This window comes from Cyanistes caeruleus, chromosome 2 (genome assembly GCF_971803275.1).
Source record: "Cyanistes caeruleus chromosome 2, bCyaCae1.hap1.1, whole genome shotgun sequence".
In the NCBI taxonomy this organism is placed as follows: Eukaryota; Metazoa; Chordata; class Aves; order Passeriformes; family Paridae; genus Cyanistes; species Cyanistes caeruleus.
In genome coordinates, this window is record NC_141702.1 from 7,269,816 (window position 1) to 7,476,628 (window position 206,813).

General features: G+C 41.3%; 8 protein-coding genes and 3 long non-coding RNA genes across 35 annotated transcripts in view; 7 read left to right on the top strand and 4 right to left on the bottom strand.

Moving 5' to 3' along the window:
- Window positions 1–716: 716 nt before the first annotated feature.
- On the top strand, window positions 717–5,828 carry MRPL19 (mitochondrial ribosomal protein L19). The gene is made up of 6 exons (XM_086875659.1): window positions 717–1,019; window positions 1,238–1,349; window positions 2,976–3,094; window positions 3,632–3,766; window positions 4,549–4,730; window positions 5,488–5,828. Exons 1-6 carry the CDS (start codon window positions 962–964, stop codon window positions 5,701–5,703), a joined length of 822 nt encoding a protein of 273 aa, XP_086731785.1. The 5' UTR covers window positions 717–961; the 3' UTR covers window positions 5,704–5,828.
- A 409-nt stretch (window positions 5,829–6,237) lies between these two features.
- GCFC2 (GC-rich sequence DNA-binding factor 2) lies at window positions 6,238–23,573 on the bottom strand. Of its 4 annotated transcripts, none has more exons than XR_015282695.1 (18): window positions 23,156–23,573; window positions 21,921–22,028; window positions 20,328–20,489; window positions 19,589–19,807; window positions 18,559–18,638; window positions 17,511–17,626; window positions 15,607–15,793; window positions 14,986–15,109; window positions 13,655–13,733; window positions 12,354–12,466; window positions 11,431–11,630; window positions 10,868–11,021; window positions 10,480–10,601; window positions 9,239–9,463; window positions 8,993–9,059; window positions 8,114–8,260; window positions 7,649–7,773; window positions 6,238–7,306 (listed from the first exon to the last, which is right to left on the bottom strand). XR_015282695.1 is itself a non-coding variant. In XM_086875657.1 (18 exons), the coding sequence occupies exons 1-18, from the start codon at window positions 23,502–23,504 to the stop codon at window positions 7,192–7,194; spliced, it is 2,544 nt and encodes an 847-aa protein (XP_086731783.1). In that variant the 5' UTR covers window positions 23,505–23,570; the 3' UTR covers window positions 6,238–7,191. The 4 variants fall into 4 exon arrangements, 2 of the variants coding, with proteins under 2 accessions (XP_086731783.1, XP_086731784.1); XR_015282696.1 differs by having other exon boundaries at window positions 10,868–11,018; window positions 23,156–23,572; XM_086875657.1 differs by having other exon boundaries at window positions 9,239–9,315; window positions 23,156–23,570.
- Window positions 23,574–23,638: 65 nt separating this feature from the next.
- LOC147654584 (uncharacterized) lies at window positions 23,639–27,618 on the top strand. The gene is made up of 2 exons (XR_015282701.1): window positions 23,639–23,809; window positions 24,249–27,618. It is a non-coding gene; the product is annotated as an uncharacterized LOC147654584 (long non-coding RNA).
- A 3,159-nt stretch (window positions 27,619–30,777) lies between these two features.
- Window positions 30,778–31,982, bottom strand: LOC147654585 (uncharacterized). Its single transcript, XR_015282700.1, has 2 exons — window positions 31,852–31,982; window positions 30,778–31,761 (listed from the first exon to the last, which is right to left on the bottom strand). It is a non-coding gene; the product is annotated as an uncharacterized LOC147654585 (long non-coding RNA).
- ITSN2 (intersectin 2) lies at window positions 31,651–112,079 on the top strand. Of its 13 annotated transcripts, none has more exons than XR_015282697.1 (40): window positions 32,022–32,109; window positions 44,950–45,013; window positions 62,932–63,024; window positions 64,676–64,739; window positions 66,255–66,418; window positions 67,680–67,877; window positions 68,208–68,304; window positions 69,945–70,087; window positions 71,341–71,404; window positions 73,494–73,631; window positions 73,722–73,807; window positions 74,803–75,065; window positions 75,729–75,878; window positions 76,106–76,246; window positions 77,037–77,124; window positions 77,739–77,878; window positions 80,605–80,741; window positions 81,918–82,363; window positions 83,528–83,649; window positions 85,383–85,558; window positions 85,837–85,981; window positions 86,396–86,601; window positions 87,420–87,484; window positions 88,133–88,299; window positions 88,590–88,635; window positions 88,822–88,943; window positions 89,744–89,840; window positions 90,668–90,859; window positions 103,512–103,633; window positions 104,470–104,576; window positions 105,211–105,394; window positions 105,966–106,064; window positions 106,229–106,396; window positions 107,242–107,454; window positions 108,180–108,301; window positions 108,712–108,794; window positions 108,944–109,027; window positions 109,318–109,491; window positions 110,602–110,818; window positions 111,888–112,079. XR_015282697.1 is itself a non-coding variant. In XM_086875660.1 (40 exons), exons 2-40 carry the CDS (start codon window positions 44,983–44,985, stop codon window positions 110,757–110,759), a joined length of 5,376 nt encoding a protein of 1,791 aa, XP_086731786.1. In that variant the 5' UTR covers window positions 32,023–32,109; window positions 44,950–44,982; the 3' UTR covers window positions 110,760–112,079. The 13 variants fall into 13 exon arrangements, 12 of the variants coding, with proteins under 12 accessions (XP_086731794.1, XP_086731799.1, XP_086731796.1 ...); XM_086875660.1 differs by adding an exon at window positions 78,777–78,857 and having other exon boundaries at window positions 32,023–32,109; window positions 110,602–112,079; XM_086875664.1 differs by adding an exon at window positions 78,777–78,857 and having other exon boundaries at window positions 32,023–32,109; window positions 69,963–70,087; window positions 110,602–112,079.
- FAM228B (family with sequence similarity 228 member B) lies at window positions 111,556–121,916 on the bottom strand. 6 transcript variants are annotated; one of them, XM_086875675.1, is made up of 6 exons: window positions 121,747–121,916; window positions 118,117–118,221; window positions 116,077–116,148; window positions 115,214–115,411; window positions 113,102–113,179; window positions 111,556–112,710 (listed from the first exon to the last, which is right to left on the bottom strand). In XM_086875675.1, exons 1-6 carry the CDS (start codon window positions 121,873–121,875, stop codon window positions 112,684–112,686), a joined length of 609 nt encoding a protein of 202 aa, XP_086731801.1. In that variant the 5' UTR covers window positions 121,876–121,916; the 3' UTR covers window positions 111,556–112,683. The 6 variants fall into 6 exon arrangements, 4 of the variants coding, with proteins under 4 accessions (XP_086731801.1, XP_086731800.1, XP_023780078.1 ...); XM_086875674.1 differs by having other exon boundaries at window positions 121,687–121,916; XM_023924310.2 differs by having other exon boundaries at window positions 121,617–121,884.
- A 10,876-nt stretch (window positions 121,917–132,792) lies between these two features.
- Window positions 132,793–140,548, top strand: TP53I3 (tumor protein p53 inducible protein 3). Of its 3 annotated transcripts, none has more exons than XM_023924315.2 (7): window positions 134,709–134,824; window positions 135,621–135,744; window positions 135,974–136,116; window positions 136,819–137,086; window positions 138,315–138,527; window positions 139,275–139,471; window positions 140,203–140,548. In XM_023924315.2, exons 3-7 carry the CDS (start codon window positions 135,979–135,981, stop codon window positions 140,407–140,409), a joined length of 1,023 nt encoding a protein of 340 aa, XP_023780083.2. In that variant the 5' UTR covers window positions 134,709–134,824; window positions 135,621–135,744; window positions 135,974–135,978; the 3' UTR covers window positions 140,410–140,548. The 3 variants fall into 3 exon arrangements, with proteins under 3 accessions (XP_023780081.2, XP_023780083.2, XP_086731803.1); XM_086875677.1 differs by having other exon boundaries at window positions 134,715–134,824; window positions 135,621–135,817; XM_023924313.2 differs by lacking the exon at window positions 135,621–135,744 and having other exon boundaries at window positions 132,793–134,824.
- Window positions 140,549–140,639: 91 nt separating this feature from the next.
- SF3B6 (splicing factor 3b subunit 6) lies at window positions 140,640–144,040 on the top strand. Its single transcript, XM_023924317.2, has 4 exons — window positions 140,640–140,914; window positions 141,164–141,282; window positions 143,139–143,277; window positions 143,771–144,040. Exons 1-4 carry the CDS (start codon window positions 140,885–140,887, stop codon window positions 143,858–143,860), a joined length of 378 nt encoding a protein of 125 aa, XP_023780085.1. The 5' UTR covers window positions 140,640–140,884; the 3' UTR covers window positions 143,861–144,040.
- A 6,118-nt stretch (window positions 144,041–150,158) lies between these two features.
- Window positions 150,159–194,205, bottom strand: FKBP1B (FKBP prolyl isomerase 1B). 3 transcript variants are annotated; one of them, XM_086875679.1, is made up of 4 exons: window positions 194,062–194,205; window positions 190,758–190,805; window positions 153,412–153,524; window positions 150,159–152,340 (listed from the first exon to the last, which is right to left on the bottom strand). In XM_086875679.1, exons 1-4 carry the CDS (start codon window positions 194,096–194,098, stop codon window positions 152,257–152,259), a joined length of 282 nt encoding a protein of 93 aa, XP_086731805.1. In that variant the 5' UTR covers window positions 194,099–194,205; the 3' UTR covers window positions 150,159–152,256. The 3 variants fall into 3 exon arrangements, with proteins under 3 accessions (XP_086731805.1, XP_086731804.1, XP_086731806.1); XM_086875678.1 differs by having other exon boundaries at window positions 150,159–150,869; window positions 194,062–194,204; XM_086875680.1 differs by lacking the exon at window positions 190,758–190,805 and having other exon boundaries at window positions 150,159–150,869; window positions 194,062–194,167.
- Window positions 168,028–181,836, top strand: LOC111927442 (uncharacterized). The gene is made up of 3 exons (XR_002863584.2): window positions 168,028–176,494; window positions 180,747–180,826; window positions 181,595–181,836. It is a non-coding gene; the product is annotated as an uncharacterized LOC111927442 (long non-coding RNA).
- A 12,137-nt stretch (window positions 194,206–206,342) lies between the features above and the next one.
- WDCP (WD repeat and coiled coil containing) overlaps window positions 206,343–206,813 on the top strand; it is a 16,279-nt gene continuing 15,808 nt past the window's right edge. Inside the window, 1 exon segment of the mRNA XM_023924320.2 lies at window positions 206,343–206,354. Within this exon segment, the coding sequence (XP_023780088.2) occupies window positions 206,343–206,354 (12 nt within the window).

A 206,813-nucleotide genomic window follows, 5' to 3' on the forward strand; every position in this document is an offset into this window, starting at 1 on the left:
ATGTGGGGGCTTGGGAAGTCATCTGCAACCAATAAAAGGGGTTGGGGGAACATCACAGGCAACATGATGGATCTAATTAGTTCATGAGGTCAAGGATATTTTGAAATTAATGTCTGCAAAGTTTAAACAGCAGGGTGTTATTTATAGACCTGCATTTAAAATTCACCTTCCTCCTGCCTCTGTAGCCACATAATTGAATCCAGACTGATGGCCAAGGAAACCTGACTGACACAAACATATTAAAAGTACCTCAACAGTACTTTTGCATATAATAATTTCTAAACTAATCTTGGTGAAAAGCACTGGGACTGAGGGCTATCTGAATTATGGACAGAGATAACAAGGGCCTCGAAAAAAAATTTTAATTGAGTATTTTTTATCACGAAGACACACAGAAGTGGGTTTCTGGAAATCATACCACCACTTTCACGTGGCAAAGCCGGAATTGCCAAGCTGTGGCGGGTCCCACACGAGCGAGCAGGAGTGTGCCGCCGCCGCCGCCGCCGCTGAGGGCCCGGGGAGGCACCGGCAGCTCCGGGGCCGCATCCCCGCGGCACCACCGGCCCGTCCCCTGCTTTGGGGCCGCGGCCTCCTGTCACACCCGAAATCGCCCTGAGGGGTGGAGGTGAAAGGGGCCGTTTTGCTTCCCTTCATCCTTAAATCACAGAGCGGTTTGGATTGGGAGGGTATTTAATGTCCCTTCCAGCCCCTGCCGTGGGGCAGACACCTCCCACTAAACCAGCCCCATCCAACCCGGCCTTGAACACTTCCAGGGATGGAAAGCCCCTACAGGCAGCCTGTTCCAGCGCCTCACCACCCTCACAGAGAGGAATTTCTTACTAAAATCCAACCTAAACCTGTTCCAGTTTAGCACCGCCCCGTGAGGCGGCACCGCCTCCGCGCTCCGTCCCGACGCGGTTTGTCCCCCCACGCTCGCCGTAGCGGCCGCGCCGCAGCCGCCATGGCGGCCGCCTGTGGGAGGCTGGTACCGAGGGGCGCCGCCATCGCCCTGCCCAGCCGTGAGCACCGCCCGGACCCCCGCCCTCACCCCCGGGCACACCCGAGCCTCCCCCCTGCCCGGCGCCCTCCTCTTGCCCTCCCTGCCCCACAGAGCAGGGGGCAGGAGGCTCCTGCCCTCCCTGGCCGGGCGGGCGGGCTGTGGTGCCGTGTCCTGCTTTGATGGGGGCGGTTCAATTTGAAATCACGGGTGTTTCAAACGTTGTTTTGTATTTTACAGGGTGTTTTTCTCTATCGGGGTATCGAGTGAGCAGCGATGGAAAGCCACCGAAATTCCAGCCGCCTCCGAAGCCCGTCATTATTGACAGGAAGACGCAGAAGGAGGAGAGGAGGTGAGGGTGTCCCACTGCTCACCTGGGCTGTGCTCAGGCTGGTCGGCTGGTCACTGTGTGAGCACTTACTTAAAGAGTCAAAGCATTATTACACCAAAAAAAAAAAAAAAAAAAGAGTTTGTAAAATTCTAGCAAGGACCATTTGTGTTGAAATACATTCAAAACACTTTAAAATACTGTTTCTGGAGTTTCTGAAAGCAGTGAAACATGAAAAAAAATGTAGAAGAGCAAGTACTTTTGTAAATTTGAGGTTAAGGTGGGAGATTATGTCTGTTAAAGGTATCTCTAGTTAAAGGCATCTCTTTAAGCGTGCCGGGAGTGACATGAACACAGGTCCTGTGTCTGCCTTTGCCTTGGAACTCAAGGTCAGTTGTGAGCACATGCATCACTGGTTGTGACATGGACCTGATGTCTCATAGCCTTCATGAGATGTCTCATTCTGGGTATTTTTGATGTCACCTCAACCCATTTCATGGAATCACAGAATGGTCTGGTTGGAAGAGAACTAAAGATCATCTCATTCCAAGCCCCCTGCCATGGGCAGGGACACCTCCCACTAGACCAGGTTGGTCCAACTCCCATCCAGCCTGTTGGTGAACACTTCCAGGATTGGGGCATCCAGAGCCTCCCTGGGTTTTAAACCAAATTTGCACCGCTTTAAATGACCCTGTGGTTCAAACTGCAGCACTGTGTTGGGAAGAAGAGTGGTGGTAGTGTCTTGTTTATCTGCCCCCTCCAAAAAACCTGACTTTGAAGATCATGAGGTTTGGTGGTGTTTGCTGCCTGTGGGGCTGTCTATGGGCAGCAGCACCAGCCAGAACCTCTGCTGCCCCCACAGCCCCCATAAGGTTTGTTGGGCAGATTTGCATTTGTCCTCCTCTCTGTTGGGCACTTCTCTCCCGGCCAGACCCAGGACTTCTAAGATGAATCCGTGCAACTTCATCCATCCACTCTGAGGCCAGGTGGTCTTGCCATCCAAACCAGAGTGAGCACATCCAAATGTCTGTAGGAAATGGTTCTCAGCTCAAGCCAATCCATGTCAGGAAACGCGCACTTAATTCAGCAGTCAGATAACTGAGGTCCAGGCCGTGGGGAAATTCTTTAGCATGGTTTAATTTTTTTGTAGCAGAAAAATAGTTTTACTAGTTCATTTAAGCTTCTTTAACATTTATGTGGTGTGTCCTGTAAGATCAGTTTGCGAAAACTGTAAATACATTCTTCCATTATTGTTACTATAAAGTCAACAAATAGTAAGTGTTCTGTAGTGGGAGTTACAATTAAACAGTTAAATAACCTGTTTCTAAGTTGTGACAGCACTAACTGAACTGTCCTCTTTCAGTCAGCTCCTCTGAGACATGTATTAGTGGTTTGGGAAAAAATCTGTTAAAAAGAACAAGAAAACCACAAAAAAGCCACACAAAATCTCAAAACAAACATCAAAACCCCACAAAAATTCCTTTTAGATAACAAAAACCATGAAATAAAATTGGTGACTTCATAGACTGCAGTTCATATCTCTGAAAAGGCAACAGCTGGTAATTCTAAGGCCAAATACTTGGAGTTGTCTCGTATTTTTTATGCAAATGCTTTTGTTTCATACTTCTAAAAGTTTGGCTTTTCTTACAGGTTCCTGAGCCCTGAATTTATTCCTCCCAGAGGGAGAACAGATCCTCTTAAATATTACATGGAAAGAAAGGATATGATACAGAGAAGAAAAGTGTTCAACATCCCAGAATTCTATGTTGGTCAGTGTCTGCACTAAAATGTTCATAATTTTGTCTGTATTTCACATTGTGTGGGGTGTTAGAAAGTGTGGTCATATGTAGAATAGCATAAAACATAAAGTGCCAGGTGTGTTAGATTAACTAAGATGTGTTTCTGTATGTGATATTTCGTATTTTGATCTCATATTTACATCTTGCTTCATTAAAGAGTAATCCTAATATGCTCCTTATGTGGGATTTTTTCAATCCTGGCATTTGAACATATGGTTTACCAGTAGAGCTAAAGAAAAAAAAAAATACATTAATTATATTCAATTTGGATAGAGAAGAGAATGAAAATAAAGATGAAGAAAGTTTGCAGTTAACCTGCAGTTATCACTTCAACCTACATTAATTCAGGTCACGTTAGCAGTATTTTCTGTTTCTGGCAGTTTTGATGGAGAGCAAAAGTATTTTCAAAATGCACCTGAATAGATGCACTTTGCCTGACTCTTCCCACATTTTGGTACATATTAACTGGGACAGGCTGTTTATTTCAATCCATTTTTTTTTTGGCAGGCAGTGTACTCGCTGTGACGACTGCGAATCCCTATGCCAGTGACAAATCCAACCGGTTTGTTGGGATCTGCATTCAGAGGGGTGGGAAAGGACTCGGCGCTACCTTTGTCCTTCGGAATGTCATAGAAGACCAAGGTGGGGTTTCAGCTGTGGTAATTATGCTGCAAGTGTTCAGTAGAAAATGTGTTATGTTGTAGAAATTTAGGCTGTGGGGAGGAAAACAGCAGATAGAAGTGAAAGTATGTGTCTGCCTGTTAGACTGTTAAACTGTGCAAGTTTAAAGCTGTGTACACAGAAATGTTGATGTGCTCTGTCCTTGAAGGCATGGAACTGCACAGTAATTTTTAGATAATCTGTGACAGTTGTACTTATGTCAGAGCCTGGGCTGTCTCTTGCCATGAAAATACCAGCCCAGTTGGTATATATATATATACATGTTTATAATTGGTATTATAAAACGTGTGTTTTCATGAACTAGGGATGTAGGTGTGAACTGTTTTAACAAGCAGCAGATTAGAAGAGTTTTATCACACATTCATATTCTGGATTATGACAAAATCAGGGGCAGTGCAAATAGTGGAGTTCTGAATGCAAATATGAAAGGGGTGGGTGTCTCACCTACACTGAGATGTACAAACAGCCATTGTAACCAAACGGAAATAAAGTTTAAAACCCACGCTCATCTTCCTTGAATTGGAGCCATTCAAGTCTCTCAAGCCCCTCTGTATCAAAGATTTGATTTACAAAGAAATGGCAGAGACAGTACATGAGTGTAATCACAAGTCAACACAGCACTGTAGTGCTCTGAAGACTAAAAAGTAGGAATGTATACAGGAATGTAGAACTGAAGCAATGCTGCTTGGGTGTTCGTATTTCTCCTGAACTTGGTTCACTAAACCAGGCTTTCTGTCTCTAAGGGGTTGAAATCTGTTATGAACTGTACAGTCCTCGAATCCAGGCGATCGAGGTGCTGAAGCTGGAGAAGAGGCTGGATGAGAACCTGATGTACCTGCGAGATGCCCTCCCCGAGTACAGCACTTTCGATGTCAATATGAAACCTGTGTCTCGTATGGCCCACGAGGAAATTCCTGTGAACAAGGTAGGAACCTTGTCTTTCAGAGGAAAGCACGGGATTATTTACAATTTCCATTTATGACTGTTATCCTGGCAGACTGTAGTGGATCTTTGCTACATCAGTTACCAGGGTGACAAAAGTAGGTAAAATCAGGCAAGTTTTTGTGCCATTTCTATAATGAAAGAATGGTGAGAATGTAAACACCTACCATCCTCTGGAGTTAATTTTGAAGACACACAAAGAGGAGCAGCCTCCACATTCCTCTGTAGAACTGTGCAGAGGTTAATGCTTTTCTTATAGGAAAGTTATTGTTAATGTGGTAACTGATTCAGGAGTGGTTGGTGTCAAGAAACAAGGTAAGAAAGATGGAAGAGTCACCTAAAATCTGTATCTCAGGGAAGATCCAGAAACCATCACACCCTGCCAGAGCATTGGGTAGAAGCTCAGTATGATAATTCATCCCTTTCCCTCTCATGCTACTTTTGGTTTTTTTTAATAAGGAGCAAAACTACAAAAGATGAGTTAGCTTCAATTTATGTTTCGATTAAGGACTCTGCAATAAATTGAGACAGTGTTAATTAAAAAGTTTTACAAGGTATTATGATAACAATCAGAAAGTAGTAATTACTAAACACACTGACAGATTGGTTAGTTTTGTCTTTCTTTCCTCCTGTTAGAGCAGCAGTTGTCACCTTTTACTAAGATCACAATCAAAAATCTAATTCCTTAATACCCTTTTATCATTATGGGGTTTTATAAATTTTTTAATCTTTCACTCTAGCTGCAGGTACGAATGAAGCCTAAACCGTGGTCAAAACGGTGGGAAAGACCCAAATACAATATAAAAGGAATCAAGTTTGAGCTACCAGAACATAAAATGAAAGCAGCACAGAAGTGGAGCCAGCCATGGCTGGAGTTTGACATGCTGAGAGAATATGATACTTCAAAAATAGAGGAAAAGATTCGGAAGGAACTGAGTGAAGAACTTGAAAAATAATAATGTTTTCTGCAGTCTAAAATTCCTGAGAAAATTAGTATTTTTAGTTTACAACAGTATGGATGATCAATTGTCAAGTTTTGTATATACATGGACAAAGCAAAAATAAAGTTAACCTTTCCAGATTTTGGCATGAACAGATTTCTGTGGTTCAAGTGTCCACTGCCCTCCTGATGCTTCCAAGTCATTACAAGGAATCTTTCTTCCAGAAACAAACATCTAAAGAGCTAAATTAATTGATATTCTATCATACATTTTTGTCATAGCACAAGGCTGGTGCTAGAGACAAGCTGGGTTGAGACAAAGCAGAACAAGAGAAAAGTAATGAGATCATGGGCTTGTGGTGATTGCTGATCAGCAGTTGCATTTTTGTTGGCATTCTGAGGGAAAACCAGCAAAAACTGGTTGTTAGAAAGCAGCATTTGTAACATAAGGCCTGAAGCTACTGAGTGTTACTGGAGCTGGAGGGATTTTTTTCCATAGATCTTTCTTAATATTTTTGTCACATGTTAAAGAACTGAACTGGTAGAGTCATTACCATAGTAAAATATTTTATTTAAAAAAAAACGAATTATTTTTAATCTTTTGTCTGTCATACTGATCAAACCTATTTACAGTTGAAGTATTTTACAAAAATATATTTTTAACTTAAAAAATATAAAAAAGAAGGCATAAGAATGAAGTCAAGAAGAGTTAAATTCTATTCCCAGAAGATTTTGGAGAAATAGTCACAAACATACAGATTCTGTGGTGCACTACAGTTTTTACAATGAAACGTCCTTGTTATTCTGTAACAATATTTACTGCAAATATACAAAATTATAAAACATTAGAAATCATATAATATCTTAATAAGGATATGAAGAAATAAAAGTTCTGTAGCGCTTACTGGGAAGCAAAAGGAGATTTCTAGAACTCCAGTTACTAGAAAGCAACTGAAGTTCTGTTCTTCTCATCATCACAATGTCTGTGATCAAAATCCTGATTCCTTACCTACACTGACCCCCCTTGTTTCTGCATCAGGGGCATCATGAATTCCTTTTCACTAGAAATGGCTTAGCAATAACCCTGCCAAAAATCACTGTGGACCTCAAGTCACAAGAGCTCAGTGACTGCTGAGTCAGAATGCTATTTAGCAGTTAATACTGAAAATAACTTGTCAAGTTGTCTACTGGCTAGCAGTGATGAAGTTCACAGGCACTTTCTCTCCAGGATTCCTTCCAAGAAGGATACAGCAGTAAAGCACTGTCACACATTTTAGAATGCCTGAACCATTGCTTTGACAACTGCAACTTCTAAATATTCCCTAATCTAGGAGTAGATGGCAGTAAAAGGCATTTAGAAAAATCACCTCACGTATTTAACAGCAAGATAGTGATTACCACAACCTCTGAGTAGGTAGGATCCACTAATTAAATTTCATATTAGAATTGGTTTAGTGTGAATACCAGGCTTGTTTCAGTAATGTAAGCATTCCTGCAAAGATTTCTATTTCCCAATTACTGCTTTAAGGTGTTCAAGTTTATGCTCTTCAATGAAGTCTTCTACAATATGCAGAGCTCCAATTTTCACCAGCAGAAGAAGAACTTCTTTTGTTTCATCGCTATTTAAGAATAAAAAAAAAAAAAAAGAAAAATATATAGCAGCACTTTTATGAACTTGTCTAAAGTATCATTTTTATTTCATGACCTTGGCTACTCTAATTATTAACAGCACCCAACGTCAACCACCTCAAACTCTCACAGGAAACAAGGACTGCTAAAGTGCTCCTTCACATTAGACTCCATCTTCTCTTTTAGATATATATATAGATATATAGATAGATACACATGACATGAGCATATTTAAAAGTGCCAAATATATGGTATTTAAGGAATTAAAAAAGAATTTAACACTAAGTACGGGGGGAATGCACTTGAATCCGAAGGACAGCCTCATCCATTACCTGTGGTTGTCCTTGTGTAGCGCACGGGCGCATTGCAGCAAGTGCTGGCTGAAGTTCAGTAATTCAGGGAGAGTTGATCCACCCTTGAGATCCTGGAACCATCTTTCTGGGAGGCATGCAACCACCTGTTCACACAATATTTGTAAAAAGCTTAATGAGTATTTCAATACAACCAAGTCACATAATTTCTGACAGCAACCTTCTGGCAGGTTCAGTCATTACTAGTGTGCTTTTTCCTTCAAAACAACATTGATTATCTCTCCAAGTAGTTATGCTTAAGGAAACTACAGACCAGTACTTGCTTTAAAATGCTCTTATGCAGCAAGGTTACTAAAAGAAAAAAATTAAAATCAAATTTTAAATGTTTAAATTTTTTTTAAAAATACTCCACCTTTAGTGTTGACCCCTCTTCAAGAAAAAAAGGCTTTTAGCATACATGCTTTTCCAAAGAACGTTATCTGTTACCTTATTACACTTTTCTATATTATCCGGCCCTAGTGGTGTGTTCAGGATGTTCAGGAGGAGGTAACGATTCAGCAACTTGCTCAGTCCCAAATCACGGACCTTGTCTTCCTGGACAATCCCATCCCAAAGAACAACATTGGAAAGCAGCTGCAGTAAAGAAGAAACAAAGAATCTGTAGAGCGGCTAGCTGGAAGTACTGCTAAAACTGTTACAAGTTTCATAAAAGAAAAATCACAGAAAGGTACTATGTGCATCCAATTCAAGTCCTCAAACTCTAGGATTTACACTCTCCAAACTTCTGGTCAGTTAGCCACTAATAAACTGCATAGAATAAATAACCTAATTAATCTTACAAGTACATCTATGTGTATGTATAGATACCTATATGCACCTGTATATGTGTATATATGACCTCCCAAGGGTGGAACATTTTACCCTTCTAGGAGGTTTAACAATTTGCTAAATACAGAAGGCAACTAAGCAAACTTTAAGAGAATCAAAGACAGAAGTGAAAAGTTACTACAGCTGCTCAGGACAAGACTACACACAGTCCCTCATGACATGATGATGACACAGTTTGTGGTATCACAAAGATCTTCTTGTAGTTCATGTCAGTATTAGGCACTGAGGGTTTTTTCTGTTGTCTCTATCACTATAAATCCTTACAACTGTCCTTTTTGATCCTTGTGTAAGGCTGCGTTTGTGTAAGTATAATACCTTGAAGTTATGTTACCTGAGAATTAACCAGCTCTGAGTCAAGGAGGAAGACAGCTAACATGAACAGCAGAAAAACTGGAATATTGGCTGGGATGTTAATGTTTCCAATGAAATGAATTTCAGAGAGGACAAAGAGAACAGAACCAGCCCTATTTGCTCTACCTTAACAGCTGACCAGAACCGTCTTTCTCGAAATTTTGAACGTAGTGATGACTTGTCTTCCACAGTGCTGATCATGGGAAGAAAAAGTTAAAATAAAGGTTATTTTTTGTTAGATTTAAAAGAAAATAAACAGACATCTGATCTCTCAGACATGGATGTCTACAATATTTCATTTACATCTGTAGGGGAGAAAAGCAGAGGAACTTAAAAAAATAGCAACTTAAGAGACTCACAGGGCTAGCTTACCTTTTGGGATACAGAGGAATAAAGACATCTTCCTCTACAGATTTCTTCATTCTTAGGACAACTGTGTTCATCAAATCCTATTAAAAAGGAATTATTAATGTGTCCTCAGAAGAAAGACTTCATATTCCATTTGTAACAACCTCAAAGGTTATTTAGTTCATCAAGAGGTCTGATATCTTAAGAGATAAGTGCAGCTGCCATTTGTATGTAACACACATTGAGACCCTGAATAAAAAATAGAAACAGCAGACAAATCACAGCTGTAATTATCTATAGGCTTAGCCTAGAGGGTTTTGCTATATCCCTAAGCTGTATCCCTAGGTGAGGCCTTTTTTTGCACATTAATCTACAAGGCAGCATGAAAACCGTACAGATTAAAACCTAAGTTTTACACATGGGATCTCCATTAAAAGATGTTAAATATTATGTTTTAAAAAAAAAAAAATCACCATAGCTAGGATAGTATGCATTTTTGAGGAACATGTTTTCAGGTACCATAGATTGCTACCTACCTTTTTCTTAATCCTATTTATTTATTTAAAGTTCTTGCTAAGATAAGTTTATTGCTTGACTTTAAGACATGGTTTCAAAACAGCAAACTTTGGAAGGCAAATATTTTCTATAAAATATTTCTTTTTATACTCTGGGCCCAGACATCTATCCCATTTCACCACTTAATCCATCTGATTTTCACTAGATAAACCTCCTGATTTACATCAGAAAAAACCCAGAATCAGGCTAAGAAGGACTTCCTAGAGTGAATATAAAAGTAATTCTTAAAGGATTGCTAGGATTACGTAGTATTTTTTTCTCCTCACCAATTAACAAACCCCTGGGGATTCTCAAGTTTTAAAATTCTAGGCCTACTTCATAAATAAAAGCTTAAGGAATGGACTACTGAAGCATTGCCAGCATTTAAAGCTCAAATTTGGAAATCTAATTAAATGCAAATTATTGTTATTGCGGTGAAGGAAGATGAGAGCTACGAACAGATTCTAGACAGATACAGAATAGGCAGAATTTTTCTATGAACAGTTGTTAATTTCTGCATCATCATCTTCAACCAGGTGAGAATCAGAGATCTGGAAGTTTAACTGTTAAATCCCCTTAATATAAAGAGACAAAACAAAAATGTAATCAGAACCAAAAAACTTCAGGAGAAGTTCTCAGTGCCCATAGGAGCACACACAAAAGTACACACGGCGGGTGAAGTTCCCCTTTCTCTGTACCACAGCTTTTACCTCTCTTGCCCGGCTGGGCTCATTTTTGGAAAGGATTTGTTTTCCAAAGATGTTATTGCAAAGCTGTACAAGGTTCTTTGTCTGTGAAGTAGATAAAGGATCCCACACATTCTTCACAAATCCTGAAAAAAATAGTAATTTATTTCACTCATAATATGCATGTACTTATCAGTCCGAGTTTCAAGCCATTACAATATAACAGGAGTAAACATATAAAAAGCTCAGCCTCTCGCAATAATTTTGAAGAGGCCACCATACCCTCAACTCTGTGGAACTACATAATCATTGCCTCTTATGTGATATTACCAACATTATTTGATATTATCGTTTTTATTTAAGGTTTTATTGTGTAGCTGCAGTGAATATTTTCAATACAATCTTGTCATACCTGCAATTTTGGGAAGAATAGTTTTTTCAATCACTCTAGGCAAAACTTCTTTATCATGATCATCATCCCTTTTTGATTCAGATACATTTTCTGCATCACTGAATTCTTCTATAGCTCTGAACCAGGGCATCTCTTCCAGCTCTGCAAAATTCTGCTGAAAGATGACTCCTGTTAGTTGTTAAGCTGGCCAGCATTAAGAGAAAAGCTGTATCCAGTAACACCCCAAATTCCCACTTAATTTCAGATCCACCCTCATTGCTGAATAGGCCAAAACAGAAAAACTAGATTTAAAGCTAGAATTTAATGAGTTGGGATTGTTCAAGTGTCTTCAAAGAACCCAGTAGAAGAACTATTTTTACAGGAGGTGTGGCAAAAGGGGCTGGAGGTAAAAGGAAAGGGGAAAGGGGAAGATTCCACAACATGCTTCAGTTTTTGACACAACACAGTAGCCACAGTAGCTGTCTTAATTTCTAACACATTGTACTATGTATAGGAAAAAAAAAATCATATTAATACATAGTATATACAAAATTTTCAACAAATATGTCAGCTGATGCACCTACCTCAAGAGGATTCCAACTTATTAACTGAACTCTGATCAATGGATTTAATAGCTTAGGCAGGCAGAAACTGATGTAAGCATCACAATAAGAGTCGGGAAACTTCTCTTTCCACTCCTGGAATTTCAACAGGATTTTTCTGATGTCACAAAAATCTGCATGTACATCTTCAAAGATTTTCCTACTATCCTCTAAAACGTTATCTATGGATAATATTCATTGGGAATAAAAAGAAAATCACAGAACTTATTGAGGCATAAGCTGAAGAGTTTATACATCTATAGGACATAAGAGATATTTTTAGGAGAATTGCATTTGTTATTTATCTTTGACACACCTCACACTGAAATGGTTTAAAAACAGCTCCCACAAAAACCCAGTTTTAGAAACAAATAGTGTCAGAAGACCAAGAAAAGGCAAGTTTCTTCATCTATTTCACAGATTTATATAACCACTATATTTCAAACATTGTTCCGCAATGGTAACATTTCAGGCATCAAAATCCTTCTGCTGTTAACATGAAGAAAAGCTATTATATCTTTCCCTCCTCTTCCTCTATTCACTCAAGATAATTAAATCACCAACCTTTAATTCTTACTCCAGCTTCAGGAAATAAATTGACTGTACAAAACGTGTTGCAGGACTGCACTGAGTACTGTCAGATCAGCTTTGGCATAATCTGACAGATCTTACCTACAGTTTAAAAAGCCATGTATAGTGCTGCCACCACAAGAAATCTACAACCACTCATTCATTCTTCCCAAGACATTAGTGAGAACTGCCTGGGCGCATTTTTTTCTACAGTGTGTGAATAAAAACATGGAACTCAAACCAAGTATTCCTCTACCTTTCCTTTAAAAACAGGAATCATTAAAGAAATATCAAGAGATCTTCATCTAGGACATCACATTAGGACCGTCACCAACCTTTGCTCTTCTGGAACTCATTCACCTCTGTGGGAGTCAGCTCCTCATCACTCGACAAGCCCTCATGGTGATCTCCTTCTCCTGACTGCTCCCTCGCCTGCCGCCTGCAAGTCCTGCATTTTGGAATGAAGCCAGATGAGTTATCCTCTCCTGTGTGCAGGAGAAAGCTTAAAGAAAATAGTCCAACTTCAACAAATGTACTTAAAACAAATCACGAGAAAAACAGCCTAAGGAGAGGCAAGGGGGAGCAACGGAATCAAAAGGACTCTTAAACTGTGGAAAAAGGAGGGGATTTGGGAACTGACATCCAAGAGCTTAGAACAACATCACTGACCTCCCTCAAGAGCCATGAAATAACCTTCACTTCACCTCCTCACCACTGATGAGGCAAAAAACTCATCCCACCTGCAACACTGAGCATCTGGGATTGAACTGGATCCTGTCTGACAGTTTAGTGTGTGTTTACTGAGCTCTCAGACTGTCCTGTCAGTCCTGGATCACTTGTTCAACAACCTACAGGATATATCACCTACAGGTGACAGCACCCATGTGCCAGTGAGGTTCTAAAAACTACTGCCACAGCATCAAGAAAAAAAGGCTGCAAAATCAATGGCTTGAATTTCTACCACAGGAAAATGATAAATTATACAGAAATAATATAGCATAAATACTTCTAACCAGTTATTTAAATCAATTAACATTAAACAGTAACTGATTTGAGTGGAAATTGCTGTTATTATACCACTTTTCATCCATTAAAATTCCAAGGTACTTGCTGTTTCCAAGTATAATTATGACTTGAGATACCACTGCAACTGTAAAACTTTTAAAGCTCCCAACAATATAAAAAATTGGTACCAATCTCTGAACATCCAAAATGTACCCACTGATAGCAAAGCTGGGGCCCAAGGATGATTTGCTTCATCACCACTACCACCTCTCCAGCAGAAACAATTCTGCCCAATTTTACTATTTATACAGTAATACAAAAATATGTTACTGTAAAAGTTCCTATTATTAAATCAGGAAGGAAAAAGCTTCCATCATAGATTTGTCTCACGTAAAGTTTTTTAATTTCAAATATCCAGGTCTATTAGCATTCAGGCTCAAATCAACATGAAGAGAATGACTTTAATACATACATGGCTTCCATTGGAAGATTTGGAAACCAAATATTGAAATATTTTCAGTATAATCTCATTTAGTAATCCTACAGGTTTACATTCATGACTGCAGGAATGACAGAAAGTCAGTGCACAGCACTTTTAACAGAGTTAAGTGCACCTCTAGGTAACAGTTACCTTCGATGCTCACACATTTCCAAAAGCTTTGTCTTCTCATCACCTTCCAATTTACTTTTCATTGGATTGTCATTCCCACCTATAAGACAACCAAAAATAAAGTGGTATGTTTTTAAAGTCTCTATTTTATTTTCAAACAGGAAACAATCTCCTATTGTTTTGTTAGTTTTTTGGGGTTTTTTTTAATCTGGAAAATAGACAACAAAAGAACAAACCTAGTCAAAACTCTAACAGTATCCAGACTAAGAGTGAATTCCTTGTAGCACTAATTGGCTGATGGGCAAAACATGCCGAAGAGAAAGGGTGTACTACTACTGAAGTACTATCATGTAAGGAAAACCAGCTTTTCCACTATATTAAATACAACTAGGAACATAAAAACAATGCTCTGTGCTGCTAAACATGCAAGCACAGCCTCATTTGTAAAGAGCTGGAGGTAAAATCATTTTAATAGCAGCTCTTACTATGGCATTACCCTTTTCTCCTTACACCTGCTGTCAGTTGGCTACGCCATTTTACAAAACCATCCAGGCTGCTACTTTCTCTCATCAGCAGTTTATCCTCTGAAGTGAGAAGACTGAACCCATATGATTTAGTATTTACCAGGATCCAGTGCATCTGCCCTCCATCTGTTCCTAGCAGCTCCAAGCATATTGCTCTCAGCTTTGCCTAAACAGTTTTAAAGGGTTTGGTTTTGGAGGTCTGGTTTGTTTGGGTTTTTTAAATAGCAGCAGCTAGAGATTCACACAGCATACAAACAATATCTTGGTGAGGAAAGAAAATATAGGCTGAGAAAATTGTACTAATTTTTCCAAAAGTGACTGAAACACAGCTTTCTTTTAGATAAAATCCTTACACTAAGTAGCTTCTCTCTTCATGCTCTGCCAACTGTGTCACCTCCTAGCTGGAAATCTACAATCTGAGCACACACATAGCCTTACAGACACTCTCAGATAAAAGTGATGTTGCTAATTACACACAGCTTTTTCAGATATTCACAGAATTCAATAAGCAAGCTTTCTCCAACTTGAGAGCTACTGGAAAACTGACTACCATTTTTCTTTTTAAATACTGATGGGAAATTGAACAATTAAAAATTGACAAGGTACTCAGCCATGTCGTATTCAGAAAAATTAAACCAGAGGAAAACAGTATCATGGGCATTACTGAGCTAATAATTTCAAATGAGGTACAGCAGAATAAGCCTACTGACAATGGGAAGGGTAAAGGAGATCAAAGGTGAAAATTAAAATCTTAACCCAAAAATTAATTGCATTTCTGCTCAAAGACAGAAGTTATCGTCCCACTGAAAATCTGAACTTTGTACTAACTTGTCAGATGCTGAATATAAGCAGATTCATTTTTCAGCTCCTCCTGCCTTCGCTTCGATACTCTCACGGCTCGTTGCTGAAGAAGGGAATGTACCGCACATTCCATTTCATTAATGTCCTGCAGCTGCAATACAGTAAACACTAATCAGGCTTTCAGCTGATTTAAATCTCACAAGAATGAACAAAAAACAGCTTCCATGGGTTTTTAGTACAGCTGTAAAATTAGAACCTGAAGTGTCATAGATTGAAGAGTAAGTTCCCAGTCATGGCAGTTTTCAGGCTTTCTTTGATAAGGCTGAAAACACGAACTAAATGCCAGTTACACATCAAGGACTAAGGCTTCATACAAAAGGGTTCACCAAAACACTGTTAGTGTCCCATGTTTTATTGCAGCTTGCTTTTGAGGCACTAGCCATTGAAGAAAATGTATTCACTAAATAACATTTCTTCTCTTTAAAGTTACCTGAAGAAATTCACAACTGCAAAGTGACAGAAAAGTACATTAAAGTTAAATTTTGTTCTGACAGAACTGATTTTTAACTGGGTGGTATCCCTCATTTTTCACTGACAGAATACACCCTTATCATCTTAAAAAAAAAATAAAAAGGAAAATGTATATACCTTTTCATTCAAACAGTTTATCAAGTTTTCAACATATGTTTTCATGGCCCTGTAGAATTTGTAATTCAAAGCTGCATCTGAAGACTTCTCCAGCTCCTGGACAGACATCTTTGAGCTCTCAATATCCTCCATATATTTCTCATACTCTCTCTGGTGGGCACGGTGCACATCCCGTAAGGACGTTATCCTAAAAGAGAGAAACCCAGACAATCAGAACTATTGCCAACTTAACAGCTGATGCATTCCAAAACATTTTTCCCATTATAATCACATACAAAATCTTTGCCTGTGCTAATAATAGCACTTGCATTTGACCTGAGCAGCACTGAAAGATTTACCCATGTCAACATTTCCAGAAGTACAGGGTATGGAAAAACACCAGGCTTTGGAGACCCAAATGTCATTTATGTGGTGCTGGTTTTGAAAGCACCACAGATATTTTACCTGGATTCCTCAATACACCACATTTACCAAAAACATGAAAGTCAGAATTACATGGTATCACATTATTAAATAGTCTACCCAATGTAATCTGGTAAAAAAAATACAGTTCACATCACCGTGTCCATACCAGTTAATAAAAGTTGCATGACAGAAGTACCTGTAAGCATTCACAATGTGCTCACTATTAAATAGAATCCAACTGAGAACTCTTAGTATTGTGTGATAAACACCAAAAACTTCTGTCCACAGCTGTCTCTAGCAGACAGGCAGCACACAAACATTTACATATATTACAACTCTGCTTCCTCTCTTTTTTACCCCTTCCCTCCTTACATATCCCAAGTGTTTGCTCAGTTTAAGCAGGCCTAGAAAAGAATCAAGGCACAGACCACAATTTATTTCACCTCCTTCACCCAAATTTTAGTTCAACTATTGCCAAAGAGAATAAGCCATTGTGTTCTACTGTGCTACAAATTAAAAAGAAACAAGATTCATCTATTTCAATCTATTATGTTAAAAACATCTACAAAGTTTACACCAAACAGATTCCCCCTCTCCTTCTTGCTGTTTTCCAGACAAGTTTCCCATTTGACAGCTGTATTCTTATTTTTGATTCTGTACGTAAATTCCTCCTACAGTTAACTCAATTCCCTTCAGATAATTAAAGCTAAGAAAGCATACAACTCCTCAAAAATATTTAGTCCAGCTTAGTTTCCTTTTTCTAAACAAATGCATCAGTGATGTTCCATACAAAGCAAAGATTATATAGAGAGAGCCCGGTGGAAGTTCACAGCACAATTTATGTTTCACTTGTATTAAGTTACTTGTCTAAACTTATCTTAACAGCTGCTTCCCAGTGCTGGGAGGGATGACAGAGGATGGCTTGCCTTGGGATGCCTGACCCCAGCTGTCCTTCCCACACACCCTCCAGGAGGTTCCCATGTCCAACCCACACAGCAATTGAGCTGCTCAAGAGAAGTCACAGCCTAGCACACAACTAAAGAAAAAGATCCAGGCACGTTCTGAACTGCAGAGAACTTGGGGTGCTTTAGGAAATAGCGGGTTATTTTTGCAGCTGGTATAAGAACTACCATAGGAGGGGTGGGAGTGCCAGCTCCACCTGCCCCCAGTGAAGTTCTGCTTGCTGGGCAAACTGAACATCGACCCAAGGCTCCTGTCAAGAACTGCCAGCAAGCATAAAAAGCTGCTGCCAAATAAATAAATTTACTTTCTAAAGTCTGAGCTGACAGAAACACTCTTGGAAAGTACAAATGTTCCCCTATAACAAAGCATTGCCACAAAAAGTAAAAAAAAAAATGTATAGTATTCCATTAGACATGTTTATACAAGAAAATAACCCAAAAGAAGCCAAATGCTCTGGAAAAAAGAATAAGACTTCAAAGCTGTTGTCTCACTCTGTCAAAAACTCAGACAATTCATAAGTTAAGGAGTTAAGTTACCTTTCAGTCAGTCGCTTCTTCACAATTTCCAAATTCACAGGTGGTAGAGAAACAGAGGTATCAAACCTGGGTTTGCTTGGTTGATATTTACGCACTGAAGCATCATCACAAATTTCCTACGAGAATTAAGTGTCAATTTTTAATACACAATTACACAAATTCTCCCTTTACAACTCTACAGATCAACAAGACATCATTTGAATGCTAAACATCTTATATAAAGATATGTATTTCAATCACAAAAAAAAATCTAGAAAACACCCAATCCATTGAAGAATGAAGTCCATAACTAATAAGGTCCACTGCTAAAAATCATGGCCGTTTCCTGAAGAGCACAATTAACTTTTCCATAAATGACTATGAAGACCTAAGATCACATATCATACTGGATTTGAACATCAGTCTCAGAAAGATGTAACTTTCTCCCATTCCTTACTCCCTGAATTTTCCAAAATGGAAAAATTTCTACAGTTGTCAATTATGACCTCAATGAAGAGCTGGTTATTTAAATGCTCCTAGTCTGATCCAGAGTAGGTGATCCAAGCTAGAAACAAAACTTCCAGCACATCAGAATATAGTTTATTTTTGCCAATTACTTATTGGAAAAAAGACAGCATTGTGCTGAACTGTGAAGAGAACTCTCAGATTGCCACTCAAAAGAAATTTAGCAGAATAAAAGAATAATTTTTGCTTTGCAAGTTTGCCACATTTGTCTTATTTGCATATTCTTGCTTTCAAGATCTCTTGCACGGCAGCAAAAAAATCAGAGTTCAGAATTTTCTTCTCTGCTTCTTGCGATCTCTTACCACAACAGATACCTTTGCCTTTGGGGCTGACACTACCACACTGTTTCTCAACAGACAGAGATTAAAGGTTTTCATTATCATCTTCCCATATTTCTAATCATCTTTCCCTGAAGAATCAGGGAATAACTTCCTAAAATCCTCCTTTAATGAGAGGGCAGGATGGAGATACAACAGTACTCCAGACAAGCTCTCTTGCCTATAAGCAAAAAGCAATTTCCAATGGTTAGGAAAGCATGTATCACCTGAGAGAGTTTAACAGCTTTCTTTATTTGCTGTTCTTCCCACTTGGCTTCATCGTCACTCGATCCATCACCCACAGACACTGGAAGTTAAAACAACTGTTTTTAGATGTAACTACACCCTTTATTTTTCCCCCTCTCATGTTCTCCTCCAGCTAAAGCAACAATGGGTCTCCCAACCAATACTGAGAAGTGGTACACAAAAAAAAAACCAGCAGATGAAAAACCTGCAGATGCAGGACTGCAAAACTGAAAGGTGAGGAAGGTTTGGAAAAGGCTACTGGGATTCATAGAATTCACACTAACATTCATTTCCCCAACTGCTTCTCAGACAACTACTACCACAGTAGGAAGCATACAAACATCTTGTTTTTATGTCTCAAAGCAATGCTGTGCATAATACATGTGAACAAGAGTGTAAGTGACACTACAGCCAACCAACCCTTGAGCATTCCAGAACATACACTCAACTACAGATACAAAAACATGTCATTACCACTAATTTGAATGGCAGATTCTGCTCATAGTTATGCATTCCTTATAGCCCTTATCCAAATACTAAAGCAAACCTGTGCTTCATAAACAACACTCAAAACAGCTCCAAGGGAATAAAAACAATGGAAAAGTCAGTTATGTTTTGCACGCAGTAGCTTTGTTTACTTCTAAAGGGCTGGAACGCTGGTTTGTTTGTTTTTCATTTTTCAAATTTACAATGTCAGTGCAGGAAGAGCACTTGGAAGACCAGACCAGAAACAGGAGGCAGGACTTACAGTAACTTTATTCACAGTAAATGTGCCTTTTACAAGGCCATTTTCTTGCAGTCAACAAAGCCAAAAATAACTTTGTAAACGTTTCTCAAAGTATCCTGTACCACCACAAGTGAGATCTAAACCAGGTTAATGACCCATATAAGTACCAACTGTACAGCCTTTTTCCAAGAGCCCTGAGAAGCAAAGGTCACTCCTCACTGGACAAATCCCACATTATTCCAGAGACTAAAACAAAGCCTCTGGGAGAAACACCACAAACTCACCCATGTCTTCAGACATCCTCTGCCTAAGAGTTCTCATTTTAGGAGCAAAATCGAGATTCTTTGTTTCAGACTCATCTTCACTCTCCAAACCACTGCTTCCTCTTCTCTGAGAGACCTGAGGACTGTTTGAAACATCCAGGGGAAGATAATCAGCCTCTGTCCTGGCTAACTGACGCTTCCTCTGGGCAGCCTCAACGTGAGCTGCACTGGGGATACTGCCTGCATCAAAGAGAGAGATAATCTAAGGAAGAGACTAAAAGCAACACTCTATATCTAATGCTAGTCCTCACAACTGTTCAGCACCACTGTACAGCTCTGGATACAGAACACAAGATGGTTTTCTATTATGATTACCATGTAGAATATAAGGAGATGAAAAAGTGGTTCTCAGCCTCAAAATAAGTTTTTGTTTTTACCACATGAAGGGAATTGTGCATCACTAGAGGAATTTTCTGGTGCCTTTCTTCTATAGCCAGTGCTCATAATTTCTGCTCCATTCCCAAAATTAGCACAGAAAGACAGCAAACGTTTGCAACTGAAAATATGGGGGAACCATCACTATCCTTCCAGAAGAGTAGCCCTGACTCAGGATAAGCAGATGCCTATACCTTAGCTGATCTAAGCTGAGCGAAACTCATCTCACCTAACTTGTCATGTTCTTCAAACAGAGTGCTCCAAAATAGCTTTCTTAAACAAAAAAAAAAAAACAAAAAAACAAACCAAAAAGCCAGGAACGAACCTGGTAATAAATCCTTCCTCCTCTGTGGAGAGCTGGATTCATTTTCAGAGTCTGAACTGTTGTAGTCCTCATTCAGTGAAGAATAAGTTTCATCCTCATTCTCCTCCTCCTCTTCATGAGTATCTTTGGTATTGCCAACTCTAGGTTCCAACTGACCGATTTCTGCATTATTGGGGAAAAAAGTATGATCCATTATTTCAGCTTCAGCTGCTGGAATATAATGTGCCATAACCGGTTACCAGAAATTATTTACAGCTTGCTGCAGCAAAGACTGGTCACTTGTCTATCTCCACCTGTTCTTATCAAAACACGTCAAATTGTAATATTCCAAGACACTTACAAGCCAATTCTTGTACTGAATAAAAGCATCTTTGATTATGCTTCCCAGAGAAAGACTACAAGTCCTTCTGAGACACAGAGTGTATTTACATGCACAAAAACAATGAGATCAGCTCTCAGATAACAACTAATTAATATTCTGATTGCTCACAGTGTATTTGGATTCTTGACTTGAAAAACTGCATTTAGAAAGCACTTTTTTTAAAGCATTAACAATGAGGGAGACCTTAGCTAAACCATAAACATTTGTATCTGTTTTGTCTCCCGCTATTATCAAATTCTTTAAAAATACTGATTTATCTTCATCTGCCTCTACACTTTCAGTAAATCATCAGATTACTGAACAACCTTTTATAAGAATATGATATGCTTTTATAAGGAGTTATTAAGAAAATTTACCATCTCAGCCTCAAAGAGAATTATTGCTCAATGTCAACCTAATTTACTTTTACCTAACATTAGCAAATACGGCATATCTGTGAATTGACAGAGGTGTAAAAAGGGAATACATAAAGAGAACTTTTAGACATGTTTGTTTCCAAAACACACAAACTCCAAATATTCCAACAGGAAACTTACCACAGAATGGTTTGGGTTGGAAGGTACCTTAAAGATCATGTAGTTAAAATTCCCCTGCCACAGGCAGGGACACCTTCCACTAGACCAGGTGCTCAGAGCTCCACCCAATCTGGCCTTGAACACTTCCAGGGATGTGGAGTCCACAGCCTCTCTGGGCAGCTGACTATATTTCAATGAAACTACGGATACTACCAGAATAATCAAGGCAATTGACTGCATTCAATCAAAATATTTAAATGTTGTAAGAGCACACAATTTAATAATGTTTACATTGAGTTTCATCAAACAAAATGGTACTAAGCCCACATTTTCCCTCAATGCCAATACTCAGGTCAAACTGCAGTCTGACAGTAATAAGCAGTAGATTAACCTGGCCCATAGTTCAAAAGAGGAGATGTTGAGGTATAAACTTAGCAGCACCTTGTTAACTTTGATGTAGGTACATGGTTCTGCATAATCAGGTTTCCTCAAGAACAGCCCCCAAGTTCTGATAATGTTTTACCAAGGTCAAACAAAAAATAATTTCAGCACAAATACATTACAATTATAAACTGTAAACTAACATTTTAAGTATAATTCTGGGTTCAATTAACAAGTAAAAAATATCTATCAGAAGTATTTTTACATCACCTTTCACACATTTAATAAAATACTTAAATAAAAAAAAGTACTTACTTTTGCTTTCTTCAGCTTCTGTCTGTGCAGGGAATAGTCTTTCCTTCTTTTTAATTCTAAACGTTACTTCATTGAAGGATGGCTTTTTAACTTTAAAAAATTCTTCACCTACCAGATAAAACAAAGCGATTCTGAGTAACATTAATAAAGTCAACAATACACATGCACATACATATAATATATAAGTACTACATACAAAAGTGCATTTAAACTCTGTGCACAGCATAACTTCTGAATCACAAAATCAGTTAGGTTGGAAAGGACCTCTGAGATCAAGTCCAACCTATGACCAAACACCAATATGTCAACAAGACCATGGCACTAAGGGCTACGTCCAGTCTTTCAGTTCTGGCTGGATTAATTTTAAATATTACTGTGGCTTTATCACTCATGATCGATCACCTCTTAGTTAAAAACTGTGCAGCTCAGCCTCCTCAACACAGCAACACTGCACTGCTGAAATGCAGGGCCTCTTTGTAGCTTGCCCCCACCAAGGTGGCTATGTCTTCTCATCAACCACAACAGCAACAGCCCAGAAGTTTCAATTAAACATTTAAGTTTCATTCACTTAAGCCTGTTCATCATTAACTAGTCATGGAACAACACAGTACTTGCTCTCTCTGATTTTCTCCAGCTGTAAGATTCCAGATGCTTTCCAGATGGAAGAACATGAACATAAATAATTGTCTAAGTACTTTTCACAGAATCACAGGATTTTTAGGATTGAAAGGGACCTCTGGAGATCACCTTGGCCAACCCCCCTGCCAGGGCAGTTCACCTGGAGCAGGTGAGGCAGGAATGTGTCCAGGTGGGTTTGGAATGTCTCCAGAGAGGGACATCCCACGCCCGCCCTCGGCAGCTGTTCCAGTGCCCTGCCACCCGTGATGTAAAAAAGTTCTTCCTCGTGTTGAGGTGAAACTTCTTGTGTTTTAGTTTATGGCCACTGCTTCTCATCCTGAAGAGAGTCTGGCACCATTCTCTCGGCACGTTTGAGATATTTGGACGGACTGATGATACCCGCTGTCCTTTCCAGACTAAGCAGACGCAGCCCATGCTTTAGTGCGGGTTTATCGCGCAAACCCTGCCGAGAGCCCTTCCCCGGACACAGCACCGCTGGGTGTGTTTACAGCGAGAGGCAGGAGGGTGCCCAGCGCGGGGTTCGAGAGCCCAAGGCAGCCCGATCCCGGAGCCCCCGGCCCTGCTCTGCGGGACGCTCACACACAACCTCTCCTCACCTTCCCGCTCCTCCTCGCCGCCGAAGCTCAGCAGCTCCTTCCCGGCTCGGCCCGGCCCCGCTGCGGCCCCGGCTCGGCGCTGCCCCGGGCCCGGCCTTGCTGTGCGCGCCCGGCCGCGAGGGCTGCGGGCCGGTTCCTCTGCGGGGAGCGGCCCCTCCGCGCCGGGGGCATCGCCCTCGGCCTCCTCGGCCTCCTCGGGCTCCGCTTCCCGCTCCGAGGGGGAGCTGGCGCCGGAGTCTGGGGACGGGGCTGCGGCCGGCTCCGGCCGTGGCTCCGGCTCGTCCTCGCTGCTGCCGCTGGAGGCTGCGCGCCGCCGGCCGCGGAAGTTGCGCGGGGGACGGCGGAACATCGCTCCCGGGAACGGCTCCGGGAACCGCTCCCGGGGACCGGCGCTTCTCCAACGTGGTCCCGGCGCGCATGCGCGGCGACCCCGGCGCGCCCCGCCCGTGAGGGCGGGAGCTGGGAGGGACGGAGGGACGGAGCGGGAGAAGGGGAAGGTGTTAAAAAAACGCGTAAAAGGCGTTTTTGGGTGATTCACTGATGCCCGAAAATATAACTTGTTTGATGAGCCGTGAGCCCCTCAGTGCAGGGGCTGCCGTGCTGGGTGGGTGCTCCCCCTCCTCCGCAGTACCATCGAAAGCTTATGGAGTTCTGGTATTATCAAATTTAATTTATAAATAATATATGATAATGTATTATTTCAATATCCGTAAGTTATATGTAAATTACATTGCGGTAATTTGTAATGACTATTTTTAAACTTTTCTGATTGCTATGTTATGTAAATCAATAGTAAATTTAAATGTAATTGCTAATGCCTAACTGTACATAAATAAAATCGTTATTATTAGAATTAGTAATAATGTACACTAAAAACAAATAAATTACTTTATAGGGCCAGTTTGGAGGGAGCTCTGAACGATCTGGTCTAGTGGAAGGTGTCCCTGCCCATGGAAGGGGTGTTGGAATTAGATTATCTTTAAGGTCTCTTCCCAGCCAAGCCATTCTAGGATTCTATGATTATTATAAATGCAAAACTGACTCTGTAGCTTGTTGTCAGAAAGAAATCACACATTTTTCTCTCTTTCCTCAGGCTGAGCTCACAGAAGGAGTCAGGCAGGTGCCAGTGCTGGTGGAAGGGGAGGGGAACATATGGCTGGGAACAGAAGGAAGGTGGGAATGTGACAAGTGATGACAAATTGGTTTACTTGGAGAGGAGTTGCACTGTAGCTTGTTCCAGCCTTTGATTTCTGCCGTGCTGACTTGAGCTGTGTGTGATTTGCTCTGTGGAAAGTACATCCCACTCCAAATGAAACCATGAAACCAGGCAGAGCAAGTCCTTCAAGTAAGCCTTTGTGTCCCAAGAGAAGTATCCAAGAATAGCAAATGTTTGAAATGTTCTTGCTTAAATTGCTCCACCTTTCTGTTCTTCAACTGTAAGATGAAGATACTAATATTAACTTGCCTTAGGAATCTTGTGAAGAAAAAGCTGCATTTGTGAAGCACCAGTTACAGTAAGAATAACATAAAAACCCAAGAGAAAATAAATTAAAATGTATTTTTATTCTATGCTGCTTCTGAATGGTTGTTAAATAAAACCCAAGGCTACTTAGTGGATAAGGAAGATTACAAAAACTTTTAACAATTCAGGAAGCACAATTCACCTTGCAGCATTATTCATTTTCTGCACTGAGAAAAGGGTGGGGGTGTGGTGGAAAAACTAAAGTACTTATGCAAATGCTGGAATTAAACCTGTCCATGGGTTTGTGTTTAAATTGACTTATTGCAGGCTCTGATTCAAAGCTGCCTTATTGCTGTGGAATTGATATGGACTTTCACTGGGCAGTTTCTCTGACAGAAGGGTGAAATCAAGAATAGTCTGGGAATGCACAGGTGTATTGAGTTGTTCCATTGCAACCTGGGAAAAACAGAGTTTGCAGATATAGATTTACATGGAATGATGCCTGTGAAGTTTCCCATTTCTCGTTTACCACTCCAGGATTGATGAAGACTTCATCATGCCAAGCAAAGATGGGAATTTTACCAGGAACCTTTAACATCTTTATAATAATGACAGAGCTTCTTTCCCTGGCTGTGTCTCTGTATTAAGGTGTTTCTTATTTTTCATCTGATTTTAAATCCTGTCAGTCTAGTGAGCACTACTCAGGCAGAACTGAGCTGGCTCCTTGTAAGACAAAATGGCCCAGGACCTCAGCATGGCAGAATGGGACACAACTCTTGTACTCTTTGTCCTTCCAGCAGGTTGAAACTGCCATGTTTGAAGTTGTCCCTCCAGTAATATGCTCACTAAGTGCCAAGACACTAATCTGGGTAGTGGGTAGTAATCCATGATGATCCCAGTTCAAAAGAGGAAAAGCATATCCAGCCACAGCAATGCAGAGCAGTATTTCTTGGAAGGGCTGCCAGTGCCAAGTGCCAGTGGATTTATCTTGTTAGGTAGTAAAAGCCCTTTTCCTGACACTGCTGACACAGGACAAAAAGATAATTTTGCCTTAATCTATTTAGCCATGAAGGTTAAAGTTAACAGGTGACTATTTATTGATCACAAATATTAGAATAATTTTTTCTTAAGTGTTTTAGTGATTCTGCAGCCAAAATTCCTCTGGCAAATGAATTTTCAGAAACACTGGGAGTAGATCAATGAAGTCGATCAGCAAATTGTTACAGATTTCCCTTTCCAAAGCAAGAAGCAGGATAAAAGCAAGACAAACCTTGCGTGAAAATTCAAGTGACCCATTAATGGCTGATAGTATGATCTCTTTTCATACTCCATTGATTTCAGCTCTGGTTTAAACTCTGTTAAACATTAACGTCAATGTAAGTGCCAAAGTGACTTGCTCTGACAGACTTACCTCTGGTCAAAGACAACTTTCAACTCCAAAAAAAACCCTAAATCCTTAGGGGTTTTTAACTCTATTTTGGGGAAAGACTGCAAAATTAGATCCAACCCTCTGAATGCAATAACTTTGTCACTGATTTGAGGTACAGCACAACGTTATTACTTGCAGCTGGTAAAAGAATTTGCCTTTGCTTTGGTTTTTCATGGAAAAGTCCAGCAGGATGTCAGGCAGATGGGGGCAGCAGCACCTCAACTCAGCATTACACCAGGCAAGAGCCACACTCAGGGGAAACTTCTGTGTTCCATCAACACAGATCTTTTGTGTAGACTCCCATAAGACAACTTAAAACCACAGTGATCTCTTTGCCATTTCAACGAATTCCTGTTTTTATTAATTTTATTAATTATTAATCATTAAATCACTTTACTGTTTTACCCTGTTTTGCCTATCTTTATCATAGTATGTACTTATTTTATAGCATCTCTCCAGAAATCTGTGAATCTGAGAAAATTTGTGTTTCACAGCAACTCACAAAACATTCTGAAATCTGAGATTTATTTCAAATTTTCACAATATTTATATCATTCATCCCTTAAAAGGAATGTGTAATTCCAGAGAACCTCACAAAATTCAGTACACAAGAGGTACACTATTCAAAAGTATTACTGGTCCTCAGAACCCAACAGTATGTATGAAATAACAGGTTTTTAGCACCTAAAAGTGAAAGATTTGTGGGGGAAAAAACCCACACATTTGTAGCAAGTGTAGCAGGGATCCCAGCCTATTGGGATTAGAGTGGTTTCTTGGCTTGCATCAAAACTTGAGTGTGGAGAAACAAATGCGTCTGAAATGACTGCAGCTCTGTTTCACCAGGGTGTTATTTACTAATTGTAGCGTAAGGATTGTAAAATTGCAACAAATAACCTTGCTCAACCCCATTACTTTGCTATTGTCAGCACTTGGCACTTGTGAAATTCCTGTGTGCTTGAGCATTTTTGCCTGCCTGCACTGCAGCTAGGGATAGCAAGTAAAACCCCTGTGTCTGCTCAGCAGCTGGCAAAGTTTTATTTGCCATAATTCAGTCTGCATGAGTCAGCACTGCCTCCCTTCACAACATGGTCTGGACTGTCTGGAAAGCTGCTTTCTCTATGGTTACATAGATGTTCTGTAAATCCCAAAATAATTTCAGTGCGGTAGGCAAAGAAGTCTTTGCCACACTGAACAAATACAGTCCAGCTCCCCATCCACTACTAAATCATATCAGTGCTTGGCAGGGAACAAAGTTGGGACATGAATATTTTATTTTATACAGCTATGAAGTAATAGAAAATCCTGCAAAATGAATACAGTAGCCATTTGTTATTTTTAAACCTGTGTGGGCTTCTGGTCCAGAGAGCAAACCAAGATCTCTAGTTCTATTTCTGATGCAGCGTGTGCTTTGTGCCTTCTATGACTTTTTGATAAATTGCTACTCAAAATCAATATCAGAAGTGCACCACTCTTGTTCTTTTAGGTATGGAAAGCAGATATTAACTTGTCCTTTTGTTTATCCCATTGTGTTTTATGCCTCCATTTTAAAATAAAGATGTGAGTTAAAAGACAGTATCTAGCACTTACTCAAAAGGAGGAAAGCGGTTGGACACTGCTGTAAATATGAAACCTGCAGCAGCACTGAGTGAGGGCTCATTGCTTCTGTGTTCACTGGAGGGAAAAAAAGAGGAGGTGCAAAAGAAAATTTAGCATGAATAATAGAGTTGACTCTAATAATAGGGGTCAGAGCTGTCACTCCTCAGGTAGGTGTGGCTGTTCCTAAGTAGTTCTTTATAGCTGGGACAACAAGCTGGTCTCTCCAGATGAGGAAATGCCACTCATTAGGAAACAAAATTAAACAGGTCACTACAAGAGGAATGTGTGCAAGTCTCTATTGAGCAATTACTGCTTTTTGCCCACTCAGAAATAATTGTCACTTTATGTTCCTCGATCTCTGACCAATAACTGCACAAACCATGGCTTATTCTTGTAGTAACTGATTTCTGGTGTTCATTTGCTTCTGGTTTAACTTTATGTGTTTTAAACATACATTTATAGGAAGATATCTGTCATCAAGCTTCAACACTGCCTGGTCAGAGGGCTTGGACAGGGACAATAAAGTATTCACTTCTGGCGTGCCTTCCTGCAGCAGAGCAAAGAAAATAAGCAATATTATGGAGTAAACTAAGAGCAGAGAAGTCATGTTACATTTTGCCACTCAGTTCAGGCTAAGCAATTTTATTCATGATGTTTTTTCCTGTCACTGGAGGTCTTTCCTTATTACTCTAAAGACAGCAAAACTGCTTGTAACAGGAAAGTGAGGACAGAGTACAGATAATGATCAAAAAATAAAGCCTTAATGTGAAAATTGAGTTGCTAGTGTTAGTTTCTCCATCTTCATTATATCTCGTTAGGTTTTGCTGTTGTATATTGGTTTTGGCTCAGACATGACAAGAAGATCATAGAATCATAGGATGGGTTGAGTTTGACCTTGAAGATCATCTGGTTACAACCTCTCTGCCACAGGCAGGGACACCTCCCACTAGAAGCCCAGGTTAATAACAATCCTAGAGGATGAGATATTGCTTATAGTAAATCCTACTTCTGCTCCTCCCACACTTTTCATCTTAATTAGTCTCTTCTGAGTAGCTGTTGTGCTTCAGCTCTGCCCCTGTGTCTGGAACAAGCCTCTATCTTATCATACCATTTGTTTCTTCTCCTTTCAGCTCCCTTTTCTATCATCAGTTATTATTAAGCAATTTCTCTTACTTTAATGGCTTTTTGAAACTAATTAATTCCTGCAGTTTTAAGTTTCTTTGCAACTGTCTACTCGTTGCTAGTAGGGTACTGTCACCAGAATGGACTTTTATTTCATCTAGTATTGGACATCAGCCCCCAAAAACACATGTTGAAGCTTGTAAAAAGCACTCTTTCCAAACCCTGAGATGCCCAAAGGCAATATCTGCAACAGTGCCTGTAGAAACTCCACCTTCATAAAAATAGTGTTTTTCTTTTAAACCTACTTCAAGCAGTCATCAAACTCTGAGTGAAAACTAATTTCATTCTCTATTTTAAAGATGTAACACTAGCTTGTGGCTCAGACATCACTAATAAAACATCTCTGTAAAACCCTTTGGTTCAGTAAGAGTTCAGAGTTCAAGGATGCATTTTTTTACAGCTGACACTAAACATTGTATGTCTACAGACTCCATTTTCAAGGAAGAGTGACTTGAGGGGCTGCTGCATTCAAATGTGTCTGCACTACAGATTGTGTGTCCTTCCTCCTCCTTCCTCTTCTACACAGGAAGAAGTGTATCTTTCTGATAATTAATTAATCTTATAGGTATTTATTCTTCTAATATCTCTGATCAGCTCCAGTTCATTGTGATAATGTAGCTGCATTGAATTTGTGCAGAATCAGAACACATAAAGCTTTGATGTGCTAATTTTGCATACCAGGTTATCTTGCTAGGGAGTCAGCTGAATTTTTAATTCCCTACAACTCCTCCCTCCCAGGCAACAGGTCAAAAGAAGTGATTCTAAGACTCCCTTGGGTGTCCAGCTCTGGGGTCTAGCACAAGAAAGGTGTGGTCCTGTTGGAGTGGGTCCAGTTCTGACCATGAAGATGCTCGGAGGGCTGAAGCACCTCTGGTATGAAGCAAGACTAAGCGAGTTGGGATTGTTCAGCCTGGAGAAGAAAAGGCTCCAGGGAAACCTTCTTGTGGCCTTTCTGTACTTAAAGGGGCCTGTGAGAGAGATGGGAAGAGGTATTTTCAGTGGGCTTGTTCCAGCAGGAGAAGGAGTAATGGTTTTAAACTGAAAGAGGGTCGATTTAGATGAGATATAACAAAGGATTTTTTTTTTTACAATGAAGGGGGTAAAACACTGTCAGGGAGGTCATTGATGCTCCATCTCTGCAAATATTCAAGACCAGGTTGGACAGGGCTCAGAGCAACCTGATCTAGTTCAATATGTCTCTGCTTATTCCAGGGGGTTTGGATTAGAAAGGTCCTTTCCAACCCAAACTATCACATTTTGTGATTTTCCTGGCTTCAGTTTTGTCTCAAAGGAGGTATTAGGCAAGGTGTCTAGTTACCTCAAATGTGGTAAATTGCTGCTTTCCTATAGGGACCTCATATTAATAAAGCAGGTGGGTCATTTCCCATCTGTCATATTTATAGAATCCAGTATCCCAACATCCTTTATACAATTCCTGCTTTATATACTTTGTCACCTCAAAGCCAGTGGTTAAACACATACATGGCCCAAGTTAATTTGCTTGTGGGATGTGGCAATAACACCAATTACAGAAGAAAGGAACCGTGAGGTTCTTTGAAAAGTCACCTAATTCAATGTTCAAAGCATGATCAACTGTATTTATCAAACTCCTCCAACATCTGTCTAATCTGTTCTTAAGAGACTTTCATTCACAGATTTTCACACTGCCCTTCCCAATCCTTAACTACAGTAATCAGTAACCTGATCGATTTTGTCTTATGAGAAGAAACATGTTCAGCTGGTTTATTGTTATCTTAATCCTTTCTACAATGGCCTTTATGAACCTGTAAACTGTTATGCCTGATGCAAGCACTTGTCTTCAGTGCAGAGCAGGCTGGAGGTGTCAGCACAACAAAGTCACATTTAGAACTGCTGTATCACTATAATGTGTACTAAACAGATTAAAGGCTACATTTTAAGAGGTGTTAGAAAGTAATTCAAGTGAAAAATGTCAGATGAGAGACTTTAGTTGGGCTTCAGAGAAGCCTGTTCTTGACCCAGGGCTGCTTTGTTAGCCCGAATAATTATTTGGAATTATATGCAGCACTGCTCATGAAATCTGCAGATGACTTCAAAACAGCCCAAGGCCACCTGAGCCCCTTGAATAACACAAGTTTTAATCCACCTACACAGGAAATATCTATGCATCAAAGCCGAGGTTGCTGTCTGTTCATAGGATAAAAATACAAAGCATGTTTTTGAGCTGGGTGTGAGGGAGAAGAATGCTGTATCTTCAAAAGCAGTGAATCAGATGAGGGCTGAGGAGGTCACAAGGGGTAAATGCATGAATGCTGCCAGTGCAATACTGGCATATGTGGCAGCTGCAACAGCAAAGGCAGACATCAGGTGTGTAAGCAGAAATATTACCCAGTGGTAAGTGCTAGGATGTGGCCATGGCCATTGCATGGCACAGGAACGTGACTGTTCCGGAATCACCGTGAATGATAAAAGGTGTAATAAACTGGAAAGGCTCATTAGGAACCCAGAAGAATGAGTCAGTGGAAAAATCTGGGCTGTACAAAGGTGATAGGTAATTATCTACCCAGCAAAAGCATAGCAGAAAGGCGCTGTTATCGTGCACGGCGAGATCCCCTCGCTGGAGAAGGAAAACGTTTGGTGGTTAAAAGTTACGGCATTTTCCACATATTGCCTTCCTACAGGATCCTTTAATTTTTGGAAAGATAAACCCCTGAAACCCTACGTATTTCAGTGCACTGAGCAGTGCCTGGCGTGATCCAAATTTAGCTGCCGGTGCCAGCCCCCTCCGCGCTGGCGTGAGGGTCCCGGCGGGACGCGCTTCCCTTGGAAAGCACCAAGGGTGCTGTCACCTGCTCCCAGGTGGAAGAACTGCCCTCATCTGGGAGCTCTGCCTGTGCAGAACAGACGCCACGGCTTTTCAGCTTCTAGACGGGATAGGACTGGAATACAGCCGGAAAGCTGAAACAGAGGTATGGAACAGATGAGGAGGCAGCGGTGAACAAGGACGGGGTGAATCTGTCCGTCAGGTCTTTAAGCGGTAGCTTTTACCGTATAGCAAAGGCTCGGTGCAGACATCCCCGGACCGCGGCACTGTTTGGCGAGCCCGGCACAGCCCCGGGAGCTGCACCCCAGGGCATAGCCCCGCATCCATCGGGCTCCCAGAGCCCCGTCCCGGCTGTGGCGGAGCCCGGCCTCGGGCAGCGCCCGCCCCCTCCCCCGCCCCCGCCGCCATGTTGTGGGGCCGAGCGCCGCGGGAGGCGCAGGGGCCGCGGCCCGGCGGAGCCGCCGCTCGGGGCAGCGCAACAGGTACCGGGGGGCGCGGGTCGGCGGGACCGCTGCGGGCTCCACTGCCGGCTCCACTGCTGCGACCCGCTTTACTTATCTTTTATCCTTTAGCTGAGTCTGGGCTCTCTTTTCATTTTCTGATTTTTTTTTTTTTTCCTTGGGTGGGGGTGGTGTCTGGGGCTTTGGGCGGTAGCGGCGGTGGCTCCCACTGCCGGCGCCGCCGCTGCTCGCCCGCGCTCCCTCAGTGCGCTGAGGAGAGATCCCGGTGCCCGTGCCCACACAGCTCCCGGAGCGCCCTGCTGAGGTGAGGTGACTCGGACGCGTTCGTAGAGCCCAGTTCCTTGTGGTGATGGTGATTTTGTTCCGTCTGGTTAACTGTGAAGATCCGGAGTTTGGAGAAACCGAGCTGGTTTCTGCAGTTAAAGTTTACGAACTGTTCTGCCTGTAAATAGACCGGCTTTTCTCGGTCTCGACTTCTCACCGCGGCATGTCGTAATTCAGAAAATAAAATGAGGCTGAGGTACGTGATTCGGTTCCCAAAACATTAAGGTACCATTTTGAATACAGCAAAAGGTTTTGCAAAAGGCAGATGGGGCTTTGACATCTGTCACATTGCAGAACTCGAAAGTAGATCGTGCTTTAAGATAGTGCCTGCGTTCTGTGAAGTTATTCTTGCAGCGGTTCTCTTAAACATCAGTCGGAAATTCCCCATCTCAAACACGGGAGTGAGAAGTCTCAAGCTTCTTTGCCCTTGTGTCCAGGCTGCCCTGTCGTGTGCATCGCTTTTTGGGGAAAATGATGTTTTTTAGAACTCGTTTGCTGTTGGTGCTGGCCTGTGGTGGCCGCAGCTCCCACGCCGGAGTGTGCGCAGGCAAACTCGGGGGTGAGTGAAGCAGAACGTGCTGTGGTGACATCGGTGACACATTAACTGCTGCTCGCTCTCGAGAACTTCTAATCATTCCTCTGAAATTTGCTCGTAACAAACATCTGTATCCACTGATGCGACGGCGACGTGTAGAAGCAATGAGTCCTAGGAACTAATTGGATAAATAGCTGCCTGGGTTTCGTTCTGCAACCAAACCCGGTTCATTTTTTTAAACTTGTTTCCACTCTACCTCCTCTGTTTTGTTGACTGTACTTTTTTATTCTGTTTCAGCTGGGTGGGGCATTCACACCACTGTACCTCTGAGTATTTAGAGAAACCCTAATTCAGACTCTGGGCTATGTATGATGTGAACTGCATGATACCTGCAGACATGGATTTAGGCTGCTCTGTGCTCTCTTTGAACAGATTTTTTGGTTAGATTAGCTTCCTAACTCAGATGCCTAAATTAGATCAAGTGAATATGCTTATCCTTTTAATTACCATCCTGAGGGAATTGCATTTACTTTTTTATCCTCCATCTGTACAAGATCTGGGATACAGGACGTATCCCTGGCTGAGTTGTAGTTGTCACTGTAATAGAAACAAAAAGGATGTTCCTGTAGCAGTTACAATAACAAAATGGGGTACCTGTAGCCTGTTTGTGTTAATCATAAAAATAACGGGATTATCTACTGTAGGTACTGGTCAAAGCACCAAAGCTTTATGGGTACTTACTTGTTTAACCATTCTTTTAGACAGAATGAGATAGATCAAGGTGGAAATGATGCATGGATGATTTTGAATTGTGTTTTCGGAAAGGCTTTGTTAATTGAGATTCAGGTATTATAGTGATTTGTACCACAGTAGTACTTATAGTAAAGTTTTTTACAAATATTTTTGCTGTAGTCTTTAATGTTGAAAAGTGAATTAATTTCATGCCAGAGGAAAGCAACTATGAAAACTGAGTCTTAGTCTGTAGGTGATAGTATTTCTTCATTGAGCTGCTTGTCAGGAGTTGGTAAGGAAAATGAGGCAGCATTTGGAAAGTGAAAGGTGTGCATGCTTTGTTTGGGGTGTTATCAGAAACCTTCACAGCCTCTGAAAATAGGCATCTGTCAGGAAAATACCTCGGGATTAGTTCCTGAAAGGCAGTGAAGTCCAGATTAGTTCCTGTTGCAAATTGAGACAGATGTCCCTAGTCTGAGAGATAACCTGTTAGTTAACAGTTTGCAAGTAAACTGTCTGCTGTTGTCTCAAAAGATTTAATTTGATCAGCATGTAAAATATGTTAAAAAAAGCATTTAATGACACTTTTCTTTTAAAAGCCAGAGCTGGTCTCTTTGCCTTTTTAAAACTGGTTCAAAAATTTGACATCTTTATTTGTAATGTAATTTCTGGCCTATTTTCACTTGAAAGGAAAAATCTCCAATATCTCAGTTTTTAAAAAGCTTTTATCTGTTTCCATTTATTTTTATTTACCTCAAATGTAATTACAGAATAATATTGTTTTGAAGGGACTTCTGGAGGTCATCTGGTCCATCCCTATGAAAAGCATGATTAACTCAGGTCAGTCAGAGCCATATCTAGTTGTGTTTGGATTACCTCTGAGGCTGGGGATCCCAAAAACTCACTGGACAGTCCTCTTCAGTTTGGTACCCACACTGGGTCACAGAATATCCCATCCCCTTGCCCAGGCTGTCAGTGAAGACATTAAACAATTCTGGCCATGCTGTCAGCTCCTGGGGAGCATCATTAGTTCCAACTGGATGGATTTGGGACTACTGACCACAGCCCTTTGAGTCTGGTTTTCCACCCAGTTTACAGTCAACATTTTCAAACTATGTTCCACCAGTTTGGCAGTAAGGATACTGTGGGAGACCATGTTAAAACCCTTTGTAGTGTCAAAATAAGTTGCTATGCCCTCGTTCACAGGGCCAGTCATCTTAAAGATGAGATGTGGCTTGTCCTCAATAGCCACATGCCATTTCCCATCACCTTTTTCTTCTTTGGGTACCTGTAGGTGGGTCCCAGGAGGATTTGCTCCATAATCTTTCTAGGGACTGAAGTAAGATTTAGCAGCCTTCTCTTTGCCTTTTTCCAGCTGCCAGGATCCTTGACCAGTCACCAACACTCCCCCAAAAATAACAGAGCTTGGTCTTACAGTGACATTAGCCAATGTTCCTGGCAGCACTGGGCCTGTGATTTGTTCCATGTAGATGTATGCAAATGCTCTACTTCCTTGTCTTCAAGTTGCTTTGACTTTCAAAAGCTGCTTTCTGTTCAGTGCAATGTTAAATCTCTTGGTAAAGGATATTAAACGATGGATCCTGACATGTTTTTAAGTTTTGGGGTGACGCTTCGTGCAGACAGTCCTGTGAAAATTGTGGGAGCCGTAGTCGGCTGACAGAGAGTTTGGGGTGTTGCTTGGATTGGAAGGTTCATTTTATGTGGCTGAATGATTGGGAAAGTCAGTAACCCTTCTTAGGCTTTTTTTGTCTTAAGTGATGATTGGTGATTATAAAGATAAAGTTGTGCAAATTGGAGACTTCTCTTTATTTTATGACTGACTGACCTATTTCAAGCACTATCACTTATCAGTGAAACACTTAACACAAAGCGTACTTTGAGGTTCAGAGGTTGAGCCTGATACAGGGTGAAATAGGGTAGTTACTGTATTCCTCTTACCTTTAAAAACATACTGTCACTCCTTAACTTGATTTTTTAAAATCACATTTTTCTTGTGTGCCCTGGTTGGTAATAGGTGATACATCAGACTCTTTTGAAGGGAAACACTCATGTTAGAGTGCCTGGTTGGATTTCTGGAAGGGCTAAGCAGCTGTTTCAAGTGATCCTGAAATTGTCAACTGCTTAGTTGCAAATATCGCAGATATCTGAATTCCCTCTGGTATCATGTGTCTGAATCCTGATCAATATAGAACTGGGAGATTTATGTCTACACAAGTTCAAGTTCCTTCCAGTGACAGACCAATGTAAGCCAAAATTTTAAGCCAGCTGTGAGCAGTGCAGCCTTGTTTTCTGTGGCATTGGCTGTCTGAGTTTCATCAGATGTGAGCCTGTGTTGCAATTTTTCATGTGGTCAGTATATTTAGAGCAGCTTTTAGCCATGTGGATCCTCTGGTGTCTAATACAGGTACTCAAACATACAGCAATCTCTCTCTTCCTTGAGGGCACTAAATTTGGTTGTGTCTTCTCTGTCTGGTTGCCTGCTTTTTAGGAATATTATATTCAGTTGAGACCCTTGTAAAGGACACCCTTCTGTTAAGCTTGTTTTCTGCTGGATGATGGGGTTCGTCAAAGTAGTTAACTATTCATGTCTCTACTCTGAGAAAGCCAAGCTAAGAATTCAGGCATCCTGGTTGCTTGGTTACTAGAATGTTACTGCTTTCATTAATTCCCTTCTCTATCAGGATGGTGTTCAGGGTTTTTTTGTTGGTTTTTCGTTTTTGTTGTGTTTTTGTTGGTTTTTTGTTTGTTTTTATTCTCAGATTTATTTAAGAATAAGTCTTTAGAAAACAAATAGGAGACTTTATTTCATGAGTTCTTCTTCTTACTTCTACCTATACATTGTTTTATTGCCCTATGATACAGGGACTGTAGTAACTTGTTTTTCTGGTACTGTTGTGTCATTAGCACCAAATGTTGTAAAGGTGAGAATTAGGTCACATAAAAATTATAAAATAAAAATGGAGCTGTTGAAATGTCATTTTCCTTTAAATTCAGAGTATTTAGAACCTTGTCAGTATAGGAACATGGCCAAGTTGGTTACTTGGATCCTAGAGTCACGATAATAGATTGAACATTAATATATAGATGAGCAGAGTGTTGTGTAACTCTTATTTTCAGAACAACACATAAAATTCAAATGATGTAACATTTGATGTTACATGTACATGATGACAGTAGCAGCACAAAGCATTGGAATTACCTTATAGAGGACAAGTACCTGAGAACTATTTTTAAACATTTTGGCAGCTACAGATAGTTGAAAAGGCGTGGTTGATCCAGAAAAGTCACAACTTCTTGGGAGCAGCGATTCTGAGAGCAGGAAGTTTGACTTGAGACACTTTGATATGAGATGTTGCTTCAGAATTAGCAGACAGTAGTTCTGAGCAGGCTCTACTAGTGAAAATGTTCAAGGCTGATGCAAGTGGAGCTTGTGAAATGCTGTGGCATCAGTCATGACCAGCATCTGCAGTTAGTGATTCAACAGCATACACATGAAGTAAGGGAAGAACAGGAAATGGGAGTTAACTCTTCTTTGTTTCTAAAAATATTACAATTGGAATGTGAAAAAATTACCTATTATGGCTATACTAATAAATGTATCAAAAAATCAGAGTGCATTTAAATAATACTTCAGTCTTACCTTTCAAAGCTCAAGAATTTTACTAATCAAAAGATAAAACTTTATAGCTTTTTCCACTACGCTCTTAGGTAGGACACGTCTTTTTAACTGAAATACTTTTGCCCCTCAGGATTTTACGCGATATTGAGGTGTTTGTCTAACACAGATGATAATTGATTCACTAAGTTCATGAAATTCAGTTTTGGTGCTCAAAACATTATTACTGTATGCTCTGGAGCTCTGTGCTAAAGGTCTAAGAGACCACATTTCAACTGGATGGTTTGAAGGACTGTCCTTGATATTATAAGCATGGATGAGACTTGTGGATGGGAGTGGGGTCAGAAGCAGGAGTCTTCAGCTGGGGCAGGTGGGAGATGCTGTGGCCACACTGCCCATGTCCTGGGTCCAGCTCAGGAGCACTGGACTGGTCCCAGAGTCCCTGCGCTGGGTGGGATCTCCATTACACCCACACTTTCCTGTGTCACTGTGGGGAATGCATTTTTACCCATCCACTATCCAACTGAAATATTCCTACCTCATTATTTTTTCCTGTTTTGACTGCCATATGCTAATCTTTGCTTCTTCTCCCACAAGGTTTCCCTGTTTTTTGATTCATCAGAGATAAACACAATTTCTGTGCTTTAAAGGCTTCTTGTGGCCTTTCTTCTCTCTGCTTGTCATCTTTTGAGAAGTTAAACCTGCAATGGTTTTGTGCACCTGCCCAGCTTGAGAACAGATACCTAAACTGTAAATCCAGTCTCACTGCATGTTTTGAATTCATTAATTTTACAGATGGTCAAAGATTGTTCTCTGCTGAGCACAGAGGAGTGCTCACGTATCTTTTATTTTATGCTTTGTTATAGCAGCCCATTAGATATTCTGTACATTCTGCACTGTTATCTATGTCTGAAAGCTGAGCAGCAAGTTAAGTAGCATCTCTTCTATCATAAGAAGAAAATAATGTTAAGAATTCTTCTGTTAGTTTGTTGTTTTTTTTTCTGTTAGCATTTTGCTTGTGCTCCTGATGGAAGGACAGGAGTAGGCTCAAAATTTCCCTCTAAGGTGGCAAGATTTTAAATGAATAAGCTTCAAAGTAATGTGCTCTTAATGTTTCCAGTCATGGTTGAAGTAAGAAAACAAAGAAAAGGAGACAACTCTTCAAATATTTACTTCTTGCCCAAGTCCACCTTGACATAAATTAGGAGTTACAGTGTGAAAGTGGAGAACTGTGGGTTTCAAGGTGTGTGAACCTCACCAAACAGCATTTAAGGGTGCTTGCACAAAGCTTGCAAATAATTAGATGTGAGAATTGATGTGTTTTAAAACAGAATCTTTTTTTTTAAAAAAAGGCATTTGGGGTGGGGAGTCATGTGAATTAGAAAGTTGGAAGGAAAAAAAGAAAAAACAACCAAACCCAAGAGTATTTTAAGTTACCACCCCTTGAGGAGCAAGTGTATCTCACTCAGCTCTCTGGAAAGATTACAGTATGCAGCCTGGAGTTCTTTCTCAAAGGTAGAAGCTCAGAGCCTTTAAAAAAATTCTTATAAATAGTCTACCCTCTGCTTCTTTTTTTCATTTCCTTTTTAAGCAAAGCAAGCAGAGTTGGTGATGTCTGTCTGTCTGGGATCAGGTGAGTGAATGTATTCTCCCAGGGCGTGACAGAGCTGGGTTCAATTCCCATCTTTTCCTGAGGAAGTTCGTGTCTCCTGGGAGAAGGGCCAGGGAATTAAATAGTGAGCTTCCTGAAGTGGCATTCTCATTCTTTCCCTCATAATAATTTCTTCCTTGCAAAGAAGATTTGAAGTTGGAGGGGCATGGACATAGAGAGAGAGAACTGTGGATCTCTGCCTTAATTAGAGAATAAAAAATAAAATGTGAGAAACCTTCTCCTAGGAAGGAGGAAGGAAAGATCAGTTTTAATCTCCCAAAACAGAGGAGCTGAATACTTTGAATGGGTGCTTTCACAGCTGAGCAGCTGTGTAAGAAACAGAGTAAACCCAGCAATAGTGACCACACAGCTCGGTTTTTTGAACAGAAACAGAGATCCTTGTATTTTGGATGGTCAGTACGTTCAGAAAGCCTGTTAGTCAGGCAAGGTGGGCAGAAGGGTATTTGTCAAAAAAGTATTTTTTGTGTTCTGTCTGAATTACAGAATCACTAGGTTGGAAGAGACCTTCAAGATCATAGAGTCCAACCCAGCCCTAACACCTCAACTAAACCATGGCACCAAGTGCCATGTCCAATCTTCTTTTAAACACATCCAGGGATGGTGACTCCACCACCTCCCCAGGCACACCATTCCAGTACTTTATTGCCTTTTTCTAATATCCAATCTATATTTCCCTTGATGCACCTTGAGACTGTGTCCTCTGGTTCTGTCAGTTGGTGCCTGGAGAAAGAGCCCAATCCCCACCTGACTACAAACACCTCTCAGGAAGTTGTAGAGAGTGATGAGGTCACCTCTGAGTCTCCTTTTCTCCAGGCTAAACAACCCCAGCTCCCTCAGTCATTCCTCAGAGGGCTTGTGTTCCCAGCCCCTCACCAGCCTCCTCTGGACACACTCTCTATTGGGTAGGAAGTTTCTCTTTCATGGTGAGCAAGGAAGGGGCTTCATACCATAGGGTTAAGAAGTAAAATGTGTAACCCTTTTTTTTTTTTTTTAATATCGAAATATTAACTAAGGCTCTCAGTACTGTTATCTACAGTAGCAGGGGGAGCAGTAAGAGCCAGCAATGTGCTACCCACAGTCAGCTCCTCTGTTTTGTCACTGATGTCATTCATCTGTTATCAGAGTGGGTGGACTTTGTAAGCTGGCCACAGTGCATTTTGAAAAGGCCATGTGGCTGTATATAACTGTACTGTATAAAGGAGATAAATGCTTAGCCTGCCACAATGTTGAGATGTTTTTATTTTTATTTTTTTTATCAGTAAACTCTCATACTCGTATGTCTTGAACAAAGAGAAGTTCTAGTCTGTGGTGCTTCATAATGCCTTACTAATGCTTCTTATTTCATTTTTAAGAGAGTACTCCAAAAAAAGCAGGAACCAACTACATGGGCTATTACAGGCTCACTGCTTTGCAAAAATAATGAGTTGTCTTTGTGTCGTCCAGATCTACAGGTGTTACAAAGAGTAAATCAGGCAACCAGTGCTGCATTCTCTGTCCTTGCTAATTGGTTCTTGCAGCAAAATTCTGCAATATATCTTCCTCCTGCCATGGAGAAAAGGTAAAGAGTAATAGTGTGATTGCACATGATGCTTCCATGGTATTTGCTTTCTTCCAGACAGAGCCTGGTGTACCAGACCTTCATTCCTACTAAAACTACGTGGCTGTGGTTTTTCTGAGAAATGTTTTGGAAAAAAAAAAAAATCAAGTATAAATATTAATAAAGATTGTGGTAAGGCTGCCCTTCATAAAATAGCTATATGCCAATGATAGGGAAAACAAAAGGCTTTTTTCCTTCTCCTGCAGTGTGCCCAGTTCTAATGTTTTCTAATGCTTTCAGCATGGTCCTGACATGCCCCCGCTTTTGCAATCTCCTCATTTCTTTTCTCCACTTGTACCAACTATGATAAACACTGAGAGAGAGAAGTTGCAGTCTGGCAAGTCAGTTTGTAAAAACAATTAGTGTTTTAGAAATTAGGACTAGTCAAATGGCTTGTTTACAAGAACTTGCTGTTCTGCTGTTTAAGATTCAAGTTTTCCTGTTTTCACCCTAAATGGCAGCAGGACTTAATGTCATCTACAGTGTTCATAAGGATGTTTGATCCTGTTGTTACACCATGGATTTTGAGCTGTGTCTGCCATAGTTTCTTACAACTGATGACTGAGTTCACCAAGCACATCTTCTAGAGCATTTTGCAGAAACAAATTTCTGTGAAATGCTGTGGTGGGGATGGCCATGATTTCATCCATATCATCTGTCTGGGACATTGGCTATAGTATTTTCTTGGTTTTTATTTTCTTTCTTCACTGAACATTTCTATATGGCATTGTGTAATGCATTTGTAAAAAGGGTCCTTGGAAATTTACAGCTTTCACCTCCATTAATGATCAAAAGTTATTGGAATGATTCTAAAAAAATTTTATGTTTGTCTTAAAGTGAGAATATTTTGCTGAGATTCCCTTGATAAATAAGTGGTTCACTCTTGTGTCCAAAGGCTTAAGGTACTTTTACACCTTTGCAATCTTTATAGAGGGTGATTGCAGGAACTTTATTTGCAATTTCTGAAAATAAGCTGCTTTTAGCTTTGATATATGCCTAGTCTCCAAGCCTTTGGGATGTGCTGGGGAAATGCAGAAGACAGAATTCTTGCTGAGGGCAAGCTCCATTCTTTGGGAAGGATTGTTTTCACAGACTTTGAAAAATGTGTGTAGATTTCAAGTTTACTAGACTGTTTCCTCATTTTAAAAAAATTGAGGGGAAATTATATTGCCGCAATACTTTTATTCTTCCTTTTTTTACTTCTTGGTACTATTGAGAATCTGTCACTGGAGAAGTATCTGTGCTTGGTGTAGTCCTGCTGTCTGAATGGTGTGGATCTGTGCAAAGGGATAAGATTTTGTTCCCAGTGCTGGTGAGAGAAAAAAATCCTGTAAAAATCCGATTTATGATTTTTGGTTGCTTCCGTAAGGTCATAGTTTTCTGTTTGTAAGGGTTACTGTAGGAGGGTTTGCTTCCCTTCAAGTTTAGTGCTTATTTAAAATATGACAAAGTCTACATATAGACATAATAGTGAGACAACAGAGCTAAATCATGATTTTAATCACATCACGTTGCTGTAATGTACTCTCAGTGCAGACCCATGGGGCAGTTCCCTCTTGTTTTTGGATCTGGGGTGTTGGTTCATCTCCACAGCAATGCCCAGCACAGATTTACCAGGTTGGTTCAGTCCAGACTTGGGAAACTTAGGCAATTTTCAGGTACACTGAAAAATCCTGTGTTGATAATTTGGGCAGGGATGCTCATTATTTTTGCTGATTGAAATGAACCAGGAACATGTGTCCTTCATAGATGTGGAGCCTTCTTAAATAGGAGTCACCTTCAGCAAATGAAAGTGACATCAAAGTTTTCAAAATTTTTAAGATGAAATTGATTTTAAAATGTGGTATAGTTGTGTCTCTAGGGACACTAAAATGAGGAGAAGGGTTTTCCCCATTTTGTGTGCATGAAGCTGCCCGGGTTATTTCTCCCCCTCGTGTGCTCAGTAGTTGAGGGTTTTGAAAGCTCAATCCACAGAAGCCATTTCAGCAAAACCAAGGCAAAATGTGACTTTCTCTATAACTGTGAGTTGTATGAAGTATTTTAAAAGTATCTCTTAAGATTTGAGGCATTAGGAGTCAATCAGTTTACTATCAAGACCTGTATTGTGTGACATTTATCCCACTTGTATTGTGAGTCCTTCCCTCGAGTACTGTGTCCAGTTTTTGGCCCCACAGCGTAAGCATATGAAAATACCAGAATATGTCCAAAGGAGGGAAATGAGGATGGTGGAAGGACTAGAGGACAAGACTTCTGAGGAACAGCTGAGGATGTGAGGTTTGTCCACTTTGGAGAAGAGACCGAGGGCGTGACCTCATTGCTGACTACATCATCTTTGTGATGGGAGCAGCAAGGGAAGTGCTGGTCTCTCCTGGGGATGGGACACAAGGGAATGGCTTAAAGCCTATCAGAGCACATTGAGATTGGATATAAGGAAAAATTCTCCACAGAGAGGGCAATCATTCACAAGAAGCTCCCCAGGGAAGGTGTCATGGCCCTAGCTGCTGTTCATGAACTGTTTAGCCAGTGCTCTTTAGATACATCAGTTAGCTTTTAGGGTGTCCTGTGTGGACTCTGAAGTTGGACTCAATGATTCTCCTCTTGTGTCCCTTCCAACTTGCAATATTCTATGGTTTTGTGATTACTCATTTAAAAAAAAAGCAAGCTAAAAGCTGCCTGAAATGAAGAGAATGAAGTGAATTGGTGGAAAAACTAATACATAGTCCTTGACCAGTAAGACTAAATCTGGAACAAGTCACATGTAGGTAGAAGTCTTCTGATTCTGGGGGTGTTCTTCAGCATTCTGCTTCTGTGTCATGGTTTCAAGTTCTGTTTTAGACCTCTTTGACAGAACAGCTTTTGCAGAGAAATATACTGTAGAAATGTTTAACAACATTGGCAGCATTTTTCAGGAAGGCTCTTTATAGATCTCAAGTGTCTCTTGGTAGGCTGCTTGGTAGGTCCATGTCTTGGAACGGTCCATACTTCCTTTTTTTTATCTTTCTATGGTTGATACCTTGTGTCATTGTGAGAGATCATTTGGACTCACTAACCACCCCATTTACTTTCTTTAATAGATACATATATGTGTGTGTAGCCACAAATGTATGTATGTATGTATAATAATGATGATGTGAACAATTATATAAAGAATTGCTAACAACTGATCCCAGACATTTTTAATTTTATTGAAGAAATGTGCAATAGATACAAAAAAGTGCTTTCCTGTCCTCAGGTAGAACCAGAGTGCTCTCTGGTTGTGTGATTTTTGTGCTGAGATGTGCAGGAATTTCTTCGCAGGAAGGGAGTATGGGGGATGTAATATTTCTGTACTTAAAATATGTGGCTGTATTGAGAGGTGAAGGGGGTTTTTGTGTATGCGTGTGGGTAGGAGGTTTGGTGTCTGAAAAGGGGGTGAGCAAGATGTGAATCATGTTTTTTTAAATTAAAATATTTCATTTTTCTAACTTCATCCTGTACAGTAGTTTCTCCACAGAGAGCACAATGATAATCATGTATAAATTTCAGTATTTAAGTAAAATTATCTCATCCAAAGCACAGGCTCACTTCATTGTCTTAGTTCTACGTTTGTTAAGCAGTGAATTGCTAATGCTTTTCTCTCAGATAATTATTAGTGACTATTTTGCAATTCTAAAGAATTCTTTATATGTGTACTCTTGAAAGAATGCATACTAGAAGAAAATCTTAGTACTTTGATATTTATTATGAAAGTAAATTCTGCTGGGACCCCGTTTAAATGCTGCTTTTGAGTGTTTATGTAGTAGCTTGGAAGGAATAACTTCATTGTGTTGCTTCTGCAAAACTGGCTGATGACAGATTTTTATTGGGACAAGCGCTTTCTTCAGAATACATCATGTTAGAGTGTTTCCTTTGTTAATAGTGCGTGGAGTGTTTGAGTGGATGAATTTGAATAATAATTGGTTTTCCGCTGCTCAGCGGCAACTTCCACTTACAGAGCTGAGCACTGAACTTTTTATTTATTTTATTTTATTTTTATGAAAAACTGAATATTTTCCGGGGAGAGCTGGCGGGGATGTGCAGGGACCCCGGGCTGTGCTGTCCCCAGCCATATGTCCCGGCTAGCCGGGGGCTGTTTGTGTACATCACTCCGAACAGTTGGTACTGTTTTCCTTTAAGAACTGCCACAAGCTTCAGGACTGCACTGCATACCCTACACAAAAAAAAAAAAAGATCCCGCCACCCCCTCCCCGGTGTAGATGCCGCTGGTTCAGCAGCAGCCCCGGGCCGGGCATTGTTTGCTGTCGGAAGTGGGGCCGGGGACGGACGCGCCCCGCTCGGCTCTGCCCTTGTTGCATTATTAATGGCACGATGTTTTCATGTTGCAGATGGCTGAGGGCTAGCGGGGCGCATTCGGGACCATGATGGCTCAGTTTCCCGCAGCCATGAATGGTGAGTAGCTCCGGGTTGTTCAGGTAGGGGTGGGAGGTTTGGGATCTGTTGTTTGTTTGTGTTTTGTGGTGCCCGCGGCAGCGTTTGGGTCACTTCGCTGCAGATCACTGTGCGGAGCCTGAGCCGGTGCTGCGAGGCTGGGAGGGAACAGCATCTCTGCAGTGTAATTTGGGCGACGGGAGATGCCTGGAGTGGCTGACAATCTCGGATCGTTTACAGGGCTGAGGAATGTGTGAGTTGTAGTGCGAACACTGCCTGACTTTAAGGAAGGAATATGCTAAGTAATAGTTGATTAAACTTGCATACCTTTTCTGTTACGTAATTCAGTACAAAATGTGCTCCATTATAGTCCATTACACTGTTTATTTTAAACAAAATATTTGAATGTGTCAAGCAGTTTGTGACATTGATGAAAACAATCAGCCCTTAAAAAAAAAAAAAAAGAATTTTCCTCTTGATTGTGCTCTTTCCACTATATAAACTTATAAACTTTTGAATTTGTTTTTTAGTGATTTGCTTTCAAAGACATATGAGAGCTGGAACTTTGAAATTGTTCCTGTGTGTGTTTATGGGATGGAGCTTTTATTTTTAGAGAAGACTTATTTGTGAAGGCACAATTTGCGAAGACCTGCAAAGAAATTTGACATTTGTGTGTTGATATTTACAGAGATGGCTAAAATGAAAATAGAAATATAGAAACAATGTTTTGTACTTAAGACACACCTGATAAAAACAGAAAAATAGATACAGGAGTGAGTATTTATCTCATTTATCTGTGAAGGTTACTGGGAGGTCTTTAACTAATTTAGAAAATTGTCACTGAGATAAATTGGGAAATTGTTTGGTTTTTTTCCCAGAACAACATTCAGATTTCAAATTAAACCTCTGTTTTACAAACCTGTTTCATGTGAGCATAAGACATTTTGTAAAAAAAAAAAAATGAATCTGTGGAATCAACACTTTTTTTTATACAGTCAGCTGTAGTTTTTTCCAGACTTTGTTTCACAGACCTTACAATAAAAGCCAAGTAAAATGAGTCAGTAAATACTAGGGGAAATTGTATGGACCAGATGATTTTTTTTTTTCACTTAATTTGACATAGTGGAATTGTTTTTTTATTATTATTTTTGCCACACAGTTTTTGCTTCTCAATTTAAAAAAAAAAGTCAGAAGCTCTCTTTGGAGAAGATACAGCTTTATGTTCTTGGCTGTCTCTGTGGCTGATGAATGCATAAGTTATTTGATATCTTTTTGTTTTGGCTTTTTTTAAGCCTTAGTTCTGCTGTATTGCAGGTCTGCTGTCAGTACTGACCACATACATTGCTCTCAGAAGGCTTCATTTGGGAGAGTGATCCTTGATCTGAAATCCCTTGGGCAGTACTGTCTGCCACTCTGAAAAGGAATGGCATCAGAGGATTCTGTCCATCCCCTCTCAGACTTTTACTGTGTTGGAAGGCATAGTAAGAGAGAGAGCACAAGGAAGAGAGACTCCAGGCGATAGTTAAACTATTGCTCCTCGCAGAGTAGTTTGGATGACTGTGTCTTGCAGTCATGTATCTTACCAGAACTGGTGAAATTTCAAACAAGTCAGGTGTTTTAAACAATAGTTTTAAAGTGATTTCTGGGTAAATACTGAGCAACCTTTGGTGTTGAAGTTGTTCTCTAATCTTTGCTCCTCTTCCATGCTACTTGCCACTTGCAAGTGCTGCTGTAGTGCTTGCATTCAAAATAGTTCGCCTGCATTTGCCACTCATTGCAAGAAACATATAATTATGTTATTAGACCTTGGTAGTGACTTGAAGCATGAGATGAACAATGAGGTTATGTGTGAGACAACCAAGCCATTAGGCACTGCTGCAGCCTGGGAGCACTGGCTGCCTGCCTCACCTTTGTGTTAGCACAGCATTGACCCTTCCCTTTTGTATCCTACTGAGGGAAATAGTGGGTTCCTTCTGTGGGAAAAAAACCCTATTCTTACCAAGGTACAATATACTTAGCTTTTAGATCATGAGTAGTGTAATGCATGAAGTAGTTTCCGTTTCTGGGTTATTTTTGGCGTTCAGTGTTACAGAAAAGTGAGTGGATGGCATGGAGCAGATGTGTGTGCAAGTGTGTGATTATCTGACACAGTCTGAGAATTGCAGGGTTCAAAGCACAGTACTCGGTCTCAAACAAATACAAATGGGAGATGCTACAACACTTTATTGACCAGCCTAAGCAGAGAAAGCAGCTCTGCACAGGAACCTGAGAAAGAAGGGGAACTGAGTGTGTGTAGTTCCAGTGGAGGGACTTAGCTTTGTTGAGGCACCTTCAGAACATACCTTGCCCGAGCAGTGTCCTGCTGTCCTGGGAGCTGGCGTGTTCTTCTGTGACCACGTGCAAGCATTGTGTGCTCTAGGGGCACCTGCTGTTGATAGACCTTTCTTTAAAGTCATGAAGGGACACAGTGCCCAGAAAGGAGCTCTCTTTGACTCTCCATGCTCTCCAAGGTGACCTTTGTGGGTGCCTTACTATCAAGCTGAAATTTGGAGGAAAAGAAGGACTAAAGAGTGGGTGTTGGTTTTTCTGGAACTCAGGGCAGATCTGTTGATTTTTGCAAATTTTTATCTCGGGCAAAATGTAAAGGTTATGGTGACATTTTATATGAAAAGGCAAGGCTGAGCAACATGTTTCTTATACAGCACCAGATGGAGAAGAGACATTTATGTATCTGGACTCCAGTTCTATCAAGGAGCCACTCCAGACATACCCTTCTCCGCAGTCTGCAAACAAGATTGAGGATACCCTACTAAGAGTTTAGTTCTATCCTGTAACTGCTTAAATATTGTTCATTATCCCTGTGAAAATGATAATGCAAACCCATTTTATGGTAGTTGATTCTTCTTACAAACAGTTCTTCATCTGGATGACCTTGCTTAGGAATTTATGCTGAGTCTTGCAAAAAGTTTCACTAAATAACAACTTCAGCATTGTGTTTCTAAAGAAAGAGTTAATATACTAACTGCAAAAGACGCTTAAAAGGATGGAGGCTTTAATAGGTTAAAATGTACTTCTGTCTAATTTGTCTCAGTGATTGCTGCCTTTGTCACTGGAAGAAGTAACCTTCACTGCCGTGGGATGGGTTCTTTTCAGCTGGAAAGGAGTTGCAAGACGTTCCTTTTCCAATTCTCCTTCCTTCTGTAGGCTAGATTTGTTCAGGGTTTGATATCCATGCTGATGGATCTTGGTTTGAGGAGATACAATCTTAAGGGACCACCTGGAACAAGGAAAGCAGTATTTGCTGATCAGTATCTTTCACATTGTTTACTTAAGTACCATTGGAATTTTTGGGCTGTGCTTTTTTTTTGTTTATGTTTTTATTTGCCGTTTCTCTTCCCTTCTACCACCTGTTTCCTTTCGATATAAATTTTCTGTGGTCCAGCAGGAAAATCTCTGATAAACTGAGGTGTAGAAAGTAATAGCTGTAACTCATTTCATGTGCTTCTAAACCTCCACAAATAAAACTGGATTTTGTGCTGCTGTGAATAGAATTTTATGTCCTCACACTTAGGTGTGTTGGAGACTAAAGTAGACATAAGGGGTTCTGTGAGGTCCCAGTTCCATAGTGTCAAGGGTAAAACACCAACATGTTCTGCTGCACTTTCTCTTTAAAAAAAAAGTCAGTCTCAAGCTTTGCAGTCTGAATTTTTTTGAGTTAGGAGCAACCCTGGTCATCAGAGTTCAATTAAAACTGCTTGAGTGCAACCTGACTCTTCACCTTGTGTGCATTGTAGATATGGAAACTGTAGACTTGAATATCAACAAGTGTAGATAAAGATACAAAGCTGAATGAGACCTTGCAAAACAAGTATCAGAACTTGTTCTCCCATCTAAAAACAGGAAAAGGAAAGAAATTAGAAGATGAGCAAATATTTTCTCTGTCTTTATTTATGAATTAAACCTTCCTTACAGTGAGGGTAGTGGTGTCAGTTGATATGGAGCAAAATTCATATGCTCAAGTCAGGGGGTGTTTATCTTCCACTGTCATGCCCTGCAAAAAATTAGATTTCCAGTGTGTCTGCCATATTATGTTTTCTTTAATCTTGTATGTCAGAAATAGTGCTGTAGGTTTCAGAATACAAGGTGTCTTATTTATATTTAATTGTGAGGATAATATGATTCACATGGAAGATGCAAGAGAAAATCTGAGAAGGAAAAAATAGCTAGACATGGATTATATGTTAAATGGAGTAAATGGAAATAGGTTTTAAGAAGGGAAGATTGCACTTTATGCCTTCTTCAATACCTGAGTTTTGTAGAAAATGTGTAACAGATCCCATAGTTGGATTTCATTAGAGAAATAAATGGCTAAAAGGGAAAGAAAATGCAAATTTTAGATCAGAATGTTGTAGTCACGTTATTCTTCATGGATTTTATCATGATCTCAGTCTTAATGGTTATTTATGGCAATATCAGTAAAAAGAAAACATATGCTGGTTAAATTGGAAGATGGAAAAGTCTGGGGTAGTTTTCCTGCCAGAATTACACAGTATGGGCTGCATATCATTGCTTAAGTTTCATCACATTTCTGCTGTGCTGACTTCAAATAGCTTTTTAGCCATACTATTATGGGCTAGAAGAATTCTTGCTGTATGCTGGGAACTCAGCAGTTGGCTGTGACTAATGAGGAAGACAACCGGATGTATTAGAAGATCACGTAGTAATTACGTGATTTGAGGGAGAGGAAATGCATCCTAAAATGTGGTGGATGAAGTAAGGAGTGCTGTGTGCTATTGCTTCAGGCACTGGTGAGACATTGTGAGTTACAAGGTAGAATTTGGGTTATCTGCTTAAGAGAGGGGAAAAAAATCCCTGAGTGAAATAGATCCAGAGCTGGGCTTCAGTGTAATTAATTAAGTGCTGAGAAAGAATAAAGGGATTGCCTTTGTTAACCTGCCCAGATAAAAGCTTATTGTTTTGTTTTGGGTTTTAATTTCAATTCCATTGCATTTCTTATTCAGTAAATAAATTTGCTCTTTATTTTTTCTTACTAGGAAGAACAACGTTAAAGAAGGAAGCTAACTTGTCTTTGAGTACAGTGTTAGCACAAGGGTAAATAGAGATGAGCTAGCTGTTGATACAGTTGGTCTGGAAATGGGAATGGTTCTGTCAGCAGTGACATTCTGGACCATGGTCAAGGAGGAAATCTGATTGCCTTAAGGCAGTACTTGCATTTTAGGAAGGAATGAATATATTAGGATTTCTTGGAGAAGCAGCAGTCTGCACATGGTGACCTTGGAAGTCCCTTCCAATCCTGTGCTCCTAAAATGTAATGAAGAATTAGATAATAATGAAGATTAGTGTTAGATCTCGAGCTGTTAACTTACTCTAGGCCTATAGCTTTGTCTTGCTAAGATTTCCTTTTGTTATTATCATGTGTTAGCTTTTATAAGAGTAGTTTACACTGAGTGGGAAGCCCAGGATGGTTTTTATCTGGAATACTAATACTATAATGCAGGCTGCTATATTCATTTTGGATGTCAGAGAGACTTCCTGGTGTTTTTCCTTCAAAGCATATAGAACCCTAAACAAAAAGTGCAAGAAAATCTACAAATACTTTCCCAAAATGGAACAGAAGGCTGAAGGTTTAGCTGAGAAGACTCAGAAACATAAATCTAATATGGCCAAGTTTCAAAGTGCTTTGACTGTTAAAATGTTTATTTGCTTGGAGGTTTAACTCCCAAATTTGTGAAATACATTACTCTGATAAACCACTTCATGTGATTGTTGCAATTCGGGGTTGATGAGCATTGTGTGAAGTGGCACCATCTTAACATCTACTAAATTCCAAATCATCTGTGATCATCACTTTGAGCAGGCCATAGATGATACTAATCAGTATTGGCAGAATGAGTTCAGGTTTAGCCCACTAATTATAATGGCAAGAACAAACACATTTTTCAGGCAGTGTGGTCTGTCAAATATATTTATATAATGCCCTATTACTTTAATTAGGAATCTTGTGTGTTTGGGATTTCCAGTGTACTGCATCAGTTCTTTCAGACATCTGTTGTTTTTCTGACAATGGGACAGCAACCTTAAATCATCACTGAGAGAGCTGGAAGGGGCAAAACCCTGGAAAGCTGAACAAATGTCAGTGTCCATGGGACTATCATTCATACTGGCTGTCTTCACAGATGATATTTTAATAAGCTAAAAACATCTGTGCTTTAGTTGGATGTGAAGTTCTCTGTATGTGAATTTCAAGAACAGGTAAGATTAAATGAATATCAGGAACTTTCATTGCTCTTTTATTTCTTCTTGCTGAAGTAATTTGCTTAAAAACTTTTTTATATATGTCAATATAAATAAGAGGTGGTATATTTTAAATTATGCACTGACATTTTCCCCTGCCTCTCTTCTCATAACCATGATTGAGCATTGAAACATGATCTCTGCAGCACAGTTGTTTATTTAGGAAACACATCTTCCCTGAAAAGTCTTGGTTTTACTGTTGCTGAACGCTGCTCCTGTTACTGTGTTATTGATACTTGTATAACTACTGAAAAGGGTACACTTACATTTTCTTACCAGTTACAAGTGAAATTTGTGCAAGAAATAGTAGTGCTTCCATAGCTCTGTATTTGACAGGAAATCTTCAGGCTTGGGGAAATAAAATGTACAGGTGTGAGTTACTGTATAAACTCTCTGATGGAGCTGATGCGGGTTGGAAGGCCAGCAGAGTCTCTCTTATTTCTCATATTCTCTGTATTCAGACTGGATTAAGAAATACACAGACAGTCCTTTTTAACCTGGCCTGAAGATAACATTCACTAAGTTCCCTTTTCTGGAAATGATCCACTCTGTAGCTGCCAGAATCTGTTACACAAAGGGGTCTGGAATTAAACACAAAGTAAGGATACCTGTGAAAAAGGTGGCCACAGAGAGGTTGTGGCCCCTATGATAAGTGAGACTAAACGGGTGAGAGTTGTTTAGTTTAGTTCAGAGACAGCTAAGGAGAGTTCAGGGTTTTTTTTAGAGACAGCTAAAATCCTGTCAAGCAATAACAGTATAGAAAATGCTAACAAGGGAAGAAATATTCACTATGTTTTTTCATAGCTGAAAAGGCAACATGATACCTAGTGAAATGATTGAGTTTAAGGCTAGCAGAAGAAAATGGGTCTGTTTGCTGGTTTGGTAGTTTGTTTCACACAGTGAACAACTCACAACTCATTTTTAGGACTCACTGTCTCTTAAGATGTTTTGGAAACAGTACACGGAATCAAAACTTGAGGAGGAAAGATCTGTGCCATGGCTATTATATGGTTGCTGCGTTTTTGGTTTTTTCTCCCCTTTTTTTCTCTTTTTCTTTCTTTTCCCCCCTTTGGGGGCTTTTTTGGCCCAAGAAGCTTGCTAAATTGGTGGTTTCTGGCAACTGAGAAACTAATAACTGTAATACCCTGGGAAGAATTCTGTTCCAAATTCTAGCCTGTAAATGTCCCTATGAGCTGCTGGTAAAGCAGGATTAGGGAGTGTGATATAAACTGATACCAATTGTTGTATGAATATAAATTAAACAGTTTTTAATTTATTATATTTCAAATCAAACCCCCATGTGTGCTAGGAAAGTAATATTTTATGTGTACTGGATATAGTTGGCAGGTTCTGCTAATTAGTAATTTAACCTTCTAAGGAGTACTGTTTAAGCAAACTCTTCTTATTCTTGCTTCTGTTTCCTTTGTGTTTCCTTTCAGTTTTTTCTTCATGTTTTCTTTCTGCCAGGACTAGAAGTTACAAAGAGGATAGTAACAAGAATGATTGAAGGTACAGAACCTTTTCCATATGTGGACTCATTGAATTGACTAGGACATTTCAGCTTGGAAATGAAAGGGTGGAAACAGTACCTGCCACCTTCCCAAGGTCATCCATTATTTTTCAGGCAAGGGAATGATAATTACTCTCTGATAACACATGGATTAACCAGTATCAGATGAAAGTACCATTGGCAGATCTCAGTCATACAGAGCACTTTGTACTGTGTCAAATAAACAATGAAAGCTGTAGGAAGTTGTGGATGACAAAATGTCTTGGATTCCTTAAATGATCAGAGATAGCTGGATTTTCCTTCTGCTAACGAGGCAGTATCTCTGGTTCAGGAGCTGCACTGGGGCTGAGGAGACATCCTGGAGCAGCACCACCACATGCTTGGCTCAGACTGTCACTCTGTGCTGGGATCTCAGCCTCTGCTGGAAGGACTGTTCCTGTGTTTTGTTTCCTGAATTATCTCCTATTTTTATTTTATTCCAAGATAATTCAGGAAATGCCTCTTCATTTTTTCTTCTCTCCCACCCTTCCTGTGTAATTTTTGGGGGAGTTTTTTTTGTTTGTCTGTTTTCATCTTCTCTTTCAAGTCTGTATCCCCCAGTTCCCCACTGCAAATATAACCCATCAGCTTTCCTCCTGGTCCCAGACTTCCTCCTCAAGCCTGAGAACCCGGAAATGTGGTTTTTATTCTGATGGCCAGATAGTGATGAGAGCTACAAAAATTACTAGAAAGGACCAATATTCCTGAAACAGAATTCTGTTCTGACTTTGTCAGTGTATGTCTTTGTGGGAGAATAATTTCCTTTACTGCACATAATTTCAAGGTTCACTTTGCATCCTCTTCCCTGGTTCCCAAGGTTCACTTTCCTTCCTCTTCCCAGCATTTCTCCTCCCGCAGAAAGATTTATTGGCTCCCACAGATGGAAACTCACCTGAATCTTATTAGTTTTGCTGCACTCCACAGAGGCTTGCTAGACAATAATTAAACAAATTGTTCTTTTGTAAATTTTTAATTAAGTCACAGGGTTGTTTTGTGAATGCTGGTGAGCAGCAGCAGCATAAAACATCCATTTCCAGGATTAGAAATGTTTTGTCTAAGCTTTGGTGATCTTCTTTCCACAAACATGGTGACTAAAAATTTTTATTTTCCTCATGGAAGGCTTTGATACTATACAAACTGAACTTGATGAGTTTACTCAAAAAAGCTTCTAACTTGTCCTTAACTGAAGGGTAAGCATTTCTTCCATCTTCTGTGTCAGGCTGGGAAGGAAGGCCATGGGTTTTGTCAGGTGGAAGTTTGCTCACCTTAAAAGCAAAATGAGGCAGGGCTTAAAGATGGAGAATTTAGCAAAGTATAATTATATTATGCCATGATAATATTGCTTACTTAACCTTTTCATACCTTCCATTGGAAAAACTCTTGTTGGTGTGACTTTTTTCTTCTCTCCATTTTTAAAATCCATCCAAAAGTATGAACTGCAGGTTTAGGGAAATTACCATTCCCCTGTGCTGGACACTGGAATAGCATGTGTCTCAAATCCTGTGTCCAGTTCTGGGCCCTTTAGTTCAGGAAGGACATTGAGGGGCTGGAGCGTGTCCAGAGAAGGGAACGGAGCTGGGGAAGGGTCTGGAGCACAGCTCTGATGAGGAGCAGCTGAGGGAGCTGGGAAAGGGGCTCAGCCTGGAGAAAAGGAGGCTCAGGGGGGACCTTCTCACCATCTACAACTTCCTGACAAGAGGGTGGAACCAGGTGGGTGTCGGTCTCTTTTCACAGCTAACAAATGAGAGGACAGGGGGAAATGGCTTCAAGTTGTACCAGAGGAGATTTAGATGCAATACTGGAAAAAATTTCTTTCCTGAAAAGGTTGTCAAGCATTAGACAAGCTGCCCAGGCAGTGGTGGAGTCACCTTTCTGAAGGCATTTGAAAGATGTGATGCCTGTGTGCCATGGTTTAGTGGTGGGTTTGGCAGTGCTGGGTTAATGGCTGGACTCCATGATCTTAAAGGTCTTTGCCAGCCTAAATGATTCTGTGGTTCTGATTCTGGGCCTGACAGACAGAACTGTCATTGGATAGAAGAAAGGGCTTGTTTCATGTTCTGCATCAGTATAACTCATCAGCTACAGCTGGTTTCACTGGCATTGTTTCTCCAGAATTAGGCAGAAAATAATTTTATATTAATTGCTGGTATTGAATTTGTATCTGGCAAAGGCTTAGGTTAAGCCCAGCTCTATGTGCCAACTTCTTCATGTAAGGAAAGGCAAAGTTAATTAATTTCTAAGAATAAAACATGAGTTTACCAACATTGCAAGTTACAGTGATTGCACTTTTTCATGAGAAGTAGGAAGCTTGCTTCATTAAAGCTTAAAAAAACCCCCTTTTGACTAAATTGTCAATAATTTTACAGAAAACTATGTAAAAGGTAGCATGTTAATTTGCAGTTCAGAATACCGTCAAGTTTATACACATTTCTAGTACTTTTACATTAGTGGAGCTTTAACAAAACTTAAAACCCTTTTATTTTTGGGGGTTTTTTCAGTATTTTGCTTCCTTGGTGTGGGTTGTTTTTTTTTTTTTAGTGCTTCAGTGGAATTGGCAATAATTTAATTAAAAATGATCTGCTGAAAATGGATAGCCTTAATGAGCTAAAAGATTCTGTGATATTTATAAAGTGTAGAAATACTATCCTGGTCATACAAACTGATAGCTTAAGTGCTTTGGAATAGTCAAATGCGCCGTAGAGTTCAAAAAAGAATTGGATCTATACTGTTACCATGGATTACACTATTATGGATCTCTAAATTGTTTTAGGGATTATACTCCTCCTAAAAGCATGGATTATGTTTCTACGTTGCGATCACTGCATGGCATGGAGTGTTCTGTGTTCCAGTGTTCTTCCTTTATGGATTTTGTGTACCAAAGTGGGGGCTGCCAGTCTCAAGATCACCAGGCAGAATTCTGAATCACAGGAGCAGGTGGATAGTTTGAACAAGCTCAGTATTTGATTTTAGTGAACTGCTCAACCTGAGGGTTCCCAGTATACCAAATATATGGAAATCCTGTACATAATGTAAAGAATATGAATTGTACTCTAAAATGCAATATGGCTGTTGTTTTGTCCACATTTCTTTAAGTTTGCTCTTCAATTAAACAAGCTTTTCTTGGCCAAGTCTTGTAGTCTTGCATGTGCCTGACACTATTTAACAACCTGTCTGCAGGTACCAGCTATTTTTGGATAACACACCAGAGATGCTTGAAAATCTTTAAAAGTTTTCTTGGCTTCAATGGGAACAATTCTTTGTAAATTTAGTGAAATTACAAAATTGAAGGGGAATCATGTTTCCTTGTATTTAACATGCTTCAGCTACAAGTTTTTCCTTTTAACTATGTGCACACAAAAAGAAATTGCTGAAGTTACAGTTAAGCACAGAAACAGATACCCTTTTCCTCTGGCAGCTGCCTTGGTGTTGCTTAATAAAACTGAGAGCCTCCATGGAGCTTTTCTGGTAGGACGAGCAATTGGGGATTAATATAGGTATTGTGAAAGGAGATTTCATGTGGCTCCTGCCATGGCCTGAGATTGTGGAAGCTAGGAATAGCAGGTGAAATTCTCAAGGAAGAGCAGGTGATGCTTTGGGGTGGACCCAAAGCCTCCACAGTAGTAGTTCACAACACATTAGCATACCTTAATAAAGTTAAATGCTGATTATTAGTTATTTTTCCCCTGTGTTTGATATATAGAATCAACAGCGAAGGAGGGAAGCAAATACTGAAAATTGCAGTAACACTATAAAGAATCTCATATTCAGACTGATGGTAAAACGTTCTGTGTATTTTCAGACTCCTGGAGTGTTTACTCACCACTGAGGAAGAATTAGAAGTCTGATTCAGTATCCCATTTGGGAGTGTTAAATCCAATCTGTGATAAATACTTTTGTGGTAAATTTATCTGCAAACACAGACTGGAATTATTAGATTTATCCTAATATGTCCTAGACCATACAACTCTCTGGAGGCTCCTAATAGGAGACTGTAATGTGATTGCTGGTTCCATTTAGGAAAACCCCTTGTTATACAGCTTGAGGCATGTTGCTGCATGTCTCTGCTGAAATTACCCTGTCCTTAAACATAGGGATAAATATTTATTTAAGGTCATTATGAATCTTCATGCTAGATTTTTTGATGGTTACAGAGGTGGTGGTATAATCCTCATGATTTATATGTACAAGGAATTCTCTTACAATTTAGGTTTATTATCTCTGTGAAGTTAATTAACTTTTTAGTTGTAGGAGCATAGTTTTTATTAGAGGAAAAACAGGCAATGCCTGTGAATGAGAAACAAAGACATTCTGGAGAATGTGAGAAATACATGTTTTTTTCTTATCAGTAATCCTGCTGTTCTCACTATAGCTTCCATTGGCCTATGGGCAGTACTAACCAGTGGCAGAAGTCTTACAGAGCATTTTCAAGTCTATTTACTTCTAGGACTGCCATCTTTTTTCAATGGTGATTTACTGTTTTAAAGAAAGAACAGAGTTTGTTTCTCTTTTGACGTTGGCAGCCCATCAAAGCAAGTACTTTATTTTATTCAAAAGGTTATCTGTCTGATGCAGTGTTGCAAAGACATTTCTGGAGCTTTCCTGAAATGCTGGGGTTCTGCCATAAGCAGACATCCCTACTCTCACCTCTAGAGGTGTCTTTTGTTTAAAATTAACTTAAAGAAACTGAAGATGTCTAATCAACAGCAAAGTCACTCGTTTCCAACAATAGAAAACTGTGAGTGCGGCCACACTGAGTACAGAAATACCTGTTACATGAAAGTGAGGTCAGTCTGTATTTTGTCATCTTCAGAGAAGTCTTGAGAATTAAGTTCAAAGCATATTTAGTTTTGGGTGTTTGGGTCTTTGTTATCCCACATGGACTTTTTTACATGGTCAGACTCCACATGTGATGTTGAGCTCTTGGATGTGTTGTGGAGTTTTGGGGTGTGCAAGTAAAGGACCTTTCACTGTTGGTTTTCTGTTTTGGAATAGGGAATCTGTGGAGAAATTTCTTGATGTGAAGTCGGGTTTCCAATATTGGATATAGAGAACAATTGCCAGTGCTGACATCTATTCAGTTTTCTTTAAAAGTACCAGCCTTCTCCTGAAAAGAAAGAAAATTTGGCCTCTGTCTTCCAGAAATCTTACTAAGATAGACTTCTGGCTTTTCTTTGCAGGCAAAGACAGTAGTTACTTTGTTCTAGGGAAAGTCTCTGTCGGGAAAATCTCTCAAGTTCTGCATTTCTTGAGTTTTGATTCCTAAAAATGTAGGGTAGTCAAATATAATGCTGGCTTCATGTATGAAGTTGTAAGATTCTAAAGTAACCTATTTTGAAGAATAATAAATTAGTGAGATATCTTCTTGTCAGAGAGATTACACTGTTTTTCCCTCCAAAATGTTATCAGTTGTAGTTGGAAAAAATTATTTAGATCTCAAAAATCTCCAGGAAATTTAAGCTGAGTCAGAAAAGTAATGTACTATTCATTGTCTGCAGCAAAGCCTCTCTTGAGAGCACACTACAGAGCATGTAGTAGCAACTGTATTTTGATTTCTGGTGGGGAGCTGATTTGTACAAGTATTGTAGCTCACTGCTGCTTGGACAGCCAAAGGTTCAGCACTGCTCCATCAAGGAGATTTGTGTCTCTTGCCCATCCTGTGGTCAGAGAGGTCTGTGGTACCTGCAGTTTGGTTTGTTATTCATGCGTGACTTGCCATGAGTGAGGACTGGGGCTGTGTGGACAGAAGAAGAGCAGCAATGTCTCTATGCAGAATTCATTGGATCTGGTTTACAGGCAAGATGTTTCTCTGAAACTGAAGGCATGTTGGTGCAAAAGCATGGCTGAGCTAAGCCAGACAAGTTTAGATGATACATCTTGGATAGCAGATGTTTGACTCTTCCTGGAGTTTTGCCTTTCCACAAAAAGGAATATCATCACAGTTCAGCATGCCCAGGATATGGTTGTGTGTAAAACAGGCAGTGTAACTTTTCTCAGCAGTTGCATTGAGTGGCCATTTTTATCACTTGTGGAAGTTTTGGGGAGCAATCACAACATTTGTGAGGATTGTAGCATGATTTTCCGTAGCGTGATTTGATGGTGATAGCGCCGGAGAACTGAGTTTCAGACTAATGTTGGCTGTGTTTCTGTGATGGTCTTGGTTGTAAGTATATAACAATTAAGCATATAAAATTGCTGTGGAGAGTGGTGTCATGATGTGCTTTGTGGAATTGCCAAGACCTTGTGAGTCCCATTGTTGGAAGTGTTTGTTTCAGATAGACTGCTATGGTATTTTCACATGGTATTTTGAGAAATCTTCCTATGAGCTTTTCTGTACACAGATTTTACTTTTCTTAATTGTGTCACCAGGGATACCATCAAAAGAACGGGGAGCACCTGGTTAAGCTAAACGCAAGCATTCACAGTGGTTCAGTCTTCCCTCTTGTGCTCTGCTCTTCATGTAGTTTCTGTGGCATATGGGGTGGGAGTTGAAAAAAACAGTGAATCCTTTAAATAATAAGTGTGGGTGAGGTTTGACTGCTTTCACTGTGGATCCCTACCAGAAGCACTGGGGTTTTAATTTTTATTTTACACAAATACTTCCATTGTCCAACAGTTATTAACCTCTGTTCAGAAAACAATGACCTGTTCTAGTTCAGGCTGCAGATGACAGACACTCTCTCAAGTGATGTTAGGATAAAACTTAATTTTCTGGGCATTTGTTCAGCCATAGACAAGCACTAAAATTTCACTGGGAGGTGTGCTGACTTAAAGGGGTGTTGTTCTCTAGATTCTAATTCCTGCTACGAGTATTTATATTTTTAAAAATCAATGTTTTTATACACTGGATTTTTAGACTTACTACATTTTCTTACATGCCTAAAAAGAAACCAGCAGAGAGCATATCTTTATGGAATGAATCACCAGAGAACTAAGATTTTCAGTCTCTGTCCTTAGGGAAAGGGAGAATCTGAATTTTTTCTTACTGTTGAAAATAAATTATTAGCAAGTTCTCAGGGTGTATATTTGGTTCCCTGAAACATTCCCACAATGTGCTTTTGATAATGTGTGTTTGTAGTTACCACTATTCCATGACAGCTGCTTGCACTGACTCACTAGGACTGTGGAAGGCTGTAGAAACACTTGCTGATATAATAATGTGGTTTTAAAGATTCCAAGAATTTCTTTCTTAAAACAAAGTTTATACTTGCAAGAAACTTGGGGTTGTTCAAGCTGGAGAAGGCTCCAGAGAGACCTTTCTGTGCCTTTTCAGTATTTGAAGGGGACCTGTAAGAAAGGTGGGAACACTCTAGCAGGACCTGCTGTGATAGAAGGGGTGATGAATTTAAATTTAAAAATTTAGATTTCAAATAGATGTAAGATAGAATTTTTCTACAAGGTTGGTGGAGCCCTGGTGCAGGCTCCCTAGAGAAGCTGTGGATGCCCCATCCCTGGAAGTGTTCAAGGACATGTCGGATGAGGCTAGTGGAAGATGTTCCTGCTCCTTGCAGGGGTGTTGGACTACATCCTAGAATCACAAACATGGAGCAGAAAGGACTTTAAAGATGTCATTCCAGAGGTAAAATATGCAAAATATCAAGTGTGCAAAAAATAGCCATGTTCTTGGGTGTGTTAAAGAATGTAAAAATGAGAATGAGTGACTGTGGATCTTGGATCACTTGTTGAATGAGATTTTAATCATCATCCAGCTACAGGTGTGAATTTGGGGATTTGCTGACCTGCAAGGTTTTAACACATTTGAGACAATGCTGCGTAGAATGCTGAACCTCATAATTGGAGAGGAAATATAATTTACCAGTTAGTAAAACAACTCTTTGAATACAGAAATATGTTAGATTTGCAAGATTGATGGCCATCTTCTAGCTTAACTTGTGGCATGTAAGCAAGAAACTCTGAATATATAAACAAAAGCTGCCTTACACTGTTAAATTGGATTCTCTAGAGGAGCTATGGTGATGGTCGTAACTCCAGTCAAGCAATGTTACTGTGTTTTTATCACTTTGCACCCACTGACCATGTGAGTATAGTATGGTGGTCTTAATCCTTCTGTCGTTGATTTTAAAAAGCAGGAGAGTGTTGCAGCTACCTGCTTCAAAAGATGTTCCGAGAGGAATATTTAATGGAAGGAAAATGTAATGTTGTTAATATTTTGCTTTTCAAAAATGAAAAAAATAGTCAATTTCTCTGAAGTGGCTGTTGGCAGCTTTAGGAGAATTTTTTCATCTGGTTGAGATAATTTCTATAATCTATCCACATTTTATGCACTTCCCATTTTTATCTTAAAATTAACACTTTAAAGAAGTCTAAGTGCTGCTCTAATTTTTGTTGTTGGGTGTTAGTTGTCCTCATTAGTGTTTTACACTAATACTTGCAGTGCCCGTTGACTTCAAGGCATCTGATTCAGATTTACTTCACTTTATTATCAGTATCTAATCCAACTTTATTTATGCGCATTTAATCAGAGGAAAAAAGGGTGGGTGTTCTTGAAGTGCAATTTGATATGCAACCTGCAAGAAGACTCTCTCATTGAGGCCAAAGTAAAAAACAAAATGGTATATCCTCAAGAGAGAGAAGCAAAACTCCAAATTCAAGTGTGTAGATTGTATCCTAATGCCCTCACATCTTTTCTGTCATACATCTCCCCAATGAGTTTCTGTTTTGTTTTGGTCTTTTTAACGATTTTATTTCTCTACTAGAGAGCAAGGGTGAAGAATTAAATCTGTACATATGCAAGGAGAAATACAGTTTTAACAGGCAGTTCTTAAGAGGAATAATTAAGTCTTTTTAGAAAAATGTATTTCTTTATGTTGATAAACACCGATAAGATGACTAAAATCATTACTCTGTCTGTATTGGCAAGTAGATAAGCTCATGGTCCCTTCAACTTTGCTGTTATACATTGAAAAACAGTGCAAAAAGCTCTTGAAGTTCTGAAGATTCAAAGCTTTGAAATAAGGTTTATGTAGGAAGAGAAAGCATTTTATGGTAACTTTTTTTCGAAGTGCTGTGGCTTTTAAAGCAAGTTGTTAATATCTTACTAGAAGAATTATTTATTCTCTTGACTGTCTTTTAGTGAGCAATACAAACGCTTGAACAGAATAACAGTTCTTTGGAAGTAGTAATAGCAGAATGTAATTTTAGAATGTTCTACATGTAATAACCTTTCAATACTGTTTTGAGTGGTTCCATTCAGAATTTTGGCTAATTCTTGCATTCATTGATTTGAAAAATTAAATATTTGTCAAGAACTTCCCAACTAAAACTTCCTCCTACTTAAAAAACAAACAAAATTATTTCTGGCAAGCTGCTTTTCCTGCAAAGGATGCACACCCTGACCTTTATGCAGCAGGTTGCAGCATTTCTGACAGTCCATCTGGTTCTGCCTGGTATTACCAGCACAGCTCTGTAAACACAGTTATTCCCTGTAACTTCTCATTCCTGCTGTCAGGCTGTAATATTTTATACTTCATAAAGTATTGAAAAATGTGAAGTGGAAATTGCATGCTGTTTTAAGAAAAACAGCCCAAAATGTCACTTCTTTGTCAGACAAAAACAAATAATTTTTGTTAGCAGTCCCAATTTTGCTTTTAGAGTGTTGGCGAGACAAGTGAAAGCCTTTTTGGCACCTGAAGGGTGTTAACCCTGTGCATGAGAACCTGGGTGACACCGAATGCCATTAGTTCATCAGTGAGCCAGGGGGGTGCTTGGCTCACACAGGGGATGGTGAGACACATCCTGCCCGGGCTGCAAACAATCAGCAGTGACAGGAAGCTGCTCTACACCAGCTTTGAAGGACAACAGAGTTTGTTTAAAAGCCGAGGGTGAAGCAGTCTGGCTGGGGGATTGTCTCCAGCTTGGCTTGCACATCTGGGAAGCAGGTTTGTGTTGCATAACGTCCTTGCCAAACTGGTAGGAGCTGGGTGTGTCCACATCTAACTTTGTCTCTTGAGAAAGTCAAGCTTTTCTTTTGCAAGTGATGTACTTTATTTTTGAAAGTTTTCAGCCTATTTGGTCATTCATTGCTTTTTGTTTATTCGTTTTGGGGTTTTTTTTCCAGGAGGGCCAAATATATGGGCCATCACCTCCGAAGAGCGGGCCAAGCATGACAAGCAGTTTGATAGCCTTAAACCCACGGGAGGTTACATCACAGGTTGGTCTGAGGCTCTGCATTACACATTAACTTCTGTGTACACATATCTATCTGTGTAGAACAGTTTGAGAACTGCATCCTATTTCTAGCCCTTTGTTGTGTGACTAATAACCCTATTCTTCAGGCCAACAGCCACAGGTTATTAGTAAACTTAACAAGCTTTCCTCTGAAGTCTGGCACGGGAATGCTGTTCTGTTTAACCCTGTCACTTCTGCAGCCACCAGCTGTGTGCTGCCATTCTGCCTAGTTTCAGAAACCAAGGCAAAATCCATGCTCAGATGGGTGGCTGCCAGGGAGCACTTGGAGTAGCTGTTGTGGCAAGTGACACCAAACACAGTAGAAGTGGCTCTCCTCAGTCTGAGGAGAGAATGCTGTGCTGTAAGATGCCATTGTTTGGGAGGAGGAGGCAGGGAGAGGGATGCTGACAGCTTGTCCTTGTTAGCAGCTGCTTGAAATTTGGGCCGTTGGGATGTTGAGTCCGTTCAGCAGGGACTGACTGGACTAAATGGAATTTTGCAGGGCCTGCTGTCAGTTCCAGTTGCACTCAGCTGCGTCTCCTCTGAGACAATTGGGTCACGTTGCTATGCACCTCAGAATTTGCAGGTTTTAAATTTAAAATCTGCTTTTGATATCAAGAAAGACCAAATTTCATTGGCAAAGATGTCTTAATTTAAGAATGCCTCGTTCTTTGTGTGTGGCTGGGCACTAAAGACCAGCCCTAACCACTCCTATGTGCCCAGCTAGCCAGTAATGCTCTATCTAGTTGCTCCACTGGCCCTGCTTTTCCTCTTTGGGAGCTGGAAAAACTGAGGAGAGAGTGCAAAGTTGTCTGTTTGAAACATGCTCATCTGGCTAAATGGCACCTAACTCCTGGTTTGGCCAAACAGCACTGGGAGGTTGGTGTTTACCTCCAGCTGAAAACTATGCAGTCTTAGGGACTACCCTTCGGCCACATCTGGGCTCTTACCTGCATCTACATCTGCAGGCTTGTTATTTATTTGGCAAATGCTTGAGATAAAAGGTTGTTTATAATACAAGAGAGAGCTGAAAGAGTAACCTGAAGTCTTAGTTTTAAGCATCTAATTCACTCAGATGTAGGCATAAAAACCACCGTCCCTTGATTATGTATACAGATTGATGTGGAACTTGGTATGGGATTGCACAATAGTTCCTATTTCTTCTTGAAATACTGAAATCATAGGTCTTGTCTGTCAGAAAAAAGAATATTATTTAGAACATGGTGTTTTCCTAGTTTTTCTAGACACAATACTGACTCAAGTTAGATGGGATAGAGAAGAAAAGAAACAGCATTCTCATCCTTTTGTGCATAAGTAATTGGGGCAGGACTAAATTTTCAGTCATTCTTTATTTCACGCATCTTTTAAGATGCTGGCAGCTGTTGATTTGTGACCTGTTGAAATTTTTATGGCTATCTGAAATCACTTTTCAGAGCAACGATTGGGAATTATGGAATAAATGGATGTCTGACAATCACTGTCACCAGTGTTAAAATCAGGAAAAAAAGCCCTGGAGAGCTTGGCATCCAGCATGGGGATTTCTTACAAAAACTTGATCCCCCAGGAGAGTGCTGAGCTCTTCAAAACTCTGTCTCTGGTATAAAAGTCTGTCTTTTTTTCCTTGTTTATCACAGGTGATCAAGCACGTAACTTTTTTTTGCAATCGGGTCTGCCATCTTCAATCCTTGCTCAAATATGGTAAGGTATTCTTTATTGTTTGCTTTTTCTAAGGTCTCCTGATGCATAGCATTCAAATGCTACCTTTGCTGTGTTGTGTTGTTTCACAGAGACTTTCAGCAGACAGGGTAGAAAGTGTCTGAATCATTGTTTTAATTTTATTAAATTTAGAGGAAGGTTCAGCCCATATGTGTACCAACAGTTAGTTGAAACTCAGTAATTTTTGCATATTTATGATGTTTCAAATTGGATCCTGGTGAATGCAGTGTTTTTGAACTACATTAAGGGATTGAATTACACATAAAGTAGAAGACAAGACAAGACAAAATCTAAAGTCACAGAAAAACTTGGTAGAAGAACAATTATGATATGCGAGATACCAAGCAATGCTGCAATACAGCAACAGTTGTAATACAGCTGGAAAAAAGTGCTGTTCCTTGCAGCATGTATGTGCTGAATGCAACACTTGAAATATTTTCTCCTCTGTACCCCCTCAGTCCTCACTAGAATCCTGTGCTCAGTTTGGGGTACTTGGCTGTAACCGAGACATGCGTGTGCTAAAAGGCATATATTTGAAAGTCATCATAATTAAAAACAACTTTAAGAGAAAGTGTTAAAGAAAATAACTAAATACAAGTTAGTTTTTCCTTCAAACACATAGAATCACAGACTTGTTAAGGTTAGAAAAGTGTTCTAGGATCGTCAAGTCCAACCAGCATCACCTCCATATTCACCATTAAACCAGACACCTCAGTGACTAGAAAAGAGGGGAAGGATTTTTCTGTGGGGCCTTGGAGTTTTGTACTGAGCAGTAACAGAATCAAAGGAAGAGTGAAGCTTAACATTAGTCTGATTTTTTTCTATTTTTTTAAATTTTTTTTCCCCCCTCCTGATTTTATTTACATTCTCGTGCTTGGTCCTTGCATGCTTAAATGATGTTTTGTATTATCCATCTGACCAGAAATTTTGAGGTTATGTGTGCACTGTTGCATATATTTCCTGTTGTATTTATTTGGAGAACTGTCAAAAGGAAGACAGTGTGAGTATCAGGCTTAGAAAACCTCACCACTCTGAGGTTAATTCACCACTGTGAATTAATGCAGTTTTCATAGTAGTGTACAGTGCCTTTAGGAGGTTTCTGCATCCTCCTGCATCCTGTTCCAGATTCTTCCATTAATTCTTTACCTTACCAAGGATTAATTTAAAATAATGATTCTGGCTGGGAGCATAAAGAAAAACATAGCAGAGGCTTGCAGCAGAGGCACCAAGTGTATTCACTGGGCAAGAGACTTCTGCTTTCCCAAATGTTTTCTTGCAAATTACATGTTTAATATATAGCAAGCTCAAAACTGAACTCTGCAGAAGTGGGTACTCAAACTTCTCAAAGGTACAAATGTTAGCAAAAGTAGAAAATCTACTTTGCAATGTGGTCCTTGTTTTCCTATGCAAAAACAGTAAATAAATCTAATAGGAAAGCTTCTCACTGATCAAAAACGTTAAATTTCTTTTTCTTCTATAATTTTATTTTATTTTAAGGACACTCTCGGACCTGAACAGGGATGGAAAAATGGATCAGCTGGAGTTCTCTATAGCCATGAAACTCATCAAGCTGAAACTGCAAGGACAGAACTTGCCTTCAATTCTCCCTCCTGTCATGAAACAAACTCCAGGGTTTTCACCACTAATGTCAGCTCGCTTTGGTACTTATGAATATATAATTAATTAGTGTTCAGAGGTAAAAAACCACAGTTAATTGCAGCCAAATAAAAGCATTAATCTGACCATGAAAATTTAGTGAATCAGCATGAAACAAGAAAAAAGGATATTCTGATTTAGGAAATTGACCAGGTCAGTTTCTTGATATTTTTGATAAGTTGATTCTTTGAAGACTTTTAATAAAGAAAAGCTTTTACTCAGTTTTGACAAGAAGGCCATTCACATCTGCCATCTGACTTACTGGCTCTCATTTTGTAGTGGTGGTCATTTTTTGTCTCACTCAAACTCAGTCACCTATTTATACTTTGGGGTTTTAAAGGTAAATGTAGTCAAAGGTCATAGTTTTGGTAGAACAGCTATTTTACGTATTTTTTCAAAGTGAATCAGATTGTCTGTTTTGGTTATGTGATTAACTGAATAGAATTACTTTGACTTTTTTTTTTTTCCTGATGGTATTTGGGGATTCAGTGCATGCTTGTTATTGTGTTGTTTTATAGCATGAAATATCCACAGTGACTTGAGCTGGATTACAAAGCGTGCACACTTCTACGCTGAAATTAAATGTATGCATATATGAATTACATACATGATTTAAAATCACCCAAATCTCATGTGTTTGGGTACAAGGGCATGCATTTACAGGGAGCTGTGGTTGGCATAGTTACCTCTATAACTTTCCATCATCTCACCAGCACTGTTGTCTTCCACAAGATGCAGCCAGTAATTCAAGTGCCCTAATTTGCCTCAGGCAGCTGCCTCCAGAAACCCTTCTCTAAGCATGGGTCCCTAATAAGGAACTTTTACCTCTGTGGATTCTTCCAGGGCTGATACTTGGAAGAGATTTAGTTCAGAAACAGCAGCAGCTTTTCCCTGTGGAGGATTGTCACAGCTTTTGAGGTTGTAATTCTCTCTCAGGGGCCAGGCTTGTTGAAGAAATAGGTATAGCTGCAATTACAGAAAACGAGAACTTACTCTGTTGTGAAAATAATAGCTAAACCTACCTTGAAAATTAATTTGCTTGTCAAGATTTTTCTTTTTAAATTCCTGTTCTTCCGTGTATTTTCCCCCGTGAGCTGCCTTGCCTAAATTTAGAGGAAAAGTAAATACTGTACATGAGCATCTGTTTTAACTGATTGTATTCCAGACACCAGTTGCTTTGTGTAGTTTCTGCATCACATAAGGAACCCAGTTTCTTGCTGAAAGCCTCTGCAATGTTAAATCATGACTTATTGGATTTTGCCCTAGGAATGGGTAGTATGCCAAATCTGTCCATGCCAACGTCTGTGTCTGCGATCACACCATTAGCTCCCATGTCTCTGACCTCCATGACTTCCATTCCTCCTTTGGTTATCTCTGCTCCCCTGGTGCCTTCTGTCAGTACCTCCTCATTGCCAAATGGAACATCCAGCCTTCTACAGCCTTTATCCGTACCTTTCTCCTCAAGTAAGTATAGCACAGTCCAGTTTTTGCTCTCAGAATTGTGAATCTTATTTTCCCTATGGCTAATTTCAGACAGGAATGCTAACACATGCATGAGAGTTTAAAAAAAACAAAAACCACACCAAACAAAAAACTCCTGACAGAAAACCCTAGAAATGTTTTTTTTCTCCAAAGTTCACATTTGTTAATTCTGTTCTAACTAGTTAATCATAACAATAAGACACTGATTAGATTTTCTTACTTCTATCAAAGTGAATATTGATTATGAAGTATTTTCTTATACCCAGTTGCTTTTCAGTTCTGGGGTTAATTTTTTGTTTCTTCTTGTCCCAGCTCTGCCTCATACTGGTTCCTTAGGCCCCATGGCAGGAGGATTTGGTGGTTCCAGTATGCAGAAGGCACAGTCACTAATTGATTTAGGATCTAGCAGGTATGGAATTAAGTTTAAAGTGGTTGTATCTTACACTTAAGTAGTATACCTTCCAAAATTTATGGAACATTTCTGTTCGCAAAGTACATTTGTTAAAAATTAATCTATCTAATGTGACCTATCAAGTCTAAAAATAGATTTTGTTTTTATATGCACAATAGGTAATATTTTCGGTAAATTGACAAAAATATCCAAAGTAGGCAAGGAGGTCAGATGAACACTGCCAAAAGGAAGGGAATGTACCTCATTAGTAAATAGAAACAAACCTTACTAAGTGGTTCTAAAAGCAATGCTCATTCATTATAGAGGGCACCATGTAATCAGCAGGCATGTTAGAATAGGATTTGTTATCAATATTTATATGTGAATTTGTTTTATGAATAATAGAAGATTATGAATCTTTATAATCAGCTGCTCTGAATCACTGATTTTAGAGCTTTGCCATAGACTAAAGTGAGGGACTGGGCTTATCTATCCAATTGGGTATCCAGGGGTGTCTCCCAAAAAATGGTCCTGAGGGCACCTCTGCCTCAGCTCAGTTCCATAAGTAACTCAGAGGCTCTTGTGCCTCCCTGCTGCCTGTTCAGCATGTGGGGTACATGATCTGGGCTCCTCACACACCTGATACCAGCAGATGTCCTGGATGATACCAGCAGATGTAGTGCCTGAAATAATATTTTTTTTTTGGTTGTTTGTTGTTGGTTTTTTTTTAATTGGAAAGCTTTCCTTTACTGATGCTGTACAAAGGAGCCCTTCTCTAGTGTTACTGTTGGCAGCATTTTCACCATCATGTTGTCTCATTCCATGCAGGGGATGTCAATCCAGCATTGTGCTGGAGAGGCTTTGTTTCTATCAGCGTTCTGTATTGCCTTGGATAGCACTTCAAATAGTTTTGGGTTTTTTTCAACTTGACAGAGCAGGGGATTACCTTAAACAAGGCAGGCTGGATTCAGCTTTCCTGAGTTTGGTTTTCAGAGATGGAACTCTGCAAATGATGGGAGTTTGGAAAAAGTTTTAGTTTTATGAGTCTGTCTAAACCCTCCATCAGCACTATTCTACAGAAACTGAGTTGGAAAAGCTTCACTCAGCATGTCATTGTCACTAACAGAAAGAAGAGGTAGGGTTGGAATATGGTGATTAAAATAGCTTTAGAAGCTGCTTTTGGTTGTGAGTTCATCAGATCCATGTTTATTCTCATGGTTATTCATTTAAATCTTGAAGTTACTTAACCAATGACCCAACACTCTGGGATAGTGGAGGTGGTTTCCTACACTATTATTTTGCAGTGGTAGAAGGATCAATTATGTGCATTAGTGCCTGTGATGCCAAATGAAAAGGATTTTCTAATCTACATGTTGTTTCCTTACAAATATATCTCTACTCTGACTGTAAAATTCCGTATTTGTGATGAAATTATTTATAGCAAGTTAGCAGAGGTAAAACTTTGTGGAAATTGTTTCATTTTACTGGAAGATGTTACATATCTTCTGTTCCAATGCCTCTTTATTAAGCCAAGTGATTTAGAGTTATTTCTTTATCTCTTTTTCTCTTTTGGTTTTCTTTTAATATTTGGTTGATTGGTTTGGTTTGCATTTTTTTGCTTTGTTTTTGTTCTGTTTTGTTTTGAAATTATATTTCAGTTCAAATTCTTCCTCTAGTGCATCACTAGCTGGGAATTCACCAAAGATTACGTCCTCAGACTGGGCAGTTCCTCAGGCCTCCAGATTAAAATACAGACAGAAATTTAACAGTCTTGATAAAAGTATGAGTGGATATTTATCAGGTGAGTGTGACTTTTGGTATGGAATGGGAAAACCAGAGTGTTTCCTGCCTCTGAACATCACAGGCTGAGGGATAAAATCCCAGCTTGGGATTTGACTTGCAAGTGAAGTAAAAGCTGAAATGTTGGTGTTCAGACCTGTGCAGGAGAGAGTGGGTTTCAGCCAGCCAAGAAGTGGTAATAACCCCCAGTTCATTGTCTTGGGCTTTGTGTTAGACATGGAGGAGCCAAATACACTGGGGAAGCTACAGCAGCTGTTGCAGGGAAGAGGAGAATCCTGCAGTGGTGGGATCTGATCAGAGGAGCCTGAGAGCCACGAGGCTGTGGAGTGCAGCTCTGTAAAGTCAGCAGGCATTTTTCAAGCATCGCTCTTTGGACTGAGACTTTCTTGTGAAGATGGGGGACATTTACCATCATTTTTGTGCCATGTGCTCCTGTATCACTCAGTGCTCAGATTCTTGGGGTTTATCTTTTGCAAGAAAGCAGCTTGGGAGAGACACTACAGAACTGCAGCCATTGCTTGGAATTTTTCCAAAGTAATTTAATTGAACCCTTGTTGATTTCCAGTGACATCTGTGCTGGGCCACAGCATTATGGTGGCTTCAAAAGACTTCATACAAAGTTAATGCAAGAGGAGAGTTTTACAAAAGTTCTTATGGGATTATCCCAGGAAATGGGATTCCTCAGTATAATGCAGCAAGTAGAGAGCGCTGTCCAAGCAGTCAGTAGGTATAAAGTCAGTATGTGTGTCTTAGTTAGATTTCCCATTTTGAGTAAGCACTCTGCCTCAGTTCCCTTGCCTACAAAGGAAGAGGACAATCCTTTCTTTAAGGAAAGGGTCTCAATGCTTTTTATCTTGTTCAGTTGATTTTGGGCTGAAGGTTTCCTCAATGTGCCTAGAAATGTGTCTGATTCTTTGCCACCAAGGAAAACGCTGCAGTGATAGCTCAAGGTTTAGGCAAACAGTCAGCTGTGCTTTTGTGGCAGCTGTGGGGATTACCATAAATACCCATTTTTCATGTCAGCTTTTCTGTTAGGTGCTCTGAGTGGAAAAAGGTACATGAGAATATTTACATCTTCATTGTGTTCAGGTTATAATGCCTGTTGTTAAGATTGGAACTAAAACCAACTGATGAAAATGGATTAGATTAATATTAAAAATAAACATGCCCCAGTTCGTGACCCATTTTTTTGCCTCATGTGAATCTTTCAATGAAGTGTTTATTTTAATAAAAATCTTTTACACTTTCACTAAGGATTTCAAGCAAGGAATGCCCTTCTGCAATCAAATCTTTCACAGACTCAGCTGGCTACTATTTGGTGAGTTCAGTTACTGATTCAATGTCTTTATGGTATTAAGAGAGGAAATGTACTTTTTAAATAAGAAATGATAAAGTGACACCAAAGATCTAAAATCATAAGCAGAAACTGAGCTGCTAGTTAAACTAAGTTTGTTCACTAGTTATATTTCTAAAAGACACTTTGAGATAATTCAGACTTTCATTCTTTGTGTGTGTTTGTTAAACTCTATATAATAGAAGAGATGCTAACTTCAGTTTCTGATCCAGGGATGCTCTTGCTGAGCTGAGGTCTTGTTCCTTTCAAAAGCAGGATTCTGAAATCTAGGTTGTTAGTTGTAAATATGGAGGAAGATTAAGTAACTTTTCAGCTCTTTTGAGTTTCACTGCAGTTTCCACAAAGATATCTGCAAATTACACTTTTGTTAAGACTTTATTGTGCTGATAAAAGTGGTGAGAGTTGTCTGAAGGTCTGAGTGATCTGCTCTGCTAGATGTGGCATTTTAGGTTACACATTCAGACATAACTCAGATGTTATATGTGAAATTTAGTGGCCAAGCAGAATTCACAACAGCTTTACGTCTCCTCTTGAGTTCCATTTCTTCTTCTTCTTCTGTCCCAGGACAGTTATTTGTGTCTTTAGTAGCAGCAGAGCTCACCTTGTTCAGTTTCATGCTGTGAAGATAAACATGGGATGTGGGGTTGTATTGCTCCTCTCTGGAGTCTGGGGGAATAAATGAGGTGTGCAGTGGCTCTTCTCCTTCTGGGTGTATATCCTGAAGGTATCAGTGGCCAGTGCAAGGAGCTCTCTGAACCCCCATTGAATAACAGCCCAAATGGTAATTACTGAAATAGTGGTGCTGTTACGTGTGAATAGTGCTGGTGTGTGAACATAACAAAGTATCATCATCTCCTGCTTTTGTTTTTCACTGTGGGGTGTGTGTGTGTGTGATGGGGTTTTTTGGTGCTTGTTGTTTCCTTTTTGTTTTTCATAGGAATTTTTTTTAACTGCTTTTTTAATGAACTGTGTTTTCACTGAGCATTTTGCTTATGTGCAGTCTAAGGACACATTTCAGCAATTCTGTCTCTATAGATAGTTTTTAGAGAGAGACTCCTGCTTTCTTGCATTTCACTGGTTTCTCTCAAACACACACACCCCCCATCAGCCCCCACAGTTTGTGGGAAACATTTTGTAGACTAGTATGATCTCCTGTTCCTTAGAGGGGGTAGGTGATCCTTTTCCTACCCACTGTGAGTTACTGTGTGCCAGCTCATTTCTTCCCTGCACTGTCAAGGAGACACAAGGGGAAAAAAGAATTCTATGCAAAGCTTCCTCTTGTAGAATTTGATGTAATTTTATGTAATGTTTTCTTTGGCTTCAAAAAAAAATTGAAAAAGTAGTGTCTGGTATTTTGAGCTGGTTAAGAGCAGTCCTGGATTCACTTTCCAGTTCTTCTATTTCTGATGCAATAAAGCAAGAGACACTTCTTACTATTTCCTGTCCATTTTTCAGTATTTTATGGAAATGTAAGAGAATTGGGTTTGTTCAGGCTGGGGAAGAGAATATTTCAGTGAAGCTGAAAAGAAAGCTTCACCTGAAAGGAGCCTACAAGGAAGATGGAGAGAGACTATTTACAATGGCCTGTAGAGACGGGACAATTGGGAATGGCTTCAAACTGAAAAAGGTTTCGTTTGGATATTCGGAAGAAATTCTTTACTGTAAGGATGGTGAGGCACTGGAACAGGCTGCCCAGAGAAGCTGTGGATTCCAAATCCCTGGAAGTGTTCATGGTCAAGTTGGATGGGGCTTGGAGCAACCTGGTTTAGTAGAAGTTGTCCCTGCCCATGGCAGGGGGTTGGAATTGGATGATCTTTAAGGTCTCTCTCAACCCAAACCATTCCATGATTCTGTGATCTGAATAACAGTACATGATTAAATCAAATATCTCCCTCAGCAATTGTTTGCTATTAACTGTAAGTATTTCTACCAAAACATTCCCCAGGAACTGTTAGTTTTTTAAATTGTTTTTCCACAGAGCCTTGTTACAGCTGTAATTTGTGAGTGATTGTGATGTTTGGTTCTAATTGGTGCTGCTGTTCAACCCCTGCAGGTCCCTGGCTGATATAGATGGAGATGGGCAGCTGAAGGCTGATGAGTTTGTGTTGGCCATGCACCTCACAGACATGGCCAAAGCTGGGCAGCCACTGCCCCTGACTCTGCCCCTTGAGCTGGTGCCACCGTCTTTCAGGTAATCACTGAGGGCAGTGAAATGTAATATATTTAACACAACTGTGCTATTTCTCTAACAATGGTGGGTCGGGGTTTCTTCCCCCTCCAGGAGTGGAAAATATACTGAAAATATAAATGGAACTCTGCCATCTTACCAGGCTGTACAAGAGGAGGAGCCACAGAAAAAACAGCCAGGTAAAAAAAACAGGGTTCATAGTCTTAATGTATGGGGCTGTTTCTGAAGGGCACTAAAACTCTTAGAAAGTGGTAGAAATCATCAAATCCACAGAGAGCTTCATTTCAGGAGCTAGATCCCTTTTAACTTGGAAGGTAGGAAGGTTGCTAAGTGGATGTAGTCAGACTGTTACATCTAATAGAATTGAGAAGGCAGGGACAGGGGCTATTTTTAGCTGTAGGAAAGGAAAAGTGTGCTGATTAATAATGTATTCTGGAAAATAAACCCTTCATGGCCAGACACTGCTGTGCAACTGCAAATTTTTTTCACTTGAAAGTTCCTGGCATTACTAGAACATTCTGAAAGCTGGGGGTCCAGTGTAGTTCAATTCTCTGCAAACTGGAAGCAGTTTGAACATACCTTAGATTCTGTTACTGACAATGTTACAGGGACACTGCAAGCCAGGACTTGCCTCTCTTTTTGGAAGGGTGGTTGCTGGGGGCATAAACCATTTGTGTCTCTTTTTATCCTTGTGTGCAGTAATTGAGCTTGATCCTGTTTTGGTGTCTCATAGTTGTAACTCCAGGAACTCTTACAGGGAGCACCCTGAAAAACTAAGCTCTTTATGTTAATGTTTCCTGGAAAACCTTTTTAACAGCAGACAGTCTTCTCCCAGCTTATAAAAGCTGTTCTTTTATGTTTTCCTCTAGCATTCTTTCATTCTTTAGAGTGAGAGGCTTCCCTGTAACATTCAAGTAATTTTTGTGGTCATTTTAAACTGGAAATTTTTCTTCTTTTATTTTTTTTTCCTCCCCAGTTGGAATATAGTTAGGAAAATTTAGAGGTATTTTTGAACAGAAAAATAATACTTTAACAAATGGAAGATGCTTACATCATCCATGACTGAACAACCTGAGCTTGCCAAGAAGTATCTATCTTTAGTGGTATAACTGAGGTCCTTGTTTGAGAGCACTGTTTTGCACAGGGCAGAAATAATGACCTTTCCTTATTTTAGTGACATTTGAGGACAAAAGGAAAGCCAACTATGAGAGGGGAAATATGGAGCTGGAAAAACGCCGACAGGTCCTGCTGGAGCAGCAGCAGAGAGAGGCTGAAAGAAAGGCTCAGAAAGAACGGGAAGAACAGGAGCGAAGAGAGAGGGAACGCCAGGAGCAGGAACGGAAGAGACAACTGGAGATGGAAAGGCAACTGGAGAGACAACGAGAGCTGGAGAGACAAAGGGAAGAAGAAAGGAGGAAAGAAATAGAAAGGCGGGAGGTTGTTTTCTTAACGTTACTTTTTAATGCTCTAAGGAATGTGTATGTGTGTGTAGCATCCGGGGTTTGAGTGCTTTGATTCTGTCCCCTGGCCTGGCTGATGTCAGGTTGTCTTGGAGATAGAACACCATTTGTGTCTGTTATAAATGTTGGTATAGGCTAAAGATGTTTCAGATACTTCATAGGACACATGAGATTTTTCTTGGGCATATTTCTTGCATTTCTGCAAAAATTTGTATTCCAGACAAGACTCTACTAAATTCATAATTGATAACATTTTGACAGCCAAACTTGAGACAAATTTGCTTCTACTTGATGTCTCATCATACTGCATCATACTTCCATATTTTATGGAGTTCTGTGAAATACTCAAAGGAGGTTATGAGCAGTATCTTTCAATGTGCTGTTCTATGGGCAATATTCCAAGCTGCAGAGGCTTTCTGAATTATGGAGCTTTTTTCATCCAGACTCAGGAATGTGGCATGAAGAATCTTGTAGGATCACTTCCTTCATTCTTTGATGCTGAAGTGTATAAGAGCACTTGAGAGAAGACATTATTTTGTGTTGCTGTTGTGCTGTTGAGAAATAGAGCACATTACATTAAATCATGGTCTCTGAGTTCTGCATCTCCACTGTAATTTAAGGTAATGTAACTTTTCCTCAGGCAGCAAAGCAGGAGCTCGAGCGCCAGCGACGACTGGAGTGGGAGAGGATCCGTCGCCAAGAACTTCTTAATAAGCGTAACAGGGAACAAGAAGAAATTGTCAAGTTGACCTCTAAAAAGAAGAGCCTTAATCTTGAATTAGAAGCCCTGGTAAGACAGGAATTCCACCACATATGCTGAAATACAGTATTTTAAATTATACAAATATTAATACCTGCATTAATGGCCCATTAGGAGTTCCACTCTGTTTTGGATGACGAATCTAAAGCAGTTATTTCGGGTTGTTTCAGAAAACTGGTTGTGAACTCACCTGCCTGCAGGCTTAGCAAAAGGATTTTTGCCATATGTGGTGTAATCTGTCTCTGCTTTCTTTCCAGACTGACAAACATCAGCAGATCTCAGGCAGGTTGCAGGATATTCGTAGCAAAAAGCAAATGCGAAAAACTGAGCTGGAGGCCTTGGATAGGAAATATGACCAAGGAATCATGGAAATCAAGCAACTACAGCAACAGCTTGAGGTGTGTACCTTTGTTAAGCTTATGGTTTTCTTTTACCACATTCTATGTTTTCCTAATGCTGTTGATAGAGCATCCCTATAGGGAGGAATGTGGAGTCAGTTGGATTGCAATAGAGAGAGGAAATAGGCAAGACTGTCAGCATTGCAGAGGCTTTTAGTTGTGTGTGTGGTGTTAAACAAATGATTATGTGTATTAAAACGATCTGAGAGTTAAAAAGCAGTTGTGAAAACCTCAGCTATTCTTTTGTGGACTGATAATAGAGACTTCTCTTTAATTTTGAATTCTTCTATGGCTCCAGACTCAGATTTTTTTGAGGAATGTTGTCCTGTGTTCAGACCAAGTTGTTGTTTAGGTTGAATTACCTTGCTGCTCTTTCATCTTTTTTTTCTCTATTTGAGTAACAAGATATTAATTATTTCTAATCAGTTGAGTACCATAAATTATCCTTTGCCATATGTGATGCTTCTACTTATCAGGAAAGCTTCTTTCCATGTTACTGTTTTATGTTAGGCTTGGGGCAGTCACCTTAAACTGTCTTGTGATAATATTTACACTTTAAGCATGTTTGTTAAATATTTTTCCAGCTGTGTTAATGGTTTGGGGTCAAAAGCTTTCAACTGTAATATTATTTCCATTAAGAGTATAGACATAATGTTTTTCTTTATCCAGTAGTGATAACTTGCATCCCTGTTTCATTATCAAGGGTTGAAGCTATGTTGAAAAGTAACTCAGTTTTACTTAGTGATTCATAAACAATATAAAAAATTCATGTTCTCTTCAACATCTACAGGATTATCAGAATAAACTGATCTATTTGGTTCCTGAAAAGCAATTGTTAAATGAAAGGATAAAGAATGCTCAACTTGAAAACACACAGAGTAAGTGCCTGCACATGAGGTCTGTTCTTGATTGCTTTGCTGATTTCTCATCCCTTCTAATCAAGGCTGAAGGGTACATAGGTGTTAATAACACCTTCACTTCTACATCTTCCCAGTTAGTGCCACCTGCATTCCATTATCTCCTTTATGTTCCAAATAAGGGGCAAACAAACACATTTTGGCAAGAAACTTAAACTTAAAACTTCATTTATACAGACTTTGTAGCTCACATATATTATTACAATTTGTCCTTTTTTTGGTAGTCCAAACTCAAGGGATTTAATTTATGTAAAGTTTCCATTGGTCTTGTCTCCAAATTACACTGCAAGTCTCTGTCTAGAGAAACTTGATATGAATTGGTCTGATATTAAAAAAAACAACTTGCAAATTATTCTGTATGTATTGCATGGAATGTCTGTGTGCCTTAGTTCAGTGCTGGGGATATTTCTTCCTTGTGCTGTATATGAATAGAAAGGTAAATCAAATTTTTGTGAGGAAGGAGGTTCGGATTGTGTATGTAATAGGAAAATAACAAACAATTATTAAAAACTGGGGAAAAAAACTGAAGAAAAACCCAGAAACACTTGTGAAATTGCTTGTCTTTCCTTATGCAGGTACAGGAGTCAATTCAGTGCACAAGAAGTCCCAAGAAAAGGAAGAATTATGCCAAAGACTTAAGGAACAGCTAGATGCCCTTGAGAAGGAAACTGCTTCTAAACTTGCTGAAATGGATGAATTTAACAGTCAGCTTAAGGTACTTGCATTATCTAAATATCCTACACTTGCAAGCACTGTATTTTAGTTCTTCATTCAGCCATAAAGATTGGTGCCACTTTCACCAGGCTTCCAAAAAGGTTTCCCCAACTTCAGTGTCAAATAAGAACCATTAGAAGTCTTGGAGTAAATAAGACAATAAAAATGCAAACCTATTGCTAATGTACTAAAATATGAGTCTCTTGCTAACTATTGCTTTGCATGACTCAACTATTGCTCACTCTCACCTTTTGCCTTCTGGAACACATTTTGATTTAGAAGTAAAGTTTTTCAGGCCCTTGCACATTCTGTTCTTACAGTATGAGGTAATATTTGGTGTTATTTTTGAATTGTGTACTGAACACTTGACTTTTAGTAATAGACTTGCACAGTTTCACAGTACACTGTGCAAGGTCTGGTAGCAGATTTGGGTGTGATCCTAGAAGTAAGTGTAGGCTACTTACTTGTTAATATTCTTTAATTTGTTGGAAGCCCAGAGTTGCTGACCACTGGCTCTGAATTTTTGTTTCTGAGGCAACTCTTGGCCTGCCTAAAAACTTAGGCAGTTCTCACAGGGTAGAACACACCTCCATTTAACTTTGCCAGCTTACTCTAAGTGGCACTGGTGGGAACTTTGTCCTTAAGTAATGGATTGATGCTGGGCCAGCACAAGGGCTCTGCACTCTTCAATTAAAAAAAGAGCCACAAAAATTTGTAATCATGTAAGGAATTCATTTTCTTTTTACAAGTGGCTTCATGCAATGGGCATTTTCAGTTACTTGTTTATTGCATGGCTTGCTGTGTTCAGTGGCTGCATCCGCAATTCAGTCTTCCCTAAAATATGTTTTTCAAAATACAGTGCAAAGATTAATTGGCTTTTTATCTACCTTATCTTACAGTGTGAGAATATGGATGATTCTGTTCTTCAGTGCCTTTTGTCTCTGCTAAGCTGTCTCAACAACCTCTTCCTCTTACTTAAGGTTATTTTCTAATCTTTGGCTTTTTTGGTTCTTAATTATTTCGCTATTTTTCTCTGCTTACACTTTTTGTTTGGATGTACAAACATTAAATTTTTATTAAATACATTTTTCCAAAAGAAAATCAACAGGCTATTTTACTTTCTGCTAGCTTTTACATCCTCTTAAAGGCTTAATGTCCTTGCCTGCTTAGAAATCCAAACTGCAGAATACTGAGAACAAAATACTGACTTTTAATTTCATAATGGACTGTTCTTTAAATTGTTTCACCCAAACATTTTTCTTCTTGGTTAAGGTAACATTAACCAGAAAAATTGTCTCAGATGGAAACAGTGTCTTCTCCCACTTTTCCATCTCTTGCTCTGTACCTGTATCCATCCATCCTGAGCTGTGTGTCAGGCATTTGAGGTCTTGTTTAGAAGTCTAGAAGTAGCATCAGAGTGCAGAATATGGTATGGCAAACAATGCTGTCCAACCTCCAGATTAACCCAGTACTAAAACCTACTTGCTGTCTTTCAACACTGCTTTTGTCTGCTGAGGTCAGAAATACTTTTAGAATAATTTATGTGGGAAAAAAAAATAGAATTGCCTGACTGAGCTTTTCATTTTGCTTTGCATGAGGGTTTTTCTGTCCTTAAAGATATAGAGTTTTTCTAATATAAGTTTGCTTCCATAGTGCTCCTGAAATTATGGGCAAAGTAAGAAGGAAAAATATTCCCAGCTGAATATATTTGAGAAAAAAAATTGTGGTCAATTGCTTGGTTTGATCTTGTTGCTACAGAGACTTTCAGTGATACAGCAGTCTTATTTATCTTGCCTTTGTCATGTAAATTGCACCATATCTCTTAGGCAACATGATTATTAGTAGAGGTGCATATGGTAGTGGGAATGATTTGTTCTTAATTGCTTTATTTGTGTTTATGAGATCAGATACAAAAATCAAGGCTTAGCTGTTGCATTGTTCAATGTATATCAGCAGGATTCCTAAGGAAAAAACATGAAGTATCTTAGAGGTGTTTTGCAACATGGGGAAGTACAACGTAAAGTAATTCTGTTATTGTTGATTTTTTTGGGTCTGTAAATTTAATTATCCAAAATATGCTGATTTTTTGTTTGGAATAAAAGATTGTTATCAGAGGGAGGTGGAATAGGAATTGAAGGATGTGTTCAAAAAGAAAAAGTATAAAATTGAGAAGTTTACAAGTACAGGGGAAAAGTCCAATCAGAGTTAGTGTCTTTAAGCTGTGTTTTCCCACAGTGGTAAGACTGCTGGGTATATTTATGAAAGTTTTCTGGTTTAAACATGGGACTGATCAATCAGGAAGCATTAAGAGTGAGCACCCTATTGCAGGATGCTTTCTCAGGTTATGGTACCGTGTTGGATTTCAGCTGAAATCTGTCTCCTTGTAGTTACTTAAAATACAATTCACTGCCTTCAGGAATGTTGTGTTGGAACACTCAGTTTTGTATCTTCCCGTCTCCCCTGTCGTATTTGGCATTTCCAGCAGGTGTAGGACTGGAAGGGCTCTTTGAAAGCCCAAATTACATCACTGACTTGGCAAACCTGCCATCTCCTCTTATACTTCTGTTGATTTGATTTTCTTTGCAGTGACCTCCAAGGACTATTAATAACTTAATACTACTTTGGCCATTTGCATTAAAGCCTGATTGAAAAAGCATTAAATGCCTGGATGCTTTTCTCAAAGATTGGCTTTCTTCCCTTTTATATATTCCACTGTTCCCTCCCTAGGACCTGAGGGAAAGTTACAGCACACAGCAATTAGCCTTGGAGCAACTCCACAGGATCAAACAGGACAAAATAAGAGAGGTACAAAAAGGAAGAGCTGAACTTGCACAGAAGAAGCGACTGGAAGATGAGGCTGCAAGGTAACCATGGCTGAGTGTATCAGTGCTGCAGTTATTAGAACAATGTTGTTGTGACTTTTAAGATAAGATCTGTATTTTTAATGTTAAAGTACATCCTATTGGTTGCCTTAGGGGAAGCATTTTATGTAAAGTACCACTCATGTAAGCAGGATTGAATTTGAGATTTTCAATGATTTATATTTGATTTGACTAAAGAAACAGAGCTGGTGACCTTGTAGTGTTTCATGGGCTTTGCTCATGACACCACTTTTCTGCGTGTGATGAAGTTTCGTAACATTTGTGACAGTCTGTTTAAGAGAACCATGTGCCATATATGTGGTGATAGCCTGTTAATTTTTTGGTTGGACACAGCTGTGTGATGGAGTAACAGCATCACTGCACAGCTCCTACTGCATCCTGCCATGTGCTTGGAGACACTAAAATGCCCATCAGAGGAGTGGATGTCCTAGAGGGAATGGATGAAAAGGTCTCATCTAGACATTTTTAAGAAAATGGCCCAAAGGGTTAGGTCCTCCCTCTTCAGCAGAAAGGTCTTGACAGCTAAAATATTATGTTGAACTGGATACTAACTTTTTTAGACAGCTGAGGCACAGGATTAGATCTGAATAGTTACAGAGAATACAGTTGGGTTTCCAGATCCTGTCTGCTGCAGTGTGGTCCTGGCAGGGATAGGCACATTGGATAGATTGCAACTGCTGAAGGCAAAAATACCAAGCTGCCAAGATCAGTACACAAAGGCTATTTTTATCTATATACCTGAGGGAAATTATTCTGTTTGGCAGTCCTTGATTCCAGTCAGGAGATCTGGATACTGCCTTCCTGGAGAGCTTAAATCCAGGCTCATAAATATTATTATTATTGTTATTGTTATTATATAATTGGCTCAGTTATTAGATCAGTTCTTGCTCATTAGGATGTAGATGGGCAGAAGTGCTCCTGAAGGCATTGCACAGGTGATGGATTAAAATTTGAGATTTTTAATCCATTTGTTATTTTTATGTGGAATACACTGGCACCCATGTTAAGCTGTGGTCTGTGGCAGAGCTGGTGACCCTGAGAGCAGAGTGGTCAAAGTCATAAGCTCAGTTTTACTGACAAGTGTCACTGTTTACTGTAGGAGCACAGTCTCATTCGTTTTTATGTCAATGTTCTCTTAACCTCTCTCCTTTCCTCCAGGAAAGCAAAACGGGAGAAGGAGAACCGATGGCAGGAAAATATCCGAAGGGAAGAGGAAGAGAAAAAGAAGCGACTGGAGGAAGAACGAATGCAGGAAAAAGTCCAGGAAAAGCTGAAAGCTGAAGAAGCCGCTGCCATGATGAGAGAGAGGGAAAACAAGAAACAGCTTCTTGCAGAGGAGGAGAAAAACAGACAAGCCACGATCTTGAGGGACATGGAACAACAAAGGCAGAGGCAACTGGAAGAAGATAAAAGAAAGCAAGAACAAATAGCAAAAGAAGCTGAGGAGAGGCGCAAGCAGAACGAGGAGATAAAAAAGATAAAAGAAACAACTAACTTTCAAGAGGTGGATAAACACACTTCTAAAATAAACATAAATGAAAAGTTTGCAGATCTGTTGAAGCCAACAGAGGGGAAAAGTCTTAAGCCACCCTGGAAAAATGAAGGTAATCTCAAAATCATTAGACTTTAGGATTTTTACTTTCCTGAGTGTTATTTTACTCTTCAGGTATACTGCTGTTCATGTGACTCTAAGGCAAGAAGTCTGCCAAAGATACAATTAAAAAAACCCAAACCAGTAATGTTTCATGTCTTTTGTCAGTTACAAATGATCTTATAAGCATAACTTACTTCTGTCAGTTTTCAGCACCTATGACTCTGATGACAAATCTTCCAGTGATCATGGTCAACAAATAGAAGTTTCCAGGAACAGCAATATTTTAGGCTTTTCCTAGGGCTTGCACTTTCTGTCATTAAAATGGAATGCTAATGCAGAGGGTATTTGCTCATTGATGAGAGATGGGCAGAAAAGTGATTTATTAACAGTTAAATCTAGTTTATTTTTGCATTACTCAATGCCTCAGATAAAAACAGATAAGAACTGAATGACTAGACCTAACTCTAGCTATGGGACTTGGAAAAAAGTGCTTTAACAATATTTTCTCTGAAGACACATTTGATTTCATCTCTCATTAGTTCTTGTCAGTTTTTATTAACCACTTTTCTCACTGAGATCAACAAGGATCAAATTAGAACAGGGCTGGAAGATACTTGCACACTTCAGCTAAACCTTGTAAAACATTCCCTGTTTGCAACATCAGTCACTGACTTGGAGAACAGATATGCAAAGAAAATGGAAGTTGTGCTATTTTGCTATTACAGGTTTCTAAATAAAATCTTCACGCACGCTGCTGAACACTTAATGTTGCAACAGTGGGATCTTTTCACTTTGAACATTATAGTGGTGTTAGGAGGCTTTATTAAAGCACTGGCTTAGCCAGAGCAGTGTGGCAAGGAAAGAGGAGAAGACAAAAATGTAATTTTTAATGATGTCTAGTGGAAGGCGTCCCTGCCCATGGCAGGGGGGTGGAACCAGATGACCTTTAAGGTCTCTTCCAGCCCAACCCATTCTATGTTTTTGTGATTTTTTTTCACTGCAGAAGTCAATGCATTTTGTTGTCTCAATTATATTTCCATGATTGGTGTGTTAAACTGATACCCTGGTGATCTCAGTGTCTCATATTCCTACCAGTTGCTCAGAATGATGGGGCTTGAACTGAGTGCTTGTCCCTCAGCTGTGTCACAGTGGTCACTGGTTTCTTACCTTCCAGGCAATGCAGTTGGTGCTGCAGAGTCGAGGAATTCCATTGCTTTGGTAAATTACAGAGCTTTGTATCCATTTGAGGCAAGGAACCATGATGAGATGAGCTTTAATACTGGAGATGTAATTCAGGTAAGATTTGCTATTACATTTAACTTGCAAAAATTAACCCTTTTCTGTAGCCTTGAGATGCACTAAGTCTTAAGGGTCAAAAGCATTGCACTGATGTATTTCAAGGTTTACTCAAAATTTAAATTGGATTGCTGATTATTTTTTTAAAAAAACAGGTGAAATAAGGATTAGTTCAGCCAAAATATTTCTCTAAGTTTTAAACATCCTAGATATGTTGACAATCTCTTTAAATACGAGAGCAGTGAATGCTAAACATAAACTTTCTAAAGTTAATAGATCAGAAACAACGTAGTTGTTGCAGTTCATTGCACTCATACAAGTTGGCTTCTGAGTGTTTGGTTGAAATATGAGCATAGTAAATATAGATATGAATTATTTATTCAAGGCATTTGAATTAAAATTAAATTAGTTATTTAACAAGTAGATGTGGAAGGTTCTTTTGAACCTTAATACTGTTTTCCAGTGTATTAACAGAGATTTCTGCCTGTCTGAGCAACCTGATCTGGTGGGAAGGCGTCCCTGCCCCTGGCAGAGTGGGTGGAACCAGGGGATCTTTAAGATCCCTTTCAACCAAAACCATCTGGTGAATCTGTGATTCTCTTTCTGACTGTTCCTTTATCAATCGTTTCTCAGGCAGACACTTAGAGTAATTTATTCTGTGCCCACTTATTGTAGCGATTTTCTGAACTTGCTGTCTATAATATTACAGCAAGACCATAAGATTGGAAATGTCTTGTGGCATCTCAGTTGAAATCTGTGTTATTTCATGTATATTAGTTATTAGCACTCGTTTGAAAGTCTGCCTGCAGGTGAATGTGTGAAAACTGATATACAAGCATGGTAATACAGTTTCTCATGTATAAGTATGTGTGGTTCCTCATTCAGACTTTAAGTGATACAAGTAGGTGATAAGGAAGAATTTATAAAGGAATGTGGTACAAAATACTAAAACACTTGACTAAATTAGCTTTCAGTTTGACAGTGTTAAAGCATTTATTTGCATTTTCATACCAATGAACCATGGAAGAGGGAACAAGGGAGTAGGTTTTGCTTTGACTTCCCTCTCAGCTGTAATTGTATCATTTAATTGCTGATAACTGATTTCAGAAATAGGCTAACAGCTGCCACCTCCTCCTCCTCTTGCATCCCAAACCCCAGCAAAGCTAACCAGCTGATAGTTTTTGATGGGCTGCTAATTTTTAGCCAATTTTCACTAACTGGCTAATTTGCAGCATAATGGAAGCTTCGGTATTGCTGTGTATGTTTAAGGGTGCTCTATACTTAATCACATAGTAAATAACAGAATTTTTGGATGTGTTTTGGATGCAGTCAGCTGACAGAGTTAATTACATCTGTGAGCAGAAAAGCAGCAGTTGTTTCCTGCTCTGCTGGGCTCACCAGCCCCTGCCTCTTGGCTGCACATTCAGCAGAATCCAGTACAAGGCACCAGCATTTTTGGCAGACAAGAGTGGCTCAGAGGCACCGCATGATCCCCATGTGTATGTTTGAAGGGCTCTGAGGTCTGTCTGTACTGGTTTTGTCTGAAACCAGTGCAGCTGCATCATCACAGGGCAAAATCAGCTCAGCTCTGCCAGGGCAGAGTGAAAATGCTGATCCTGGTGTGGGTACTGCCCTGTTCAGGTCAGAGAGCCAGCAGGTGCTGACACATCAGGTACCTTGCTTGTTTCATGCTGCTAATAATGTTTTCTTTGTATTTCTCCTCCTGTCCATAGGTTGATGAAAAAACTGTGGGAGAGCCTGGTTGGCTTTATGGGAGTTTTCAAGGACATTTTGGTTGGTTTCCGTGCAATTATGTAGAAAAAATACCAGAAGGAGAAAAAGCTTTATCTCCTAAGAAAGCCTTACTTCCTCCTACAGTATCTTTATCTACTACCTCAGCTGCTTCAGAGTGAGTTATGTTTGTGTTTGAATTGCTTTTTCTAAATTTAGCTAGCACATAATGTGCTGTACAGTTTCACTTGATGTTTGTTTTGAAAATACAAAGGCAGAAAACTTATTGAAGAACCTTCTTAAAAGTCTTAGCTTGGAAAATTTAAGTATTTGATAGTCTGCTTTGCATTATATTGAATATCAGTTTTATAGATGTTAAAAAAATATTTCTCTGCTTGAGGAACTTTCTAAATAAAAGTTGTAATTTGATGAATATGCCTTGTGTTCAATTTGCAGACCACTTTCACCAAGTAAATCTGCAGAAGAACCTGATTACCAAAATATCCCCTTTTCCAGCCTGAATGTTAACACAGCCTGGCAGCAGAAATCAGCTTTTACTCGCACTGTTTCCCCTGGATCTGTTTCACCCATTCATGGACAGGTACCTTGTGCAGAACTTGCTGTATTTCAGATTCATGTTAATGAAAATGATTTAAAAAAAACAGAACGCCACACAACTTTGTTAATGCCGGGTGCACTGAACAGGTTGGACGATAAAGAGGCTCTTCTAAATATTCTACTAGTGTGCATTGATATAATTCCATATATTTCCAGGGACCACTGAGCAAGGAGACTCACCTTTCATAATTCTAAAATCAATTTCACCTATAATTAGGCACAGAAAATATTCGTAACAAATAAGAAACTGAATTGCAAGCGTGCATTGATGTAAACAATTCAGCCATCACTCAGGAATGAAGTTGCTTAAACTTCAATAAAAGATACACCAGTGTTTGTTTTTAACAACTGAACCAGTTTGGCAGTGTGGTCAACCAACATCACTCCTGTCTTACAGGGGCAGCCTGTAGAGAACCTAAAAGCACAAGCACTTTGCTCTTGGACTGCAAAAAAAGATAACCACTTGAATTTTTCAAAGAATGACATCATCACTGTCCTGGAGCAGCAGGAGAACTGGTGGTTTGGAGAGGTACATGGAGGAAGGGGTTGGTTTCCAAAGTCCTATGTCAAGCTCTTACCTGGGAGTGAAACCAAGAAAGAGGAGTAAGTGTGACTTTTGTTGTTGTTTTATTCAGCAGTTTGCAAAAAGAGGTGGTTTAGAGTGCAAAATTCTTGCAGTTGCTTTAGTGTGCAGAACATAAATGCCATTTAGAATTTACACTGTGTCATTTTAGGCTTTTATTATTTTATTCTGGCAAGCCAAGTAATGTTGGGCTCACTGTGTAGCTATGGACAGTCTTGGTAGGCTGGGTGCTGTGAAACATCAGTGGCGTTTGATTATTCATCAAATGCCAGACTTTTTGTTCATTACCAAGTCTCCTCTCTTGCAGTGCAGTTGAATTCTGCCTCTAAAGGTGCCAATTTTTAAGTGATCAAAACTAATTGTAAGTGCCACAGAGAGCAGTTGTGTGTTTTTCTTCACTTGAAAAGATAATTATGCCTGTTCTGATGCTCCAGGGTAGCTGTTGAGGTAAAGTCTGGTTACTGCTGGGATGGCTGCACCACTGTGTGTAAATTGTTCTGTTCATGCATTCTGCTAAAACTTCTTAGAAATTCTTTATAATAAGAGAATTTAGTTAAAGTCTTTAATTTACTTCTTTTGAATAACATAATTTGTGAATATATCTCTTCCCTTTTATCACGATATTTTTTTAAGTGGTGTGCTCGTGAGTGCCATAAATATATTAAATATTAGTGATACTTGGCACTGTTTGATAGTCAGGGTAGTCTTTGCAGTTAATTCAGAGTCAGTACCAGCTCTGATACAACCAAAGTGATCTTAGTCTCATGTAAATTGAGAGATTTGCTCTTGATCAGCCTCTTGGGAACACAAAGCTTATTTTTTTTCCTTCTTTCTGCAGACCAGAAGCTATTTATGCGGCTGTAAACAAAAGGCCTAATACCCAGAGTTACCCAGCAGGAGAGGGTAAGACAGCATGAAAAATGCCAACTAATGTACAGTCTGGTTCTGCTTACTGACTTGTAAATATAGTTCAGTTTGTGAGGAGTTTCTGAGCAGCACTTTGAGTGCTTGTCCAAAAGACACAGTGCAAATGTTCAGCTGTTGATACAAGAGTTTTAAAATAGGAGCTTAAGGCTCTAAGTAATTTGGGTTGAGCATAGGCCTAGGTTCTGTTATTAAGATTTCTGCCGGAGCATGAATAATATTTCTGAAAACTCATAAGCAGAGTTCTCTTCCTGCTGTTCTCTACTGTGTTATATTGCTCTGTAAAGACATGAGAAAGTATTTTTAATCTCCTGAATGTGGATCATTCTTTTACAGTCAGTAAGGAGTTAGAAAAAAAGTATTATTGGAGAAAAATTTCTTGTGTATGTCCATGCTTCCCCAATTATATTTTAATTGCACTTGTGCTTTTTCATTACAAAGTTGTATACCTGCAAGAGTAAATGGGATTACAGTCAAGCAGGTAGACAGGTCAGTTCAGACTTGTGAAGGTATGTTATGAACATAACTCCTGTTATGAACACACTGGAGAATGCTGATATCCCTTTATCTGCATCTGATGTTCCTTTATGCCCATCTGAAGCTGTTCTCTGTGTGCTCTTTGCACAGAGTATGTTGCCCTCTACCCGTACTCAAGCTCTGAGCCCGGTGACCTGACGTTCATGGAAGGTGAGGAGATCCTGGTGACCCAGAAGGAAGGGGAGTGGTGGACTGGGAGCATCGATAACAGAACTGGAATCTTCCCCTCCAATTACGTCAGACCAAAAGATCCAGATGTGAGTTCATATTCTGAGAATTAACACACAGTGTTTTCTCTCAGTTTTATTCTGTTGGCACCCAGCTCTTAGACAGGGATTTTGAGCAGAGGTAAATGTGCTTCACAGAAAAGAGAATCCTTAGCTTGAGTGTTAAATCAGAGCTGTAGCCAGTGTCACACTGCCTCTCTTTCTGTACAGGATGATGTTTTGTTAAATACGGGTTTTAAGTTAAAATCTCCATGTGCTTTTTGTGCAAACTGTACTGGTTTTATTGGACATTAAAGGTGGTTGTTGTTTTGTCTTTGTAGGCTTCTAGCTATGCTGGCAAAACTGGAACAATAAATAAGAAACCCGGTAAGTGTGTGATAAGCTTTTAACATTTAAGGCTGTTTTGTAAGTAACTCTGAGCGTTTAGGTTCATAGCAGTTTTTTAATGGTGGCTGGTGTTCTTAGCTGCAAGTTGTGTACCAGGATACTTCTGTGGATCCAGCTCTTACTACAGTGAAAAAATAACAAATGAAATTACTGTTTTCTTTCCAGAAATCGCTCAGGTTACTACTGCCTATGCTGCATCAGGAACTGAACAGCTTAGTCTTGCTCCAGGACAGCTGATACTTATTTTGAAGAAAAATGCCAGTGGATGGTGGCAAGGAGAGTTGCAGGTAGTGATTCAAGGAGGAATAATTGTGACTTCATGAATGGCAAGGAGGTGCTCTTGGGTTTAATTAAAAAAAAAACCAAACAACTAAGTATAGAGTTACATAAAAGCTGGTCAGAAAGTTATTTTCATCTTGTATAAACCAAAGGGGAAGAAAAGCTGTGTGGTGGATATTTTCTTGTTTGTTACTTGGTTGGTTGGCTTTTTTAAATGTTGGGTTGCTGGGGATTTTATGGTTTTTTTAGAGTCTATTTTCTTGGTCACATAAAACAGTAAAACTGTCAATTAACATGTGGGAGGAGGAAGAGACAAGTTGACAGTTATTTAATTGGTTAGGATTTAATTGGTGAAACATTAAAGCTATTCTAATGAAAGAACAGGTGGGTTTAGAAGCTGGAGTTGGAAGCTTATTTAATGCAAAGGTGCTGTTCCCACTTCTTTCCCTTGCCCACCTAGTTTTAAGAAGAATGTCCTGTAAAAGTGCTCTTGATCTCATTAGAGACTGGATATGATGCACAGGTAGAATAGTCATAGAACAAATTTTCAGCCCTATAATTGAGTTGTACTCTGAAATCTCACTTAAAATTTTTGGATGAACATATTAGGGTGCAGCTTTATCTGAACTGCATTGTTCTATGCTTTAGTCAGATTTTTGTCTTTTGAGATTCATTTAGTAACTGTGTAAAAGCCCGTGATTTCTTGTCTTTTGTTTGCAAAACTCTGTGACATATTTGTTGCATTTTTTTCCAGTCTATGGACTATTCAGTTTTTCAGTTGTGTAATAACCATTATAAACATTTGCAGGCAAGAGGGAAAAAGAGACAGAAGGGATGGTTCCCTGCCAGCCATGTGAAACTGCTGGGTCCAAGCAGTGAAAGAACCACATCAGCTGCTCCCTCAGGTGAAAAAAAGAAAGAGTTTGTATTTCATTTAGAATTTTATGTAACTATTTCAATTGTTCATGTATCCATGAGGTTCAGCATCCATCTTCTGAGCTTTTTAGTTTTGATGGTTGCTCTGAAGAGCTGTACTCTTCTCATCTGGAAACTCCATGTTTCCAAGTGATAGCAAAAATCTTAGCGAGAGCTAGCGAGCATTGGCAAACCATGTGGGATTACATGCACTGCTCTTAAAAAAGAGGGAGACTAAGCAAATTTTCAGGTTATTTCTAGGTTTTTCCATTGGAATGGTTGGGTACAAATGAGGTTATTTCATAGAAGATAAGCTTTTTTGCTTCTGTGTGCTTAAATTATGCTGTTCTCCACAGCTGTGAGTTGCTTATACAACAATTTCCTGGGTTTTACTGGAGAAAACTTCCCTGTTACTAAAGCAGCGACCCAGGATTAGCTAATGCACATTTCCTCTTCCTCTGCCACATCTTCCGCGCAAGTGTCTGCAGTAAGATAATCAAACTCACTCTCTTTTCAGCCAGTAAAAGGGAGAAGCATACTTGATTACATTTTGAAGTGTTTAGAAGGCCAGTAGATGCAGTCCATTCATTATAAAAATTCACAGATATATAAAGTGAAAATAAGAATTACTGGCTGGCACAATTTTAAAAAAGTAAAAGAAAAGGGAAGACAATTCTGTATCAAGATAAAAACGTGGCATTTTTCTTATGCAACAGTGCATATGAAATGGTTGTTTTTTTCCCTGTGATTTTGTAAAACCCTGAGAAAACCATTTTAATACTGGTCTAACTCCATTCTACTCTTCTTTCCTTCACAGTGTGCCAGGTGATAGCCATGTACGATTACACGGCAAACAATGAGGACGAGCTCAGTTTCTCCAAGGGGCAGCTGATTAATGTGCTGAACAAAGATGATGCTGACTGGTGGCAAGGAGAAATCAATGGTGTGACAGGTCTCTTCCCCTCAAACTACGTGAAGATGACCACAGATTCCGATCCAAGTCAGCAATGTAAGCAACTTCTATTTTTGATTAATTTTGTTACTTTGTTTCAAATGTGCATTGCTGTTCTTCTTGGTGCTTGGAATTTGCAGTTCCAGGCATAAGCTGGATTTATTAGTTCTTTAAGTACTCTTTCTTTAAATACTTTATTATAGTACAACATACTTTAAACCATTTTCTAGTTAACCTAAAAGCAACCAGCACATTACCAGTCAGCCAGTGTAGGATAGCAAGAGTGCTGTTGGGTGAGCTAAAAATACTGGATTGGGTGGGAGTTTTCCTTCCAACAGGATGCTGATAACTAACATGGACTGGGAAGCAGTGCAAGCACACTGCAATTACAGAACTTGCTCAAGTTTTGTAAAATAAAGTGCTGTAGTAATTTTAACACAGGTATCAGTTAAGTAAAAATACCCATAAAAAGGATAGAAAAAAGATTTTGGCATTAGCAAGTGGTCTGTCCTGTTACAAATATGTTTGTACTGCTGTCATCCAGTCCTGAGAAACAAGATATATGTCAGGACATAGGTTGGGGTGAAAATTACCTGCAGCAGGCTGAGAACTGAATCCTAAACTGTACACCTGACAGTCAGCATCTTCTCTGCCTTCTGCATATCAACACAGTAAAGGTTTCTGGTGTCCCCTACACACACCCTGTTTTTTGGCCCCTGTCCCCAAAGAAAATCCTCTCCCAAGGGAAATTTAGCACAATTTTTACTTCCTCAGTTTTTCATCCTGTGATTAAACCAACTTTTACATCAGCCCAGTAGGTTTGGGAACATACCATGATGCCAGAGCTGCTCCTCTGACATGACAGTCCTTGTCCCTTCACTTGCTGTTTTTCTCTAGACAATGTTTGGACTTCTCTTGGGATAAAGACACCCATCTGGAAATCTGGCTGAGCCTTACTCTTATTAGCCTATAGCTACTCTGGAGGATCAGTCTGCACTTCAGATTTGATCACACAGTTGTATTCTTACAGAAAAACTCACAAACTCATAATGAAGGTACAGCTTGGGTTGGAAAGTTAAAATATTTTCCCTGGGTAGCTTGTTATAGTTGCTGGGCAAAAGAGAGTGTACACCTTTCCTGAGGTTTTCTTTTTAGCTAAATTACTTCTGAGCTCATTTTTGATAACACATTGTCCTGGCTTTTTTGTTTCAGTGCCTCTGGCCAATGTGCTAAGGATGTCAAAAACTTATGCATTTAGACTGAACTTAAAAGTCTTTGATTAGACATAGTTAAATCATTAAAATGGCTCTTTGAAAGTTTTAATTTGTTTTCAAATCTCACTTCTGAAGAAACAGTATAGACTACACCAGATGGGCTATAAAATTGAGATTCTGGCTGAGTATTAAAACTTTCAAATTTTAAAAAATGATAGATGTAACAACTTGTCACACTAGGTATGTTGTTATTTCAAGTTAGGTGGTGAATGTGACAAGTGCAGTGTGATCACATAAACCACTGGTTTTCAGCACAAGCTGTGCTAAGACCACGCTGCAATTGGGAGCTTTCTGGATGATGAGTAAGTTTTTCTCATTGTTCGCTGATACATCATTAAGTTTTCCCTCAGATTTCAATGATGTGGAATAGGAGTATTTTCCATCCACATCTAACTGGCTTTTGACAATGGCTAATGATGTGCACCAGGTCATCTGTACCTGGCCATTAAACTTTTCTCTAAGAACTGCTCTTATAAAGCAGTTCTACAAAATCCATCTACTGGTGAACAAAGAGTATGTTGAATTTATTCTCATTTTTTGAAATTCTCTCAGTATTTCAAATAAGCTAAGTTACACACTAGTTTTCTGCTGGCCTTTGCCACTCTGTTGTGATAGGAGCATTTGGAAACTTGGGGAAAAATTCTGCCTCAAGCCCAAACCCAGTACGGCTCAGTAGCTCCAGCACAGCACTGTTCAAATACCATTTCCCAGATTTCAGCTGGGCTGCTGCTGCTGGTCAGTTGTGTGAGCAGTAAGCCACTGCTCTGTACCTCTTCTGTAATCAGAGGAATGTTTAAATATGTCCTGAATGAACTTCCAAACTTCTTGTGTTATCTTAGAATATTTTTTGCTCTTGTTTAAACAGAGTACAGAAACTATCACAATTTTTCTTGTAAAATCACTAAGGAATTGTCCCACAGAAATGTTGATGTAGCCCTCTACAGAACAGCTTTAAGATATGACAGACTATAATTTTAAAAATGCATTGTTGCATTTTTAAGAACTGCTGATCTGAGTATTGTAATGCCTCTGTTGAATAATAGCAGTTTTGCCTGCTGTATTTTCTAAAACAAGTATAATGGTATTGGAAAGGGAAAACACAAATTTGGTTTACTGAAATAGGTTTGTGGCTTATGAAAATCCTGTTTTTCCCCAGATACTCTGTTGTATCTGGAGTCTTTTCTGGGAGTTATTAGTTGTTGCTATAATGGCAGACTTCCCTAGCAAAGAAGGAGCTGGGGTCAGTTAGATACCCCTTACATTAAGTTGCTGACATAGCTCTGCAAACAGAACAAAACCTTTTTTCCTCTTGGTGTAGCTGCACATCCTGGTATAGGACCCCTGCAAAGAAAGAAAAATAAATACAAAATGACTTCAAGGTATTGTAGGTTTGTGTGTTTCTCTTAAACACATGGTGGTTGCAGAACACAGGACAGTGGAGTCATGTTCCTGGTGACTGTGGTGGTGGTTAGACCTGCTTCTGTTTTAATGACATTTTAATAGCCTTTTTTCTAATGTTTGCACAGAAGCCATCATAAATAATAAATATGGTACTCAGCAGGTTTCAAAATACAGATTTAAAATAAAGAATCAGTCTTCTGTTCTTTGAGTGTTTGCACAACCATGCAAGGTCAGATCTTGTGTGTTGCCAGTACCTGTGTAGTGCCAGGTTCTCTTCCCGTCCGTTCCAAGCCGTGTTTTAGGGGGGTAGGTATGGTGCTCTAATCACTTCACAGTTCTTCCCAGTGGCCTGGTCTGGAGATAATTTTATTTTGGCCCATCTTCATCTGCTTTGCATTTGGAAACTTGTTCTCTTATTATTTGTTGGCTTTTTCAATGAGATACCTTTTTAAGTTTGTCATCTTATCCATGGGACCAATGTGAGCTTTGTCCTTTTGTTTTCTTTAGTTGATATTTTCACCCCTCAGGTAAACTCAACCATTAAATCTCAAGGGTTTCATCTTTTCTATGTTACCAGGGTCTGACAAGGACACATCTACCAGGTTCTCTTCCCATTCTTCCCAAGGGATGTTTAAGGTGGGTTAGGTGGGAGAGAAGTGTAAGGAGGGAAGACAGCTGCTCCTGCATATTTGGTTGCCAGGTGTCTTCTAGTGTTACAGATCAGTTCATCCCTCAGATGCTCTTGCTGAGGGCTGGACAGCTCATCCAGGTGGGCACACCTGTGCTCCATATGCAGAGAGGCTTCTGGTTCATCCTGAGGTGTCTCATCCCATGAGACTCACAGAGCTGAATGTTGTGCCAGTTCCTTCTAATCTATGTGTAGTGACTGTTTTCTGTTCACTCTTTCTGCTTTCCATAGCCCAGCACTGCTGCAGTTCCTCACACGTCAGTTACTCCTTCAGATGCTCAGACCTGAGCTCCAGGTTGTTGTTTGTAGTAATATCTCTAGAGCTACCTCATTTTTATCTTCCCCAAACCTTACTTGTAGATGTGACATGTTGGAGACATGAGGCAAGTCCTGCAACAAGGATCTGTATTTCCAGAAAAGCTGATTTCCATGCACAAAAGATCTTTAGTAATTCCTGTCCACACCATCTGGTGGATGAAGTTGACTCACTTTCAGGGGTGTTGATAGTGGAAAAACAGCTTCTGAAGTGATGTGCTCATGGCCAGTGCATTTCTGTGTCTGTGTATGGACAACACATTTTGAAATTCTCTAGTACTTGCCAAGTAATTTCTCTTTGTGGAGTAACAGTTCATGGTAGCAGTGGCTTTGAGGTATTGCCTGCTCCAGTTCCACATTAATATTTTAACACACGAGGATTAATGATTTATTCTAAGACTTACTCAACAGCTCCAGAATTTTACCTCTTTTACCAAAGATCAAATACGAAATCAATCCCTTACTTCACAGTGACATAGTGACTTTGTATTTCTAAAACTATTTGGTGAATGTCAGTCAGGCTTGATAACACTTCCAGGTTGTAATCCTGGGGTCTGGAATAGTCTCTGACTTGCCCACAAGGTGTGTCCCTCTTCAGACCATGTAGCCCTTGGATTCTGAGGGGTGTGGTCCCTCCTGTTCCATGGAGACTAGAGGCAAGATTTTAATTTCTTTCAGGCTCAAGCAGAATTGAACAGGTTAGCTTTTATGTGCTGATACTAATAAATTCCAATGAGATTTTTCTTTACAAGTTTAGTTTTTATTTGTTTTTCTAATGTCCCAGTAGAAGTTTCTCAGGAGAGATTCTGATTTTGTTGAAGTCTCAGGGAATTTTGCCATTGCCTTTAAAAAAAACCCTTAGGACTTGACCTTGTGTTGAGTTCACATGACAGAAATTTTCCTTAGGAAGAAACATTTTCTTCAAATGAATGAGCTGCAGGGGTTTTCAGAGTCAGCAATGGCTGGTCACAAGTACTTAAATATGTGTTTATAAATATGAGACAAAGGTGGAAGCTTGTGATGTCTGTTTTCAGAAAGTTGAATGTTCATCATTCCTTTCTGACCTTTTTGGTGTTGTTCTGTCTTTGTCCATAGAATTCATGTTTCACTCTTCAAATTTATGTTCATTTTATCCTTCTTTTTTTTGTTTTTTTTTTTTGTTTTTTTAGGACCCAATGTTGTCTTCCAGTGTGAAAGCACCTCAGAGACCCACTATCCAAGTTTGACTAGTGTGGAGGCAGGGTGGCCAGCCCTGCTCACGTGTCTGACACAATCGTTTTGCTTCGTTTGAACGTTAGATCCAATCAAGAAATTAGGTTTTTGTGGGTTTTCTTCTGATCTACAGTTTCAGTTGATTTGTAAAAGCAGAAAGGATAGTGGGTCTTTGTGTGGCTTTCACTGCTGTTCATTCTTGTTTCCTTTAGTATTTCCTTTGGGATTGATAACCGTAGTCATTAGCATGCATATCAAGCTATTGTTTGCATGGTGGGATTGCAGACACACAAAGACCCACTATTTGCACAGTTTATCTGAGCTGTTTTGAACGGGCACTTGTGTTCTTTTAATGTTGTAATGTACATATTTTGCAGAATTAAAATGTTCGTTGATTATTGTTCTAATGGACTTGATTTAATCTCTTGCATATTGAGCTTTTGAAATTGGCAACCTTCATGGCTTATCCAGAGCCAAACCCTACCTGTCTGCTGCTGATAGTCGCTGTCATTACAAACGTGATACAAGATCTAAGGGTTAGATCTGATACACTCCATCCTTTTCACACCCTTTTGAACGGGGGAAAGAGTTATTAGGTGTAGAGTGGAGGATATTTTAATTCTTTTTCTTCCTTCACTGTAGTACTATGGCAGAAATTCAGGTTGTTTTGGCTCAGTACAATCTATCCCTAAACAGCCTCCCTCCTTTAAATTCTGATCGTTCATATTTGCTTTCAGTTCTGGCAAGCGTGCTTAGGTGCTGCAGTAAGTACTTGCACAGCCTCTGTGTGACCAGACCCTCCCCCTGCCCCTTCTCTTCATTAAATAGTTCATGGTACTGAATTGTTTGTCTCTGGCTGTGGTCTGCAGTGACTTTTAAAGTACTGTCTAAAAGCTGCTGCTCCTTCTCCTGGTAAATGGAGCATCAGCCTAATGCAGAGATAACTTTGCTGAGGAGGTGCTGCCAGGAGAGAGACACTAAGAAAACCTAGAGTGAGGGCAGGGCATTTGGGTTTAGGATGGAACTGTGCTCCTCAGCCCACAGTCCTGACCTGTTGGAAATAAGGTGCAGTTTGAGCTGCCCATGTCTTATTATAATGTTTGGAGGGAAGGAGGAACTTGTAACCTTGATTTCCCTTTAAATAAAAGGATTAATTTGATTCTAGACTACTTCTCTGATTAAATAGTTGCGCTCTTGTAACAACAAGAGAGATCTCTAGACACAGTATTTAATTTAGTTGGTTTCCTGAACTTGGTTATAAAACATCAAAGGTCACTTATGTAATCAGAAATGTTTACGAAACTGCTTGTTTACTGTATAGACATATATATATATATAGACAGATGAATGTTGTGAAGGTACTATCAGGAAAAGGTTAATCCAGTTGCAGAGATTTAAAAGCCTTTTTCCAAAATCCAATGCTATGTATTTAATATCCTTGATCAAATAATGTATATGTGCCCTTTAGTTCAGAGATGTATCTTCTGTGCAATATGGACTACACAATGTGCCTACAGAAAACTACAAATGGATTTTTATTCTGGATGTATTTTGTCTGAACCAGTATTTTGTGAAGAGAATGAAATCATGTTGTAGGCAAATAATGTGCTAGATTATCGTTTGAATATGTCAGATGACTTGATTTCCTTCTGAAACCATATTTGAAGTGTTTCTACTAAAATACACTACTCACCCAGAATTGCCTTCTCTGAATTTCTGTCTTGGAAAGCCTGTTTAATACAGGCTGAAATGTGTCATGCTGCACCAGTAGCATCGAGCAGTCACTTACTGTAGTCCAAGAATTAGGTGATTTTCTAAATTATGTAATTTCTAAAATGCAGAAAGGCACTGTTAACCAGTGGGATTTGAGCCACACTGACAATCAACGTTCAGTTTTCCTTGAATGCCAGATTACTACTGATTGTCTTTGAAAAATTAAAAAAACAACTTCACATCCCCACTGAGGTATTTGAGGATATACTTATGTGGAATTTTCCAAAACCAACTGGCATTCTACTCATTTAATTTTTTTTTAATGCCACATTTGGAGATTGCAGTACTATTGGCAAAGTTTCACGCAGGTAGCCCTGTGTTGCTGTGTAGGTATGAGCATTGGCAGTTATTGAAACCACTGCCTCTAAGTCTGAACTGAAGAGTATGGAAGTGAAGCATTCTGTGCTTTCACAGCTTTCTTTTCATGTTTCAGTATTAGCTGAGTACACTTTAAATTCTCTTAAGTGTAATAATAAATATAATAATAACACACCTTAATAATGCTGATTGAGAGAGACTTAGTCCCTTCCTTCAGTGTTTATCTCTACTGCAGAAGTCTGCCTAGCAGCGCTCCAGGGCAGTTGCCTGAGAGCTCTGCTCCCCTTCACAGTGGTGCAGAAAGATTTGGATACCCACAAAGGAAAGACTATGCCAAGGATTTATTTACAGCAAGATTATTTAAAAATAATATACTGTATTAATGAAGCAGTGTGGCTATTGGAAGTTGCATTTAAGTCAGACTTTTACTTTTAAAAATGCTACTTTTTCTGTGGTTGTATGCAGTCCACCCCTTTGTTAATAAAAGACCATAGAGTTGAGTTCGCCTGTTCATCCCAGCCAGTCCAATTACCCTTATTTGGGTGAAAAAGGTTGGCTGTGAAACTAAGGGCAAGGTGGAAAATAGAGTCCTTTGTTGAACTCATGGTTCCCAGGCAAGAGCTGAGAGTCTACAAGTTCCCAAGAGCCACACAAGGTTAAAAAGTAAACCTGAAGGGAACATGGAAAGCAAAATACACTGTTTGCTGTTGCCTGCAGTGTGGTACTTGCTAAACGTTGTTGTGGGCCAGCAGAGAATAGGGGCCCTGGTGTCACTGGGGGTGAGAAGCAAACAGTGCTGTAAATGCACAAGAACGGGTACCAAAACGCTATTTCTGTAACTGTCTGGTTTGCATAATGGACTAACAATCCACAGCAGCCTTTTTGACACAAGCTTAGTTCCTGATCCAGAGCTGGATCCACGCAGGAAGGTCTTGTGCCACCACTGGGGCCAGGGGCAGGGCTGGGTGTGTGAGGGCTGGGAGCATCCAAAGCACCTTCTCCAGATGGTTAATGGTGCAGGCAGGAGCAGGTGGCACAAAGCTCCATCAGAAAACTACACACCAATAACACCTCCCCCTGGTCACTGAACATTTCTGTCCTCTCAGTGCTTTGTCAGATCGTATTCCTGTGTGATTCTCCTGGGCGGGGTTGGAAACACCTGTAAATAAGTCTGCTCCTAGGAATGCAGAGACTCTCCTTGGCCTGCAGCAGGAGCTGTGGCAGGGTCGTGCTACTTCAGTGTAATGAACCAATAAAAGTGCTGCGTTCTGGTGTGTGCTGCCTTAAAACCCCTCCTTGTCCTTCCCAAGCTTGAGTGGCACCTGTGGGGACGGTTGTGGAGACACGCGAATGTGGCTGTGCTTAGCATGAGGCAATTGTTCACCTTTGGATTTGAACAAAGTTGTAAGATAACTATGCAAATGTATTTTATTAAAGGGACACATGAAAGGATCTAGTTTGTCTGTTGTGGTTTTTTGTCCATCTACAGAGGATTTTTTCCCCATCTGAATAGCTTGGAATGAGCATTGTGTCACCTGTGATGGAGTGACTTGATTTTGCTTTTTACCTCTTGAAAATTAATTCAAAAAATTTCTTCTGTTGTAGCACAGTATCCTATGTTTACTGATTAGGGGAGATTGGATAAAAGTTTTTATTATTTCTCCCAGGGCCTGATGGAAACTGCCTTTTCCACAGTAGCAGATTTCTTGGATTTGTTCCTTTTGTGGGTTTCAGAGGCTGCTGGCGGCTCCAGGAGTGACAGGAGTGTGTCCCAAGTGCGTTGGCCTTGTGTGTGCCTGCAGAGCTTGTACCTGCCATGGTGGTGTCCCCTGATGCCATCAGCTGCTCTCTGACTATACTGAAGGGACTGTGCTAATGCCAGCCCCTGGTCCTTAAGGGGACACATGGCCTTTCTATGGCAGGCTGGGAAAATAACCCCCAACCCTTACCTGTTTTTTGCAGCCATGTCAGCTGGCTCCGGAGTCAAACAAACAATTAAAACAAATAAACAACCCCTCCAAAAAAAACCCAACCCTAAACAAACCATTTCCTTTTAAAAACAGTTTGTATAGAATCATGAAATCATTAAGGTTGGAAAAGACCTTTAAGATCATCAAGTCAAATCATTAACCTAAGAGAAATAAACCACATCCTAAAGTGCCATCTCAATATGCTTTTTTAACATTTCCAGGGATGGTGGCTCCACCACTTCCCTGGGCAGCCTGTTCCAGTGCTTTATAGCCCTTTCCATGAAGAAATTTTTCCCAAAATCAAATCTAAACCTCATCTCTATCCCTAAAGAGTCTTCAGTGGTCAAATAAAAAATAGTCACTTTAAACTTGCAGGGTTTTTTTCCCCTGTCCAGTGAGTGGGAAAGTCTGTTGGGAAAATAGTGATAGGTATTACTCCTCTGTCTTTCATTGGAGGATTTCCTTTCTTCAGAAACTGTCCCTCTTCCTCTTGAATGTGCTCATACCCAAAAAGTTAGTAATTGGGAAGGTTTTCTCCCCCAGCCCCTCATGTTTTTCAGGGCTTTGAATGTCCTGTGGAGGCAAACATCTTTTCACTGTGAAACTCAGTAGTTTTCCATGCAGGGGTAGTTATGTTCGTAGGAAAAAATACTTCTTGTTCAGGTATATTTAGAAAGTATAATTTTAAACACTTCAGAGACTGGGGTTTCCTGTTTATAAACTCTCCAGGTTGTTTTACCCTGGCAGCTGCTTCCTCAGCTCAGAGAGCAGGATTTAGCCCAGAGGGCACCACAGTCAGTGTAGGCATCTCTCTGTTGCTGTGCCCCGAATTTCCAAGGTTCCAGACAGCCACTGCTCGCTCTGGTGGAAGTTCTGGAGAGGGAGCTGGGCAGGCTGTGCCCCAGGCTGGTTGAAAGCCCAGCAGGCTGGCTTCCCCTCCAGAGGGCAGGTGTCCCTCTTGGTTAGCAGAGCAGGTGAGGAGCTGCAATTCCTTGCTGCAGACACTCCCAGAAATCCCACTGCTCTTCCAGAGCAGTTCTCTGCTGCCTGAGGACTTTGGGATGAAGCTTCACCAGAGGGGATCCAAGCCAAGAGCTTTCTGCTGCCAAACAAGGCAGTTCTACTGTTTCCATGCACATTCCTGGCTGTTAAACCAGCAGAAAACTTCTGTTCTCTTTATCCCCCTTTGGGATTTGTTTGCTGCCAGCATGTGAGCAGGGAGTCAGATAAGTGCCAGAATTGATGCAAGGAAAGGAGGGAAAAGCAATGTGGGAGGAGAAGGGGTGGAGATGTAGCTCCACCCTTTCAGCACCGATGAGCCCATGGGCTGCTGTGGCCACTTAGGAAAACATCAGCAAATGCACTCGTTAGGCTGGTTTATTCTCTTTTTAGTTCTTTGTTTTTCCCTTCAGACTCAAATGCCTGAATTCATCCTGTAAAATCAAACGTGGGATTGCATAATGTGTTCTTATGCCAGTGTCATCAGACCAATCAAAATTGGGAGTGTTTTCACTAGCAAACACTAGTGTTTAAGTAAAATTATATAAAATACTAAATACAAAATAGCATTTGTCCCTTCATCCCAGAAGCTGACAGTCCAAACACAAGGTTAGCACAGGAGCCAGGTAATATAAGTGCATTTTTGCATCTGATAGCGAGTTTATGAACCAGATCTATTTTAATGCATAAAACAAGCCCATTTCTCTCCCAGGTTTGGCTTCAACTTTCAGTAGTCAGCATGAGACAAACCCAAATCCCAGCATGTGGGTTGTTCCAGCAGCTGGGACACAGGAAGCCAACAAGGAGCTTCAGTCCATCCCTGCTTCTGTCACAGGAGTGCACCTTGCAGTAGGAAAGGGAGCCACTGACCAAAGTGAGACTTCCAAATCTGGACAATTAATGCCTGGTTACTGTGAAAGTCCTTGGATTATCCTAAAATTTCATGTCTTAGTAACCAGATGGGCTTAAACTCAGTCTTGTCCAGACTGAAGAGTGGCACAAGAATCCAGAAGTAGTCCATTGGCTACAAACTGTCTCAATGGACTAAGGCATCAAACTTAGGAATAAAGCAGGAATCACTTTTATCTGTAACTTTACTCCTTTTTCTCATCTAATTTTGGCCTGGTTGTAGCTTTGGGGATAACTAAGGCCAGGAGTATTCTGTGTGATCAAAAGAGCTTCAATCCCTCATCTCTTCTAAAAAAGTGTTTTTTCAAACCTTGTCAGAAAGCTTAAGATCTGTGATCCTCCTTAGGGTGTAAAACAGAACTGAAAAGTCCTGATTTTCAATCTAGCTGTTGTCTTTGCTATTTTACTTCTTTGTGTTGTTCAAAGGGTTTCCTTGTTACGGTGTCCTAAAATTTCACTCGGCAAGAGTTTCTCTTCTGCTGACAGCTGTTCTTTCAGCACACCTTGATGCTGGTGTAGCTGGAAGCTCAGGAGCCTGTGAGGCTCTCATTAAGCCACTGTCACATCAAGTTCAGCCTAATGTTTAGTGTTTCTTGGTTTTTTTCCCTCAAATTTATTACTAACTCGCCTTCCCATGAGCAGATCTGTACCATGGCAGTGAATAGTCACATCCTTGTGTACCAGGAGTGTCAGGGAGACACAGCCCTTCCTGCTGTAGGTCATTCTGCCTTTCACGACTCCTGTAAACCTTCATGAAGCATTGTTCTTCTAGAACTGCCGGATCTAAGTGAGTCCCTGCGATGTCCCTTCTGCTATCCTGCAAAACCCACAGTTCACCTGGTATTGCAATCTGATGCCATCACATCCAGTGATCAATGGATGTTCTCAAACGCTCTGTAATTGTGCCTTTCTTTTCCCTTTTCCCCCACCCTGCTGCTTTGCAATACTCTGCTGTGTGATGGCTGGCAGAGGGATCAGATTGACTTTCTGTGCTCTCCTTTACCCAGTTAAACACATTCACCACTCTGGTTTTACCAGTTTTTGGTTTGGCTACTAAAGTTTGAACACTGTTGTCTTGTTTACTAACATCCAGTAGAGATAGAGCTGTGTGAAGCCGCAGGGTCTGCATGTCCTGACAGAAACTTGGGGTTGGTGTCATTGACTGTTGGTGTGTTCCTGCGCATGATTTTGATTCCTCATCCTTGATGCATAAAAATAATTCAATATATTTCCGGCTCATTTTGAGGAAAAAAAAAAAGTTGTGCAGCTGTGAAGTTACACAACTATAATATTATGTGTTACAGCTTTACAAATTGGTGGTGGAGGTTTGTATTAAAAATCAATAACCAAGGCAGAGAACTTCAGAAATGGGATGGGGATTAAAGGTGCAATGTCCTAAGTCAGGACCAGCCATATTTTCTATGACTTCATCTCACAAAAGACAACTTAGAATCTTAGAACCATTAAGGTTGGAAAAGACCTTTAAGATCACCAAGTCTAAAAAGGTAGACTCAAGGTAAGAGAAAATCACAGTTTCAAATTAATGTGGCAGAAGAGATGAGAAGAACCATGAGACAAATGGAGTGGCAGGAAGTCAGGAACTCTTATTCTGCATCACAGTACAGGGGGTGAACAAAGAAATTAAAAGGTGATAGACTGAAAAGTGGCACAAAGAAGGGAGGGGGTTGATTGCTACATCACTTGATCTTGAATCCCGCTGCTACTGCAGAGAGGGTTTGCCAGTGCCTGTATAGTTTGAGGCATAGACTGCTGAATGCTGGTGCAATTTTGTTAATTGATCAGATTTGATGCCTTGAGTGGGATCTGAACTCCTGACTTACTTCCTGCAGGGTGTGCTGATCTCCAGAGCCTTGACACCATGCAGCCCATGGAAAGGAAAAGGCAGGGCTACATTCACGAGCTCATTCAGACGGAAGAGAGGTACATGGATGATCTGCAGCTCGTTGTAGAGGTGAGATGTCTTGGATGTGAAAATGCATTTGGAAAAAGAACACCTCTATAAGGAATAATAACAATAACAGGATTGTTATGAATTGTGAGATGATGGAGGAAGAAAGGTGTGGGCACCTCCCTTTACAGTGAATGATATGTGGTTGCTCACCAGGCAAAAGCACCATTTTGTGAAACCCATCAGCTTATGAAGACCCTCCTGTTTTCCAAATCCTGTTCTTAGGTGTTCAGGCTCAAGAAAAGGGCGATGGGCTGGGGCCAGGTGTCGAGCAGAGCTGCACAGAGCTGTAGAAGCACCATTAAAGCCTATCATGTGCCTTCTCCCCAGTTTTATTTCTGGAAGCAAGACCACCTCCCTCAGCAGGGCAGGGACAGACCAGCATTAAGGGCTCTTGGGCACCCAACTTGACCTCTCTGTACAGAACAATGGTGTGGTGAAGTGGCAGATGTTAACTAGTCTCTGCTCCCCAGAGATGAGGTGCTGAGGGCTCCTGAGAGCAGCTGTGGTTCTGCACACAGGGTGACCATGAGTGCTCTGGGTCAGGGGACAGGAGCCTGAGTGTAATTTGTGTAGTGATTAACTCTGAAATCGTGGGAATGCTCTTCTGAGCTGTCAGCCTGCAGATCCCAGTGCTTGTCCTCGCTTTGCAAGTGCTGATGCCGGTGGCAGAATGGGTCACACGCTCAGGGGAAACAGCTGTCACAAGTGCTTGTAAGGAATTGCTTTTAACTGCAGAGAAATTAAGACACTGAGCATTCATAAAATGTCAGTGCTGGGCTAAGCAAGAGGCTGGGCTGTTTCTGTTCTCTGAAGAATTGCTCATTTTTTGGCTGCAGGTTTTCCAAAAACCAATGGCTGGTTCAGGCTGTCTCACAGAAGGAGAAATGGGGCTGATCTTTGTTAACTGGAAGGAAGTCATCATGTCAAATACAAAGTTACTGAAGTGAGTACTTACCTGCAGTCCTATATTTTCCTTCTCATTATTCTGTTGTTCTTCTCCCAGGAAGTTTTCTGGGTTTACAGTCAATATTCTGTCCTTGCTGATTATTTCCTGTGCATGCTTGCATTCAGAACAGTTAAATGCAGTCAGATGGTTTCAAAAGGAGCTGTAATAAGAGAGAGGGAGAAATAAACAGCAAGAACAGACGTACACTTGCTGTAATACCTTAGAAACAGACCCTACACAAAAGTATATGCATGGGAGCTTTTCTTCCCAGTTTTCTGCAAAGTAACCTTTTATTCTCTAAAAATAATCTTTAGAAAGGTACAGTAGCTAATAATTCACTGAATGGGATGCTGATTGACTGTAGAGATTGATGCTGGTTGCCCCAGAAACCTCAGTGGAGAGTCCCAGCCCCCCAGACCCCATCAGGGAGATTCTTCAGTTCACGGTGTTGTGTCAGTGACTTCCTGAGGTTTCAGGCAGGACTCCAGCACCTCCTGGAAGGGCTTATGCTGTGTAAGGAAATTCACCTGCCAGATTTGTGTCCTTTCAGAGGTGGATCTGTAAGGGTTGTGATTTAGGCCTCACAGACTAGGCAGCAGAGTTGGATGGTGATCTCTTTCCTCATCCACAGAGCCTTGCGGGTGCGTAAGAAAACGGGAGGTGAGAAGATGCCGGTGCAGATGATCGGGGACATCCTGGCAGCAGAGCTGTCCCACATGCAGGCCTACATTCGGTTCTGCAGCTGCCAGCTCAACGGAGCGTCCCTGCTGCAGCAGAAAACTGATGAAGATGCTGATTTCAAAGACTACTTAAAGGTATCTGATTCAGTAGCTTTTGTGCCCTCTCCTTTCCTCAGTGACAGGAGCCCATCTAACCAGCATCGACCACATCAAAATAACCTAGAAGAGTAAAATCCTGCAAAAATAGCTAAGAAGCTTACAGGGTGTATTTGCATGGTGACCATGGCTAACACTGTGTGTGCTCTTTATTTATTTTCTCTCTAGCTAATTTACTTAGGCCATAAAAGGAAAATTGCCAGAACAGTTGACATCAGGCATTTGTTTCTTTCATTGCTTTATTCTTTTTCAACTGAGTGGAGCCTATGGTGTCAAAATAAAAGCTGGAACAGTTTTGAATGTAAGGATTCTGCATCAACAATAGCCCTGTGATTTATGCTGGCAAAGCATCTGGGTGCGATGACACTGCCAGCTTTCCTCTTTGTTCTAGATACAAGTAGTGTTTGCTTACTGAAAAAAATCCAAGATCTCTTGGAATGCCTGGAAAAATGAGTCTGATCAGAGAATTTTCAGTACTCAGTGCCAGAGATGCAACTGCTTTCTGATGACTAATGCAGTGTCTCTGCTAAATCTCTGGGTTGCACCACAGAAACTTGCCCTGGACCCTCGCTGCAAAGGAATGCCCCTCTCCAGCTTCCTCCTGAAACCCATGCAAAGGATAACGCGCTACCCTCTGCTCATAAAGAGTGTGAGTACCCCAAGTGAGGTTTTGTAGCTTGGAGTTTGATCTCCATAGCAAAAGCCAAGATAAAGGCTTGTCCCTTTATGGGTATTTCTCTGACAGGCACCTGTGTTTATCTTGTTTTACCTGTGCTTTTTATCTTGTTTTCTCCCCTCTTTGATCCATGCCAGATTCTAGAGAACACTCCAGAGAGCCACCCAGATCACAGTAACCTCCGGCTCGCGCTGGAGCGTGCGGAGGAGTTGTGCTCCCAGGTGAACGAGGGCGTGCGCGAGAAGGAGAACTCGGACAGGCTGGAATGGATCCAGGCCCATGTCCAGTGTGAAGGCCTTGCTGAGGTACCTGCACTGATGCTCTGCAGGGCTTTTCAGAGTTATTTCAGAAAGGTTGGGGAAGGAATGGGAGTCCTTGCTCACATTCCTTATTGGAGCATAATCCACTTCTGAGCTCTAGGCAGGCAGCTTTTATGGAATTCCACTCACCAGCCATAATGTGATGAACCATTATTTTTGCATTACTGTAGTGGTAGACAAATCTTGATTTACCAGCTTAAAAACTGGTACCATTTAGACCATTAAACAGATAGAAATAACTCTTCTCTCCATGATCATGCTGCCACTGGGCTAAGTCAGGTGTTACTATGAAGGATTTCACTTAGTGTGTGTTTCCCAGGATTTTCCTTCAAGCAGAAAGGGAACAGCAGCCCTCAGTGCCAGATCCTCAAGGATATGTGGTATTCAGGCTCCTGTACCTTTCAGGACAGCCTTCACACTGAGGTGTGTGTGACAGTTCTCCACTGCATAAGTAACCAGGGCTTGACAGACCCAGAATGTCTGTCCTGGTTCCACCACCCAATCACCTGTAAGAGGTGAGCTGACTGCAGCCTGTGCAGCCTCTTCTTAAACAGAGCCTCTGGACAGCACAGAAGTGGCCATGCAGTAAATGCCTACATCTGGTCATCTCTCTGTATGATTTTGGTAAATCTGAAATCTCCTCTGAGGTGGGGGTTGTGCTGTTGCCATGGCTGATCACAGAACAGTTCCCTTCTCTTCATTTATAATGGTATTCATTAAACAAAAGAGAAGAGCATTTTCAGCAGCTTGGTCAGTCTCCACAGTGAAGAGGAGCAGGAGCTGATGACTACACAGACTTGCTGCTGCTAATGGGTTTTGTCTCTTCACAGCAACCCGTGTTCAACTCCCTCACAAACTGCTTGGGACCACGGAAGCTCCTGCACAGTGGGAAGCTGTACAAGGCCAAGAGCAGTAAGGAGCTGTATGGATTCCTTTTCAATGATTTCCTGCTGCTCACCTACATGGTTAAACAGTTTGTGTCTTCTGGATCTGATAAACTGTTCAGCCCCAAATCCAACTCCCAGTTCAAAATGTACAAAATGGTGAGTCAAGGTGCTCCGTGGTCATGTTGGTGCAGTGGGTCCTGGCTTCTGATGAGGAATGCTGCTCTCCCACTGGGATTAGCTGTGTGGCCCCTTTTGCTGGCACATGGGCACGTTCTGGCAGATAACTTGCACAAATGACATTGGCTTAGTACCCAGTAAAGGACTAATCAAGATTTCTGCATCTTGGTTTAACAAACACTTCCATCTGCTTTGGGGGGAAAGGGCAGAAGTAGCATTGTGCCTGAACAGCAGAATGGGATGTTCAGAAGCAGGACCTTGACTTCCATTTGCAGAGCTTCCTGCATCCTCAAGAAAATTCCTGTCCTTCAGAAAACAGTAGAAGGTGCAAAATTTTAGTGTCTGTGCCCATAATAGTGTGTGTTCTCAAGATTCTGAAACTGGAGACATAAATTTAAGTATCAGGGCTGCTTTCCCACAGAGAACCTGAGAGATTCCTGGATTTCCGAGCTCCTCACTGCAGCTCTTGAACACTCCTGCCCCTTTCACAAAGCACTTTGCCTAGGAAAACTGAATGGGGTGAATCACCAGAGTAGTTTTTCTCTCAGCCCTTTCTTGCATCCTTTATAGAGTGATCTCATAGTTTGTCCTGTGTCCTATGACTTTCATTTTCCCTACAGTAAAAGTGTATTTAAACATGCTTCTAGAGTTCTGCCTATTGTCACAGGGTGATGCTGCCACAGTGACATTTGCTTCTCTTTCAGCCCGTTTTCCTTAATGAAGTCCTTGTGAAGCTTCCCACAGACCCTTCAAGTGATGAGCCAGTTTTTCACATATCACACATTGACAGAGTTTACACACTTAAAACTGACAACATTAATGAGCGGTGAGTAGTGAAAATGCAAATCTGAGCTCAAACTTGTTCATTGATGCTGCAGACACAGGGGCTCTGAGCTCAAGAACAGCTGTCTCTTGGTCAGGAAATAAACTGACTTGACTCTCATTTGAATGAGAAGTTTTCTCTGATTTTGTTCCGCTTCTGCAGCAGCTCTCACAGTGGCATCCAGCCACATATCCAAATCTTCCCCAGTCCTGGGCAGTCTTTAATGTGACCCACCAGTCTTTAATAAAACAACAGCTCCACATCCATTTATTTAGGCTGATTTGGATTGTGGCATAAGATTAAATCCAAAAACTCCATCGCCTTAGTCCAGGAACTGACTTGATTTGTGGCAAAGTCACTGAAGATTTTGCTGCCTGTGGGATGACCCTGACTCTAGGGATTGCTCTTTGCAGGACTGCCTGGGTCCAGAAAATCAAAGCGGCGTCAGAGCAATACATTGAAACGGAGAAGAAGAAACGTGAAAAGGCTTATCAAGGTACCCACCAAGTTCTGTATTTCCCTTTCATCCACCTGGATACAGGGACAGGGCATTTCCTGAAGGATGCCAGTGTCTCCTTCTTCAGATCTACTGCCAGTTATTACAGTTCCAACCAATCTGTTTATTCCTGACCTCTTTGTTCCCAGCTCGTTCACAGAAAACCTCAGGAATAGGACGCTTGATGGTGCACGTGATTGAAGCAACGGAACTAAAGGCCTGTAAGCCCAATGGTAAGTGAGGGAAACAGTCTCAGTGCACTTTTATTCCTGTAACGTTTGGAAAGGCTTGCTAAAAGGAGTTGGTCATATGGGAAACACTGGTTTGTCTACAGTTTCTGTATGAAATACTCATTCTTTAGCTTCAGAGGACCAAATTAAAACCAGCTCTGTGCTGCTCTGGAGTACAGGGATTGCCTGATCCACACTTTGTGGCAGCAGCATTGATGTGTGTCCAAGGAGGCTCCAGATGGAGGGGGTGGTTCTGCACTGCAGAGGGGTTTCATTCCCTGTTCTGTGTTTAGGGAAGAGCAACCCATACTGTGAGATCAGCATGGGCTCACAGAGCTACACTACCAGGACCCTGCAGGACACCCTGAACCCCAAGTGGAACTTCAACTGCCAGTTCTTCATCAAGGATCTGTATCAGGATGTCCTGTGTATCACCATGTTTGACAGGGATCAGTTCTCACCTGATGGTAAGTGTGAATATTTAGGCAAAGAATGCTTTTTTGTTAACTGAGGTACCCAGTTCCTCAGCAGCAGTTTCAAGAGCCTGTAGGTCTGACTGCTGCCTGAGAAAGGTTGGGTAAAGCACAATGCCTCAGTACTCAGGAGGTTCAGTAGCCTTCCAGAGCCAGTAACACTGCACAGTCACATTTGATCCCAGTCTGGCTTTTTGTGTCAGACACAGAATTATTTTCTTGTCAGACTGAGGAGACAGACAAGTTGAAAGCAGAAGTTCTACTCACAATAAGTGCTCAAAAATAAGATCCTGGGTTATATTTTCACAGCAACAGCTTGATCAGTTTTCTTGTTGCTTGGAAACCGAGCACGTTTTTGGCAGTCAGTTACTTCTCATATTCTCTAAAAGGTTAGGTGCTTTTTCAGGGCTCTGACACAGTCAGTTATTGCACGTTTGCAGGGAACTGCCTTGACCAGAGATGCTTTCTGTGTAGCTCAGTCTTCTTTCCTATGAGTTAATGTGAGTTTGGCTGGCTGCTTCTCCCAGCTGGTCAGCTGAGTCTTGTTTTTCAGTCCATGGTGAAGATTTCAATGTGCTCACACACACAAAGATGTCATGTAAGAAACAGCCACACAGAAGGTATATGATTTCTGAATAGCACTCTAAACCTACTAGTAGCAGTAATTGTTGAAGGTCATTGTTCTTGTGAAAACCATGATATGTAGGCATAATTAAAACTTGGCTGAGCCAAAATACTTGATTTTCTTACTGCCTTTGAGCACCTCAGCTGATTTATAAACAAGTTCCATCACCTGACCAGCCAGCTCTGAAACTGAAAAACACTTGAAATTGTGTTTCTGAAAGTGTATTTTCTAAGAGAATTTTTAAACCCTTAGCTCAAACTGTGACATCCTAATTCCACAGTATTGTTCTCTTCTAAAAAAGCCCTCTGTTGTCACTGCTTGCTGGTTTACACAGGACTGGGGTCCAATCCAACTGGAAGCCTGGAAGCACTGCTCTGAACTGAGCATATACCCCACAGCACTGCATTAACCTGACTCACTCCGATTTTCTGAGGTCAATATCTCTTCCTAATGAAATTTCTTATTCATTTGCCCAACAGATTTTTTGGGTCGCACTGAAGTTCCAGTAGCAAAAATCAGAACAGAACAAGAGAGCAAAGGCCCCACAACTAAACACTTACTGCTGCATGAAGTTCCAACAGGAGAAGTGTGGGTGCGCTTTGACCTGCAGCTGTTTGATCAGAAAACACTCCCCTAAGAACACTTTTTTTTTAATTCATGAAGGACAACTGAAGCTAACAGCCTGAACAGCTTTTGGTAAAAGATTTTTTTGTCCCATGCTGCTTATTAAGCAAGAATTCCTGCTGCTTCTGTATTTCCTCTTAGTTCCTGGTTGCGCTTAGTTCCTTGCAGTGTTCCAAGTTGTTGTTGATCTATGCAAACACAAATGTTACTGTAAATACAGTACTATAGCTCAGTGCCTTTTTATTATGTTGGAATTTCTTGGGTTTGGATGCCAATGTTTCCATTTTCAGGGCCATAAAAAGTATTACACAGAAATGTGGCACCAAGCTGTTTGTATATTTTACCACTTAGTCTGACAGACAGACTGAGGAATGGTTTAAGCTCAGCACTAGAATCATTCCATTTGAAATCTTAAAAGTGATATCCACTGGAATTTCCCCATCTCAGGATGATAGTTTTAACGGTTAAATGCTGAAGAAGCCTTAGCACTGGAGAAGTCTCCAATATATTGTATATTCTTTTAAGAATCAAGTGTAGTTCTTTACTTGACTTTAGTTTTGCACTGGAATCAGTAACTGCTACTTGATTTTTCTTTTTGCTTCAATTTGATTTATCATTCTTTGCTGAGACAATGTGGTTGTGAAGAATAACTAGAAAAAAATATTTTAAATACTGTGACCCACAACAATGTGGCAAAACACTCTTCAGCTCTTTGGGTTTTTTCCTAAATATAAGTTATTTGTGTACATTTCCTTGGTCTTCCAGACCTCCATGTGAATCTTGAAGCTTTGACATTGCCAACATGTATATAGAGAGTAAAATATAAGTTTATTAATTTGTCTACAGATGTTTATTGATGCATAGTGATTTTTAAAAAGTATATTTTATTGTACAGGGGAATGTGAAACAATGAGATAAACTTACAGGATTTGTTCAAGGAAAGTTTATTACAAGTTTAAAAGGTTTGCTCTGGGGAACTGTCACCCCCTTATAAACCTGTAAAATTAACTGGTTGAAAGTAAAAACTTTCTCTTGGCACCAAATCAGGGATGGTTAAAAAAAAAAAAAAAAAGAAAGTTTGTTTATAAATATTTGATACATATAACCATTTTACTGCCTCCTTTAAACTGCTTTGTTGCAGAAGCACAGCATGCAATTCTGAGCAGCCTGTGGCCCTGTTTTCCACGGGTGCAGAAATTCCTCCTGAAGTCTGGCAGTTTCCCACCCCATCACCATCTGTGCACCCTCCTGTTACTGAGTCAACCTCTGTTATATTTAACAGTTTTCTGTGGTTCAGTATTTCTAATCCTAAATAAAACTCAACTCTTGGCAACTCTTGAGAGACTGTGTATGTACAATGGGAGTTTGGAGGACAGAAATATTCTGTTTCCAGGCTTTGAGCCAGAGGTGCTGAGCAGCCACCCCAGCACGGAGATGGGACTGGCACAGGAGAGGGACAGGTCTGAGCACACTGGCAGCAGCTGCTGCTCAGCACCAACTCTCCAAAAAGCACCAGATGTTTTATACAGCACTTCCCATTTCTTCTCCCCTACTTATTGCCTGCCTTCTCAAAACACATACAATATATGTTAAAAGTTTGATTTACTGCTTGGACACTGTCTCTAGGAGAGAACAGCAGCATTATCTTGATTGAGCCCAGCCCAAGTTAAACCTCCTAAAATAGCAGGTTTTGTAGAACGTTGAACTGGATATGGCAAGAAAAGGAGCAGCATCCCAGACATTTATTTGGCTGCTGGGTAACAATATTTCAGAACTACATGTTTAAGACAGTAAGTTTATTGCAGTTTGTCCAAAGACCTGGCCTGTTCTCACTTGCTTCGGCAGTGCACGTGACCTATTTTGTAACTGGTACCTTTGATGGCTGTCCTTGCTGCTGTGGTCAGCTGGAGGACAGGTGGCATCACTGGCTCTCTCTGTCATTGTGCCAGTTGATGACTTTCATCCTTTAAAGAGGAAGAAAAACTGTTGCCATGGTTTTGTAAAGATCAGCTGAGTTATCAGATTATTTCCTTCTACACAGCACACACTGAGCATGCCTGGGAACTCTCCAACCCTCCTTAGAGAGAACACCCCCCATGCTGCCACAATGGATTTGAAATGAGGAAAACAAACCTTCCCCTGCCATTGCTACTGTGCCTCAAGAACTGGGCTTAGAATAGATCCAGACTGTGTTCTTGGTGAAAACCACGTTCAAACACTCTTGGGCTTAAATGCAGTTAGGAGTGAGTTACCAGAACTAGAATGTGCTCCTCTAGAGCAGCCCCCCAGCAGCACATCAGTAACACGTTCTGGTAACTTCCTGCTGGTCAAAGTGGCCTCCAAACCTCCTCACACCTTCCAGCAGTCTCTGCACGTCTTCTGGAAGAATGGATCGTACTCAGCTGGGTCATAATGATCCAAAAACACATAGCCCTGTGGGAGAAGCAGGCACTGGATCAGGTCTCAGAAGCTATTGGTGGTTCCAACAGTGAGAGCAGCCAGCCTGGGTGGGACAGAGCCAGGCATGGCATAACACAGCACCAGAGGTGGCTGAAAAAGAATTCCCAAACTTTCATACACCTCAGAAAGAAAGTGACTGAACTGTAAGAGGAAAATTCCTCCATCCATTTTACTTTATCACAGGCATAAATACATAATTATTTCATGAAGCATCCAGAAATAATTACAGGCTAAATGCTAACCTTAACTAGGACAGTCAAGACAATGGAAATTTTTTTTCCTGGAAAATGTTTTTTCAGAGGAAAGAAGTCCTGAGATCAGCTCAGTTGGTCAGAACATGGTGCTAATAATACCAGGGTCATGGGTTTGATCCCAGAATGGGCCACTCACTTAAGAGTTGGACTTGATGATCCTTCTGGGTCTCTTCCAACTCAAAATATTTTGCGATTTCAGCAAAACAATATTAAAAAGAAAAGCAAAAACAGGAGTAAGTGAGTCCTCCCTAGCCACAGCCTTAGGCAGGTCACTGGTCTGCAAGATGCCAGCTCCAAGTCTGGGTTCGTGAGCTGGCTTTTCCATCGATACATTGGAATAAAGACCTGAACCCACACCTCATGGTTCAGGCCACAGCTCCATCTCATCAACAAGACTGCCACAGGTGAAGGAGAAGCCAGATAGCAGGGAAGAGAGAAAAAGAGAACGGGCAAAAAGAATGAAGGGAAGGGAAAACACATCCAGAATAAACCACATTAACTAACCCACACAAGTGTCTCAAGTTCTGCAAAATTTATCATATTACAGTTAATGCATACTTATGCAAATAAGTTGTCCTGTAAATATGAAGGGCCTCAGCCTGCTTTTCAGATGTGCTGCTAACAGGCCTGACACCACAGAGCAGAGACAAGGTAGAAGCTGATCACTGGTGCTGGTGCTCCCCTTCAGGCAGAAGGACACATCCTAGTACATCAGCCTTTGCTTCTGGAGGCCACCCAGTGAATTCCTGACCTGGCACAGCAGCTTGTGAGATGGACTGATGCAGACCCAGATATGTACAGTACACCCAACACAGCCTAAACCACAGAACTTCAGCAGTAGGACTGGTTCAGTTCTTTTGTCATTCCATGAAGTTTTAAATGCATGGGTCTGTAATATCAGGCCTTTGAAAAAGACAGTTTGGTCTCTTGAAAACAACACAGCTCCCATGATATTTTCATTTCTGGATGAGTAGCTTGTTTACAGTCTCACAACTCCACTGTGCAGTGGTTACCACTGACAACTGCCTGCTCTCATAAAGTATTATATTTGTGGCAGATTATATATCTGCTTTTATTTTTTCTCTTTTTTCTCATTCCTGAGATACACAAAGTTTAGTTGTGGGATCTGATATCCAAGAGTGGTATGAAATTAAGAGCAAAATGAAGAAAGCTAACAAGTATTTTCTACAGTGACTGCAAGTTTTGTGAACAAACACATGGAACTACAAAATCCATGAGTTGGGTCCATTACCTGCATGCAGACTTAATAAAATCCTTTGTATCTCCCTTATTTTTTCTTTTATGAAGCTTGATCAGTAGCATCGAATGCCACAAAATCGTTTCACTCATGCTCAGCCAACAGAGTGCAGCACTGCTGCAGATGAACTCCTGAGATGTGAGTGAAGTCCACACCCTGCTCACTCATCCTGTGGTTTCAGCTGACAGAGCTCAAATTTTCCCTCTAAATGGTCCAGCCCACAGGGGAAACACACCTCAATAGGGTGTCTCATCATGTTCAGACTCCAGCACGTGTTCACTGCAGCAAGCAGTGCTGCTGTTGATAGCTGCTGGTGAACGTATACAGTTCTAACACCACCATTACAGAAGTCCTAGGGAAAAGTCAGCTACAGGCAAGGTATAGCTGAACTCCAGGTTACTCAGTAGACAGGAAATAACAGCTAAACCCCTGATCTTGACCACGACCCTCTGTATTCAACCCTCTCCACAAGAGAAATTCACTTCTCATTGATACCTTCTTTGCACAGTAGTTCAAATACTGAGAGAATTGTTCTCGTCTCCTTTTCTGCACTTCTTCCTCTGACTGGCTGTGCATTTGGTCCTTCATTTTCTGCATAAATGGCTCTGAAACATCCTCAAGGTATTTTTTGTACAGAAGCTCTGTCTTTCTCAGATCTAGGAAATCACAGTGCCTCAAATATCTGTCCACCTCCTTAAGTAAGAAATGGAAAATAAAAACCATATAAACTATTGGCCGATGACAGTAAAGATTCCACAGGTGAAGGTTTGCAGCTTGGCTGACCTGGTTGCTCACTGCTCCAAGGCACCTGTTTCCCAGCCCTTCCTTCTTCTGCTCCTCCCTCTCTCCACTTCCCACCACTTGTTTCCCAGCCTGCCCTTTCAAGAGCTTCAGCATTCAGACCCTCAATTTTTGAAGCTATGCTGCAAGATTGGCAGAAAATGACTCACTTTTTCCCATCAGGTTACTGAGCTGAAATCACTGCATAGCAGTCGCTGCAAGCACCAGACTGTGCAAGACAGGCAGCAGAAGGACCTTCCCTGCAGCACTGGCAATCTGCTGATCAGATCAGAGCAGCCCTCCTGCCTTTTGCTCACAACACCACTGTCACAAATTACCACACCCACAGAACAAATATAAGGTGCAAACAGGCAGTTCAAGTCACCTGGGATTCACATTTAGGGTTACTACTTCACTCTATCCAGAGGAGACTAAAAAGATCAGAAGCTCATAACACTAAATTAGTTTTTCAAGAATACAGGCAATTAACATTTTCTCATGAATCACTGTTAAGGAACTAAAAATACTGACATGCAGGAAAGCACACAGCAAATGAGAAAAGAGGTACCACTTCTTACCCTCACAAAATTTTCTCTGTCCAAGAGGCACTGAACAGAAGCAATGATGTCTTGGCTTTGATCAGGTGCTGCCTAACAAAACATGAAAAAAGCCCACATGAGGTGAAAGCAGGACTTAGAGTAGATTTACTTTTGAATTCAAAATAATTACTGGTGTCATGATTAAAGGCATATTATACCACAACCCAGCTGGCAAATCCTTTTGAGATTTGCTCTGAACAGTTGGGTTAAGTAACACAAAAGAGTGTTGGAAGAACTGGAATGAGAACTGGAATGTACATGCTCAGACCTCCTTGGCTGCTCCTCACCATAACCAAACACCACTTCTTCCTTGCCATTGTTTCCCACCTGTGCCAAACATGTGGCTCCTTAACTCCTGCACTCCAGAACAGGAGTACAGGCAATGCAGACCAAATCTATCACATGGGGATGGAATGCATTTTATGCATAGCATGGAACATTAGCCTGCTATGCCCTGTGCTTAATACTGATTTTTAATTCCAACTGACAGTGTAGTTTTCAGTCATGTCTGCCTTGGCCCTGCTGACCAGCTCCACACTCCTAAAGGTTTATTACGCTGAGATGGGCAGGACATCATACATCAGAGCAAGCAAGAAAGAGACAATAAGTATTAAAAATTCCACCAGAAACAAATGAGAAAATCTAAATTTCTGGCATGTTTCAAGACCCTTTTATCCTACTATTTGACAGCTGGTATATTGTATTATGCCTGATGAATTTACTTCACATAGTCACAGATCTTTTCTAAAGCCAGCACTGTAACAGCAGCAGAGACATGGCCATCACTCCAGCTAAGAACCATCACCGCTGAACAGGTGAAGAGTTTTCCTTCAGGATGATACATATTTTGAAGAATCCTTAAGAACTGAAGGAGTTGGGCCTCCTCTGGCTGAGGGAATGAAGTCTCTTCTCTCCCTGGAAAAGAGCAGGCCCAGGGGCAGTCTCATCACAGTCCTACTTACAGGGCAGCTACAAAGAGGATGGAGGCTCTCACTTCACCAGAAGCCACAGCAAGATGAGGGGTAAGAGATACAAGTTGCACTGGCAGAGGCTTCATCTCAATGTAAGAAAGATATTTTTACAGTGAGATCAATCATTCACTGCACAACCTCCCCAGGGATGTGGTGGAGTCCCCATCACTGAAGGCTTTCAAGGTGCAACTGGACAAGGAGCTGGATACTCTCATCTGGTGTCTCTTTCCCATAAAAGACTGGGCCAGACGATCTTCTAAGGTCCCTTCTATGGGCTGTTCCATGACTGATTCTAGCTAGTCACAAGCTTGTTTCAGGTTTTGTGGGAAACCTTTCTACACACCAAACTGCAAGTAATTCAATAAAGCTGCCTCAAAAGGATGCAAGAGCTCAATAAAACCCATTGAATCTGTTGCTATTTTCAAAATTCTTTGTTCTCCTTCTCCATGACAAACATTTCTCAGATTTTACTGAACTTTGCAAATAACAATTTTTTATTCTTCCCTTCATAACTTCCATTTCATTTCTCCACTCACACTTTCACACAACAGAAGCCTTTCCTTCTGTGTTAGCCGATCTTTGGCAATATTTTCCTTCCCAAAATGTCTGCTGCAAGCAAAATTATTGGCTGTGCCAGTCTGCTGATGCTGAGAAGAACCTCTGGATAAATGTAAAGCAAGGAAAAGGTCTGCATAAAAAGACAACCTGATTTACAAAGATCAGGTTCTCATCCAGGTTCCACAACCAAGCCACAAAGTGGGATGGAATGGTAAGTAATACAGCTGCAATACCCATTTCTGCGTGTGCTGTAGAGGGACAGACTGAAACACAAAGCTCCTGCTCAGGGCTCACAGATTAGTCCAGGCACATGCCAGGGATGGAAGTCTGGGGGCACAGAGCAGAAAACACTGTCAGTGTTTCAGTGGGATTGGGTGGCCAGTTCCAATACAGGACCCAATTACACACCTGGGATCCCAGTTACAGATACTGCTCTCCTGTGTTCTTCACCATAGAACCCAGAGCTGAAGGAATGCTGGGGGTCACTCACCTTCCAAGGCTGTTGCCGTTTGGGTTTTCTCAAAGGCTTCCCATTTGCAAATCTTTGTAGCCAGGGACCCTCTGAGCTATTCACACTATCCATGGTTGGATTAGTCTGGAAAAAACAGTAACACTGTCAAAACCATATAAAACTATTGCATTAACAGCAAAAACTAAATTTTCTTACAATTCCTACTAATCAATGAAACAGATCTCTAAAGGACTTGTAACTGCTGATACCTGCAGCATTTTCCTGTCACAGTAAGTAAAACAGGGAGATGAAGTATCAGGTTTGCAGTCAGATACTGCCTCTGGTTGGGACTATTTGTTCTCATCTCCACACACCATGGACAGTACATTTTGTTTCAAAGAACAGTGATTGACAAATTATTTGAAAATGCCTGTCAGCTTTGGAAATATTTCAGAGTTACCCAATTTCACCTCTAAACTATTACTTCTTTCCTTTGCACCTTTTTCAATCACATAAAGTCCCTTTCAAGTAACTGCCACATCCTACGTCCCACAGGGACAACTACATTTTATTGGTTTTTAAAGTTAGTTCTACCAGATGAAGCTAATGCTGAAGTGCTAACTCAGCCTCTTCCTCAGAAAATTCTATCTTCTCTCTTGTATGTGCATTAGGATATCTGGATTGATTTATAACAGAGACAGTGGAACCACATAGGCAAAATGCCATTTACAGGAACTTCCATTTAAAACCCTATTTATTTCAGATTCACTGGAGACACACTGCTTCCAGGAAACAATGGATTCCTAACATTACTTAGATAAAGAATGGAACAAAAGAGAAGTTTATTTCTGCAGAGATACTGACCTCAAGTCTTCAGACAGATCTTTCAGTTATAACAAACAAACAAACAAAAAAATAAAATTTAAAAAAAAATGTGATATTCAATTATTTTTGCAATATCTAGTTAAAAGAATCTGCAAAGACTCTTGAAGATAATTTTCTTTTTTTGGTAGATGACAACTCTTAAGAGTTTATTCTGTCCCATCCAGCACTTTAGTGACAATATCTGACTGCCAACTTACCTCTCTGGAGTGCAGATTCAAATTTCTTACCATCAATTCAAGGTAAAGTCTTTAATCTGTATCTTTATTTGGCTCATTTTATATTCCCTGCTCTTGTACACTGACAAAAAACTTCTGCTGGGATAATTCCTGCATCCTCACAGCAATGCTTTCCTGTCTTTTCTGACTGAAAAAGTCAGAAACCACAGGAACGCATATGTTGGAAGGGACTTCAGGAAGTCACCTGGTCTTGTTGCCTTTTCCCCAATCTGGAAATGAAACTTAAGATAATTTTAGTAAGGAGATAATATAAATGGGGATCTTTATTTGAAGGCCTTCAGAGGCAGTTATGGAAAGATGTCCACAAAAGCCCACACCCCCCAGGGGTGAGTACATTTTCATAGGTTTTAGTAAATTAGCATAATTGATAAAAAGCACCAATTAGAAGGACAAGTGGTGATGCAATTTCCCCCCAGGTCAAGCCCCTTCTCTGGAGCCCCCCTTTCAGTTTAGCTGTACTTTGTCCATGAAATGTATTTCATGGTGTAGGGCAGCCTTGTAACCCCCTCTATCTGCTTAGGGAAAGGCTATGGGAAAGTACTGGAAAAACTAGTCACTAATATAATAGGTGACAGAGTTACAAATATATGTGTGAAGAATACAGAGAACATATAAAAGAAAAAAAAAATGGCAAAATGCAAACGGCATCAGTCCCAGTGCCAGCTTAAGAAAAGCAAACCTCATAGACCCAATTTCTGATATGAAATTAACAGGCAAACGGCAAGGGCTGAAGAGGTTTGGGTCCCTGAGGTGCTATAGATTTGGCATTAGACAAATCCAACACACCTTCCTATGAGTCATACATCATCCCTACACACACAGGTGCCACAGGCTGCTGTGGCATGCCACCATTTACAGATTTCCTTCAACTCCAAGCTGCTTTGTTCTTCTGAGACAGGAATGCTGTAAATCCCCGGACAAGCTTAAGATGAGGAAAATATCTATTTTAATATTTCTAAGCTTGTAAAACAAGTAAAACAAATAAAACCCCAACAATTACCCATCTTTCTATCTATTTTAGAAGATAGTATTAAGATTCCATGCACCTCAAAAAGAAAGACTGAGCACAAAGCAGAGGAGGTGTTTGACCTCCTCAGAGAACTGGGACCCCAGGGGAGGTAAAACAGAGCAAACATAGAAAATCTGCCTCTGCAGCAATCTGCCTTCAGGAACCTACAAGTAGTAAAGACTACAGATGTAGAGTCCACACCCACCCACCCCCATCCTCCATAACTCAAGCTGCTACTGAATCTTAATCCTTTTATTTTTCTGCTTTTTTTTGACTCTTGCTAGGAGATGCCAACCCTCTTCTCTGCAAAGGCAGGGCTCACTGATATGAGAGAGCAGCTGCTTGGCAGGTCTTGAATCTACAGGAGTAATAAAATAAATGAAAATAAATGAAATAAAGGATTTTCAGAATCTGTATGGGTAAAACAAGCATTTAGTCAATCCAGCAGCTGCAGTCTCCAGATGCCAAATCCCATGACCAGGCTGGGCATTTGTTTCACTGTGTCAGATCCCTGGAGTGTCCAAGGCCAGGTTGGATGGGGCTTGGAGCAACCTGGTCTACGGGAAGGTGTCCATGCTGATGGCAGGAGGTTGGAACAAAATGATCTTTAAGGTCCCTTCCAACCCAAACCATTCTGTGATGATTAAACTTGAGAACAACTATGCCTAAAAATCCTTGCTAGAAAAACATGCATCCTTCTCTGCTGTCAACAGTACAGCTCTGTTTAAGTTTTAAACACAGGTTTCTCTTCTTTTCCTCAGTAAAACAAGGTTCTTCCCCAAACACCCACCTGCTAAAATTCACACTCTCTGTGCCCAAACACGAGGCTTTGCAGCAGCCTTGAGGAAATACATTTTAATCACTCTGTGACAAATATAAGCTCTCTCACACATGCATCAGTCCTCTCAAAATCTTGTTCAGCCATGTAGGCTCCCGTGTCACCCTGCACAAGCACAGCAGGCTGCCTTTACTGCTGCCTTGGCCGCCTCCCATTGCCTCAAGTGCAGGGACAGAAGAGAACCGTAGGAGCAGGACAGCTATGTGAACAGAACCTTTTACACTGTAAATGCTGAGCTAACAGGCAACGCGTACATGCCCAGAGGGTCCTGCCCTGGCTCTGCAATTAGGAGGCAGCGATGAGATAAAGGCCGGCGAAAGGGAAAGGCCGAGCCCCCTCTGGGTCCGGCTTGCCCCGCACCCTGCCCTGTCCTGAGGCGGGTCCCGCAGGCGGCAGGGAAGAGGAGGCGGGGATCAAAGATCCGTATCTACCCCCGTGCCTGGGTCATCACCGAGGACGGTGAACACAGCCCCAGGAGACGCTAGAGGCGGCGGGATAGGGCTGCAATAGAAGCGAAAAGCCACCCCGCACGGTCCCGCCCGCCTGAGAGGAAAATGGCGGCGCGGCGCACCTTGGTCATCTATCACAGCATTCGCACCGCCCCTCCGTGACCTTCCGCCGAAAAAAAAATAGTCCCTCACCCACCACCCACAGCCTCTAAGGATGAGGAGATGCCTCCCGTAGGGACAGGACCCAGCTACCGTGGGGACAGGGACACAGAAACCCGTGGGAACAACGTCACGGCAGCCCCGATCTGGTCCCGAAACGGACGAGGCGGAGGCACAGCAGGATCCCTCCGCGCCCGGCCACGCAGCGTCCCGCACTGCCATGGCAGCCCCAACGCGCGCGCTCCCGCCGCCAGGGCTTCCCACCAATCAGAGAGGGAGCGCGCGGTGAGCGAGCCAATCACGAGCGAGAACGGCGCCGCCGAGCCGAGCGGAACCGAGAGGAACCGAGCCTGGCCCGGCGGCCCGAGCCGAGCTGAGTCGAGTGGAGCCGAACGGGCCGAGTCCAGCCGTGCCGAGCCGAGCCGGCGCAGTCAGCTGCCGTCATTTATTATGCAAGGTTCATTAAATGGTATTAGAAGATTTCACACATTCCCGTGCAGTGCTGACCCTGACACGACATTTGAAACTGCAATCAGCCAGAGATACCATCAGACGAGGGATGTGTCAGGGCTTTTCCCTCCAGCAGGGCTACACTGACACACTGACTCACGATAACTGTGTTCCACGTAGAAGGGGTGTTTCCTCGAGCCCTTTATACTTTATTTTTTAAAATGTATTATTATGATTGATCCGTCAGCGCCCCAGGCAAGATGAGGCCCCTGTGCTCAGCAGCCTGCCAGTGCCCCAGAATGGGGATGGCTCTGCACAGCCCGCTGTGCCCAGGGTGGGTTCATTAACCTGTCCAGGGACTTGAGACAGCAGCGTGTCAGAGTCAGATCCCTTATCTCAGTCTGGAAAGAAAGACCCCCCTCCTGGATCTCCCATGTTCTTATATGTTATTAATTCTGATATTTTTATCCACTGCCATTGTCTGCCAGCAACCTTGAAGGACTCAGGCTGAACAGTTTAAGCATAAACACACTTTATTAACAAATACACTGATCACAGAACACTCACAGAGTCTGGGCAGAGATTGTCACTGACAGTGCACTGACTGCAGGAACAAGTTTGAAGGCTCTGATCATCAGTGAAAGTTTGAGATAATCAACAGAGTGCACAGAATAGGGATCTTACCCAACAGGTGTCCCCACGGGGGAAACGCCAGGATCAACCCATCAATGGATCCCAGAAGTTATGTGGAGCCTTTCCTAACTTGTCCCCCTCTTAACTCACTGTTACACTATTTCTTTACACTTAGGTGAAATTTTAGTGGCTCTAGTCAAACATAATTTTGTTCTCGATTGGTGTAAAACTTCCTCACTTTGCTCTCCAAGATATAATTAATAAAATAGAGAGCGTGTGCTCAGGGAGGGGTGGTCACACTTTGGAGGTTGGAAACTTTGGGACGGAGGTGTGTGATTTCATTACATAGAGAATATAAAGGGCGGTGTTAATCTGAGGAGAGTTAATCTATTTCCCCACAGCTGCTGATTCAGGAACAGGTCATCTCCTCTATGCTGTGCTCAGCAGCTGCTGTGTGGTTTGTCAACTACAAGGTACCACCAAGCTCCCATTCCTGCAGGGATCACAGCCTGGCTGCAGGGTCTCCATCCTGCTCCACCTGTTTCATCCCTACTTAGCATCTGCTTCAGGCTGCAAGGGGGTGTTGAATGGGGAACTATCATGGAATGAATTCTGTGCTTGCCAACTGCATTGCCTCCTGAAAATAGCAACTGCATTTTACCCTAAAATTTCTTAAAGTTACAGCTTCTGTTGGAATGTGACTATAAGTTTAGCCTCAAGATTTTTCCCCAGATGTCTCTAATTTTCCCCTATTTTCCCACTTAATCAACCCCATGACTGTAGTCACTCAAGCTTCCCAATATCCAGATGGAGTTCAAGAGCGTTTCATGCATTTGCATTGCATGGATTATCTGATGTTTGTAGGGGCGGCCAATAGGCTAATTGCCTCATAATAATACAAACTTTAACACATAATACCTTTATCAAGACAAAAAGCAAAAGGGTGATCATCTAAAGAGGGCATCCCACCACCAGTGTTCTTACACTTTCAAGCATCTTTCTTGACTGGTTCCAAAACATGATGTATTTCCTCCACATTGTGACAGACAAGGACCAGAGTCCTTTGTCCATTTTCTTGAGCTTGTTTCAGCAATTGTTTTAAGTCTTCATGTTGTAGCAGTTTCCTGCTCAAGGTGAGCTTCATTTCAATAGGGGTGACAGCAGGTCTTGAATCAACATTTAGTTAAACCATGACAATTGGTAAGATGTGACAGGACCTGAGTAAATAAAACCATGCCCTGTAATTTCAATGAACTTACAAACATTTGAGTGATTACTTGTATCTACACTAACATTACTTGTATCTAGGAGTTATCACGGAATCACAAAGACTTCTCATGCCTCTGACACCAACATGTACAATTAACAAAGCCTCTTTTAACAATGCCTCTTTTTTCCAAATATGTCACCACCCTATCAGAGGGTATTGCTTTACATTAGTCATTTGGGAAGAATGCAGTGGTGTTGATGATTGATTTTTTCGTAGTCTGACTTGCCCCACATTTTTTCAGATTCTGTTTGTATCCCTGGCAAACCAGAGCCTCTCACTCTGTAAAGTTCCATCCACGAGTTTCCAGGTTTTTCCACAAAGTAAATCAAATGCTAAAACGTTTGTTTGGACAGCCTTCACAAGCACTTTCAGCCCTAGTTAACCATATATCCCCCAGAGGCCAGACAGAGGCTTTTGCTGTAGAACATGCCTTTATTATCCCATCAATTGATGTAAATTTATGGCAACTAGGTATCATTCTAAGAAATATCTTCTGTTTTCCTTATAATCACTTACACTTGAGCTCCTGCACAAATTAAAAATTCAGCCATAATTTTTTGAGGACCAACTTTGAGGAACATTATTTGAAAGTTTTGGGGGATTTACTTGTGAGCCACTTACTGCTAATATGCATAGGGCAGGGTGGCTCATTGCCCTCCCCAGGAATGTGGGGGGTTTGCCATGGATTCTCCCAAATTAAGTCCTATTTTGCTGAGGAAGGCACATGCTCTTTCTGATGCAAAAACTTTGCTGAGTTTGTTTTTCCTCATTCCTGCTGTTTTTTCTCACCACATTTAAAGACTGAACCAGCTTATGGATGCCATCCCTGGAGGCACTATGTAACCAGCACTTAGGTACCCCCAGCTCTCAGGCCTGATGCCACAGGTCACACATTTTTTTATCAAATTTGGGTCTCTCATCAGACCTTTCATTAAATCTAGACTGTGGGATGTTAAGCTGGCTCACTCGCCATGCATGGTCCATCAGCTTCTCCACAGAGGAACTGATCCAGCCTGTTCAGTGCCTGTATCCCACCAGTCCTTACACAATCTGGTGTGAGGAGGTTACAGGGCTTTGCTGGCCTGGACCACAACCGGTGTTTGCATTATTCAGAGCATAAGCAGCTTGCAAGCAGTCTTGGACCTTGGCAGCAAACGTCTTAAGAGTAGCCAGGAGGCCTTGGATGAGAGGAGTTAACCAGGCTGGGTCAGTGGGAGCTGGCACGGGAGATTTCCTGCTGGTGTGTCTGTCATACGTGGCCTGTATTGCAGGCTGCCTTCTGCACGGAGGCTGCCAAGGCAGAGCTGCCCGCAGTTTGAATTACCAGCAGGTCTCCTCTGTCCTCAGGCTTGGCACTGCCGGCCCCATGCACAGCCCGTGCAGTTCAGAAGTAATCATGATCTCCCAGCGGGATAGTGAGGGATACTCCTGGTCCCCAATAGTCCCATGCTTCCTCCTCATTCAACAAAATCCTGTTGTCCCTGTTGAAGGACACTTGCCACACACACTCAACTTCAGATTCTTCCTCTTGCCTTGAGTATTTTTCCTGCAGTTGTCCTAACTCCTCTGGTGACTAGAGGTTTCTATGTGCAGGAGTGCAAATTTACTGTCAGTACCAGTCTTGGTTTGACCTAATGATCTCAAGGAGACCAGGTTAAGAGGTCCCCACAATTTCTACATCATTACCAGCACACCAAATGTCCCCATCAGAAGTCTCAAGGTCCATATAATGTACCAGCTTCTGAAAGCATCTATATGAAACAGGAGCCTGTTTCTCCAGGCCCTGTTTCTCTCTGTGTTCAGCTGCAACAAACAGAGTTTTAAGGTGGTCAACCTCGGTTTTAGGATGATTATTCAGAATCACTAATTGATCAACTTGGATTCCCAGTTTTTCTCCTGTTTCATTTTTAAAGGCTAAGGATGACTTTAATACCTCATTTTCTGATTTCAACACAGTATATTCTATATCCAAAATTGGTTTAGAAACAAGGGTGTCTTTAGATTTTTTTGGTGCATGAGAAAAGCATGCTCTTAAAACTGTACAAATGACATGTTTACCTCTTCTCACTTTAGATTTTTGTTCATCCTTACATTGTTCAATGTGTTTCATGACTTTCTCTTCATCTTTCCAAAACCTTTGACCCTGCTCCTTCCCAGCCTGGGAAGGGGCATATTTGTGTTGTTGCTGCAGCCTATCCATGGCAATCCTACTGACTGTGCCAATTTTCTGTCAGTTAAAGGCAGGGGAAGGGTTTCCTTGAGCCTCTTATATTTGATCAGTCTGTCAGCACCCCAGGAAAGATGAGAGCCTTGTGCCCGACCAGCCTGTCAGTGTCCCAGAATGGGGACCCTGCTGCACAGACCACTGTATTAGAGGGTAGGTCAATTTGCCTTCAGAGTAAAAATCCCTATTTTAGTTTAGAAAGAGAGGCCCCTCTTGGATTCCCCCTGCTCAGTATGTTATCAGTTATGTCAAGTGTGCTGCCTGTGCCAGAGCCCTCAAAGGACTCATGCTAACAGTTTATGGAATAACACACTTTATAAATATAACAGAAAATTGTGACAGGTTGAAGGTTTGAGGATTGCCAATGATAGCATCTGACTGCAAAAACGTATTCAAAGCAACACACAGATTATCTCTAGCAAAAGCTGTCTCGAGATAATCAATCAATCAATCAATCAATATGTGGAGAATATGGTTCTTACCCAACAGATGTGCCTGCAGGGCCTGCAGGGAAGAAGGCAGGTTCAGATGGATGACTGGCCCCAGAAGTTACAATAGAGATTTCCCTACTTCTCCCCTTTCTTTACGTTTAGGTGGAGACTGAGTGACTCCTGTCAAAGAGCAAGGGGTGATTGGACCTTGGGGGCAGGTAACTTTGGGATGGAAATGTGTAGCAGTATTACATCTCAGCTAACCTTGGGACAGAGGTGTGCTCAGTGTTACACCCAGTGTTAATGAGGAGAGTCATTAGACAGCAGCAAGACATCTTCTCCTATCTCCCTTAGTTTGTTGGAAATGATGCAACCAATTTTTTTTTTTTAATCGATTTTTTTTTAAATGTAACTTTAGTCAGGGTTTTGTTTTATTCACCTTTGCCCAGTGGAAGGGGAATTGATCTCTTCAAAAGACTGTGTTCACCAGGTAAAGCCTGATGGGCTTAAAATCTACAGATTGAGAGTAGCCAGAAGATACAGAGGAGATAAATATGCATTAACTAACATCACCCCCTGGGGCAGTTGGAGACACCTGGTCTGGGAAAAGAGAACCAGAAAATGACATCCTAATTAACACTGAAGGTGAAGGAATCAATAACCAATAGGATATCAAACACTAAGAATTGTGTAATTTAAGACCAATGAATATGAATATATTGCTATAATTTCTAATGTCCCCTGCCCCTCTCTACCACTGTCCACCTGCAGCAGCCACAGAGACAGGACAGGTAGATTAGCTTGCCAAAGAAGATCCTAAAAACGAGCTCTTTCCCTTAGCTGAGATGGCAGTTACAGCTTTATTTCTTGGGATCCTTTGGGGTGAGATGGCAGGAGGGAAAGAGGAAGAGGTATCGATGAGCAGTCCTTTTTAAAGACAGGGGAAAAGGGTGGAGGGAATTTACACAACCAATAAGGGAAACTGGGGAGAACAAGATAAGGGAAAGCAACTTACAACTCTACATTTTCAGGGTTACATTTTTTGGGTCATACCATTTTTCCTAACTGCATTACAACAGGTTACTGTTCGTGTTCAGGGACACATAATCACAGAATGATTATATGACGGTGCTTTATTAAAGAGCTCTGGGTGTCAGGGGTACACATACCCAAATCTGACCCAACCTGGTTTTGAGTTGAACATGTTTTTAATCTCTATCGTTATATAACTTACATATTAATTATTAAACTTACATTGTTCTATTGTATACATTGATTCCATCCAAGCATGGATTTCTTGTGATCCCCCTCAAACCCCTAACATTACTACGTATAAATATGTGAAAAGTCTACTGAAGAACCATGTATGATGGAATGATTTCCACTGTATCACCTGGCATGTGTGAATGAAATAATTTCTACTGCACATCCTGGCCAGAATAAAGTAATGCTTTGATTCTGTAACACTGAAAAGATGTTGTTGGAGAGTTTATGTTTTTCCTGTAGTTTAGTGATAATGTGACTATAACTTTAGCCTACTACCTGAGAAGGTACTTCTCAGTTTTCTTTATTTCCCCCCCCCAGTAATTTCCCCACATTGTGCTACTGCTGATCATTTAAAAAAGAAACTAATTTTTGGCTTGGGACAAGCCCAGCCCAGAAAACACCCTCAGCTCCCTCCTTCTGCTCTGATCTGATGGTTGTAGCTTACTCTCATTTCTCAGTGTTTTCACTGTGGACTGTTTTCCTCAGAAAGATGAAAATGTAATGCCAGGGGAAAAAAAAAAAAAATCCAGAAATACTTAAGACTGAAAAATGTAACTAGACTTTTATGGCCTTTCTATGGGAAAGAAGACCATTTTCCTGCTGGTCCATTCTGGTGCCTTTGTTGTTGTTCTTTTGCTTATCAGAGGCCTTACATTTCTTCTGCTGAAACTCCTGAATTTCATATGGAGGAAAATACATTTTCCAATATAAAAGGGAAGGGGAATGAACATTTATACATCTATCTTTTTACATAACAGAATGAAAATGAACCAATTTCAGGCTTTGCTGAGTGACATGCTTTTTGTCAGCACAAAAAGCATGTGGAAAATGCAGTTACCGTCAGTAGAAAGACAAGTCTCTGCACTGACCTTTGGCTTTAATGTGAGAGATCAAGAGCTTCCTGGGAAGTGAGAGCAGAGGTAGAAACTCTGTGAACCAGAGCACAAAGCAGCAATAAAGGCAGGGAACACACCACTCTTACTAAATCCACTTGTTCTCTCAGCCTCAGAGCCCCCGTACAGCCCAGCTGACTTGCTGGGTGACTGCTAATTTCACATTGTTGGGGGTTAGGTGTCCTTCTTTTAGTTCTGGCTTGCCTGTGGAATTTTTACCCATTAGTTGCGGGGAAAACCTGACTGCGGGTATTTGGTGGGTGCTTGAGAAAAGACAAAGAGTTCTGCCAGGCCCAGGGGGGAAGGGGGCAGGAAAAGGGGAGGGTGGGGACAGTTTGGGGAGCTTCTTCAGCTTCGGAGAGGGACACTTTGCTGAGAACTGTTGCGGTGGGGAGAAGGGAATTCACCATCACCCAGACGGAACTGCTGCTTCTTCTCCTTCTCCCCTCTTTGTTGGTGGCCTCGCACCCCCTGTCCTGCCGGGACGTGTGGCAGTGCCAGGCCGCGGAGCTGCTGATCCACCTCAGCCACCGGCCCGGGATCTCAGCTCATTCCTCTGCTGATCCACCTCAGCCACCGGCCCAGGATCTCAGCTCATTCCTCTGCTGATCCACCTCAGCCACCGGCCCGGGATCTCAGCTCATTCCTCTGCTGATCCACCTCAGCCACCGGCCCGGGATCTCAGCTCATTCCTCTGCTGATCCACCTCATCCACCGGCCCGGGATCTCAGCTCATTCCTCTGCTGATCCACCTCATCCACCGGCCCGGGATCTCAGCTCATTCCTCTGCTGATCCACCTCAGCCACCGGCCCGGGATCTCAGCTCATTCCTCTGCTGATCCACCTCAGCCACCGGCCCGGGATCTCAGCTCATCCCTGCTGTTCCAGCCGACTGTTCCTCAGAGCCCCGCAGGAGCACCGGGACTGCCCGAGGGGTTTGTGAAAACAAAGCCTCTCCTCCATCCCGTCTCAGCCGAGAAAGCTGTCACGGGGTCCCTGGTTCTGTTTTCTTGCTAATACTGTAGTTATTGTTGTTTGTTTGTCTTGTTATAAATATTAGTGAAGAACTGTTATTCCTCTCCCCAGATCTCTGCCTGAGAGCCCCTTGATTTCAGGATTATCATAATTACAAGGGAGGCTCCTGCCCTCCCTAGCAGACACCTGTCTTCTAAAACCGAGACACACATCTTTGATTTTTGGAACAAAGGTGCTATTTAAGTGGCATTTTGAAGGAGTCCTTTTTAACCACTTTGTGGGCAGTGATCTTGGTGGTAAAGCAGATGGATGCAGGTCCATTCTCTGGCCTTGAGACCTGCTGGAATGGAATGTGGTGTGCCCACGCTATAACCCCAAAGTTGTGGCTGAACAGGGATGTCTGTTGGGAACATAAATCTAGATTCAACACCAGGAGTTGATACAGAAGTATTTTCTGCCTGATTCTGGAGAATGCAGAGAAACCACCTGTAGCTGCCAAGTTGCTATCACTGATACAGCACATGAAAGAAGGTGTTATAAATGCAACGGCAAATTAAAGATTAACAAAGATTAATTTATTATAAATTAATAAAGCAACAAACAGTGAGGAAAAAACCACAATAAATGGACAGCGCAGCGCTGGGTGGACAGGGTCTATACGCAAGGTATAGGTGTTCCCAAATCCACGTCTGAGGGTCCTCTGGCCTGGGTTTTTATAGGGATTTTATGTCCCCAGGCTAGAATTCCAACCAGTTTCCATTCACCAAATGTCCCTGATTGTCGGGTGAATGGATTTCCTGGCCTAGAACATTGAGTCAGTAAGTATCCGGGCAGAGTCTCCTCAAATGTAAAGTGAGTCTGTATGTATTTTAACATATTTCATCACAGCGGGATTGAGAGATCCGGGCTGGTGCCGATGGATATCTCAGAGGAGTAGTCTCTTCTTTGTCTTTCTTGATTGAGTTTCTGTAGTATGGGTTTGGCAGGTGTGGTGTTCGATTCTGGCAACGACCATCTTCCTGGGGCTCGTCCCTTTTGTCTTGCTTGATGGTCTCCGGCCGAAATCGGCCGGGCGTTGCCTTTCTCTGGAGGTAGACTTTTAGGCTGGTTCTTTTGTTCCTGTGATGGCCTGTGTCCTGTCTTTTCCTCCGAGTTGATGAGTCTGCTGAAACCTGTTATCTGGGGGGGTTCTTTTGCAATTCGTGGTTTTTGGAAAAGGAATTCTATCTCGACCGGGAGGAGAATTCCTTATTCCATACTTACATTTAGTTATAATTATACATACTTTATTTAAACTTCTTATTCCGAATTTTTATTTACCCAATTCTTTATTACAAAGGCCATTCTTGTATCTGGTGTCAGCTCTGCTCATGCCCAGAATCACAGAACCACAGAATCATTTAGGCTGTAAAAGATCTAAAGATCATCAAATACAGTCATTAACCCAGCAGTGCCAAACCCATCCCTAAATTTACTCGTCTTTTAAGCACCTCCAGGGCTGGTGACTCCACCTGCCCTGGGAGCCTGTTCCAGTGTTTCATAACCCTTTTGGTGAAGAAATTATTCCTAATATCCAATCTGAATCTCCACTTACACAACTTGAGGTCATCTCATCCTGTTCTTTCACTCATAACTTGAGAGAAGAGCCCAACCCCCACCAGGCTTTACCCTCCTGTCAGCTGCGCAGAGCCAGAAGGTTCCCCCTGAGCCCCCTTTCCCCCAGGCTGATCTCTCTCAGCTGCTCCTCATCAGAGCTGTGCTCCAAACCCTTCCCCAGCTCCGTTCCCTTCTCTGGACACGCTCCAGCCCCTCAATGTCCTTCCTGGACTGAGGGGCCCAGAACTGGACACAGCTCTCGAGTGACCTCAGCCATGCCCAGCACAGACGGTCACTGCCCTGGCCCTGCTGCCACACCAGGGCTGGTACAGCCCAGTGCCACTGGCTCATGTTCAGATGCTGTCACCAGCACCCCCAGGTCCTTTTCCACTGGGCACTTTCCAGCCACCCTGCCTCAGCCTGTGACACTGCAGGGGTTGTTGTGACCCAAGGGCAGGACCCAGTATTTGGCTTTGCTGAATCTCAAACAATTGACCTTGGCCCACATATCCAGCCAGTCCAGATCGCTCTGCAGAGCCTTCCCACCCTCCAGCAGATGAACACTCCAGCCCAACTTGGTGCAGTCTGGGAACCTACTAAGGGTGGGCTCAGTCTCCTCATCCAAACCATCAATAAAGACAATAAACAGAGCTGGCCCCAGTGCTGAGCCTGGGGGAATGAGATTTATTAAATCTAACAGCAAGGCCTTCCCCTATAAGCTAATTTCAGACTAGCTCCATTATTTTCAGACTACACACAGAGCTGGAGCAGGCCCAAAAGCTGCCACTGTATTATTTAGCCCCAGGTCTGCCTGGCTGGCTCAGTAATAAATTCAAGAGTCATATCATATTTGATGTGAGCTTTTTTTTTCTGCTGTGGGAGGAAGGCAGAAAGTGTAAAGCTGAAAGACTTCAAAAAATGCCAACACTTTCAAAATCCTGTAACAATATCCACACATTATTTATTCTTGCAAATAGTCACATTGTTCATAACTGGCCACTGTTCCCAGCAAAGACTAATGCCAAATTTTTCCAGGACCAGATTTGCAGTAGTTATTCTTTGGAGCTCTTGCTGTCCTGGATGATTTCTTTGTGGGAAAAAAAAAAAAAAAAAAAAGAAAAAAAAAAAAAAAGAAGGAACTTTTCTTTGCATGTTACAAGAGATTTCTGAAAATTATTGAAAGTGCCGCTCAGTGTTTGTTCTTTAGAGCAGATAATACCTCATAAATACAAGTATTTTTAATTTTCAGATAGAAACAGCACTGTCATCATTTGAGTGCAGCACAGTGTGAGGGGGATTTGAATTTGAAAAAAATCTCAATTACAGCAATTCTCTATATGACTTTTCTAATTTTAAATTATAATTATTTAATTATAATTTAAATCATATATTATGATTTTATTTATTTATTTATTTATGTCCTTGTGTTGTTATAGCAGACTACTTTAGAGAGAAAGGTAGCTGAATCAACAGAGAACTTGGACTTCATCAACCTCAAGAGTGCTCATTAGGAAATAAATTATAGAAGTTCAAAACTTTAAACAGGAAACTGCTGCTTTACAACATTTCAGCTGCTGAGTTCCTTTCTGTTTTTTCAAGAGCACTTGTGGGCTTGCTGCTCATAAAAGGACAACTACTCTATGCATCTGCCCTCTAAGTTTCTTAACTGAATTGAAAGTGATGTCTTCAATATTTGGTTTAAGATGCTCTGGTTCATCTTTCTAATGCTGTATTTTAGCCTGTTTCAAGATAACATAGTTACTAATCTCTCTAAGCAGAGAAAGTTCCCTAATGGTATTACAGCTATGCAGGGTGCCACAGACCCAAGGGACAAAGGAAATTTCTACATTAACACAATTTCAGACTGTCCTGTACATTCTTGAATAATAAAATACATTTTTATCATATGAGTTTGCATTTTCAATTGTTATGAGTGTTCTAAGATAAATATTTTAATGATTTAAGTTAATTAATGGTGTTGAGTTGGGAGTTAAATCACTTGTGATTGGAATCCTAGAGGAATGATAGAAACCGTTTGAAGTTGATAAGATGTCGGGTGGTAAAGCAAAGAACATTCTGGAAGATAAGCTCCCAGAGAATGACATTCACATCAAGGACAATTATTGGTGGAGAGAAGGACCAATCATTCGATGCCCTGAGAGAATGATTGGTCCAGGATGCGCGAAGATAAGGGCCAGTGAGAGCCCCTGAATATGGATCAATGGGTGAGCAGATTTAAAAATGTACCAATCACGGGCGGAGAAGATTTATAACAGTGACTGCGGGAGGATTCATCTTTCTTGGGTTGCCACTGTGGAGTTTAAGCTAATCTGGCCCCCGCTTCTGTTGGTGTATCTCTTTTGTCATCAAATAAAGGGTTTGGCTTCTTGTTTTTACCATCTCACAAGAGTCCAGGCCCTGTTTTTGACATCAATGACTGCAATAGAAAGTTATTTTAAACTGCAGTGGATTGCAAAGTTCTCTGGGGACAGTGGAGGAGGTACAACATCAGTACCAGCACTGAATCAGGCTATGTACTAGAGAGAAGGCTTCATGATCTTTTCATCTTCAGAAGCACATCAATTATTAGCTCTTCCAGTCATATGAGAACAAAAGAATTTTTAGCTATACTTGATTCTAAATTTGTTCATTTTTAAAGAGGAGTTTAAAAGCCTGAATCCAAAAATTACATTACTGCAGGAAAAAAAATCTACAGAAAAATCCCACACACATGAGTTACCATTTTTAAGTAGTCTGAAGTGCTAGATTCATTCCCTGACAGTTCAAACACTCAAGAGCTGGTGACTAGGACACAGAGAAAAGCGTGATTTGATTCTTCTGCATAGCTCAAAGAGATATCCTCAGACTTTCAGAACAGTACTGATTCTGACTGCAGACCACCAGGCAGAAACCCAGGGGGCTTAAGGATGTGAAGCAGCGAGCTCTGAACACTGCTGCTCCCCAGGAACAGAGCCCAGGGCAGCCTCCCCAGCGCGTTTACAGCATCAGCTCCCACACCCTCAGTGCCGGTGGAGCAAATCGAGGCTGAGACACTCAGAATTCTACAGTCACAGCTCTGCTCAGCTGGAGCCCACCCTGTCACACACACCGGCACAGCCACGGGCCGTAGGCCGAGCTGCCCCGTGTGCTGGGGCAGTGGCCAATCTCTGCCGCAAGGCCAAGCACGAAAACAGATTTCTGTGCCAACCCGCAGAATAATCCAGGTCGTTAGCAAAAGTAGTGCTGAGCTGTGCTAAATTTATGACTCTTCATATGTGTCACTCCAAAGTAAAAAGACCTCGCCCTGTTCCTCCCCTGGAGCTGCCAGGGAGTAGCCGAGTGCAAGGGAGAAGGGCTGGGACTGGACTCTGCTCCCGAGGACAGGCTGGGTTTGTTCCGGGGCACACATTGTCCGTCCCTCTTCACGGAAAAGGTGAGTTTGGGAGTTTCGGGAGCCACACAGCTTCTTAAAATTGTTGTTTCCAGGCACTGCTGGCAGATCTGGGAGTTTGAAATGGTTGGAAACTTGTATCTCAGTTGCTGTGGTTTTCTGTGCGTTTGAGAGTAATGTAAACATTCAGATCCTCTTGGGTTTTTGGTTTGGTTTTGGTTTTAGTTTTTTTTACATTTTTGTGCGCCTGCTACTAGCAACAACGACAATAATTTCTAAAAAAACAGGTTAATGAACAGTGATGAAAAAGGAGCTTCTTTTACATCTTGTTTTTAACTGACTAAATTTGGACCCAGTTAAGACAGCAGAAACAATTGCTATGGGGTGGCATCAGGTGGGCTTCCCTTTGAATTTTTTTGTTGATACAGGCAAATTTTGTGGGACTGGATTAAATGGTTGAAAACAATGGATAGACAGCCAGCCTCAGAAAGAAAAGCCTTTAAATTGCATTTTATACAAATACTTGGAAGTGCTTATTCACCATAAAATAGCCATAGAGCACCACCCTGTGGGGATTGACATCCCTGGGGTTTCAAGCTGTTTATCGTTCTGCATTTGCAGCCTTATCACAAATAATTAGGAATACACTTAGCCTTCCCTGTGCAGAAGTCAGTGATTTTTACAGAGGACAGAGTGATCTGTCACACAGTGCTGGTTATGTGAAGAGGCTCTGGCCTGCAGCCCGTCCTGTGCTGCACTCAGTGCAGTACCAGCTCTCAGGAACTAACACACTTGTTCCTGTTGTGATTGCCTCTCCTTGTCACCTCCTTCCACCCAGCACCCAGGGAGCAGAGAGAAGACTGTTCCATGTTTGATGTTACCAGGCAGGAGGAAGCTTGACAGCTCAGCCCACCTCAAGAGCTGCTGGTACCAAAAGGATCCTAGGAACAGCATCTGAGGAGGTACCTGAAAGACTCCTGCAGCAGTGAGATTCTGTACCACAGCAAATCAGGCACACAGGAATGACCTCCTGAGGCAAGGGAAATAAATAGGGATTTTTAAAGCTGTTTGGTACCTTTCATTGTTACCTTTTCATTGTGCAGATCTTCCCGCTGCACGTAAGTGTGCCTGCATTCATGCAACATTTTATCAGTTTGGGTTTTTTGGTTTTTTTTTGTTTTTATTTTTTAGAGAAAATGTTTGCAGCCTATTTTGACTGCCCAGGAGGCCCAGAAAATCTCTATATTAAAGAAGTGATGAAACCAGATCCAGGAGAAGGAGAAGTTCTTGTGAAGGTCTCTGCCAGTGCTCTGAATAGGGGCGATTTACTCCAGGTACGACATGTTAAGCAGATTTATGCACCCAAAAACAACAGAGATTTTTCAAGCCCCTCTGTGAAGTTTTGACAGATCTGATGAACTAAAAGAGTTTGAACCTGGTGAGATTTGGATGGGGGAGTTCATAGGGCTGAAAGAAGAGGTGTTTGTTGATTCAGCAGATAAATGTTTTTGTCTGAGTACAGTGCTGGGCAGGCGTGGAAAGGCAGCTGCCTTTCAACAAAACATGTAAAACCAAAGCTCTGGTCTTTCTAGATCTTAGACTCTTTTCTGGGCATTTGAGATGAAAAGGAAATGTTCTAATGGCACAGTTCCAGTGGGAGAAAATTTATTCAAATTCACTTTCAAATTACTGGTTTAAGCTGCAAGCCGTGCTCTGAAATGGAGACCATAGTACCTCCACAGCAGGGATTAGCCTGGACAAAGCAGACTTAGAAATACTTCAGTTTATTCTTATTTTAAGAATAAAATTAGGAAGAATAATACTTAGGAAGCAGACATGTTTCCAGAGGCTAGAAGATCCTCAAATTACTGCAACATATGCATAGGGCAAAATCAGGATTAAACAGATATGAATTTTAACTGGAGACATGTGAATGAAATATTGCAGGTCATTACACTCACTGATGTTTGGCTTTTCCTTTCTCGCTTTTTGTTTGTTTGTTTGTTTTGGGGTTTTTTGTTTGTTTGTTGTTTCAGAGGAGAGGGAAGTACCCTCCCCCCAAAGGAGCAAGTGATATTTTAGGCCTAGAAGCAGCTGGGAGCGTGGCTGGGCTGGGTCCCGGCTGCTCGGGCCGGTGGAAGATCGGCGATGCAGTGATGGCTCTGCTCTCTGGGGGAGGCCAGGCACAATATGTGACAGTGCCCGAAGGCCTCCTGATGCCAATTCCCAAAGATATGACTTTTATTCAGGCTGCAGCTATTCCTGAAGCCTGGCTAACAGCATTTCAGCTGCTCCATTTTGTAGGTGAGAGGTGCATTTGCCCATTTATTCCACCAAAACAGTTCATCTTCCCTTCTGTTACAAAATCCTCTCCTTGCTGCTTCCATTTGAATGTTGTCTGCATTCAAAGGACCTTTTCTCTGGCACTGTGTTCCTGTGGGTCCAAATCCAGTATGCCAAACACAAATCCCTGAATCTTGACCACCTCTCCCCAGTGCCAACCTACCCTGCTGATTACATATTTACAAGGAAGGATATGGAAAGAGGGTCAGATTTCATCTGTATTTCTCAGTTTGAATCACTAAATGGTTTGGGTTGAAAATGATCTTAAAGATCATCTAGTTCCACTCCCTTGCCATGGACAGGGACACCTTCCATTAAGCCTAAAACCTGAAATTATTCCCATTTTAACACACACCTGAAAACACATCTTACTTCTGAGGATCTGGCTTCACTGCCTGTATGACCATATTTATCTCTAATTGCTTGTGTATCTACAGTAGGCAACATCTTGTACCTTGTTTAACAGAGATATTATTTGTAGGTAAAATCCACTCTGAGCTGATTTAAAATAGACAGAAACCCACACTCTTCATTTTAAAAATATGCTGCCAAGGTAATAAACAGTAGCACTTGCCAGGGTTTTCCTCAGGCGAGGAATATCCTTCCACGCTCTTCAGCAGTAGCATCTAAAAGATCCAATAAGAAACAAAAGTTCCAAACATAACTTCCCTGCAGACCTGCTTCAAGCAGTGTTGCTTCCTGGGGATCGGTGAGAGGCTACTTGGCACCCCACTTTCAGGAGCAATCAGTGAAACACAAAGTAATGCAACCAATAGAAGTAAAATGATTTGTAAGACTGGTCTTTAACATTACCCAGCATTTCTGGTACTCCTCATTGCTGAGTGCCTGATTTCTCAGGATGAACATTCTCCAAGTGTTTTTCTACTGATGGTATAAAAAGGTTGTGACTGCACTCACTTAAGCATCTTGGTCACAGATGCCCAGAACTGCACATGGCCAAGACAAAGTCCCTTCACTGAGGCTGGTAAAATGATGTCCTGTCAGCACATTGCAACCTCTGCTACTTCTGGATTTCTGTCTTTTATGAAGGCTACAACGATGTCCAGTTGTCCAAAGTCCAGTCAAGGGCATCTCTTTCAACCTCTTCTTCGGTATCTTCCAGACTGTTTATGTTTTAATCCAAAGGTTAGGCCCAAAGGGTGACCACTTTCCTTATGCCCACCTCCAGGTAAAGTACAGGAGGGTGAGAGAGTGTTGATCCATGCTGGAGCCAGTGGGGTTGGCATGGCAGCCATTCAGCTGGTGAGACTGGCAAAGGCTATTCCCATTGTGACAGCAGGAACTCAGGAGAAACTGGAAGCAACAGCAAACGCTGGAGCAGCTGCAGGGTTCAACTACAAGAATGAAGACTTCAGCGAAAAGGTCTTGGAGTTCACCCAAGGTAAAAACCTCTTTGTGAAAGTACAAATGAACCTCCCAACATGTGGACACACACTCAGTTTCAGCTGTCACTTGGTGAGGGAGCAGACAGTAGTGACCCTGTAAGCACAATATCCTGTTCAGCCCAGAATGAGCCTTTCCCTAGTTCTATTGTGCTGTTTTCTGCATGGGCTCTCTGGCTGTGTTCATTGCAGGTATAAATATTATGCCTTGTTATTGCTGTCTCCCCAGGGAACTGTGGGACCAAATCCCCACATTTTGGTGTTCAATCATCACAGAAGTGAAGCATGGCCTGGGTTGGAAAGGACTTTAAAGATCATCTCGTTCCAACCCCCTGCCATGGGCAGGGACACCTTCCACTAAACCAGCTTGTTCTGAGCTCCATCCAACCTGGCCTTGAACACTTCCAGGAATGGGGCATCCACAGCTTCTATGAGCATCCTGTGCCAGTGCCTCGCCCCACTTAATTCTTGAACTGTTAGAAAAATGTATCTTTTCTAAGCATTTGGTTTATGTGGTTTATGCCTGAGTCTGCTTATGGGTAACTGATGATTCTTTTTTTGTGCTTGATTCTGTAATTCCCTTACAAATCATTGTTCCAATTCCTAATTTCAGTAGAAAGAGTTAAATAAGAATTGCAGGATTGATTCGGTACCTATGAATAACAAGGTTTTAGTTTTGCTTGAAATTATCCTACCCTTAATGCAGCTTGACTTCATTGCTGAAATCTCTTCTGTTTCTACTTGAGGTTCTGGAGTTGATATTATTTTAGATTGTGTTGGGGCCTCACACTGGGAGAAGAATATCAACTGTCTGAGTACTGATGGCCGGTGGATTATTTATGGACTGCTGAGTAGAGGTGAAATCCATGGGGATTTGCTGGCAAGGCTGCTTTCCAAAAGAGCCAGCATCCACACGAGCCTGTTACGGCCCCGACACAAGGAGGCAAGTAGTGGCTATAAGCAGTATATGCAGTTTGATCTTAAAATCTTAATAGTTTTGAGAGCTTTCTTTTAAAACCAGTGTTAAACACATTCTTGCCAAAAAAAGCCCCACCTTGAACTGTACTACATACTTTGGAAAATGTCACAAAATTAAGTTATAATTTTTTCTTTTTTTTTATCAAATTCCTCCCTTAATGAGAGGAATGACACCCAGGACTTCTTAATGTGCTTTGTGAATACCATAATTTAGATATTTGGCCCTAGAAGAAATAAAACTCCAGTGAACAGGGAACTTGATCAAGTCTGAGGAGGGGAAAATAAAAATCTCTATTAGATCACTTCAAAGTTAAAACTGAGCATTTGGATACCCAGTTACCAAAGAAAACTCATTTTATGTGGAATATTCTCAGATACAACAGTAAAAGACCCACAGTACAGAGCCCTGCATGGTTTAAGAGAGATAATTTACAAGAACTTTTGTCAGTTTAATTCAAATGGTTCTGCACTGAGCTCACACCACGTGCTTTGGAAAATTTCATTCAATTAAGATGTAATAAATCTAAAACCTGTTCTCTTGTTTGTAATTTAGACCTGTCACGTGTTTTTATCTCCATTGTGAGAATGTCAGAAGGTTTCTCCTTGAGGGCTGTGCACATTTTATATGCCGTGCTCTGAGGCACCCCGGTGAGTGAAGCGATTGGGAATAACCTTCCGGGTGTTTATTTTCCGCAGTACAAGGAGCGGCTGGTGAGAGCCTTCGCGGAGGAGGTGCTGCCCCATTTTTCCGGAGGGGCTTCCCCACGTCTCCAGCCCCTCGTGGACAGCGTTTACCCCCTGCACGCCATCGCTGAGGCACACAGGGCTATGGAGGAAAACAGGAACATCGGCAAAATCGTCATCGAAATTCCCGTTTGCTTCAAGAAAGGGCCGCTGCAGTAGCTGCTCTGGGACAGTCACTGCGGGGGCTGCACTGCGGCCATCCTGCCGCCTCTGCTGCACATCGGGAGCGATTCATGTGGGTGGCGAGAAGGGGGAAAGGATAAGGAGGAAGCTTTTATTAAAGAAGTTCGTGCCACAATTCCTGCACCATGGAGCGAACGTGTGGGGCCGCGACTGGGCCAGACTGAGGCGCGGGGGGCGGGGTCACACGAGGGGCGGGGCTTGGCCGCGGGGCGGGCCCAAAGGCGGGGCCGGGAGCGAGGTCATGTGAGCGGGGTTGGCTCGCGCGCTGCCGCTTCCCGCGCGCTGCACGCCGGGATGGATCCGGTTCCGTGAGGGGAGCGCGCGGTGCCTGCTGGGATAGATCCGCGCTTCCGGCTCATCTCTGCCGGTCTACGCCGCTGCCTCCGCTCCAGCCTCCTTCCCCGCCGGTGTTTCTTTCCCAGGCCACGGCCCCTACTCACCGCCCGTCAGCATGGCGATGCAGGCAGCCAAACGAGCCAACGTGAGTGCCCTGCCCTGTCCCGTCCCTGCCGGGCTGGGTTCTGGCTGCATCCCCGTCCCGCTCCAGGCTCCGTCCTGCTGCTCGGACGGGAACGCGGCAGGGGGGGTGGAACTGGGTGATATTAAGGCCCGTTCCAGCCTCAGTCATTCCGCGCTTCAGTGACTCCATGATTTAGCCCCTAGACTGCTGGGTTTAAGGTTTGCAGTACGTGCTTTGGGTCTAACACACTGCCTGTCCTTTTCCCATCAGATCCGGCTTCCTCCGGAGGTCAACCGGATCCTGTACATCAGGAACCTGCCGTACAAAATCACGGCCGAGGAGATGTACGATATTTTTGGGAAGTACGGGCCCATCCGGCAGATCAGAGTGTGAGTATTTCTGTTTTCTTTGGACCATGATGGGGTTCACGCGCTCCAGTGCCAGTGGCAGCTGATTTTCACTGCTGCCCTGGAGCAGCGCCCCGAGTGCCAGAGGGGGATGTGAAGGTGCACTTAACACGTGAAGTTGTTAGAAAATTATTCTGCTGGGAGGTGTAGAGAATGAGCTTAAATTTGAGATGAACTTGGGGAAGTTGATAAAATACGAGAGACTTGTTTGCTTAGGTAAGTTTCAAATACAGCTTAAGTTTTACTTTGACTTGCAGTAAAAATTGGAAAGGCAGAAGCTGAGTACAGTTTTCCTGTTTTATGAGTATCTGGTAATTAGCTAGTGGGAAAACAGAGATGTTGCTGTTGCTGGATCTGTTCATTAGAAACAAATACCAGCAGCAACCCCTGTGTGTCAGAGACAGAATGTCCTTGGGCCATACTGTGTCTGGACAGTGGAGATATGACTGTGCCTGTGGTTCTAAAATGCATGGAGGTTGTACAAGTCTGCAGTGACTCCAGTGTTCCTGGTTAGTTCAAAGGCTGAGGACATGAGCTCTAATCATCACAGGAGGGTTTGTGTTGGAAGGGACCTTAAAGACCATTTCATTCCAACCCCCTGCAGTGGGCAGGGACACCTTCCACCTGACACGGTTGCTCCAAGCCTCATCCAACCTGGCCTTGAACATTTCCAGGAATGGAGCATCCACAGCTTCCCTGGGTAACTTGTTTGACTGATTGTTGTGTGAAGTGAGTTTTACAGAGTTACCCTCAGTAAGTAAAGGACACCAAGGGGACACATCCTGCTGGTGCCATTCTGGGATGTGACACCAGACAGACCCTTCTCGAGCAAGGAAGGGTTGTGGATGTGGCTGGAGAAGTAGCTGAGTGTAAACACTGCCTGGCCAAATAGGTGGAATCTTTTGCTAATGAGCATGAAGGAGAGCCAGTAGTTAAGTTTTCTGAAAACCTGTGTGCTGCTACAGCATGAAAGTGGGCACAGAATTAGGATGTATCAGGGGCTTTCCACTGGACTGATGCACTGGTTTGTGCATCCAGCAGTTTGTTCAGAACTACTAATTCGTGTAATTCCCGCAGAAATCCAAACATCAGCAGTGCCAAGCCATAACGTGTAGGCCCCTTTGTAAAGGCTTTTGTGCTGTGTGCAGTGTTTATTCCATTCTCCTTCTTACTTTTGTGCAGTGTGGGTATGTGTGATACTGTTTGCCCTTGGGAGTTCTCAGAAGCACCTCAGGGACAGTTCTGACTGTGAGGTCTCTATCACTGTCTCTTTTAGTCAAGACCTTTGGGATCTGTAAACTCTTTAGCCCCTCTGGGCCCATTACTGTTACATGCCCAGATGTGCGTCCCATCTGTCAGGCAAAGGACATGGAATTGGTGCTCCCATGGGTGATGGCTGTGCCTCAGCAGTGGGTTTGTACCAGCAGGGCTGTTCTGCCTCAAATTGACTTTGTGATATGCCAGAAGCCCTGTTCCATCCTAGGGACACATCTGATCTAGACTGCCACTGACAGCCAAGTCTTGTAATATTAAATAAAAGCTAATTGCTATAATAAAGATTTAAATTATTTCTAGACCAAACATGGCAAAAGCTTCAACAACCCAGTTGTTGTGGAGAGGTGCATTTCCTTTATGGAGTAAAATACAGCACATTTTCCTGTTGTCTCTAACTCTGAAGTATTTGGTGTGGAAAGCAGGGATGTAGTTTAATACCTAGAAAAGAAACCAAATTGTTTTTTAATGAAGTTGCAGTAATTCATCTAATCTCAGTCACTGTGAAATAAATAAGCTATTTCTTGTTCATTTTATTTGACCTTGATTCTGCCCTTGCTGTGCAGTGGAAATACCCCTGAGACCAGAGGAACAGCCTACGTGGTCTATGAGGACATCTTCGATGCCAAGAATGCCTGTGACCACCTCTCTGGGTTCAACGTCTGCAACAGATACCTCGTGGTTCTGTACTATAACGCAAACAGGGTACGTGCACCTGGGCTGGGGAAGTCACCTCTGAGCAGAGCTATCACAAAAAAACAACCCCAGCATCAGCTTGTAAAGACAGTTGCTTTGGTATTTTTAAGAAATAAAATCCAAACTGTTAGAGGGAGTGAATGGGATACATGGTCAGAGTTTCATATTTACTTTTTGATTTGTGTGCAAAAAAAGTACCTTTGGACAAAGGGTGTGAAAAACATGTTTGTGGGGAGTGTATTCTGTAGAACAGGGTGCAGATGCCCCACAATTGCACAGCTGCAGCAGGAGCTGAGATCTTATTTATGGGTAAAAAGTTCTCGATGTTCTCAGTGTCACTGAGAGCATCTAGGGGCCTGTGACATTCTCCAAATGCAAGAATCAAACAGTGCTCTGGGTGTGTGATGGTGATGGAGTTCACAGTGATGTTGGTTCCAGATACTGGGAAATAACTTGTCATAAAATGAGAGACTTCTTACATCTTTTATTTTCCTAATCACAGGCATTCCAAAAGATGGACACAAAGAAGAAAGAAGAACAACTTAAACTTCTCAAAGAAAAATATGGAATTAACACAGACCCGCCAAAATAAACTGATCTTTTTTGGAAAACTGTTTTCAAGCCCTGCCATTGAGTTCTTGGTCTAAATATCGGAATTCTTAAAGTGTAATTTTTTATCATATAAATTTGATAAACTGCAATATGAGTCTTTGTATCTTCAGATTAGGATTAAATAAATGCAGAACACAGGGAGATCTGCTGTAGCATTAAATCCCTGTTGGGGGTTAGGTGTCCTTTTTTTGTTGTTGTTCTGGCTTGCCCGTGGAATTTTTACCCATTAGTTGCCGGGACAACCTAACTGTGGGTACTTAGTGGGTGCTCAACAAAGGACAGAGTGGCCGGGCCCAGGCGGGGAAGGGGGCAGGAAAAGGGGAGTGTGGGGACTGTTTTGGTGGGCTTTCTTCGGCTTCGGGGAAAGACATTTTTTTCTGGGGCGCAGAGCTGCTGCGGTAGAGAGAAGGGAATTCACCATCACCCAGACGGAGCTGCTGCTTCTCCTTCTCCCCTCTTCGTTGGTGGCCTCGCACCCCCTGTCCTGCCGGGACGTGTGGCAGTGCCAGGCACCGCCGCGGAGCTGCTGATCCACCTCAGCCACCGGCCCAGGATCTCAGCTCATTCCTCTGCTGATCCACCTCAGCCACCAGCCCGGGATCTCAGCTCATCCCTGCTGTTCCAGCTGAGTGTTCCTCAGAGCCCCGCAGGAGCACCGGGACTGCCCGAGGGGTTTGTGAAAACAAAGCCTCTCCTCCATCCCGTCTCAGCCGAGAAAGCTGTCACGGGGTCCCTGGTTCTGTTTTCTCGTTAATGCTGTAGTTATTGTTTGTTTGTTTGCCTGGTTATACTAGTAAAGAACTCTTATTCCTATCCTCAGATCTCTGTCTAAAGGCCCCTTGATTTCAAAATTATAATAATTCGGAGGGAGGGGGTCTACATTCTTTCATCCCAAGGGAGGCTCCTGCCCTCCCTAGCAGACACCTGTCTTCTAGAACCGAGACAATCCCCCAAGGCGACCTGTCTTCTCTGTGCTGAGGGTGACCTGGTAAAGGCTGCATTGACCTGTTTCTAGCAGAAGCTTTCGAAGACTGAGCAGGTTCTGTGTTTGACTGAACAAAGCAAGCCCAAGCCCACGTTTGAAACAAGGTTTCTTTCACAAAGTGTAGAAGATGAAAGGCTTTTAAAAGGATCCAGCTGATAAGAGAACTCCAGTCCAAGTACCTTGTTCCCAGTGGTGGTGCCAGCTCTGATGAGCTGCAGTGAAACAACCCAGCTCTCACTACAAAAAAAAAAAAAAAAAAAGTGTATTGGGGCTTTGTTGTATGCCCCAGGTTTGGACTGAGGATTTGGTGTGAAGAACACATGACCAAAATGAGATAGTAGATAAAGGTTTTAATTTTGATACCTGTAGTGTGATTGTTTTCTGCTTGGCATGGTTGAACTGTAACATTTTCTGTACATACATTTTTGGGTGTAGCATCTGGTGGAGGAAAAACAAATTTACATTTTTTGGTCTCTTTTTTCAGTACTCCCGTGTATAAAAATGAGTGTGGTCTAGAGTATGCATAACCAGTATCTTTTGGTAGTGGGAAAGAATAATCTCTGCCTGTGTTCTGAACCAGCTGGAAGTTGTGTGAATGTGGATAGTATCCTGCCTTGGGAGGATTTATTTGCATGGATGTGTTGTTTCACTCCCTGGCCAGACAACTTCCAGACAGTGAAGAACCAGGGCAGATAACAATGTACTTTGCCTGGGATTTGTAATTAAGTTTTTTCAGTGCATTGTACTATCCTAGAAGAATGCTTTCATTTTTTGAAATTACTTTTTTGTTGAAATCTGTTACTTCAGGAACAATGCTGTGTCCATTTGGTGAAAAAATAAATATCTGCATATTTTGCTGATTTTCATCAAGACTGGCTTTATGCTGTGCTCCTACATGTAGCCTGTGCTGTTAGGAGTCATTCATCACCTGAGTGTTTAATGCAAGCAGGAGCCGTAGCACATCTGTCTCCATGGGTACAGGGATGTCCATGTGTGTGACAGGAGGGAACCCAGCTGTGGGAACAATGCCCACATCTCACCTGGAGATCCTGTGTGTGCACCTCACTTGGCAGCTGCAAGGGCTCACAGCAATACTCACATTTACTAGCTGGAACTAATGAGAAACTAAACACTCGTCATTTTGCACTGAATGGTTCTATTTTACTCATTCCTCAGAGAAACTATTATGGTTAATAAATCAGATGCTACAAAGAGAAGTTCAGTAATGGCTCCTGAAGAGTGAGCTCCAAGCCAGCTCTGGGGGAAAGCAGCCACGATGGCTGAGGTGTGATTTCAGCTTTGGGTGGGTGATTGAAGTTCCATTCTGTGCCTGACCCAGAGCATCCCCCTGGAGCAGATCTGCCGTGCCTTCCCTTGCACACAGGCACTGGGGCTGCGAGCCAGAACCATGCTTAGTGTGAGATTAGTGTGGGATTCCTCCACCCCTGCCTCTGCCCCCTAAAACTGTTTTTGCAGCAAGAAGCCTTGCAGGCCACAGTAACCCCAGGAGGTCAGGAACAGGCACTGGGAGACCTGGAGCCCAGAAGCTGGGTTAGGTGAGCAGTCCCTCCATGGCCAGCCTGGCTTCCAGGTCCTGCCCATCACATTAACACAAACTGGAGTTCCCAGGCAAGAACCAGATTGCATTAATATGTTAAATTAATGAAGTATTGCTGGGAGATTTGCTTTAATGTGATCATCCACAGCTTTTCAAGGATTCCAAACTGCTCTGCCACCACACAACTATCTTTTATATTTATAAGTACATATATGCCGTGTATATATGTACACAACCATGTACCAAACAGCTGGATAACTGAAATCATTTACACCAATGTCTGGGCACTGAGGAGGCTCCTTGCTGAAATGGGAACTGGAGGTGCTTGTTGCCATGCTGGATTTATGGTTCTAATAAATAATGAACACTGACAATAAATACCAGAGTGCCAATAATGGTGCTGTGTGCTGCCAGCCTTGTTTTAAATCATATGCAAATACCACATTGCTTCTGTCAATAGCAGAGAGCATGGTGCTTGCACTGCAGTGTCTGTTTTGATGAGGATTTCATGCTGTTTGAAAAACATACATAAAAAGCAATTCTTTAGGGTAATAAGATTAATAAAATTTCATTCAATGAATCCTCAAGATCAGCAGCTTTTGATTTCTCAGAGAGCTCAGCTGCTGTCTTTCATTAAATATTCCATTTCATAGTTTTTCTTCCAGTGCCTGTTCAGGGCTTTCAGTGTCCCTGCACATGTAAAATGAAATAATAATTTGTACCTGCAAGACAGAGGGAATGGAAATGGAATGCCCGGAGGACTGTTTTGATGAGATCTACTCAAGATTTTGTTTGAAATGTAATATCAAAGAACAGGGAAATGAGTTCAGCTCATGAATGGCAGAGGGGCAGCAAATAAAGCAGATGTTACCAGCCTCGTACTCTGCATCTGTGCTGGTTTTGTGTGTGCTCACTTCCCATTTAATTTTTCAGGAAGTAGGGCATGAAATTAAGACTGGAAGGTCATTTTTTTCCCATTGAATCTGTTTAGAAATTAGTAACAAGAGTATATCTGATTACACAGGCAATGACAGTAAATTTTTTCCAATCTACTATATGGGGGTAATAATTTTATGTACTGTGTTGATCGATGATGCAATTAAATAAATTAACGCATTTGGAGTCAAATAAAGAGCTGAAGATTACATTTCCTCGAAGACTTAATTTCCTTAAGTATCACAAAGCACAATTAGTTTTCCTTTCAGATTTTTTCTTTTTAATGAAATTGGCATGAAAAATGTAATAATCCGTTTCCAACCAAGGTCTCCGCAGAGAGGAGGCGATGAGGGGGAGCTTCATCAGCCAGCTGTAATAAGGATTTTATGGAGTGGGTAATGGCTGGTTTGTGCTGGGAGGGCAGAAGGGAAGAGCACAGTAGCAGCACTGCAGATAGAGGTGATAAGATCAAGTAGGATCAGCTCTCAGAGCCCAGCAGAAACGTGGTTTCCCTGGTGAGAAACCCACAAGCGCAGAAGGACACAGCCATGCCCTGCCTGTTGTCTCCAATACAGCAGAAGCTCCCAAACAGCAAGGCCAAGAGGGGATGGAGGCAGCAGGGGGCCGTTCCAGGGTCACTCACACAATCCTTGGCATTGCCATTCACTGTTGGGGCATTCAGGAAAGGGCCCAAAGCAGGTGCTGGTCTCTGGTGAGATCCCACCTCCATTGCTGCATCCAGCTCTGGGGTGCCCAGCACAGGGAGGACATGGACCTGCTGGAACAAGTCCAGAGCTGGGACCAGGATGATCAGAGGGATGGATCACCTCTCCCATGAGGAAAGGCTGGCAGAATTGGGATTGTTCAGCCTGGGAAAGAGAAGCTTTGGGGCAACCTAATGATGGCCTTCCAGTGCCTGAAGGGAGCTGACAAGAAAGATGCAGAGAGACTATTTACAAGGACATGAAGTGACAAGACAAGGGGGAATGGCTTCAAACTAGCATAAGGTAGGGTTAGATCATAGATTAGGAAAAAAATTCTTTACTACGAGGACTGGTGAGACACTGGCAAAGGTTCCCCACAGAGGTTGTGGATGTTCTGTCATTGGGAATGTTCAAGGCCAGGCTGGATGGGGCTTTGAACGACCTGGTTCAATGGAAGGTCTCCCAGTCCATGCTAGGAGATTGAAACAAAATTATCTTTAATTATCCCTTCCAACCCAAACCATTCTGTGATTCTATCACACTTTGGGGTTTTTTGGTGGTTTTTTTTGTGGTTTTTTTTAATAAGCAATTAACTTAAACTGGGCCATTGATAGGAACAGCTTAGACCAATGTGCTGAATCAAACTGCTTGACAGGCACAACAGAGCCACACCACCTTTAACCAAGATTTTGGGAGGTACAGTCTATGACCCAGTGGTGAAAGGAAGGCCAGTGACAGAGGCCAGGGCAGTGGCAAAGGAGAGCAGGATCTTTTCAAATTATTTGGGAAAGCTGGTGGACATCAGATCCTGACAGATCCAGTTCCCAATTTTTAACAGGAAATTAGTGTGCCCTAAATAAAAGAACTATTAGTGGAGGTGTAACCTGGCTGCTGCAGTGACTTGAGATTTCCACCAAAAAAAAGGGCTCTGAAAAATCCCTTCATTTCTTTATGGAAAGCAAAGTGAGAAAAAAATTTACTTCACTCAGTGTATAAAAATCTGTAATATATGGATTTATGGGTTTATTACTTAACAAGCTGATATAAATGTAGCTCTGTGGATAAAATGAATATCTGGAGAGAGAAGATCATGAGCCATGGTCCCTGGCTAGACCTTCAGTCTTGCTTCTTCTCTGTGCTCATTCCCTCTCCCAACTCCAGGAGGTGTCATCTGGGGTCATCTCTGAAGCTTTGCTGTCTGACTGTACATGCTGAGAGTGTTCTCCTTACACAGATATAGAAACAGCACAACTGTTCGAAATATTACTATCAAAACATCTATTAGTAGAAAACCATGCAAATAGTTTATAGTCAAGTTAAATAAAAGTAACATCATGACCCAGTGATGCCCTGGTTTTCTACAGCAAAGAGGAAAAATGAGCCTAATGGAAAGAATTCAAACAAGGCAAAATAACAGCACAGAGAAAGCTTTGCTGATCAGGTCCTGCACCCAGATCCAGGTAAGTAAATAGCTAACACATCTTCCTGTCTCCAGAGGAGGAACCATCATGAATTCATATAAGCAGCAAATAAAATAAATATTGCTGAGTCTCAAGTGCCAGAGGCCCAGTGCACATGGTCAGTTTGCAGGCTTTGTAAACAGCAGCAGCTGATGAAGCCTAAAAACCCCAGAATCTTCAGTGGCCACATCAATCCAAAGTTCAGATTTCTTTTGAAAGCTGGATGCACATAATCCTGCTCTTTTCTAGCCTTGCTAAGCTCCAGTAGAAAATAAAATATTACACTAGTTTTACTTTGTAAAGGCACAGAGTTATACCAGCACTGCATGTCTTTGACAAGCAGCACTTTCCATCTCTTCAACAGCCAAATTTTGGCCAGAATTGAGAGGCCATAGAGGCAGGGGAAATGGAGAGTGTCAGGAAAACTGTCCCAGCACCCCTTACTTGCATGTCCCAGGTACGTCTGGTCCCACAGAGATCTTCCTTCACTGGGCCATCTCTTGTAGAAGCAGTGCATGGAGCTACACATATTTCATATAAGAGGAATAATTAACAAAAAATGGGTTGATGGTTGAAAAACTTCTTATACTGCAAAGAGCATCCAGTAGAGAAGAGAAAAACAGGATGAGAAATGGTAAAGTATCAAGATTTTATTGTTTTATATATATATACTTATAATTCTTAAATGAGACAGTATTTTTTAAAACAGCAGCAAGCAGAACGTACAAGTTGAGAAAAGTGGCAGCGCAGGTAACTCTGTTTGGCTAATGCCCATTCATGTACAAGGTGTACATTGGATTTTTTTGTTTTTTGAGCACCTTTTGTGATTTTTATTTATTCTTGGTTTAAGTGTACAGTAAGGCAGTGGTTTTTTTCAATAAGGAATATATATATATATATATATTTATATTTTTATATATTTTCAGTCATCACCATGAATTCTTCGTACATGCAAATTAAATAAAATGTACAACTCGGAATTGTTACACCGGGAGACATTTTTCCTCAGAGCAAAGCTTCTAATAAAAGGCAAATACAGACACCACGAAGTTATAAAAGAGAAGGAAGGCATAGGAAACCAAACATCAGGCACTACTGACAGGACAGCTCGAGCAGGGAAGGTTGGGATTCCAGTGAAGATTCCTCCTGCCGCTGGCAAGGCAGGAAGGAACGGATGGTTATTAACAGATGTTTCCAGCCAACTCCCTCGGGAAGGTTCACTCTAACCTGAGAAGCTCCACATCAAAGAGGAGCGTGGCATTAGGAGGTATGACCCCAGGGTGGCCTGTGGCTCCATAGGCCATCTCAGGTGTGCAGGTCAACTTTGCTCTTTGTCCTAAGCTCATCTGTGTTTTGGATGTTGGAGAAAGGAGAAGAGAAGACAAAAATAAAAACCAGGATTAGGAGGAAAACAAAAGAAAAATCACTACCTGGCATATTTACAGAATCAAGGAGTTTCACAGAATTGTTTAACTTGGAAAAGACATTTAACATTATTGAGTCTGGAGCTTGGAAGGAGAAACCCAAGCCAGGTGATGATTCTGAGTCCAAATAGTTTTGCTTCAAGCTGAAGCTGCCATAAACAGGTCAGACATGGGCATGGGCCTCCTCACTGCTCTGGCTTCTCACAGCAGTTACTTAAACTACCAGAACCAGTCTGGAAGTGACACAAAGTCTTTTTAACACCATGTTTAGTCCACCCTACCTATACTGGGCTGCAGAGCACAGGATACACGGAACACCATCAGCAGGCCCTCACGGCTCTCTGATCATGAGAGATCAGTGCCCAGCATAGCCAGGTTCAGCACTTATTTCCCTAAACTCAGTACAAGCCCCAGGGCAGACATCTCACTTATGCTGCTTATCCAGGCAGAGAGCCCTGGCCCCTGAGATGGGCAGGAATGCTGATTTCCCCCACTCCAGGCTGGCTCTGAAGGGAACTGCTCACCTAGATCTGGAGTTATCTTCTGAGTATTTTGGAACATTTTCAAACTGCTTTTCATGCACCATACACTGGTGTTGGAATATTCACTGGCTAGTATGAAACATGTCTTGTTTCACAAGAAACATTCCCTGATTGGAAGCAGTGATTTTAACTCAGACTTCTCCCCCAAGATCGGGGATATCACTGGACTACAGATTATGTGATAGCTCCCGTGGAGAATTTTTCAGGTTGAATATTTTCTGGTTCTATAAAATATACCAAAGCTAGAGAGTCAATTGCTTTGGGTAGAAAAAAAATGTGGATATGAACTTTCCCACATTCAAGGAGCACTCATGGCATGGGGATGAGGATGTCCAAGCCTATGACCTCCCTGGGTCCCCACAGAGATTTTGCATGGAGCTGTCTGTCCAGTGCTTGGATGTGTCCCTGCAAACCAAGCAGCTGGTAGGTCATGCCTGGGGTTTTAGGGATGAGGCAAACTTGAACTGTCAGAAGCTGAGCAGAGAAATGCAGACCCTGCTGACATCTGACAGTCATTACACCAAGGTCTGTGAAATCTGCGTGCTGGGAACTGCCTTGTGCCAAGAGACTCTATCCAGCACAGTCCCCAAATCCCTCAAACCCTGGGGTGGAAAGAGACAGCCACGAGCTCGACTTGTGTCAGTGATCCACTAGGAGGAGTAGGAGGGCAGCCTGTGGCCACACGGCTTTCTGGAATAGCTCTTGGCCACTTATTTTCTAAGGGCCAAGAGTCGGGAGTGAGAGCAGTAAGGAAGGGATGAACTGATTCACCCAGTGCTTGTTGATGCTGCATTATCTGCACTGGCTTCTGTTTCCCACAGTTCTGCAGTCCTGAGCTCTCTTAAGCCTTTCTGCAAAGCAAATAAAAAACAGTCCAACTCAAATCCTTCAGAGAAGATGGTATTTTTCACATAGGATTCCTCAAATGGACTCCTCTGGCTGTAGAGAAAGGAATGCTTGCATTGCTTTCTCTGTAGGGCTGGAAACCCTTCCCTCTTCCACCCCTCCCTGGAAAAGCATGGTTGCTTCATTCCTCAGTGGGTTGTTTCTCATTTTGCATTCTTCCCTTTTCTCTATTTAAGCATAGGAAGTTGCTCTTGCTAAAGTTGTTCCTGTAAGAGTATTTGAGTGGTTGCCTCCTACACTGAACTCTTGGATCCTGAAATGGGAAGTCAGAAGGAATTTGCCCCTAATCTCATTCACTCGAGCTCTTGAGCATCCCAATCATACTCCTCATGTGTGGGGGGCACAAAAAGCAAGAGCTGGCAGTGAGTTGTATTGTGGGGTTTTACTGTGCTGGCACTCACATTGTAATTAATGGAGGGCAGTTTTCTTTCTCTCAGCACAGGGTTGGTCAGTGAATGTTTTGTAGCTGGGTGTCTGAAGTCATAAAAATGTAACAGTGCAGTATGGTACCTTATTCATAAGGGTCAGAATCTGTAGCTGGGTCATGGATGTCATCAAAAAGGGTAGCTTGGGCTTTTATGGAGTAGCTGAATAGAGGTCACTCCATAGAAAGCTGCCATCTCAACATTTTAGAGGCCACTGCTGTCTGTGGAGCTGCCCATGGGAGAGAGACAGGGCTTATATGGCACCTGGGGAGGGGACTTCACCTCTCTCCTCCCAAATGCATACCATGGGGAAAGGCTCATGAGCCTGGGATAGCCAGGGATGGATGGATGGATGGATGGATGGATGGATGGATGGATGGATGAGATGGATGATGGATGGATGGATGGATGGATGGATGGATGGATGGATGCTACAGGAAATACTGTGCTCAAATGCACCACGCTTTCACAAAAACACTCCATATCCTACACTGTGATTTCCACTTGGTCTTGGCGTGACTGCCCTGGACATTGCTGAGATTACACATCCTTCAGCCAGCTCCAGGTTCGGCCAGAACAATTTATTAGTACCTGTGTAACACCTTCTTCAAATCCTTTAATGACTTCTTGCCTGCCAATCTTGAACCTGAAAGGCTTGTTTCTGTCTCTGGAGGAATCAAACTTCTTTCCATTCTGCAGCATTCCTGCCAAAACAAGACACACAGTTTCAGTCTGAGCTACATCTAAATTTAAGTGCTGGAGGAGAGGGAAGGAGTGAAAAATTAATGTCTTGGTCACATCAGCTGCTCATTTCCATTTTCCCTTTGAAGCCTCATTCAAAAAGGAGAGGCAACTGCAGTGGTGCCATATTGTTACCTTTGCCTTTCAGTAATTTAGGCTCTAAAAATGGAAATTATTTTTATTTTTCTCAACGCCATAGGTTACAACCCATATTGTACCAAACATTGTACAGACATACAGAAGAGCTGTTGTTTGCACAGTGGAGCTCCCTGCCTAAGTGGATAAAAGCAAGCAAGGAACAAGTGGGAGGCAGCAGCAGAGAGAATCCCAAGACAGGTGCCTGATCCAGGGCTGCCCCTAATAATGTGTGTTACACAAATGGGGCCACATCCCACACCATGTGTGTGAAACCTCTACACAACATGACAACTCCATGTCTCTCCTCATACACAAAGAAAAGACTCTGCATCACAAATATGAAGTGGCAAAGACATTTATATAAATGTTCCACTACCCTTGTTCACGTTTCCATTCAGCCACCAGAGACGGTCACAGAACACATTACTCGTTCCTTTGGATGGGCACTGTTTCAATCCATGGGTTTTGAACACATGCCCAGATTCCTCAGCAAGTGGACAAACCTTCGACAGCACTATGTGATTAGCTATTCTCCTTCTCTTTTCAAATTTGTGGATAATTAGGGTAGCTTTTGATTTAGAAGTACCTGGTACTTAAAATCCTTTCCTCTGAATATTGCAAGGTTGGGCTGATATTTATATATATTAGAATCAATCTTTCCTTCATAGTGCTGTAGAGCCAGTGCTGTGGGCAAGCACTGTGACTCTCCTATAGAAGGAGTTGTACAAAGAGAAGTTCATTAATCTGAGAAAGACTCTGGTTGCAAAGAACACTAACAAGTCCAGCTTTGAAAGAAAATGCTGAGAAAAGTATCCTTAAGACCCAGTATCAAAGATACCAAACTATCAAAGTCTTATTAGTTTCTTTCCATTAAAGCAGTTATATTAACAGATCAGCTTGATGCACGAATTTTATTTTTCAGTAAAAAACATCAATTATTGTCCAATAACAAAGAGACATACTTTGCTTGCTTAAAAAATCTGTACTATGAATCAAAGGTAAGTATGAGATGTGCCAGAATGAAAAACAAATACTAAAAAGGTAGGATTCATTTTTACCAACTTTAGGCTCCTGAGGTAGCCAGTTACTTCTCAGCTAATTACTCAGAGAAAATAGATAATCAAGTCAGAGAAAAAACTTTCAGGGAGCAATTCATCTAAGCAGATCTAGGGATGTATATTAGGACATAATGAATCACATCCCAGCAATGCCTATTTCTGTCCAATGAATAAAGGGAAGTCCAAACAACAGCTCAGACATAGATATCTCCAAATTCATTAGTAGTTAAAACAGTGGCAGTGGAGTTCTGGACTTGCAGTCGTGAGCACACAGGGTTTGATTATTCCAGTGGGGTTCTCCATCCAGATATTTTAATATTATATTTTAATTAATATTAAAATCAAATGCCATATTAAGGCAAATCAGTCATTAGCCAAGTCAAATGTTTGTCCAGGCTGGTCCTTCAGACACATCTATGCATGTGCCCAAGGCCTTAGAAATAAAACTATGGAATTACTTGCCCATAAGGAATGTTTCATAATCATTACCATTAGTGCCCAACACAATCCTTTAGTTTTTCACAGTAAAATAATGAAATGTTGTATGTGTGCTCTGATGCAAGTACATAGAATCACAGAATCAATGAGGTTGGACAAGACCTCTGAGATCACTGAGTCCAACCTATGACTCAATGCCACCTTGTCAAACAGAACAGGGCACTGAGTGCCACACCCAAGTGACTCCACCACCTCCCTGGGCAGCCCATTCCAATGTCTAATTACCCTTTCTATGAAGAAATTCCTCCTTATGTCCAACCAAAACCTCCCCTGGCACAGTCTGAGGCCGTTTCATTTTTGTCTGTCCCGTGTTCCCTGGGAGCAGAGCCTGACCCCCATGTGGCCGCACCCTCCTGTCAGGGGGTTGTAGAGAGTGATGAGGTCCTGCTGAGCCTCCTTTTCTCCAGACTAAACACTCCTACCTCCCTCAGCCACTCCTCATAGATTTACCCTTCCCCAGCCCCACTGCCCTTCTCTGGACTCACTCCAGCCCCTCAATGTCCTTCCTGAATTGAGGGGCCAGAATTGGACAGAGAACTCAAGGAGAGCCCTCATCAATACAGGGAAAAACTGACATATTATGCAATGTATAAGCTCAGTGATACTCACAATCCCCTCCAGGCAGGCTGGGAAGCCACAGCAGCTCCTGAACAAGGTTTTCCAGCTACAGACTAAGACGGATTCATTTGTAATATAGAAACTCAGCCTGTATTGGGGGAGGGCAGGCAGGGAGAAGCAGCTCAGGGGGAACTCTCAGGCATATCATATAATCCTTTTTGAAGTATTTGATCTTAAATTCAAGTGACAGTCCTTCCTCAGAGCACTTTTATTTTTAAACACATCATAAAACCTTATGATTCTATGAAATGGAAGGAGACTATTACAGAATCCCAATATTTAATAGTTTTAATATTAAAACTTAGTACTGTCATTACAGTTTGCATGTTCAAAGCAGTACACAAACCCTAATTATTCTTCACATCAGCCCAAGGATGTGGCTGTTATAAAATAGCCTCAATCTGAAAGTTCAGATTCAGTTGCAAAGTTCCACAACACTTTATTATGCATTCATTTCACTTTGCAACTAAATCCTATTAAAACTCTTAGCTTAAAGCTCTGATGGTTTACTAAACAGCCCACATCAAACCAGAGGCAGAATCAGAATTAACTCTTCAGAGATTCTGACAAGAGCTCCTGGACAAGGTTTCCCATTTAAAGTAACATTTCCATCTTCCCACGAGCTTGCTAGTTTGATACACCATTTAAAAACTAATTCATTTCACTAGAAAATGCCCACAGAAGATGTGTTAGGCCTTGTAGAAGAAATCAGACTTTTCTGTATCTACAGCAACATCCTCTTTTCAGCCATAGCTGAAAATTCATGGATTCATAAATGTAACTTCCTCTGTCATCACCTTACTGCTTTAGGAAGACAAACTGGGATGTAGAGTCAAATGTGTTTGTATTCACCAAAGGTCTGGCAGGAGGGTCAATTTTTATGTGAATGCCCTTTAAATGCACATTCTGGAAATGAGTCAGAGACTCCATGTGCCCTGAAGAAGTTCTGATATGGATTTAGATGTAAACTTTAGATATTTTTTATCTCTGGTTCTGAGAGTTAGAGTTGGCTTTGCAGGCTCCTGGGAGCTAAAACAGCATGATGCTTTATTTTCTCTCTTGCTAATGCACCAATTGATTTTTTTTTTGGTGAAAAAATTGATTTAGTTAATATTCTTCAACAGGGATGGATGCCCATCTTCAGCCTACATCTTTATTTACTTAACAGCAGGGAGAAAAAACCCACAATTTGGAACTCAGCAACGACATTGTTTTGCAAGTCAGAACAATCAATAAGAGTTTTGCCTGAGCAAGGACATCTAGATGCCTATATAGCTACTTGTTAAAAAACCCTTAGGTTTCTGAAAGGGAACAATCATTGTATTGAAATAATTAATTGCACAAACTTGGTTATCAGAATATGTCATGGCTTTGAAAACTTTGATCTACAAGGCATCCTAATTGAAAACCAAGTTTTAAAAATTAAGTGAGTGTAGAAAAGGAGACATTTCAGATCATGGGTTGTGGGAACCTAATTAGATTGGAAAGATCATACCTGGGACCAGGTTCCTGAGACAGAGGGAATAAATCTGAAGCCCTGGGGAGGTGGGGTGCTGGGGTGATGCTGATGGAGCCATCCTACCTCAGACTTTTAAGGTCATGTCCCTGGTTTGCATTTGCAGCTGGATCTTTGCCCTCAGATATTCCTTTACACTGTGAAGCTCACCATGCCTCTGGGTCTCTGGAAGGAGCCCCTCAGACCATGCAGTCTCCATCAACATTAAAATCTATCTTGGGGCTCTCCATCACACCTCTCCCTCTATTATTGCCATGCTGCCCGGCCAGACTGGTCCTGGGACAGCAACAATGGGTCCTACTGAACCACTGATGTTCAGCTCACTGAAGATGCAGATTAAAGAGCAGATGAATCATTTTATTAAGGAACATGGCCACAGATCTATCCAATCTACAGTGGACTACAATGCCATTTGGGATAAACTGGCAATGAAAACACAACTTCAGGCGAGGTTCAACACAAGTTATTACTCCTTATTAAAACACAGGTGTGTCTGTAGCTGTGTCTGCACTACTTTTTAACACTACACTGCTTTAGCTATGATCCCATCACTGCAGTCTGTTTCCTAAGGGGAGAGTGCTAATGAAATGTCACTGTCTGCACTTGCCTAATAACTTGGGAGTCTTTGAGCCAACTTCAACTGCATTTGGCAGAGGAACAGGGATCGTACCAACATTAAGATCCTATGCATGTAATGAAAAAAATCTGCCTCAGAAGAAGACCCTGTAAGAGCTGCTACCAAGAGGAAGGCTCAATCTTGTTACCAGAGAAACTTTATTATTGAGGAGAGTCAGGAATGGAAAGGCTGGACCACAGACTAAGTTTCTTTTAGCTTACTTTTCTTCTTTCATCTGAGAATGGTTCAGCTGGGAGTACAACACAAATTATAGCACAAATCCACAGAGCCAGCCCAGCTGTTAGGCACCTAATACACCTATTGTCCCAACAAAACCCAGCCCCAAACCATGGCCAAACTGTTATCCACACAAAGGATGGATGGAGAGAGAACACTGAAGTCCATCCACAGATAGTCTGTCAAGCTTCTGTGCCTGAACCTGGAAATTTAATGTGTAAATTCCACTGCTAATGTTATTTAGTTCAAAGGCAGAACCTTGTGTCTCAACTTGTCATCTAGGCTACACCTGTGGTTAATGGATAAAGAGAGTTACCGCCAAGAAATATTCATCCCACCTAGATTTAGATGTTAGTACTGAAATAACCTCCTGGAACTGTTTATCATTCTCAGTCAACTACCTTACAAAAGGTAAGATACCTTAAACCAAGTGCTAGACTGCCAGGTTTTTACAGGGTCCTAGTGAGGCAGTATTAACTCAGCCATCCATCCCTAGATGAAACAGGCAAAATTGCATCCCAGGCCTCTCTGACTCCAGTGTTTACTGAATTATTTGTCTCTGCAGTGTTGACAAGTTCTGGGAATCAGAAGATGAAGATCCAGGACAAATCTCTTGATTTCACTACTTGCTCTCTTTTTATCCTGTACAATGGGATTCACTTACCTCACAAGTATTGAAGGGATAAACTGAATTAAATAGGTGACTTTAAAAAAAAACAGCATCATTCATCTATGACGTATTCCATTCCCTTATTTTTTCAAGCAGTAGTTACCTACAGAATGTAAAGGCAACACATATGCTAAAAGACAGCTACTTCCTGAACACTTTTTTGGCAGCATAAAAAGCGGCAGAGAAGGTGTTTCTAGGACACTATCCTGTTTCATTTTATGTAAACCAGAGGCTCTTCAGGACAGGAACTATATTCTGATGTCCCTCAATGCCATCTCATTTCCAATTATGCCCTATAATCAATCTGTGCTGTTAGGAACACGTTTTGGGTCTGGTTCCTAGGACCTTCTGAGGAGTTAATGTTGCTGTGGGTTAAGAATCTTTCATCTGAAGTGTTTATTTTTTTCCTCATAAAGTGTATTGTTTCTATATCAAAATATATCCACATTCTCTCAGGAGAATATCACAAAGGCTGGAAATTCTGATCTTTCCCCCATTACAACATGCAGCTATTACTAATATCCACTTTTAGCCTGGAAAATATATTATCAGAAAGATTCTAGTAACTGCGCAGAAGTCCTTGCATCAACATTGATGCCTTCCCAATGTATAGAGGAAGACACAGTTCAGCACAATTGCATAGCTGTGGTGGGAGAAACACATCCAGAAAGCCACAAATCACATCCCAGGTTCATTCACACCAGCAGAATTCCACTGTAGCGTCACTTGCATTTTACATTAAAACAGATCAGCAGTCTTCAGGATTCTATTCTGAAATACTCTGGCAAAACACTCCCTGCATTCAGTGGTGTTCCCACCTTAGCTTGTGGCTAAGTCTCAAGCTAACACACCTGAAATATGTGTGGTTTCCCTCAGGAACAAAAACTAATTCCCCTGTGTCTTGGTGTTAAACACAGAGATCTGGGCAACAGTTTTTCTGGGCAACTGTTGGTGTCTCGTGTTTCTTCTTCCTAGGACCTAACTCAGCTCTCCAGCTCATCCCATCAGAATTCAGTTATGCATCAGCCAGACATCTCACACTTCTCCCATCTTAATTTCATTATTATCTCAAAATGCAATTCAGTGTTTTAGACATTTTTGTCCAAACAACAGCTCCCAGTAATCCGTACTTATACCTGGCCATGAGCCTCCACTTGACAACACAGTGAGTAGCATACTCATCTGATTTCCTTGATTTGACTTCCAAAGCAAACTCTTCTGGACAAATTTGTTGTCTCTTGAATTTTACTGATGGCCTTTGTAATGGAAACAAAGAGTGATGTGAGCTGGAAGATGCCTTTGTCCCCTACATTATGTTGTAACAGGGGCCACCTTACTGTGTCCTGTCTGGGGACTCTGGCAACAGAACCACAAAGGGAAGCCTCACTTTTCCAGGGAAAGGCTCAACAACAGAGGTTTAGTACCACTGCAAACACTCAGTTTTGTCATGCTAACATTTCCTCTGCTTAATACAAACAAATTCTTATGTGGAAAAAAGGATTTTTCAAAAAAAAAAAAGGAAAACTGCATTTTCCTGACTGACTGCAAAACTGACAGCTTGCAGCCACTTAAGAACAAATTATTAATACTTTAAGGGAATTTTCAGTCTAGAGGGATAATAGTTGAAGAAAAAGGGGGAAGGAGATAAGCACAACTCTGCAGTATATCAGCTCTTTACCACAATTATTTTGTTTTGTCTGGAAAGGCAACAGCAAGGACTTGAATGTGCCATTTGTTGCCATGACAAACCGACTCGAAGAAGTGGGAAACGGAGAGCGGTGGTGGGCACTTCCCAGTTCCTGCTACCGCAGTGCACTTCAGTAATGCTTCATCTTTTGAACACAGGCAGCCTTGCTGCTTCATTTTCTTCGTGTATTAGATACTCATATATCTTTAATGTGGAGTAAGAGCAGCACAATCAATTATTTATCGTGCAGCTGACAGCATGCAATGAAGACACAACAGACAGCTCTTCAATAATGCATCACTGTGGGCTATGAATCACTGTTGCGTACAACCACAAGACAATATGAAAGAACCTTGCACTTAGCTCGACTTCACAGCCAGGAAAATTACCTGCAATTGTCTAGTTCATTCTGCTGAAAGGCATTATTCTGTCCTAGCGGCTTTAGGGATTTGCATACTTTTAAGAGAAGGAAAAGTAGATTTACCTTCAAGGGAGATATGAGGCTCACTAAGCATTTTCTACCTAAGTTGTAAAGAGACCAAAACAATTCCTCTGGTATCCCATCACCTTAAAACAGTTATTTTATTTTAGGGTTTGATTCTGTTACTGTTACAAAGTTTGAATATAAAATATACATGTACTGCAGCATAAGGCAAATTTCATTTGAATAAGCATGGCAGAATCAGGTCAGTGTGGGAATGCTAATGAGAAGGACCACAGATGTCTAAAGTAGCATTTTAGAAAGAATGTATTAATATGGAAATACTTTGGATCTCTTATTTCTCTATCTCCAAACACCATGTCCTGCAACACAGGGTCTGCAGGGAGAGGGAATGTTCCCCACTGGTCTGGGTCTTTCTGTCCCTGCCCTCTGGTAGCAGCCCAAAAGCACAAAGAACAGTTCAAGCATTGTTGTAATACAAAGAAGAGAGTCTGAAAGATTTCCCACACAAACACAAGCAGCAGAGCTTGCCCAAAGAATTCTGAGCACCTAGTGCACCATGAGAACAGAGTAGTAAAATATTTTTTCCACCTTGATTTCATTCTCATCCTTATCCTATACCACATGTATTTCCTTCCCTCCTCCCTTTTTGTTTCATGGTGGCCTGTGTTCTGAGAGCACGGATTTGACATTTTAGCCTGTGGCACATATACAACTGTGGATATGACCTCCCACTGGGAAGTTACACACTTGTGTAGCAGGTTAAACCACACTGAAATAGGTGTGAGTGTGACAGCCACTGCCTCTCAGGGTACGGCACCAGAAGGGCCCAAGGTGGAACTCCAGAGTTCTCAACACAGATCTGGGTGCAGGGAGCTGGAAAAACAGTAAAGCATCTTCAGAGGTTGCTTGTGAAAGCTCTGAGATCACATGAGAGGGGACTTGGGGTAAAAACACCAGATTCTTAATTCCTCCTCTGCTCCAAGGAAGAAAGTGCCAGAAGAAGCACCTTCCCAGCCCAACATGACAATCTTATCAGCAGTTAGGTGTAATGCTTTGATGAAAAGTTCTTCTCAGATTGGGCATCTTTTGGTTTTCAGCTGTCTAGCCTTGTAGTATGTTTCCTTCTAAATAAAATTTGTGCTAAAAATCTTAATTTAGATGCAACACTTCTGATTCCTGTGGCTTAAGCTAGCAACAGTCTAGTGACAGATTCACCCATCTCTAGTAGGGCACTGAATTAAGAGACTATGGAGAGAATCACAGAATGGTCAGGGCTGCAAGAAATGTTAAAAGATCTCATTCCAACTCCCTGCCATGCGCAGGGACACCTTCCACTAGATCCAACTGCTAATGGCACCATCCAGCCTGGTGTTAAACACTTCCACAGATGGGGAATCCACAGCTTCTCTGGGAATGCCCAGAGGCAATAAATTTGAGCATGAAAATTATATTATTTATGTGTTACCATTTAACACCAAGGTGTTAAAATGGTATATTGGCTTTTAGGGCATTTGGAATTGAAAAGTAACAGTTCTCCCCACATCCCTCATGGATGAATGCTCTTCCTTTTCCACATGTCATTGTTTACTTCGTTCTTTATCACATCCAACTTTCTTACTGCTCAGCATGGCTACAGCTCCTTCACAGAGGAGTGTTTTACTGAGATTCATCTTGACAAACACAGCAATCATCTAACATCATGCAAAAGACTTAGCAGCTACTCTCTTCTTAAATAACATGGAGAAAAGGAAAAACATTCTTGGAAAAAGAGAGAAACACACAGGACACAAACAGAGAAGTTAGTAGTTTATAAAAATACATGTTTACTGAGCCAGTATGCCAGCCAGCCACAGTCAATATGCCAAGATTACATTAACTCTAACTCAGAGGTAGACACTGCTGTTCCACCATGATCTCATATGTATATAAAACATACATAATGCAGAAGCCCAATGCTTTTCATCCAGGATGTCCAACTTTTTGATCTAGACTGGTCAGACATCCCTGTAATATCTTATTTTAGACATGTGGTATAACCTTCCCAGCTGGAATTATGCAATAGCCCCTCCCTTCACAAGTGTTTGGAGAATTCCTGGGGAGTCATCTCCTCCTGCCTGCGATTCCATGCAGAAAAATGAGACATTACTTCACTGACACCAGTTTGAGGCCACTATGGGGCCTCACTCCAGCATAACACACACAGAGTTTCCAGGGTGATCAGGTGGAATACACTGCTGGTTCATTCAGGGGATGAGTCCCTTGCTGGGATGGAAAAGGCATCTTGATGCTCTGCTCTCCCCACTGACATGGACAGACTGTAGACTTCTAGGTACCTAAAGACAGTCAAGCTTAATTCCACCCCAAATTCCTTGATGACAGTCAAGATTAGTGAAAAAATGCATCTTGAAACCAAGTTGGTTCTGATTTGTGCACCAAATGCCTTCCAGTGTATTATGTTGCCTGAGGTTCTTTAGGCTCAGTGACTGCACGTCTACCCAGTCACTTACACTCAGCAACCCTGCTGTAGGAATTACAGGAGAGCCTCTTCTAGTCTTTGAATGATGTCTGAGAAGGGCTCATTAACGAGTTACGTGTTGGGAAACCCTTACTGTATTGTCAGAAGTTCAGCCTATGATTCCATCAGATAAACCCATCACTTTGCTGAGCAGAAGCTTTGTCATTTGCTGCAGGCCTCCACTGGAGAAATGTCTTATTTTACTTCTCTAGGCTATCATTTTAAAAGGTATATGAGATACACTCATCAAAGGGACAAATCTTTCCATGGATGTACAGTTTGCTCTTCCCACCTACTAGGAATGCACCTGCTTTCACAAAAAAAGAGTATTTTTGCAGTACTTTTCAATGTAAACAGTGTTTTATGTGCTCCAAGGCAAACACTGTCAGTGGCATAAATATCACTCTGCCTGTAAACTTTTGAGTTCATTTTGAAATAATATTATTACAAAATTATTTTTTTTCCACTTTTTTTTTCCCTATTTTTGCTCATCATTTCTGATGCTGCAGGTTCTCTTTGGTGTGAACTGGCACAGTTCTCCTGATATTAATGAAAGTACAAAAATATATGTAACAGTTTGAGACCTGGATCTTAGTAATTTAAATCTATGTTGAATCAGGTACTCAGGACTATTTTCCAGAGCAGAATCCTGCAAGAATACGGAATAGTGTACATTTGTGATAAGAGCAAAAACTGGATGTTAGAAAGAATAGGCTGTGTCACCAGACAGCTGTATAAGTGTAACTCACCTTCATTTTATTCCCTGTGAAACAAGCATAAGTCAGCCAGTCAATAGCATATCCAGCAATAATATTATTAACTAATATACTTTGCCTTGGATATCCTGAAAGGCTTCATTTAGTAAGCCCTTAAAGTATCTTCCGAGACACAGTGGAAAGGAGCTATTAACAGCACAGTTTGTTCTTATAAATAGGTCTTTTCCATATCTAAGTTTTGATTTCAGTGATCTTATAAACAAACTATGGAAAAAGTAGCAGCTGTTATCTTGACAGATGGGTCTCAGACATTGCTCTGCTGGACATTACAGTCGTCTCTCTGAAGAACAATAGGAATTTCCAAGTGCCTGTATCTATTTCCATCTCCTTAATAAGCCACTCATGTCTTGGGCAACAAAGAAGCAAGAATACAAAATAAACGTTTTTAGGGGACACATCTCAGAAAAAGGGGTAAGAAGAGGGATATCATACATTAGGGACTTTCCCCTTGCATTTTACTGAAGTGAGAGACAGAAGAAGAATCAGAAGTTTCTTACACAGGCAGTAAGGACAAGCAGGTACTTCCAGAAGCTGAGATACAGAAAGTCTGTGCACCAAATGACATACAGACAATAGTCAGGTAAGTACACAGTAAGTACACAGTAAGAACACAGTAAGTACAAGGATGAAGCTCAATTTTAATATCTTTCTAAAATTTAGCATCATTGTTCATTTTGGATGTATAGCTTTGAATCTGGCTTTAAGGACAGACAGAAAGCTGAGAAAGTTCATCCTTTTCCAAGGGTGGTCAGGAGAGACGGTACTGCCGCTCACCTTTCCTATTATAAACTCTTGTCAAGGCACTATGAGTTCAACCTCACCTTAACCCTGAATTTAAACTCATGTTCTTCACCTTTTCTGATGGTGTTCTCATCATCAGACAACCAGAACACTCCATGGGATCACCCTCTATGCTCCCTCCTTGACTATGGTAGCTGGAAACAGAGAACAATGGAGTCAGGAGAAAACTAAACAAGCACTAATTCTGGAGGTCAGTGGCATGGGCAGAGATCTGGATCCCAGTTCACAGACTCATGGAACCAGAGAATGGTTTGTGTTGGAAGGGGCCTTAGATAAATAATCTCGTTCCAATCCCTCTTCTCTGGGCACCTCTCACTAGCCCAGGCTGTTCCAAGCCCCATGCAACCTGGCCTGGAATGGGACCACCCATTGCAGGGATGGGGACACCACAACCCTTCTTGGAAACCAATCCTTGCTCCCAAGACTTAGATCAGCAGTGCTTGATGTGTAGGGTTTGTCCCTGCATTGCCCTCACTGCCTTTAGTGGAAGTTGAGGATGGACTGCACCTGCGCAGACCATAACCTTTTCCCAAAAGCAAAAATGTTTTTACACCCAGGACTGCTGCAAACAAAAGACATTGTAAATTAAGTCAGTTTAGGTATTACAGATAGTCCGTCCATAGACACAAACAACAGAGGTAAAAACATTGCCAAAAATACCTCAACAGCACAGCAGAGTGGAGAGCAACACAAGTCGAGTGTGGACAAAACACCAAAGCACTACATAAACAAATGTATTATTACACCAACAAGGAAAAGCCTGAAGATTTCAGACTCTATAGTGAAATGTGTAATATTATAATCTGTAAAAGCAAAGACTGAGGTGGTTCATACATTGCATAATTCACAGGGACGGCTGTAGACCAGACTGTGCTCTACCCCAGGTCACACTATCTTTTTTATAATCCCAGCATGTGTAACTGAAAAAGTAACATCTATATGAGCAACTTACTATGTGAAGTCAACAGAAACCTGTTCCTAGCAAACAAATTGCAAAAACATTCAAACCACAATATCAAAGATTGTTTTTCTGTAAAAAAATAATCAATGTCCTGATCAATTTCAAAACTGCAGAGAAAATACAGTTCGAGGTTGAATGGAATGAAACATTTTGCCTTAGAAAATAATAAAAAGAAAATGCTTATGTTCATATGAAATGTTACATTCTAGGACGACCTCATTGTGTGGTCTTCCGATTACTAGTATTTAAATCTATTTAAAATTCAGCTTGGATGACATCTAAGGGGTTCTTGAACACCACCACCTTTCCATCTACATAGCACCAAATATTGTTTAGCTATATCCAAGGTAAAAGACACCAGAGTTATTAAGGAGTAAATATCAAAGAAAAGCAGAAAAGATTAAATTCATAAGAAGCTTGCTGAAGAGGAGGCATATCAGATAAAATCCAAGTATCCACACAGCCAAACCAGAGACAAGAAAGGCAGAACTGAGCTAAAATTTGGATTAAAGAAGCTGAGAGTTATGTGAGAGGGATACAGTTATCTGGCCAAAAATAATCATTCACCCAGACACCTGTGCATTCTACATTGCTTTTAAAAATAATTGAACAGATCTTCCCTGACCAGGTGACATGGCTCACTCTGCAATGCATAAAATCTAACATTATGGAACATGTAAACATTCAATTCATTTAAGATGCTTTTTTCTCATTTTGGACAGGGAAAAAAGAATGCTTTTGGGGGGAAAAAAAAAAAAAGGCTGTTTTGGGTACCATTTTAATGCTTACACACAGATCTGCTGATTTACTGGCTGCCTGCACAGGGAGTTTCAGTGATCCTGCTCACAAGGGCAGCAATCACCCAGGATACTGGGTCTTTGGAAATCATTCAGCAGACTTTTAAGTATTCTGGCTGTTTGTGTCATAAAACACTTGCCAAGAAAAAAGGAAATAAAATGGAAAATTGCAGCTATTATAATATTTACTGTATCAAAAGTCTAAGACAGCTGTAACAATTCTGGTAATTCAATTATTGATCTATGCATATTTCTGTAATTTTTGTGTGCTTTCCCTTCTCAGTCACAAGACAATCTGCCTTGCCTGTGTACTGTGTGCCCTGGTGTTTGCCTTCTAGCAGGAGTATTAAATATTGTTTTCTGTCCTCATGGAGGCTCACTTTTCTACTTGCTGTTCACAGCCTTCTTGGAGAGGTGATCACACGTTTCAAAGCCCAGTAGGGTTGCTCTTCAGCAGCCAACTCCCCAAGAAAAAAACAACCTGCATATAAATTTTTGCACAGCTTACAAATAACCCCATGAGCCCTTCTGTGATCTGCCCTTAGTACTAAGGTGCCTTCCAAAACATGAACAGCTTTTCCTGCAAAAATCTGAGCATCCGACTCTGGAGATTATGACACCAGACTCCTAGACAGCAAATCTCAAATTAACATTTTGCTAAACAGTTTCACAAATACATCTTCCAACAGTGTTTCCCAAGGGTTTAAAAGAAAGTAGCATGATTCAAAAAAAAAGAAAAGGTGTTTTATAAACCACATACATTTGGATTGCAATACTGCATTAAGCAGAGAAGTAATTTTTGGAGCAAAGAGAAGAGTCTGCTTCTGTTCAGGTGTAGTATTTTTCTACCTCTCTTACATCAGATTATGTGTTTAATACAGGTACAGTGCACCCTGCAAGCAGTCAGAACTCTATCAGTGTTTAGTTGCATCTCTTTTCCCAAATTCCTTTGTAGGACAATGAAACCTAAATATTGGTGCATTGCAGATTGTCATTTTTAGCTGCTGCAATACCCTGTCTTGTTTTGGTCCCTACTGCCAGATTACATCATCTTTTAGCAACTTCTTCAGTGGAACAGCTAATGCTGCTTTTCCCAGGATATTGTTGACTAGAAATCCAACAATAGCGTATTTTCTTTTTTATTTTTATTTTTTTTAAGTCTTCCCGTTTGCAAGTAAGACTGGAAGGATGCGAAGGATGAAGAAATTACAGAATCGTATCAGCAAGGAAGATCACAGGGGTCCCTGTGATCCCATGCAGTAATGCACTTACTGTTGTAGTGCAGCCTGAAGGTGGATCATATCTACATCCAACAAACACATGAGCAGAAGCAATTCTTCAGAGCTGGTGTATGTGTGAATACATACAATTTTATTTTCTCACATCAGCTTGAGTTTTGTGTCATGTTCTCTGCCTAGTAATCTAATAATGTCTGGAGGTAAAGCCCTAGCAGTGAAAAAAACCCAAACAACCAAACAACAAAATATAGAAAGGTCATTTGCCATGCTGCAAAGACAATTCCTGCTGCAAATGTTTCACAGGCTGAGAGCATGACATCTGGCTGTCATGTAACACAGAGTTATAAGACAAAACACATTTGTCTTAGCCTCGAAGTTTGAATTTTAGGGATGCACTGTGCATGTTCAAATCAAATACCAAACTTCCTCTGGGTCAGCTCCAAGATCTCTGTTGACTCTTGGTATTGCTTTAATAGAAAGGGGAGGAAGATTTAAACTACAGATTTTTGTTGGGGTTTTTGGTTTTGTTTTGTTTTGTTTTTTTAATGCTTTGGACAGCCATTAAAAGGATACAGAGTTTCACACACGACAGGAAGCTGACAGTGAACATTTCTAGTTATGGCACAATTATGTCTTTACTCTAAGGCAGACAGACTCCATCTGAGTGACTGGGAGAACATGTTATCTTATCCCTAATTGGTTTAACAGTCCATAGAACCTTTTTAGGCCAGTGCCCAGATATGATCTTTATTGTGGTGATAGTGCTACTGACTGAGTGCCTTGGGCCATGCCTCCCTTTGGTTGCTTACATGTCAACCATTCTGGCTCAGAAGAGAACACAAATCAGTCTCACCTGTATTTTTAAGGTTACAGGAACATGTAACTGTTGTTCTGATCTTGTTCAGAGCAGCTTCACATCCTGTTGGCTCTGCTAAAGTGTTACAGAATGCAAAGCAGGGGCTCTGCTTTTTTATCTGCTTCAGAAGCCTTTGTGGAGATTAGGAAGTGTTGCTCTGCTCTCTCCCACCTTGCTATCTGGACACAGAAGTTCTATGCCACCTTGCTATCTGGACACAAGAGGTCAGGTTTCAAGCTGGGGTAAATCAATTGAACCTCAAAAAGGTCAATAGAGCAATGTGAGCTGAGGAGAAATTCTCACCGAGCCATTCCAGAGATATGACACTTGGGATACAGGGTTTTCCCACCATACAGTCTGCTGTAGATATTTTCTACTCTCCTACACAATTTCCCCAGCTCCCTAGATAGTCTATTTAATTTTTTGCTATTTTTTTTTTCCCTCACTCACTGTGTTTAAAGACAATTTGCCTTCCTGGAAGCCAGAAAATAAATACATTCTAAACCTTGCACCACAAAGATTTTCTAATATGGAATTATTCTGCTAGACCCAGGACTAATGAACCTTGGTGGGATTACAAAAGATACAGTGAGAATATCTGCCCACAACTCATTCTCAACAGTAAGAAACATTTTCTTCATTTGTCCTGGTACCAGGACAATGGTAGTACCAAGAGTCTACTGAGAGGGTAGGAAGGAGAAATTATAAAGCTTCTCTCAGTGTCCTTGCACATACACTTTAAAAGGACCAGAACACAAAACAGATCTTTGTGGTTTAATTTGTGTGAAGAAAAAAATATATGTGTATGAGACACAAAAATAGTTTGGTTTCAACACTTTTTACGGCATCAGCAGAACATAAAAAAATTAGTGTGTTGGCTGAGCACAGAATAAAGTGAACATGTTTCATTACCTTAATATAATTGCTGCATTTTATTTTGTTTTATCACAAATTCAAAGAAAATTGAGTCAGGTTTATTTTGGCTGGGTTTGCTGCCTTGGTGTGATGGCTAAATATAGGTAAATCAAACCAGAGCTCCCTACTCAAGTTTGACCCTATTAATAGAAATACGCATGACCCCGAGACACTCCTACATTGGTTAGTCTGAGTCAGGGCAGACTCCCTGACTCATCCAAATATCATTCCTCATTTTGGGTAACAGTGGCATGGATCCTACAGGAGGGGCAGTAAGTGATACTTGTATTAACACCTTCATTTTTGGAGATTCAATGTGACTGCTACAGGCAGCTTGGGGAAGGAAGGCAATGAGTAAATAAATCAAACTTTGGCTTGTATGGAGAGACAGCCATCCTTCCCCCTGTGGGTGGGAAAAATATGGAGGAACAAATTAGATAGTGGGTACAAAAGGAACAAAACCCCTCTATCCTGCTGTTTACTTGCACTTGCACATGCCATTAAATATGTATGCCTTGGGGGAATGCCAACCTGCCCCCAGGAAAATCTGGTCCATCTCGAGGAGTCATCATTTACTACTGAAAAAAAAAGGAGCAGGGGTAGTGAGAGGCTAAGATGATCAGGTTTAACTTCCACTGGCCCGAATCCAAATATGCAAGCAAAGGCTTAAGAGAACTTTCTACTGATGTCTCTGTGCCAACAATAGATGTGGACAGGACAAATATTTACAGACCAAAAGTGGAGGGAGACTAAATGGGGGAGCCAGACTCTGCCTGAAGTGCTTATTATAGCACTTAGGCCGTGGTGGCGGCTCCGGCCCGAGGTGAGTGCAGGCCACAGACGGGACAGGACGGGCTGGCTCAACGCAAGATGTGTGTGCACACATCCTGTGCCATGCTCAGCTCCCTCTCCCTGGGGTATCAACAGCAGCAGTCACACTTTCCATTCTACAGAATATTCACCTCGCTCTGAAGTGAGCCCAGGCAAGGCTGCCCGGGCACTAAAACACGCTCAAAACAAACAAAATGGTCCTGGAGACCCGGTGGAGGTGTTGACTCTCATTCTCTATGCCCTGAATGCTCTCTTTTTGCATCTCTCTGAGGCCACCTCACTCGATAAGCATCTCTCCTCAATACGTAAATGTGTCATAACATTAGAGGAAAATGAGTTATCAAATGGATAATTTGGCTGAGAGATACCGCTCACTTTATTTACTGTTGAAAACATAAAGTAAATATCATAGTACTACATGTGTGTATCTGTGTCCCTTCCTCCTCTTTGTTGTGCATCTTCCTCAGCTGTCTGAGAATGAGTTTCTCTTAATCCATTTTTTGCACAGTTAAGCACAATGGAGCTCTTGACTGATACTACAATACAAATATAATCAAATTCTCCTTTCTCTATTCCAGGAAACAATGACAATGCTATTAAAAAACCCCAACTCTATAGTAGTGGGGAGGACATTTGAGAGCAAAACTTTGTCCAAAATCATCTGCATTGAAAGTAACCAAATAACCATTAAAATGGTTGTTTGGTTGTGATAACTGGCCAGCTCATTCCTTATTTTTCCAGAGCTAAATGCGTCACTCACCCTGGACAGCATTTTATCACTGTGAATAAATTCAATCTGTAGATCTCCCCAAATTTCCCTTCCTGAATATTTCTGTCTGAAGCCTAAGAACTGCCACTGGCTGATCACTGCAGGACAGATCTTTAGAAAACAGAACTGTGAAATAAACAGCCATATCCTGAAGCATCTGATTACAGGGCTATAACTGCATTATTTTCAACCATTTCAAAAGCAGTTAGTCCCCTTCCTCCTACACACCCATGTTTACTGGAATAACTGGAAGTACTTTCAGAGATGCATGGAAAAATACAGAAATTGTCTGAAAAAGCAGTTATGTAATACAGGAGTAAACATAGCTCTCCAGCTGAATGTTAAATAGTGAACTATCTTCTGCTTCTCGGTCACTTTGAGCTTTAATGCCTTAATGTCCTGATGTCTAAGGCATGCCCAGGTGTAAAAATAAGTAATTTTCTATTTATCTTTTCTCCTAAGAAAATAAAATCAATAATGGAACTCCACAAATGTCACAAACTGCAGCAACATGCAGCTTTCAAGAAGCAGATGAACATTCTTCCTATGTAGCCCTAAGGAGACCCATAAAGCAAACACTACCCTGTGTCCTCATAGATAAAAAACTTTTTACCTGCTGTGACTCTCACATTGCATTGCAGAGTAGCAGGAGGTTGTTCCTTGCAGCTACCCTACCATGCCCATCAAATTCCTTGCTTTTTCTCCCTCTGGCCTGTACATGCCAGAAATTAACATAGGCATGTCTCGACGGTCTGCAGGCGCTAAATCATGCATGGGACATTCTTGTCATCAGGTTCTCAGTCTGCCCAAAGTAAGATTAAATAGAAGACGAGATACACTGCCCCACGAGGCCAGTAGCAAGCTTTGGGATTGGCTCCATGCTGAGACTTGCAAGCTGAGTGAATGCTCTGCTGCACAGCCTGGATGCTGCTCCATGAGCACTTTGCGTGGTGCCGCCAGGAAGCAGCTCCCCAGCGCTGCGTGTGTGTGTGGTATTGCTACTGCCAAGACAAATGTAATCACTCTCAGTCTAATCCTAAAACCTTTCATTTTTTTCCTTCTGTTTTGAGCTCTGCTTCTGTTCTCCAGTCAGAAATCTCTAAGCAGGCGCTGACCTGTCTGATCCCAGCTGGGGTCTGAGCCAACATGGATTAGCACCAGTGGAGAGCTACAAAATCATGGCTGGGGCATGTCAAGGTCATGGATGTTTCCTCAGCTGAAATTGCTCTCTCTCTCTCCTTTGCAGCCACGTATCTTCAACCTAACTTTGCAGCTTAGAGAGCTATCTATGCTCTAAGACTTTGGGTATTTCCATTGCATGCCGGGGTCATCCAAAGGCTGCCCTCTGGATCAGACTCACTCTGTATTCAGACAGTGAAACTCAAGTGCAACTCCGGGCACAGCCCAAGGGACCCTGTCTAAGCCTGTCTGGTAGTTCAATCCGCTGCCAGGCCCCGGGCACATGGCAGGGACAGTCAGCAGCGTGCCTCGGGGCAAGCCTGTGATCAGGAGCCATGGCTCTCACACCTTCCTGCTCACAGCCCTTGTCAGATGTAATGTAGACACAGCCTGGGGTGCTGGAGAATGAGAACGTGCTTGTCTCCAACCCAGGAGAGCCTCTCGAGCCAGAGGCTGAACACGCCACATCTCCTACACCTGGGAGTATCACACTCATGTATCAGAAGGCAGTCAACATCTTTTCAACATCTTTATTAAATAAACTAGTAAGTACTTAAAATTGCAAGCCAAATGGGACCAATATTCATTTAATGTGACCAGACCTGTCTCCATGATTCATAACATCAAGAAGTCCAGCAAAAGCTGAGAAACACACAGTGTCTGCTGCAGAGTCACTCACACAATCTCCTTTAAACTGAAAATGTACACAAAATGCAGTAGGTAATAACCAGATTAAAAATGTCACACCAACCAGGATGGCAGAATGTAATATCTGGTCTCATAAACACTTTCTATTATATAAAAATGTTAGTTGAAAATACAAATTTATCCAAACACCTCTGCAATGCTCACATCAACACACCCATGTCAGAAACATAACACTAGTGACAAGTGGCAGTTTTTATAATCATAGAATCATTCAAGATGGAAAAGACTTCTAAGATCATCAAGTCCAACCATTAACTTAACACTGCCAAGCATTTTTTTGTATGTAAATAAAATACAAAGGGAAGATATTTGAAGATAATTAGGTGTCTAAATATGCAGTAGTCATCATATGTAGTAATAGTTATCATAATGTGGGCATTTTGAATGCACCTGGGCATCAAACTCCTTTGATTTCAACAAAATTATTTTAAAAACTGTTCAAGTCTAAGTATTTTCTTACATTTTCCGCAGACATGAAGTGTAACTATCACAAAGTTACAGTAATTACCATCAGTTCAAAGCCTACATATCTCTTATAAAAGTTTAACTTCCTAAGCTGTTCAAAAACATCTCAGACATTTAATGCTAAAAAAAAAAATGCTTAAAAAAAATTCCTAAAATTGAGAAAATGGACAAGTCAGAACATTGCAAAGTTCATAATGTCCACACAGTAATAAACATGTACATTTATTATCCAGTATGAAGAACTTGCATTGCAGCACAGCAGAAAGCTGTAATTTTGATACTGAAATTTCATATTGTTCTTCTCAGCTTTGGTGTATAGATACTGGGTAGTGAAATATATCAGTTGATGTGTGTGTTAATGAGATGTTTATTCATGCTTGTATTTTGATGGAGTATTCATAAATACCAATTCTGAGTCAGCTTTGACCTGGCAATCCCCATGGAACAGACTGACATCCTACTTGACTGAACTTGCTCACAAGGCACATCCATCCTTTCAAACCTGAATGTATTTCTGCCCTTGTCAACCTGCTATCTCGTTATCTCAGTGTTCACTCACAAAAGAAATGATGAATCATGAACACTGGGGTACAGGGAACCAAATTCAATAAAATTAACCTCATTATGTCAGTTGTGAGTAGCATGATGAAAATCTCTGAGGGTTACTCCAAGACAAGAAAAGTTGTGTTCTATTGAAAATAATGATGAACAGATACTTAGAGAAAAATCAGCAAAATCAGGGCTACAGGTGAATTTGCATTTGAGAGGTTTTGCTTTGTGACATTGACAGATGAGAATTGTGACATCTTTCACAAAGGTTTTTTTTGTGTATTTGGTTTGATCACTAGGTCTAGAAAATACACAAAGTAGGTAGCATTTTATACTTAAACTGAATAACGCTGTTACAAAATCAACTGAAAAGTCTTACACTCAAACTATCCATGGAACGAGGCTGTATTCTACCAGTAACAACAGGCCATCCATGTTATTTCTTGTAATGTCTATGATGCAGGCCTGCACTGGGGAAGGATCAAAGTGCTCAGTATCACCATGCACAGACTGCACCACTGCCACCTGCAGTGCCCAGGAATGTGCAGGCAGTCCCAGGATGCTGCTGTGTCCACACAGCCCCAGCCATGTACCAGTCCTCTCTATGTAGTCAGACCACTACAGATCATCCAGTGACCCCAGAATTTGTCCCCAAACCACCTCCAGTGTCAGCAGGACTTAAAAATCAAGGCAAACTTCTCTGTGATGTACACAGGGTATTTCTAGGCAGGATCATTTTCTTTTACAATCAATCTGTAGGGGATATTTCCATGTTCTTGCTAGTGTGGCTATTTTTATTTTTCCCATACACAGATGTCCTTGAGGTATGCTAAAAGTCCAAACTGTGAACAGTGTTTGCCAACACAATACAGTTCTGATGTGTGTGTTTGTGACACAGAGAACCTCATAACCACGTGCCCTGTGGACAGGAACACATAGCAGGATAAGAGTCAAAAAGCCCTGCTGCAAAACAGGGCAGAGCTGACAGTGGGCCAGGGCTTCAAATGGCCAATGTCCACTCCTGAGGAGAACAGCTGCTGCAGAAACTTGCTTTGCCTGTACTACATTGATAAGGCAGTGTTTTCCAGGAGTCAATCAAATAAAGTTTTTCAAGAAGACCAAAGTAGTAGGATGTCAATTAAATGAGACGTGATGATTGCAATGGGATTTATGCAGTATTTGTTAGCCTGAGCAGCATGATGGCTTGTCAATCTTCCTGAGCTGCAGATGTTTCTGTGTGTTGCAGATTCCCTTGGAAAGACTCCCTTCTTGTAGGTGTTGCTGTCTTCCACTGGGCATGTCTAGTACTTACTGTTTTTTATAGAAAGAGCCATTACAGCTGTCTGGTCCCAGCTCCAATCCCAGGTTTCTGCCCAGTAATCCCCACATCAAAGACATACCTTGAAGTCAAACACCCATCTGTTTCAATGAAGCTATTTTGGTTTTCATATAAATAAGCACTGTCTAATAGAAATTGTATCAACCAAAGTGGTCTAAAACCATAATTAAGTCCTCTGGCTAAACACGGAAAATTACTCTGAAACACTAACTTGCATTCTATAATTGACCAAGCATTTTTTTAATATCCCTTTAATAAATTTCAGTTACTTTTCTGAGAAGTGACCAGTTCTAAGGATATCCAGTGCAAGCTGGTGATCAGAATGCAAGTGGATGTAAATGGTTCCAGAGCTGTACCAGCCCATTCTTCACAGTAGGCAGTATCTTTTGCAAAATGCTAACTGTCCTCTGGTGTCAGTGAATTCCACCCATGGGAGGGCACATTTTGGTGGTGCCAAGCATTAGGACAAGAGGCAACAGGCAGAATCTGATGCACAGAAAGTTCCATCTGCATGTGAGGAAGAACTTCTTTCCTGTGCCGTCACTGAGCACTGGAACACACTGTCCAGAGAGCCTGTGGAGTCTCCATCACTGGAGATATTCCAGAAATGTCTGAATGCAATCCTGTGCCATGTGCTCTGGGATGCCCCTGCTTGAGCAGGGAAGTTGGAATCAGATGACCCACTGCAGTCCCTTTCAGCCTGTCCCATTCTGTGATTTACCTGACCATGACCCAGAAGCTGGAAAATCAGGTAACGTTTTGATTGACACCATTTTGTAGTTGTCATTCATAACTATACAGGAAAAGGTATCAAATATCTGGAAACACAAAAAATGAAATGCAAAAGAGGAAAAGTAACTGGCATGATCAAACCTAAGGAAGCAAATGAGTTCAAGTTCAAACATTGTTATGGGAGAAGTTGGACAAATTAACAGCCCAGTCCTAAGAACCATAAATCTAGGAAGGATGTGAAGCCTCTGGGACCAAGCTACACAAGGAAAAGACTATTGAGCAAGAATGCAACCAAAGCTTCCAAAATACATGACAAAACTACTAATTAATGCACCTATATGCCAGAAGTGATCCTTGCAATTTCTTCTTCTGACTTCCTACTTTCAAGGAGGCTGCAGGATTTTCACTAAGTAATTCTTGGTTGAATTAGAGCTGATTTAAACATTTCTCAGGGAGATGAAGAGATTGCAGTTGTTGATTGTTGCTTATTTATAAGTCAGTATCTCTATAAATCAGTATAAATCAGTTTATTTATAAATCAGTATCACCTTATTTTAAAGTGAATTTGCAAAATTTCACTTTCCAGACAAGATACCTTTATGTCTCTTGGTGAACTAAGAAATCAATTCAATTATCTTATCAATTGTTTATTCCCCATGTAAGTAGCAAACCATACCTTAACCCCTGCTGAATAAATTTGGCATTTGATATTCAGAAAGGTCTTCCAGCACTTCTACCATCCTCATGTCTCTTTCCAGCATTGTAGACTACAGAACTGAGCACACTGTTTTTGAAATATCTGTGTGAGACCTCTGGCCCTCCTCTCTTCTCCTCAGTGCTCCTGTTCATATATTCAGGGATTGCAGCCAGCTTTGTGGCAAAAGAATAGCTCGGAGCATATGCTCAGTTGATAACCAACCACCACTCCCCAAGTCTGTTTCAAAGCCACTGCTTCACGTGACAAAGTGCTCCTATCTGTAAGCACAGGAGTCACTCTCTGCTCTTCCACCTTCAAGTTTGTAAAGAGTTTTATAGCAACTGAAACACATTAATTACTTGTTACAATATTACATAGTGATCCCTCTTACTGTGTATATCAATGACCTATGGGATAAGAATATTTATTCAGGATGTATTTGTTAATTTTTATCACCTTGATATCTTTGTCTACTGATAAAAATATCACAGTGGGCCTGACACCAGTCCACCTTACAGTCTACTGGCAAGTCCTCTATTCAGTAAGTCAATTTTAGATGCACTGGCATTAATTTTTTGTATCTTTTTAAGTTTCATAGTCAGGGTGTCATGAATTCCTTGCAGACCATGATGGAAAACCTCATGATTCTCTGTAAACATTATTCAGCAATCCACATACCTACTCCTTGAGGGCCAGCTTGACAAGATTTTCTATTGATGACCCCAAAATTGTCTGTCAGTGTTTAAAAGACATTGGGATGATGTCTTTAATATTACGCCATAATTTTTGGTCAGCTGAGAAGGGATCAGGCAGTTGGGCCAGGTGATAGTTGCAGGTCCCTTCCAATTGAAATAGTCTATTCCATTTCTATGACATCCTAAATCAGAATTTTGTTAGTATTACTCACCAAAAACACAGATGAGAAAGACAACCTGAACAAGGTACAACACAACATAAAATATTTCAGAACTGTAATACTGACACAAAACAAGAGTCAGAATTTATTTTAAAATGTTTTGAATACTAAAAACCCATACTCACTTTGACCTGAACTTTTTTACATTATAATCTAAAGTCTTTATACTTATACTGTATTTTTATTATGGCACACATACACCTGTATTAGAGATATCTTCCTTGAATACACCTAAAAACAGGAAAACAAATTGTAAAAATCCACCCTAATCCATTTTAAATGTGTAAGTGTTGATCCCATATTTAAGCTAATACCATAATCTGTTGTATAAAATATGCATCACAGTTTAAAAAATATATGGTATGCTGGGGTTTTTTTTCTAAGTTGTTTCCCCAGCTGTCTGGCAAACAGCAGGGAGAAAAGCATCCATGGGTTGTGGCCTCTCCCCATAAAAAAGTTATAAGTACCTTCCTCATATGAGAAGCCTGTCATCACTCAGCTTGGCCCAAAGAAGCATTTCTAAATTAGCAAATGCTGCTTCACAAGGAGCAGTAAAAGGAAGGTTCAGCAAAACCATTTTTTTGACTTTTAAATCCAAGAGCCATGAATCTTTTGCAGGGGAAAAACCAGTCCCATCATCCTGTACAGCACTGTCACTACTTCAGTGTCAGATGGGTTCTTCAAATCCTTCACCCCAGTAGTGCCTGTGACATTCAAGTTGATATCTTCATCAGGATCTAATGTAGTTCTGATGAATCCTGCTAAGTGACAGGTTTACACAGGTCATGCTCAAAAGTTACCTTGGCTAGTGACAGTGATTCATTTTCTGATAAGAAGCTAATTATAAAGGTTTGAAATTTGCAAATGCTCAGCAGAAGGGCAACAGTACTTCCTTTAAACAAAGTCATGCACACTATATTAGCAAATACATTTATAACAACCATTCCTTCCCCATGTATAGACCCTTGTCTGCCCATTCAAAGTAAAATGTTCTCATTGTGCACCACAATTTCAGCTCTGGAATTATTGTCCACCCACCACTAAATAACTGTGCACCAAAAATGTTCTTTAGTGCCAAGTTTCAAGAAGGAAATATTTTGTATGCACAGTAAGAGACCAACAGGAGGGTGCAGTGGAAGGGCACGTTGGGGACATTAATTTATTCACAGGGTGCCACACAGCGTCCGTCTTCTCTCGGATGGCAGGCTCCTTGATGTCAAACCCAGAGAACACTTTGCATTTGTCTGACTTTTATCAGTTGACACCCTCTTGGCCTGTATTGTACACCAGGTTCTCAAGGGAAAAAGAAGAGCTAAGATAAGTATTGCCCTAGTGCCCCCTGCATTTTCAACACAGCTACTTGTCCACAAGACATACAGAAGTGTCCAAAACCTCAAGTGAATGTGGCAGGCACTGAAGACAGAGCTATTCTTATCTCACTGCCCTCTATAAACACAATGGCCAACCACGTCCCTTACAACCTCCTACTGCTGTCAGCATCTAAATGCTTTGTAGCCTCCAAATGGGCCAGTCCTACAGTGACAGACTGAATAATAGAAAGATTACAGGTTGTGTAACTCCATTACAGTATGGAGGTGCTTTGCAAACAGTCAATGTTTCTTTTCACACTCCTGCAGGGAAAAATCCCAGCCCAAGATTTTATTGCTCTTTTGCTGTAAGGCAAATCATTTCTCAGCTCTCCATCCCCTCTGGCCCTCATGTTTATAGCTCCACACTCTCTCAGGTCCAGCCTACCTTGTTTCCTATTGTTTTCCCAAATGCTTTAGAAACCTTTGAAGAAGAGGGGCTTTGAATGTGCTATGATAGCAAGTCCTAGGAAAGCACTTCAGAAATGGTTCTGCAGTTTTCAGAAATCAATGTACTGCAAGCTTTAGTTACTTTATTGAAATACGGTGAATCATTACAATCAAGTCCCCTATTCTTTACAGCAGGGAAGGACTGTGCCCTTATTGTTTACAATGCTTATGTAACCAATCAAATCAAGATTGGTTAGAGAAAGACAGAAAACCTAATAAAAACTAAAGTACATCGTGATTTTCCATCATTTATCTTAATTTAAATAGCTTGTTCTCAAAAGGTAAGCACTTTTTTGATGTCTGGAAAAAAAATAAACAGCTCTTCTATAGAGTTGGAATAGCCTATATATAAAATATATAGGTGGGTAATGCAATATGTAAGTAGATAGGTCAATATAATAGATTAGGAATTTAAAACCCCATGAATTTTTAGCCTCAACTTTTCTAGAGGCTCACTTTGTGCCCTGGACACCGCATTTCCCTTCTGAATGTCCCTGTCTTTTAAAGAGGAGTAAACAAAAAAAAAGCCTTTCCTTTTCCAAAGCAATTTATGAATGAAGTGAGTAGCTCATTGATCAGATTCAGCTTTCTAAGTTGTCCACAGGGGACTAATGATGGCAGTTCTTTATGACTGTATCAACTCTGAATTTGCGTTTGATTCATATGCATTTAAAACTCCCACACCCTCAGCCAGAGATTGCAAAGAATATTGAAAATGAGATGAGCTTTATAAATGGTTTCACAAAGAACAAGTCTTAATGGCACAGGTAAGGATCGTTTTGTAATAAGGCATTTCCACCCTGTTCCAATGACTTTTCACCATCCCCTCTTATAATTACAGGCCCTGGAAGTCCTCAGTGTTAGCCTTAAAAGGTCAGGACTCGAGTTCCAGGCAGGAAAAAGTAGGATGTGACAAAACAGGTACAGTCAGATGATAGCCCTCAGCTGTGCTGTGCAGAAGCACTGCCCACTGACCTAAGCAAGCACCTGAACCTGTCCCTGCTATTTATTTGACTGAAGATGAGGGGCAAATCATGGCAGAAGAAATTCAAATGACAGAATAAACTGAAAGCTACCAGTGGGGCTGTCTGTGTTCTCCAAAAACTCCCCTGAGAGAGTGGGACAGACATAGCCTTAGTTTTCCAGAGCTGCTGCCAGCTGGCTACTGTGAGCTGCAAGGGTGTGGGGAGCTAGTCACCCAGGCAGAGTGACAGAGGCAGCTCCTGCCCTCATCAGTGGAGAGACACTGCCAGAGAGTGACCTCGAGCACAAGCCAAGGTCAGGTGTTCCAGCATGACACTGCAGGAAAGTGTTCATCCCTGTGAATGGCCTGTGCAGCCCTACAGGGAAAGATTTGGAGGCACTGGTGCATGGACAGCTGGACATGACCCATTAATGTGCATTTTCAGCCCAGAAACCAACCATGCTCTGATCGTGTATATATATATATATAAAATAGATGTTGGCAGCCGCCTATGAATTTCAGACTCAGATCCTCAATCTTCAAAACAGAATCTGTGGGAAAGGCTTCTTCACCAAAATTACAGCTTTTACAAATAAAGTAATTTATTTCAGTGCTTCAGGCTGAAAATTGTACATTCCAGTCTGAAAATGGCAACGCTTGATGACAATGCCTCAGGAACTGGTCCACTGTGTGACTCACCTTCTATTTTCTTTTATGTATTCTAGATATGGCTACATTGCACTTCCAAAATATGAAGTCCTCCTGTCTTCTTGAAAATCCCTGCTTGGAGCAAAACCAGAAACTTATCCACAGAAGAGAGCAAAAATATTTAAGTTCCCATAAAACTGCAATCCCTAGATAGTGTAATTTCTGAACAACTACATGTCTGGTTTGTGCTTGGGGTTTTTTTTTTTTCCCTAACACTGTAAAAAATTTCAACACAAAGCTGCTACTTTCAAAGCTGCAACAGCAGCAACTTCAACAGGTTAGGAAGCAGGAAAATATGTTTTCACTTTGGTCATTAAAAACTAGATAAAGCTAATGCATCTGGGAAAGTCTTTTTTCATAGAAATCACCAATTGGAAAATGAACTAATCAGGTGTTAGGTCCTTTCCATTGTCCAGCAGGAAACCGCCTTCAAAAAACAAGTCTTCCATTTCTAACTGAGAGCAAAGTAAGAGAAGACAATCTTGCTAAATCAAGCTTGTCACATCATTAAATGTGCAAAGGGAAGTGATTAAGAGCAGGAAGAGACAACTAAGAACCAAATAACTATGCAGGATTGAATGGAAAAGATCGCTTGGGGTATCCTAAGAAGAGACACAGGGAGATCTACAAATCATATGTTACTCACAACCAGCTGTAACACTGAGTTTTAGAAGTCCCAGGGTGTCGGATCAGAGAGAAAGGACTACACTGCCAAAGTACAGGGATCTGCTGCCTTGGCTACAAAGATCCTCTGGCTCTGCCTGATAACAGCACGGCTACAACATTCAAGATCTCTCACACTGAGTGATGTGCAAGGGAGTACAAACTTCTGCAGCCAGCAGTCTTGTGGGGGAAAAAAAAAAATTAAGAAAGATTTACAATGCCCTTGAGTAAGTAAAGCTAAATAATATGCCTCAATTGAGAGATGTTGCTTTCAATATAAAGCCCCCCCACCCCCTGGCCCTGGTTCAGCAAGACTCAGCAGAACTCCTGCCAACACCGAGCTGCTGCTTCCCGGGGCAGAGCGCGTCCTCTGAGGCTGCCTGCTCAGCTGCTTCCCAGCGCCAAAAACAGGGACCATGTGAGCTCCTTGGCAATGCCCTTCCCAGGGATCTCCCACACACACCCCTGCACCACTTGGACCAACACACTGAGTGCTGGAGATCACAAGCCTGCAGAGATCACCAACTGCACAGCATCTGCTCAGGGAATACACCTGAGATGTATTACACGTATCCCTGCCGTGTAGCCACTGCGGAGGGATGATGCCACATGTTGTCAAATTTAGAAAATATTCCCCCTTCCACACTCCCTGCCTAGCTGAGCTGCCTGACCTCAGAACCATATTAAGGTCTTTATCTAATCAATAGGAAGAGAGGCATATCCACAGTCTAACTATTTAGGTAACCTAAGGTAACAAAGCTCTCAGTTTAGACTTCTTGATTAGGTAAATCAGGTAAATTAGGTAAATACAGTGATGTCAGTTCTGTTTTGCCAATAAAGGAAGACAAGCCTATCACTGATGCCAGCTGATAAGAGCTTCTCTTTGGCTGATGTAGGATCATTCGTACATTTTACGCTAACAAATATTGTTCATTGCACAGTTTTTTTGACAATTCTTTGATTTTTAGCTGCATAAATTACTAGAAAATGATGTCATTCTTGCAAGGACCTGGAATTCTAATGATCAAGAATTGATGCAAATCTTTCAGGTTTAAGTCCTCAAATACAGGTATGAGCTGTAAGCAGGGCACACAGGGATCACTGAAAATAAGTGCAAAGAGGATCCAGCAAACACACCTTGTTTGAAACAGCAATCTAATTTTCTGAAAGATGGCACTTTTTTGGATCAGCTCTGAGCTTTTAAAAACTTGATGAACAGAGGCTATTAGCTCTCTGGAACTTTAGATAATCTGCTTTGTGAGGTTGTTTTTTTTTAATATCTCAAAATCCACTTCCTCAAGGCTTTTGTGAGGTAGAAGGTTTAATTATTCGCTAGCAGTTTCATTTCTGTACACAATAGGAAGAGAGCATGATGCTACAATCCCATCATGAAAGGAAATCCAGTAAAGGTTAGCATGTGCTTCAAATTGAAGCTAGCAGCCACCAAATCACTCAGCATGACTCATGCTGACAGAGAAGTCTCTGTCACGGAAGAAAGTGCCCGTGTATGCTATCTTGAAGAAATCTATTTATAATCTTCTTTACTCTGCAAGAATGAAATTCATGCTGTCTTCTTCCCAAATGAATATAAGACAGTGTTCATGGGCAATCCTGAAGCCTTTCCTTTCTTTGCTCAAAGCATATCAGCAGCAGTCCAAATAACACCTCAGTGCCATGGGGAGCACCCTTAAGGGGAGAGACTTCCAATTCCTAGTCAAACCAAGGCTTCAGAGCTGAGGTTGTCAATAAGAACACTGTTAAAATAGTTCAAGGTCCTTTTTTGATTTACTTACCCACATTAAATAACATCTAACACCACAAGTGATTTCAGTGAAACCAATGGGCACCATACACAGCAACAGAGCAAAGGAGGAACAACTGGGAAACCTGAGGCTACAGTTTATTACACTGATCCTTTTCCATCAGGCAACAATCTGGTGCGTTCAATTTAAACTCACTCACTCTGCTGCTGAAATGGCTACTTTTTCTCTTACAAATCTCTGAACCTTTTTATCAATCAAATCACTTTTTCACATCAATAGCTTCTTACAGTGAGTCTCACTGTACTTGCTAACATTAATTGCATGACAATTTTGAGAGGCACAGCCCCTTTTTCTATCAAATTTACAAAATGGAAGAGCAAGTAATATAGCTGACATCAGTCACTAAGCTGGCAGCAAAATGTGTTGGAGAAATCTCTTCTGCTCAGACTTTTACTTCTGGACTCTGATCACTATCATGACTATCAGGCAAAAGTCACTGCAAAAATACTTTCAGGGATAACTAATCTATATTAAATAAGCAAAGATGAGAATTTTTATCCCCTTATTGAGAGAGTTTAAGACTTGTAAATTGTTTCTAAGGGGCAGCAAAAGACTCTGTTCCTCAAGGAGGACTAAAACTACTTTTAGCAGTTATGATTCACCAATGTAAAAAGATGTTTCTAAGTGCTTAGCTGCCACCAAGATCTCCACAGAAGAAAAAGGCTTTCATACTTTCAAACCAGGGTATTAAATAAAAAAATACTAAACATTGGCAGTCTCCAAAAGAGGAGACTTCTTCTCCATACTTCTCTGGTATATTGTATCTTGGGAACATGCTTGACTGAAGAATTAAATTCCTTCTAGGTAAGCAAGATTTAGCTAGCTTTATATCAAGGTTCAATTATAATGTCTGTTACAACACAATTTTTATTAATGATAGCTCTAATTGCAGTGTTCACTATCCTTTTCCAAACCCAGCTAGACAGCCTCCTGGAGACAAAGAATTTTGATTACATGTCTTACTTAGTTCAACTTTCCTCTCAGCTACACATGCAGAGCTCCCACTTGAAGTGGTGTAGATGTTTCAGAAAGTGGGATGAGAGAAATAACATCCTCCTGAACTCACCTGGTACAAAGTGAGTTCTGATGTTCGTCCAGTCATGCTCATAGACAAAGAGACGATACTCTGTAAAGTTATTCTGAATTTATGTTAGTCTTTTGGAGAGTATGTCAGTATAGACAAATCTCTGGATATTACTATGTACACTTAAGGTTGGGTTGATTTTGATCCAAGAAAAATAGGCAGATCTTTTTGGCAAGGATTATTTCAAGGGAATTGCATTAAATTTCTGTTGTGTTAAATGGAAAATACTGTTTTGAATCATGATAAATCAAGCACATTCTGTGAATTACAGTTCATCTATATCTATGCAGTATGCTTTTGTTATATAAAGAGCTTTCGACTTCACAGACATAACCATAATTCTCAACACTACACTACTGCCAAAGCTAAAGAAACAATATAAAGTAATTCTGGAAATATATGGGAAAATATATGGGAAAAGAAGATGATACAAATTTGTCCTCAGACCACTAGGAAAAGAACAATTAATCATTTGTTCTACTTTAAATAAAATCCTGCTTCCTAAAACAGAATGAATTTGTACAGCTCAGCTGCAATAAATGGAGTAGTATTCATTTATTTCAATGTGGAATTTCACTTTAAACATTAAAAATAATTTAAAAAATCAACTTCTCAGTATTGAAATATCGAAGTGGAAAAAAAGATGCTGGGATTTTCTCCCTGTGATCCATGACATGTGGGAATGGTTCCAAGCTGCTCCAGGGGAGATTTGGACTGGACATTAGGCAGCATTTCTTCACTGAGTAGGGGTGCACAACACCTAGAAGTGGTTGATGCCCCAAATCTGTCAGGGTTTAAGAGGCATTTGGACAATGACCTTCACAACATACTTTAACTTTTGGTCAGCTCTAATGCCATCAGGCAGTTGGAAGAAATAATAATTTTAGATCACTTCCAGTTGAAATATTATCTTCTATTTGAAATCTATTTAGTGTAATTTTGGGGTCATAATCCTAGCCTAAAAAGTTTATGAAAAATCTGTGAGAAGTCCAGTTTAATAAATAATTAATGATTTACCATGTCTTTATAGTCTCACTCAAATAAGTCAGTTCCAGCACACTAGAAACATTGGTTATCATCAGTTCCTTAAAAAGGGTGACTGTATTATAATCAGTTTTACAGGTGGCCAAGGAGAAAGACAAAGAGTTTAAGAATCCAGCTCTGCCACAAGCTACATGAGACAACACAAGAGATTGTCAACTCTGAATAACCTGAGAAAAAAAGATGCCCTGTCATTTTCATGAGCAGATTTAGAGTCAGTACACACAAAGCTGGTGTGAAGACACCCCATCATCCAGCAGGAGGGCTGGGAATTGGATTCAGCTTCCTGGAGTGCAGGTTTTACCTCACAGTCTCCAGACAGAGCATATCTCTCCTCAGTAAAGGTTTTGTTGAGGGGCATTTCTAACTGAAAGTCACATTTTGTATCATGTTCATAAATCTTTGAAAATTCTACACTGCTAATTCCTATTGCCAGAGTCAACAAATTTAAATCACAGGAAACAAAACTGCAAAAAATGCCTTAATTCCTTTTATGTATGCCAGGATTAATGAGTTTGCTTGTGCTACTGTCCAGTGTAACCTGAAGACCCAATCAAGATTAGGTGGCCATTACAACAGGCATGAAGAAGGAGGCAGCTCATATCTCAAACTGCCTGCAATCTCTCTACATGAGGCAGACAAAATACAACTATCATTTTGCAGATGGAAAACAGAAGGAGTAAGCAGACTGCCAAAGGCTTTGAGAAGCTTGCTCAAGGAAATCTGCGACAAAAAGCATGACATAAACCAGTGCTGCTGCAAATGCATTTTAGGGCCAGTGCTCTGCCTTATCTATTAATCCCATTACAGTAATATTGTGTCATGTAACTTTTGAGACTCAACATGGACACTGGATGCTAAGAAGACATTACCATATTTGTTATATTTGTTAACAAAGATAAGCATCTGACCACATTTTTCCATCATATACTACAACTGAGACTTGGTTTCATGTTCTATCACAGTCCCCCATCTAATCTTCTGCAATTCTCTGGACATCTATTTGTGTACTTAAATCAGGCAGTGCAAAGCTGAAAAATTAGCAGGTGATTTACAGGACCAAAGTTAGGCACTAAGACATCTTATGAAAGGGCAATTAGGTACTTCTGAAGGGTAATCCAAAAATCCTGCTCCAATTGTAAAGCAGCTGAGAATTACTCCTAAGGGAAAAAAAAATAATTAAAAACTATCTCCTCAATGAAGAGGTCCTTTCTAAACTGCTCCCTGGTGAGGTTGCACCTTAACTCCTGCTGCCACTGGAACTTAGGTCTGTTCCTTAAGGCATCACAATGCTTTTGGGAGTCAGACCACACTGCACCCTGAGATTATGTATCCAGTTGATCAAGGAGAGAAAGAGGAAAAGCTGACACATATAACAGCCTAATAGCTGGAGTGCTGACAGCAGAAGTGTAAAACTCAATCACAGTTCTCCTTCATCTTGAGGAGATTCCAGTTCTCACTTCCCACTCCTCCAGAACATGTAGGGTTGTCAGACTAGAAACTACCCTGCTGAATCTCTACCTTGGTGATGAATCATAAAATCCTGGAGGACAAGTAGACAGAACTCTAAAGCTCTGCCAAACATCTGGGGTCCCAGCCTTTAGTCCTCTCTGGACTTTTCCTGCATGGACCACCAGGACAAGTCATACAGAAAGCTTACTCCTAAAAAGTAGAGGTTACTACAGGCCTTTTACTCCTGCAGCACCAGCAGTCCCTTCCAGTCCACACTCTCTGACACCAGCCCCCATCACATGGTAAATGCATGCCTACATGAGCAAAGGTAAGAGGGGAAATAAGACACTGTAGAGCCCACAGCCCACTCCTCACTGGAGTCTCCCTAAAGATTCATAATTTTCTCTGGCACAAGAGAACCCATTTTAGCCTCTCCTCTCCTTTGGGAAAGGAATAATTAGTGGGAAGGCAATGTTTCTTCTATGCATGCACACAAACTAGCTCTTCAGGACCAACCATGCTTGTGCTAAGGAGCTGGATCACCACAGTGTGTGTTGCTATGAGAGCAGAAGGACCACTGCAAGAAGTTACATGGCACCACCACATGGGAAAATCATAGGATTGAAAAAAGGTATTGAATTAATCCCCAAAGACAGGGATTGCACTACAATTTCTCTATATCCCTGCATGAGTGACTGCACCAAATACTCACCCTCTTGCCTGCTTCTTTCCTTGCCCATGGCTTTTGCAGTCTTCACTGCTCAGTGTCCCAAGCTAAACTGGAGGAGGTGGGAAATTTCAGCTTTCTTCTCCCAAGGAATGTAATGGTTGCAGTTCAGGATGTGGCAGGCAGAGTTAGACCCTGTTCTATTGCAAGAGCCAGCAAGATAGGTTTGCCATGTCTAAAGCAGCTGTTCAGCAATTACACATCAAGTGGGCTCCCACTGGCCATTTCTGGCTCTCTGCTCTGCTTGATCCTGGATTCAGAGCTGTGCTCCAAGCACCCCAGTGAGGTCAGGCTTTACTGGGGATACAAACAATCTCTGGATCTTGATGGAGTCCAGTCAGTGCATGGTTCCCTCACCTCCCATAACACAGCACCTCCTCACAGGTATCTGTGCCCAGCTCCAGAGTACCACATAGGCTGAATATGGAGATAACTTGGGAGTTATACATGCTATACAATATTAAGCAGCATTTATGGATCATTTCCTTGCACTTAGGTGTCTTAGTTTTTCCTAATTCTCATTTTAGGTACAAAGGCAGAGGTTCTGGATTTCTCTGCAGACTACCCTGTAACTTAGCTACCCAATTCCCAAAGCAGGACTCAGGGGAGTGTGGTGAGCATTGTGGCCTAGGAAGATCAAATAAATAAGACAGAGATCATTCCAAGATAAATACCAGGCACATACAGAATCTCATCAGTACAAAAAGAAAGTGTACTGGATCCAGATAAAACTGTTCTAAACTAAAACAACAGATGTCATCTTCCCCACATGCCAGATCACTGGAAGGAAACGCTCTATCCATTAACCATGGGCTCAATTTAAAAACACCTCCACCAAAGACTGCTGGCACCAGCAGTGGAACTGAGGTGATGAGCTTCCCCTGATATCTGATCTAGTCTGGAAATCAACAGAGGTTGCATAGCACCAGCAGCAAGATATATGGAGAAAGCACAGTTTATACTAGAGATTGATTTAATGAGTTTTTATAAAGTCTTTTATGTCAAAGACAACTTACGACAGCCTCATCTAAGACACTGTCTAATATCAACTGGAGTATGCAGCATCTTGTTATCTTTTCACATTTACCATTCACACTCTCTGAGGTTATCCAGAAAAAAATGTGCTCTGTGGGAGCCACCAGGCTCAAATTTTTTTGCCTATTTCAGTTCTGACATTTAAATTTATCTTGAACTAACTAGGGGTGGGAGGTGACAATTTTATTTCATAAAACCTTCTGAAGTTTGGACAGGAAGAGAAGCATATCTTTCAGCATCTTCACAAAAATAATTTCAAAACATCTATTTTCATATTTAAGTTACAGAGAAATGTCTGTAAGAGCTGAGACTGGAATGGGAGATCCATGTGTTTAACATCTTCTAATTCAAACCAGAAATCCTCATTATATACTTTGAATATATAAATGTATATATGAGAGCTTAAACCCAGACAACCTCCACCCTGAGCCGGTGCACTAATTCCCACATAACCTTCTGAATGGTGGTATTATTGAAATCATGTAAAAAGTCTAAGTTTAGTGGAAATACAAACAGGTTTACTTAATTATTTATATTTATTGGAAAACATTCCCATCTTGTTCCAGTTGAAAACTGAAGGAAAGCAACAGTTACCAGAGAGAACTTTCCTATCACCCTGAACACCAAAGGAAAACATTACCTCACAATCTAGGCCCGGGTCAGAAGCTTCAATCCCTACATAACCTGCATGTTAGCTTCTTAAGGCAAATATCCCATAAAATGGCAGCTCTTGAAGTGAATTTCCCAGTTGGAGACTTGGACTACAGAGATTTTTGCATCCTTTTGATAACTCATATAACTACACACAAAGCATGACACCATAAACTAATTTAAAGAACATTTTCTTCCTCAGCATAAGCAGCTCCATTAACCAGCTCACCACTTAAGATTAACACAAGTCCATAAAGCAGGTGTTTAAACAGACCTTGTATTGATCTCTTCAATCTGGAATGAATTTTACTGCCAATACATGGACACATGCTTTTAAAGATATATACAATCATTAATTGTCTGTGTCAAGATCAGAGGCTGTAAAAATATGAACCCCAGCATTTTGACTGTTTCACGCTCAATTTCATTAGCTAATAAAATGGCCTAATGAATCAGCTCTGCAGCTTCTTCTGCAAAGCTCTCACCATTGAACACTACCCATGGCAAATCTGCCAGCAGGCACATCTAGCTACTGTAGCCTGAACAGCTCAGCTAGAAGTGAAATAGGCAGGAAACCCATCCAAACATTATTCAATGGATTATGAGTGACAGAACAAAACAAAAAATACAACAGACATCTGAAATGGAAATTACTCTTGAATGTGAAGCAGTTGGTATCTAGAGAAATCCAGAACATGCCTTACCTGTGTAGTGCACCACACACGTCTGACCCTTCTTTGGAAATGTCCGTCCTGTTAAAATTATAAAATGTTATTCTTTCATTTTTTCTGATTGACCTGGCTATGCAAGTTTATCTTTTCAGAGGAAAATGCTGAACTGAGATCTGGTATTTGTCATTTGCTTACTTTAGGATACCTGAGACATACACATGACAGCTGTAGATGTAAGTGGCTCCTCATACAACTTGGAGCACAAGTCCCAGGAGGAGCAGCTGAGGGAGCTGGGGGTGTTTGGCCTGGAGGAAAGGAGGCTCAGGGGAGACCTTATTGCTCTCTACAATTCTCTAACCGGAGGTTGTAGTGAAGTGGGAATCAGTCTCTTCTCTCAGAGAACAAGTGGAGGGTAAAAGTGAGGGGGAAAGTAAGGGGAAATGGCTTCAAGTTGCACTGGGTTAAGTTTAGATTGGATATTAGGAAACATTTCTTCACAGAAAAGGTTGTAAAGAATTGGGTTGTAAAACAGTGACTGCCCAGACAAGTGATGGAGTCACAATCCTTTCAAGTGTTCAGAAAGCACATGCATTTGGCATCTGAAGACATGGATTAACAGTAAACATGGTGGTGGTGGTGCTGGGTTGATGGTTGGACTTGATGACCTTAGAAGTCTCTTCCAACCTTATCAACTCCATGATTCTATGATTATGTGTTAACTAAATCACTAATATGCAAGACAACTTGGCTGCTATTTAGCTCTTAGGCCTAATACTTTTCTTAGATAATTCTCCCTATATATGTAGGCATTACATGTGCATTTACCTTCTGTAAGTGCAAAAGGACAGTCAAACCTTCATGGATTATAACTTTTAATAATTCTCAGAATGCTTTTGCTATAATTTTTCAAATAAAGTCTCAGTCTGACATTGTGAGAAAATCCATTTGTATTCATATCTTTAATGCCTTTCACTCAAGAAAGACAGCTCTGTGAGGGCATCTTTAATTAGCAGGGATGGGTTTTACAGAAATTTTCGCAGACAAAAGCAGTTTAATTTTGTAGCACCAGGCAACAGTAAAGCAGTAGTACACTGAGTTCTTTTAAGAGCCTGGTAGCTCCTCCTAAAATATTCATACTGAAAGGAAGGAAAGCTTAAATTATTTGCTTGACACTGGATACTGAAATTACCATTTCTATTTTACCTGTTCTAGGTACTGCCAAAGGTACTAAAAGCTAAGGGATGACTCTTGAGGCTCAATTAGGTTCCAGTGGTGTATTAAAGATGCTAACCTTGATTTCTCAAGGTTGGCCAAGGGAGTGCCCAGGCTCAGAAGAACTTAAAAGTATCAGTGAGGTTGATTATTAAGGAACATCCTTGACAGAAAGCTAAAAACTGGGGATTGAGTTAGGTTGCCTACAGAAGTTGTGGATGCCCCATCCCTGAAAATGTTCAAGGTCAGCCTAGATAGGGCTTGGAGCAACCTGGTCTAGGGGAATGTGGTCTAGGGGAACTGCCTCCCATGGCAGGGAGGTTGGAACAAGATGATCTTTAAGGTCCCTTCCAACCAAACGATTCTGTGATGCTATGAAAGTGAGGCTGATCTCTCTTGGTTGGCTTTCTCGCTCTTTGGTCAGAATTAACATTTTAAGATTTGTATTAAAGGGCTTTTCACAGGGTGTAAACCAGCAGGTAACACACAAGCTATGGCCTCAGGGTTCACATGCCAAAACCACATAAGCAGTAAGTGGCAGACAGTAGGCTAATATGATGAACCGAGATTTACAACACAAAAATTGAGAAAGTGGTGCTTCCAAGCACCATCTGAACAGCCTTGCTCATCGGCTTAGCTGGCTGGAATACTCCTAGCTGCATGTTGCACAAAATGCAGTACAGTAGGTATCTGGTAAGGGCACCATGGTATGCTAAAGTGGGATTAATCTCTTTTAAATTCACGGTCATCTAAACCACAGGCAACTATTGCATGCCAGTCTCCAGGGCTTCCTCTACTGACAGCAAAGAATTAGCAGTGCTTTGAGAGAAAGACAGCCTATCCAGAGAAAGGCCAGACAAATTATTCTCTGGAGATGGCCACAGAGAAAACCCAAAAGACTGCTTTCGACTACCCAGCTAACGTGAGAAAAATTATGTGAGATGAATCCTACTCCCAGTAAAACAGGTATTATTAAAATGATCCACTGTTATACAGAGAACTGAGAAAAGCAGTTTCAGACCTTATGGACACACACTCTGCTGTGTGAGTGTACCACCAGCAAAACCAATGAACCTACCTAATTTCACATCAAAGCCAAATTAAAAGCAGAGATTCACAAGACCGAGGACTCACTGTGGCTTAAGACAGTATTTAAAGTCAGCTGATTTTGATTAAGACTTGCAACCAAAAGAACTAATCCATATAGTTTTATTTGGAATCATTTATTACTTACAATGATAGCCTGGATCTATTTAATACATAGAATACATAGTTCCAACCTCCTTCCCATTCCCAACTCAGCACCATTACTTATGCTGATATAGGTGTTATTCTTTTACATCTGTGCAACCAAAAGAAGAATTTGATCTCTAGAGCTAAACAGCACAGAGGGAGAAGCCAATTTAAAAGTATACACAAAGAAAGGAAAGATACTGGGCCAAGAAACTTAATCTGCTATCAACTTGAATGAATTATTTATGGTTGTATATCAGCCAGTGATGAATCTGGCCTATTATATACCTATATATGTACGTTAGAAATTACATTGTCTTAAAAAAACCCAACAGAAAAAACCTTACGGAATTACATTATCGTGCCGAGGAAGAGCAGAACACGGCGAATTGGCTCTCGAAAGCCAAGCGTGCGCCAAGGAGAGGTGACTGCTACCCGGGCTGCACATAATCCCTCGCCAGCATCTCACGCTGGACCGGGAGGCGGCGGTGCCTCGCCGGGGGATGCTGGCACGAACGGCCGGTGGCCCCGGCGAGGCCGGGCTCGCCACCGGGGAAAGTTTGGACTCCCCGCCGGGCGCCGGCGCTGACCCCGCGCTCGGGCTGTGCAGCTGCCAGAGGATTCCACAGAAACCCCGGCCCCTGCCGCCCCCGCCGCCGCCGCGACCCCGGGCGGCCGCCTGGCCGCGCTCCGCCTCTCCCGCAGCGGGGGTTCGTGTCCGCGGGGCTGCGGCCGTGCCGCGCCTCCCGCCCCCGCCGCCTCCCCTCAGCGCGCTGCCCGCTCTGCCGCCGGCGGGGACGCGGCTCCCTCACTCCCGGAGCCCCGGGGTGCCCGGCCGGACCGGACGCCCCCGTCCCCGCGCCGCGAGGCTGCTCCCCTCACGGCCTCGTACCGTCTCCCGGAGAGATGGTCTCGATCTCCACCCCCATGGCGACACCGGCTCGACTCAGCCCCGCTCCCCGGCGCGGCCGGACCCCCAGTGCGGGCAGTGCCCCTGGGCGGCCGCGGGCAGGGGCCGCCCCGGCTGCCCGTCAGCGCCCGCAGCCAATGCGGACCAGGGGCGGGGAGCACGGGGAGGGGAGGGGAGGGGTCCGCCCGCCCCCGCTCCGGGCGCCGGGGGCCGCGGGGACGAGGAGAGCCTGGCGGCGGGGGTGTCCCCCCGCTGTCATCGCCCCCCAGACCGCGGCCGTGCGGAGGATGCTGCTGCCATCCCCCGGGCAGGGCTCGCTTTAGCGATGGCTCCCGGCGGAGCGCTCTCCCCAGGGGGTGTCACCGGCGCTTGCCCTCCGTGTGACTGTACCCCGTGTGACTGTACCCCAGTGTCATTGTACCCCTGGTGTGGCTGTACCCCTGGTGTGACTGTACCCCCGTGTGACTGTACCCCTGGTGTGACTGTACCCCCCCCGTCACTGTACCCCCCGTGTGACTGTACCTCGTGTGACTGTACCCCGTGTGACTGTACCTCCCGTGTGACTGTACCCCCGGTGTCACTGTACCCCCCGTGTGACTGTACCCCCGTGTGACTGTACCCCGTGTGACTGTACCCCGTGTGACTGTACCCCCGTGTGACTGTACCCCGTGTGACTGTACCTCCCGTGTGACTGTACCCCAGTGTGACTGTACCCCCGTGTGACTGTACCCCCGTGTGACTGTACCCCGTGTGACTGTACCCCAGTGTGACTGTACCCCAGTGTGACTGTACCCCTGTGTGACTGTACCCCGTGTGACTGTACCCCCGTGTGACTGTACCCCCGTGTGACTGTACCCCGTGTGACTGTATCCCCGTGTGACTGTACCCCAGTGTCACTGTGCCCCCCGTGTGACTGTACCCCCGTGTCACTGTGCCCCCCGTGTGACTGTACCCCGTGTGACTGTACCCCGTGGGACTGTACCCCGTGTGACTGTACCCCAGTGTCATTGTACCCCTGGTGTGACTGTACCCCTGGTGTGACTGTACCCCCGTGTGACTGTACCCTGTGTGACTGTACCCCAGTGTCACTGTACCCCCGTGTGACTGTACCCCCCGTGTGACTGTACCCCCCGTGTGACTGTACCCCGTGTGACTGTACCCCCGTGTGACTGTACCCCGTGTGACTGTACCCCCGGTGTGACTGTACCCCAGTGTCACTGTACCCCCGTGTGACTGTACCCCCGTGTCACTGTGCCCCCCGTGTGACTGTACCCCAGTGTGACTGTACCCCCGGTGTGACTGTACCCCGTGTGACTGTACCCCTGGTGTGACTGTACCCCTGGTGTGACTGTACCCCGTGTGACTGTACCCCCGTGTCACTGTGCCCCGTGTGACTGTACCCCCGTGTGACTGTGCCCCCCGTGTGACTGTACCCCCCGTGTGACTGTACCCCCGTGTGACTGTACCCCCCGTGTGACTGTACCCCGTGTGACTGTACCCCGTGTGACTGTACCCCCGGTGTGACTGTACCCCGTGTGACTGTACCCCGTGTGACTGTACCCCCCCGTCACTGTACCCCCCGTGTGACTGTACCTCGTGTGACTGTACCCCCAGTGTGACTGTACCCCCGTGTGACTGTACCCCCGTGTGACTGTACCCCGTGGGACTGTACCCCGTGTGACTGTACCCCCCGTGTGGAGTTGAGCTCGGGAGCGGGGGTACCGCTGGGGTACTGCAGGCAGGGAAACCAAGCGCCGCGTTTCAAACCATCCAGACACCAGGACGCGGCTGAATGCGAGAGGAGGCTCGGCATTTCCCGTTAGAAAGAGCCATGGAGGAAGGCATCCGTGCTCGCACATTACGTGTGCTCGCTGAAGGGAATGTCGCCCCGATTCTTCTGGTGAACGGCAGCATCAGGGCAGTGGTACCCACCGCTGGTGACCCCACACAGCAGCAGCAGCGGCAGGTCTCCAGCAGGCTGGCAGTGACCTTGAGTGTCTGTGCAAGACAATTTATAAGTTCCTTTTCATATCCATGTTTTAAATTGGAAAAATCAACGTATGTATGGTATTCCTATTATGTGAGATTACATATTCAACCTTGCTACAACTACTTCTGAGGAGTGTGCCTGAAACAGACTACTTCCTCATGCACTTACTGTCTATTTGAATCTCAGGAGTTTCCACTGCCTCTAAAGGAATAGTTATGTTTGCAGTTCTGTGTTTTCTGAGTTAAAAATTAAAATGGAACCACAACATCATCAGTTTTTCAACTAAAAGAGCTGTCTGTATCCATCTAATTCCAACCTGCACTTCCCTGACATTGCTTTTTCAGGATTTTTATCTGTTACAAACTGGGATCTCTCCAGGAAAAAATATCTTCCTGGGAAGTTGTCAGGATGACTGAACTGGGCAATTACTGTGCTGGTTCGTAACTGTGAATAATGTGGCCCTTGCATGCATGCTCTTAACTACACTGACCATCTCCACGCAGCTTTTCACATTACTCTGATCAGACTGTTCCTTTGCCTGGATGCACAATTGTATCTATCTTTCCTTGTGGGTCAAATACTCTGAAGTACCAGGGCTGGCTGGCTGAAGTCCCCCAAAATGGGAAAGGGAGGAAAATCATGAGCTCACATGAGTCCAGAAGCAGTAATGAGGGCTGAACACGTATTCCTTTCACCTGCCTCCCATTCCAGTGAATTCTGCATCTGTAGGTAGCACGTACAGAATAAGCAGGCACTTACTGCAGTTTATCAGAGGAGGTCTGTAACAGCCAAATTCGGAAAACGGATTCTTTTCCATTGCCAGTCACACTGTCATTTGATTTCTGATCTGTAGAAAGATACTCAAAATGCATTTGAGAAATAGGAAAATACCAGGTAGGAGGTAAGTGGCACAGAAGCACTAAGAGCACATGAACATTACTAATTCCAGAGGTGCCTCTGAGTCACTACAGAGCAACAAGGACAGCACAAGAAAAGCTGAGTGCATAAGGGGAGTTATAAAGGGAAATTCTAGGTACATGGTGTACTATTAGGGCTCTTGACTTACAAGAAAGGACTGCTTTCATCCAGGCTCCAGGTAGATATCTGTGTCCTCTCAGATGATCAGAGCATCAGAAGACATAAATACAATTAATAAAAGCAAATTATTCTTTGCTGGGTTCACTTTAGCTTTTAAAATTACATGTTTCCTTTGATCAGGCCATGCATCTCTCCATGATGGGAAAGTAGCTGTTCTTGAGTTGTGTCTTGTGACAGGAGATTGGATCTAATCACATAATAGACATAATTCAGATGGGATCACAGAATTATCTGCTTCAACTGTCATCACAAGTAACAGGCTTTAAAGGCAGACCCCAGCATTCTCAGGCAGACTGACAATCATGATAAAAAAGCAAAGCCCACCAGCAGCAAAATTCAGAAGCCACAAGACGGGATTAGGAGGGACTAAACTGTGAACTAAGTTTAACATACTGTATTTACAATCATCCTATCCCATGGCCTCTTGTCCCATGGTGGGACTCTAAAGGCCTCTTTTGGGCATGGGCTAATTAGATCCTCAACACTCGTATTCCCAAGACCATGGGAAAGAAAGGTAAGGCTAAATTCCAAGACAGAAAATAAGGATTTGTAGAGAGTATCTCAAAATTGTTAGATGAATATTTTTAAAAAATCTTTGACACCACCAATATTGAACCAAAAGTAATGTTATTTTCCCCCTCACAGTATTCAGTGGAGGCATCGAGATCCTTAAATACATGTTAACAAGTCTACAGCACATGAAGATCTCGGAAGAGTAGACTGAAACAAGGAATGTCCTTATTTTCAGGAAAGCCTCTGAAATACAAGAAAAAGTGGTTTAGAACTGGAAAGGAACTGGAGGGGAAACAGAAAGAACAAAGGGACTAAGAGGGAAAGTTCATGACCAAGGAAATGGCTAAAACCAGATTATCAAAGCAGACCAGATTAGTATATTAAGAATGCTCTTTGAAAGCCATTGCACCTCTACCACACTGGATTTGGTATCCAGTATATCTGTGTCAAGGGCAAAGTCCAGTAGTCTCTCTCTCCAAAGCTCTGTAGAGCTCATGTTCCTGAACAGTCATTTACCACAAGACCTTCCCATAGCACTTTTTTCTGTCCTGGCACCAGAAAGAGCGGACTGGAAAAGTGGATGGTTCTCTTAATGCTCTTTCCCAAGTGTTTTGATGGAACCACATGACTCCAACATCTAAGATCAGTGGTCACAAAGAGGAAAATTTGCCACAGTCATTTTGAGAAAAACCCAAAATCTCAAAGTTCAGCAGATGAATGTCCCATTTTCTTTAGTTAAAACCCCTACAGTCGGCACTGTTTACAAAATATTTATGCATTTCCACTTTTAGGAAGACAAACAGATTTCAAATTTTTAGGGTGTTTTAACTTAGTTCATAGTTCCTATATTGTGAAATCCCATTCTTCATTGTTTTTAAAATCTACAAAGGATCTACAAATCATGTGTAATAGATTCCATATGCATACAAAGAACACCCCTGGAAGGCAAAGCACTAAATTGCCCATAAACGGAAGGCGCAAATTCTGCACTGCCTACTCTTTAGAAGGCAGCTTGCTGAATTGAAGATATGCTCTGAATTGCTCTCTGTCTCAGTACTTAATTTATATAACAAGAATGATCATTCTTGTTTACATTCCAAATACTTCAGGGGAAGAGATCCTCTTTTATCATAAATAAAGAGGGCAAGTAACACCTTGAGCCTAAACTCAGGGTCATGCAGTGCAGTCTCACAAATAAAATTCCAATAATAACAATATCTTAAGCAGACAGTCCAAGAGGATTAGATTTTCTTTTCCACCCAATATTTCATAGCAAAAAATGGATTAAAAATTAAAGCAAATTTATCTTTCAAACTGTGGAAGAGTACTGGAATTATATATATTGCATCTATTCAGTAAACTAATCATTTCCTTGCCATGGAAGTTACAGAAGGACGTCAGTGGCTTTGAGAAACTTTGTATTTACAGGGCAACACATTTGCTGCTTTCCTCAGCAAAATTATTTCTCTATAGTTTTGGTATTTATTCTGCTTGGTGGAGAAATGTCACTGGCAATACATATTGGAAGCAGTTCAAACAACAGGAGAAAACCAAACAAGCCGCAAATATTAGCTACAAGCTTTTGATTAGTCTTTCGATGATTTTGGAAAATGTAACTGTGGAAATGAAATTAACTGGCATTCTCAATCCTCCAGATAAATGAATCAAGGGAGCTGGCTAATGGACTCAGAAAATTAAGGTTGTATTTGCTTTTCTTCATTCTGCATGTGCAATTATAACACTATTTGATGAGTTTCTAGAACCTCCTGACCAAAATGATCTGAAGTTATAACTAAAAGTTCAGGAGCCAGAGAGGCATATTGTAACATACCATGGCAGCCACAAGTAGGAGAGCACAGAAAGATTGTAAAAAGTTGGGTTTTTCTGCATGATACTCCAGGGACAGCTTTAATTCCAGGTAAGTGTCAACAGATCAGTGACAGCCACTAAAAATCTCAGACTTTTTACATTCATCTCTAGGAGAAACACGAACACTAATCTCTCTGGTATTTGGCTCCTCATCAAGGTTGACCCAGCATTTGGCCTTTAGCTCTCTTAGAGAAAGACAAGTCTGAATCAGCCATTTCAGATTGTGCACCTATAGAGGCAAGGTGGCTGAATCCTGGAGAAAAGGTGTTTAGGCTCAAACTGACCAAGTGGAAACATTTCTAATCCTTCCTACTAGGGAAGCAGGAAAAAGTATTTTTAATTTTATTTTCCATTACATTTGAGGCCTTATCTAAGATAAAAAAGAGGGCCAAAACAGAACCATCACAGCCTTTCAGTAAAAATGCAGATCCCCATAGGACCTTCAATACAATCCTAGCTAATGTTTCAACTATTTTAAGGACTAAGATTAAAAACATCATCCACTACAGCTCAGTTTCAGCCTACGTAGACAGTTACAGGTGAACTACTTAAACAAGCAGGTGGGAAGTAGCACAATGCTACCACTGTTTTATTTTAATTAGCAGGTTTTTGTTAGAACACTTTCATCAATATTTTTGTCTGTATCAGGCAAGTAGGGAGATCCTATGAAGTCTAACTAGCAATAGCATTTCTATGGATGACAAAGTTAAAGATGTTTTATTACAAGGGTTTATAAATAAGCTGGGAATCAGCTTTCTTCAGATACTTCTGAAATTGTCCCAAGTAGAACCAGCAACAGCAAACTATTCAACTATCTTGGGCATCAGAAGTGTTATCATCAAACACACCCCATACATCAAGCAAAATAATAGAGACTCCACAATCTTAATCAATATTCTCAACCACAGTTTAACAGCCTGAATAGATGCTAGAACCCAGATTCAGAAGTAACCAATTTTGTATACTTTATGAAATTTGCTTTCTTGTGTACTTTCCAAATCAGGTATTGCTAAGAGTTTGACTGTGTCCACATTGTCAACCAACCAGTTTGGATACAGGATTAAGTCCAGCTCATGCTGTCCTGAGTTTCTTTACAATAATAAATTATTTTCCCAGAGCTGACAGACTTTAGTGACCTTTTCAACTTACCAAGCTGGGGCAAATATAAATCAGCTAAAAATATTACTATCCTTTGTTCTTCTTCAAGTCTCAATGGATTTTCAGTTGTAAGTGATCTAACTGAGTCCGAACACTGTGGCAAAGAGCTTTTAGCCATGCAAGAGGTTCCTAAGTTATCTGATGTGTCTGGTGGGAATTATAAAAATATCACTTCAAAGGTATAAATTTACATCATCTTGTAAAAAAGAAGGTACTAATAAGAGACATTTTCAAAAACAAATACATTTAATGCCTATGAAGAAAAAGACTGTCATAATTTGGAAGCTGAATGTTGACTTACAGATGGAAAGACCCATTAGATCATTCATTCCCTCTCTTTGCCAAGACAGAAATATATCCTAAAGAACATATCATGCTCTTCTGCCCAGTATAATTTTTGTAACATAAGTTCTGGAGTTTCTATTGAAAATCTGATTGCTTTATAAAGCATGCACAAGAGACTGGCATGTACATATGGGAGCACTAAGTCAAAAAAGAGTGGCTTGAGACATAGAGGACTTTCAGCAGTGGGAGGGATGTAGGTAGGAATCATGTAGCTCTAGAAAGAGCTGTTGGTGGGCTGATCCTTGATAAATGTTCTAGCTAGAACGGACATGCACGTAATGACTATGCAACCTTTCCTTGGCATTCATCTGTCCATACCCATTTCCCAGCCGAGTACTTCAGTTAGACGCGTAAAGCAAGATCTATTCATCTATTTTAGGTACTTTATATGGAATGAATCATGCCCTAAAAGTATCTGTTTCTCACCACTGACTTTTAAGTGAATCAGGAAACAGGGTCTGACTTGCCTAGCTGTAGTGTGTATGTGCAGAGATATGTTAGAGAGCTGAGGCTCCATGCTGTTGCCTAATGAGAGCTTAGGTACTACCTTCATGTAGGTGGCTATAGCTATTTACTTCAATGCAGAAATACTAATTTGTGGGATGAATCCCACACCAACAATTAAATGAGGAATGAGTCTCATTCTCTGTGATCATGTTTGCATAACCATCCTGCTTTCCTTCCTAATTGCTCACCAGTTTTTCTTTAGCATTGTGAAGGCCCAAAAAACATTAAGCCCTTGATGAGAGTGAAAATTAAGTGGCCTTCTGAAAAGATTTGGTTTTCTTCTCTCCACTCCAGTGAACTACGAGAGTCTCACTCTAAACCACAAATGGGAAGGTTGGGGTGATTAAGAACTTCTTCATCAACTCTACTCCCCCAGATGTGCTGGTTTGCTATGTTAGAATTGCATAATTGCCTTTCTGTTACAGAGGAAAGGGAGTTCCAAGAGCCACAAACATCAAGAAAGCCATTGACAACACTCCTTGCAAGAGTGATGGACAGCTCCAGTTGGAACGATGTGATGGAGCATCTCTAGTGCCTTCCCTGAGGCCCAGAGAGATTTCAGAGAACCCAAGGTCCAGTGTCGGAGAGGTCAGTGCAGTCAGTTATACACGTATGACATTTGGAGAGTTGCCATCTAGCACTGTATCCCTGAGGGTAGAAATGAGCTCACCGAATTTATAAACGTCTACAAGATGAGACAAAACTTTTGTCTTGCAGTAGCAGTGTCTTGTCCATCATATATGTCCCCATGCTAGGTGCCTCTGTTTAGAGATGATAGATCATGCCAGCCTGATACCTTTAGCCCAGGCAGTTGCTCCAGAAAGGTAAAACCAAGGGTCTGCATGGATGAAAAGAAACATTCTTAGAGAGAAGTTGTGACTTTTCTGCCTGAAGTCTCCTTAGCTCGAATGTAGTCCACATAGAAAACATGAAGGGCTTGCTTTACACAATAATTTGCATTTGTGGCTTTTTTTAATTAACCAAACTTCTTAGCAATTCCTTAAATATATTTATGTAAAAATTACAGTATTTCCTTAGGTGTTTCCCACTTTATATGACATATGTACAAAAATGTGTAGTTGGTGAGTAAAACCCTATTCTGGGAGCAGGAAGAGCACACAGACATATCCCTGTCAGAGGAACACTGATTTACAAGGCACAGATCAGTGGATCTGCTCTGACAGATTACGTATTTTGTTTCTTTATTAACTGTGCATAATTTCTGCATTCTGTTTCAGTTAGCTTATGACAGATAACTACTTTTAAAAGCAGATCTCAAGGCAAAGAAATGTCAGTGCGGAAGAATAAAGACATTAAGTATGCATTTATTACGTAAATAAATACTCAAGCTTCTCAAAAGTGTTGAAGTAAATGACACATCTACTTAAATTGGTGAATTCATGGTGAGTAGCTTTAAATAAAAATACTTTTGAAGTAAAAATACCACAAAGTATTAGACATTTCATAAAGTTGGGTTAAATTAGTATTAGAAAAATTATTACTCCTACATTTTTATTAGATATTGAGCTGGATCTCTCTTCCTCTGAAGTCACCAGGAATATTAACATCTATTTAATTAACTTGAAGCAAGATTTAGCCTGGAAGAGTTATTTTACCATGAGTAAAGGAGACAATGAAGTCTGAAATTCAGTTTTTCCAGCAAGGCACTCAACTCAGATTCACAGAGATATTTAGATACCAGTCTCCCACTGGACAAGAAATAGACAGATAAATATATTTAAAAACCTGGAACTTATTAGCTCTGATCTATTTGAACACAAAAAGTATTCACTCTTTCCCTGAATAGCAAGTAGAGCAATGTGGAAAAACATCAATATAAATCAGTAATATAAAAAAAAAGGCAGCTCACTCTCTGCAATGATGAAGGCTGGATTAATTTTCCAACACTCATTATGAACCACAGGAACTCATCTCTACCAACTGGCAGCTATGTGCCAGTCAGTGTTCAGTTTTGGACTTTGCATACAACTTCTAAATCCCATCTCCTCCAAAGCACCAAGGACTGTCTGGAATTACTCTGCAGGAGAGAGCCAGCCAAGGTGCCACCAGCTGAAACACCTTGTTTTAGCCACAGGTGGCATTCTGATCTCAGTTACACCAGAGTTAGAGATGCTAATAGATTAGAATCTAGCTCATTGTAGGGGTAAAGACTGTGGTTGCTTACTGAAGTGTCTCAGATTTCTAACTGTGGTATTGCCAGGACATTTTTCAATTACAAGCCTTTATTTTGAGTGTGTGCTATAGAGATCTGTGCATGCCAAGGTGATGGAACAATATTATTTATATATATATATATATATTTTCCAGAAAAATATGCTAACTGAATGAAGGGAACTTGTTTTTTCCTCTCTTTTTTTTTTATCCTGTTTTTTAAAAATGAGGCTGTGCCAAACAAAAGTTCAATGTCTCTTTTATTCACTTTGTGCCTTCTTTGATCCCCAGTACAACTTGTTCAAATTCATAATCACGGCATAACTTAGGTTTTATTCTCTGCTGTATATTTTACAAGTCTTCCATTATTTACATTTAAAAAAAAAATACAGTCTGAAAGATAACCCTATCTGAAATGAATTTAGTCATATATGGTGTTTATAGGGGTACCACAGGATTCTGTTCTCACAGAAGTTCCTTGCCCACATTATTGCCTCCCACCAGAAACACAAGAGGAAATTCTTCAGATTCTCAAATGTTATCCCAAATGGAGTCTGAGCTTCCAATTCAGTTGCTACAGAATAGAGCTCACAGTGTGTCTAAACCCTGCAGATTTCAAGGAACACTGAGCCTTAGAGAGTTTTGAAAAGGGCACAGAAAATTCATGCTTACATGACTCCCCAGCTCACCACCATGCCAGTGGAACTTGGTGATGTTGCCATCTTTGTATCTGTGTATCTCAGATAATTAATTAGAAATAAGTACATTTCAGATGAAGTATGTCCTCATATGTGTGTCCTAAGTATGACTTCAGATGAAGTCCTATTTCCCAAAGCCTTGAGAGATAGATGAAAATTTCACTGTAGCTCTGCTGCAAATATTTTTCAAGACTTCAGTGTTTGTGAGATGACCTGAATTCCAAAATTGAGAGCAATTCTGGAAAATTTACTGGCAAACCTCACATATTCAGCCTTGTATTACCCCCAGATAATGTCACAGACACTGCTGAAGAGCAAATGCTTTACAAGATAATGAAATTAAAAAAAAAAAACCAACAGCAAATAAAGTCCAGTCTTCCCCACAAGTAGTCCATGCTCTCAAGATGACAGCATAGCTGGCAGAATGCACATTATCCCTAGCAAAACATTTGAACATTTCAGTCACAATGAGGCAGAAGTTTCTGCATCCAAACCACATTTTAGGTTGCTAGAATCCAGCTGCGACACAGTTTTGTTAGGACATTTAAAGCACAGTGTGCAGAATATATATTAAATGCTGTGCCAAAGAATACCTTTATCAGATTCAGCAAAATACACCCAGAAGACAAAAAAAAGCAGTGAAACACCATTATTTTAAAGTAAAACAAGTGTATATTATACAGACTCTAACAATTTATGGAGCTGCTGGGTGTATTTTAATGCAATCTATTCACTATAACTACTATGGGTAAGAAACTTTCACTAATATAAAAAATAACAAAAACAATAATCCTGCTATGACTTGGAGGAAGTCATCACACTTCCTAGTGAAAATAGGTATGGCAGAGTGGCATCCATGCCACAAAGGCTAAGGTAAAATCATTAAAAAACATGGTTTCAGCAAAAGCACAGAGACCAAAGAATTTACGAGTCTTGCATAAAAACAGGATCTTCTAACCTGCATATTTAGCTTTTTAATTTTTACCTGTTCCAGTCATCCTCGGTGGCTTATTCTTGAAGAATATTAAAAAGTTTTTATTTTGAATATAATCTTCATGAAATAATTCACAAAAGAAAAAAAAAAGGTAGCTGTGAATGAGCATGTGATATAATTACACCAATTTGGGAGTTCTTTAGTGGTAATAGCTATCCTCAGTAAATACACCTGGAAAAAGGGTATTAAAAAATTCTTACAACAGAGGTCCAACTACCTTCAACAATACATTTTCCTTGGGCGGTAGTATACAAATATACAAATATGTAAATGTATAATCGAACTAAAGACGCAGAATGTGTATTGTTAGGGCTTGCATCTTTAACCACAGAGATTACACTGATTGCTTGTAAACTTTTGCCCAGGTTTAATTTATTCACTTTTTGTTAATTTAAAAAGCAAGAGACACAAGGTCCATGGAAGCTGAAAGAAGATGCACTGACAAAACAAGAATTACAGAAGGATGCTGAGGATGGGATTCAGTTACCTGTTTATAAGCTTCTAATTCCATCTTAGGCAGTCGAGGGACTATCTGGGGATCATCTCTTTGTTGCCAGCTGCCATCCCAGAATGGCACTACTCCTCTTGAAGTCCTATGTTGTACCTGCCAGCTCAGTGTGGCTGTCTGAGATATCCTGGGACACTGAAAATAGTAATGGTTGCTTGTATTTAAGTTCATTAATCCCACCCGGACTATTTACTCTCAGCCATATGCACATTCTGTCGAAGCTAACCCCAGAGAAGGCTGTGCTGAGGAGGGAAGGATGAAGGCACAAGGCAGTACATCTGGCCCAGGTCTGGGCCTGAAACAACACAGCCCACCCAAACTTCTGTATCCTCCCACAGCCCCACTGTGCTACAGCAATTTATTAGCTGTGTCTTTCGGGTCTTTGATGACTCAAGGATCTTGCATGTTGTTATGTTACATATTGTGGAAAATGCAGGGTTAGGAGAAACAGGAAAATTTTGGATTCCTCTCTGCATTCCTTCTGTATAATAAAGGAACAGCCCTCAGATACAGGTGGCTGGGAAAACCAAGATAGAAATCAATATATATTTGTAGCTAGGAAGTATGTCCCAGTAAAATGAACACTAATCACTAACCAGCTCTCTTTGCTCCTAGACTGTGTACTTGGGTTTTTTTAGTTTGGGTGTTTGTTTTTAAATCTCACCTTCCTTCGTCCTCTTGCAACTACTAACAGAATAGAGCATGATTTCCCTTTTTTACTTTCCTTTCGTAGCCATTTCGGATCTTGTCTCTTTGAAAGATGCTGCTCATCACAGATTGCAATCTGCCTTGTACAGGTCTCAGTTATGTTTAAATCTTCTTTCATCCTTCAAAGGCTGGCTGAAAGAAGTGTCAGGTCATTATTTCAGGCTGTAGCTTAAT

Excerpts from the sequence above, each read along its gene's own strand:
- MRPL19 (XM_086875659.1), top strand. The coding sequence starts at position 962 with ATGGCGGCCGCCTGTGGGAGGCTGGTACCGAGGGGCGCCGCCATCGCC. Across the intron at positions 1,020-1,237 it reads CGCCATCGCCCTGCCCAGCC|GGTGTTTTTCTCTATCGGGG; the intron begins GTGAGCACCGCC and ends TGTATTTTACAG. Across the intron at positions 3,767-4,548 it reads GAATGTCATAGAAGACCAAG|GGGTTGAAATCTGTTATGAA; the intron begins GTGGGGTTTCAG and ends TCTGTCTCTAAG.
- GCFC2 (XM_086875657.1), bottom strand. The coding sequence starts at position 23,504 with ATGTTCCGCCGTCCCCCGCGCAACTTCCGCGGCCGGCGGCGCGCAGCC. Across the intron at positions 20,490-21,920 it reads AGAAGCTGAAGAAAGCAAAA|AAATCGGTCAGTTGGAACCT; the intron begins GTAAGTACTTTT and ends CCAATAATGCAG. Across the intron at positions 10,602-10,867 it reads TATTCTTCCCAAAATTGCAG|GATTTGTGAAGAATGTGTGG; the intron begins GTATGACAAGAT and ends TATTTTTTTCAG.
- ITSN2 (XM_086875660.1), top strand. The coding sequence starts at position 44,983 with ATGATGGCTCAGTTTCCCGCAGCCATGAATG. Across the intron at positions 67,878-68,207 it reads ATCCGTACCTTTCTCCTCAA|CTCTGCCTCATACTGGTTCC; the intron begins GTAAGTATAGCA and ends TTCTTGTCCCAG. Across the intron at positions 78,858-80,604 it reads ACCTCTTCCTCTTACTTAAG|GACCTGAGGGAAAGTTACAG; the intron begins GTTATTTTCTAA and ends TTCCCTCCCTAG.
- FAM228B (XM_086875674.1), bottom strand. The coding sequence starts at position 121,875 with ATGGCAGTGCGGGACGCTGCGTGGCCGGGCGCGGAGGGATCCTGCTGT. Across the intron at positions 115,412-116,076 it reads ACAGAGAAAATTTTGTGAGG|GAGGTGGACAGATATTTGAG; the intron begins GTAAGAAGTGGT and ends TTCTTACTTAAG. Across the intron at positions 112,711-113,101 it reads CGTGCAGAGACTGCTGGAAG|GATGAAAGTCATCAACTGGC; the intron begins GTGTGAGGAGGT and ends TCCTCTTTAAAG.
- TP53I3 (XM_023924313.2), top strand. The coding sequence starts at position 134,653 with ATGACTCTTCATATGTGTCACTCCAAAGTAAAAAGACCTCGCCCTGTT. Across the intron at positions 138,528-139,274 it reads GGTCTTGGAGTTCACCCAAG|GTTCTGGAGTTGATATTATT; the intron begins GTAAAAACCTCT and ends TTTCTACTTGAG. Across the intron at positions 139,472-140,202 it reads TACGGCCCCGACACAAGGAG|TACAAGGAGCGGCTGGTGAG; the intron begins GCAAGTAGTGGC and ends TATTTTCCGCAG.
- SF3B6 (XM_023924317.2), top strand. The coding sequence starts at position 140,885 with ATGGCGATGCAGGCAGCCAAACGAGCCAAC. Across the intron at positions 140,915-141,163 it reads AGGCAGCCAAACGAGCCAAC|ATCCGGCTTCCTCCGGAGGT; the intron begins GTGAGTGCCCTG and ends TTTTCCCATCAG. Across the intron at positions 141,283-143,138 it reads CCCATCCGGCAGATCAGAGT|TGGAAATACCCCTGAGACCA; the intron begins GTGAGTATTTCT and ends CTTGCTGTGCAG.
- FKBP1B (XM_086875678.1), bottom strand. The coding sequence starts at position 194,098 with ATGGGGGTGGAGATCGAGACCATCTCTCCGGGAGACG. Across the intron at positions 190,806-194,061 it reads GACCATCTCTCCGGGAGACG|GACGGACATTTCCAAAGAAG; the intron begins GTACGAGGCCGT and ends TAATTTTAACAG. Across the intron at positions 150,870-153,411 it reads TTGAAGAAGGTGTTACACAG|ATGAGCTTAGGACAAAGAGC; the intron begins GTACTAATAAAT and ends TCCAAAACACAG.